The sequence below is a fragment of the Mercenaria mercenaria genome, chromosome 4, assembly GCF_021730395.1.
Source record: "Mercenaria mercenaria strain notata chromosome 4, MADL_Memer_1, whole genome shotgun sequence".
Classification (NCBI taxonomy): Eukaryota; Metazoa; Mollusca; class Bivalvia; order Venerida; family Veneridae; genus Mercenaria; species Mercenaria mercenaria.
The window spans coordinates 14,820,296-15,108,653 of record NC_069364.1 but is presented as its reverse complement, the minus strand read 5'-3'; the positions used below and the strand labels follow the sequence as shown (position 1 = coordinate 15,108,653).

At 34.6% G+C, this 288,358-nt stretch overlaps 11 protein-coding genes across 12 annotated transcripts; 9 read left to right on the top strand and 2 right to left on the bottom strand.

Moving 5' to 3' along the window:
* Positions 1–26,017: 26,017 nt before the first annotated feature.
* Positions 26,018–31,914, top strand: LOC123551057 (uncharacterized). 2 transcript variants are annotated; one of them, XR_008370501.1, is made up of 4 exons: positions 26,018–26,453; positions 28,486–29,618; positions 30,049–30,107; positions 30,387–31,914. XR_008370501.1 is itself a non-coding variant. In XM_053540529.1 (3 exons), the coding sequence occupies exons 2-3, from the start codon at positions 30,063–30,065 to the stop codon at positions 31,371–31,373; spliced, it is 1,032 nt and encodes a 343-aa protein (XP_053396504.1). In that variant the 5' UTR covers positions 29,527–29,618; positions 30,049–30,062; the 3' UTR covers positions 31,374–31,914. The 2 variants fall into 2 exon arrangements, 1 of the variants encoding a protein (XP_053396504.1); XM_053540529.1 differs by lacking the exon at positions 26,018–26,453 and having other exon boundaries at positions 29,527–29,618.
* A 13,163-nt stretch (positions 31,915–45,077) lies between these two features.
* LOC128556224 (uncharacterized) lies at positions 45,078–54,191 on the top strand. Its single transcript, XM_053540530.1, has 6 exons — positions 45,078–45,203; positions 49,502–49,834; positions 50,545–50,856; positions 52,491–52,749; positions 53,434–53,706; positions 54,053–54,191. Exons 1-5 carry the CDS (start codon positions 45,152–45,154, stop codon positions 53,489–53,491), a joined length of 1,014 nt encoding a protein of 337 aa, XP_053396505.1. The 5' UTR covers positions 45,078–45,151; the 3' UTR covers positions 53,492–53,706; positions 54,053–54,191.
* Positions 53,556–57,778, top strand: LOC128556554 (uncharacterized). Its single transcript, XM_053542056.1, has 6 exons — positions 53,556–53,706; positions 54,053–54,142; positions 54,516–54,818; positions 55,012–55,152; positions 55,487–55,505; positions 56,163–57,778. Exons 1-6 carry the CDS (start codon positions 53,556–53,558, stop codon positions 56,329–56,331), a joined length of 873 nt encoding a protein of 290 aa, XP_053398031.1. The 3' UTR covers positions 56,332–57,778.
* Positions 57,779–101,334: 43,556 nt separating this feature from the next.
* On the top strand, positions 101,335–108,734 carry LOC128556223 (uncharacterized). The gene is made up of 4 exons (XM_053540526.1): positions 101,335–101,797; positions 103,840–104,524; positions 104,890–105,440; positions 105,724–108,734. Exons 1-3 carry the CDS (start codon positions 101,432–101,434, stop codon positions 104,994–104,996), a joined length of 1,158 nt encoding a protein of 385 aa, XP_053396501.1. The 5' UTR covers positions 101,335–101,431; the 3' UTR covers positions 104,997–105,440; positions 105,724–108,734.
* A 6,637-nt stretch (positions 108,735–115,371) lies between these two features.
* Positions 115,372–218,572, top strand: LOC123551054 (uncharacterized). Its single transcript, XM_053540525.1, has 4 exons — positions 115,372–115,383; positions 213,261–213,304; positions 213,550–213,567; positions 215,689–218,572. Exons 2-4 carry the CDS (start codon positions 213,281–213,283, stop codon positions 216,427–216,429), a joined length of 783 nt encoding a protein of 260 aa, XP_053396500.1. The 5' UTR covers positions 115,372–115,383; positions 213,261–213,280; the 3' UTR covers positions 216,430–218,572.
* On the bottom strand, positions 171,755–172,441 carry LOC123552681 (uncharacterized). The gene has a single exon (XM_045342421.2). It carries the CDS (start codon positions 172,439–172,441, stop codon positions 171,755–171,757), a length of 687 nt encoding a protein of 228 aa, XP_045198356.2.
* Positions 172,602–174,542, bottom strand: LOC128556553 (uncharacterized). Its single transcript, XM_053542055.1, has one exon. It carries the CDS (start codon positions 174,540–174,542, stop codon positions 172,602–172,604), a length of 1,941 nt encoding a protein of 646 aa, XP_053398030.1.
* Positions 189,603–195,950, top strand: LOC123551055 (uncharacterized). The gene is made up of 5 exons (XM_045339702.2): positions 189,603–190,348; positions 192,014–192,698; positions 193,074–193,145; positions 193,596–193,654; positions 193,986–195,950. Exons 1-5 carry the CDS (start codon positions 189,983–189,985, stop codon positions 194,913–194,915), a joined length of 2,112 nt encoding a protein of 703 aa, XP_045195637.2. The 5' UTR covers positions 189,603–189,982; the 3' UTR covers positions 194,916–195,950.
* Positions 203,077–213,183, top strand: LOC128546041 (uncharacterized). The gene is made up of 3 exons (XM_053540524.1): positions 203,077–203,646; positions 211,747–212,437; positions 212,882–213,183. Exons 1-3 carry the CDS (start codon positions 203,278–203,280, stop codon positions 213,094–213,096), a joined length of 1,275 nt encoding a protein of 424 aa, XP_053396499.1. The 5' UTR covers positions 203,077–203,277; the 3' UTR covers positions 213,097–213,183.
* Positions 218,573–249,991: 31,419 nt separating the features above from the next.
* On the top strand, positions 249,992–250,774 carry LOC128556131 (uncharacterized). The gene has a single exon (XM_053540061.1). The coding sequence runs from the start codon at positions 249,992–249,994 to the stop codon at positions 250,772–250,774; it is 783 nt and encodes a 260-aa protein (XP_053396036.1).
* A 5,603-nt stretch (positions 250,775–256,377) lies between these two features.
* LOC123553215 (uncharacterized) lies at positions 256,378–263,260 on the top strand. The gene is made up of 5 exons (XM_045342960.2): positions 256,378–256,942; positions 257,701–258,385; positions 258,781–258,852; positions 259,338–259,395; positions 259,672–263,260. Exons 1-5 carry the CDS (start codon positions 256,577–256,579, stop codon positions 260,105–260,107), a joined length of 1,617 nt encoding a protein of 538 aa, XP_045198895.2. The 5' UTR covers positions 256,378–256,576; the 3' UTR covers positions 260,108–263,260.
* The last annotated feature ends 25,098 nt before the right edge of the window (positions 263,261–288,358 follow it).

Genomic DNA, 288,358 nt, shown 5'->3' with positions numbered 1-288,358 from the left:
CTTGGCAGATTTGGCTAGTTATCGAACTTGGCTAAGGTCTTATGGCCAAACACATTTTGTTCAAGTTTGGTGAAGTTCGGATGAGAAATGTTCGACTTAGAGAGCGGACAAGAGCAAAAAGGCAGATTTTTCAGTAATTCAAGGGCCGTAACTCCAAAATGCTTGGACCGATTTGGCTAGTTATCGAACTTGGCCGAGGTCTCATGGTCAAACACATTTTGTTCAAGTTTGGTGAAGATCGGATGAGAAATGTTTGACTTAGAATGCGGGCAAGAGTAAAAAGGCCGATTTTTCAATAATTCAAGGACTGTAACTCCAAAATGCCTGGACCGATGTGGCTAGTTATCGAACTTGGCCGAGGTCTTATGGTCAAACACATTTTGTTCAAGTTTGGTGAGGATTGGATGAGAAATGTTTGAATTAGAGTGCGGACAAGAGTAAAAAGGCCGATTTTTGGTAATTTAAGGGCCATAACTCCAAGACGCCTATACCGATTTGGCTAGTTATCAAACTTTGCCGAGGTCTCATGGTCAAACACATTTTATTTAAGTTTGGTGAGGATTGGATGAGAAATGTTTGAATTAGAGTGCGGACAAGAGTAAAAATGCCAATTTTTGTTAATTCAAGGGCCATAACTCCAAGATGCCTGAACCGATTTGGCTAGTTATCGAACTTGGCCGAGGTCTCATGGTCAAACCCATTTTATTCAAGTTTGGTGAAAATCGGATGAGAAATGTTCGACTTAGAGTGCGGACAAGCTTTGTGACAGACACACACAGACTGGAGTAAATCAATGTGCCTCCCACACCACTGTGTGGTGGGAGACATAATAATGATAGTTTGTGAAAAGTGCTATATACCTATCGCCATATAACACCGGCTTGTTGGAATTCTGTTTCATAGAATATTGAATTGACTCCAAGGTATTTAAGGACAAGAAAGTGTAACAATACTAAGGTCGTGAAGGCATTTCAGAAATCATTAAATCATGAACGTTTCTGTCAAACATAAAAAATATATTACATTCTTCGTGGTACAAATAAGTAACATACAAACGAATAATTTACAATTTTACCGCGTTATCACGACCGGCCACACGTAGGTCAGATTAACAAAATCTGAAAATTGCGCACCATTGTCGTCAAAGTAAGAAATGATCTGTCTTCTTAATTCTGCATGTTTATAAGTTAAGAAATATCATTTCTACAAAATACAAAAAAAAAAAAAAAAAAAAAAATGAAAGGGATCTTGTTTTCCTTCGCTGTTCCACCTTATGCAGTCTAATCGGCATTAGCGGACCCCTTTATATAGCGTAACCCTGTCTGTAACGGCCAGCCGAAGGTCCAACGGGTGAAAACCCCTAAATAATGGACCTTAATACAGCGTGACATTGTCTAACGCGTTTTTAGGAAGATTCACTTGAAACATAGAACACAGTGTTTCTGACATTTATTTTGAATAACATATACAACAGATTGTGTTTGACGACCGAAACAAAATTGTTCAAAGGTCTTCGCTGAGAAAATTCCTCTCTTTACTAAATTTCCCTTAATTAACTTTCAAGATATTCATTTAAAAATAAAATGGAAATAGTTTACACCCTTAAATTATCTTAAAACATTAAACTTGAAATCTTCTCTTTACTTATAAATAAAACTTAACACAAACTCTATTTCGCCCTTGTAGCTGTGCACTCTGGCTACGGGACCATTTATTCCGATACGATATGAATGACATACTGTATAACAAACACTATCAACAAAAAATACGTAAATCTCGTATTGTATCTTATAAATATGATACTGATGTATAATATAAACATTGTTACTGTGTAAATCCATTCTTACAAACTCCTATCTTTCATTACATATGCCATTCATGTATAATCAAAACCTTTTGTCTTATAATGTTTTATTAAAAATTCGTATCGGAATTCTCCATATCATTGAAAAACACGACGTCCAGGAAAAAACAGAGAATGTGACTCTGAAAACCTGTGTCCAAAAAATAACAATTCAGGGCTTTCCTCAATGGTGTGTGTGGACTTCACACATTAAAAGGTGTTAATTTAATTGCGACACAAAATTTCTATATGTGCATAAAAATATTTTATATTGTTAAGAAAAAAACTTTCTTCTTACTATCAAGAAAAAATGACTCATTTATGTGCTAAATGAAGTATATCTACAATAGATCTACTTATTAATAATAACTTGTGCTTATTTTTAAAATTCAAATATGTAACAGCTTTCAAATGTAAAAACTAAATTATTCAAATCCTTATAAAAAATTATATACTTCTTTTTTATATTAAGAAACTTGAAATTCATCCAGTGCTAAATAAGTGCACGCTAGAACTGACAAATATCTTCAACACATTATACTTGTAATTTATGTTAATTTCTAATTGGTCAGTTTGGGAATAAACAAATTCCCATTGGACAATATTCGTACATACTTGACCAGTGCGGTTCAATAAACCGTAACTCAAAGACAAAACTTTCACGCTATACTCCGAAACGCGGGAAAGTAAAAATTATCGAGTGAAGGAGGTCTTCGCTTTTTTGCTTATTAATAATTTCTTTTGTCAAAGTATATATTAAGTGCTGACAGGTTAAAATAGAAGAGGTCTGATTTTCTACACCCTAATCAAATCATACTGATTTGTCTGTCTGCAATAATATGATTCTTTTTTCCTGTACTTTCTTTGATGTTGATATCACTAGAATATCTCGACGATTTTTTTTCACACGTACAGTTAATATTTTACCTTTAAATACGTTTTACAACAAACTCTAGGAACCTTCGATGAATTATCACGCTAAGCTGTTGCCATTTGCATTACATATGGTCATGTAGGCTGACATAGTAAAAAGAATGAAAAGAAATCTCGTTTTACTTGCTTTATTTGCTCTTTGACACGGTGAACTGGATTTAATTCAAAATTTATCGCACCATAAGATTTAATTTTCTCCCAAGATATAGTGATGGTACCTAAAAAATTCAAATTCATCTTTACATATTTTTTTCAGAGTGAACTGATAGCTAAGTGCACCAATTTTCTAAATATATTGATGGTTTTCCTCTTCTCCATGTAAAAATAGAATTATTTGTTATCTAAAAAACGACTTTTTCAAAATATCTGAAGCAAAATGGACAACTCTTGTATTGACCATTTTTCCACTATTTTAGGATTTCCCCAATTATAGTCTATATCAAAAGTTTTCACAGCTAAATAAATTCAACAGAGTATAGTGTAAGTTTAGTCTACTTCCGACACTTTGAAAGAGCCTATACTGGACTTTCTTTTGTCTTTTAATAAAGTCAAAATCCAAGACTAGCCAAGAGTCTAAAACGCTTGGAAAATTTCTGAGTGAAAGAGAATGACATGCTCTTTATCAGAAGCTTGCCAAAACCATACCAAAAAAGTACCTGAAAGAAGTTATTAAAGATTTCATAATGTAAACAAACCCCTACACCATTTTACCATAAATATTTCCCATTCATAAAAGCACTCAGTTCAGGTGATAATTGCTGATATAATTGTAAATGAGAGGCCCTAACAAAAACATTTTTTTTCTTTTTTTTTTCAAGTTGTGTACACAGTTTAGGTTATAAATTAATGTTGATATCTGAAGTTACTCGCTTACTTTGTTAAAAACAATAAATAAAACACCTTATAGCTTGTTTAAAGTATTTGACTTGTATCGAAAATCATCAAATAAAGTAAACTCCATATGCTTTTTCAGCATTTATTCGTTTTTCAATTAAAGCAATGATCATGATAGTTCCATCCAGAGAATGTTGAATTGCTTAAATTACATTACATAGAGTCATCACCTATGAGCCACCTTCAAATGTTTTAATTACAACCACTACCTTAAAACATTGTGATTATATTCGATAACAATGAATTTTTGTGTTACATTATTTGAAGCAAAATACTCCTGAACAGTAAAAGAAACATTTCCAGATGACTCACGCATAAGAAACACTTTCAAACTGATTCATTAAATATACGCAATCTAGCTATTTTGTTGCACAAAAATGATACCAGTTTAACTTTCTTTTTTGTTATTTCTCATTGTTGGATATAGGAATTTTACATTTTAACATATAAATTTTGTGCAATCCTATGTATCACCATTAAGAACAATAAATTACTTTGACTTAAAGATCAGAACTTAATAACGTTTCTTTAATTCGAAAATTTTCTATAAAGGAATTTATGCATTATTTTACATTATCTTCATGCATTACTAAACTTTCTATCAGGGCCTCACTACACCTTATAAAATAACTGTCAGTGTAAGCCATGAGAAAAGTGTGCATATTGTATATTGAATACATGAGATTTAAACATATGTAGGTCATATTTTGTCTGCCTGATCAGTTGTTGGAAAAAGGACTTATCTGATTTTTCTTTCACTTTTGTCCAATGTTTTATGTTAGCTTCAGTTTATTGGTCAATTCAGAGTTGCTCCCCTTAGATTTACTTGTGTAGGTACTATCTCTACAAGATAACCGTTAAGTCTGGAACATACAGTTAATTTTATAAAGAATGATAATGCCGGAACATAAAATTAAGTAGAAAGTATATGAGAGATCCACCATTTATGGACGAATACAGAGTTTAAATATAATTACATGAAAATATTGTCTGGTAAAAATAACTAAATTGTTCGATATTTCTACTTCTACTCAGATGGGAACACAACACACATTTAACAGCGTGATATTTCTATTCTTACGGGAAATAGGGCGCAGGACACAGTTTAATAGTTCATAATCCCTTTCATAAGTTCAACAAGTACAATAATACCACATAACGTTCAAGGAAAGACTATTTGACGCCTTGAACACTTATATTCTTACAGATTTTGTAAAAACGAAAATTGAAGTCCTGACATGCATTAACACATAATATAGTAAAAGTATAACATCTAGAGAAAATGAACATGCATGATTTTCGTAGTCATTTAATTCATCATCTCACAAAGACAAAACGTAAGAGTAGTTTTCGCAACCCAAAACAGTCAAAGAGCACTGGGGTGACTAACTCAAAGGTCCCTTAAGTCCTAAGGTGGTCGTAACGTCACCTTTTCTTGCTCGTAGGGATTTTTTTGATTAACTCAATCTTCTCGTAAGATACGGGATACCTTAAGTAATGCCGTATCTTAAGGTAAAAAAATTGGCGCCTTATCTATATCGTAAATAAATAGAAAATTGAAGAAATTAAGTTTTGTTTACTTTCTGATTAATATTTCATTTATAATCTAGCTTTTCCCATTCCTGATGTTTTTTAAATCGATATAGAGGTAATTTCCTAAAAAAAAATTATTTTTTTTCGTCTGCCTGCAAGGCAACTATCATTTCAAACCATAAAAAGTTGCCTTAATACAAGAATTGAGCAATGGCATTTCATTTAGTTTGCAAAGATCTTCAAATGACCTCAAACATGCATGGTGGTATAAACCTTCCGATGTTCATCAAAACATTTTTTTAAATCCCAACGTGTATAGGAAATTTTCAGTCAATATTATATAAATTGATATTTCGTATGTTAGTTATATAATACTGATACTTTCTTCTGTCTTATGTCATATATTTTGCTGTGTGATTAACGCATCTATTTCGGACTCCTACTTAGAGGATATGTTTGAAGAAATATCAGATCTCGACGTTTCAGTCGTTCAATTAAGATGTTCCACATTTTAATGTAATTAGCTAGTTCAGTGATTGATAAAACATTTCTGTTGCATATGCATATCTGACACTCTGGGATACGGTCAAAATAAATGTACTTGCTAATGCAGATTTTGGTAATCCTAGTCTTACAGTTTAGTAAATATTTCACAACTGTCATTCATATAATAATTTCTATTGCAGACGCGCACTTTAAATGCTTACCATGCTCAAATGTAGATTTATATCAACAAACGTTTTACCACTATTACAAAAAGCGGATGACAGGTTAACATAATTTGATATCCTTTCATGATCCTTTCATGATTCAGACACGTTAGTAAAGAAATTTTAGTAATCTTCAAAAGATTTACCAGATATAATACTGAATCAAGTTTAGCGGTCAAAAAAGTTTACTGTATCAAAATGATAGTATATAATATCAAATACATTTGCATCATAATCTAAACACTACTAAATGCAAAAAGTGTCTACAATACTATGAAAGAAATGGTCCGATGAAACTGCTTTTAAATGTAAATTGCAAAATGAATGCCGCAAGTTAAGTCTTTTTTGCCTTTTAAATTGCTTGGATCTCATTACTGGGTAATATGAACATAAGTTGCAGTGTCATTGTATTTGTAAAACAAAATGAGAAGAAAAGCTCTTTATAACTGCGTTCGAATAATATAAACAGACAGAAACCTTAATACTGTAAATGTACGGAAATTGAAATGACTGCAGGGGAAAAAACGTCTTATATCAACTAGAGATGAATGTATATCTACTTTCATTCCAGGAAGAGTAGAGGATTAAGTTTCCCGTCAAATTCTTCGACTTAAATTACTCAAATTTAGACTTTAAACCAACAACAGCAAAACTCATTCGGTCAGATGTGTTGAACCTAATGATAAATTCTTGTTACACACATACATTGCTTCAAAATTGTACGTGTATTTTATACGAATAAAAATTTATATATTTATCATACTAAAAAAAGTATATTCGTGTAGTACATGTTAAGTCTTACAGCTTTAAATATATCCATAATGTCTGTCTCAAATAAGTTATGTCATACATTGTAGATACTAGTATAAACTTTGATCTTCACTCTTCAGTTTCAAATAAGCTCCAGTATTGTTGTATCAGCCAAGGATGAGGGTCAAAGGTGTTGCCCATAATTATATCAAAACAATATCTTAGAGCTTTTCGTTCGGAACAATAGATACGTCAGTTTGGGAAGTTTCTAGATTGGCTACTTAAGGCAAGTGGCTGCTTAATTAATACCTGTAAGTGACCGCTAATGCAGGATGTACTGTATACCTCTATTACAGTTCAACAGTAAATGTGTTTTACAAGAATCCACAAGTTCTCCTTCTATTCCCAGAATGTTTACCCGTGGGGAGATTCAACTGACCCACACAAACGGAAGAGGACTCCCCTTTTCACATCCTCCCGCTGAGTAGCTTCAGAATTGGTTGCGCTACGCCCTGGCTCCCATATATATGTAATAAAATAGGCCTGTTAAAACCCACCAAATAGCTGTTTCCAAACATTCAAAAGGAATGCATTTTTCATTTGCGTAACATCCGATTGAAATTCGCACCCCTCCCATCGTCATTTCGTACTTTGGCACTTATACCGGAGCAATAATTTACGGAACCTGGGAATTGGGAGGTTGGGGTTGATTACATCCTCCACCAGAAAAGTTTACATACCAACGTTTTCTGGCTATTTTATCTTCAAAATAAATACACTTTGTTTCCAAACCTAATCTCATTTCAAAGTATGGTTAAGATTCAAAATAAACCGATCTATTTGTTGGTGCCAAAAACAAAATCATTTGAAACTTAATGATTTATCATTATAGTTTATATGTAATTCATTTTTATCAAAATATCATTGATGGACAACGGTGCGGTTTATGTTCACTTATTTTGAAGAATATTAAGCGCGAAGTTGCTGTTGAAGTGTCATATGCAGAAGATAGGTAATGCTGCGTGGACATGTGGTATTACGGTCAATTGATGAAACTTCGTTTATGCTGTAATCATTAATTAATATGTATTTGATTTTTTTTAACCTAATGAAGTTTTATTTTAATTTTACACGCAAACAATTTATTAAATGGCATTCTGCTCTTATATGTGTGATGAGTTATACCGATATCCAGTCTTTTTAGCAACATCCTTGTCATTGTATGAAAGAAGAACTGTTTTCATAGAAAACTAATGTCCTTTTCAGCATGACAGCAACATTAGACGGAACGTTGATTGTAGGGAAAATTGTTTGAACATTTTTACATTACTCGTATGAGATAAATCAGGAGCTCCATCAAGAAGAATATTATACATTCACATCCCAAAAAGTAAGTCCTGTGTTGCACCCGAGACCTCCATCGCAAGAGAGACACATTACAAATGAACCATAAATTAATATTAATGCCCGGGGTAGACCACGGAGTGGAAAGAGTATTTTTTTCTTTTAAATAAAAACAGCATACCAAGGTGTGTTTTTCATATCATATATCCTATTTTTCCTTGGGGGACCCCCCACCCCCCAACCCCATAAACCATCCTATGGAGGAGGGTGGGACACGACCTCCCTAACTTACCACTGTCGGCGCTTTGTCTTTACCATTCAAATTTACCTAACATATATACATTTAAAGTATAATTTTGTCGCTATTGTATATATTCAATGTATTATTGGTCAGTTACAAACTGTTTTAGTACAATTACATAAGAACCTATTAACTTTTCCTGATCACAAATGTGGCACTTGACTTCTTTCACTAGAAAACACATTAGGGTGCCTATTGTAAGCCATTAATTTCATACGAATTTCATTCACTGTTGGCTTATAGGCTCACTGGGCCGGGCGTTTTTTGATATGTCTGAAAAAGGCGATAAATAATTATATCAACTATAATTATATCCTTTCCGCGGCCGTAACGTTATAAAACGTATTAGCGTCTGATGGCCCTTTCACGCTTCCGTAGAATCAACAATTATTACATGAAATTCATTTTAAAAACATTTCTGAAATGTCTAGGTTGCCGCTTTCAAATACGGAAATATCTTACATCCGATGAATATATATACTGATATTTTTAGACAAAAGCAAAAAGGACCTTTTGAACGATTTCACGAAGTTCCAAAAATCTCCATATACCCTTGCTCCGGTACGGACACCTGTGGGATTTAATAAGTATTTTCTAATTGCTTTAGTTAAACTAAATCAACACAAAAATGAGGGAAATAATTACAAGTTGGTACATAATTTTTGCTTAAATATAGGACAATTACAAATGTGAAAAATTCCCGTTTCATTTTTATGCACTTTTTTACGGTATCGTAAGTCAGACTCGACATACGAGGTTGTTAAGGTATGTTTTGAGTTATCGAAATAGCGTTACCTTAGTGTTACCTTAACACTGTCGTAAATAACCTCGTAAATTCATCGATATCGTAAGTTTCGAGTTAGCCACCCCTGCGTCGCAAAGAAAGCCCGCAACAAAAAGAAACTTTAACGGAAAAAATATAGCAGACGGGTTGCTTGAAAAATCCAACAATCATAGAAGCTTGTTGTATAACACAACTGCATACATAATGACAATTTAATTCTAACACAACCAGCGAATAACCTACATACATGTAGAGCAAAATCTATCTCGGGTTATCCTGCAATATACTACTCGCGTGCTGTGCTGCGCGCGCACCGTGTTTTGGCTATTCGATTTATACATTGTAAATATTTATGAATGAAAGTCACGTGATGTTTGTAAATACTACCGTGGGAATCGTAGTAAAACCGGCGTTCAACAACAGCACTTTCGGCTGCTTTTTCTTAAACAACAACAACAACTTCGTAAACAATGTCGAATCTGTTGAGGGAAGGGGCAATATGCCAGATTCGTCGGGAATCTGGGGACTGAAGAGTAATAAATCAAAGATTTGATGGGCATGTTCATCAATATCTGATGCAGTCCCTTAACAATGGGCCCACAATATGGAGATTTCTACATGAAATTACTGAAAAGAACAGCTCTACATATCAGGAGTTTAATGACTTTCTGCAAACTGTTGCAAATGATTTTGATGAAGATATTTTTGAAGATAATTTCATAAACAATGATGATGGCAGCTCTTTACTACAAGATATTGACACTGAAACTGTTGAACATGTAAGCACAGGGCCTCCTCGTTTCAAGCAGGTCGCCCAGTCATCTATGAACACTAAAGGCTAGCAACACAGAAGCCACAACGAATAAACAGACAAAATGGGCTGTGAAAATGCTAAAAGGTAATTATAATATCATGTTCTGATAAGGCACAAAAAATTGTTTGTTTCCGGTAACATGCTCATAATATTCACGGTAAAGAGGTCGGTATTTTTTTATTTATTTATTTTTTTTTTTTTTGGGGGGGGGGGGGGGGGGGGGGAATAAGAAGAGAGTAACTTTTTATCAGTTATAAGTGGGACTTAAAGCCATAAATACACGAATGGTCAGACAAAAAAAAATAGTGTTGGTTAGGATACCGGAAACAAACAATTTTTATGCCCCAAACATTTAATATACTTTCCGAGATTCACATTTGCGAGAGAAATATTTTACACATAATGTCGGACATGTAGAAATGAAGAATGTCATGTATTTTCATATGAAAAGATATAACAATAAAAACGCCATACTCGTAATTTTTATATTCAAATATTACACATCCAGCTCTCGAGTGAAAATCAGTAAATAATCCATCACTTCACAGAAATATTCAATTTAAAGCAGCGTGATCTTTGTTATTAAAATCCCATCAGGAATATTTTTGAAATCTTTTCTATTTATCCTGATGAAGTTTACTTTAATAATGACTATATAACCGGACAATTCAATTGAAAAAAAAAAAAATTTATTCCGGTGTTGTTCCTTGTCCAGTTTTGTGTATGGTTTTTTCGTTTTTTAATATATTTTCAAAGGAATGTACTGAATTAGTCACAATCAAATTTTTTTTATCAAGTTCTTTCCTTTTTCGCAAAGATATTCGACTTGTTTCTTACACTTTGACAGTATGTTTCACAATACCAACAAGTGACTAGATCTAGATTTGTTTTTATTCTTTTAAAGTACATATATGTACACTCTATGCAATTATGTATTTACATGATGGAAGCTGGTTTTGGTCACTCAGAGTTTGAAATGATGCCAGTAGCAGAGCTAGATGCACTACTAGAGCAGTTTTATGCGGCTCCTCTCTAAAACGGGGAAGGAGTATTCAAAGCCCACACTCGTCTCCATCCGTGCTGGTATTAATAGACACATCACTGCTCTTCCATTCTCTAGAAAGCTGTCACTTATGCGTGATCGTGATTTTGTAGAGTCCAACAAGGTTCTGTCTGGTAAAATTAAGACATTGTAAAGAGAAGGAAAAGACACAAGTGAACGCAAAGAACCGATCAGTGATAAAGACTTAGAAAAATTGTACATTAGTGGGGTATTTTCTCTTGAAACCCCAGTTTCAGTCATGTTTGAGATAATTGCTCAGTTTGGGCGCAAGGGTAGGGAGGGTTTACAAAATCTGCGAAAAGATTCTTTTGTTATTGCTGTAGATTCTGATGGTGATAGATATGTAAAGATGTCTTATAATGAGGCAGATAAAACACACCACGGGGTAGATGCAACAGAAAATGTGAAACAGCCCCGCATGTATGAACAAAAAGGTAATAAGTGTTGCCCGGTCTTGAAAAGTACATTAGTAAACTTAACCCATATTGTGACCGCTTCTTTCAAAGACCTTTGAGCAAATACCAAAATAGTAGTGTCTGGTATGCAAATTCACCAGTAGGAGTAAATACAATTAACAAGCTGATGCCAAATTTATCAAAGGAAGCTTGTCTCAGTGTTAGGTATACAAACCATTGGATTAGAGCTATGGTGTCTTCTAATTTACATAAGGCTGGGTTTTCTAGCAGTTCAATTATGTCTGTGACTGGGCACAGAAATGTGCAGTCTCTCAGTCATTACATAAAACCAAGTGATCAAGAAAGGAAACAATTAAGTTCACATCTGTCATATGGAAATTCAAATATAAATGAAACAGCAACAAGTTCTCACCTTGTGATTCCTACTCCATGCATTCAAACATGTCAGAATAATGAGAATAATATTTCTGACATCCAAGTTGCTGTGAGTTCCAACATGTTAAAATCAGTTGATGTTAGTCATTCCGGTAATATGACACAATTTCAGCTTTTCCCTGGTAACATTTCATCAAGTACGATAAATGTGTACTGCACTGCCAATCCCTTTGAAAAGTAAGAATCCCGTACTGTTCCCTTTGAACGCATAATCCATGTTTAGCCGAATCCTGGGGCGTAGCACCAAGTGTAGTTCACAGCGTAAAAACTAGTTACCTTTTATCCCAGCACTGTTGTTTAAAGTATGTCGTGTTAGAATCGAAATAATAAGTTCCCAAGTACGATAAATGTGTACTGCACTGCCAATCCCTTTGAAAAGCAAGAATCCCTGTACTGTTCCCTTTGTACGCATAATCCATGTTTAGCCGAATCCTGGGGCGTAGCACCAAGTGTAGTTCACAGCGTAAAAACTAGTTACCTTTTTTCCCAGCACTGTTGTTTAAAGTATGTCGTGTTAGAATCGAAATAAAAAATGCCCAAGTGTGGTTTATCGTAGAATAACCCTCGTTTTTCGTTCTTATGCGAAAGAATATATCACTCAGGCCTACGGCCTTCGTGATATATTCTGACGCATAAGAACTCAAAACTCGGGTTATTCTACGATATACCACGTTTGGGAACTTATTATTTCTTAAATGAAATTCGTTTTTTTAAGTTTATTTTAAAAGCTGTTATTAAAATCAGCCAAATAGATTTTAGGACAAGATGGTCTACCAAAAGCAAAACGTGGTATCACACTTTGGTATTTTAATTAAATCTTAGTTATTGTTTTCAAAAAGGTTCTTAACAGAAAAAGTAATAAGCCTGCGATATTTTCATTTTTGTCGTTCTGGGCGATTCCACATCTTTTATTTAGAAGTAACTGACTGTTCTATACAGTGATTTTCTGTGATATCCTTTCCATGCTTGATACAATAACTTTAACATCATCTTGAAGTACAAATTATTCCCAAAATATGCTTTAAAATATTACTATAACTAAACATTTTTACAAATTTGGTCAATTAATCGTTACTAGCTAGGCGGCAATTCATTTACGAAAAGAAACATTTCTATTATTCGGTTTATTGCAACACTGAAAAAAGACATCGTCTACTTCTTCCCGCTTACACTGTTCCAAGCACAATTTATTATCACATTACAGAATTTTAATCAACTTAACTCGTTTTGATCTGTTTGTCGAGACGATCCAAAATAGATACAGGAGACAAGAGAATGAAGATTGATGTGAAAATACGACGTAATGTTTAGTCTACAAATATCTTTAAGCGCACTTTTTATTTTCACTACCGAATGCCATGGTAACAATGAAAAATGGAATCTCTGATAGCACATTGACGAAATAGATGGCAAAAATACAGTAAACACTCGTTTCGTTCTTTATTCCCATGTTTACTTTTGGAAACGTGTGTGCTGAAAATATATTAACTTAATTAGGAAGATATTTTTAAAAATATAGCATTATACAAGCAGGCATTATCGAATCAACTCATGATCTACTGTCCTTACGATTTTTAAGCCACAACTCCGCCTTATTCTAAAAAATGTTAACAGCTGATAAGAATGCCACGTTCAATCAGCCTTATATTGCAGTGTTGGCGTCATCCAAAGAGATCCAACTCGTACATGCTATGTCCATTTCATCAATATTGCGTTTGCATTGTGTTGTATGTTGGTAACATTCATCTACTTAAAAGAAATGTGACGCTTGGATAAATCAGTTTACTCTATTTGGTCAGACTCTTTAATACAACAGGACAAACTGTTTCGTAGGCACTTATTGTTTTGTTATGACACAAACCGAAAGCCGATGAACGTAGACAGAACGACAGCTTTAGTGTTAACAATGCATGTTTAGTTATACATGTTGAATAATATTTGACATTATTAACGTTCGGTACCTTAACGATATCTTTGCTTGTCTCTTACAGTGATTAATGTAGTTTTTTTACATTTTGAGAAAAAAAAGCGTGTTCAGATATTCCAAAGCCTTGATTTTGCTACTTTTCTGTCAATGTAAAGAATTGGAAGAAACACATTACCTACTAATATAGAATAATATAATGCATGGGATTTTCTCTTTCAGAGTTACAGATGTTCATATTTATACTATGAAGTTGTGTTTGGACGTTTGGACACAGCTCAATTTGTTCGAGGTTTTACAGATTTGTTGACACTAAATGGGTATGACATACAATCACATTCAACGTCTAGAGACCAATTAAGTAATGAAGTAAACATATAATGTATGACCATTTAAACGATACTTGCAGACGATATATTGCACATAATATGTTTGAAGCAGTAAAAGAAAGCACTCAAATAGAGTTTATTTTTCCATGTCCGTACGCTTGTTAGAATCAGCGGGTTCTTAAATGAATACGCTTTATGAAAGTTTTAAAATGATGGTCTCTTAAATCTAAATTATCAACGCTTGCAGCACACTCCAACAGCGGCACTATTATTTATTTGTCAAACATAAATTGCTCAGACGGCAATTATCTGATGGTTCGGACAAAGTATTCAATGAATTATCTAATCTTTCTGCAGCAGTATCAGTGTCTTAGATGTTTACTTTAATTAGAGTACAAACAAGAAGAAATGCCAATCATAGATAGCACTACCGTAAAATGTCGAAGTGTAGACCTTACATTCATGGAACCATTTGATCAATAGAGACTATACAGGAGGAACGTTTTGAAATGGTAATGTAATATAAAATATTATTTTTTATTTTATTTCACCTCCTTGCATAAGACGACAGTGGTAACTAGTGATCTTAGAAGCAAAAACAGCTAACTTCTTAGGTACGTATGTCTAGCGATTTACTGTATAATTAATACAAGATTTTCATTTCATGGAAGCTTATGTTTTCATATAAGATCCATATTTAAACTGGTGCATATGTTTACATATCTGACCTAAATTTCTGACGTGATTTCCGTTTTAACGTGCTCAACCCCGAAACAAAATTCAGCAAAATATCACCTGATTGAATGTTTTATGTTTATCAAATGACAAAAAATTACTACTGTTCGATTTGTCAATAGACCATTACTCGTCGTCTTATATTCTACCTAATTTGAAATTTATATTCAGGTATTCTGACACGAGAACCAAGAATAGAAGCAATGTATGAATCGCTATTTTCTGAAATTTTTACTTCACTACATAGGAAATTGCGTAATCTACACCAGTAATTACGATTGATCATACATTTCAAAATACATAAAAAGAGAAAACTAATCACAGCTATACTAAACTGTAACAAAAAGTGCAGATTCTATTTCAACGGAAAACTTTCTTTCTTTTTTTTTTACAATCATAAGTAGCTTATATGATATACATAAGAAAGAAATCTGTGTAGAGTTTTTCTCGAATTCGTATTCATTATTGCCAGAGCCGAGAACTCTACAATCCGCCAGCATTGCTTCACTCCTTAGTTACTTTTAGAAAAAAATCCTTTACCAAAGTTTCTAATGGAACTCTTGAACATGCTTAAACATTAAAATAATGATTTTTAACGGCTTAAAAAATTTTCACAACGAGATTTTTTCCATTAAAGCGAAGTGTCCTATACTGTCTAAAAATTACTCAACTTTCTATTTAACGAAAGACAGGCCACTACGTAACCCACTAACGGAAATGCCCTAAAACTAGTATAATGGCGCCAAACCACACTCTTTAACCCAGCCATGTTCCTAAATTACAAGACAGTTTTAAAAGATTACTCCCAACAGACGAATTCCTTGCAATAATTACGAAACAATAATCACAGGAGTACATTGTAAAACAAAACAAAACAAAAAAATCCTGTAAATATAAACAAAACAAATCCACATTGAAACGTAGATGAAAGCATTTAATGACTTAGCCGAGAGATGTAAGACACCAAAATGCTGGATTCAATGCATTCTGTGCGATTCAGTTTGCAAATTTTGCTAAAATAAATTTAGAATAAATATGTAGAAAAAGCAACAGTATGTATTGTTTTAACATTTCCTGTTTCTTCTTTATACTGAAGAAACAAATTGTATTTTACTAAGTACTTAGAAAAAGAAATGTAGCTCTTATCAAGAACCACAACTGTTTTAAAACAGTCATTCGCGCAGCTCTATGTGCAACTGCACATGTCTGTTTCTTCTCCTTTCATTATTTTTCACTTTAATATAATTTAGAAGGTAATTTATTAACGAAACAAAACCCGTTTGAATATTTGTTTCTGACTTTTTTTACCGTTAAGACTTGCAACAAATGTGTTTCAAAAAGATAATTCAACCAACATGCAAAATTATTCACAAAACACTGCAAGCATCATTCAGTTTACTTGTAACGCAAACATTTTATTAAACCACAAAACCTTATCCCTAAAACTAATAAATGCAAGATTAGAAAAAGGAAGCCCGACTGTGAATGCACATATTGAAAAACAGAACAACGATTAATGAAAAACAAAACTATCAATAGCAACTGGTTACACAATGCAAAAGATGTGACAATTGTTATAAAATGGCGCTTAAATACGAGTACTTGCAAATATATCGCTGACTGATATTAGTTATATAAATTTAGATCAGTTTGTGATTGGACAAATCTTATTCTAAACAAGCACGGCATCATTTTACAGCCATCAAGTGCCATGCTTATATCACAGAAGGTCTATAGTTATATGCTCCAAGTTATATGTTTAGGAAGCGGTTTTCGTTTTTGTTTGTTTAACGCATTTTTTTCAACAGTATTTCAGATATGAAAAACGGCGGGCAGTTAGCCTAGCCAGTGTTCCTGGATTCTGTACCAGTACAAACCTGTTCTCCACAAATAACTGCCAACTTCACTACTTGTATGAATCACCGGTGGAGGACTAATGATTTCATACATAAAGTCTTTTATAAAATCGTCACCGAGAACATACGCCTTGTCCGATGATCGAACACACAACCCCGCGATCCGTTTATCTGCGCTCTCCCTATTGAGCTAAGCGGACAGGCTACAGATGAGCGTAGTTAGTAAACGTTGTATTCGTAAGCATCAGTTGTTTGAAGAAGAAACTTGTTTTGGTTTTTTAAGCGACTTGCAAAATGATACATTGACAGCATCATTGACAAAATCACGACGAAGCGTTTTTTTTGAAAGCATACCGTAAATAAGCAAATTAAAATGAATATGTTCATGAAAAGACGTATAAAGCTCCTCATCGGCATATTAAAAAATCTATCACAAATGAACATAGAATGAATCCGGGTCCCACTGGATCAGAAATATATACTCAAGTCAACACGTTCTGGGATTATCTGAGAAACCAGCAGTTGAGCCAGTCTTTGCACATTGTGCTGTAAACTTTGCCAGATGATTTGCCGTTTTGTTTAACAACCGATTACATTTGTCAGTTTTACTATGAAGTTCTTTTATGAAATTAGAGCGCACATTTGTAGGTAAATCATTAAAATACCGTCCTTGATCTTAATGCGCGGTTTATTGTCTCCTTCGCTACTGTATGAGAGCCATCTGAGTTGTTTTGATTAGAAAATGGTACATAATTGATAAGTTTCAAGTCTATCAGAGCCAGTGATACCAGACCTGCCTATTTCGATGTTTGGAAGAAAATTAAATAAAATTGTTTTTTTAGAAGAAAATGTAATTGAGTTGCTGCTAAGTCTAGAACAATCTGTAATATTTTAATATTAAGCAGAAAATTGGTATATATACCAGTGACGTAAGATTGTCCTAATTGTATTACATATAGCAGTTATACTATTTTACTTATATTCTGCGGAGTACCCTAGTGCTATCGCTATCTAATTCAGAATTACAATTGCAGTTTAATACAATGTACCTCCATTATTCTTCGAATACATCAGGTCAACAGCTCTCAAATACAGAAAACCTGAGACCTAGGCATATGCTGACACTTAAGCAACATACCAAATATGTTTAAGAACGATCTGAAGTTCGAAAAATCTCCATATAACCTTGTTCAGTTAAAGACCCCTGTTCCGCATGGAAATAATTTTGCATTGATAAAAAATGACAAGTCTTGCTTAATCCCAGATACTTTTAAATCGTAAGAAAAGGTTACAATTTGACTCCAAATTACCAAAAATAAAACAAAAGTGCAGGCAATACTTTAAGACAGGACGACCTCTGCGTGTTGACCATAAATTTAGAGCGATAAAGATGCGACTTTCGTTTTCAAGGTGAGCGCTTATAGTTATTCCATTATTCGTAGATACACTCATGGAATTTTAAAATAATGAAGGAAGTGTGACTTCTGCTCATTAACACCATTTTCTGGTTGGTTTCATTCAAATATATAGATTTGGCGGTCAGTCAGTACTTCAGTTTGCATTCTTACAACTGAGAGCTATGTGATGCAAAGAAAAAGAGAAGTGGAAACAGATTCCCTTTCTCTTCTTTAAACTTTGTTAAGTGTGATTTCATTTTAATACAAGCACTGTATAATAGTATATAGCCTAAAGAAAATTCTGAACGACACTATTTGTATTAAGGACGGTATTGGACCAATTATCGACATTATTAGTCTTATTTTTTTGTCATCTCATAATGGGTTTATTACAGCGGTGTATTCTTCCAGGATATTCGGGGCCTCTGTGGCCGAGTGGTTCCCTTAGGGCGTAGAATTCTCCATGTAAGGAAGCCATCCAGCTGGCTTACGGTAGGTCAATGGTTATAATCAAGAGACCGCCCGTGATGAAATAATGTCCGGATGGGCTCCTTTAGTCTTCCTTCACCATGAAAGCTTGGAAGTCGCCATAAGACCTATAATTGTGTCGTTGTGACGTGGAACCCAACAAACAAATCTTCAAATATATATTCAAATGGGGCAAATGACATGTGCTCGCATGCAGATTAAGTCATGTTTAAAATACAAACATTTAATGTCAGAGTTAAGCAAAATGTTAACGAATATATTGCTTTTGATTAATGTATCATAAGAAAACTTCCAATATTGCATACCAAAGTATTATGTTTTTCAATATGCAAAACAAGCATGAAAGAAGCGATATTGATTGCTGTCTCTCAAATATGCATTAAAACATCTGAAGTCATTGGGTCTAAATCAAATTCAGATAACTGGTGTTAATGGACGGAAAGCACCTGGAGGATTTCGTGGTAATGGATTACATTGTGATATGTTTTGTTGTGAATCCCTTTAAATATAGTCAATGGAAAGTGTCTCTGTATAACATTGAAGCTGTCACGGCATAATAAATCTGCAATTTCGCATGAAGAATTTCATACAAAACGCGTGACAATGAATGGTTATAACAGGATCACTATATAGAAGTATTTGTCCTAAGAGAAATGAAGAATTGCAATATACTGCTTAACCATGACCAAAGTGTTTTCCAAAATTTTACAGATAAGATTTCTTTGAATCTTCCAGAAGTTTTCGCCGGGTTTTGTCAGTAGTCTAAATCACAGATTTTGACGCACTGACTAAATCAAGCTGACAACAAGCAAATTCAATGAAATGGTATCCCCCGCCGAAAGGGTTTATGGTGATGAATGGCAAAAAAATATACCCGGCAAAAAGTTAAAGATGTTACTAAGAAGCAAATAATTTAATTTAATTTCATTAGTCAAAATCATTTTAACAGTAAATAAATATTTTATTTATTTATTTATTTTTTTTTTTTTTGGGGGGGGGGGGGGGGGTGTGGGGGGCGTGACCGGGTGAGGGTACAAAACTTCACATAAATATTGCTGGAAAATTAAAAATGAAAAATGGTGGGGGTGGGGGAGGGGTGTGGATGCATGATCGGGTTGGTGGGCATGACGGAGTGGAGAGTGAGGTTGGGGGGAACGGTACAACTTTGCATGTTGATAAAATATTCATTGTAGGTTTTGAAAAAAGTAATAAAAATGAATGATTTTTGGCGGGGGTGGGGGTGGAAGGTGGAGGGGGTGTGACCAAGGCAAGGTGGTGACCAGGTGTGGGTACACAACTTCGCATGTTTATAATAAATGTTCATGGAAAAGAATGAAAGAAGTTTAATGAAATTCTATCAATTGGTTGGTTTGTTATGTACAAATCTGTGGAGTTTTAAACAATTAAAGGGCAACTCTAAGAGAAACTGAATCAAAAAAAAAAAAAAAAAAAAAATTGACGGGCATCATCGCAATATGCTGATTCATGTTTATTTCAAGTTTTATGATATCCTAGTTTTTTTTTGCAGGTAAACATAAACCTTACTCTTACATTAAACCACGATACATTTCTGAATTGTGGTATCGAATCTTGAAAGGAAGTGTTGAGTATCATATTTTTCACGCGGTTTTGCTCAACCGATTATTTGTATGTATTGCTTGGACGCAAGCAAATGATTCAATACTATCTTAAGAAATAAAACAGTCTGTAAATTAAGAACACTCTTCCACATTGCAAATATAAAATATGTAATTTGGTCTGCAATTCCCAGGAATAGTAAGCACACCTGTCCAAATATTTGGGCAAACTTCTGAATTATTCAAAATTCACGCTTTATTTTCCACGAGACGTCGTGTTACATTATTAGCAATGTAACAGCTGTAATGTCCTTCGGCAAATGTCATGTTTCAGTTCAAATAGATGCTAAAGTATACCAGTAGACGCCCTGTATAACATAATGGTGTGTACGCCTTTCAATAAATCTCAACACGAAAAAGCATTGTTTTCAAGGTCTATCTTAATTTCTCAGATATAAATGAAGAAACTCGTTTGAATAATGATTCTTTATTTGGATAGTTTTAGTGTGAATGATATGAAGCCCTATTTTTAAAAACAATATTTTCCTGGTTTTGTTTACCCGCTTGGTGCATCAGAAAAGACTACTTGACTTACCAGATTCAAAACTATAAATTAACTTTATTCCAGTGAGCTTTCCTACTTTGTGAATTGCTTTTCCGAGACTTAAATTAATCATTTATTTTCTAACATGAGCTACATGTTGATGGATATATTGATGACCATTCATTCCTGGTTTTACTGATTTTCGAGACTTCTTTTTGGTTATTTGACCCGGTCGTCAATAAGATAGAAAAATCCTTTTAATAATCTATTTTGTATGTAAATTTAAAGTGCATTTGCACGTGTTTGTTATAAAATGGGTGCTGTATAAATCTGGTATATATAGTAACAAAAGAAAGAAGACCCGATAAGTAGCCAACAGCTACGAAGTATATATACCTATTTGACAATAAAAAGACTCGTTACAAGATGGAAGTCTATAAATTAAGTAAATAAAACGACTTCACATGCCTTTCTAACAGTATTTAATTACAAAAAAATACCATCTAGTTTAGCCTATCGGCTCATGCATCCAAAATGTATTGTTGCTTAACAATACGGATAATATAGCGTGAAAAGGGATACATAAAATTTGTTCATTTCAACATTAGTATGAATCTTCAAGAGAATGATCCATATTAGTGGTGAAACCGGTTGAGATTGTATAGAATTAAACTATGTTAAACCAAAAAAAAAAAGGCATTAACAAGAGACCGTACAAAAATTCATACTTTTGCAAAAATATTGGTTATTACAATGCACCGGTAAAGATAAAAATGTAAACAACAATGGACTCAGTGTCTATGAATCATTGGAATGAATGAATGACGGTCGATAATAGTCACAATACTGACTGACAGCGAAAGCTAATTTTTTTAACTGTAATTTCTTATCGATTGAAATCCTTTCGAAAATTGTAAAATTAAAGTTCGCCGTCTGCCGTTCGCATGCTGCTAAAAGGGCAACACAAAAGATATTTCACTGGTTCAATCTGACTTAAGTACTTGATCTTCTAAACGAAGATCTGAGAACGACCCATTCACATTCGTCTTCTGTATATTTTGGATTTCCAGTATTGCTATTTTTATTTTATCCAATCAGACGACTTGTTCGAATGTCGAAGAGTAAGAAAAATGTGCAATCATTCCAGGGCTCGAACCCGGGATCCCTCGCTTACAAAGCAAGTGGCCTACCGACTGAGCAAACCGGCTAACTGATACCTTACGACATTAGAATTGTAAATATCAAAAGTCAAGGCTACAGGTAGATTTGCAAGATGTTGTAAGTTAGGCCCTGATTGGCTAGCGAAAGGGTCGCCAGAACGAGGCAATGAATAGGTCGTTTTCAGATCCTATGCGTAGCGTAATAGGAGATGTACTTTAGTCAGATTGTTTCACTGGTTCTACCAGTTAGTAAGTTCATACTGTAAAAGCCACGTAGGAGAATTTTGGGCAGTTTAGCCCCTCATCGATGTGGGTTCGAGCCTCACACGGGGCGTTGAATTCTTCATGTGAGGAAGCCATCCAGCTGGCTTACGGAAGGTCGGTGCTTCTACCCAGGTGCCCGGTCGTGATGAAATAATGCACGGAGGGGCACCTGGGGTCTTCCTCCACCATTAAAAGCCAGATAGTCGCCGTATGACCTATCATGTGTCGGTGCGACGTTAAAACCCCCCCCCCCCCCAAAAAAATCAAAAAAAAATAACCAATTTAAATTGTTGGCAAAATTAGATATTTTTTCTTTACACGAAAACTGCCGTTAGCTAAAAAGTTAACACGCTGAGTACACCGAACATGATGTTATTGTCACAAAATTGTTCACGCAATGTCGTCGGGTAGAGAATAAGGGAGCACATACAATACCTACCTTTAGCTACTACTATTATAGCGAAGTGGTAGAATGTCTTCTTTAGGTGTGAGAGCTCCTGGGCTCGAGTCCTGGTCAGACTTTCAAAACTTGCATTCGGTTACAACATGTATTTGCAGGTTATCATACTGTTCCAGATGTTCTATAGTTTTAGCGAAGAGTATAATAGATCATTATCTAGCAATCCAGATTGAATGTACAATGAAATACACCCAGATAGAAAACATCCAATATATTATGTCCCTCTGATGTTTCTGCTCTACGTGTCCAAAAGAGTTATATTTCCTTGATTACAAAGTTCTTTAAAGTGGAATTATACGCATTTTTCAAGTACAAACCAGCTGAAATAGATGTGTATGTAAAAAAAGGGTGTTGGAAATCATGGCTTTTAACCCAGTATACCAAACTCTTTTTGTTACCAGTACGAAATAATAATATTCGAAATATGACTTTGGGTAGTCTTTTTAAGAAAGGTCAAACTGCATGCAGGAGTTGCTTCCCTTCAGCTTATGAAAGCTCTACATATAGATAAGGGAGATCACTGCGTAGAAGATTGAAAAAAAGCTATTATTATTTAACTAATCCGATTTCTTTATTTCTAAAGCATCAACTTAAAATACTTATATGGCATTATCATTGATTTAACACATTTAAATGCACAGCAAAATTGTAATTATAAAACATTCACCAAAAACACACCATGTGCAGTAAGATGCCCAAAATGCCACTTTAATAATATATAAAGATATTAAATGCTCATTACTATACGCTTCTGATTATTGTCAGTATATCTATTTTTGAGAAATATATGAACAGTTACATTTCAAAGCTTTTTAACTTCATATCTATGATTTGAAAAAAAATAGGTACTATCTCTACAGTACCTTCCATTGTTTTTCCCGATATAACACATATATCATAATTTCATGATAAAGTCCTATGTACGGGCGGAAATATTTAAACAGTTTATAAGGAAATAACCGAATACTTTTGAATTTGTATATTTTGATTTATTCCTTAACCGGTTTCAAAACTTATCATTAGGAGGGTTACAAACAATATAGCGTCATTTGACGTCATCAATAGAAACAAGAGGCATCACTCCTAATAAAAGACGTCTAATTTACTAACGAATAATAACGGCATGACGTCGTTGTAAAACGTCTCTGTATAGTATAATCTTTTACGTGTCTCTGTTTAGTGATGGTTTCGATGTCTTATAAAATCATTTCTCATTGTTTTTTTACTGACTATACTGTCCGTGAACATTTAAAAAATGGAAATATTTCATATTACGGGAACGTAGCTATTTATTTGTTAGTAAATAAGATGTCATTTATTAAGAGTGACGCCCCTTGTTTTTACTTACGACTTAAAATGGCGCCATAATGTATATTTAAACTCTATATATTTTATATATTTGATTTATTCTCAACCAGTTTCATATATATATTTCATTACTCTTACATGGGAATCTTTAGTTCTATCGACATCATAAATAACAAATAGAATATACATTCATATAAGTTAGATCTACTCGACATTTTTAGATAAACGCAAGGGCCACAATATGAAAATAACGCTTGCCAGGTTAAAAACGTTTCTGCTGTAAGACAACTTAGAAGCTGTTGGAATGACGGAAAATCGTACATAAAACTCATGCCATGTATTTTAAATCTAAACGCTGTCACGAATGTACTGATTAATAAGATCTGTAACTTCCTAAAACAAAATGAACAGCACCATGAGAAAACCAACATAGTGCGTTTGCGACCAGCATGGATCCAGACCAGCCTGCGCATCCGCGCTGTCTGGTCAGGATCCGTGTTGTTCGCTAACGGTTTCCCTAATTGCAATAGGCTTTGAAAGCGAAAAACATCCATGGATCCTGAGCAGACTGCGCGGATGCGCAGGCTGGTCTAAATCTATGCTGGTCGCAAACGCACTATGTTGGTTTTCTTATGGCGCGGCTGAAATAGATAATTAGTAATAGTGACATGATCACAATATTTTATAAATAAGTTTGGAGTAGGCGCCTTGTCTTACCATTTAGAATCACATAATATAGAAAGGGATTGTAGGAAGGAACTTGCAATTAACTTCCTTGTGCAATCCCATTGATATAAAGTATATAGCTTTATTAAGGTATTAGATCACTAATAGAGAACCTCCTTTTTGAAGAGTATTCAATTCCTACTATAAACCTACTTTTACTGCAATTCCTAGAGGGGGGGGGGGGGGGGGGGGGGGGGGGGGGGGGGCGTAGGTTCAAGCCCTACTTGCACCAAATTTTTTCCCCTTATTTTCCTTTTTTCTTGTAAGTTTTTACTTCTTTCAAGACTTTTTATTGATTTCTTGTACAAAAAAGGAAAAAGATGAATCTTATAAGCAATTTCTTGGTGTTCAAAGTGAATTTACTACTTAAACAGAAGGGGTAGAGTTATACATCTTTAAAAATATGGAGTTACACGCGGTGAAAGTTCTCTAATTTGCTTTCACTCTTAGATTATATATTGTGGAAGAAATTTAGGTAGGTTTTACGTCTGCCCTAAGGTTATTTTTAAATGGAGTAAGCAAAATTCAAAACAGAAACACAGCATTCGACCTTATTTTTTCAATGTTGAAGTATGAATTCTGTCTCATTAAATCCGTTTACTTGAAGTACCATAGAAAAAATGATACTGACATTTTTATTTTGTGTTTTATAATTGTTTACCAATAGTTTGATGTTTCTTTTATTAAAATAAATGGTAAAATGAGTTCTCGGCAAACCTTTTGGATAGTGGCTATCACTTTGAAATTTGTCTCTACTTGAGCTTGAGGAGATACCATAAGTTATACAAAATTTATAAAAAACGGCACTGTAAAAGTTGTTAAAAATTGCAAAATAGTGCAAAACATGGTTACCTTTCAGAATATACCAAGCAAAGGCCATTTTGTAAACATTACTATTAGTGATCTAATACCTTAAATCATAACTTAGTGTGGTTACTATCAATATCTTCGTTTTCCAAAAATATGTACCAAATGCAGATGCAGATAGTAGCAAATCAAACGCCATTTCAGGAACTACCACTTGACTTCGTTTAAAATTAAGTTTGTCAAGTATGATAATGTATTACGCATAGGTCGTGACTTGCGAAACAGTCCTGTAAAATACTTAAAGGCTGTTTAAAACATTTTTTTTATATTTATCTCATATATTTGACGAGCAAATGCCATTGCATATCCATAATCTTTAAAAACAAGAAATTTAATTTAAGAAATTTTGGTAGATACGTTGATGTCCAATTTTATATGGACTACATTTCACATTAATTTTACTGAACATACTTTTGTGCGAATTAACACCATCTGACTTGAAGAAGCAAATATATTCCTTATCCTTTACGAGTCAGACAAGGAAGAACTTAATCATTCCGAAGAAAATTAATTGTTAATTCCTAAACTGGGAAAATGAGTAATATATTTATGTGTATAGTCACGCATATCACCAGTGGCTGAAACTGAACGGCAATAAAAGGGCATCTGCATTTTAAATCAATGTCAAACAATGGAAAAATACTCAAGGAATAGAAACGTTAAATATGAAGGCGAAACCACCAGCTTAAGCGAAGTTTTGAAAACTATGGATTTTCCTATAGTTGCAAGAATTTCTAAGATGAATGAACTTGCAGGAAAATGTTTAGTAGAAAACAAAAATGTCTTATTTCAAACGCGGTTGAAAATAAAATGTGCACAGGTTAGAATTTTAGATTTCAACGACAAAGAAAATTTACTAGAAGCAAAGGGTATTGATTTCATCATGGAACATGGCAATTTTGTTGATGATGAATATCTTATACCTATGAAGTACAATGGAACACTCAAATTTGTTCACAGACCAGGCGGTCGGAAAAGATATTCTTCTATATCACAGGTAATTATTGTATACAATTTATTAATTTTTAATTGTTTTAAGCGTTTTGCTTTGACAAAGAACAATCGCTTCAAAATTGGTCACTTGGTGTTTTAAAAAGATCATATTTTCTAAAAACGGACAAGTCAGTCATAGTAATTAATCAGACATGATCCGACAATCAGTTCGCTCTAGCCACGAATCTACGTGTTAAACGTTAAGTTTGGCTTAAATATACAAAATGCATGTTTATACTATTGTGGTCAGTGAAATGCATAACAAATGAATCATATAACGATTTAAATGAATAAATATAACTGTTATGGACTATATATTTTTATGTTATTAAGATTTTATGTCGATTGACCAGAAGGTAAGTACCACTGACCAGAGATTAATTCAAATTATGACATAATATAAGAAATCCAGCATTTAGATATAATATTAACAATTTGCTAATGGAGTACGTACCAGTACAATTTTACAATTCTTCAACAAGTAAAGTCAATTCCAGATATTTTGACCATGTTCCTGACTCAGTTTTATAGAATTCAAACATTTCCAGCAAGTTAACGCTGCTTTTGCACTCAGACGGCCATAAAACATTTAAAAGCATTTTAGGAAGCTATTTTTGTTTTAGAAGAGTACTCGGAGTAGTTTACCCTGGTTTAATTGCCACAAAAAAGGCAAATACCAAAAAGACAAAGTAACCTTAAGATAGTGGTCCATGTTCGAACGTCATCAAATCATAGAAGAATGCATTGTTTTACATGAAAATTTAACAGCATATAAAACTATAGAATTTCGAAAAGGGACTGCATGAAGGGGCCACACTTCTGGACAGTTGAGTGCCTTTAAACTCATCTTTTTTAAAAAGCTGTTACATGTTTTCGTTTTGATGCATTTGCAACAACGTACGAGTGTTTAAACTTTACATAACTAGGTAAAACATCGTTTTTGACAATTGTTTACATTTATTTCTTTACAAATGGCATTCTTATTTAAAGGGAGACAACTCCTTCAGAACATTTTAAGTATCCAACGCTGTGGGACAGAACAGTAAAACATGTACTGGACAGATAAGTTGTTGGTCAAGATGCTGTTCTTTTACTAAAAAATCTGTTGTTTCGTGATATACTGCTAAACCTTAAATCGCTTGTGGTGTCGAGAAATTAATCGGTTCGTGAAAATATCGATCGTGAATGTCACGTCGAAAAATGTCCGATTGTCGCCGAAAATGATGAACAAGAAGTTGCAGAACTTGTTTCAGAATTAATCTTAATTAGCATCACGAATCTGTTGTATAAAGGTTATGAAGAACAATTATGTCTATTTTGAGTCAATGTTCTTTCAAGCGTCATTTAAATATCTACAGAATTTGTAACTGTCATTAAGACTTAAAAGTAGCTACTGAAAAAATATCAAAACTTTTAAGACTACAAATATAAGAATGGTTCATTCATCGTTCATTAGCGAAGATGTTCTCATTATCGGTCAAAAGCGTAACTACGAAAGCCATTTACTATAATAAAATTCTAAACGATATTTTTAATCGGAAAACGTTGCCTCGTTTTTTGTCGATATTGTATTCAGCACAAATTCCAAACACATCGATTCGGCTGAATTGCAGTCATCTACAGTTTATTATACCGTTGGCCAAAGTATAAGAAAGGCATAAGTTTAAATTAAGGCTTATATTTACACAAGGGGGCCTCCATGGCCGAGTGGTTAAGGTCGCTGACTTGAAATCACTTGCCCCTCATTGATGTGGATTCGAGCCTCACTCGGGGCGTTGAATTCTTCATGTGAGGAAGCCATCCATCTGACTTACGGAAGGTCGGTGCTTCTACCCACGAGCCTGCTTGTGATGAAATAAAGTGGTAAAAATATATTGTACACAAAGAAATAATTTTTCAAACATTTCATACTAGATAAAAGTGTTCTTTTTGTAACTATGTTTTTTGTAGCATGTGATCATTATAATGTAGGTCTATATATGTAGCATGTTTCAGACTTTAAAGAACGATATCTGACAACTTTTTAACTCAAACAGGTTCTCCAAGAATTACCCCGATTTGTGCTTGTAGAAGAAGACACAGTTTCCATGCCATCAAATGGCATAGGCAAAATCATTATCATACCCGCAAAGACAATTCTTGAAGTTGTTAGAAAATTCAACGAAGGTGGAGTAACGTATTTACAATGCAGTGATGGCCACGACTCATACGCTTTCAGTGAGAAGGAAAGAGTAAGCTTCACAGAAGTCAAAGATGAAAAGTTATATCATCTATTTGAGCTTGTGCGTCTTCAATTATTACCAAAAGCATTTAAGTTCCTAGATGTAGATCCAACAGATATAGTACTAATGAATGAGGAGTTGAATAGTGGCTTATTAACAATGGCTGGGGGACCAATGGAATTAATGCGTTTTGTTGATGTTGACATAATCGTTGGCTGGGTTAGAAATAACAAAAAGAAAACATATGAAACCTGTGTAATTCCAAGCAATCTTTGGCCATTGATTCAACTTCAAACACAAGCATTTCCTGATCAAAAAGCGAAGCACACTTACATTGACAGAAAGTACGGTCACTGCATACACTCTGACTTTGTAGAGAGGAGTCTATATATACTACCTGTGGATCAGTCTGCGATTACCTGGCTAAGAAGTCCTGATTTGTATGAGCGCAATTATTCGGGAAGTGCACTGTTTGATGTGGTTTATATTGATTTTCAAGGTAAAACCATTAATCAATAGGCAGTTTGTTTTTGTAACATACAATTTCAACATATTTTTTAACTTATCAGCTGTTTTAATGCAGATTTATCATTAGAAGTACAAAATTCTTAACCTTGCACATTCTGGATATGTCACATCCGTTTTCATATATATTTCAGATTTCAATATTTTCGGTCAACATTAAAATACTGATTTTAAAAGTATGGCTAGGAAATTTTGCTTCATAAAGGATTTTTTTTTTGTTATTCAGCCGTGTGTTTAACTCTGAATTAAATAGAACAGTTTAATCTGGTTTTAAAGTGTTTTTCAATTTCTCATTGGGTTCTTCAGTACCTTGCATTTTAGTTAAAGCAATGTTCACTCTATCTAAACAGCCTCGTCTGAGGATGACGACGAGACAGTTGGTGATGATATCGGAGACGTTGACTGTCAATCACCATTACCAGGTAAACAATTTGAACAAATACTTCTGTTTCCATAGTAAGATCTTTAAATGTTGTGCCAGTTTGGAAACCAAGAAATAAACTTTTTAAATTGCATAGTAAATAAAGCATTTGTTCTAAAATAACGTTTAAGAATATCTTCCTAATTCACCACAAACAGCCAAATGAGGAGACTTAACACTTTATTATGGCAATGCCCGCATTTCGCAGGCCTTATAACAAATTTTGACAGAATTTAGCCTATTTACTACTCCGTGTTTTGTTCAGTCGAAAACATCGAGAGGCTAGTAAATATTGAATTTTTTTTTGTCATACCAAAATGTATAATTGGAATTTCTAATCAATCATATTTTCATGCTTACATGGCTGCTAGAAGATAGAGTAGAAACATATAAGTTCATCTTTATTTTTTTGCAATTATTTTGTTTTTCAGAAAAACCAGCAAAGATGCTAGATCTCCATGTTCCTTCACAATTACTTCCTGAAGTAAAGGTAGAATTGTTTTACAAATAATGATACTGGAATTATTGTATTTTATATGAAAGATGTCTTTTGTATTTATAATTTGTTAAAAATCATTGCTGTAAAGATTATATTTCATATTTCACACAGACATTAAAAAAAAACAACTGATGTAAATGGATTTTATTTTAATCAATATTTCAGAATTTACTCTTCTCAGCTGAATTTATTCCAATTATATTTCAAAGAAATCCGAATTGGAAACAGTAGCTCAAAATTAATGACATGTTCTTGCATCCTTTTATACAGAAGAAAATGTCACTTTTTGGGAAAGTCCATAAAGAGTTAATGAGTTGGTTCTTATCAAAATATCAGCAGCCGAGAAACAAAAGAAAGAAAAGTAAAGACGATCGTTCAAATACTCACTCACAGAAGCATATAACGGCCAAACGGACGTCTAAGAATAGATCTAGACACTCTTCAGAAAGTAATGTAAGGGACGGTCCTGGTGCCAAACACTACAGAAAACAACTAACTGGCGCCAAATCTGCATTAAGCCAAATGAAATTTCCGTCTGTAGATTCAATTATCGAGGAAAGTCAATACCTATATGCCGATGAAATGTCTGCTCGACTTGTGAAATCCAGTGAAAACATACGGGAAGTATCGCCAACACCGGCATTTTCATGTAGTTCTTTTGCCATGTCCGGTGCAAACTCAGATTCCGATGAGTCTGACTTGGACTCGTCACGTAGTTATGACTATCCAGTTTTTGGAACGTTTGTCTCTCAAGCGCCTGATTCTCTTCAACATCACTCAGCGACCGAATCAAACGTATTCCAAGCCGATGTGCAAGACACGGTGTCAAATTCACGAAACAGAGACATAACAGACAGGTATGCAACCACTCCATTTAATGAACAATCTACTGAAGGGGAGTATCTAATTATGTCAGTTGCACCCCAAGGAAGAGAAAAAGAAGCATTGTCCTGTGTACCAGAAAGCGATGGATATGACATTTCAGTGCCAAGTTCAAACAGTAACTACATACTAGAAACAAATGAGACAGAGGATAGGTTTTATCAGTATTCGGTTTTGGAGACCTCACATTGCTTCAGACATTGTGGTCTTGAACAGTTTGCAGATGAGTGTTTGAAGAACAGACTTGATGGCTCGTTTTTCAGAAACTTTAATCTGCAAGTCATGAAAAGAGATCCCTTCCATCTATCCACCTTCGAGGTTCTGAAAGTCAGAAAAATAATATTCGAAGGTTGGAGACCGAAAATCGGCAACTAACATCGACTGGATATTAGTTGAATTTATACCTGGTCCAGTTATTTTGTTTGTTTATTTTGGGTTTAACGCCGTTTTTAAACTTATTTTAGTTCTGTAACGACAGCAGTTACTCTAACCGATGTTCCTGGATTAGGTACCAGTACAAGCCTGTTCGCCACAAGTAACTGCCAACTTCTCCACATGAATCAGAGGTTGAGGACAATGTCTTTTATCAAATCATCATTGAAAACAAACGCCTCGCCCAGGGCTCCAACTCACGACCCTGCTTTTCGTAGATTTACGCTCTCCTTATTGAGCTAAGCAGGCGGTCTTATTATAGATTTACACCTATTTAATTAGATTGTGTATTCGTTTAAATGGAAGGTGATCAGTACATATCTTTGTAAAAGTAACAGATATTATTTGCGAGCGACAACAACATTACTTTTAATGAGATCAAACCAAACCAAGTATCAGTGAAGTATACAGTAAGAGAAACGTTTGAAATCACTTCATATTTGTGACATTGTGTAAATACAAAAAAAAAAATAACATAGAATAATTACAAATTAGAAAAATACAGTAATGTGTTGTTATTGGGAAGCAAAATAAATATATTTAGTAGTAGTCAATATTGGACTAATTTCTGGCCTGTTGTTTTGTATAATTAAAATTTCTTTATTAAAGTAATAGAAACTTATAAAGCTCCATTGTTTTTGTTGATGTTTTTTGTGGTTTATTTTATGTAATATCTTTCATTAACCTACTGTACATTTGTAAATGCACTGTACACATTTGGAAAAAATAAGTTATGATTTCATGCTTCATAGCGGAACTCGCTCGTTTCTATATTGTGACATTTTAAATCTTGATTAGGTAAGTACAATATACACAAAATGACATCAAAGTGTCGCTCGATTTTGTTGAAGTTATATTCTGATTTTACGACATATGTTTCTAAACATCCGAAATTTTAAAACAATGTAATATTTGTGTCATGGAAGATATTGTCAAAGATACTGAAGGGGCATTTGAAGTTCCGTTACGTGTATGTATTTGTTTCTTAATCTGACATTCAGTACTAGCTCCTGTCCATGTTGATACGTGACCTGTTACTTTTTTAACTAAGAATATGATATACAGGAAAATTCTGTGGTAAAATGCTTGATTAAATGAACTTATGTGTATAAATTGACCATATGAATAAAAACATAGAATAAAATCTAAACTTCGTTTTGTATAAACTATAGCTACTATGTTGAAGTATGTCAATTCAGTAGCATTCCTTTTTGAATTTATGAATTACCATTGCAAACACTTGGCAAGGTATCTAAGAATGTTTATTGTTTCATTTGATGAAAAGTTAAAAGCCATTTGTTTCAAAATTACGAAAAATATTTTTATTTTTGGTTTAATGTTTTCTTCGAATAATTTTATGATTTTAATTATCTTGCAATCTACTGAAATTATACAAATAAACAGTATTTTTATTCTATGTTCTTTTTTGTGCTCTCTCGCTTGGGGACACTTACAGTTGCCGTTGTCCTTCCGTCTGTACTTCCGTCTAAATCTTTGTTGCGCATAACACAAAAATATATGCCCAATCTAACTTCGCAGAAATGTTATTGAGCATGTGAAGTTGTACACCTGGTATTTAACTTGCCAAATCAAAGTTGTGACCTTTGATCTAGTCAAAGTATACATAAAAACCCGATCAGTTTGTGTCGCATGTATCTCAAAAAGTATTTGATCTGCGATTATGAAGCATCACAAGAATATTATTCAGCATGTGAAGGAGTGCACCTAGAGATTTTTTTAGAGATTTCGTTAAGCCAAATTACAATCATAGCCCTTTGAGGTACCGTATAACGGGTATAACGGGTTAATTCTGCGGGTTTTTATTTCTGCTTATTCTGCAGGTCAAGGCTGTCATGAAGAAACAAATTCTGCACATTTAAACTATCTGTCGATTTTTAATGCAGACCTTAACTTTGATATTTCGCTTAATATAATGACCCGTTATCTTTATCTCAAGAGTTTTTTGTCTGCCATCAAGTTATTCACACCGTATCGATTGTGAATGATTGCTTTTGTTATTGTATCAATCTATTGTCCATCCACGAATGAATGGTTACCATTTCGGGCGTGTAATCTTTACAAGTGTATATCACAAAACGCTCTAGTTTTATGAAAAGTTTGACAAACGTTATATAAATTTGGGAAAACAAAATATATATTGTATATATTTGTAAATGAATCGTAAATTTTTCAGCAGTGTTACATTTTATGAAAATGTCTTTCAAAAATGAATTACCGGTACTAGACCTACAGTATTTATTTTTACCTCTGAATAAATATTCTGATCATGCACATCAGATTTAAATATAAATCAGCTGAGCCAACTTCACTGTCCTAGATAATGCCACTAAGACGTTACTGACGTATTTGAGTCGGTTAATTATGATGTAGTAAATGCGATAGCTATTTCCCATGCGCAGAATTCATTTCTAGTTTTTATTATGCAAACCGCAAAAATTATTTCCTGCTTTTCTTGAAGGTCGCAGAAATGAAAAACGCAGAAATAGACTAGGCCTGTTTTAGGGCAAAACCGCAGAAGTTTTTGCTCGCAGAATTAACCCGCTATACGATAGTCAAAATATGAATGGGAGAATATAAAAGTTTATGTTGCCGCGCGTATAATGAAACGTTTTTGACCTAGACACTAGGAACATAACAAGAATATCATAATTTATTTGAAATAGTGCTACCGGGCTTGTAGTATTCTTGTTTGTCAGACGAGAGTTATGACCTTTTGATAAGTTCAAAATATGCATAAAGGGCATACATATTTGTGTTGCATATTTCCCAAAAATATTTGATCTAAAGTCATAAAACATAGGTGGATTGTTCAATAGCACGTACGTTGTGCATGTGGTGTTCTTTTAGAGAGTTCACTTGACCATTACGGAGTCACGGCCCTTGACTTTCTAGTGATTCCACAAAATAAGGAAGTGAACGCATAGGACATACGACAAATTAGTAACTTCAGGATATTGCATTAGGTCAAGTGAGTTCTTTAGATACAACGTTAGCTCTATGGTTAGGCTATAGCAGACTATTGTCTTGTTTTCTAAAGAATGCCTGTTATAATCATTAAACCAGGGATCTCCTATAATTCTGTTTTCAAACTAATATCTCGATAGCCTAGTGGTAGAGCGTCCGCTTCGAGTGCGGGAGGTCGTGGGTTCGATCCCCGGCCGCGTCATACCAAAGACGTAAAAATGGTACCAGTAGCTCCCTTGCTTGGCGCTCAGCATTAAAAGGGAAACTGGCCTCTTCTCTCATACCCTCGTGGCGATGGATACGATCAGGAATGAGGTGTCGAGAGTGATTAATATAAGTTGTTGAACTTCCTTCACAATCGACCTAAAATAAATTATGTATAAACTAAACTAATATCTTACGCGTGACGTATACGACCAATTAAAATTTCCGATAAGTATTATTATTATTATTATACCAGAATTATATAGCGCCCTTTTCATGATAAACACGTTCAAAGGCGCTTCACATATAGCAAACGCAGCGACACAGGGCGCGAAATTCATCCTCTGCTAGTACAGACACAGAGCGATCTGACCAGAGGGACAGAGTGAGATAAAGCCCCCAGAGCAGATAGAGAGAAATCATTTTAGATACAGGCCTGACCAGCTAACTTAGCCTAGCTCTTTGCGAATAGACAGTCTGGTTCTTTAACGTGCCCGGTGTATAGCACCGATACACGCGAAGCCGTCTTTCCTGGGAAGAACCAGTACAGGCCTCTTGTTAGGTTAGAGATACTCAAGAGCATCTCCGATATTTCCAGTGCCTGGACCGGGATTCAAGCCCCGGGCCTCTGGATTGACAGTCAAGCTTGTTACCACTAGACCACCGGCCCACCTAAGTACTACGCCCAATAAGCATGCTTGATACACAATTGACGAAACGTCTAATGGCTGCGCCCATGAAAGATTCTAGCCTGTATTATTTCCAATGTTTTGGGAGTTATTTTGACAATTGTCGTTGATGCTAGGGGGCGTGGGAAGTGTTGCATTTTCCATTACTGCTCATGAACAGACTCAATCAAACCGAGTCTGCAATTTTCACTGTTTGCCTTGTTTCCGGTGCTTCCGAGGGATCTACTTTCCAGATTTTATTTTGTTTAAGTACAGCTGCGTTTACGGTAAATGACATCCTGATAGCGAAAGGCATATAACGCGGACATTTTTAAAGCATTTCCCCCCGAAAAATATCATTTTTAAGCATAATTTTGACAGTTCTTTTGTTTGATGATAAAGGAGACATTAAACTTACGTATTTGTAAGCATTACCAACTTTTAGTAACATCTCGAAACCGATAAAGCGGGGCAGATTTACCTATCATAAAAATCAATAAAACCAATAATCCAATACCATCGTTACCGGACGGATTCGTTGATTTCCGTACCAATTGTTGCTGTTGTAGTAACACGGGGGAAAAATCGATAATTAACAGCTTTGGTCATTATCTGATGCATTTACAAGCGGGCGGTTTGCTAAACGATATACTTAAATTGAATGAAGTTTTGATAATTATTAATACCCCCTTCACACCTACGATTTTTTCTTACGATTCCTTACGATTTGCCAACTCGTAGGCAGTCGCACGCAATCGTAAATAGCTCGTCGGTAGTCGTAAATAGCTCGGCACTACTCGCAGACGATCGCAAGCAATCGTGAACGTTGAGGTAATATTTTTGACATGTCAAAAATTTCTTACGATCGTCCGCGATTTGAATTATCGGTGAATAGCTTGGAAAGAGCTCGTAAAGAGCTCGTAACAAGTCGTAAGTATCGTAAACAACACGTAAACTACTCGTTAGCGCTCGTAAATGTATTTTAAAGACTTTGTTTTACGATTAAATACGATGTGTTTACGATGTGTTTACGAGTTCTTACGATTTCTTTCACGATGCGGTACAAGGGGTTTACGATTTGTTACGGGCACTTTACGAGTACTTTACGAGAACATACGTATGCTTTACGATTTATGAGAGGTATAAAAGCTGTCAAATCGAACAGCTCCTTTCAGTTGCTGTCAATACGTCAAAGGAATGAGACCTCAATCATATCTGCAACAATGCCACCTAAAAAGGAGGTAGTCAACAAGAAGAAGACAGCACGCTCGCCTTCGTGCAAATTTAAATTGCAAAAAACATGATATTCGTAAATACTCGTATCTAACTCGCAACTATTGGTAACAACTCGTAAACAAATCGTAATGTACTCGTAAAGCCTTTGGTGAATCATGATTTTCCGTAATTCACACGCAACAGCTCGTAAATAACTCGTAAATAGCTCGTAAAACGATCGTATTGATCCGTAATTACTCGGAACAAATCGGTAATTTTGGTCGTAAATGCATCGTAATAACTCGGAATAAATCGCAATTTGATCGTAAACAGTTCTTAAATAGCTCGTAATTGTGGTGAATCGGTGAACTTTTACGATTTTGTGCAATCCGTCACAAATCGTAAGAAAAATCGTAGATGTGAAGGGGGTATAAAGTGATAATCGGAACAAGTCGAAAATTTATATAATACTTTATTAATTGTCAAATAAAAGTAATATTTAAGAATATGAATATGTTATCTAAAATATTTAGAAATCGTTACATTTTATACATCGAACACATAGATTTACTTTCTTTTTAATACATGAAACATCATGCTAACGTATATCTTTGTACAGAAAAGAAATATTTACGCACAAGAAACTGTCTGTAAATAAAACAAATATTCAAGAATATGAATATGTTATTTAAACTATTTAGAAAGCGTATATAGTTCCTCTATACGCGCTTTCTTTCACGTATTATGAACATTAGAATATGAGCTTTTGTTTCTAAAATATTTTCAAAATTCTGATTTTCATAGGTAGTAAAAACAGCTAATTCTCATGTATTTACATAACATAAAGTTTGTCAGTAATTAGTTTTGAAGCATTCATAAGAAATATAGCTTTTTTTCAAGATATCTAAAGAGTATTTTTGATGTCGAACGATCTGGAGGCTGGTCGCTTTAAAGAAAAAGAAGTATATAAATAAGACTTATACTTTTAAAAGGAAATACTTAACCCTTACCATGATCATGATCTGCACTGTCTGCCATTCAGCCAGTAACTTTTTGGTATGCACCCCTTTTCATAATTAATAGTACTGTCCAAACTGAAAGATAGACGAGTTCATTATTGTAATTTAGCATGGTAAGGATTAAGTTTCTTATATCATGCCTAAATAGAAATATCCTATTTGCGTTACTTGAATAAGGACTGCTGACAAAAACCACTACCATAGTATACTCAGTACTTTAACTATAAATATATTGTTACAGGAAAAAACAACAACATTAAATAACAATAACTTCATCAATATCTCAATTTTAAAATAGCAGACTTAACTAAGTAATAACTTAAGATTTTTCGTGAAATTTGGGCCAGGATCTTTACTCAGTAAATATTTACGGAACAACTCTATTAACGATGTGAATTCTAAATTTGTACTGGTTCTTCCTGCTGTCATACGATTCATGAAATAAGGGTAAAAATCGTAAAAACAAAATTTCTGAAAGAAAGGGAAAAGACTATATAAAGACAGAAGAAAGTGAAAGACATATATTACAACGCAAAAACCATAAAACCATAAAAATACCTATCACTTAAATATAGTAAGTGGGGTAACATATCTTTTATGACCCGCCTTGAAACAACACTGACCGGATATTGTTTACCCCTAGGCAATATTGTAATACACAATAAAAGTCAAAGGGTAATTTTAAGATATTTGTTACAATTAAATCATTTAATGCTTAATGTGATTGTGTGCAATTTTGAGACTAAAACAAATAATAGATATCGCAATTTTTTAAAACGAATGATTAAAGAATGTACCAAAAACATGCATTAATTTAAGTATACATAATAATATATATACAAAGTAGGTTCGGAAAGAAGCAAAATTATCAGTTCATCAAGGCTATCTTTCAAATTAAAGTTTGGTCATGTTATGAATAATAGGAAATGTTGTTTTTTTGTTTCAAAATTATTAAAAATACCATATGAAGAAAAAAAAATGACCTCGTCGGAGATCGGACCCGGACCGCCGCGGCAATAAAAAAGTCTCCAGATCGTTCGGCAAAAATAATATAGGTATCTGGTAATTAATCACAGCTATATTTCCTAAGAATGCTTTGAAACTCAATTACTGACAGACTATATTTTACGGAAACACATGAGAATTAGTTGCTTTAAGTATTTTTTGCGATGAAAATTAAAAGCATTTGTATATTTAATGCGAATTGAACACTAAATCCTCCATAGCCTTATTTTAAACGGCAGCGGATCTAGGTTTCGGCGTTTCTGAGTTCAACAATTTATTTGTCTAATTACAATCTCAGTTTTTGTTTTTGTTTTGTCAATGTGAAGTTGCCTACAATTCATAGGCTTTGAGCTATAACAATTTGTACCGACTAAGTCAGACTAGCAAACGACAATGTTTTCCGTAACAGCTTCCGAGTACTTACGGATAACGGCGGAAAAAACCGGAATCTTTTAAGAAATGTTCACTGTACACACTAAAATGCAAAAAGGACCAAACAAACCATGATAAAATTTAAAATAAATTACACATAACGAAAATTGAATAATTTTTCTACATTTTTAGGGGTCTCGAATTTTTGATTATTTGCGGAAAATATCTCATTTTATCTGTTATATTTGAAAAGATCAGTTTTTTTGACCCGTTTCCTACAGAGTCTATATGAACTGAGGTGGGTCTATTTAAAGTCAAAAAGGACCAACCAAATGTTAAAATATTTTTTTTTTTAAATATTCATAATATCCGGAATAAATTAAACTTTAATTTGTGGGGTATCGAATTTTTGATTTCCAATTAGAACTTTTTCTATTTAAGTTTAAGTACTTTTTTCCTTCTTTGTTTATATACTAGTAGGCAAATTTATCGATTTTCCGATAGGTCGATGTTACTATAAGTTGGTAATGGTCCGGTAACCAAGCATTACTAGGGGTTTCTTGGCGTCCGGTAATATAAAATGGAAAAATTTAGCCCGAGCATCTGACTATAACATTATGTGACATACTTTACATATACGACCGTCTGATTTACTGTGGCACACTGACGCTTCGGCGTTTATTTCAATAGCTCTGCTGCATCACATCTTATGGTCAGCTGGAAGTAAAACACGAGGCTTCCGATTGCTTAAAAAGTAAAGGGTATTCCGTGGTGTATATTTACTATGTAAAGTGATCTCCCATTGGTGTAAAACATGTTGGATGTGTTTGAAAACTATCATACTTAAAAATTAAAACTCAAATCCAGGATTACTGGCTAAAATTATATGAAATTATTCATTTTGTGTGAGAACTATGCATGTTTTATTAGTAGAGCATTTTCATGAAAACTAAAATCACTGCCGGACTCTGGGTAACCGAGTTCAAAGAGAAAAAAGTACCCAAATGTAACGGTCTAAATGTACATTTCTTGCAGGTTTTTGATAGTTCTTGGATAAGTCTTTCATCCTGAGTAGGTGGCATCAACGTTTAAACATTATGAAAGGCCCATGACGGGAAACATTACATTGTGGGCCTATGGAAATTGAGTTATTTCCCTATGACCTAAATTAAGAATAATATTTCTTGAATGTGTTCAGACCAGTTTGCTAACCATTTTTCAACAATAAATCTAATGCACTCTTTCTGTCAACAAACTATGTTTAAGTAAAAGTCCTGATTCCCAGAAATCATCAAACTCATTTGCTGTCCGGTAGTTTAAATTTACAATTTCTGATTGTTACATTATGTTATTAGCAAGCGGTAAACATATCATATAATTACTTAAAACATTCACACAGAAATGGTCATTACACTAATTTGATGAAAGCATAGCAAATTGAATTATACAATATCCGTTACGCATGCTTTTAGTTTTAACGTACTCGTTGCCTTTCAAGTAGTCACATTCACTATTAATTATCGAAGCCTGTCAACCGATAAACATTTTAATATTATTAGCTTAAGATAGCTGTAAAGAAGTTAACAAATAACAAAATATGTCAGAGATACATTCCTACTTAAAGTTTGTGTTGGAGATCCATGCTGTATTAATTTTGTAAATACGGTGTGGATTGCCAACGAATTGTGTAAGTATTACGCCTGAATTTTGTTTTCAAATCAACATGTTTGTGTTACGTGTGCGTCACATAAAATAAAAAGTGGTCGAACTAATTGGCAAACGTGCCCGTTACATAACCTGCACGAGTTAATGTTTCTGATTATGCTGTGAAACTGTAATCGTAAATTTGAGAACTGTCGTGAACTCGAGATTTGCAAATGACTTCGTTCTAATAAATTAAAGAACAATTTATTACTAATACATGTTTTTTTCAACCGACAGCTGTTGCAATACTGATAACCATTGTTGAAGATGCATGCTGATGTTTTCCCTGATATGAAATCAATAATATTCAAATCAAAAAGAAATACACGTTTGGTTTATATTTATTAAGTTAATAGTTGGCGTGTATGTGTGTATGTTCGGGTTGAACGTTTTTTTCCAACAATTTTTAGGTCATATAAACGACGGTGTCTACTTGTAGTAGTGAGCACAATGCCCAATCTTATAGTGCTGCCTCACTGAAATATCAAGCCGTAGACACGTGACATGATACCCCACCCAGTAACATTATACTAACATCGGGCTGACAAACAAGACCTAGCACTATCCTCTTAATGCTGAGCATCAAGCGAGAAAGCTACTAGTGACATTGTTTTACGTCTTTGGTGTGACGCGGCCGGGGATCGAACCCACGACCTCCCGCACTCGAAGCAGACGCTCTACCACTAGGCTACCGAGGCGGTTTCTAAGAGTTGGCTGACTGATGCGGTTACACCTATGAAAAGTAGAACAGTTATTTGTTCTGTTCATTAAAGTTCCTCTTACGTCAGTCTGTAATCTCAGACGACTTAAGAGTTTCCGGTTTTTCTATTTTATGATGTCGCCCTAGTATGTCTGTTTCAAGAACATATTTTTTTTTGCTTCCCATTTTAGTGTGTGCGAACCTGTAAGCAATTCCATTCATCAACTTGTTATACTGGTGCACACTTACTGTAGCTAAGACTTAAGTGAAATTAACCTAACACATTATACTTATGTTACCGCTATCCCGTATAACTGTCTTTACGAGTTCAGAACTACACCAAAAAAATGTATGCAGAATTGTTTACAGCAACGATTAGGAGTTTTATTTAAATCTTTCATTTCTTCATAAATCACACCTGTTCAGATCGTATTCAGTATTTAAAAATACCTTTATATTTAAGGTCGAATGCATGCAAAAGAACTGTCCGCATCCTTTTGACAATCCGTTTTTATTCGTATGAACTTGTCTTATCATGCCACTTGAATTTCTTTTCATGTGAATAATATTCATTGACTGCTATTCTACTGAGATTTATTTTGGTCAGGTGAAAAATCCTGTCTGGTTATACAAGTCTCTCATACTATTCCTTTCAAAACAAGTTTCTATACAATACACATATAGTCTTTCAAAAATGGAATATTTGGCTTCATATACAATGCCAAGCAATACTCTTTTGATATATTAAATATAAATGTAAATTGGCATTCATTTGGAAATAATATAATTATATCATATACAGATTATTGCCACTAAGTTAAGAAATCTCATTAATCAAAGCACAATACAAAATAAAATTTTATCCATTTTACCTTTTTTTCTGTAAATCCTAAACTATACCTTAACTATGTATCTTTCGTATGTAGTCAATAATTGACGGAAAGAAATACACGTAAATTTACACTGGAAATCCGTTACGGAAATTTAAGATAAAAATAAGTACTTGAATACTAAAATTACCACGCCAAACAAATTAAAATTTCCTCCTGTGTCACAAACTTTGAAGAAAAAGCGTTTGATTTCCATTGCTTCACATTTTACCTTTTGTAAGAATTAGAACTAATTAATATATATTTTTTTAAAGATGTATGTGTGCATTCTCACTTGTCTTCAAATTCTTGTGTCTATCAACAATGTGGAAATTAGTGTGTTTTTATTTCTCAGAGGATTCATTTTGAGACTGACAAATTGTTTGCCAACTGATCAGTTCATTCTAGTGACGAATGCTCCCTCATATAAATCTTTCCCCGGCGAAATACTTCTGAACTTAATTTGTTTTAAGAGACAGTATGAAAAAGAAGGTAGTGTCTGTATACAAAGTGCTAACACTTTTATAAGTAATCGATCCTGACTTCGTACTATTTAAGATAAGCATGTATGCATACGACAGGATGGAGACAAAATAAGTTAAAATAATAATATTCAACATGGGTAAATGATTTATCATCCGGCAATGTAAAAGGAACAATGGTTGACGTGTTTTAAGTGTTCTAAGTACTATATTATAATAGAAGTTGATCGGACTTTTTCAAGGATTTGGTTTTGATGCTTTAGAAAGTTAACGAAATGTTGGAAAAAAATAATTATTTTAAATTAAATATTTATAGGAAAATAGCGTTTTCATGCTCCCCGAAACGATTCGGTGGAGGGTGCATAAAACTTAAAGAAACGTAGCAATATGATGGGAAATTGTGCATATTGCCAGGACATGAGTGTGCCATGCTCGGTTTAGGAGTTATGGCCCTTTGAATTTTTACAGGATGTTGGTGCAATACTGATACAAGCCTTGTCCGGATAATTCCTACAGTTTCAAGAGATTTGTAGAAATGAGAAATGCACATATTGTCAGGACATACATTACCATGCCTGGCTAGGGAGGTCGGTCCTTAAAATTTTACAATCTGTTGTACTTTAATATAGAATAAATCCTGCAACAGTTTTCAAGGGACCTAGACTGCATACGTTGATAATAAGTGATCTTACGCATATTGTCATATTGCGACTGTGAAAAGCATTCCCTTACTCGGACTCAGTGTTGTTATATATTTTCTGGTCATTTGCGATCATTGAGAACATTCAATTTTATTATGACAGAATTCAACTTTAGCCGATGCTAGAGGCCATGAGGGGTGTTCATTACCTCTCATGAACTGACTCAATTAAACCGGGTCTGCTAATATGTAAATTGGTTGCTTTATATGCTCGCAAAGGATCTTCACATATTTTATTTTGCATATTTTTAAGATATACATGTACTACCACATACCTCAGGATAAACAACCCCCATTCTGCTAATAAGCGAACCCCTCCGATTTACAACAGACACGTTTTCATATGACTGAAAAAACAAGCATTTATCATATACCACAAACAATAAGGTGTACATGTACTACCATATACCCAAGATAAACTTCACCTTTCCTTTTTGAAAAAAGACAACAGTATTGAGGTATTGTAAATATATACGCTACTACATCGTACTAAGCGTGAGATAAGGTAATACCGAACAATCTATAATAAATTTTAGCATTATCTACATTATTCAATACAGCTCTGATGGAATAGAAAATTTCCCATTTCTAGTTGCTTTCCAACATAGAAGAATGTTGTAGGAAGACAATGTATCAAATAATATAGGTCTGTGTCTGATCCTACCCATACAATGGTGTTGATTGATAGTCTTAATAGATATTGTCTTCAACATCAGCCGTTAATATCAATAAGCCAAGAAAAGCTATAGGTTGTCTATGTAGGGACTAATTAAATCTGCATAGACATGAAAATTTAGCAAAATACCGATTGAGATAATAATTGAAAGAAACAATTTATCAACTGTCTTGAATGAGAAGACAAATAACGCCAGAGTTTCAAATTTTCTGCCAAAAAATATTAATATATTTAATGATCATTTCCATATAAATTATGATCGGATTTGTTGAAGGTTGTCTATATTGATTTCAACATGATTATCTTCAGCGCCGAACATACTCAAACCTGTCAGTGTTTGTTAACCAAGAAAAACATAAATATTTGTAAGAATTCATTAAAATGTAAATACTTTACATATCTAAGAGACATATATTTAGACACTCAGACAAAATGGCCGGTTCTTGTTGCATGTCTCACTTTTGTTGTAACTATTCCTACGGCATTCAACAAATATTTTATCGTAGTTTGATTAATAACATGTACCATTAAAACTATTAATCAGGCCACTAATAGTTTCATAAATGTAATTGTTGACTTCATATGACATTGTATTGGATTATTTTATTGAACATCAAAGGAAGTATCGTTATTTACTGTTGTCTAATTAAGTGATGTAGTCTCAGAATGTGCTGTTTGCACACACACACACACACGCACACGCACACGCACACGCGTACGCATGCATGCGCACGCACGCGAACGTTAATTTTATGTTTACACTGATACTGTGAAGTTATTGTTAATATTTCAAATGTAATATATTTTCAATAACATCAGAAAAACATTACTTTGAACACTTACTCACCATTGTACGTCTAAAGACTTGACGAAATATCCCGCGCAAAGAAAATCAGCCGTATATTCAAGAAAATCAACTCTAGTGTAAGATGCAACTGATCTTTTTTGAGTTATTGAAATTATGTGTTAACAGGAAGTTAAAAGATTGAAGTGCTTAAGTAAGATCATAGTGTTTACACATAAATCGTTTATGTACAAGGCCTATTGATTGCTTGAGTGGTTAAGATTGTATTACAAAATCTTACTTCTGCCTTTTAAATGCAGTAGACGGCGGATACAAAAATGATAGTAAAGTTAATTTATTTGGCATTTCTGTTGGAGGTTTTTATCTCAGGTATGTCATTATCCGTTTAGACGTCATGATAACAATTTGACCTTTGAATAAGCAAATTTGGTACTTTTGCAAGGTTTGATATACTCAGTTCAAACATTTTAGTTAGTACTTTTATAATTATAATTATAACCCAAGATAAAGTTACGATTCTTTCAAAGATTCAAAACACAGAGAAACAAACACATTGTTTGAATTTAATCTAAAGTCTGGTTTAAAGAGTATTGCTTTTGTATGTAAACCAGCTTTTTGTCATATAGAGGCACTTTTGTCTAGCCAATCTGTTGAAGCTGTTTAATGATGAAAGCGAATAAAAACCTAATAGAAAATCATCACTTCACGTACATTCCCGCTATTGAAAGATATGAAATCAATAAATTACCGATCTTTACATTGATATATGAACGGTTTACAATAAATGATATCAACAGAATGAAAACTAGTACAAAAAATATACATTACTTTTATCATTTCTTACTGCTACGTCAAAATATCATTTCCATATCCAGGTAAACATCCGGATTTAAATGTACTCTATGGAATTATGGGACTAAACGGTTTTTATTTCTGAATTCCATCGTCCTAAACGTTTCTTAAATATGCATTGACTGTTTATTACACGTTTTCAGTGGTTTATTCCAATACAGATGGACATTAAATTTGACATGTTGTGGCACCGTTAAATGTTGCACCACCGTTAAATGTCACAAGGTTGACGTGAAATGTCACAGCCACTGCTAAATATCGCAAAATCATATGCCGCTATATGTCGCATCTTTAACGCTAAATGTCGCAAGAATTTGCCCGCCGTTATATGTCGCAACACCAACGCTAAATGTCGCACAGCAAATAACAAAAGAAATAACTAAGGTAAGTTCAAGAGTCATTACAACTTAGATATTAGATTAGGTGTATGCGTGCATGCCAGAGTGCACTGTGTGTACTATGGGAAGGGTTTAGAAATTACATACTGTTCTGAACTGCATGTTTGTTTTTCAATGTGGCTGCGTCATACCTACGTAATTAATTTGATATTTAAAGGTTTGCGCCTCGACGCGATTCTCGCCACGGTACTTAAATTATTTTAGGCCTAAACTACAGAATCCAAAGGAGTCCTGTTTATCTTATGCTATAGTAAAGTCGCGCGTCGTGTCGCCCGTCGTATCTTTGTCGAGCGTCGTGTTGGGTCTCGTTTCGTAATCTCGCGCGTTGTATCGCATGTCGTGTGTCGGTCAACACACAACACGAAGTACAACAATGCAACACGACGCTCGACACACGATACGGCGGATGACAATATAATTTTGTAACATATGCTAGAATTCTTTTTACCAAATACCGACATTTGAAAGGGAATATATGGTTTACAAAATGCCATTAACAACATACAAAGAACAATTTTTTGTTTGTAATTATTCTAAAATCGAACAAGCAGTTTCAAACAAATGATTGGGCAGAACATGTCTTTCTACCAAAATTTGTTTAGACTCCTCAATGAACGGGCTTACTATTTTAATATATATAAATAGGATACTTTGTATATCTTGTCTAAATAGTTGTTCGATTTCAGAATACATGGTTAACTGCAGTTATTAATTGAACATGGCTTACATTTTCAATATGTCTTAGCATTAAAAAACATCATGTGAACATTTAAGTAGGACTGCTCACACTCATTTGATTTGTACAAAAACATGGCCACTAGTGGACGTTAATTTTTTCATATCTTTCTAAGCTTTGAAACCCAGGTAATTAATCTAGGACCATCATTACTCTCATGTTAAAAGATAAAGTTATCTCGAGCACTTATCTGACATATTATCTAGAATGCATGACAGTTTGTCACGGTAATATGGCAGCTTATCTCGAGCGCACGGCATCGTATTTCGAGTGCACGACATCTTATCTGGATTGCACGACATCATATCGAACACACTACATTTTATCTCGAGCGTTCAACATCTTATCTCGAACGCACGACATCCTATCTCGAACGCACGACATCCTATCTCGAATTTCGATCGCAAGACATCGATCGCTCGAGATAATTTAATTTAAAAATCATAAGATAGTTGCCGATACCTTCCTCACACGATACCAAATATAAAAAAAACAACAAGTGACCTTCTGTCAAAAATGAAGGCTTTACTAGCCTAGCCCAACCCAGCCCAGTCCAGTCCGATTCATTTAAGTAAAAGCTGCTACAAGATATATTTCGTAAAAAGGAAATGTATGATATATGCGACATAAAATGGCCTTGCCACCGAAGGTTCGAACTTCTATTTTGCTCATATTTGCACGAAGTACTCGAAGCGAATTCTTGTTGCCCGCCGTCCGTATGTTCGCCTGTCAATCTTTTGCAAGATAAAAGTTTAGTTTTCGTTTGTATCATTACCAGACCTTATTGTAAGGTATAGATTCGTGAGACGCATATACCTATTATCAAAGGATACGTCGGCGACGACAACTGCAACAACAGCAAACCGACGACGTAGGTTACAAACGACGGTGAAATGGAAGACAAAAAGATATAGGCAAATCTGGCAAAACGTACGTTACAAACGATGATCTTCCGACAACCACACAAGCATAGAAAATGATAACGACGGCTACATCAAATCAAATTTCGAAACCAATGACATTGACTAAACTGATGCCGACTATCATCCCGATGGAGACATGTACACGACTGTTATAGAGGATAAAGACACCGAGGAGAAGGCGAGACCTTCCTCTTAAACCGAGACATAAACGGTGACGATAATGACTTTATCGATGACACAAGTACCAACTTCGGTTATGCTTATGAAAACGACACAAACGGCGACGGTTTAACACGAAATTAACGCTGAAGGTAGTGATGACTGGAACATTGAAGCTATATCGATGACGATAACTAACTTTGACACCGACGACATGACCTGCTGTGTACATCAAATGACCACGATGAAAAAAGGGATCCATTTGCCAGCCTATGTGTCATTTAGTCATGATTATGAGTAACTAATGAAATCCTTGCACATAGCTTTTGGAAACACGGAATGCGACTAAGTAACGTAATAGCAGACTCGGTTTGACTGAGTCTGTTCATGACAGGTAATGACAAGTGTAGCAGCTCTCACGCCCGCTAGCATTAGCTTAAGCGGAATTATATGACAAAATGAAATTCTATTACATTAAAATCTAATGTTCTCCATGATTCCAACAGACCAGAGAATATAACAATACTGAGTGACTAATTATGAGTAACAAAGTCCTAAAAAGTATCTCCTTATTCATTTCTGTTGTTGTTTGTTTATTTTCCGTGAGACCTGACAAGTTTCCATTGTTTCAAACAGATACTTATTCTTTATCTGAAATCAGGTTTTTAACTCAAGCGATAAATAAATAAATTAAATAATGTGGTAACTCGCAATGCGTTTACGTACTAAACGATAGATTTTTTTTATCTTTATGCATTGCTACATGAATGTCACCAGTGAAACATTTACTTAACAAACCAGTTGTGTACAGACTTAGTATTCAAAATTTGATGATGAATAATTTGTATCTTAACCAACAAAAAGTAATTCTGAAAAATAAGACAAACATTTAGTCTACTTGGCTTATAGTGGAAATTGTAAACAGAAATTAATTACATGTATATCCTTTTGAACTGAATGTAAAATGATATTTCTGCTGAATAATCCTTTTCTCAGGAATCACTAACAATTCTTGCAGCATTCCATGAACCCTTCTCATTAAAATACGTGATCTTTATGCAACTTAATACATTATGTAATTATTTGATAATATACTCCCCTTCCTATGACCTTCTATCCAAATTGAGTAAGATAATGTATAGTAACAGTTCATCGTAAGAACAACAGACACGTGTATCGTACTTCTTAAATTGTTGTTTCTTGTCCAAACATCATTCACCAGTTATACAGTTATCATCCAAAGGTTATTTCGATGAGAAGCGGAATCACACAAACACATTTTCTCCCATTTGAAATGACAAAAATAATCATGTTATTGGGATTTTGAAACAATGTGTTTTACATATTTTCTGTTATCGATGTGGAATTTCAACAGTCAACTACCAGTCAGTGTTGATCTATATCAGTCATTTAGATAGCAGCACTATCATGGTCTGTATGTACAGGAAGGGAGTTTTATATTGTTCCTTTAACTGTTCATTTCCTTCTCTATGTGTTTGCGTGCATATGTGCGCGCTTCAGTGTGCGTGTTTATCCTATTTTTTATAATTTGTTACTTCTTATTTATAATTTACAAATTATCGTTTATTTCTTTGCCAGCTGTTGAAGGATGGAGCTGTGTCTCAACAGCCGAAAAGGTCTACAGTAGAATAAACGCAAATGCAGTTCTTCAGTTTGACATCTCAGCTGATGTAAACCCCTCTTATAGTATCACATTCAATATTCAGTTTTATAATGGTACTGTAATAGCACTTGTAAGATACAAGTCAAATGGAGAAATCACAACACAAAAATTACCCGGTGTTGATATAACGGCTGATGCTGCAGGAAATGTTGCGGTTACACTGATTAATGTTGGAGAAGACAATCAAGGTGTATATTTTATTTCTGGTGCAGGACGTCCTGCCAGATGTAACTGCTTGTACATATTAGGTTTGTATGTTAAATCTTACGAGTTAAAATATCGCCTTTGGTGACTGTTTCTTCATTGTTCACGAGATAAGATAATTATAGTTCAGAAACCAAATAACAAAACATATGATGTTGAATTCATTAAGTTGGTTTATTGTTTCTAATACAGAATTTGCCATCTTATGAACTATATTGTAACTTCTAATTTAAAATATCTTTTATCAAAATAAACTGTCGATATGTATGTAAAATTCTGACGTAGAGAATAAAGGATTGTTCTTGTCATTAAGCATAATATCAGCAATATTAAATCAGAAATACTTAAGTACTTCTTCAAAAACGTCTGTCAAAAGCAGCTGATCATAATGACCTTTTTAGTCTAAACAATGGCACAGGACTGTCAGATCAGGTTTTATAATATCTTTAGGAAGAATTAATACGCTTTGTTTTCAAGTATCATATGAGTATGGTACTAAAACCGTCGTAGATGTTCGGCGAAATAATCTGAAATAACACCTTTTTTTCTGAATTTAATGATTTATTTAGCTTTTTCACTAAAGATATATCATAAGTCGTTCTGACATATTTTTATTTTATATTCTAAACTTAAGTTATTGCAATTCTATTATTATTTTCCTGAATTTGGTTAAATGTTTTGACATTATTGTTTTGCTTTACTTTTGAGACTTGCTAGAATATACATCAATAGTTGTACCTTTTACATTTGTCAGGCATCCCTTCTAAGGCAAAAATATCAGTTATTGGAAACCCAAATGTAGGAAGCAGTATGACTTTAACTTGCACGAGTACTTCAACTACCAGACCTTATAATCACAGTCTTAGTCTAACATACAACTGGAAGGTAAACGATGTTTACAATCCTAGTGGTACGAGGTATACTTACTCTACCAGCAGAAAAACATTGACCCTTTTGCGGATTGAACAGGATGATATTGATAAACAGTTTACTTGTTCAAGTACAGAAAACGTCAATGATGGCTACACATCGAACAACAGTGTTCAAACATCTCTGAGGGCTATCTGTAAGTATTATTACAGATTATTGCAGTAATTTTGCAAAGTTATCTTGTTTTAAGATAACTTATATGACGTTCTTCACAGCTTATTTTCTTCATCGCATGAGGTATATTTTAGATCGCGCATATTTCTTGTTCCTAACTATTGTTCATTTGTCTGTCTTGAATATGCCCATACAATGTATATACTCAAATTTTCTTAGATTTCTTTGATTACGGAGGTAAGTTACCTTAATATTTGTATATGCGCATGCCCAACCGGAAGCTAACGTGAGGATTTACGACAACGTTAACGACGAACTAAATATGTTTGTATATTTATTCTTCTGAAAAAATCATAAACCTGTCTCTGATCTGATGCTTAATGGTCATTGATAAATTACCGCTGAAACGCTACAAAACACTGTTGCCTTGGCTTAATTCTCAGCGTTGTTTTTATTCGAACTATTTTTAAACAACCAGTATTTGCCGAAATATTTTATGCGTCTTTTGCTCTGAATATTGATCAATACTTTGCGACTTTTATCTAGTAATATTTAAATGTTATGCGGAATGTAAGAAAATGGGTGATGGTGACTGATATTATTGGTAATATAGTTGGGATCTTTACACTAGCACCTACTGTATTTGCAAATGGAATTTTAATACTGTGGTTGTGTAGTAATTCTTGTAATTCTTGTTTTTCTAAGTCCACAAAAAAACTCCTTGCCAGGTAGAGATACCTTAAAATACACCTAAATTTTGAAAGCAACATCTATGTTGTACCACAGAAAAGTGGTCTTGGTTTTTCGCTACGATCAGTTATAAAAATGTTACAATATAATTTACATATAGTAATAACAAAGGAAAGTTAATCTTAAAAACAAATCTGAGTTCACACAAAAATCCTTACCAGGTAGAGATAGGTCAAAATACACCTCAAAATTGGATGAAACATGCATGTTGTACTACAGAAAAGTGGTTTTGATTTTTTTCAACGACCAGTAAGAAAAAGTTACAATATAAGCTATTTATAGTACTAATAGTAATTTTAAACTCGGGACCTGGTTCTTGTGCATGACACTCCATCTCATGATGGTGAACATTTGTGCGAAGTTACATCAAAATCCCTCCATGCATGAAGAAGAAATGCTCCGGACAAAATCATTCTTGAATCTGACCTTTAGCCTCTAATTGTGATCTTGACCTTAGACCTGGGGACCTGGTTCTTGCACATGACACGTCTCATGGTGGTGAACATTTGTGCCAAGTTACATCGAAATCCCTCCATGCATGAAGAAGATATGCACCGGACAAAGTTTTTGGACGCTGCCCGTCCATCCGCCCGCCCGCCAGGGGCGTTCAAATATTACGTCCCGTTTTTCAAACGGGCGTATAAAAATGAGAGAAAATGCGTTACCACGGAAACACGAGCCCCGCGGCATATACATTTTAAGTTTATATTAGAAAGCTAACGCGCATACTAGTAAAATTATCAACTATGCAGACTTCTATGGATGCCAGTGAAGTCGAAATACACTGAAGAGTGTTTAATACCCGTATTTTTCTTTCAATATAAAATACCTTTGGGTGGTTTTCCAATTTCGAAAACCTTATGTTTTAAATATGCATCTGTTACTAATTTGTGCAATATATTTTAGACGGACCAAGAAACATTTACTTTAGTCCGACTACTACTAATTACACAAGAGCTGAATACACCGATTTTAACCCTGTGACCTGCATGGCTATCTGTAACCCAGGATGCAAATTCCAGTGGACTAAGATAGGCGAAGTACAATCTTCTTCCAATACATCTGAACTAAATCTGAAAAATCTGACTCGAACACAGGCTGGAACGTACATATGTACTGCAATGACGTCATTCATTGAGAAAATATCTCGTAATCAATGCAATTTGTAAGTTGTTTTTAATGTAATTTAAATAATATCATATAATAATTTCATTTACATCTTCGTTTTGTTGAGATGACAGGTCAGCCGATAACAAGATAGCTGGACTAGACATGATTAACAAAATTAATACCTGGCAGGTTAAACGCATAACTAATGAAGTTTTTGAACAATATTACAGTGGTGTGTGTTCTGCACTTTAAATGAAATAATGCAAGGACTTTAAAAACATATAAACACTTGAAATGTTTCATCAAGGGCAATTTTGGTTATGTATAATACTATATTTATGAAATTTTCATAATAGATAAGGCTATTTAGGCCGTTGCTTTACTTCTGTTATTCAAAGCGTGATTACCACTTATAAATTTCATATTTGAACTAGTTATAATTGCACAGATATAGATATTCGGTCGTCGGAATAGAATAAACAATCTCCGTTTAAGTAGTTACACCGTGAAAACATAAGTAACTTCAAGTATCTTCAAGTATCTTATTGCTCCAGAATTAAATAATGATCATATGTAATCTCAAAATATTTGCATATAAAGTGCAAAAAAGAAGAAATGAATGATCTTTTGATCGTTTATCCATCAGATAAACGTTTTTAAAGCCCTTGAATGTATTAATACCAGAATATGTCAATTTACTGGAACTTCGGTTAATAAAAATAACACTTTTTATTTGTAGATGGCCCAGATACGGCAAATATCAGTGTTCATTCTCCATACAATCTTACAGAAGGTGAAGATCAAAGAAACATCACTTGTTCTTCTGACTGTTATCCAGGATGTACATATAGTTGGAAAAATATGTCTAGTGGTCGATATATAAGTTCAAATGGTTTGTTACATCTTCAGTATGTGAACAGGTTTGTGTCAGGAAGGTACATATGTACAGCAAGAAATACAGCCATTGAGTATGCACAATCTTCGGATACTGTTGTCATGGTTAATGTTGAATGTGAGTTAAACATTTCGTTGCTTTAAAGTACCTGTTCGCATCACACTTATTGGCTGTGGAAACATTTAATAATCATTTATTGAGATGTTAAGTGTAAGTAAAATGAACGTTTAAAGGATTGATCCCACTTAATAGAATTTTGATCATTACTAATCATTACTAATCAGCTAAACAAACGATTACAAAAGTGGTAATACTTGACTATTTCCTCCATTTTAGGTCCATCTTACGCTATATTGCAAATCTGTCAGTTTCTACGACAGTTTTTAACCGTACTTGTATGTGTATTTTTACACAAGTTTTGAATAATTATGTAGATTATGCATTTTTGTCAATTTAATTACAGATCCCGCATTAATTAGGTCGTTCTATGTAGAAGGACGTGAAGGGGAAATATATACTATTGCTGAAGAGCATGCTGATATACAATTTACGTGTATAACCGACAACAGTGTTTTGTCAACTATCAAAATAATGTTCAACGATCATATTTTGAAAGTGACAGAAGCCTTTCATACAAAATACGTGACATTCACTCGTCGCAAAATCGCATGCTCTCAAGGTGGTTTGTATGTGTGTGAAGGGACGAACTTGTATGCTCAAACAATACGGAAAAAACATAACGATGCTCATAAAATGTAAGTATTTAATAAGAATCATGTAAAACTATATTTTTGTTAGAATCCAGTTTTGATGTTTCATCAATCCTTTTATTTTCAAAATAGTAGTTTTTTTACATTATAATTAGCGAATTATCAATCGTAAACAATGTAAATAGCCAAGTGTTAAACTATTCTTTATATTTAAAGGTGCTCCCCGCCCACAGCGACAGTTAAAACATAATATTACAAGTTCTTTGAACGTTCCTGTTAGACTCAGTTTTACAGCCATAGCCTACCCAGAACCAGGTCCTACAGGATTTTTATGGCACAAAGAAGAAGCTAGGAGATGGATACCGTTATTGAGTAATGACGATTTACAGATATCTTCTTCGGGATTACAAACAAATCTTACGATTCTAAATGTATCACAGCAAAACTTTGGACAGTATCGACTAACAGTTATGAATGACATTGGAAAGTATGAGCAGTATATGTTTCTTGAAGAAAAGGGTGAGTTTACTTATAAACAGTATTTATGTTAGAGGGTACATGAGCCTGTGTCCGATGACACTGTTTCTAGATAATGAGTTGAAAACAAATGTCCTAACCTTTCGAAACAATTTTTCAGAAATATGAAAACTGTAGTTAAATCAAAATGATTCTAGTTTGGAATACAGTATTGCAGTATTGCTTCCTTTTCCAGATTCCCATGAACAACATCTCAAAGATTACTCAAACACCACTGCAGTGATCGTTGGAGTTTCTCTTGGTATTGTTTCAGGCGCCCTTGCAGTATACTCTATTTGCCTTACCATTTGGGTTAAAAGAAATTATGCACTTAAAGGTAGCAGATTATAACTAATAACCGTTGTTCTGTTTGCAACACAATTATTGAAAATCTTAACATGGCATCCTCACATATTTTATCTTGCCCTTCTATATGTTTCACAATAACTGTTCTATTAGCGGACTGGTAGTATTTCAAATTTTAGACAGAAACAATTTATGAATTCACATATTAAACAAATAACGATCACTGTATGCAAGTAGAAAAAAGTGAAATTGATATTTCGTCAAGACCATTTTACCATCTAAAACATTTAAAAATGAAGTATTTATTATAGGGAAAGACTTAATAAAGTGTATTTATACGATCACATTTTCTTTCTATATTCCAGGCGGAACCAAGTACGAAAAGTAGGTGTTACAATAGCTTCGGGTATTGTTTAATCACCGCTTGTATATGATGCCTGGTTTTTTATTTTGTCTTTTGGCAACTTCTGTGATATGAAGGCGCCATAACGTCTAATCCCCTCTCAAAATTATAGTTTGTTTAATTTTTATCCATTGCTTTCTTGTATTATTTTAACTGAGGACCATACGCCGGTATGTTTTCATGGAATTACACTCTGTACATCATTGTCTCTATACACCGCGGTATGAACACATATGTCGATGTCTCTAAATTGTGTTTTGGGTTTTTTGTACATGGAACATTTGCAAATGTTGAGTTCTGCTCAAACCTGGGCTAAAGGGTGTTGATGGTAGTATGCATTTCTCCAGTCTTCCATGAACAGGCTCAGTCAAACGAGCCTGTAACAATTTCATATCTGTCGTGTTGGGCGACCTATAGAGTTTCCACTTTTTCTATTTAAAATCTTTTTTAATTATTAAGTTTAGTCCATGTTCAGTTTAATTCACACAATGAAATAGTTTTTATCAAAAAGTTATGTCTATCCCTAAATGAATGCTAAAGGAGACGACCAAATGAGACGGTTTAGCCATGTAAGTAAAACGACGTACATGTGTAATAAAGATCTCCTGAATTTATGTTTATTCTATTACATTTTTCAGAAGAAGAAAAAGACAGACGTATACCAATGAGGTTCCGCTCGAGGACACAAAAGCTAAAGAAACCAGTCGGGAGGCAAAAGATATCAATGATCCACAATACACAAGTTTAGATGATGCCTTTAAGGACAGAAATGTCACCTATGAAAAACTTGGGGCGACACAAACATAACAAAACTGAACTCAATGCATGCTCAGTGGTTAATCGAGACACATAAGCAATTACACCCTAATTGTCTACTTTTATTTTCTCGTGAAATAAACGCACACAGATTCTTACTTTCAAAACGGTTTTTGAGCCAACGTCTATCTGAAGAGAAATTTTTTAAATTATATGCATAGGTATTTTGTGTCTATTGGTTATATCTGTGAAATAGTTTTGAACAAATGATACAAGAGAGAGTACAAACACTCTAACGAATCAGACAGAACAGCAGGAACGAACTGTACTTCATGTATCAATTGTATGCGGTTTTGTATCATACTATCTTAGAACGTTCAAAATAACAAAAGATTGTGTAGTATTACACAGAAAACCTTCTCGTGACAACTTACGTTATATCGTCAGATCGAAACACAGCCTTATTTAAACATAGTGGTATAGCATTCATATTTTTCGGCGAATGCCGTTATAAGAACGAATTCGTGACCTTGATCGACCTATGCCACGTGACTTCAGTTTGCAAATCAAACTACTTGATAACGCATTATAGATAATTTATCAAAATGAAAGATTTATGCAACACTCTGCCTGACTGGACGAGAGTGTCAATTTGTTTCACTCTGCTGAATGTGCTACGCTGAGTGAAATGTAGACAAAGCGTTTATTCTAAACGACGCTGTTCACAGTTTTAAAGCTAACGTTCGCTCAGTATATTTAGCAAGAATATTGATATATCTCAAAATGATAAGTAAGTTTAATAAATATGATAAAAACCTGTTCAAATACCAACATATATCAAATTAAAGAAAGAGCTGAATACGGTCTGTGTATCACATGAATAAGGGTGTGATAAGAGTCTTCTGTGTAGAGAAGTGCTTTTTAAAAGATTTTCCTTATTACAATTGTCGTCTGTATATGAAAAGGTTTCTTGCTTTTGTGACTTATTCAGATTGCATATTAAAATGAGTACTTGTTTGCTTTGATACATTTGACGTTATAAATTATTTAACTGATTTATTACATAGGAATATTTTTCTTTAGTATGGTATGCAAATATTAAACTCAGTTGAAATCTTTTTTATTATGTATATGCTATATAATGACTGAATCTCATAACATTGAAATGATGGTACGCTGTATACAGTTTATCTACGTAACTTTGGTTATGAAACAGAAGTATTGAAATAATTACAGTTGTATGTGTCCCTTGACCTTCACTTTTTTATAGGTGTGACGTCATTGTCCAAAAATTCATGAATAGCGAATATGCATTTGTAAAGCGGGATCAGTTGGCCTATTTTAGAAATAAATAAAAATAATAAATAAAAAAATCCTTTAATTGATTTTTTCTAATGTATTCTAAGTTAAAAATAAAAAAATCCTTTGATTTTTTCTCATGTATTGTCATCAAACTTGATTTGTAGCATCTTTATTAGGCTAGCAGCCAACTTTGTTCAGTTGGGACATTTGACCCCTTTTTGGGGCTGCTAGAGCTAAAACTAGAAATGCCTTTAGACAGCGTCTCATGAACAGCTTGATGGATCTTTGTAATACTTGGTCTGGAGCATCATTATAAGGTCCTTTTCCAAATTTATTTATATAGGAACTTGGGCCCTATAAGGGACCACTAAAGCTAAAAGAAGATATGCCTTTCTTCGCATTAATCACTAAAATGTAATGGATTTTTACCAAACTTGGTGTGTAATAATATCGTAAGGTCTCCTGCTATTTTGTTACAAAAGGGGATAGGGACCGATTTAGCTAAAATATTAACACTTTTAATGACCTCTTCTGATGAACCGCTTGATGAATCTTCATCAAACTACTGCTGTAATTATTCGTCTAAGGATAAACGAAACAAAATTGCAACCCTACGAAACCTTTGTGAAAAATTAAAGGAGAACCATTTAAATTGTTAAAGTGCGGTGTTTAGTTTTGCAATTTGAAAAATGTATGCTAGATGAAAAATTCATAAACTTCTTTCCTTATTACATTCGCCGACCATCTTTTTTAAAGATATTTCTTGTTTCTGATATTCTGTTTACGTCACTAAATCCATATTATATTTCTGGACGAAGAGCCGTCTTTAAGATACTGATCCAATATTATCGTATTTGTTTTGTCCCCTTAAGGTTTTAATAAACGATAGAAAATATTTTTATTTCAGGACTGAAAAGATGGATTATTTTCACCCATACTTTTGTTACTTCATAACAGAATACGAACACTAGCTCACGCTTAAAAGAAATCAAATTAATGTAATGGCTATCGAATGGACTTCGAGATTGGTTTCTGACCAAACAATACATTTGCAAATCTTTTGTAGATAAAAAGCAATCCAATCAAGGAAATATATTTTGATTAGAAAAATTAGAAAACGAACAGAACAGAACAGAACGCAGCTTAAATTTCATTCAGCTTTTAACGAAATGCAACGCACTATTATAGCACAATATGAATGAATATAATTTGCTATAGTTCCAGCTTAATTTTAAATATTTCTGTACTAATGAATAACAAGAAACGCGGCAATGCCACGAAACCAGGTTTTCAACACTTTTCATAAGAATAAAAAAGTATACTGAATCACAGTGCACCACTTTAAAGCACAACCCTAACCCTAAACCCTATACCCTAACTCTTAACCCTAACCCTAACTTTAGTAACAATGACCTTGACCTTGATCCCAGAAACCCCAAAATCAATCCCAAGCTACAACTTTATATCAGTTTTCTATACACCAAGTTTCATCATGATAGCTCATTCCTAAGTTAAGTTATTGACCGGAAACCCTTTTTCTATTTTAAGTAACAGTGACCTTGACCTTGACCCCAGAAACCCCAAAATCAATCCCAGCCTTTGTCTTGATATAAGCTACATACATACCAAGTTTTATTTAAATATCTTTACCGAAACAAAAGTAATTGACCGGAAACACCAGTTTGACGCCCCCGCCGCCCGCCCGACCAACGACATACCCCAATCTAATAACTCAGGTTTTCAAAAATGATGAAAGGAGGAAAGGTCAATACGAATTGCCGAAAACACGTCTGTTTCTTAAAATGTGTTATCTTTTTGTTATTTCGATTAGCAATGGAGAGAAGGAAAGGAGTATATTTATTTCTAACAAAACCAGTTCTTATATATACTTTACGGTTTTACTGCAAAAAGTAACTCGTCAAATAAAGCACAATAAACTCCCCTTTATAAATATATCCGCATCAATCTTTGATATGCATTAGTAGGCAAAATATTTTAAAATCTTATAAATTATAGTGTATTTGTCTGCGTTAAATATGTGTCATCAGTGACCTCTATGCTGTTAAACATTTCACTAACTAAACGTTTTAATATTTCTTGCATCATCTGGATTAAAAGTTTAAGTCACAAAACGACATAACACTATCTTGTCTGACTAGCTTGGAGAATTGATAGCTGATTACATAAAGTGAGAGTCTCAGAGGAGAGGCAAGCTGAGAACATACATAATGAAAATTGAATAATTCACTTCGGGTTGTTTCTATTAAATTATTGTCGTTTCCCCTGGTATTCTTGTGTAAACTTCTTAAATCACAAAAAGTAATTACAGTATCCGTTTTTCGCTTGAAAATGAAGTGATGTAACAATCACAATTTGTCATATTAAATTACCTGAAGATATTCGACTGAGATCATTATTTAGAAACAGGAAATTCCCTTCAACACAACTTGATGCTATCTACAGTCTCCCGGATAGTATTTGTTAATTTGATCAGCGTTACTTGATCAACCTTTTTAAAGTTTCAAGCGGTTGCGAAACAGGTCAAAACGTCTTTTCGTCATTGCTCTGGTGCAATGGTATCGGGTTCAATTCAAAGGTGCGGAATATATGTTATATCCCATAGAATTAATTGTCATGATACGCGCAAATGTCTATGAGTTGAACGCTAAATATATGAAAAAGACACTAAAAATATAAGCAGGTAAATTGACATTTGACGAAATTAGCCAACAAAGCTCCAAGCTGTCGTGCACACACATGATGCAATATAAAACTTGTTGGTGAATTTCTCAATGTTCATTATGTATGTTCTCAGCTTGCCTCTCCTCTCTCACTTTATGTAATCAGCCATCAATTCTCCAAGCTAGTCAGACAAGATAGTGTTATGTCGTTTTGTGACTTAAACTTTTAATCCAGATGATGCAAGAAATATTAAAACGTTTAGTCAGTGAAATGTTTAACAGCAGAGAGGTCACTGATGACACATATTTAACGCAGACAAATACACTATAATGTATTAGAAAAAATGAACTCTTCCATAGATTTGCCATTAAAAAAAATATTGTTTAGCAAAAATTGAATTCGAAGGCATTATATTATACTTTTCATGTCAGAACAACATCTTTGTTTTGTTTAAAGTGCCCAGTGTATTAGTTCGCAAATAAAAGGTTGAGGGTACTCCTTTATATGTTTAATACATGTGAATTTAGCCGGCTACATTATTTAAAACTAGATACATGTAGATGGGTATTACAACTATCTTTCGATATAATATTTACAAAAATATAAATTAATAATAAAACATACGAGTGATGACGGTTTTCAGATAGATTCTTTAAACGCATTAAAGGAAAATAGTTTGGGCAATAGTTTATACCAATTAGTTTTAGCTCGAATGTGATGAAAGCTTCAAGCTTATTGGAACCACTCTCGAGTCCGCTTCCTGGAAAAACCAGTACTGGTGTCATATGAGAAGTCATGGTCTTGACCCCAGTGGGGCCGGAACCCAAGAGCCCTGGATTGAGCGGCCGACACCTTATCCACTAAACAACCGCTCCCCTTTGGCAATATTTGATGATAGCCAAAGCATAATGTTAGTACCATTTATTGCTTCATACACGGACAACACTTAAACGAAAAGTATATATCATTACGTACGTACGCATAAATTCTACTTTTTCAGATGCCTTAGAATGTCAAAAGCAACGCTGCAGCAGCTGATAATGTTTTATTGTTTTCATTTCTAAATAATACCCATGTTCAACAGATCTAATATAAATTCTTGCAAAACTTGCATCTGAAATGCACATTCATTTGCCAGATTTTTATACAATTATACATGTATCAACCCTTACCCTGCTAAATTTTATAATGAACTTGTCCATATTTCAATTTGGACATTACCATTAACTGTTAAAATGAATGCTTATCAAATAGATACTGACTGAGTGGCGTACAGTGCAGATCTTGATCATACTGCATGGATGTGAAGGCTGATCATGATCTACACTGGTCACACAGGCAGAATCAATCGTGTCCAGCATGATAAGGGTTAAGGACTTTTCTTGTAGAACACAACATTTTTTCTCTTTAATAAATTTACCCAGTCCTGATGCAAATGTTATTACTAAACTACGGAAGCGAATAGGACTTGAAAGAGATGTCATTTGTAAACTTTAAAACACTTTTCAATACAGTAGGAATAATTTCATGTTCATCTGAAATGCACCCCGCATAATCTTTTGAATGGTAAATAGGTTTTCAATAAAAAAGACACTATTCATCACTTCGGTTTTCATGTAGCTGATCCTTATATAATGTAGCTTTGTTGTTTTTTATCTTATGCTTTAAGCATCTTTAGTGCTACATTTTGTGAGCATTACCCTTTGCATCCGCAAAGAACCAATATTATGCTAGATTTCTCCTTATTCACATTCCTGCCATCTGCTATGACCGGCTTAGTTAACAAACAATATCGCTGTTTATTTACAACTGGTTTTGTAATATACAGTGCCATAAATCTCTAGTTGTTGAAGAAAAAAAACATGAATCTTGGATGATATTGATAAAAAAGACTTTTCATATGAAAAAGAAAAATGTTAATTATCGGTGTCTAGCTAAATACACCCACTTCACATATAAGATAGATATTTAGACTCGTTAGCGTTGATACATGTACACCATTTATTTACATCTTTGAGGAAAAATGGACAGTTTCTTAATAAAAAAACAATAATGTTGAGACTACGTATTTATATCTCGATTCATGATGCTTGGGAACGTAATCAACCACTAAACCATTTGATTAACAGAAATGTAGATCACTGCTTTTAATACGGATATGTTATCAATGCCATAACAGACTGATTAAATTTCAGTTTATTGAACTGATGTGCGCATCATTCGACATATATCTAAAATAGATTTAGACTCAGCAGTATGATTTTTAATAGTTTTCAATAACTTCTTCCAGCATTTTCATGCCTTTTTCTCACTCATCAGTAAGTTTCATGATTTTGATGGAATATTTATTATTCAAGAATGAACAACCATGCGAGTTTAGCTACATCAAATGTTCGTGCTGAGCAAAACACTTCCCTATGTTAATTATATCAAGTAACTAAAACTAAGCATCCTGGTTTTTGTTTTTGATTTGTTGTTAAGATAAAATTTAATATCACATCCCGGAATTGATTGAAACATATTCCGCTTGTAAGGTGTGGTTGAAAACGTCTCGAGTGCTCGGCCATCCGCCTTAATAAATTTGTGTTAAGTGTCTGGTAAGATATTAATCTATTTGTTCTGGGTCGGAGCATGTTTGCATGCAATCTTGAGCTGTATATATTTCGGCTAAGTGTAATTAAAAGTGAACTCATTTCCAAGCATATTCATAAAATGCTGTATTTCAATTGGTCTAATCTCTCGGATACAGGACGCAGGTATAGCGATAAGGTCAGCCACCGCCAGGAAATCGTACCTAGATGTAATCAGAAGTGTATTAGTTTTAAGTATACTGCACAATGTCCCCGGTGTTGGAAGATAGCCGCATACATGAAGACTGTAAGAGCCAAAAGGCGTTTGTCTCTGCCAGGGTTGGGACAGAAAGCATACAGTCAAAGTCCTACACAGGACCAGTATTAACCCGAAGACGAAGATAATCTGACCCTGTGATGATTATAACTGATTCTATTGACAGTAACAATATTCTTCAAGAAAATATAAGTAACAGACATTTAAAAAGAGGTCCTGATGTGTGATGCAGCCATTAGAAATTTGTCAGTTATATATAGAATAAAGAAGGCCATCTATTCATGATGACAAACAGAAGCATTTTCCTTTCATTCCTAGCACTTCGAACACTCGGTCGGACATTTTTTTTTTAAATCTTACAACGGTTACGGTGTTTTTGTGGAAGTACGGGAATTAGAGAAATATATTTCGAAATTACATCTCACTTTATTTATCAGCAAATGCAAAAGTGTGTCGACAATACCTTAGGACAAGTTTTCGTTACTGATGCACTGACAAACTAAAAAGTAGCATACTACTTTGTTTTGGACTAATTGGACATTTGAATTCGGGAGGGCCATATTCTGATTTTTAAAATTGCATGGAAGTAATCACTGTATATTGTATCGTCTCTCAACGTCAGGTTTTGTAAAGCAACATCAGACCACGATTAATAGAAAACATATGCCAGTCATAGTACCTAACGAAAGTTTTCATAGAGTGTGCAATTACTTTGCGTAAACCTTTATTTGGACCATATTTTATAAACTTATTGCATTAGGCACGCTTGTTCAGACGACACCAGACTATCTATTCGCCAATTTAGTTTCATTTACGTGTCTGCATTATGTTTTACTTTTAGTGCCTTTACACAGCTCTAGAATTATATCCTCCATTATTTTCAAATAGGGTCCAATCCTTTGCAGCACGAAACCAACTTAATGAAATTTCACACCATTACTCAAATGTCGCTAACAGAGTTAATAGAATAAACAGCTTGTTTCTAATGCATTAAATCTATTATTTCCTTTTTGGACTGTTAATGGTTGAACTGAACGTCCTGTTTGACAATAAAACATGTGAAAAGATCATTTTGAAGCTTAGAATGCAACCAAGCAATATAATAGCATACTGGGTTTCACTGAGTCTGTTCAATAGACGTAATGAAATACGGAACATCCCGCATGGCCCCTAGCACCGGCTTTAACAGAATTCTATCTAAGTTAAATTCTATACGATCCCAAAGGATCAGAAGATGTAACAACTTTTACTCATCAAACTCAACTATTGAAGAGTAATTCAATTTGAAAAAAGTTGTGATTGCTACATCAGTTCATGTTTCAACTGGTAAACGAATAACGTAATGACTTTTGTTGTAAAAGAGAGTACACAGAAAATGTCAAGATTTGACACAATCCGAATCGAATTATTCAATATCCGTTATTTATTCTTTCAGCTTTTACCACACTCAGTTAAACTAATCAGACATAAATCTCTTGAATTGCATTTTCAGAAATATCAGCTGCTGATCACTATTTTATGAAAACAAAAAGCAATTAACAGACCGGGAAGGTATATTTAAATTAAAAAGTATTCCAGAAATTAATTTGGAATACGTCTTGTTACATGTATAAACATACATTCCTAATAAAATCATTTCATTCTGATAATTTAATTTAAGAGTATGAGCGAAACTTTCTACGGCCATCTCAGAGAGCAAATGTCAGCTTTCGGCACAAGAATACACATGTTACAAGTGAAGAATTGCGAATTTAACTGATTCATAGTTATAGTTTTAGTCGCCATATGACCTATCATGTGTCGGTGCGACGTTAAATAATAAAAAAAAAGTTTCAGTTTTATATCTCGTATATTCTATACCAAAGGCTACTGTTGATCCGTTTGTGACATGCAATGCTTTAATTATAATACTGATAACTCAATTTGCTGTGAAAAAGGGTTTTGTTTCATCTGTTTTTTTTTTTAAATAAAATATTGATTAATGAGATTTATTTTAATGTAGAGAATATGAAATATTGAAATATTGATTAGATGGGAAGGCTCCGTGTGAGAAGTTATGAATATGTGACTCTGTTTCAGTCTAAAATATGCCTTTTCATTAAACCATTAGCTTTGTAGATGGTTTTAGAAATAAGTTAACATACTGAAGTGAAAATATCGTGAAGATATCGACACCTTAAAAAATGATGACGTTTATCCCTTAAATTTTGTATGTTCACTGACACATTATCCTCAACATGTCTCACGAGGGCAAACATTATTCTTATGACTCTTTCCTGTAGGGTGCGACAAGTATTTTCATTACCTTTTAATGACCCATCATATTTTGCTTGAGTAACTGAAACCCATTTGCAGAAACTAGGAAGACTAGTACTTGATACCATATATTCCGTTTATTACAATAAAAACAAGATAGTGTAACGATATCTTTTCTGGTTGAATACCCTATAAAACAAATGAAATGCTTAATGTTAAAATGATACGGATAGAAATATTTAGGAACGGAAATTGAAACTGATTTTAAAAATATTTCAGTTTCATGCAGCTGATAAATGTTATTGTTGTTGATAATCGACTTATGTTGTCAATAATATGGGCTTTAATACAATGTTAATAAAACTTTATTTGATTTTTGTTTCATTTTTTAAAGGCCTGCATCTTTTCTATTACAATGTGAAAGCGTATACGCTTTTACATTTTTGAAAAGGGCCTCACCATATTAAACAAGGCAGTCTGAAAGACAGCTAAATCCCCCGCCACTGCTATGGATAGTGAAAGGGTAAAACCTTTGATTTTAGCTGTGACCTTGACCTTGAACTGACATAGCTGACTCATGAATTCTGCACAACGTCTTGATGAGGTGATCATTTGACCAAAGTTTCATGAAAATCCTTCAAGGGGTTCAGGAGATACAGAGCTGAAACCTTTGACCTTCAGTTGTGACCTTGACCTTGAGTTGACATGGCAGACTCATGAGTTCTTGATGAGGTGATCATTTGCCCCAAGTTTGATGAAAATCCTTCAAGTGGTTAAGGAGATACAAAGTGGACACCAAATGGAAGGCTCGAACCTTCTACCCTTAGTTGTGACCTTGACCTTGAGCTGGCATGGTTGACTCATAATTTCTGCACATCGTTCTGATGAGGTGATCATTTGACCCAAGTTTTATAAAATTCCTTTAAGGGGTTTAGGAGATATAGAGCGGACACGAAATGGAAGGCTCAAACCTTTGACCTTCAGTTGTGACCTTGACCTTGAGCCGACATGGCTGATTCATAAGTTCTGCATATCGCCTTGATGAGGTGATCGTTTGACCCAAGTTTGATGAAAATCCTTCAAGGGGTTTAGGAGATATAGAGCGGACACAAAATGGAAGATTCAAACCTTTGACCCCAAGTTGTGACCTTGACCTTGAGCCGGCATGACTGACTCATGGGTTCTGCACATCGTCTTGATGAGGTAATCATTTGACCCAAGTTTTATAAAATTCCTTCAAGGGGTTTAAGAGATATAGAGCGGACACAAAATGGAAGGCTCAAACTTTTGACCTTGAGTTGTGACCTTGACCTTGAGCCGGCATGGCTGACTCATGGGTTCTGCACATTGTCTTCATGAGGTGATCATTTGACCCAAGTTTTATAAAATTCCTTCAAGGGGTTTAGGAGATATAGAGCGGACACAAAATGGCAGGCTCAAACCTTTAACCTTGAGTTGTGACCTTGACCTTGAACCGACAAGGCTGACTCATAGGTTCTGCACATCGTCTTGATGAGGTGATCAAGTTTCATAAAAATTCTTCAAGGGGTTTAGGAGATATGGACCGGACACGATTTTGTTACGGACGGAAGGACGGACGCAGACCATTCCTATAATCCCTCCGCCACGGCGGGGGATTAAAAACAACTTATTTTTGTACAAATATCTACAAATATATAGGGCATTAAAAAGAATAAAATGTATTACATACCATCAATGCCAGACCAAGGTTTAAGCCAGGAATAACCATTGTCTCCAAAGTTGTATTACTTTAAATACAGCTTTTCTTGTTGTGCGAACGGCTTCTCAGAACTCTCATATATGTGTGTTCAAAATAGTTATAATATAGTGTAATAAACTATTTGTTCAAAACAAGCTATTGTGAAACCAAGTATTCTCTATTTATTGATCGGAAACCAAACCGTCTATTAAATACAACCAACAGAACCATATTTCACTCGCGTTGCCATCAAATGAATATTTACTGTATAAACTTTCTATACATACATTCTCATTAACTTCAAACATTAAATGATACTGAACAAGTTTCAAAGCATATTGCAATACTGTATTGAAAAATATTGATATTACGTAGTTGCCAAAATATTTTTCCAAACTCCTCGAAGCAGGTATTTGTGCGATATTAGTATTTAGGGGCGTTATGTATTTACCCTTTGCCACAGAACGCGCAAAATATAGTGTTTTAACAGCACGTGAACGCAAGAATCTCCCTGTTAACACACATTTTCTCTCCTGTTAAAACACCCACGAAAAGTGACAAGAATAGCGATTTTGTGCTAGAATGTGTATCAATAACTACACGTTACGAATAAAACAGGAGCAGATGAAAAAAGCTTGACATTAATAGAAGAAACATGTTCAAATCATATTCTATTCAATTATGTTCTATGATCTAATGTCTCTTATTCTTCTGTCCTTATTAAAATTATACTTAAACTTTTGATAGTGAGAGATAGCTTAAGAAGTCCCTTTGAATTTGGTTATACAGTCAAACCTGTCTATAAAGACAACCATTGGGAGAGCCAAAATCTGGTCCTTATTTGGAGGTGGTCTTTATTCACAGGTTAAAATACACTGTAAATGTTAAAATGGGAAACTAAACATGTGATCTTTAGAGCCAGGTGGTCTCTGTTCAGAGGTGGTCTTTGTTTATTTGTTTTGGGTTTAACGCCGTTTTTCAACAGTATTTCAGTCATGTAACGGCGGGCAGTTAATCTAACCAGTGTTCCTGGATTCTGTACCAGTACAAACCTGTTCTCCGCAAGTAACTGCCAACTTCCCCACATGAATTATCAGAGGTGGAAGACGAATGATTTCAGACACAATGTCTTTCATCAAATCGTGACGGAGAACATACACCCCGCCCGGGGATCGAACTCGCGACCCCGCGATCCGTAGACCAACGCTCTCCCTACTGAGTTAAGCGGGCGGGTAGAGGCGGTCTTTAACACAGGTTTGACTGTATATGCTTATAAAGGATTTTTCAAAAAAAGATTTCATCCATCTCACAGACGGAGATGAACGTACAAGGCCAACAACGTTATGAGCGCACAACACAAATAACATTTTATTTGTCTAACTGTTCATTTCTTCACTTGTACAAAGAGCAATTTAAATTGATGGTTGGCAGTTGTGTTATATTAAAATGTCTGATTTATACGAGTCTTGATGTTATCGTCAAAATCAATTTAATTGTTGGAAACTGTTATTTTAGAAATAAAGATTTAGCACAATTGCGCAATAAAGGAAACCCTACACTTCTTTTCACTAAAGAAATAAACCTCCTTAATGTGTTATTGAACGTAAAAAGAAAAAAAATGAATATTCTACATTCGCGCGTTCAAACAGGCAAAAATTAAAATAACTGCTTGTTTACAAAGGTAATTGGAAAGAAGTTATTGTTAAATGACATCTATTACGTTAGAGAAAGAATGGGAGAAGCCCAGTTATGTTACCTCCAGGGTACAGTCATATCAAGCAGCAATAGAAATAGTTTGAGTTACCAGTTAATTTTGCACAGACTTTTTGGATGACTATAAAATGTCGGTGAACTTCATAATTTTCAAACCAAAAGTGGAATTATTGGAATGTGTCTCTGTAAATCTTATCAAGCTAATAGTTTCGGAATTGTCTGTATGTTCACAAAGAAATAATCCACTCAAGTAACTATCACCGTAGTTATCTTGTAGTATAGAATATGACGAGAATGCTGTGATGATCCATTATCTATCGCCTAACTGAAACATGTAAATGCAGCTTATAATTCAAACACTGGTTTTAACAAATGATATATGAAATCTGGATGTGCATAATTATACGCATTCCAGGGTGCAATAGCATGCCACATATGATTATATAATCATTTTGCATGACCAAACATGTTTTTTTTATGAAAAACGAAATAAACCATATTACTCCCAAGGATAAGGCAACTTTTGATTCAGAGGACATGATTTGAATGAACTTGTTACATGACCAGCTCGGGCCGTAAACGTTTTAGAATAACAACTTTTTCCAACATGAGTTAAACAAGGAAACTCCGGGGTAGACCACTTTCTGCCCTTGGGCATAATTTGAATACGCTTGGTAGTGCACCTCGTGCCAATTATCTTAGCTCACGACATTTTACGGTTTAAGGAAAAAGATTGTGAAAGTTTGTTCTACATTTATATAAATCTAAGTAAAATAAGTAAATCCTCGGACCAGGTCAATTCATTATTTGAACAAACTTAGTAGAGCGCCACTACACAATGCTACATGACAATTATTTAAGGTCAGGGTATTACGGGTTTAGAAAAGAACATTGTAAAGCTTTCTTCCGTTGCAATCGCAATCAAAGAAAAAAAAAAGAAAAGAAAAAAAAAAGGTGGAATCATAAGCTACATGACATCAAAATTTTAGCTGTCGAATATCTAAAACACATCCCCAAATTACCGCCTGGGTTGTTTTATTTCTTTTTATTTTACTGAGAAATATCGACATTATGTTAAAAAGGGATATTTAACCTCTAGTTTAGCCCAATAAACAGGAAGGATTTTGTCGAACATTTCACACCAAATAAACTTACAAGTTAGGAATTTATTTTTCGACCAACTGGTTTTCCATTTATCAACAAAATTTAGTGAGGATTTTAAATGTAGAAGCTAGCTATGCTTTGTAAAAGGCTATTTTCTAGTAATGTTAGTACTTGTAAATCGTTACAAGTGTTTAGGATATTCCGTGATGTGATTATTTTTTTACTTTTTAGAGAAGAGCTTCTCGATAATTCGATAGAACCTCTCGAAAATGGGTCATGAACAGACTCAATCAAACCGAGTCTGCAATTTTCACTGTTTGCCTTGTTCTCGGTGCTTCCGAGGGATCTACTTTCCAGATTTTATTTTACACGTTTTTATGTACTCTCCGAGCTTAAAGCGTATTCAATTTCCGTTTGTGTCTGTTGTCAACAATTCTCTCCAAAAGCCTGTCTACCATTCATCTCATGGCGTTATCTCTAACATTAATCTCATGAAAACAATATTACCTCTGTACAATGGCATTGCATGAGGTCGTTGTCCCACTAATTTTAGATATTGAATAATGTAAGCTTTTTTTCATAGGAATAAACATTTTACGCCTAAAGGTAACAATTGCTTGTTACTTAAGATAATGAAAAGGTAACAAAAAACAAACCAGAACAAAGTTTATTTTGAAAAGTAACAATTCGAATACCTTGAAAAATATTACCTAGCCGTAATGGCCAAATATCATACAAGAATCCTGTCCTAGTCATATTTAGTATTAATTTCAAATTTCTCACACAGAATTCTAACGGAATTTAGTATATCAAAACAATATAAATCCACAATGTTAATATAAATCCATAAGAGTTAAATTCCGGACTGGTAATATTTTGTTGTTAAGAAATACAGGAAAAAGTTTTTCAATTTCAATAAGATCTTCAATAAGAGGTTCTTCCCTGTCCTTAAAACATCATATGGAAGATTCTAGCACTTTCATGTATCACCAAAAATTTAGACGATTCTGGAAAAACCTAGAATAACCCAGACTTTAAACAACCATATAAAGCTCGCTTTATCGCTAATTCAAGCTCTTGTACAACTACAAATATTTCAAAACTATTAACATCATGTCTAACTGCTGTGAAAGCCCACGTGGAAAGATACTGCGATAAAGTATACGAAAACTCTGGTAAACACTTATTTTGGTCGATTAAAAATTCTGGCGAAATCCTGGATAAGTTGAAAATTAATAATTACAAGGTATCTACAGTCAGTACATACGATTTTTCTACTTTGTATACCACTTTACCACATAACTTAATAACTGACAAATTAACTGCCCTTATTCAAAAGACTTTTGCCAGAGAGAATGCTACATTTATCGTTTGCAATTTTGATAAAGCTTTTTTTACTAGCAATATTATTTAACATTATACTATGTGGACCTGTGACGAAGTTTGTAAAGCCCTTTCCTTTTTATTGAACAACATTTACATCAGGTTTGGGAATGCAGTTTTTAGACAAGTTGTTGGTATTCCCATGGGAACAAATTGTGCACCCCTTGTCGCAGATTTGTTTTTATATTGTTATGAAAGAGACTTTATGTTGAGCCTTTCTCCAGATACGCAAGCAGATATTATAACTGCATTTAATAATACATCACGCTATCTGGATGATATTCTTAATATGGATAATCCGTTTTTAGGTCATTTGGTGGGTACTATTTATCCTAGGGAGCTTCAGTTAATTAAAACTAACAATTCGGATACTGATGCTTCATTTTTAGATTTACATCTCTCTATTTATGACAATATTATACATACCAAAATTTATGACAAGAGGGATAATTTTAATTTTAGTATTGTAAATTTTCCCCATTTGGATGGGGATGTACCTCAGGCTACATCTTATGGGGTATATATTTCTCAATTAATTCGGTTTGCCAGAGCGTGTAGTCATGTCAAGCATTTCAATGAACGTAATCAATATATTACAAGTAAACTTCTTCAGCAAGGCTACCGTTATTACAAATTGCGTAAATATTTTGCTAAATTTTATTTTCAATTCTGATTTAGTTTTAAAATTCAATAGTAATTTAAAGACACTTCTGCGAGAAGGTATTTCTAAACCCGTTTTTTATGGGGATGTGGTTTACAAACTTCGTAAGATCTTGGGTCATGGTAATTATCCAAATGTATTTGAAAAGATTATCAAACGTTTTATTAAAAGAGGCTACGACCCAACCGTTTTGAGACATACCGCATGTTTAGTGTTCAACCCGTTTACAGTTGGACACTACGCTTCCCTCTTTGATTGCGTCTGACGGAAGAGGGGGAGGACTCTATGATGAGCAGTTTTTAAATCCTACCAGGACTGAACTGTTTTGATATTTGTCTTCTGGCCTGTTTCGTCGGGCCCTTAAGGGTGTTTCTCCTGTTGCTCTGTCTTCTGAAAAGGCATTGAGTACATACGTTTTTGGTTCTTAAGGTTTGCTTTTTATATATTTATACACGAGCATTTGTGTGTTTTACATGCCATGCCTTTTTGTTTCCATTACGTGTGTTAGAGATTCACCTGGAGGGGATTACTTTTATTTACACTGTCCCATGTCTTTGGAACATGGTGGGGGTAAGAGTGAGGTTGGGTGCGCACCATAAACCGGTTTAAGCTCCCCAGTGGTGTTTTTGCCACTGACCGTTCCAAGGCGGTGCCCCACTGTGTTCCTTTGTTTGTTCGTTTTGTTCTTGTGTGTTGACTTTGTGTGCGCGCGTGTGTATGCTTATTGTTCGTCTTGTCCTTGTGTGTTGGCTTTGAGTGTGTGTGTGTTGTTCGTTTTGTCCTGATGTGTAAGCTTTGAGTGTGTGTGTGGTGCAAGCGTTTGCGTGCTGGGGGGTTCGTTTTGAGGAGGCTGCGCTTTTGGTGCGTGGCACTCCCTGTTTGATATTTTTCTTTGTTTTTAAAATAATGTTAACACAGACCGTTGGTTTTACCAAAGTGCCCGCCCATGGTGAAATAATAGATGGAGTGGGACCTGGGGTCTTCCTTCACCATCAAAGCTGGAAAGTCGCCATAAATATGACCTATAACTGTGTCGGTGTGACGTCAAATCCAACAAAGCAAAACAAAACAAAAAATAAAACAATTTTTACATTTATTATCAAAATTGTTAAACGGGTAAATATGCTAAACAAGCAACAATTTGTAAACTTTATAAAACATGCATGAGGTTTGCTAATACTTATACTGGGCAAAGTATTTTAAAGGACTAATAACACAATGTGCAAAGCACAGCCTCCCCAAACGTAAACCCAGCTGGCGGACGAAGCATTTTTAAAGTTTGTTTGTTTTGGGTTTAACGCCGTTTTCCAACCAACAGTATTCAGTCATTTAACGGCGGACAGTTAACCTAACCGGTGTTCCTGGGTTCTGTACCAGTACAAATCTGTTCTCCGCAAGTAACTGCCAACTTCCCCACATGAATCAGAGGTGGAGGACGAATGATTTCAGACACAATCTCTTTTATCAAATCGTCACGGAGAACATACGCCCCGCCCGAGGATCGAACGCACGACCCCGCGATCCGTAGACCGACGCTCTACCTATTGAGCTAAGCGGGCGGGTCCCGAAGCATTTTTAAACACTTCAAACACTAGTCTTGTTGCCTGGTCTGAAGTAATTTGCAAAATATTACCTACATGGTATCATGATACTGCATCTTGTTGGAGAGACTAAGAGTGACCCAGGTCAATTATAATGACCTTTGATAATGTGTTTTGTGTATGGCTAGGAAAAGGCACAACATTTAGGAATTTAATCTGACTCCCGGGACTAGACATTTATTAATGTTAATACACCATCAGTGCATTTTAAACTCTATTCATGGTCAATTATTAAATGCACTCGGCTTTTCACCCTAAATACTTCATGATTCTTTCACCATATAAAACAAGTACCTGATTTCTCCAAAATAATTTTGATGAATCTTCCCCGTAGTCGTATCGAATCTCCTCCCCGCATGCTATGTTACGTGAAGCAAACAAGCAATCGAGGGTAGTCCTTGATCTTTTTTTTTTTCATTTTGGAGTTCTCCTTGGACCCTTCTTCTGCATCATTGCGTAACTGCAGAGCCCTTCCTTGGTTGACCCATCAATCCTGTGAAATATGGTGAAAATAAACAAGTGGGCCATGATGACATTAAAACATGACACTATACTTTTTAGTATAGAACTCGGTCTAGATTTCATGGTGACAATTACAGTCGTTTATATGACTGAAAAATTGTTGAAGAAGACGTTAAACCCGAACACACACATGGTGACAATCATTCTGATCAAGATCTGACCTTAAGCGAACTAGTTTTTGATCAAACATGACCCACATTCTTGACCTTGATATTGTTAAAACAAGCATTTTTAACAAAGTTTCACAAAGACGAAAGATCGAATGAAAAATGAAGCCTTCATTGTGTACATAAAAAACAAAGAAAAATATCAAACAGGGAATGCCACGCACCAAAAACGCAGCCTCCCCAAAACGAAACCCCCAGCACGCAGACACACACACTCAAAACCAACACACAAGGACAAAACGAACAACACACACGCACACAAAGCCAACACATAAGGACAAAACGAACAAACAAAGGAACACAGTGGGGCACCGCCTTGGAACGGTCAGTGGCAAAAACACCACTGGGGAGCTTAAACCGGTTTATGGTGCACCTAACCTCACTCTTACCCCCACCATATTCCAAAGACATGGGACAGTGTAAATAAAAGTAATCCCCTCCAGGTGAATCTCTTACACACGTTATGGAAACAAAAAGGCATGGCATGTAAAACACAAAAATGCTCGTGTATAAATATATAAAAACAAACCTTAAGAATCAAAAACGTATGTACTCAATGCCTTTGCAGAAGACAGAGCAACAAGAGAAACACCCTTAAGGGCCCGACGAAACAGGCCAGAAGACAAATATCAAAACAGTTCAGTCCTGGTAGGATTTAAAAACTGCCTATCATAGAGTCCTCCCCCTCTTCCGTCAGACGCAATCAAAGAGGCAAGCGTAGTGTCCAACTGTAAACGGGTTGAACACTAAACATGCGGTATGTCTCAAAACAGTTGGGTTGTAACCTCTTATAATAAAACGTTTGATAATCTTTCCAAATACATTTGGAAAATTACCATGACCCAAGATCTTACGAAGTTTGTAAACCACATCCCCATAAAAAACGAGTTTAGAAATACCTTCTCGCAGAAGTGTCTTTAAATTACTATTGAATTTTAAAACTAAATCAGAATTACGATAATAAAATTTAGCAAAATATTTACGCAATTTGTAATAACGGTAGCTTTGCTGAATAAGTTTACCTGTAATATCACGGTGGGGAAACCACGTGACTAACTTGGGTAACGTGCACGCAAAAGTGCTAAAAATAGGCCCGCTTCAGGTATGTTTTTTCACTATAACTTTTTTGATCCGCCATTGTTTTAAACGTGATAACGTGCATAAACCCCGCAATAAAAAGCTCTTTCATCGGATATATGTAACTTGATGAAACTCCCTCCCGTTTTTACGTAATCCTTGCCCAACCGATTCGAAAGATGCAAAATATTTTGGTAACGAACACGTCTGTTCACAAGTTACGCACCTAGCACAGATTCTGCAGAGAATTTCCGCTGGAATTTAAGTTTAAAATAAAGCTTGTCATTGTCCAAAGTCCTGTACCAAATAATTAACATGACTGTTCAGGAATATTAAAGATATCGTAAGACAAAGGGTGCGGTAACGTACACGTTGCGGTTTTCAGGAGGTGACATACACGTCATTTTTCCCCAGAGGGTAACGTACACGTCAAAGACTATTTATCATGCATGTAGACCATCTTTGTCTTTAAATGACTGAATTGTTAACATTTTGACATTGTTAAAAAAGATGCAAATGCTGGGAATAGGCTGTTTTTCTTTCGGTATGTTAGTATATACAGAAATGCTACAGTGAAAATGTGTAGCGTCGGTCCTCATCCTAGCTTGGAAAGAATTACACGTTTACAGCTCTTGTATATCTATACATAAATAGGTAAGATGATAAAATTTTGAAATTATTTTGCTCTAAATCCATCATATGCGCAACTGACCATGTATCTTTGAGTGAAAAAGTTGACAGTTGCTTACGGGTGATGGAAGCCTAGTACTTGTTCTTTCCAGTAACGATAGTTAGTTTAGTTGTCCGCACCATAATTATGATTCTGACTTTTGAAAGAGACAAACAAAAAGAAGTATTAAATACGCATATAGGTATAATTGTTGCACCGAGAGTAACAGCAGTAAAACTATTATCTATTTATAGCACGGAGAATGAATATATTTGCCAGGAGTGCGAAATGTCTTTTCGGAGAAAAAGTAATTTAAAGGCGCACGAGAAGAGACATAGTGGAGCGTGAACCTACCAAAAACTTTTTTTGGACGACCCATTTTCTAAAAATAACAACAGAAAAAAACGTGTTACTTTTCTTTTTGACATGTTTATATTTTGTATATCATTGATTTTACTTGGATTCCATACAAGTTTCTTATACATACAGAGAGGTAATTAAAAATGGAGTCAGTAAGAGTTATGATTCCTTATCACTGCACTATCTTTCACTGACCTGTATTAATGTACAAAGTATCAAATCAACCCTTCATAATTTTTGGCTTGGGCTTCAGTCAAGCTCCTTGCTTTTCCTTTTCATGCATAAAGGGAGGTGATTCAAAAATGGGATCAGCTAAAGTAATGGTTCTTTGACACTGCACTTTGCTTCACTGACCTCTATCAATGTATCAAGTATCAAGACAATCCTTTATATGGTTTTGACATTGGCCCCAGACAAGTTTTTTCCATAGATAAAGGGAGGTTATTCAAAAATAAGATCAGTTAGAGTTATGGTTCTTTGACACTGTACTTCCTTTCATTGGACCTCTATTTATGTGCAAAGTTTCAAGTCAATCCTTTATATAATTTCGACTTGGGCTTCAGACAAGCTTTCTATATAACGATAAGGGGAGGTAATTTAAAAATGTGACCATTACACTGCGCTTCCTCTGTCAATGTGTAAAGTATCTTCAAATTCTTCAAATAGTTTTTGACTTGGGCTCTGGACAAGTCTTTTTGATAAGGATAAGGGGAGATAATTGAAAAATGGGACCACCTAGAGTTAAGGTTCTTTGATACTGCACATCCTCTCACTGTGTTCGATCATTGTATGAAGTAACAAATTAGCACCTTTATTATTTCTTGAGTTATGCTCCGGACAAGAAGCGTGACGGACGCCAGCCGGTCGCCAACGGACAGAAAGACGGACGACGGAAAAGTGATCCCTATATGTCGCAGCTACTTTGAAGTAGGCGACACAAAATCTGTCTAAGTCAACTGTACTTGGTTAAAAAAAAATCAACTTTTTTGCGACATTTTCTAACTTTTTTTGCGATCCAATATAGCTTAGTTTAGTAAAATAGTTAATTGTAATCTCGTTAATGCTTATATAAGGTACTTGATTTTGTGAATGAACAACCTAAACATAACCGAGGCTGTAACTTTAAAGCTTTGGATGTAACTGATGCATTTTTAGATCTATATTATCAGAATATGTCAGCATTTATAATTTAATCAACCATGGAATGACTATGTCCTTAGATATGCAAAAGGGGGGGTCGCAGTTAGGTGTCTGCGCAAAATGTTTTTTGATTTTCTTTATATTTTATGACAATATACCTACATGTATTAAGTTTCATTCACAAGTGTTACTGTTATCAGTTTTGACTTACTTTTATAGAAATTCACATTTAAAGTGGGTGGGGTAATTTGACATGTAACCAGCCAGGAACACAATCTCCGCCGCGTTTTTAAAAATGGTTCAAACTTTTTACCTGGAACTTTCGCGATAAAATAACTATGCAATGGACATTTACACAACATGTTGCGTTTTAAATTGTCTTGAATACTTTTTTCAACACAGAGCCACAAAGTGGCCTAATCAAATTTACTGATTTTCAATGGACGAACTTCACCAAAAATCTAAAACATTTTTTATTAGTTGAGATATTTAGGTGTTATTTTCAGCAGATATTGTAAGCTAAATAAACATTAAAATGACAATATATCACTACACTCTGATTAATATTGGAAGAGTGGTACACCCTCAAACTAGGGAAAAGTGGGTGGGGTAAATAAACATGCGAAGCTAAACATTCGAAGCAACACAACTATAGGAATAATCATTTTGCAGTTCAAGAAATGGCCTCAGATTATCTACTACTATCTTAATTATGCCCGTATGAGTGGTGGGGCATATAGATTTGGTCTTGTCCGTGCATCCGTGTGTCTGAGCGTCCGTCCGTCGCCCGAAATTCTTGACGCACCTAGCTCAAAAAGTATTTGATATAAATTGATGAAAAATTGCATGAGTTTTTATCGTGATATGTACTTGCGTACCTTTTATTTTTTGTCTGGCACCGCCCCTTCTTTTCAGAATTATGGCCCCTGACATAGTCAAAAACACATATTTTCCCCTTGTGACACGCCTAGCTCAGAAAGTATTTGATATAGATTGATGAAACCTTGCTTGAATCTTAACCATGATATGAACTTGCGCACCTTTTATTTTTCTACGGTTTCTACACCCTTTTTCCAGAGTTTTGGCCCCTGAAATAGTCAAAAATGCACATTTTCACGTTGTGATGTGGATAGCGCAAAAAGTATTTCATATAAATTGATGAAACCTTGCATGAATCATTATTGTGATATGAACTTGAGCATCTCCTATTTTTCGCCTGACTCTGCCCCCTATTTCTAGAGTTATGGCCCCTGAAATAGTCAAAAATGCACATTTTCACCTTGTTGTGCGCCTAGCTCAGAAAGTATTACATATAAATTGATGAAACCATGCATGAGTCTTTATCATGATATGAACTTGTGAACCTCCTATTTGTCGTCTCCTATTTCCAGAGTTATGGCCCCTGAAATGGTTCAAAATACACATTTTTACCTAATGACGTGCCTAGCTCAGAAAGTTTGATGTAAATTCATGAAGCACTGCATGAGTCTTGATTATGATGTGACCTTGCACACTTGGCATTCTTCTTGAGAACCTTAGCGCTTATTACAGTGTTATTGCCCTTAAAATAGCCAAAATAGTGGATGATTTGTTTGTGATGCTCATAGTTCAAGAGGTATATGGCCTAGAATGATGAATCCTTTGTATAAAATGTTTGTTGAGGCTATATCCCCTTAAAACTGCAAACATGAATCACTGAATTATTGCCCCTTATTTTTGACAAATGTACCAGTGGGGGCACACCATGTGTCCTACAGACACATTCTATATCAAATACTTTCTGAGCTAGGCGTGTCACAAGTTGAAAATATGTGTTTTGGACTATGTCAGGGGCCATAACTCTGGAAATAAGAGGCGGAGCCAGACAAAAAATAGAAGATACGCAAGTACATATCACGATAAAGACTCATGCAATTTTTCATCAATTTATATCAAATACTTTTTGAGCTAGATGCGTCAAGAACTTCGTGCGACGGACGGACGCTCACATGCACGGACAAGACCAAATCTATATGCCCATACCACTCATAGAGGCATAATTAAGATAGTAGTAGATAATCTGAGACCATTTCTTGAACTGCAAAATGATTATTCCTATAGTTGTGTTGCTTCGAATGTTTAGCTTCGCATGTTTATTTACCCCACCCACTTTTCACTAGTTTGAGAGTGTACCACTCTGCCAATATTAATCAGAGTGTACTGATATATTGTCATTTTAATGTTTATTTAGCTTACAATATCTGCTGAAAATAACACCTAAATATCTCAACTAATAAAAAATGTTTTAGATTTTGGTGAAGTTCGTCCATTGAAAATCAGTAAATTTGATTAGGCCACTTTGTGGCTCTGTGTTGAAAAAAGTATTCAAGACAATTTAAAACGCAACATGTTGTGTAAATGTCCATTGCATAGTTATTTTATCACGAAAGTTCCAGGTAAAAAGTTTGAACCATTTTTAAAAACGCGGCGGAGATTGTGTTCCTGGCTGGTTACATGTCAAATTACCCCACCCACTTTAAATGTGAATTTCTATAAAAGTAAGTCAAAACTGATAACAGTAACACTTGTGAATGAAACTTAATACATGTAGGTGTATTGTCATAAAATATAGAGAAAATCAAAAAACATTTTGCGCAGACACCTAACTGCGACCCCCCCTTTAGGTCAATACTGATATGTTGTTTCAGTAAGGAGGTCTAAATGAATAACTAGCTGACCAACAAACTGTCACTAACCCACAGAAAGAATAATATTACTCCCGCACGATAATTTAAACGACAACGTGTTTATATTATTGGCTGATTGTTATGGTCCCATGCATGATAGAACTCAAACAGTTTGTCAATGATTCAAATAAGGTGCATGCTGTCATATTAAACAAAAAGATTTTCTGTATTGTAACGTTATATTAAATAATAAAGAAAAATCATGGTTATCAAGCATGCTATCGTTCCAGTTATCGTTCAGAATTTATACTAATTTCAGCATCTTTTTAACAATATAAAAAATGTTTACAGTTCAACGGGTCATCAAGAAGATTTGAACATATGGATTTGATTAAACCCTGCTGACAGACGGACATGGTTTATTCCCAGAAACCTAATTAACTTTTGAGTTGGAGAAAAAAAAGGTGACATTTAAAATGGAAAACTGCTAACAATGTCTACTTGTCAAAATAACATACACGATTAGACCATAAAATTCCAAATGCTATTCATTTTCACTGTAGCATTTCTGTATATACTAACATACCGAAAGAAAAACAGCCTATTCCCAGCATCTGCATCTTTTTTTTAACAATATCAAAATGTTTACAGTTCAGTCATTTAAAGACAAAGATGTTCTACATGCATGATAGTTTTTGACGTGTACGTTACCCTCTGGGGAAAAATGACGTGTACGTCACCTTCTGAAAACCGCAACGTGTACGTTACCGCACCCTTTGTCTTACGATATCTTTTAATATTCCTGAACAGTCATGTTAAATATTTGGTACAGGACTTTGGACAATGACAAGCTTTATTTTAAACCTAATTCCAGCGAAAATTCTCTGCAGAATCTGTGCTAGGTGCGTAACTTGTGAACAGACGTGTTCGTTACCAAAATATTTTGCATCTTTCGAATCGGTTGGGCAAGGATTACGTAAAAACGGGAGGGAGTTTCATCAAGTTACATATATCCGATGAAAGAGCTTTTTATTGCGGGGTTTATGCACGTTATCTCGTTTAAAACAATGGCGGATCAAAAAAGTTATAGTGAAAAAACATACCTGAAGCGGGCCTATTTTTAGCACTTTTGCGTGCACGTTATCCGATTTAGTCACGTGGTTTCCCCACCGTGAATATATTGATTACGTTCATTGAAATGCTTGACATGACTACACGCTCTGGCAAATCGAATTAATTGAGAAATATATACCCCATAAGATGTAGCCCGAGGTACATCCCCATCCAAATGGTTTATCAAATATCTGACCCAGTGAGCTTAGTTATTGACCCAACACAACCCAGTTTCACACTTGGCCTAGATTTTATGTAGACAAACACTGACCAAGTTTCATGAAGTTTGGATCATAACTGTGGCCTTTAGAGTAGAGTGTACACAAGCTTAAGTTTGCGCACACATGCACAGACATATGGGAGACATCACATGATCTCAAATTAAAATACTATACTACAGACAAGTGAAATCTGTTGGGCTTAATCTGCCATGAAAATATATGAACTGCTGAAATATGGCCAACGTTATATGGTCTAATGGAAAAAAGTTACTAAAGAACAAAATTTTATATTACTATAATGTACTTTCCCATGTGTTTGAAGCCAAGCAGGCAAGAAGTTTTCTTGGGGGGCTTGGCTAACCTCCTTCCCCTGTATTCTTGGAGGACCCCCCCCACTTATCAAATGGCCTAGTTGTAAATACTCCAAATCCTACAGACAAAAAATCAACTGCATTAATTTACGTTCAGAAGAATTTATGGTTTAAATATAGCAACACACATTTTCTGTGCAAGTTGATTCCTTCACAACTCGCAAAATGATAATTTAACTTGCAATTATATCAACTATGGTGCCCCACTGTGTTCCTTTGTTTGTTTGTTTTGTCCTTGTGTGTTGCTTTGTGTGTGCGGTGTGGTGTGCGTGTGATAATCGTGTGCGCGTTTGGGGAGGCTGCGTTTTTAGAACGCGGCTTTTCCTGTTGGAAATTTTCCTTGTTTTTATTGCATATATAAACATGATAAATGTAAGAATGTATTGTTTCATTCTTATATCATCATTATGCATGTCATATTTACTCATCAATCCTCTGCTATATTGATTTTTTGCAGGTGTTGGTTAGTTGGCACTCCGGGACACAGATAGGTAGTTTCCACTTGCACGACCAGCACACACAAACAACACAAACACACGACAAAACAAAGGAACACAGTGGGGCACCGCCTTGAAACGGTCAGTGGAAAAACCACCTCTGGGCAGCTTAAACCGGTTTATGGTGCACCTAACCTCACTCTTACCGCACCCCCACCTCCCCCAACAAGTTCCAAAGTCAGGACAGTGTAAATAAGTTATCCCTGCCAGGTGAAACCCTGATATAATTATGCAAAAGCAAAAAAAGGCATGTAAATGTTACACAAAAATGCTATATATATATAAATGCAATCCTTAAAAAAAACAAGGATGAATATCAAACAGGGAATGTCATGTTCCAAAACCGCAGCCTCCCAAAAACGAAAGCCTTAGCACGCAGATGTGCACACTACAAAAACACACAAACTCGCATACAAAGTAAACACGAGGACAAAACGAACAAATACAGAAACACATCGGGCCACCGCCTTAGAACGGTCAGTGGCAAAAACGCCACTGGGCAGCTTAAACCGGATTGTGGTGCGCCCCCAACCTCATTCTTACGCACACCATGTTCCAAAGACATTGGAAAGTAGTCCCCGCCAGGTGAATTTGTAACACATGCAGTGGAATCAAAAATGCATAGCATGTAAAACACAAAAATTATGTATAAATATACAAAAGGCGAACCTTAAGAACCATAAACGTATGTACTCCATTCCTTAGCAGAAGACAAAGCAACAAGAGAAACACCCTTAAGGGCTCGACGAAACAGGCCAGAAGACAGATCTCAGAACTGTTCAGTCCTGGTAGGATTTAAAAACTGCTTATCGTACAGTCCTCCCCATCTTCCGTCACAGCCACATATCCAACGTTAGCCCGCCCGCTTAGCTGAGTAGGTAAAAGCGTTGGTCTACCGATCACGGGGTCGTGAGTTTGATCCTCGGGCTGGGCGTATGTTCTCCGTGGCTATTTGATAAAAGACATTGTGTCTGAAATCATTAGTCCTCCACCTCTGATTCTTCGGTAGCCTAGTGGTAGAGCGTCCGCTTCGAGTGCGGGAGGTCGTCGGTTCGATCCCTGGCTGCATCATACCAAAGACGTAAAAATGGTACTAGTAGCTTCCTCGCTTGGCGCTCAGCATTAAAAGGATAGTACTAGGACTGGTCAACCCGGTGTCAGTATAATATGACTGGGTGGGGTATCATTCATGTGTCTACGGCGTTATTTCCAGTGAGACAGCCCTATAAAGTTGGGCATTGTGCTCACTGCTACAAATAGACACCGTCGTTCATATGACTGAAAAAGACGTTGAGAAAGACGTTAAACCCAAACACACACACAAAAACACGCACACACACACACACACACACACACACACACACACACACACTCATGTGGGGCAGTTACCGTCGTTTATATGACTGAAAAATTGTTGAAAAAGACACTAAACCCGAACACACACACACACACACACACACACACTTGTACTGGTACAGAATCCAGGAACACTGGTTTAAGTTAACTGCCAGCCGTTACGTGACTGAAATACTGTTGAAAAACGGCGTTAAACCAAAACAAACTAACGACATTTATCAATTATTCTTGATAAAATAATACCTACATTATTATTTAATGGCATACGCTATTCTCAGCAGTTACTGTTGATTTTATAAACTCATAGCTAGATGTACTTTCACTACTCATCTAGAATGATGACTGTTCCGCTTAGTAAGAAAATAAATCGCCTTATTTCAGTCGGTTGCAAAAACATGCCAATGAAACCAACCGGTTAATGGTGAGCCAAAAGGCACTTTTGACAAGTTAAAGCATAGCAAAAGTTTCTTCTAGGGCACATTTATTATGCCCCCGAAGAGAGGCATATTAGTTTTCAACTGTCCGTCCGTTCGTTCGTTCGTCACAACGTTAACTTTTTGCATGAAGGCACTTTACTCGCGAACCACTGCACCCAGGACCTTCAAACTTAACATGCTGATAGTACTTATTGAGTACACTACCCCTACTGACTTTGGGGTCAACAGGTCAAAGGTCAAAGTCACAGGGGCCAACGTTAACTTTTTGCATGAAGGCCCTTTACTCGCGAACCACTGCACCCAGGACCTTCAAACTTCACATGCTGATAGTACTTATTGAGTACACCACCCCTACTGACTTTGGGGGTCAAAGGTCTAGGTCACAGGGGCCAACGTTAACTTTTTGCATGAAGGCAATTTACTCGCGAACCACTGCACACAGGACCTTCAAACTTCACATGCTGATAGTACTTATTGAGTACACCACCCCTACTGACTTTGGGGTCACCAGGTCAAAGGTCACGGGCCAACGTTAACTTTTTGCATGAAGGCACTTTACTCGCGAACCACTGCTCCCAGGACCTTCAAACTTCACATGCTGATAGTACTTATTGAGTACACCACCCCTACTGACTTTGGGGTCAAAGGTCTAGGTCACAGGGGCCAACATTAACTTTTTGCGTGAAGGCACTTTACATGCGAACCACTTCACCCAGGACCTTCAAACTTCACATGCGGATAGTACTTATTGAGTACAACACCCCTACTGACTTTGGGGTCACCAGGTCAAAGGTCAAGGTGCTGCGGGGGCATTTGTCACCAATAGTGACAGCTCTTGTTTTACTTAAGTATATTTGTTATTCCTAAAACAACTTAATATTAAGTAATTCTTTGCTTTTATTGTGGACGAAAACATTTAAAAAACAACATTAATTCAGACAGATACAACATGCACAATTATGTTCAAAGTGCTTTAATCTGAAAAACAACACTTTAATCGTACAACGACGCCATTTTTTTTTCGGACTTAAGTCATTTCCTGCGTATCTTAAGTTTAAGCTGTTTTATGAATAGGACTTAAGTTTTTTACTTAGACTTAAGCTGAAATCACCACACACTTAAGTAAAATCTTCAACTTAAGTCAAAACTTATACTTAAAATGCTTTATGAAAACGGTCCCTGATCTTTAAAGGATGTGTTGAGTATCATATTTTCCACGCGATTTTGCTCAACCGATTCATGTGCTTGCGTCCAAGCAACAAATACAAAGATTCAGTCGGTAAGATATAAAACAGTCTGTAAATTAAGAACACTTTCCAGCATTGCAAATATAAAATATGAAATTTGGTCTACAATTCCCAAGAAAAGTAGGCACACCTGTCCAAATACGAAGACAAAGTTCTGAAATATTCAAAATTCACGCTTCATTTTCCACGAGACGTTGTGTTACATAATGAGCAATGTGACAGCTGTAATGTCCTTCGGCAAAAGTCATGTTTCTGTTCAAATAGATGTTAAAGTTTACCAGTTTTTTTAGCTCACCTGAGAACAAAGTGCTCATGGTGAGCTTTTGTGATCGCCCTGTGTCCGTCGTCGTCCGTCCGTCCGTCGTCGTCAACAATTTGACTGTTTACACTCTAGAGGTCACAATTTTGGCCCAATCTTAATGAAACTTGGCCAGAATGTTTCTCTCAATAAAATCTTGGACGAGTTTGATATTGGGTCATCTGGGGTCAAAAACTAGGTCACCAGGTCAAATCAAAGGAAAAGCTTGTTAACATCCTAGAGGTCAAAATTTTGGCCAAAACTTCATGAAACTTGGTCAGAATGTTACCCTCAATAAAATCTTGGACGAGTTCGATATTGGGTCTCAAATCAAAGGAAAAGCTAGTTAATACTCTAGAGGCCACATTTATGACCATATCTTAATGAAACTTAGTCAGAATGTTAATCTTGATGTATAGGTCAAGTCCAAATCTGGGTCAGATGGGGTCAAAAACTAGGTCACAAGGTCAAGTCAAAGGAAAAGCTTGTTAACACTCTAGAGGCCACATTTATGATTGTATCTTCATGAAACTTAGTCAGAAGGTTAATCTTGATGATCCTTAGGTCAAGTTCGAATCTGGGTCTTATGAGGTCAAAAACTAGGTCACCCGGTCAAATCAAAGGAAAAGCTTGTTAACACTCTAGAGGTCACAATTTTGGTCTAATCTTAATGAAACTTGGTCAGAATGTTACACTCAATAAAATCTTGGTCACATTTGATATTGGGTCATTTAGGGTCAAAAACTAGGTCACCAGGTCAAATCAAAGGAAAAGCTTGTTAACACTGTGGAGGCTACATTTATGACTGTATCTTCATGAAACTTGGTCAGAATTTTAATCGTGATAATCTCAAGGTCTAGTTTGAATCTGGGTCATGTAAGGTTAAAAACTAGGTCACCAGGGCAAATCAAAGAAAAAGCTAGTTATCACTCTAGAGGCCACATTTATGACCATATCTTAATGAAATTTGGTCAGACTGTTAATTTTGATGATTCCTAGGTCAGGTGAGCGATACAGGGCCTTCATGATCCCCTTGTTTTCAATAGACGCCCTGTATAATATAACGGTGTGTTCGGTCTTCAATAAATCGAAACATGAACATGCAAACAAATTGTTTTCAAGAGCTATCTTAATTTTTCAGATATAAATGAAGAAACTCATCTTAATAATGAAACTTTATTCGGATAGTTTTGATGTGAATAATATGACGCCCTATTTTTAAAAAACAATCTTTTCCTGGTTTTGTTTAATCAAATAATCATTTGTTTTCTAACATATGAGCTACATGTTGATGGATATATTGATGACCATTCATTTCTGGTTTTACTGATTTTCGAGACTTTTGTTTGGTTATTTGACCCGGCAGTCAATAAGGAGGTAGAAAATTAATTTATATAATCTATTTTGTATGTAAATTAAAAGTGCATTTGCACGTGTTTGTCATAAAAAGGGCGCTGTATAAATCTGGTATATATAGTAACAAAAGAAAGAATTCCCGATAGGTAGGTAGAGACCCAACAGCTACGCAATATATATACACACTTGACAATAAAAAGGCTCGTAACAAGATGGAAGTCTATAAATAAAGTAAATAAAACGACTTCACATGCCTTTCTAACAGTATTTAATTACAAAAAATACAATCTAGTTTTGTCGATTCGCCGTAAAACCCAACTCATTCATTCATTCATTCATTCGCCTATCGGCTCACGCATCCAAAATGTATTGTTGCTTAACAATAATATAGAGTGAAGAAGGATAATAAAATGTGTTTATTTTACCATTAGTATGAATCGTTAAGAGAATGATCCATATTAATGGTGAAACCGGTTGAGATTTTATAGAATTAAACTATGTAAAAAAAAAGCATTAACTAGAGACCGTCAAAAAGTCTACGTGTACTTTGATTTTTGCAAAAATATTGGTTATTACAATGCACCGGTAAAGATAAAAATGTAAACAACAATGGACTCAGTGTCTATGAATCATTGGAATGAATGAATGACGGTCGATAATAGTCACAATACTGATTGACATCGAAAGCTCATGTTTGTAACTAATTTCTTATCGATTGAAATCCTTTCGAAAATTGCAAAATTAAAGTTTGCTGTCTATGCCGTTCACCTGCTGCTAAAAGGGCAACACAAAAGATATTTCACTGGTTCTATCAGTTAGTAAGTTCATACTGTAAAAGCCACGTAAGAGAATTTTGGGAAATTATGACCAATTAAAATTGTTTGCAAAATTAGATTTTTTTTTCTTTACACGAAAGCGGCAGCCGTAAGCTAAAAAGGTAACACGCTGAGTACACCGAACATGATGTTATTCAACTTATTGTCACAAGTGTTCCAGTTCACGCAATGTCGTCGGGTAGAAAATTGGGGAGCACTTACCATACCTATCTTTAGCTACTACTATTATAGCGAAGTGGTATAATGTCTTCTTTAGGTGTGAGAGCTTCTGGGTTCGAGTCCTGGTCAGACTTTCAAAACTTGCATTCTGTTACAACATGTATTTGCAGTTTATCATACTGTTCCAGATGTTCTATAGTTTTAGCGAAGAGTACAATAGATCATTATCTAGCAATCCAGTTTGAATGTCCAATGAAATACACCCAAATAGAAAATATATTATGTCCCTTCGATGTTTCTGCTCTAGGTGTCCAAAAGAGTTATATTTCCTTGATCACAAAGTTCTTTAAAGTGGAATTATACGCATTTTTCAAGTACAAACTAGCTGAAATAGATGTGTGTGTAAAAATGGTGTTGGAAATCACGGCTTTTAACCCAGTATACCAAACTCTTTTTGTTACCAGTACAAAATAATAATATTCTAAATATGACTTTGGGCAGTCTTTTTAAGAAAGGTCAAACTGCATGCAGGAGTTGCTTCCCTTCAACTCCTGAAAGCTCTATATATAGGTAAGGGAGATCACTGCGTAGAAGATTAAAAAAAGAGCTATTATTTTATTAATCCAATTTCTTTATTTCTAAAGCATCAACTTCAAATACTTATATGGCATTATCATTAATTTAACACATTTAAATGCACAGCAACCGAAAATTGTAATTATAAAACATTCACCAAAAACACACCATGTTCATTAAGATGCCCAAAATGCCACTTTAATAATATATAAAAATATTAAATGCTCATAACTATACGCTTCTGATTATTGTCAGTATATCTGTTTTTGAGAAATATATGGACAGTTACATTTCAAAGCTTTTTTAACTTCATACCTATGATTTGAAAAAATAGGTACTATCTCTACATTACCTTCCATCAGGGGGTCGAACGTAAAGTGTTGTTGTGGGAGCCTTTATGTGAGCAGCTGTTGTTGTGGGAGTCAAAATGGCGAAAAAATGACGTTTTTTGGTCAAGAATTTTCTTAAAACTTCGTAAGTGTAACTTTGTCTACATTTTTCTAATAAGTTCAATATGGCCAGTCCAGAGAGCTATGTTTTGGCTTTAATCGGCACCAATCGTTGGCTAAATAGATTTAAGAACAAAAAAATTACTGAAGGCACAAGTTGGCTGACGGGAGTAATATTTTGATAGACCTTCACTTTTTATCTCCATTTTAACGTATCTAAACCCTACTCAGGCTTTTATGTTGATAACTATGATTAATTACTTGCTAATTAAGAAATGCATCCAATTTTTACGCTCATAAATAAATTTATCGCCGATTATTTTCACTTTATACGTGATATGTTGTTGTGGGGATGACTTTATGACAATTTTTCGTTGTGAGTAAACATTGATGGGAATGTCCTGGGTTCAGTTCTGGCGATAATGAGTCAGGATATCACTGAAAAGTGTAAACTGATTCATAGTTAAGCAGTGTTATGCACATAAAATAATATGTATATAATGTTTTTTTACAGACTGTGAAGAATTCTACCGTGACAGTTCTAGGACCATGAAAAGGACAAAAATATATTTGTAATTCATGGAATTTGAAACATCTTTGTTTTTTTTTCCTTTTAATACGCACAGTGTAAACGATACAAACAGAACGATTATGAATGTATATATTTTAAAGGAGATATGTCTTTATTTGCTCAATTCTAAATCAAGCCAGAAGAGGTAAACTCTGTTAAGGAATAAAACAAACTTTGTTTCCGGTAACATGCTAAAAACATTAGAGGATAAGAAGGTCGATTTTTAGCTCACCTGAGCACGAAGTGCTCAATGTGAGCTTTTGTGATCGCTCTGTGTCAGTCGTCCGTCCGTCCGTCGTCAAAAATTTGACTGTTAACACTCTAGAGGTCACAATTTTTGCATAATCTTAATGAAACTTGGTCAGAATATTACCCTCATAAAAATCTTGAACGAGTTCGATATTGGGTCATCATGGGTCAAAAACTAGGTCACCAGGTCAAATCAAAGGAAAAGCTTGTTAACACACTAGAGGTCACAATTTTAACCCAATCTTAATGAATCTTAGTCAGAATGTTACCCTTAATAAAATCTTAAATGAATTTGATATTAGGTCATCTGGGGTCAAAAACCAGGTCACCAGGTCAAATCAAAGGAAAAGCTTGTTAACTCTCTAGAGGTCACAATTTTGACCTAATCTTAATGAAACTTGGTCAGGATGTTACCCTCAATAAAATCTTGGATGAGTTCGATATTGGGTTATCTTGGGTCAAAAACTAGGTCACCCGGTCAAATCAAAGGAAAAACTTGTTAACACTCTAGAGGTCACAATTTTGGCCCAATCTTAATGAAACTTGGTCAGAATGTTACCCTTAATAAAATCTTGGATGAGTTCGATACTGGGTTATCTGGGGTCAAAAACTAGGTCACAAGGTCAAATCAAAGAAAAAGCTTGTTATACCCCCACCAAACATCTTGGGGCGGGGGGGGGGGGGTATATAGGAGTCAGTTTTGTCATGTCGCGTCCCGTCGCGTCCCAAAATCTATTATCTCAGTTATTACTAAATGGATTTGATTCAAACTTAAAATAGATGTTCCACCTTATCACCCACATCATGTGACACAAGGTGCATAACTCTGACACCAAGTTTTCATGAATTATGTCCCCTTTTACTTAGAATTTAATGTTAATTTTGTTGTATTTTCTCTATATCTCAGTTATTACTAAATGGATTTGATTAAAACTTAAAATAGTTGTTCCACCTCATCATCCACATCATGTGACATAAGGTGCTTAACTCTGACATCAATTTTGTATGAATTATGTCCCCTTTTACTTTAAATTTAAGGTTGATTTTGATGTATTTTCACTATATCTCAGTTATAACAAAATGGATTTGATTCAAACTTAAAATAGATGTTCCACCTCATCACCCACATCATGTGGCACAAGGTGCATAACTCTGACACCAATTTTTCATGAATAATGCCCTTTTTACTTAGAATTTAAGGTAAATTTTGATGTATATTCACTGTATCTCAGTTACTACTGAATGGATTTTTTTTAAACTTAAAACAGATGTTGCACCTCATCACCCACATCATGTGACACAAGGTGCATAACTCTGACACCAATTTTTCTTGAATTATGTCACATTTTACTTAGAGTTTAAGGTTAATTTTGATGTATTTTCACTATATCTCATTCTGATTGGCTTAGAGCCAAAGTGAAGTAACCTTTTTTAACTTTTGTACTGAGTTTCTTCCCCTTAGATTCCAGGAATTATTCTATTTTTAGAAATCCTATTGTTAGATTTTCAATATTTTAGGTATTTTTCTAACTTTTGTATTATCAGTCCTATGTAAAAAGTAAATACATTTTTATGTGGTAACATAGGTCGGTAAGACACTTTTTTGAATTCACTTTTAGTGTATCTCTAATATTAGAGATTTTTTTTATATTTACCTCATCCCTCATCCAGGGCACATAATTATACTAGTATTACTTATATGTGGAAGCCCAGGATGAAGTACTCCAAAGACGAGTAAACTTCTTTTTAAGTATTAAGCTTTTTTGACATTTTTATATTATTCTTAGTATTTTTAAGATTTCGTATGGTTGCCATTCTTTTGTGACAAAACCGTATGGTGGGGGTATGAGTCACTCCTGTGACAGTTTTAGTTAACACTGTAGAGGCCACATTTATGACCATATCTTAATGAAACTTTGTCATAATGTTAATCTTGATGATTTATAGGTCATTTTTAAATTGGGTCAGGTGGGGTCAAAAACTAGGTCACTGGGTCAAATCAAAGGAAAAGCTTGTTAACATTCTAGAGGCCACATTTGTAAATATATCTTCATGAAACTTAGTCAGAATGTTAATCTTGAATATCGTTAGATCAAGTTCGAATCTGGGTCATGTGGGGTCAAAAACTAGGTCACTGGGTCAAATCAAAGGAAAAGCTTGTTAACACTAGAGGCCACATTTATGACTATATCTTCATGACACTTAATCAGAATGTTAATCTTGATGATCTTTAGGTCAAGTTCGAATCTGAATCATATAGGATCAAACACTAGGTCACCAGGTCAAATCAAAGGAGAAGTTAGTAACACTTTAGAGGCCACATTTATGACCATATCTTAATGAAACTATCTTGAGGATCTTTAGGTCAGTAGGTCAGGTGAGCGATACAGGGCCTTCATGGCCCTCTTGTTTTTGTTTTTGGAATTTTTAGCTCACCTGAACACAAAGGGCTCATGGTGAGCTATTGTGATCACGCTGTATATAGTGGAATCTTTAAAAATCTTCTTGGGTAAAACGCCCCTTGCAGGCGGGAGGATAGAAAATGCCGGCTGTATCTCCATGCAGAGGGGTAAGACTTCCCCGAAAATGGAGCCACCTGTTTGCCGTGGGTGGCGGCCCGTAAGCCGGAGAGGAGGGTCCTGGATGTTAAGGTGCCCCATAGCGCCCTGGGGAGGTGATGCATATTTGTTTTCATGTGTGTATCACCTTTTCGTGGTGTGGGTGTCAATACACATCTTTGGCCTCTAATTCGGTGTAGACGTTTTGGCGGTCGTATTGGCCCGATACGATCAATCGGCTAGTCATGCCAAGTCCTAGGAAATCTCACATTTACGTTTACATTATTTTCTATTGTTTATTTTAAACTGCATCTTAATGTTTTCATTTTTATATTTCCACAAACACTTTTGAAACAAAACACGTTACACAAAATCTAATTTTACTCCGTTCTACTGTCACATTTTACTGCGTTTAGCAAACTTCATATTACGTTCACACAACATTTAGTTAACAATATATTTTCATATATAATTCAATCTATGTTTCCTAGAAGGCGGTGGCTTAGGGCCAATCGGGTGGGTAGAGTAACAATCCCTTGAATCCCATGATTGCTTTTTTGCAATACAGCTGGTAGTATAAACAAGATTGTAAAATACCTGGCCGAGTATATCACTACAGTATCCCTAACATGCATGAGCTGGATATCCGCTCTGTTTACATGTTCCCTTGTTGGACTCCGCGGCGGGTAGGGGCTGCGAGTGACGAATACCAATCATTTAACATGGATAACCAAAACAAAAATAAAAGACCGCATACCGAAACAGACTCCGACGGCACGGAAGGTGAGAATTATTCTCACCGACCTTTCAATTCAAACATTCCATTTCCGCGATTCCTTCTCATTCATTCAACAGTCGAAAACTTTCAGATGACAAGCATCTCACCTTTTGTAATAGAGAAAACTCTGGAAAGTATAGCTGGTGTACCAAAATCTGTCAAAAAGCTGCGTACTGGGGATCTTCTCGTTGAAGTTGATAAAGCGGCACATGCTCAAAATCTTCTTGGTACAACATCATTTTTCGGCCATCCTTGCAAGTGCATTGCGCATCGTACTCTGAACTCAACAAGAGGGGTCATTCGTTGCCCTGATCTTGCGGGGGTATCGGAGACGGAAATTGTGCAAGGTCTTGCTGATCGACATGTTACTGCAGCTAGACGGGTCAAAATTAAACGAGATGGAAAAGAAATTTTTACAAACACTATAATACTTACTTTTGGCATACCATTTCTCCCGTTTCCAAACAAAGGTCACCCAGTATATACCGAATCCCTTTCAATGCTACAACTGTTTCGAATTTGGTCATAATGAATCAAACTGCAAAGGAGATCACATCTGTCATAAATGTAAACAGGATGGTTATTCTCATGAGCCTGACAGGTGTAATAGACCATTGTGCTGTGTGAATTGCGGCGAGGAACGTTCAGCCAGGTCTCGCGACTGCAAGACATGGAAGATCGAAAGGGAGGTCTCCTTGTCAAGTTTACACAGGGCATTCCCTGAAGCCAGACGAATCGCGAATATTAAATTCATGTCTCCATCTTCCACCACATCATATTCTGCAATCACAAAATCGAATACTAACAAATCAACAACATTTTTGACGCATCTACGCAAACTGACTCTGTACCTGCCAAAGACATACCAAGTGAAAAGCCTAAAGTACCAGCAAAACCTTCGCAGGCATCTCAAATTCAAAAGGCAGCTGCAAAACCAACACTGCCACCAGTTATACAAAATGTCCCTAAGTATTCAAGTACGCCGTTGTCACGACAAAACGTTTCATCCAACTCTAATCAACGTGGGGTGAGTCAAACACAGACAAAAAAATGACTTGAAAACTGATGATCCCATGCAAACCCATAACCGGTTCCCTCTTGATTTGAACCGGTTGACAGGGGAGGATAATGACGATCCGCCATTGTCTGCTCCGTCAAGTTTATCAAGCACAAAGGAGATGAAGATCAAAAGGGTCCGACCTCCTGAGTCAATGCAGCACTAATCTATCGTTTAAATTTCCAGTCGTCCATTTTTTGTTTACCATTTTAAACAAATATTAGAATGTAAATTGAAAGTAAAATTAATCAGTGGAATTGCCGTGGACTTAAAGCAAATTATAAAGAAATTCTCCTTCTCTTATCGAAATATAGTCCGTCACTTATGTGTCTTAGTGATACATTTTTAAAGGCAACGGACAAAATAGCTTTCAAAAATTATTCAGTGTATAATTTCATTAATACTAACACTGACAGAGCTTCTGGTGGTACATCTATCATTATTAATAATGCATGTCCGCACAGACAAATTGTTCTAAATACAAATATTCAGTCAGTTGCAATAAACGTTACATTGCATCGACCAATTACTATCTGTTCGGTTTATATACCTCCCAAGTTTAAACTAAATCTTGAAGATCTTGATGATCTTATAAAACAATTACCATAACCATTTTTGCTTATGGGAGATTTTAATGGTCACCGTGAATTTTAGGGCTGTTCTGACAGCAACACTAGAGGTCAAATTATTGAAACTTTTATTGAAAGAAATGCCCTCTGTTTATTAAATGATAAATCCAAAACGTATTTTCATCCTGCAACAGGTAACTTTTCTTCGCGTGATTTAACAATTTGTCAACCGAACATCTTTCTTGATTTTAAATGGAAAGTACTTGATGACTTGCATGGCAGTGACCATTTTCCAATTATTATTTCAAATACCTCTAATCTGCCTTCAGACCACCCTTCATATTTCAAATTTAATAAAGCTGATTGGAAGCAATTTCAAACGTTATGTAAAAATGATTTGACTTTGGAGAATTTTACAAATTTGTATGATCCTATTGATCGGTTCTCGGTGCTTTTGTCCGATATTGCTGACAAGTCCATTCCTAAAACTTCAAGAAATGGTAAACATAAAAATAAGCCTTGGTATGATGATGATTGTAAGACCGCTGTTCGAAAACGTAGAGCGGCCATTAAAAATTCAATATACGGCCGACAAAAGACAATCTTCTGTCAGTTAAGATTCTGAGAGCAAAAGCTCGCAGAACTATAAAACAAGCAAAGAAAAGATCATAGTATTCATACGTTTCCAAACTTAATTCTAGGTCATCGGTTAAAAAAGTCTGGGAAATGATTCGTAAAATAAGTGGAAAAGGAATAACTTCAAATGTTACCCATCTTACAAAATCAGACCAGTCTATTGCATCTACCAAGGAGGACATTGCCAATACACTTGGTGAAACTTTTTCAAAAAACTCTTCATCAAACAACTATGATAAAAGGTTTCAAAACATTAAATCAACTAAAGAAAGTAAACCTTTAAATTTTGATTCAAATAATGATGAAGATTATAATAAATCTTTTTCGCAAACAGAATTGCTTGACTCTTTAGACAAATGTCATGATACTGCAGCTGGCCCAGACCAAATTCATTATCAACTTTTAAAACATTTACCACAAGAATCATTAGACCTCCTACTTGAAATTTATAATATTACATGGAAAACTGGCATTTTTCCAGATTCCTGGAGAGAAGCTATAGTTATTCCAATACCAAAACCCGGGAAAGATAGCACGAACCCCAGTAATTATAGACCGATTGCCCTTACTAGTTGTTTATGTAAAACTTTAGAACGTATGATCAATTCTAGACTAGTTTGGTATCTTGAATCTCAAGGCCTAATTACTAACTTTCAAAGCGGTTTTCGCAAGCAGCGCAGCACAACTGATCATCTTGTTCGACTGGAAAATTTTATTCGTGATGCATTTGTTAAAAAAGAGCATCTAGTGTCTGTCTTTTCGATTTGGAAAAAACTTATGACACTACATGGTAGTATGGTATTATGAATGATCTTAACGACTTAGGTTTAAAAGGTCGTCTTCCAACATTTATATCACAATTTTTATCTGGTCGCAATTTTACGTGTTGGTTCAACCCTGTCTGACTATTTTGAGCAAGAACAGGGAGTTCCACAAGGTTGTAGTTTATCTGTTACACTTTTTAGCATCAAAATTAACAATATAGTGAAATGTTTGTTACCAGGGACAGATTGTTCATTATATGTTGATGATTTTCTGATATGTTATCGTTCAAAAAATATGCGTACGATTGAACGCCATTTACAGCAGTGTTTGAATAAAGTTCAAACTTGGGCCATGGAAAATGGTTTTTAAATTTTCCCAATCAAAAACTCAGTGGTCCACTTTTGTCAAATTTCGGAAACAACATTGTGACCCTGAGCTTTTCTAAATGGTACAAAAATACCCGTTGTTGACGAAGCAACATTTCTTGGTGTTATTTTTGATAAAAAGCTTTCTTTGATACCACACATAAAATACTTGAAAGCCAAATGTTTGAAATCATTGAATCTTTTAAAGGTAATTTCAAATACTGATTGGGGAGCAGATCGCAAGGTTTTATTAAGACTTTATAGAGGTTTGATTAGATCCAAGCTAGATTACGGTTGTGTTGTTTATGGTTCAGCCAGGAAATCCTATTTACAAATGTTGGATACTATCCATAATCAAGGTATTCGTATTGCTCTTGGCGCATTTAGAACATTGCCTGTTGAAAGTTTGTATGTTGAAGCAAACGAACCCTCCCTTTACACGAGACGTGAAAAACTGTCATTGCAATATGCTTTGAGGGTAGCCGCCAACAAATCCAATCCTGCTAATAAAATCATATTTAAATCCAAATAACACGATTCGTATGACAGAAAACCAAAACAAATTAAACCTTTTGGTTTGTTTGTTTGTTTTGGGTTTAACGCCGTTTTTCAACAGTATTTCAGTCATGTAACGGCGGGCAGTTAACCTAACCAGTGTTCCTGGATTCTGTACCAGTACAAACCTGTTCTCCGCAAGTAACTGCCAACTTCCCCACATGAAACAAAGGTGGAGGACTAATGATATCAGACACAATGTCGTTTATCAAATAGTCACGGAGAACATACGCCCCGCCCGAGGATCGAACTCGCGACCCCGAGATCCGTAGACCAACGCTCTTACCTATTGAGCTAAGCGGGCGGGCTTTAAACCTTTTGGATTTCGCATTAATAATTCTATGAAGGAAACTGATTTTGAATTTGATGATATAAAAGAAAACTTAGTTTTGAGTACACCACCATAGACTCTTAATTCTCCAACAGTTCTTTTTGATATGAAAACCGCCTTGAAAAAGTCTGAAACAAACCCTGAAATATTCAAGTCCAAATATAACGAAATCAAGTCGACTTACAAAAATCATTTTCCAATTTATACAGATGGATCAAAACATGATTCAAAGGTTGGATGTGCCGCCGTTAGCCATCTACATCAATCAAAATTACGTTTGCCAAATAACGCTACAATTTTTTCAGCCGAGGCAAAAGCTATTGATTTGGCCATTAATTTTATTTCAGAATATAATAAAGAAAAAATTATCATCTTTTCCGACTCATGTTGGTATTTACGGAAATGAGGATGCGGATACCGCAGCAAAGAAATCACTTTCATTAAATCAATTTAAATTGAAATTACCATATACTGGTTTTAGGTCAAATATCAACAAATACATTTTAACTAAATGGCAGTCTTCATGGAACAATGCTTCGTTCAATAAACTTCGTGAAATTAAACCTACTTTAGGTGAATGGCACCAAGGAAATAGATCTGTTCGCAGGGAGGAAGTTGTTCTTTCTCGTTGCCGAATAGGTCATACTCGGTTGACTCATTCGTATCTTCTGAACAATGAAGACCAACCTGAATGTGTACCATGTCAAACACCGCTTACTATTAAACATATTTTAATCGACTGTGTTGACTTCGATCCACAGCGCAATTCATACTATAATGTCGAATCGTTAAAAGAGTTGTTTGAACAAATTCCTTCCGACAAAATTTTGCAATTTTTGAAACAAATAGGCATATATTATAAAATCTGAACTTTATTTGATTTTTATTCACAGCTTTTACTTTTTGTGTTTGCAATTGATTTTTTGCACTATATATGTATATACTTTTTTACTTTAATAGTTTTATATATGCTGTACAATTAACGTAATTCATATAACTTTTTCTCGGCGATATATGATCTTTTTGTGTCGATTCGCCGTAAAACCCAACTCATTCATTCATTCATTCTTGGGTAAAACTTCTAGCCCGATTTTAAAATGATTTAACACAAATGGTCCTTGTGTGACCCTTTACCAAGATTGTTAAGATTATACCGATTCTTTAGTGTTCTGTGGAAGGTCCGCAGGACTTTGGTGCAATTATATATATGACTGAGCAATACATATTACTATGAACGGCTATATTTAACTGTACTTAGATTAATACCAAAAATGTTTGGAAGTACAACTCTAGCACTCTGCATCATCCACAAGTCCTTATATGGGGAGAAATAAGAATTATTAAATGGAATGACCAGATGATAATTGCACCAAAGTCCTGCGAACCATCACAGAACAATAAAGTTGCAATTCCAAAACCTTATAAAATCTAGACATCTATACAGTACTATTTTCAGAGAGATCACAAATCATATGACTTAGCATTTACAGACACTATATACATAAAGGGAAAAGTAAAAGAAAAAACCCTAGTGGCAATGTTTTTGATGAATCGGTGTAATCTGAAAAATCTTGGTAAAGGTACACACAAGGACCATTTGTGTTAAATCATTTTAAAATCGGGCTAGCAGTTTCACCTCAGAAGATTTTTAAAGATTCAACTATATACATATTGGCAAAAGTGACCACGCTCCTTGGCGGCCAGGATTTTAGACAAAACATTATAATTTGAACAATCTTGGTAGAAACGGACATGAAGACCATTTGTGTGAAATTATTTCAAAATCAGACCATCGGTTTTGAAAAATATGTCGCTTAAAGATTGTTCTATTTTTTTTTAGCTCTAGCGCCCTCTTCGTGCAACCAAGCGGAAGCTTTTGAAAAACTTTGGTAGAGGACATCCATACAAAGTTTTATCAAAATCCATTCAGCGGTTTTGGAGGAGATGTCGTTTAAGCACAATTGTTGACAACGGACGATAAGTCGCACGGACGACGGACACAGCGTAATCACAATATCTCACCATGAGCACTTTGTGCTCAGGTGAGCTAAACATTAAAAAAAAATCGACCTACCTATCCTTATATTTTTGAGTAGTTACCGGAAACAGTTTGTTTTATGACCCCCTGTCCATTGTTTTTCCCGGTATAACACATATATCATAAATTCATGATAAAGTCCTATGTACGGGCGGAAATATTTAAACAGTTTATAAGGAAATAAGCGGATACTTTTGAATTTGTATATTTTGATTTATTCCTTAACTGGTTTCAAAACTTATCATAAGGAGGGTTACAAACAATATAGCGTCATTTGACGTCATCAAAAGAAACATGAGACGTCACTCCTAATAAATGACGGCTAATTTACTAACGAATATTAACGACATAAAGTCGTTGTAAAACGTCTCTGTATAGTATAATCTTTTATGTGTCTCTGTTTAGTAATGGTTTAGGATGTCTTATAAAAATCATTTCTCATTGTTTTTTACTGACTATACTGTCCGTGAACATTTTAAAAAATGGAAATATTTCATATTACGGGAACGTAGCTATTTATTTGTTAGTAAATAAGATGTCATTTTTTAAGAGTGATGCCCCTTGTTTTTACTTACGACTTTAAATGGCGCCATAATGTTTGTAACCCCCTTATATTTTTTTTGAAACCGGGTGAGGAATAAATTAGATATTTAAACTATATATTTTTTTATATTTGAATTATTTTCAACCAGTTTCATATATATAGACTCTAGTTCTTTCGTCATCATAGAAAACAAATTGAATATACATTCGTATAAGTTAGATCTACTAGAACGCTTGCCAGTTAAATCGTTCCTGCTATATTTACCTGTAAGACAACTTAGAAGCTATTGGAATGACGGAAAATTGTACATTAAACTCATGCCATGTATTTTAAATCTAACCGCTGTCACGAATGTACTGATTAATAAGATCTGTAACTTCCTAAAACAAAATGAACAGCACCATGAGAAAACCAACATAGTGCGTTTGCGACCAGCATGGATCAAGACCAGCCTGCGCATCCGCGCTGTCTGGTCAGGATCCATGTTGTTCGCTAACGGTTTCCCTAATTGCAATAGGCTTTGAAAGCGAACAGCATCCATGGATCCTGACGAGACTGCACGCACTATGTTGGTTTTCATATGGTGCGACTCAAATAGATATAAATTAGTAATAGTGACATGATCACAATATTTAATAAGTAAGTTTGGAGTAGGCGCCATTGATCTTTCATAGAAGCACATAATATAGAAAGGGATTGTAGGAAGAAACTTGCAGTCAACTTCCTTGTGCAATCCCATTGATCGTAAGTACACAGCTTTATTAAAACGCAGATTTTCTCATAACTTAGTGTGGTTTTATCAATATCTTCATTTTCCAAAAATATGTACCAAATGCAGATGCAGATAGTAGCAAATCGAACGCCATTTCAGGAACTACCACTTGACTTCGTTTAAAATTAAGTTTGTCAAGTATGATAATGTATTACGCATAGGTCGTGACTTGCGAAACAGTCCTGTAAAATACTAAAAGGTTGTTTAAAACAATTTCTTTATATTTATCTCATATATTTGACGAGCAAATGCCATTGCATATCCATAATCTTTAAAAACAAGAAATTTTGGAAGATACGTTGATGTCCAATTTTATATGGACTAAATTTCACATTGATTTTACTGAACATACTTTTGTGCGAATTAACACCATATGACTCGAAGAAGCAAATATATTCCTTATCCATTACGAGTCAGACAAGGAAGAACTCTTCTTAATCATTCCGAAGAAACTTAATTGTTAATTCCTAAACTGGGAAAATGAGTAATATATTGATGTGTATAGTCACGCATTCACAAGTGGCTGAAACTGAACGGCGATAAAAGGGCATTTGCAGTTTAAATCAATGCCAAACAATGGAAAAATACTCAAGGAATAGAAACGTTAAATATGAAAGCGAAACCACCAGTTTAAGCGAAGTTTTGAAAACTATGGATTTTCCTATAGTTGTAAGAATTTCTAAGATGAATGAACTTGCAGGAACATGTTTAGTAGAAAACAAAGAAGTCTTATTTCAAAGGCGGTTGAAAATAAAATGCGCACAGGTTAGAATTTTGGATTTCAACGATAAAGAAAATTTACTAGAAGCAAAGGGTGTTGATTTCATGATGGAACATGGCAATTTTGTTGATGATGAATATCTCATACCTATGAAGTACAATGGAACACTCAAGTTTGTTCACAGACCAGGCGGTCGGAAAAGATATTCTTCTATATCACAGGTAATTATTGTATAAAATCTATTAATTTTTAATTGTTTAAAGCGTTTTGCGTTGACAAAGAACAATCATTGCAAAATTTGTCACTTGGTGTTTTCTAAAAACGGACAAGTCAGTCATAGCAATTAATCAGACATGATCTGATAATCAGTTCGCTCTAGCCACGAATCTACATGTAAAACGTTAAGTTTGGCTTCAAATATACAAAATGCATGTTTATACTATTTTTGTCAGTGAAATGCATAACAAATAAATCATATAGCGATTTAAATGAATAAATATAACTGTTATGGACTATATATTTTTATGTTATTAGGATTTTATGTCGATTGACCAGAAGGTAAGTACCACTGACCAGAGATTAATTCAAATTATGACATTATATAAGAAATCCAGCATTTAGATTTGCTGATTGCTAATGAAGTACGTACCAGTACAATTTTACAATTGTTCAACAAGTAAAGTCAATTCCAGATATTTTGACCATGTTCCTGACTCAGTTTTATAGAATTCAAACATTTCCAGCAAGTTAACGCTGCTTTTGCACTCAGACGGCCATAAAAACATTTAAAAGCATTTTAGGAAGATATTTTTTTAGAAGAGTACTCTAAATAGATTACCCTGGTTTAATTGCCACAAAAAATGGCAAATACCAAAAAGACAAAGTAACCTTAAGATAGTGGCCCATGTTCGAACGTCATCAAATCATAGAAGAATGCATTGTTTTACATGAAAATTAACAGCATATAAAACTATTGAATTCCGAAAAGGGACTGCATGAAGGGACCACACTTCTGGACAGTTCAGCGCCTTTAAACTCATCTTTTTTAAAAAGCTGTTACATGTATTCGTTTTGATGCATTTGCAACAACGTACGAGTGTTTAAACTTTACATAACTAGGTAAAACATCGTTTTTGACAATTGTTTACATTCATTCATTTACAAATGGCATTCTTATTTAAAGGGAGACAATTCCTTCAGAACATTTTAAGTATCCAACGCTGTGGGACAGAACAGTAAAACATGTACTGGACAGAAAAGTTGTTGGTCAAGATGCTGTTCTTTTACTAAAAAATCTGTTGTTTCGTGATATACTGCTAAACCTTAAATCGCTTGTGGTGTCAAGAAATTAATCGGTTCGTGAAAATATCGATCGTGAATGACACGCCGACAATTGTCCGATTGTCGCCGAAAATGATGAACAAGAAGTTGTAGAACTTGTTTCAGAAATAATCTTAATAAGCATCACGAATCTGTTGTATAAAGGTTATGAAGAACAATTATGTCTATTTTGAGTCAATGTTCTTCGAAGCGTCATTTATACATCTACAGAATTTGTAACTGTCAGTAAGACTTGAAGGTAGCAACTGAAAAAATATCAAAACTTTTAAGACTACAAATACAAGTATGGTTCATTCATCGTTCATTAGCGAAGATGTTCTCATTATCGGTCAAAAGCGTAACTACTAAAGCCATTTACTATAATAAAGAATTCTAAACGATATTTTTAATCGGAAAACGTTGCCTCGTTTTTTGTCGATATCATAATCAGCACAAATTCCAAACACATCGATTCGGCTGAATTGCAGTCATCTACATAAGTTTAAATTAAGACTTGTATTTATACAAGGGGGCCTCCATGGCTAAGTGGTTAAGGTCGCTGACTTGAAATCACTTGCCCCTCATTGATGTGGATTCGAGCCTCACTTGGGGGCGTGGAATTCTTCATGTGAGGAAGTCATCCATCTGACTTACGGAAGGCCGGTGCTTCTACCCAGGAGCCCGCTGGTGATGAAATAAAGCGGCACCTCAGTTCTTCCTCCACCATCAATTGCTGGAAAGTTGCCATATTGCGACGTTAAACCCAACAAAAAATATATTGTACGCAAAGAAATAATTTTTCAAACATTTCATACTAGATAAAAGTGTACTTTTTGTAACTTTGTTTTTTTTGTAGCATGTGATCACCATAATGCAGGTCTATATATGTAGCATGTTTCAGAACTTTAAAGAACGATATCTGACAACTTTTTAACTCATACAGGTTCTCCAAGAATTACCCCGATTTGTGCTGGTAGAAGAAGACACAGGTTCCATGCCATCAAATGGCATAGGTAAAATCATTATCATACCCGCAAAGACAATTCTTGAAGTTGTTAGAAAATTCAACGAAGGTGGAGTAACGTATTTACAATGCAGTGATGGCCACGACTCGTACGCTTTCAGTGAGAAGGAAAGAGTAAGCTTCACAGAAGTCGAAGATGAAAAGTTATATCATCTATTTGAGCTTGTGCGTCTTCAATTATTACCAAAAGCATTTAAGTTCCTAGATGTAGATCCAACAGATATAGTACTAATGAATGAGGAGCTGAATAGTGGCTTATTAACAATGGTTGAGGGACCAATTGAATTAATGCGTTTTGTTGATGTTGACATAATCGTTGGCTGGGTTAGAAATAACAAAAAGAAAACATATGAAACCTGTGTAATTCCAAGCAATCTTTGGCCATTGATTCAACTTCAAACACAAGCATTTCCTGACCAAAAAGCGAAGCACACTTACATTGACAGAAAATACGGTCACTGCATACACTCTGACTTTGTAGAGAGGAGTCTATATATACTACCTGTGAATCAGTCTGCGATTACCTGGCTAAGAAGTCCTGATTTGTACGAGCGCAATTATTCGGGAAAAGCACTGTTTGATGTGGTTTATATTGATTTTCAAGGTAAAACCATTATGTTTTTGTAACATACAATTTCAACATTTTTTTTAACTTATCAGCTGTTTTAACTCAGATTTATCATTTGAAGTACAAAATTCTTAACCTTGCACATTCTGGATATGTCAATCCGTTTTCATATATATTTCTCATTTCAATATTTTCGGTCAACATTAAAATACTGATTTTGAAAGTATGGCTAGGAAATTTTGCTTCATAAAGGATTTTTTGTTGTTATTCAGCCGTGTGTTTAACTCTGAATTAAATGGAACAGTTTTATCTGTTTTTAAAGTGGTTTTTTTTTCAATTTCTCATTGGGTTCTTCAGTACCTTGCATTTTAGTTAAAGCAATGTTCACTCTATCTAAACAGCCTCGTCTGAGGATGACGACGAGACAATTGGTGATGATATCGGAGACGTTGACTGTCCTCCACCATTACCAGGTAAACATTTTGGACAAATACTTCTGTTTCCATAGTGAGATCTTTAAATGTTGTGCCAGTTTGGAAACTAAGAAATAAACTTTTTAAATTGCATAGTAAATAAAGCATTTGTTCTAAAATAACGTTTAAGAATATCTAATTCGCCACAAACAGCCAAATGGGGAGACTTAACACTTTATTATGGCAATGTCCACATTTCGCAGGCCTTATAACAAATTTTGACAGAATTTAGCCTATTTACTACTCCGTGTTTTGTTCAGTCGAAAACATCAAGAGGCTAGTAAATATTGATTTTTTTGTCATACCAAAATGTATAATTGGAATTTCTAATCAATCATATTTTCATGCTTACATGGCTGCTAGAAGATAGAGTAGAAACATATAAGTTCATCTTTATTTTTTTGCAATTATTTTGTTTTTCAGAAAAACCAGAGATGCTAGATCTCCATGTTCCTTCACAATTACTACCTGAAGTAAAGGTAGAATTGTTTTACAAATAATGATACTGGACTTATTGTATTTGATATGAAAGTTGTCTTTTGTACATGTATTTATAATTTGTTAAAAATCATTGCTGTAAAGATTATATTTCATATTTCACACACACATTTAAAAACCAACTGACGTAAATGGATTTCATTTTGATCAATATTACAGAATTCACTCTTCTCATCTAAATTTATTCTAATTATATTTCAAAGAAATCCGAATTGGAAACAGTAGCTCAAAATTAATAACATGTTCTTGCATCCTTTTATACAGAAGAAAATGTCACTTTTTGGGAAAGTCCATAAAGAGTTAATGAGTTGGTTCTTATCAAAATATCTGCAGCCGAGAAACAAAAGAAAGAAAAGTAAAGACGAACGTTCAGATACTCACTCACAGAAGCATATAACGGCCAAACGGACGTCTAAGAATAGATCTAGACACTCTTCAGAAAGTAATGTAAGGGACGGTCCTGGTACTAAACACTATAAAAAACAACTAACTGGCGCCAAATCTGCATTAAGCCAAATGAAATTCCCGTCGGTCGATTCAATTATCGAGGAAAGTCAATACCAACATGCCGATGAAATGTCTGCTCGACTTGTGAAATCCAGTGAAAACATACGCGAAGTATCGCCAACACCGCCATTTTCATGTAGTTCTTTTACCATGTCTGGTGCAAACTCAGATTCCGATGAATCGGACTCGTCACGTAGTTATGACTATCCAGTTTTTGAAACGTTTGTCTCTCAAGCGCCTGATTCTCTTCAACATCACTCAGCGACCGATTCAAACGTAGTCCAAGCCGATGTGCAAGGCACGGTGTCAGATTCACAAAACAGAGACATAACAGACAGGTATGCAACGACTCCATTTAATGAACAGTCTACTGAAGGAGAGAATCTAATTTTGTCAGTTGCACCCCAAGGAAGAGAAAAAGAAGCATTGTCATGTGTACCAGAAAGCGATGGATATGACATTTCAGTGCCAAGTTCAAACAGTAACTACATACTAGAAACAAATGAGACAGAGGATAGGTTTTATCAATATTCGGTTTTGGAGACCGCACAATGCTTCAGACATTGTGGTCTTGGAAAGTTTGCAGATGACTGTTTGAAGAACAGACTGGATGGCTCGTTTTTCAGAAACTTCGATCTGCAAGTCATGAAAGGAGATCCCTTCCATCTATCCATCTTCGAGGTTCTGAAAGTCAGAAAAATAATATTCGATGGTTGGAGACCGAAAATCGGCAACTAACATCGACTGGATATTAGTTGAATTTATACCTGGTCCAGTTATTTTGTATGTTTATATTGGGTTTTCGGACGTATGCTAGAATTTGGTGCGAAAATTGTCCCAATAACAGAATTTCTTCAAACTTTGGATATTGAAGGACAATCATCTAAGAAACAAAACAAAAATGCAATAAAAATCATAGGTCACCGGTATCGAAAAAGAGTTATCTGCCCTTGAAAACGGCATTTCCCCCAAAAATGACGTTTTCAAGGGCAGATAACTCTTTTTCGAATCCGGTGACCTATGGATTTTATTGCATTTTTTTGTTTCTTAGATGATTGTCCTTCAATATCCAAAGTTTGAAGAAATTCTGTTATTGGGAAAATTTTCGCCCATCTCATATACAGGGAATTCTAGCGTACGCCTTTAACGCCGTTTTTAATCCCCCGCCGTGGCGGAGGGATTATAAGAATGGTCTGCGTCCGTCCTTCCGTCCGTAACAAAATCGTGTCCGGTCCATATCTCCTAAACCCCTTGAAGGATTTTCATGAAACTTGGGTCAAATGATCACCTCATCAAGACGATGTGCTGAACCCATGAGTCAGCCTTGTCGGTTCAAGGTCAAGGTCGCAACTCAAGATCAAATGTTTGAGCCTTCCATTTTGTGTCCGCTCTATATCTCTTAAACCCCTTGAAGGAATTTTATAAAACGTGGGTCAAATGATCACCTCATCAAGACGATGTGCAGAACCCATGAGTCAGCCATGCCGGCTCAAGTTCAAGGTCACAACTCCAGGTCAAATGTTTGAGCCTTCCATTTTGTGTCCGCACTATATCTCTTAAACCCCTTGAAGGAATTTTATAAAACTTGGGTCAAATGATCACCTCATCAAGACAATGTGCAGAACCCATGAGTCAGTCATGCCGGCTCAAGGTCAAGGTCCTAACTTAGGGTCAAAGGTTTGAGCCTTCCATTTTGTGTCCGCTCTATATCTCCTAAAACCCTTGAAGGATTTTCATCAAACTTGGGTCAAACGATCACCTCATCAAAGCGATGTGCAGAACTTATGAGTCAGCCATGTCAGCTCAAGGTCAAGGTCACAACTGAAGGTCAAAGGTTTGAGCCTTCCATTTCGTGTCCACTTTGTATCTCCTTAACCCCTTGAAGGATTTTCATCAAACTTGGGTCAAATGATCACCTCATCAAGAACTCATGAGTCAGCCATGTCAACTCAAGGTCAATATCACAACTGAAGGTCAAAGGTTTCAGCTCTGTATCTTCTAAACCCCTTGAAGGATTTTCATGAGACTTTGGTCAAATGATCACCTCATCAAGACGTTATGTAGAAATCATGAGTCAGCCATGTCAGTTCAAGGTCAAGGTCACAGCTAAAATCAAAGGTTTACCCTTTCACTATCCATAGCAGTGGCGGGGGATTTAGCTGTCTTTCAAACTGCCTTGTTAAACTTATTTTAGTTCTGTAACGACAGCAGTTACTCTAACCGATGTTCCTGGATTAGGTACCAGTACAAGCCTGTTCTCCACAAGTAACTGCCAACTTATCTACATGAATCAGAGGTTGAGGACAATGTCTTTTATCAAATCATCATTGAAAACAAACGCCTCGCCAACTCACGACCCTGCTTTTCGTAGATTTGAGCTCTCTTTATTGAGCTAAGCAGGATTTACACCGGGCATAATCTTTTAATCGCAGGTGTGGTTTTCTCACTTGTAAGTTGATATATTACGGCATCATTGGTAGTGAAAGATACATATTTCGTTTGAATGGTAGGTGATCAGTACATATCTTTGTATAGGTAACAAATATTATTTGCGAGCGACAACAGCATTACTTTTAATGAGATCAAACCAAACCAAGTATCAGTGAAGTATACAGTAAGAGGAACGTTTGAAATTACTTCATATTTGTGACATTGTGTAAATACAAAAAAAAAATAACATAGAAGAATTATAAATTAGAAAAATACAGTAATGTGTTGTTATTGGGAAGCAAAATAAATATAGTTAGTAGTAATCAATATTGGACAAATTTCTGGACTGTTGTTTTGTATAATTAAATTTTTTTTATTAAAGTAATAGAAACTTATAAATGTACTGTACACATTTGGAAAGAATAGGTTATGATTTCATGCTTCATAGCGGAACTCGCTCGTTTCTATATTGTGACATTTTAAATCTTGATTAGGTAGGTACAATATACACAAAATGACATCAAAGTGTCGCTCGATTTTGTTGAAGTTATATTCTGAATTTACGACATATGTTTCTAAACATCCGAAATTTTAAAACAATGTAATATTTGTAGCATGGAAGAAGGGGCATTTGAAGTTCCGTTACGTGTATGTACATGTGTCATTTAATCTGACATTCAGTACTAGCTCCTGTCCATGTTGATACGTGACCTGTTACTTTGTAACTAAGAATATTATATACAGGAAGATTCTGTGGTAAAATGCTTGATTAAATGAACTTATATGTATAAATTGACCATATGAATAAATACATGAAACATAGAATAAAATCTAAACTTCGTTTTGTATAAACTATAGCTACTATGTTGAAGTATGTCAATTCAGTAGCATTCCTTTTTGAATTTATGAATTACCATTGCAAACACTTGGCAAGGTATCTAAGAATGAATATTGTTTCATTTGATGAAAAGTTAAAGGCCATTTGTTTCAAAATTACGAAAAATATTTTTTTATTTTCGGTTTAATGTTTTCTTCGAATATTTTTATGATTATAATTATCTTGCAATCTACTGAAATTATACAAATAAACAGTTCTGTTTAAATTTTAGCTTCAAAGAAGTATTTTTATTTTATGTTCTTTTTTGTGCAGACTTACAGTTGCCCTTGTCCTTCCGTCTGTCCTTCCGTCAAAATCTTTGTTGCGCATAACACAAAAATATATGCCCGATCTAACTTCGCAGAAATGTTATTGAGCATGTGAAGTTGTACATCTGGTATTTAACTTGGATCCCACATTGCCAAATCAAAGTTGTGACCTTTGATCTAGTCAAAGTATACATAAAAAGCCGATCAGTTTGTGTCGCATGTATCTCAAAAAGTATTTGATCTGCGATTATGAAGCATCACAGGAATATTATTAAGCATGTGAAGGAGTGCACCTAGAGATTTTTTTTGAGATTTCGTTAAGCCAAATTACAATCATAGACCTTTGAGGTACCGTATAACGGGTTAATTCTGCGGGTTTTTATTTCTGCTTATTCTGCAGGTCGAGGCTGTCATGAAGAAACAAATTCTGCACATTTAAACTATCAGCAGAATTTTTAATGCAGAACCTAACTTTGATATTTCGCTTAATATAATGACCCGTTATCTTTATCTCAAGAGTTTTTTGTCTGCCATCAATTTAACGCCGTATCGATTGTGGTTGATTGCTTTTGTTATTGTATCAATCTATTGTCCACGAATGAATGGTTACCATTTCGGGCGTGTAATCTTTACAAGTGTATATCACAAAACGCTCTAGTTTTATGAAAAGTTTGACAAACGTTATATAAGATTGGGAAAATTAAATAGATATTGTATATATTTGTAAATGAATCGTAAATTTTTCTACCAGCAGTGTTACATTTTATGAAAATGTCTTTCAAAAATGAATTACCGGTACTAGACCTACAGTATTTATTTTTAACTCTGAATAAATATTCTGATCATGCACATCAGATTTAAATATAAATCAGCTGAGCCAACTTCACTTTCCTAGATAATGCCACTAAGACGTAACTGACGAGAACGATATGCATTTGAGTCGTTAATTATGACGTAGTAAATGCGGTAGCTATTTCCCATGCGCAGAATTTATTTCTAGTTTATGCAAACCGCAAAAATTATTCCTACTTTTCTTGAAGGTCGCAGAAATGAAAAACGCAAAAAAAGACCAGGCCCGTTTTAGGGCAAAACCGCAGAAGTTTTTGCTCGCAGAATTAACCCGCTATACGGTAGGAGGGCATAAAGGTTTATGTTGTCGCGCGTATAATGAAACGTTTTTCACCTAGACATACGAAACATAACAAGAATATCATTATTTATTTGAAATAGTGCACCCGGGCTTGTAGTATTATTGTTGGTCAGACGAGAGTTATGACCTTTTGATAAGTTCAAAATATGCATAAAGGGCATACATATTTGTGTTGCATATTTCTCAAAAATATTTGATCTAAAGTCATAAAACATAGGTGGATTGTTAAATAGCACGTAGGTTGTGCATGTGGTGTTCTTTTTTAGATTTCACTCGACCATTACGGAGTCATGGGCCTTGACTTAGTGAAAATACACATAGGGTTCTTACAAGTTTGTGTTGCATTTATCTACAGATTATTTCACCAATACTCGTTAAAGTATGTAAGAATATTATACAGTATGTGAATGTTTGCACCAGAGGTTTTGTTTTATTTCACTCTACAAGACCAGAGTGATAGCCCTCAACATCGTCAGAAATATCAATTAAAGGCATGAAAGTTTATGTGCTTTGCTTTGACCTAGAGTCATAACATATTAGAGGGTTGTAAAATTACTGGACAAGACCAGAGTTATGGTCCTTGATAAAGGTGAAAGATACATGAAGTACTTAAAAGTTTGTGTTGCATATCTTTTTAAATATTTCACCTAGTCATGAAACCATGTCCATTGACAGGAAGTTTGAACACCTTTGTCCTACGGACATACACCTACTGTGTTTTAAAACTTAAATTCGCAAAAGACATGAAAGTGAAAAGTAATGAGAAGTACGATGGAAATTTACATTTGAAACATTCTGATCTCAAACCAAAAGTGTGAAAATTGCAGGTGTAAAGTGGCCATGTCTCAAACATTAAGATGAAAATAGAATTATAGAACAGTCAGCCGTCCTTAAATAGTGCATTTTAGTGGAATTCAATCCCCATTCAGGGTGAACTATCATTTTGTAAAATATCTCACTTTAAATGAATAAAGACGACATGGCCACTTCTGTTTTTATGTATGCAATGGGAGATTTTAATTTCTTCTTGGCAGAGTAAATAAGTTCACACAATGATTCCATGGTAATCCTCTACTAAGGTTTTCAAAACTCTATTCGTCAAAAAACATGGCTGCCAAAGGGTACGGTCAGTTTTTCGCATATGCCTAAAGAATTATATATATCCTTATCATATCAAACTTTTCTTGCCAGAAACTGCTGGTCATCGATCAGATTTTAAAATTTACCCTTGCTGCCGGAATAACTAAATGGGCGAGCAGTTAGCTGCCGATTTCCTGTCGTCGTCTTTAGCATATCGTCGGAGAAGACCCGGGAACATTGCCAGCAAGTACAGATGCATGTGTTTCTTCCTGGAATTTACACATTCAGTTTATGAGTTAATGCATAAAATGATTATTAAAACTTCAATATCATTTATAAAAATATGCGTTTGAAATATGTTTTGTCATAAAACCAAAAGGTTATCATGTTTTGTAGGATATCTAATATTTTAAGGTTTAAAGGTACCAAATAAAGACAAATAAAAAAGCATACAAAGACTACACATTTTGAAATATACATCTAAACATTACGATAGCCGTGCAATATTCACTTCAAGTCAAAACATGTGCAGAGAAACGAATGATTTTTTGTTGTATTTTCTTAGACTGACATGGGTGGTCATTTTGTCCTACTTTCGCGTTTATCGTTTTTCCGTAACCGATCGGAAATTCTTCGGGATCACGTGATTTTATAATTGATTGAAACGAATGTCCGTTTAAAGACGCGCCGCAAAAAATATATTAGGCCAAGACAAAGTGTTTAATGTATAAAATTTTATTGAATTCATGTAGCAATATGTACATCAATCGGTGTATGTAGGTGTATGTAGGTAAATGTCAATCACATATTGTTTCTAAAGTGTAAGATAGATATTCATCTATATTCTCAAAACTATTCTGAAAAGAGATTGACTAAACATACTACAAACTCTGGTTTTCATATGATACTCTAACCCTAACCCTAACTCGGATTTTACTAGTGGACCTTTAAAATTTGGACACAAGAGAAAAATCATCAATATATTTCCGATCGGAAGTCATATGTAAAATTGAAGTCACATGTAAAATTGAAAATGGAAATCAGAACTATCCTCCCCTTATATTATTTGGGAATATTTAGAGAAGAAAAAAAAGCTTAATGAGTTTTTTGCCTATGCACATGGCAATGTTGCAGAATCCTTAATCACTTATTCATCTTCTTATTTTATTCAATCAGTTTTAGTTCGATCTTTATAAACTCACAGAAACTTCTGTGAATATTCAAACCCAAACTATTGGGGGAAAAAACTAATACACCGAATTACCACTGATATAAACGCAATTTAATCAGAAGTATGACGGTGTGTAGGTGCGTTAAAAGCTTGTAAAAAGGACATCCTTTTAAAGCGACCGTATAGCATAACGTTACAGCAAGTGCATTTAAATTTATTTATCTATATTTCAAAGGAGGAAGTATAGGATAATGTTAAGGATATCTTAGATAGACTCTGTGTAACATAATGATGTTCTGCATAAACAAATCTACTTAAGTTTTTTACAGATTATGGTGATATTTTGTATCAAACCATAATGACAAATGATCTGAAATTCGAAGATAAAAAGCAAACAATAGCAGAAATTCTGCAGACAAATAATTTACCTATGGTGGTAAGAATATACGAAGAGAACAAACATGATGAAGGCTTTGATATTTTTCGTGCCAAAATATCAGGAAACACGGAAGTATTGCTTCAGAAGAAGATTAAAGTGAAGTACAGGCATATAAAAATTCTGCGGTATTACGACAAAAATGTTGTAGAGAAGGAAAATGGATCAGAATACGTTCTCGAACATGATACATATGTCGATGAAAAGTTTTTGATACCACTGAAATACCATGGCAAAGTAAAATTTGTGCACCGTCCTGGAAGCAGTAGAAGATATACGACGATATCACACGTAAGATTATTTAGCTAATTTTGAACATTTAATGCTAATTATGTTTCACTTTGTCGATCACGTAGCCAACTTTACACTTTATATTTGTGTTTTTTTTTTGCATTTCAATCGTAACATAATTTAACATTTTGGATTATATATGATATCTTATCATAAAATTTTAGTATGCTTTTTCTAAAACATAGTATAGTCAAGCAAAATAATTGCAGACTTGTACTCGCGTAGTAAATCAAACAAAAACCCACATTCCAACATTCTTCCGTACAATCCGTGGGAAGTATGATATGGAATCACCACAAAATAACTATTTACGTAAACTCTGATAGCCCTCAGAAGTTCAAGAATCTACCATCTAGTACAGCAAATTAACTTAAGGATCAAAGAGGAAGTCATTCAGTTAAAACGCCTTTAATAAATAGCAAAATCTTTAAGAAAATTCTCTTAAAGTCACAATATACTTAATTTGGGTATTTCTGTATTTTAACATATCTTTCATTTTCTGCATTGAAGATGATTGGTAAATCTATGTGTGAATTGCTGTGATTTGCAGTTTTAAGAGGTTGTGATTTTGGAGCAGTGTTTTCCTGTTGATTATTTATTCCTCAATTTTACAATAATACATGAAGTAATAAAACAAGACCTCATGAAAGTAACAGATATGTCTCTTATTTTCTAGCGACTTAGAATATCATAATTTATAATTAAGCTATAGATATTTTAACGTAACCTGTATACCCTAATAACGGTTTTCAGTTAAGAGAAAATTGTTGTTACTCATTCAATTATTACAGAAATTTCAACGAATTGCTGCATCCTTTCCACTTGAAGAGTTTTTATTTTAGCTCCCGAGTGAACTGCCTCGTTACATAATTCTTGGTGAAGACACCGTTGCCTTGCCACCAAATGGTATTGGTAAAAATCTGATTGCTCCTTCAGCTACATTAGAACAGGTACGTAAGATCAAACAACCAAATGAGAATTTGACATATTTAGAGTGCAGTTATGGAAACGTGTCGTACATTTTTAGCGAGAGAGATGAATCAACTGTACTGAAGTGGATGATACAAAGGTTTATCATTTATTTGAACTTGTTCGTTGTAAGATGCTGCCGAAGGTGATTCATTTTCAAGACGTTGCAGCGGAAGATATTATTTTAATGGACAATTACCTTAAGAGTGCAATGCTTACTTGTGTTGAAGGACCGATTGAACTACTCGGATTTAAAGATATTGATTTGATTGTTGCATGGGTAAGGGACAAGGAGTCTAGGACTTACAAGACAGTGCTTATACCTGGCGGAACATTGGAATGTGATAATGGTACAGGAGAGAAGTTTGCATGGGGAAGAAGAAAAGGCAAATTATATCAAAAGGAAATATATTCATTGTGGTGAAACTGGCTTCATTGAAAAGTGTTTGTACCGGATGTCCCCGGACAATTGCCATGTTACGTGGCTTAGAAGTCCTGATTTCTACAAGCAGACTGTGAAAGAGAAGCATGTGTTTGAAAGGAAAACTAATGACTTTCAAGGCAAGTAATTTTTCGAAATACTTTTACGCATTTTATATCCTGAATGATAACAATAAATGTATTTTTCACAAAACTTAAAGTTATACAAATGTTAGATATATCACTTTTTATTTCCAGATTCCTCTGATGATGAATCTATGGGCGATTATGAAGAAGTCTCAAATACACCGCCACCTGTACCTGGTAAAACATTTGTTGTTGAACAGTCTCTTTTGTACCTGACATACTTCTATCCAAATTCAGCACATATAAATGCAAGGCATCCCTGAAGATTAATGAAATTCCACTAGAAGGCAAACGTGACCCATTCTCAGGGTGTGTTTGCTTTAAGATTTTTACTGAAAAATTTATTAAATAAAGGTCTATAAAAATAAAAAAGTGTATCTATTTTCTTTTGTACTAGCAATTGTTATGACCTTTATAATACGTCCCAGTTATAAAATACATATTTGACATTTGATACCGGGAGTTTAAGGTCGCTCACTTCCCACTCACATCTCGGAGGTGGGGGATTACTTTGGCGTATCTACACAAATGCCTGCCAGTGCCTGAAATATAGTCTGGGTGTCTAAACAATGTCTTCTTTGACCAGTAAAATTGCCAAATGAACTACATCGCATCCTTTCGAGCAGAGATATGGGAGTTTGATGCTGTGAATATTTCAGTGAAGCAAATAGTCATAAACGAAACTTTATTTTCATATCGGCAATAAATGATTTTACAAATGTTATTATCTGTAGTGTTTCAAGTACTAGTATATTTAATGCTACCATAAATATAAGCACGTGTCTTGTCATATTGCGTCAATTCTTGATAAACATCTCCGTTCTTTTCACTCCATATTGCGTCGATTCTTGGTAAACATCTCCGTTCTTTTCACTCCATATGCCATCTCCCTCGACTTCAATGTGGACTAGATGACACAAAGGCTTAACTTACTGAAAAGTAATGAAAACATAATCATTTAAGTGAAAGAAAAACCATGTACTTGACAAAAGTAAGTATAATGAATAATAAAGGTATTTTTCACATTCGTGCACTTTTTGGACCTTTCTAGTGATTCCACAAAATAAGGAAGTGAACGCATAGGACATACGACAGATTAGTAACCAGGATATTGCATTAGGTCAACTAAGTTCTTTAGATACAACGTTAGCTCTATGGTTAGGCCATAGCAGACTATTGTCTTGTTTTCTAAAGAATGCCTGTCATAATCATTAAACCAGGGATCTCCTATAATTCTGTTTTTAAACTAATATCTTACGCGTGACGTATACGACCAATTAAAATTTCCGATAAGTACTATTATTGTTATTATTATACCAGATTTATATAGCGCCCATTTCATGAGAAACACGTTCAAAGGCGCTTCACTTATAGCAAACGCAGCCACACAGGGCGCGAAATTCATCCTCTGCTAATACAGACACAGAGCGATCTGAGGGACAGTGAGATAAAGCCCCCGGAGCAGATAGAGAGAAATCATTTTAGATACAGGCCTGTCCGGCTAACTTAGCCTAGCTCTTTGGACAGTCTGGTTCTTTAACGTGCCCGTGTATAGCACCGAATCACGCGAAGCCGTCTTTCCTGGGAAGAACCAGTACAGGCCTCTTGTTAGGTGGGAGACACTCAAGAGCAACTCCGAAATTTCCAGTGCCTGGACCGGGATTCGAACCCCGGACCTCTGGATTGACAGTCAAGCGTGTTACCACTAGACCACCGGCCCACCTAAGTACTACGTCCAATCAGCATGCTTGATACACAATTTACGAAACGTCTAATGGCTGCGCCCATGAAAGATTCTAGCCTGTATTATTTCCAATGTTTGGGAGTTATCTTGATGAAATGCAACAGCATTCAAATTTGCAACATATGACTTTCCTGGAAAAATGGACAATTGTCGTTGATATGCAGTTTGTGTTTAAGTACAGCTGCGTTTACGGTAAATGACATCCTGATAGCGAAAGGCATATTACGCGGACATTTTTAAAGCATTCCCCCCCCAAAAAAAATATCATTTTTTTAAGCAAAATTATGACAGTTCTTTTGTTGATGATATAAAATGATAAAGGAGACATTAAAATTACGTATTTGTAAGGTCCGGTAACCAAGCATTACTAGGGTTTTCTTGGCGTCCGGTAATATAAAATGGAAAAATTTAGCCCGAGCATCTGACTATAACATTATGTGACATATTTTACATATACGAAGACCGTCTGATTTACTGTGGCACACTGACGCTTCGGCGTTTATTTCAATAGCTCTGCTGCATCACATCTTATGGTCAGCTGGAAGTAACACACGAGGCTTCCGATTGGTTAAAAAGTATAGGGTATTCCGTGGTGTATATTTACTATGTAAAATGATCTCCCATTGGTGTAAAATATGTTGGATGTGTTTGAAAACTATCGTACGTTTTAAATTAAAACTCAAATCCAAGATTACTGGCTAAAATTATATGAAATTATTCATTTTGTGTGAGAACTATGCATGTCTTATTAGTAGAGCATTTTCATGAAAAAAAATCACTGCCGGACTCTGGGTAACCGAGTTCAAAGAGAAAAAAGTACCAAAATGTAACGGTCAAAATGTACATTTCTTGCAGGTTTTTGATAGTTCTGAGTAGATGGCATCAAACGTTTAAACATTATGAAAGGCCCATGACCGGAAACATTACATTGTGGGCCATGGAAATTGAGTTATTTCCCTATGAACTTAAATAAGAATAATGTTTCTTGGATGTGTTCAGACCAATTTGCTAACCATTTTTCAACAATAAATCTAATGCACTCTTTCTGCCAACAAACTATGTTTAAGTAAAAGTCCTGTTTCCCAGAAATCATCAAACTCATTTGCTGTCCGGTAGTTTAAACTTACAATTTCTGATTGCTACATTATGTTATTAGCAAGCGGTAAACAGATCATATAATTACTTAAAACATTCACACAGAAATGGTCATTACACTAATTTGATAAAAGCATAGCAAATTGAATCATACAATATCCGATACGCATGCTTTTAGTTTTAACGTCGTTGCCTTTCAAGTAGTCACATTCACTACTAATTACCGAAACCTGTCAACCGATAAACATTTTAATATTATTAGCTTAAGATAGCTGTAAAGAAGTTAACAAATAAGAAAATATGTCAGAGATACATTCCTACTTAAAGTTTGTGTTGGAGATCCATGCTGTATTAATTGTGTGAATACGGTGCGGATTATTACTGCCAACGAATTGTGTAAGTATTACGACTGAATTTTGTTTTCAAATCAACATGTTTGTGTTACGTGTGCGTCACATAAAATAAAAAGTGGTCGAACTAATTGGCAAACGTGCCCGATACATACCTGCACGAGTTAATGTTTCTAATTATGCTGTGAAATTGTAATCGTAAATTTGAGAACTGTCGTGAACTCGAGATTTGCAAATGACTTCGTTCTAATAAATTAGAATAATTTATAACTAATACATGTTGTTTCAACCGACAGCTGTTGCAATACTGATAACCATTGTTGAAGATGCATGCTAATGTTTTCCCTGATTCCCTGATATGAAATCAATAATATTCAAATCAAAAAGAAATACACGTTTGGTTTATATTAATTAAGTTAATAGTTGGCGTGTATGTGTGTGTATGTTCGGGTTTAACGTCTTTTTCAACAATTTTTAAGTCATATAAACGACGTTGTCTACTTGTAGTAGTGAGCACAATGCCCAATTTTATAGTGCTGCCTCACTGGAATATCACGCCGTAGACACGTGACATGATACCCCACCCAGTAACATTATACTGACGTCGGGCTGACATGTCCTAGCACTATCCTCTTAATGCTGAGCGCCAAGCGAGGAAGCTACTAGTACCATTGTTTTACGTCTTTGGTGTGACGCGGCCGGGGATCGAACCCACGACCTCCCGCACTCGAAGCAGACCTTCTACCACTAGGCTACAGAGGCGGTTTCTAAGAGCTGGCTGACTGATGCGGTTACACCTATGGAAAGTTGAACAATTATCTGTTATGTTCATTAAAGTTCCTCTTACGTCAGTCTGTAATCTTAGACGACTTAAAGGCAAAGAAAATCTCCTATATAAGTGACCCCCCCCCCCCCCAAATACCAGACTTTTTAATCCCCAATATACAAGATCCTGTCTGGTCCAGTCTGATAAGGGTCCATAAAACCCCTGTAGACTTGACATGTAGCCTAATTATTGATAGAGAATCATAAATTTTATTGCTTACAGGTAAATTGGTTATTTCCTGTGTTTTGCATTTTATTAATTGAAATGCTGTTGTTTTTTTTAGTCTTTTTTCAGAATGTACACAAAATTATTTTAATTGATAAGATACTAATTTTGATTGCTCAGTCATGTTGAGTAATGTCCTGGCCAATTAAATTATAACTCTTATAGCAAAGCAATTCTCACTATAAAATAATTATTCAAAACTTAATAAGAGAAATTACAAGTTTGTTTATTCAATGATTATGATCTTTTTATCAAAAGTAACACAATAAAAACGAAAAAAAAAAAGATAATTGCTGGATTTTATTAGAAATTAAAGAAATGTTCAGTTGCATTTTTAATACATAAAGAAGGTATATAAACAGAAGGATGTTATTATATTAAAACTGCTTAATTCTCTTGTGTTGTCTAAATAATGTTAACTTTTTTTTATGTATAATAAATTCCAGCAATAAAGATATATCATTGTTCAAAATACAGAATAATTTATTACTTCTAAAAGCTATGTGCCTGAATGCATTTTTTATATTTTTGATAATAAAAAACAGCAATAATGAGATGTAATTGTTAAAAAACTTACTTTATTAAAAATATGATAAAAACACTGTTGTATCTTATCACTTTGTTTATTTAGCCCTAATTCAATCAAACTTTCTAAACTCGTTATAAAGGTGAGAACTGATTTGCTATAAAGGTGAGAAATATCTCCTGCAATTTATTTACTGCACAGTAGCTATACAGTAGCTTATTATGATAAACAGAAGCAAGTCTACCAATGGTCCCGACTTGTGTATTGGCCCTTATCGCCAATACGCAGACCTTATCATCTCCATAGGCCACATACCAGGCATACCAGAATCAGTGTCTTTAAGAGTTTCCATTTTTTCTATTTTATGATGTCGCCCTGGTATGTCTGTTTCAAGAACATATATTTTTTTGTTTCCATTTTAGTGTGTGCGAACCTGTAAGCAATTCCATTCATCAATTTGTTATACTGGTGCACACTTACTGTAGCTAAGACTTAAGTGAAATTAACCTAAAAAAACAAAGAAAAATATCAAACAGGGAATGCCACGCACTAAAAGCGCAGCCTCCTCAAAACGAATCCCCCAACACGCAAACGCGTGCACCACACACACACTCAAAGCTTACACATCAGGACAAAACGAACAACACACACACACACTCAAAGCCAACACGTAAGGACAAGACGAACAATAAGCATACACACACGCGCGCACACAAAGTCAACACATAAGGACAAAACGAACAAACAAAGGAACACAGTGGGGCACCGCCTTAACACATTATACTTATGTTACCGCTATCCCGTATAAGTGTCTTTACGAGTTAAGAACTACAAGAAAAGAATGTATGCAGAATTGTTTACAGCAACGATTAGAAGTTTTATTTAAATCTTTCATTTCTTTCTTTCTTCATAAATCACACCGGTTCAGATCGTATTCAGTATTTAAAAACACCTTTATATTTAAGGTCGAATGCATGCAAAAGAACTGTCCGCATCCTTTTGACAATCCGTTTTTATTTGTATGAACTTGTCTTATCATGCCATTTGAATTTCTTTTCATGTGAATAATATTCATTGACTGCTATTCTACTGAGATTTATTTTGGTCAGGTGAAAAAATGGAATATTTGGCTTCATATACAGTGCCACGCAATACTCTTTTGTAATATTCAATATAAATGTAAATTGGCATTCATTTGGAAATAATATAATTATATCATATACAGATTATTGTCACTAAGTTAAGAAATCTCATTAATCAAAGCACAATACAAAATAAAATGTTATCCATTTTACCTTTTTTTCTGTAAATCCTAAACTATACCTTAACTATGTATCTTTTGTATGTAGTCAATAATTGGCGGAAAGAAATACACTTGAATACTAAAATTACCACGCCAAAGAAGTTAAAATTTCCTCCTGTGTCACAAACTTTGAAGAAAAACGTTTGATTTCCATTGCTTTACATTTTACCTTTTGTAAGAATTAGAACTAATTAATATTTATTTTTTTTAAAGATGTATGTATGTATTCTCACTTGTCTTCAAATTCTTGTGTCTATCAACAATGTGGAAATTAGTGTGTTTTTATTTCTCAGAGGATTCATTTTGAGACTGACAAATTGTTTGCCAACTGATCAGTTCATTCTAGTGACGAATAAATCTTTCCCCGGCGAAATACTTCTGAACTTAATTTGTTTTAAGAGACAGTATGAAAAAGAAGATAGTGTCTGTATACAAAGTGCTAACACTTTTATAAGTAATCAATCCTGACTTCGTACTATGTTCGAAATGTTGGGAAAAAGAATTATTTTAGATTAAATATTTTTAGGAAAATAGCGTTTTTATTTTACAGGATGTTGGTGCAATACTGATACAAGCCTTGTCCGGATAATTCCTACAGTTTCAAGAGATTTGTAGATTTGAAAAATGCACATATTGTCAGGACATACATTACCATGCCTTGCATAGGAGGTCGGTCCTTAAAATTTTACAATCTGTTGAACAGTCTTCAAGGGACCTGTCCTGCATACGTTGCTAATAGGTGATCTTACGCATATTGTCATATTGCGACTGTGAAAAGCATTCCCTTACTCGGACTCAGTGTTGTTATATATTTTCTGGTCATTTGCGATCATTGAGAACATTCAATTTTATTATGACAGAATTCCGCTTTAGCCGATGCTAGAGGCCATGAGGGGTGTTCATTACCTCTCATGAACTGACTCAATTAAACCGGGTCTGCTAATATGTAAAATAGTTGCGTTATATGCTCCCAAAGGATCTTCACATATTATAGTTTGCATATTTTTAAGATAGACATGTACTACCACATACCTCAGGATAAACAACCTCCATTCTGCTAATAAGCGAACCCTTCCGATTTACAACAGACACGTTTTCATACGACTGAAAAACCTACATTTGTCATATACCACAAACAATAAGGTATACATGTACTACCATATTCCCCAGATAAACTTCACCTTTCCTTTTTGAAAAAAAGACAACAGTATTTAGATATTGTCAATATATACGCTACTACAGCGTACTAAGCGTGAGGTAAGGTAATATTGAACAATCAATAATAAATTTTGGCAATATCTACATTATTCAATACTGCTCTGATGGAATAGAAAATTTCCCATTTCTAGTTGTTTTCCAACATAGAAGAATGTTGTAGGAAGACAATGTATCAAATGATATAGGTCTGTGTCTGATCCTACCCATACAATAGTGTTGATTGATAGTTTTAATAGATATTGTCTTCAACATCCGCCGTTAATATCAATAAGCCAAGAAAAGCTATAGGTTGTCTATGTAGGGACTAATTAAATCAGCATAGACATGAAAATTTAGCAAAATACCGATTGAGATAATAATTGAAAGTAAATCTCAGAAAGAAACAATTTATCAACTGTATTGAATGAGAAGACAAACAACGCCAGAGTTTCTAATTTTCTGCCAAAAACGATTAATGTACCATGATCATTTCCATATAAATTATGATCGGATTTGTTGAAGGTTGTCTATATTGATTTCAACATGATTATCTTCAGCGCCAAACATAATCTATCCTACCAAGAAAAAATAGATATTTGTAAGAATTCGCTTTAAATATCTAAGGAACATATATTTACACAGAAGAAGTGGTTCATTTTTGTGCCCCCACGCCCCATGAGTGGTGGAGCATACAGATTTGGTCGCGTCCGTGCAGAAAAAAAACGTTTGTGATGCGCCTAGCACAAAAAGTACTTGATATAAATAGATGAAATAGATGGCTCCGTCCCCTATTTCTAAAGTTATGCCCCCTAAAATAGTCAAAATGCACATTTTCACCTTGTGACGCGCCTAGCTGAAAAAGTATTTCATATAAATTGATTAAACATCGCTGAGTTTTTATCATGATATGAACTTGTGCACCTCCTATATTTCGTCTGCCTCTGCCCCCTATTTCCAGAATTATGGCCCCTGAAAAAGTCAAAAATGCAAATTTTCATCTTATGACGCACCTAGCTCAGAAAGTTTTTCATATAAATTGATGAAAACTTGAATGAGTCTTTATCATGATATAAACTTGCGCATCTCTTACTTTTCGTCTGGCTCCATCCCCTATTTCCAAAGTTATGGTCTCTGAAATAGTAAAAAATGCACATTTTCACATAATGACCTGCCTAGCTCAAAATGTATTTGATGTAAATTCATAAAACCTTGCATGAGTCTTTATCATGATGTGACCTTATACATTTGGCATTCTTCTTGGAATGATGGTTACAGACAAGTAATTTAAAGTCACAGAACTAAACTGTTTGTCCATGAAGAAACATATTACCAAATCCAACACAGGGTTTTGTATTGCATGAAGTATGTGCACGACAGATTGGAGCTTTATTGACTAATTTTGTCAATTGTCAATATATCTGCTTATATTTTAAGTGTCTTTTTTATGTATTTAGCGTTCAACTCATAGACATTTGCGCGTATCATGACTATTAATTCTATGGGATATATAACATATATTCCCCACCTTTGATCTGAACCCGGTGCCGTTGCACCAGAGCAATGACCTGATTCGCAAGCTGATTAAATTAACAAATACCATCCGGAAGACTGTAAATAGCATCAAGTTGTGTTGAAGAGCATTTCCTGTTTCTAAATAATGATCTCAGTCGAATATCTTCCAGTAATGTAATATGACAAATTGTGATTGTTACATCACTTCATTTTCAAGCGGAAAACGGATACTGTAATTACTTTTTTTGTGATTTAAGAAGTTTACACAAGAATACCAGAGGAAGCGACAATAATCTAATAGAAGCAACCCGAAGTGAATCATTCAATTTTCATTATGTATGTTCTCAGCTTGCCTCTCCTCTCTCACTTTATGTAATCAGCTATCAATTCTCGAAGCTAGTCAGACAAAAATACTGTTATGTCGTTTTGTGACTTAAACTTTTAATCCAGATGATGCAAGAAATATTAAAACGTTTAGTCAGCGAAATGTTTAACAGCAGAGAGGTCACTGATGACACATATATAACTCATATTCTATCATTTATGAGAAAAGATTCACTCTTCCATATACTTGGAATTTTAAAAAAAAATATTGTTTGGCATACATTGAATTCGAAGGCATTATATTATACTGTTCATATCAGAACAAAATCTTTGTTTTGTTCAAAGTGCCCAAGGTATTACTTCGCAAATAAAAGGTTGAGGGTACTGAAGATGTTTTATCACAGTCGGCTCAGAGACTGACCAATACGTTATATTATGTTCACATTTATATGTTTAATGCATGTGAATTTAGCTGGTTACATTATTTAAAACTTTGATTTTGATTTGAAGACTTTATATTTTAGATACATGTATACGGGGAATACAACTATCTTTCCATATAATACTAAAGTCTTACAAAAATATAAATAAATAATAAAACACACGAGTGGTGGCGGTTTCCAGATATAATATGAATTCTGATTTTTTAAATTGCATTATTTGCATCGTCTCTCAACGTTAGGTTTTGTAAAGTTAGCAACATCAGATCACGATTAATAGAAAACGCATGTCAGTCATAGTACCTAACGGAAGTTTACATTGAGTGTGCAATTACTTTGCGTAAACTTTTAGGATGAAAGTTGCATTGTACCATATTTCATATACTTATTGCATTAGGCACGCTTGTTCAGACGAATTTAGTCAATTTAGTCACATTTACGTGCTTTATTATGTTTTACTTTTAGTGCCTTTAGACAGTTCTAGAATTATTCAATTCAAATAGGGTCCAATCCTTTGCAGCACGAAACCGACTTAATGAAACTTTACACCATTACACACATGTCGCTAACAGAATTAGTAAAATAAACAGCTTGTTTCTAATGCATTAACTCTTATTATTTCCATTTTTGACTGTTAATGGTTGTTTGACAATAAAAAATGTGAAAATATCGTTTTGAAGCATAGAACGCAACTAAACAATATAATAGCATACTGGGTTTCACTGAGTCTGTTCAATAGACGTAATGAAATACGAAACATCTCTCATGGACCCTAGCACCGGCTTTAACGCAATTCTATCTAAGTTAAATTCTATACGATCTCAAAGGAGCAGAAGATATAACAACTTTTTTTCATTATACACAACTATTTAAGACTAATTCAATTTGACAAGTTGTGATTGCTACATCACTTCATATTTCAACTGGTAAACGAATAACGTAATAACTTTTACTTGTTATAAAAGACATTATACAGAAAATGTCAAGAACATTGACAATGATTTGACTGACGCAATCTGAATTTAATTATTCAGTACCCGTTATTCAGTTCAGCTTTTAATGCACTTATTTGGCTTGTTGAGGCTGTACTCACTAAGCTATGAATTAATCAGAAATAAATCTCTTGAGTTGATTTTCAGAAATATCAGCTGCTGTTTCCTATTTTATGAAAACAAAAAGCAATTAACAGACCAGAAATGTATATTTAAACGAAAAGTATTTCAGAAATTAATTTGGAATACGTCTTGGTACAAGTATAAACATATATTCCTAATACAATCATTTCAATCTGATTATTTAATATAAGAGTATGCGCGAAACTTTCTACGGCCATTTCTGAGAACAAATTTCAGCTTTTGGCACATTTAACTGACTTCAACAATACACATGTTGCGAATCTAACTGATTCATAGTTTTCGTTTTATATCTCGTATATTCCATACCAAAGGTTACTGTTGATCCGTTTGTGACATGCAATGCTTTAATTATAATACTGATAATTTTATTTGCTGCGAAAAAAGGTTTTGTTTCATCTGTTGTTGTTTTTTGTAATAAAATTAATATTGATTAAGGAGATTTATTTTAATGCAGAGAATATGAAATATTGAAATGTTGATTAGACGGGAAGGCTCCGTGTGAGAATTTATAAATATGTGACTCTGTTTCAGTCTAAAATAAGCCTTTTCAACCATTAAACCATTAGCTTTGTAGATGGTTAACATGCTTGAGTGAAGATATCGATACCTTAAAAATGATGACGTTTATCCCTTAAAGTTTATATGTTTACTGACACATTAGCCTCAACATGGCTCAAGTGGGCAAACACTATTCTTAGGACTCTTTCTTGTAGGACTCGACAAGTATTTTCATTACCTTTTAATATATTTTTATATTTTGTTTAAGTAACTTAAACCCATTGGCACAAACTAGGAAGACTGGGACTAGATACCATATATTCCTTATATTACAATAAAAACAAGATAGTGATAAAACAAATTAAATACTTAGTGTAAAATGATACGGATAGAAATGTTCAGAAATGGAAATTCGAAATGGTTTTAAAAATATTTCAGTTTCATGCAGCTAATAAATGTTATTGCTGTGGATGTTGAAAGATCTAAATCGGTTCATGTTGTCAATAATTTGGGCTGTAATACAATGTTAATAAAACTTTATTTGATATTTTTCACAGTTTTTTTCAAAAGCCTGCATCTTGCTTTTTATTATAATATGAAAGCGTATAAGGGTACCCGAGGGATTCTGAAGATATTATAACAAGCAATGAGCATGCGTTAATGCGCTATTCCAGCATAAAACGTGTAAAAACTAATAAATGGATATATTGAATTTACCCTCAACCATGAAATGCGCGGGAATGTCTGGGTTATTTTTGTATCACGTTGACGTCATTTACTTTTGAATTATCCGTTTTGGGGGCGTAATGCGTTTACCCTTTGCCCGTTTGATGGAACGCGCATATTGTAACATATTTTAACAGCACGTGAGCGCGAGAATCTTTCTGTTAACACACGTTTTCTCGCCTGTTAAAACACCCACGAAAAGTGACAAAAATAGCAATTTTATGCTAGAATGCTAGAATAACTACACATTACCAATAAAACACGAACAGATAAAAAAGCTTCGTTAACTTAAATTAATAAAAAGAAACATGTTCAAATCATATTCTATTCTAGCACATGATTTAATGTTTCTTGTTCTTCTGTCCTTATCAAAATTATGTTTTAACTTTTGATATTGAGAGATAGCTTCCTTCCAAAAATAAATCCCTTTGAATTGGGTTATATATTCGTTTGCTTTACTATGAAAGAATTCCACTTAAGCCTGTGCTGAAAGGTGAGATGGTTGTTGCAAATTTCATTTTCTGACTCGGTCAAAACGTGTTTCCTATTATTTTGCTTGGTTCCGTTTTATGCTTAAAATAAATTTCATCCATCTCACAGACGGAGATGAACGTACAAGGCCAACAATGTAATGAGCGCTCAACACAAATAATATTTTATTTGTCAAACTGTTCATTTCTTCACTTGTACAGAGAGCAATTTAAATTGATGGTTTGCAATTGTGTTATATTAAAGTGTCTGATTTATACGAGAGTCTTGATGTTACCGTCAAAATAAAATTGTTTGAAACTGTTATTTTGGAGATTAAAATTTAGCAAAACTGCACAATATGAAAAAGCATCAAACCCACGCTTCCTTTCTGCTAAAGATATATACCCCTTTAATGCGTGTATTGAACGTAAAAAGAACGAATAGTTTTATCAACCAGCAATAAAAAAGTAGTTTGAGTTACCAGCTTATGTGGCGCAGAATTTTTGGATGACTTTAAAATGTCGGCGAGCTCCATAATATATAAACCAAAAGTGAAATTAAGCGAATGTGTCTCTGTAAATCTTATCAAGCTTTAAGTTTCGGAATTGTCTGTATGTTCACAAAGTCATAAACCACATACATTTGGCAGTGACTACCAGCGTAGTTATCTTGTAGTATAGAGTATGACGAGAATGCTGTGATGATCCAACATCTCTCGCCTAACTGAAACAGGTGAATGCAGCTTATAATTCAATACATGTATTGGTTTTAACAAATGATATCTAAAATCCAAATGTTCATAATTTTACGCATTTCTGGGTGCAGTTGCATGCCACATATGATTATATGATCATTTTGCATGACCAAACATTTTTTTCTTATGAAAAACGATATAAACCATATAACCGCCATGGATAAGGCAAATTTCGATCCAGAGGACATGATCTGAATGAACTTTTTACACGACCAACACATAAATCTAAGCTCGGGCCGTAAACGTTTTACAATAAACTTTTTCCAACATGAGTTAAACAAGTAAACTCCGGAATAGACCAATTTTTAATTTGAATAGCTTGGTAGTGGACTACTATGTAATACCTCATGCCAAACTCAGGACATTTTACGGTTTTAGGAAAAAGATTTTTAAAGTGTTTTTTTTTTCATATTTATATAAATTTAAGTAAAAGAAGTAAATCCTCGGGCCAGGTCAATTAATTATTTGAACAAACTTAGTAGGGCGCCACTACACAATGCTACATGCAAATTATTTAAGGTCAGGGTATTACGGGCTTAGAAAAGAAGAGTTGTTCCGTTGCCATCGCAGCCAAACACAAGAGGTTATAGAATATTAAATGAACCATAAACCACATGTCAATAACAAAATGGTAGCTAAGCAGAGCTCCCGAATACATATGATATATAGAAAAAAAACATCGGGGTTGTTTCAAATATTTAATTTTAAAAAATATATCGACATAATATTAAAAAGGGGATATTCAACCTCTAGTTCAGCGCAATAATCTGAAAGGCTTTTGACGAACATTTTCACACCAAATAAACTTACTTTATTTTGCGACCAACTGGTTTTCCATTTATCAACAAAATTTAGTGAGGATTTTAAATGTAGCAGCTAAAGGCTGTTTTCTAGTAATGTTAGTACTTGTAATTGTTACAAGTGTTTAAGATATTCCGTGATTTGATTATATTTAGAAGAGCTTTCTCGATAATTCGATAGAATCTCTCGAAAATGGGTTACCAAATGTTTTATGTACTGTCCGAGCTTAAAGCGTATTCAATTTCCGTTTGCGTCTGTTGTCAACAATTCACTCCTCCAAAAGCCTTTCTAACATTAATCTCATGAAATCAAAATTACCTCTGTACAATGGCATTGCGTGAGGTCGTTGTCCCAGTTATTTTAGATATTGAATAATGCAAGCTTTTTTTTTATAGGGATACACATTGTTACGCCTAAAGGTAACAATTGCTTGTTACTTAAAACAATGAAAGGTAACAGAAACACAAACCAGAACAAAATTTATTTTGAAAAGTAACAATTCAAATACCTTGAAAAATGTTACCTAGCCGTAATGTCCAAATATCATACAAGAATCCTGTCCTAGTCATATTTAGTATTAATTCCGAAATTCTCACAAAGAATTCTAACTGAATTTAGTATATCAAAACAATATAAATCCTCTCCTTAAATATATATATATTTTTAAATCCACAATGTTAATGTAAATCCACGAAGTGTTAAATTCCAAACTGGTAATATTTTGTTGTTAAGAAATACAGTAAGTATTTTCAATTTCAATAAGGTTCTTTCCTGTCCTAAAAGCATCGTATGGAAGGTTCTAGCACTTTCGTGTATCACCAAGAATAAAATAGAGGATTCTTGAAAAACCTAGAATGACCCAGGCTTTAAAATAATGTTAACACCATTTTTATCAGTACTGGTGATGGAACCGTCCGGAAAATCATAAATATATGATGTCTCAAAGTAGAGACTTTAGCAATGTTTAGGTAAACATGTGTCATCAATAAAGAAGAAAAATAAAGTGAAGAATAATGGGGAGTGACATGTACATAACGTTATTTACTGGCCAATGAATACACTCAAGTAGAATCATGTTTTCAGTTCCTAAAACATAATCTCTTTTAGAAGCGAAAAGAAAACAAAACACATAACACGCAACAGATACTAGTAACATGTTAGATAACTCTCTTGTGACTGAGCACATTTATTGTCTTGAAAAGAGAAAATATACAGATTAGACTCTGCAAGTGCTCTTTATACTAAGACAAATATATGCACATGGATCCAAAGCAAAACAAACAAAAAAGCGCCAAACAATTACTAGAGCTGCTTTTGAGAAAAGCCTAATCATCTGAATAATAATGTATCTGAGCCAACCATGCACAAGTGACTTGGAGTGCGGATACTGGCATCAACCATGCACCAATGACATAAAGTGCGGATACTGGCAGCGATTTTTAGAGAATTTTGGTAATTTAAGGGCCAAAATTCCTAAGTACCTGGGCCGATTTAGCTAGTTAGCAAACTTGGCCGAGGACTTATTAGCAAACACATTTTATTCAAGATTGGTGACGATCGGATGAGAAATGTTCGACTTAGAGCGCGGACAAGATTTGTGACAGACTGACACACACACACAGACAGGAGTAACTCAATATGTCTCCCACCACAGTGGTGTGAGAGACATAATAAGATCATCATCTAGAAATAAAATCAAGAAGATACCATATAAGTAATATCATTTTCGATTTTCAAAACTTTTAATGCTTACATGCATAGAAAATTTCACCATCAGTTGATACTAAATTTTTGTTTTAGATGACTATACGGACATTTGTTTTGTTTTGTTTGATCTTGTAAGAACAACCTTTGCAATAATGATTTCTTTGGAACTTACGGTCTTCTTTTGTACGTGCTAGTAACATTTAGAGCATTTACATTATTCTTGTACTTTGCTTAAATGAACTACGAGTAAAGGCGGTAGTGATGAATGAGAGTTCCGTCTATTGCAACATTTCCCATTTACTTTTAGACAATAAAAAACAGTTTTGTTCTCCAAGATATCAATAATTGATACTGTCGTAAGTGATAGGATTACAGTAAATATCAGTTTTCTAATTTATCAGTCTGCCTCGTTCGGCGAGATGTTCACAGCATTTCATTGAAACGCATGCACTAATCTATCACAGGATTTCTAGAGTCCTAGATTTTCAAAATGATTTTTCGATCATGTTTGCAGTTTTTTAAATTTAATCACTCTGTAATCATCCAAAGTAAACTTTCCAAGTAATAAACAAGAAATATCTTTAAAAAAGATGGTCGGCGTGATGTAACTGAAGCACAAGTTATATATGGGCAGAAACCTGTATTTTAAATATTTTGGCAATGTTGAAAGGGGCCTCTGTGAAGTTTTGTATAAATGAGGTCAGTAGTTCTGAAGAAGACTGTGTTTAGAAATTGTGGAGGGACACAGGACGGACACCAAACAATCACAAAAGCTCACTTTGAGCCTTTGGTGCTTAAAAGATGGTAACAGTAAGCAAACATTATTAAATTACGTTCTATACTTTATTTCTGGAATTGTTGGAAGCAACATGAACCCTTACCCTACTTCAGCTTATTATCAAATTTGTCTATCATTCAGAAAATGTACAGTACTGTTTTCACAGGAAAGATTAATTTAAAATTTAGAGTCTAAATTTAACAGTATCGGACATGTTGTTGCAGGTTAGTAATGATTTGCACTGGTTAGAAATTGTTGCTGTACTGCAGGGTAAGAGTTAATGACTGTATAAAGCAAATAACCTTTTTGTAAAAACAAAACTTAAGAAAGGAAACTTAACAAAACAGAAATAACTTAACAAGAAAACTTAACAAAACAGACATATGTCCGGATGAGCAGATGAATATTTGGTTACGCACACCTGTTCAAGTGGTACGCATACAACCCGATGGTGCTGTACTAATAGAGGTTATAGATGACGAACGCGTTGTCATTTCACTCAGTGTCACACATGACTCAGAGTGAAGCATTTTCAGCCTTTCCTCCAATCAGCGCCACTCATACAATATCTCTCATTATGGCTGAAAATACCGAGGATACCTTACCAAGCAACCCGATTGGTACATTATTCAGGCGGCATAGGTCATACGAGGTCATAAAATCGTGCTTAATACGGCACGCCGAAAAATCGTATTTGAATACTTCATTAATCTTTTCTTTTAGCTAAAACGGTCCAAAAGACTTGTAAAACGTCCATGAATTACAGAGATTTCATGCTGCTAAAACTCAGAATGCAGGATTTAGCGTTTAAAATAAAACAGTTTTCGGAATAGCAATCCGTACCCCCATCTGCCGGCTCGGGTCACCCCTGGCATACACTCCCAAATCCTGGCAAACCAACATAGAAAATGTTCCTCGTCCCATGTCATACATTTAATACTGCGTATACACTAGATGATTCAAGGAAGCTCTAACGTACCACTTAAAATCCAGTTCTCAGACTTCAGATCATTCTAGAAGTTTTTTTTATCGTTTGGCTCGCTTCGCTCAAGGAACTTGGTAATAGTATATGATAAACGGTAGCCTATTTATACTTTTTGTAATCATATAACACATATATTAATAGCACAAATTACAGTATAAGACGACAGAGCTGTAATGAGCTATTTTATGTTTACAAGGAGACTATTTAATACAGAATGTTTATCTTTATCGCGCTTTAGTTTTAAAATAAAAAAATCGTTGAAAGAAAAAGTAGCTTTTCAGTTGTACATAATTATGACGCGGTAATGTAGCAATTAATACACATGTACATCTTCATTTTATACATACTTTTGGATGATGATCTTAGAAATCTAAGAACCTTGTTGATTTGACAGAAAGCCTAATATGTTGATATGATCTTCTGTTATAGAGTTTTGTTTGTGATCAGGGATTAATCAAATGACAAATTTCAGACAAATGTAATTGAATTTGCTAACAGTATTTAAAATTTGTACTTGCAATGCTTACAAGCATGGCCTTTAAATGTCAGAGCTCATATGTATCAAAGACAATTAAGACTAATCCCTTTGAAAGGTACACAGAAACCTATAACTACTTCTTCGGTATAAAACCTGGAAAACCTATGGTGTACCTTTCATAACCTACCAATATGTTTAATGTTAACAATGGTTGGAATCTTTCATTAACTCACTCATAACAAAGAAGTTCCATGTAATTCATATTTATTCGATCCTGTAAGGCCTACAGTAAGCCGCTAACAGTCTGATTTTTTCGGCCATATGCACTTTTAGGCGAAACACAGACAAAAACAGAACAGTGTAGCATACACATTTGTTCAAATTAGTACAATACGACCTTAAGCTCACACATGTAGCAGAATTGATGCGTGAAACACGTTCCCACATTAGCCAGTCAGTATATCTGTTGTCTAAACCAAATGTGTGCGGCGGTAGTTCGCGAAAGAAAAATATTTAACGTTGAGAAGAAAATACCATACGGCATACGCAAAATTCCTTTGCGATAAGTTAGTTTTGGAAAATGTGACATGTTCTCGATTCAAGAATAACGATTAATTCTTCAGTATACATTAACATTGTTCAATTCTTTGTTTTAGATGAGAAATGGCAGCTGACGTGGTGAAGTATTCTATATTGTTTACGACAATTGTCTACATTTAACATGGGTATAAGGTATGATTTGTATCAAAGATGATGGAAAAGACGTTAGCACAGACAAACAGTTAAGATCTGTAAACTAACAATGCAGATCTCAGAACCAAGTTTCTGTATATGTATGTGTGTGTGTGTGCGTGAGCGCGCGTGTGCGTGTGTGAGTGTGAGTGGCGGGGGGGGGGGGGGTATGTACATGTATATGATTGTGTACATATATATATATATATATATATATATATCGCGAGCAAAATATACTTTTTTCTTAGTTACACAATATTAAAACAGTTTGATTCCTATAAAAACTAAACTTCTCAGAGATGTCATACATACATTATTTAGTTGGGTTCATTTGAAAAAAAAAGCCTTACGACCATTAATTACATTTAAATTGTAAAAATTCCACAAAGCAAAATGTGCAGTGTATCTTCCAGAAATATTTTCCTTAATATGTGCACATCATAGTCATAATTTAATATTTTCTGATAATGATTTGCAGCGTAAACAGGCATTATGTACTCCTTCAAAATATACACCTAAAATTTATGCCCAGGTGTAATTTGCTTACAACCGTTGTCCTTGGTCTCCTAAAATTTCTAACAGTTGTCGCATATTCTTTAATAGACTCGGATTGATTGCGTGTGCAGTAATAAACTGCAATTCCCCTCCCCCACAACCGTCTACACTGCAAATGCATTGGATGCGATCCATGGTTCGAACGAAAAGAATCCACTGACTCTACTGGAAGACATTTGACGACGGACATATGGCTTTTATAGAGATATTTAGAATTTTTTCAAACAAATAGATCCATAAATTCATTTATTTTTCCGTAGTCTGTTAGAGACTGTTTTATCCGACTTAAATCTTGCTGCTGTAGTCGTTATATGATTATACTTGAATTAAATCTATAAAAAGATCAAAACTTAAAACAAAAACAGACATATTAATGATAGTTCATGAAAAGTGCTACACACCTATCGCCATATAGCACCGGCTTGATTGGAATTCTGTTTCATAGATATTGAATTGACGCCAATGTACTAAAGGACAAGAAAGTGTAACACTACTAAGGTCATGAAGGCAATTGAGAAATCAATAAATCCAGAACGTATCTATCAAACACAAAATATATTACATTATTCGTGGTAAAAATGAGTAATATACTTTTAAAAACGACATAGGTCAGATTAACAAAGTCTGAAAATTGCGCACCATTGTCGTCAAAGTAAGAAATGATCGATCTTCTTAATACGACATGTCTATAAAAGTTTAGAAACATCATTTCTACAAAATACAAAAAGTGAAAGGGGTTTTATGTTTTCTTTCATTGTTCTACCTTTTACAGTCTAATATGCATAAGCGGGCATATTTATATAGCGTAAGCCTGTCCGTAACGGCCAGCCGAATGTCCGGTGGATGAAAATCCCTAAATAATGGATCTTAATATAGCGTGACCATGTCTAACGCGGTGTATCACTTTTGAAATTAAAGATTGCTGGTGTGGAAGCTAATTGCATTTTTAAAAAGATCATTTGACACATAGAACACAGTGTCATGTATTAGGAATAACATTCGCAACAGACTGTGCTTGACGGCCAATAAAAATTGTCAAAAAGTCTACACTAAGAAAAAAAATCCTATTTTGATTAAATTTCCCTTAACTTTCAAGATGTTCCTTTGCAAAAATTGGAAATAGTCCTGACCTTTTGAACTACAGCCTTAAAATATCTTAAAACTTTAAACTTGAATTATCGATTTCAGGAGGTATTTGCTTGTTTGCTTAATTCTTTTGTCAAAGTATATATAACTAAAGTGTTGACAGGTTAAAATAGAAGAGGTCTGATTTTCTACACCCTAATCAAATCATACTGATTTGTCGGTCTGCAATAATATGATTCCTCTTTCCTGTAGTTTCTTTGATGTTGATATCACGAGAATAATTCGATGATCCTTTTTCACACGTACAATGAATATTTATAACTTTTAATACGTTTTAATTTGATGTCATGTTCAATTACAACAAACTCTAGGAACCTTCGGAGAATTATCATGCTAGGCTGTACTTAATTATTTGAAATTTAACTGTAATGTTGCCATTTGCATTAAATATGGTCATATGGTATGTAGACTGACATTATAAACAGGATGAAAAAAAGCATCGCCTTATTTGCTTTATTAGTCCCCTACTGGTTGAAAACCAGTTTCGGGACTATCGGAGTGCGCTTTTCCGTCCGTCATTCCGTCATTCTGTCGTTCCGTCCTTCCGTCCACAATTTCGTATCCGGTCCATAACTCTGTCATCCATGAAGGGATTTTAATATTACTTGGCACAAATGTTCCCCAGGATGAGACGACGTGTCAGGCGCAAACCACAGACCCTTAGCTTAAAGGTCAAGGTCACAATTGGAGGTCAAAGGTCAATAGGGCTTTTTCCGTGCCCTGTCCATAACTCTGTCATTCATTAAGGGATTTTAATATCACTTAGCACAAATGTTCCCAATGATGAGACCACGTGTCATGCGGAAATCCCCAACCCCTGGCTCAAAGGTCAAGGTCACAATTGGAGGTCAAATGTCAACAGGTCTTTTTTCATGTCCGGACCATAACTCTACCATCCATGAAGGGATTTCAATATTACTTGGCAAAAATGTTTTTCATGATGTGACTTGCGCAAAACTCGGACCCCTAGCTTAAAGGTCAATGTCACAACTGGAGGTCAAAGGTCAATTTTTTTCCCCTGTCCGGTCCAGAACTCTGTCATTCATCAAGGGATTTTAATATTACTTGGCATAAATGTTCCCCATGATGAGAGGACGTGTCAAACACAACACCCGGAACCCTAGCTCAAAGGTCAAGGTCACAATGAGACATTTCTCCTGTCCGGTGTATAACTTTGTCATGCAAAACAGGATTTGAATACTACTTGGCAGAAATGTTAGCCACTATGAGACGGAGTGTCATGCACAAGAACCTGGTCCCTAGGTCGAAGGTCAAAGTCACACATAGAGGCCAAATGTCAGATACAAGATTGACTTTGTCTGGAATATTTCTTCTTAATTCATAGAGGGATTTTGATGTAACTTGGCCTAAATGTTCACTACCATGAAACGGATTGTTGTGTGCAAGAACCAGGTCCCTAGGTCTAAGGTCAAGGTCACACTTCAGGTCAAATGCCAAATTCAAGAATGAATGTCCGGAGCATTTCTTCTTCATGCATAGGAGGATTTTGATGTAGCTAGGCACAATTGTACACCATCATGAGGCGATGTGTCATGTGTAGGTCCCTTCTTTAGAATTACTTCCCTTTGTTGTTACTATAAATAGCTTATATTGTAACTTTTTCATTACTAGTCATAGGGAAGATTCGAAACCACTTTTCTTTGGTACAACCTGCATGTTACATCCAATTTTGAGGTGTATTTTGACCTATCTCTACCTCAGGTAAGGATTTTTGTCTGTTTTTTCTTTTTGTTTAGATTAACGTCTTTTATAACTGACCATACGGAAAAACAAAGACCACTTTTCTGTGGTACAACATAGATGTTACTTTCAAAGTTTAGGTGTATTTTAAGGTATCTGTGCCTGGTAAGGAGTTTTTTTGTGAATTCAGAAAAACAAAAGAATTGCAATAATTACTACACAACCACAGAATTGAAATTCCATTTTCAAATACAGGTGCTAGTGTAAAGGAATTTGCTATGACGGGCGTATATTGTGATATTCTGGCACTTGTTTCTTTTTGTTTTTTTTACTATAAATAACTTATATGATACCTTTTTGATAATTGGCCAACAAATGCTATATGAAAACAACTATAGGTTTTTATACATACAAATTTTAATTCAAGTGTTTTGTTATAACATATTGTATATATAATACATTATTGACAGATATCAGTTCATTATGTTATACTGCAGTAGAGAAAATTAGTTGCCTTCCAGTAGGGGACTTTGTATTGCATGGCAATACTTCATTCACTTGTTTGCTCTGTGACACAGTTCAAAATTTACCGCACTTTAAGATTTTACTGTCTCCCAAGATGACCGTAAAGTCTGGAACAAAATAAGCAAAATGTGGTGTAAACTTTGGTGTTTTAGTTAAATCTAACTAAGCTATTGTTTTCAAGAAAGTTGTGGAGATCCAACTTTTTTTATTTTGAAGTGCATTTCTGTGATATCTTTTCCTTGCTTGATATAATAACCTTAACATTATCTTGAAGTACAAATTATTCCCAAAATTAGTATGTCTCAAAATATTGTAATGATTAACACTTACAAATTTGGTCAATTAATCGATATTAGCTAGGCGCCAATTCATTTACGAAAAGAAACATTTCTATTATTCGGTTAATTGCAACATAGAAAAAAGACATCGTCTATTTCTCCCCGTTTACACAGTTCCAAGTACAATTTATTATCACATTACAGAATTTTAATCAACTTAAATCAACTTTGTTCTGTTTGTCGAGACGATCCAAAATAGATGTAGGAGACAAGAGAATGAAGATTGATGTGAAGATACGATGTAATGTTTAGTCTACAAATATCTTCAAGCGCTCTTTTCATCAACGAATGTCATGGTAACAATGAAAAATGGAATCTCTGATAGCACATTGACGAAATAGATGGCAAATGTACGGTAAACACTCATTTCGTTTTTTATTCTCATGCTTACTTTTGGAAACGTGTGTGCGGAAACTATATTAAAGGGATTGGCCTCCAGATCGTTCGATAACAAAAAAAAATGTCTTTTTTTTAGATATCTAGAAATAAATGCTATAAAAGAAGGTTTTAAAACGTAATAACTAACAAACTATATGTTACGGAAACAGATGAGAATTTGCTGTTTTTACTACTTTTTACGATGAAAATGTAAAAGCGTTAACCTTGTAACGCTTTTACTCCAGGTAAACTGTCTCGATTATAAATATCTATATTTTAAGTCATATTTCATTACTTCCGCCATAGCGCTATTTGTTACGACGATGGGAACATGTCTTTAGTGCCGCGGCGGTCCGGGGTTCGATTCCCGACGCCGTCATTTTTTTTCTTGATTTGGAATTTTTAAAATATTTAAAAACAAAAACTCATTCTTATGTTTATAATACGACCAAACTTCAATTTGAAAGAAAGATTATTATTTAGCCAAATCTGGAGGTGAGTGCCTTTATGGAAGATATTTCTCAGAATATAGCATTATACAAGCAGGCATTATCGAATCGACTATGACCTACTGCCCTTACGATTTTTAAGCCACAACGCCGCCTTATTCTACATTGTTTAAAAGTGTAAACAGCTTTCAATAAGTAAAGTGTCAAAGTAATTAATATCGCTTACATGGCGCAACTGCTTAATAACGAGAGGCACAATATCACACCCAAGGCGTCTAGCTGTCTCTCTTCGAGACATTGCAACATTATAAGAATTTTAAAACGTTACATAATAGATGCTATGCACTATACGAGGCAAACGACGATATATTTTAAATTACCGATTTTTTTTAAACAAAAACAAAACAGAAACCAAAGGTTAGATGTGACTATTCTGAAAGTAGATAATCTTTCAGAAACAATGACAACAAGGCAATAGATAAAATAAAAGCTTACACGGTTTGCTTGTTTCCGTGCATAAACAATTTTAATACTGTCCACACTCTCTAACATAGGCTGTAGCAGTTGTTTATTACTAACATTAGAAGTTTGGGTTATACGAGTGTCAGCATCCAGGAGAAACAGAACCTGCTGAATGTTAAGAAAAATCTTGAACTAGGAGTAAACATGATTAACAGTTTCCGGTAAGACCACGATGAGTGTAATTAATGTAATTTTGAGATTTATTTAGATATCTGGAATGTTCAAGTAATAGATTCTATCCCCCGATGCCTATGTATCATTACAGATGTTGACTTCTGCTATCAAAAATAATTTATAGATAATTCTGTACATATGTTTTAGCTCTATAGGGAAAGCGCTTTTTATAAATCGCGTGGTCTTGAGCTTGAGGTCGGGTCGGGGTTATGTTTCCTTGACGATTTGATGATAGTCATTGCGTCTCTCCATCACTGACTCATCTGGAGAAAATGACGATTACTTGCAGAGAGCAGGGTAGTACTGGTACAAGGTCCAGGAACGATTGCTAGGTTCAATGCTGACCGATATGTAAATGAAATAATGTTGGAAAATCAAAATAACAGGGACCAAATTATTATTGACAATGAATCTTCAACGGAAATCCTTCGCCTATCTGCTTGGAGGTGAATAATAAGGTAAACAATGTAAAAGTAATCTGACAAGAGGTCACAATTAGCTAAATAGTTTTCCCTATATATTCTATATAAAACTGACCTTTTATAAAGAGCTACCAAACATAGCTAGACCAATTTCAGAGAACAAATCCTTACCTCATTTTAAAGAGTTATGATAAAACTGATATAAAATGAAGACAAAAGTAGGGGTCATGTATCTTCTAAGAGAGATTTCTCTGGTCACATTTGCTTCCTGTAAACTGACATCAAAATCACACTGCTGTGACCTGGAAGTACTACTCATACTGAAATTGAGCTTCACTTCACCAAATACAACCTGCTCTCCCGTTTTTTCCTATCAAAATGTCAAAAATACATCCACAATGAAATTTAAATAGAAACTAGCTTCAATTTAGACCTCTGTTGCCATGCCAAGTGAAAAATTAGTGTTCAAATACCCGGCAGCCATTACGCGACTAGACCAGATGGCTCCCACACTGGTTCCTTTAGTATAGTTAGGCCTATAAGAAAAACTGTTTTTCTGTAATAGTTTCAATTTCATTTGTATAGTACCAGTAACATATTTGCATGAAAAATATCAAGCTTCAAAATTGATGTCGCGACATATTTTTTAACCAGTTCTTCTAACCAGAGCTGGTTTCTGCCATATTTCATAAATTTTCACTATGATTTGCACGCAAATTACACACTAACACTTTGAAATATACCAAATGTCTCCTCTGAAAGGTATAAATTGGCAAAATTTAGGGTGTAAGTGTGCCTTTTTTTAAAAAGAATACACCCAAAACAATGAAAATGTGATTTTTTTTGGGTTTTTATCAATTTTTGCTGCAAAATTTCAATGAAATGCTCATTTTTTACCAAAGTCTGACCAAACTAGTCCATTTATATCAATATCTGGACAAATCTCAGTTTTTGCCCACATTTTCTTATAGGTCACAACCATCTAAATAGTTTTCCCTATATATTCTAAATAATACTGACATTTTTAAAGAGCTTCCAAACATAGCTAGACACATTTCAAAGAACAAATCCTTACCTCACATTAAAGAGTTATAATAAAACTGATATAAAATGAAGACAAAAGTAGGGGTCATGTACCTTCTAAGAGAGATTTCTCTGGTCACATTTGCTTACTGTAAACTGACATCAAAATCACACTGCTGTGACCTGGAAGTACTACTCATACTACAACTGAGATTCACTTCACCAAATACAACCTGCTCTCATATTTTTCCTACCAAAATGTCACAAATACATCCACAATGAAATTTAAACAGAAACTAGCTTTAATTTAGAACTCTGTTGCCATGCCAAGTGAAAAAATAGTGTTCAAATACCTGGCAGCCATTACGCGACTAGACCAGATGGCTCCCACGCTGGTTCCTTTAGTATAGTTAGGCTAAGACGGAACACGTAGAAGTTATGGTGTCACCCCGGTATAGAAGTACTTTCGGGTCGTTGTATCCTAGAAAGTAGTTCTTTGAAATTTTGAAGTTCCCAATTTAACGCTATCCCTACTTTGACATGTTATATTCAAAATGTATTTATTGATACTGTGTACATTTTTTGTCATTTCTGATGTCTTTAACAGTTGTTTTATGTGTGTCTTTCAGGATTACATTTCTGTGCGGAGGGATTAAAAAACTACACCAGACTGGTGGCCATGACAGATGTCAGTAGGAAATTTAAACATGGACTAGATACTTTGGTGTGTAGCAAAAAAGTTCATCGTTGATGGGGGTGTTTTTCTGTGATATATTGACTGGGATAGTATTACTCTTCAGAAATACAGAGCTGTCAATGCTGCAATTTTGTTGTGAAATTCACAATCCATGTCCAAAAGTGCTTGTTTTACTATACAGCAAAGAAGGAGAAATTGTACCGGGCCGACACCTATATGAGATCATAAACCGGAAGTGATGGCGTAGCGTCATTTATCCGGAAAACGTAGAATAAAGCCTGGATTCGTCGTACGGAAATGAAAATCATTTTATGAATTAATAGGAACCTGAGAGTAAATTTATTAAAATGTCACTGTTACTATATTTCCAAAGTGAAAATATGATATTAAAACATATGGCAAGTTAATAATTCAAAATAATATCTCAAAATTAGCGTGAAATATTCGGTTCTCTTTAAACATGGTCAAATATCTCAAAAATAAGCACACGGACCTATACATTTTATTTCACCACATTATATGCCATCTGTTTATTAACATTGTAGAAAAATTTCTATTTGCGAAAATATTATGAAAGTTATGATTTTCCCATAAACTCCCATTATGAAAAATTGCGTGAGGTCCACATTTTTCAAATCAGTCTAGCAAAAAATCAAGCACACGACCCTACCCTTTTTCTTTGCTAAATTTTCTTGGTATATTGTGAAGTTTTTAAAAATCGGAGTTTAATCAAATTCTACATTGTAGAAAAAATTTCGACCCAAACGTGCATAACTAACCTAAATAGAAACCAAGTGATTGATTTTTAACGGCTTAAAACATTTTCACAACGAGATTTTTTCCATTAACGCGAAGTGTCCTATACTGTCTAAAAATTACCCAACTTTCTATTTAACGAAGGGCAGACCACTACGCAACCCACTAACGGAAATGCCCTAAACTAGTATAATGGCGCCAAAACCACACTCTTTAACCCAGCCATGTTCCTAAATTACAAGACAGTTTTAAAAAAATTACTCCCGCCAGACGAATTCCTTGCATACGAAACAATAATCACAGGAGTACAAACAAAACAAAACAATCCTGTAAATATAAACAAAACAAATCCACGTTGAAACGTAGATGAAAGTATTTAATGACTTCGCAGAGAGATGTAAGACACAAAAATGCTGGATTCTATGCATTTTGTGCGATTCAATTTGCAAATTTTGCTAAAATAAATTTAAAATAAATATGTAAAAAAGCCACAGAATGTATTGCTTTAACAGATCCTGTATCTTCTTTATATTAAAGAAAACAAATCGTATTCTACTAAGTACTAAGAAAGAAATGTAGCTCTTATCAAAAACCACAACTGTTTTAAAACAGTCATTCGCGCAGTCACTCTATGTGCAACTGCACATGTCTGTTTCTTCTCCTTTCATTATTTTTCACTTTAATATAATTTAGGAGGTAATTTATTAACGAAACAAAACCCGTTTGAATACTTTTTTTACCGTTAAGACTTGCAACAAATGTGTTTCAAAAAGATAATTCAACCAACATGCAAAATAATTCACAAAACACTGCAAGCGTCATTCATTTTACTTGTAATGCAAACATTTTATTAAACCACAAAACCTTATCCCTAAAAGTAATAAATGCAAGATTAGAAAAAAGAAGCCCGAACTGTGAATGCACATATTGAAATACAGAACAACGATTAATGAAAAACAAAACTATCAATAGCAACTGGTTATACAGTGCAAAAGATGTGACAATAGTTATAAAATGGCGCTTAAATACGAGTACTTGCAAATATATCGCAGACTGATATAAGTTATTATATACATTTAGATCAGTTTGTGATTGGACAAATCTTATTCTAAACAAGCACGACATCATTTTACAGTCTTCAAGTGCCATGCTTATACCACAGAAAGTCTATAGTTATACAATGTATGTTCCAAGTTATATGTTTAGGAGGCATCTATAGAGAAGCGGTTTTCGTTTTTGTTTGTTTAACGCATTTTTTCAACAGTATTTCAGATATGAAGCCTAGCCAGTGTTCCTGGATTCTGTACCAGTACAAACCTGTTCTCCATAAGTAACTGCCAACTTCACTACATGTATGAATCATAGGTGAAGGACTAATGATTTCATACATAATGTCTTTTATAAAATCGTCACGGAAAACATACGCCTTGTCCGATGATCGAACACACAACCTCGCGATCCGTATATCTTCGTTCTCCCTATTGAGCTAATTGGACAGGCTACAGATGAGCGTAGTTAGTAAACGTTGTATTCGTAAGCATCAGTTGTTTGAAGAAGAAATTTGTTTTGTTATTTAAGCGACTTGCAAAATGATACATTGACAGCAATGGATCAGAAATATATACTCAAGTCAACACGTTCTGGGATTATCTGAGAAACCAGTTGTTGAGCCAGTCTTTGCACATCGTGCTGTAAACTTTGCCAGATGATTTGCCGTTTTGTTTAACAACCGATTACATTTGTCAGTGTTACTATGAAATTCTTTGATGAAATTAGAGCGCACATTTGTAGGTAAATCATTAAAATACCGTCCTTGATCTTAATGCGCAGTTTATTTCTCCTTCCCTACAATATGAGAGCCATCTGAGTTGTTTTGATTAGAAAATGGTACAGAATTGATTAGTTTCAAGTCTATTAGAGCCAGTGATACCAGACCTGCCCATTTCGATGTTTGGAAGAAAATTAAATAAAATTGTTTTTTTAGAAGAAAATGTAATTGAATTGCTTCTTAGTCTAGACCAATCTGTAATATCTTAATATTAAGCAGAAAATTGATATATATACCAGTGACGTAAGATTGTCTTTTTTGTATTACATATAGCAGTTATACTATTTTACCTATATTCTGCGGAGTACCCTTAGGCTAGTGCTATCGCTATCTAATCCAGAATTACAATTGCAGTTTAATACAATTACCTCCATTATTCTACGAATACTTCAGGTCAACAGCTCTCAAATACAGAAAGCCTAAGACCTAGGCATATGCTGACACTTAAGCAACATACCAAATATGTTTAAGAACGGTCTGAAGTTCGAAAAATCTCCATATAACCTTGTTCAGTTAAAGACCCCTATTTCGCATGGAAATAATTTTGCATTGATAAAAAATGACAAGTCTTGCTTAATCCCAGATACTTTTAAATCGTAAAAAAGGTTACAATTTGACTCCAAATTACAAAAATAAAACAAAAGTGCAGGCAATACTTTATGACAGGACGACCTCTGCGTGTTGACCATAAATTTAGAGCGGTAAAGATGCGACTTTCGTTTTCAAGGTGAGCGCTTGTAGTTATTCCATTATTCGTAGATACACACACATGGAATTTTAAAATAATGAAGGAAGCGTGACTTCTGCTCATTAACACCATTTTCTGGTTGGTTTCATTCAAATATATACATTTGGCGGTCATTAGTACTTCAGTTTGCATTCTTACAACTGAGAGTTATGTTGATGCAAAAAAAAAAAAGAGAAGAGAAAAAAGATTCCCTTTGCTTATTTCCTTTAATGTATAAACATTATAGATATCGTTCAGGAATAAGCTACACTTTTTTAAACTTTGTAAAGTGTGAATTCAATTTAATACAAACACTGTATAATAGTATATAGCCGAAAGAAAATTCTGAACGACACTATTTGTATTAAGGATGGTATTGGACCAATTATCGACATTATTAGTTTTTTTTGTCATCTCATAATGGGTTTATTACAGCGGTGTATTCTTCCAGGATATCCGGGGCCTCTGTGGTCGAGTGTTTCCCTTAGGGCGTAGAATTCTCCATGTAAGGACCATCCAGCTGGCTTACGGTAGGTCAACAGTTATAACCAAGAGACCGCCCGTGATGAAATGATGTCCGGGTGGGCTCCTTTAGTCTTCCTTCACCATTAAAGCTTGGAAGTCGCCATAAGACCTATAGTTGTGTCGGTGTGACGTGAAACCCAACAAACAAATCTTCCAATATATATTCAAATGGGGCAAATGACGTGCTCGCATGCGGATTAAGTCATGTTTAAAATACAAACATTTAATATCAGAGTTAAGCAAAATGTTAACGAATATATTGCTTTTGATTAATTTATCATAAGAAAACTTCCAATATTGCATACCAAAGCATTATGATTTTCAATATGCAAAACAAGCATGAAAGAAGCGATATTGATTGCTGTCTCTTAAATATGCATTAAAACATCTGATGTCATTGGGTCTAAATCAAATTCAGATAACTGGTGTTAATGGACGGAAAGCACCTGAAGGATTTCGTGGTAATGGATTACATTGTTATATGTTTTGTTGTGAATCCCTTTAAATGTAGTCGATGGAAAGTGTCTGTGTATAACATTGAAGCAGTCACGGCATAATAAATATGCAATTTCACATGCATAATTTCATACAAAACACGTGACAATGAATGGTTATAACAGGATCACTATATAAAATTATTTGTCCTAAGAGAAATGAAGAATTGCAATATACTGCTTAACCATGACCAGTGTTTTCCAAAATTTTACAGATTATATTTCCTTGAATCTTCCAGAAGTTTTCGCCGGATTTTGTCAGTACACAGATTTTGACGCACTGACTAAATCAAGTTGACAATAATTAATATCTTGTTTTGACGATTTTATAAACGAAATTTATTTATTTGGTAAATGTTACAACTAACATTTATTACAGTAGAAAACATTTATAAACAGAACCTGAATGACATTGGTTTATGGGAAATAAAGATAACACAGCACGTATTCACGAAAGTAGATTGATTAGACAGGCTCTTTCGATTAGACAGACACTACTCGGAAAGAGCATTAATCATTATAAAGTTTATCTTTGTATCAATTATCAAAAAGTCAGTTTTAAAGTGCCTTGTGGGGCCTGTCAAATGTTTCCCCGTACTAGTATAGTTTTAGTATAAAACTATATTGCTTTCAATGTATCTGTACGATAGAACTCCGCGTAATCCAATGTTAGGATGCACGAGCGGTGTTGCACAAGTTATACCTTTCGTTGTCAGGCTGAATTAATCCTGCTATTAATTTGCTTAGCTTCGAAATGTTTTTTTTTCTTGCAAACCCCAACTTTTAAGTGCCATGTAGTGACCGATTTTGTGTTCCATTGATGCCGCGAAGTCCATTCAATGTAACTATCAAATAAAATTCTGTTAAAGCCGACACAAGGAGTCTTAAAGTCCTGTGTTGGTTGTTTTAATTTTCAGCGAACATGGAAACTGTTTTTTTTTTCTGATTGTTTGAAGTCATGGAGCAGATTCAGTGTACAAAGTAACAGAATTTCATTTAAGCCGATGTTTGTGGCGCGAGTGCTGTTGCACAACTTGTTTCTTCTCATGTAAAGAATCAGTCTAACTTTGCTATAATTCTACTTGGTTTTATTCTTTGCTTCAAAAGGATTTTGTACATATTTCATTTAATTTAATAAATGGTTCTAGGAAAGGTTACATTGTTACGTTATTAAATAAAATAGTTGTAAAAAAATTGTTAACAAAGAACTCAATGTTTTAGTGTTGCGTTTTCTATTTGCAGTTGTATTGGCATGTGGAAGGGTATGATCGTGTTAAATCAATATCATTGTGAATTCTGGCCAAATTCTAAAATGTTGTGTTTAAAACATATAATTAAACAAATCGTGTTATCTTTTTTTAAATATTTGTTTTATATTTTGTCTTAGTTTAAATAACATGTAGATTAATTTTGCCAACGCTGTTAAAAGATCTTGAAAAATGAGGAAATATAATTATTTTGAGAAATTACATGATAGTATCATTAAAATTAAGAATATTTTGCAAAGAACTGTAGTAATTTTTTTTAGTTTGTCACGCCGACACAATTACAGTTCAAATGGCGACTTTCCAGCTTTTATGGTTGAGGAAGACCACAGGTGACCCTCAATGCATTATTTCATAACGGGCGGATACCTGAGTAGAACAACCGACCTTCCCAAAACCAGCTGATGGCTTCCTCACATGAAGTATTCAACACCCCGATGAGGGACAAGTGATTTGAAGTCAGCGATCTTAACCACTCGGCCGTGAAGGCCCCCGTAATCAGTACGAATAGGTTATAAGGATTAAAAGGATATCAATATAAATTTCTTTGTATATTCCCTGTATCTTAATTTCAGCATTTAAAAATATTTGAAATGGTTATTAGTACATGTCCTATTGTCAAACTTGCATTTCGGTTTACAAGGTCTTCATTACTAAGTATAATCTTGTAGTTTTAATTAATTCTGCTTTTTTATCTGACATAATTATATGAAAATCATTCTTAAATATGTAAAGAAGAGCCATGGGATCTGGAAATCAATTCTATTAAAGATGCATTATTTGCTCGCTGTTATTATTTCCTGCTCTTAAATGATGCTATAAAGTGTTAGACGCATTGAAATGCCTCGTAAAATGTTAGCGTTAGTGGAATTATTCATGATAATAGAGGCCTTGAAATTTACCGAATGGGTATGAATGACACACTGTCTTGTATTAATGTACTAAACTGCTATATTTATATGGCTTTCTATACATATTAGATCATCAGTTAAATAATGAATTGATCCATAGTTTTAATACGCATATTCACTCTTTCACACAAGGAATTGCTTGTTTAATGAAATAAATTATGGAAATAAAAATTTAATATACAGAATTCTGTAATTGTCGCAAAAGGTATTGTTGCTACTCGTAGCTTTCTAGAATTCTTTGATTATCTCAGTACAGGTATTTATCATGCAACTACTAATTTAACTGTCTAATATATTTTGTTGTTTATCGCGTCAATGACCCGTTAAAAAATTAGTCCGGCTCATATCAGCGGACTATTTTTTTACATTTTTATTTCACTATGAATTCAACCAAATGTAATTCAGTTTAATTTTTCCTGATTATTTTCCACAACTTTCAGAATATAAATCTAAGCAAAACGGTCTTTTCTGCCATGGTACAAAATGAACTTGTTAATATATCATCTTTGTAGACAATACGGAATGATAGGCTAACATTTTCTAACCTTTACCCTGCTTAAATTCTAAAATGGACTGGTCTATCGTTCAGTTTGGGCTGTACCATTTACTGTTTAAAGGGATGTTCACTGAAAATTTACTGACTGAATAGCAAACAGTGCAGACAATGATCAGCCTGCATAGATGTGCAGGCGGATCTATGTCTGCAATGGTCGCAAAGGCAAAATTACTTGCCGATAGCAGTCTAAAGGTTAAAGTGTTAAGTGACCTCGTCGTTTGTTACCATTTGTTTACAAAGTGGTAACGCTTCTTTGCTTGTTGTTAGTCATGTATTTGAAGAGGATTCATTTCACTATCTGTGGATCACATTGTCATGGTCAAAACAGAGTATAAAACGTAGAGAGGCATTTGTTTTTGGCAAAGGGCCGCTTTCGGCTGTTACTTATTTTAGTTTTAGCGTTTGCTTGGTTTGTATTATTATGATTGCCCGCCTAGCACCAATGACACGGATGCTGCTGTGTATTTAAGCAAGTCTTTCTTTTTAAAATAGCATTTGAAAAAAGCATGTGAAACTGTGAAGACAGCAGAGATGGAGTAATTTACAAATCAGTAAAATGTAAATGAATTACTTTGCATCAAGAATTAGTTTTACGAAATTAGATGCAGAAATATATTCTTCTTGCAGTTTATATAGTTATATGATAAAAAAACTGCTTTTGGTATCATTGTTATCAGTCACGGCAGTGAAACAATTCATCCCTTCATGCCTGTAACAGTCTTACCTTATCACACTGATATCAAAAGAAAGACGAATAGTATTCCCTTTTTTATAACATTACTGCATTAGCATATTCTTCGAAATAAGGTTTCAAGAGGAATGACTGCATTTCAAGAACGCAATTCAATAAAAAACGAAATCCCACAACAAAGTATATCATAATATGTAAATAAAGAAATATATAGACAACGAGGACGTAACAAACACACACACACGGTGGGGAAATGCTTTAGTGCGGTCACTGGCGAAAGCATGACAGGATGTTTCTAAAAACATGTTGTGTAGAAAAAAATGCTTAAGTTCATTTTAACCGTTTTAAGGATCTTCATTTATTTGTAGATAGTTACATTCACGGAATTTTAAAATGATAAATGAAGCGTGACTTCCGCTCATTAACTTCATTTTCTGACCGTTTCGTTGTTTCTCATTTTCTGACCGTTTCGTTGTTTCATTAAAATATAGAAAGATTCGGTAGCCGTAGTTAGGAAATAATATCGAATATCCGTTTAAATTGTTACAACGAAAGGTTAAGCTGATTATATACATGATATAACGCTATTATGGTTGACATGGAGAAGTTTAATTTCGGTTACTCTCCTTTACTGAAACGATTTAATTTGGTTTGATATTTTCGTTAAAGTGATTTAAAAAACAAGATTTTCAAAAATGCCTACTTTCGGGAAAGTTAGAAAAGTCCTTGTTTATGCGTTTGTTATGAGGGGAATAACAACATGAGCTACACGTGCTCAGGTGAACCAATCACACAGAAACATTCATACTGGAATAAAAATATGAAATGTCAGACTTTTTAATAAATTTCTATCTGCTTTAAAAACGATAAAATATTTCCGACTGAAACTTTTTCAAATAACTCTTTCAAAGATTGAACGTCATAGTATGTACTGCGTTGTGGGGCAAAGTCCACACAGTCGATTAAAATATGTTTAATAGTTAGCGGTGTTTGACATGGTACACATTCGGGTTGATCTTCTTTATTCAAAAAATAAGAATGAGTCAAATGAACATGAATATTGCGCTGAACAATCTGAAATGGTGGAAATTCAAACAGCTCTGAATGAATATACTGAGAAACGTTTACAGCGCCACGTGGTACAAACACGTCTGCTGTAATAATAACGTACAAAAGTGGAAACCTAGTAATAGCAAATCCAAGTAAAACGTTTTTTTTTTTTTCACATAACTTGAAACGTTTGTGATCAATAGTTTATGTTCAACTATGTGGAGGAACTCTATTGCATTGATCAGCATCATAGTAAAATGCCGCTGTTTTCATTTAATAAGACATAATGAATTTAGCAGTTTCTATAATACGACATAGATCTAGACCTTTGGTATTTCTGCTGTATTTCGAAATTTCCATACATCTCATCTTATACGTCAGTTTCATTTGTACATTACCTAAAGGATTTCTTTCGACCGTAGTTTACGCGATATTTTAGCATTGCGAATTGCCTTCATAAGACACATGGTATATAGTGATTACAGATACAACACATATGTTATATACATATATTTATGTGCTATCTCTAATGTCTCATTTTTACCATTCCTTTTTTTTATCTGTGTTCGTACATCACGTTTCATTTCTATTCTGATATATATATATATATATATATATACATTATTTCAATATACGTCATTTATATCAATACGCCAAGAAGATATATACGTTGTTAAGATATCAATTACTTAAATCGGCACGACTCATTAGCAAAGTGTGATAAATGGAAGAAACACATATCCTGGAACAGAAGTAAATATCTCCTAAAAGAAATGCATCATCTGCCTGTTTAAATGAAAAATTTGAAAAAAATTTAGGAACGGATACTTTTGACGTATGGATTAATATTTCTTGATCATTTGCATAAACTTGATATTTTGACCGATTAGTTTGTATGGTTCAATTCATCAAACGAAGACTGTACGTCAAATTTCCACATTCACATGTCTCGTACATCAAAAGAATGGTTGCTTACCAAGATTGATGTGCCTTTATATGCAAAAGACGGAAAAGGTGCATTAAAGAACTATCACAGTAAAAGCTTTAGTATTCCCTGTATCTGAACGGATATTCATATATGTTTTCGTTTATTATAGTAGATGTCGACTGTTGTCATTACAGACACACCAACGTCGTTTTGATTAAAGGATGAAATACTATAATATCCCACTTTTTGGCTGGAAGTAATAATTTAATTGTGACGTACACAACAACTGCTGTAACGGAGCATGGGATGGATCCAAATTTATTTGGGTTATATTTATAAACACATTTTCCTCCCAGCAATTGAACAAACCCGTTCAATCAAGGATACTATGTTCTGATACATTGCTATAATTAACTAGTCTTATTGCTTTTGCTTTTGTATTGACATATATACAGATTTTGTTGAACTCGCACTGTGTCGAGAAATCCCAAAGAACTCGTGTTGCTCTTAACGATTATGTCCTGCTACGAGAATAGGTGCATTTTATCGGACGTTACATATGAAAATCGTACCTTGTGACGCGACGTTAGAACGTTGTTATTCTAAGAGACGTCATTATTTGACGGTTTTGTAGCTACAGAATGTACACAACTGCAATCAAACGCATAACAGAAGGAAAGTGATGTTATAACATCGTATTATACTAAGCATTAGAGAAGGAAGGTTGATTTGAAAATCGACACATAATAAACGATTTTATAATAGCTTTATTATAATGTTATTTCCAGTGTTAACACATATGCTGTTGTCTATATAATTTCGTGTCTTGAATACAGCAATAGAAAAATAAACGAAAAATTCTATCAAGAAAACATCACTTTTACACTATCATTAGCCAATATCCTTTCAAGAGCATAATTCGTTAGAGTAACATTTGTTTGGATGGTATATAAATATAATCTGAAAAGTAGATCCCTCGGAAGCACCAAGAACAATGCAAACAGTGAAAATTGCAGACTCGGTTTGATTGAGTCTGTTCATGAGAAGTAATGGAAAATGCAACACTGTCCACGCCCCCTAAAGTTGTATACATGAAGGCTTTTACAACAATTTCAATTTTCCAGTGATAATTTTGTGCACTATACATCGACAAATAATTGAAAGCTTGCAACTACTTAATATACGGTTTACTTTTGGTAATGAGGACAATCACGACTTACTCGAAAATGTAGTCGCTAAAATCCTAATTTAGTTCGATATCCTAATTAAAAGCAGATTATAAATGCACTGTAACTAAAACAAAAACCTCGCTTCTTTTACCTTCATGCGTGACACATTAAAAAAATTGACAGCGATATGTAATATCAAATAGAAAACGCCTTGGGGAAAATGTGACATTGAAATATATCAACAAACAGTTAAAACCTACAGAATTTCACAAGGCTAAATATACCGAAGCTGGTAAAGGAAAGATGAAAGCCTCTGCTGCCTGTATATAATGTTCTCATATTTTTCTTCTGGTAGCATAGACGTTATTCAGTAAACGAGCCGGTTGTTTTCCTTGAGTAAAGGGCATTATGCTTAATCACTACACACTATAATACGGGGAATAACACAGACACTGTTTACTTGAAACCAATGAAACCACTTTGTCGCGGTTATCGTTCAATGAACTGAATATAGAAACTGTATGATTTGTTAAACTTAGCCGTGCCATGGGAAAACCGACATAGTGGGTTTGCGACCAGCATGGATCCGCGCAGTCTGGTCAGGATACATGCTGTTCGCTAACGGTTTCTCTAATTGCAGCAGGCTTTAAAAGCGAACAGCATGGATCCTGACCAGACTGCTCAGGCTGGTCTGGATCCATGCTGGTCGCAAACGCACTATGTTGGTTTTCTCATGACACGGCTCAATTTAGGTGTTAAGCTGGTTCGTCTACTTTAATATCTATAATGCACATATTACTGCAAGCTTTAAATCATTTACTATACGTTTTCTATCATCAGTATCTAATGTTTTTTCATAGATTATTGCTCAAATTTATGTTGGCTTTTTATAATTACATAATGATTGTCAGCTTTAACACCGAGTATTATTTGTGCCAAAGAAATCATGTCTTTTTTTATTTTTTTGACAAAATTCGAAAATAACATATCCAAATAAAATGAATATTTCTCTTCAAAGGTCGCACAGTCTGATCTTAATTGCATCAAAGATATGGCTTAAACTGTCTATGAATTTGTTGATTAGAAGAGATAATATCTTTATAAAAACGACAGAACTATGTGTTATTTTGATATTATTTTTGCATCCAGCCGATATCAAAATGTTGGATGATTATCTCAACAGAACTCCGTTGAGATTTTTGAAAGTATTCAACAACACGTTAAATTGAAATGTACGTTGACCTTTTTTCTGATATTTTAATGCTTGGATTGCTCGAAACTCTGGACAACTTGAGCATTTTGCTCTTTCTCTTGTGACCTTGAGTGAGAGATGTTTTACTGTAATTCATTTCAATGATATATTTTTCTTCTTTTTTCTCGGTTTTATAAATATTCAAACAAACTTAAGGAACACGTGACTAGTTATCATGTCAGACTCTATCTGATTGTCTGGAAAGCATACTGCAACGTATCTGTTTGCGATCACTTTGACCTGGTGACCTGGCATTTCTAACGAAACCAATTTTGTGCTTGTATTTAGAGCATATATTTCCTTTACTTGCTTTATTACTATTTTGGCACAGTGAACTGGTATTAAACCAACATTTACTACACAGTAAAATGTTATTTTCTCCCCAGACAACCATAAAGTCTCGTATTTTACAGACAATGAATTACAAAATAACATGGTTAAACGGTATGCAGTGATTACTTTCCATTCCGAAGAAACCAAGCAATTTTCCAATATTTGCGCGAAAGGAATATTAGAAAATGAAAAAATATGTAATAATAATTACATAATACAAAAAGATATAATCCTCTCATATAAGCACGCATATCAATTGAAATATCAAATGTATGCCATTATGAATTAAATTCTTAATTTATAAATAATTATATATGTACTTACGGAATGACATCATGTATGTTATATAAAAAATTTGACATAAAATGTTTAATCTCATAATGGTCATTTGACACAGCTAAATGCGAATACTCCCATCGTTTTGTCTACAGTAAAAGAATATAATGTACGACGCTTTGAATACTTTGATACTCGTTGGATCAACCGTCATTTCAGATCTGGCAAAATTTGTTTTGAGATTTTGAGAAACATGAAGTCCTTGTTAAAACAATATGAATGGTAATTAACGCTTCCATGTTTCCTTCAGCAAGGACCCAACGTACTTTAGCACATGCTGGTACTTGCATTAAGCAATCATGTTGAGACACCCTAATTTTATTTTGCCTTTAGTTTGACCTAAATTAAGCAGCCAACACATTGTGTCTTTGGCAGTCGCAAGGAATTATTCAGATTGTGTAAGCTGCTTACTACAGGTTTGTTTGTATAATAATTGTACTCGGAGAGGTTAATAAACTTTTCACAATATCTTGTCTGTTGTCTGTCTACTATTTATAATACGTTTTATCGTAACAAACAAAATACAATCTAATCTCTCAAGTCTCATGTTAATGTGCACTTTGATCTATTACAGATTTAGACAATAAATCATTCTAGGACAGGCGCCATTTCAATTACAATTTTCATCTCAAAGGATAATACTATGATTAAATTTATTCTTAACCATGAACATAAAACAACGTCTTCGTCATGTCTGCTACTTCTAGAAAACACAGTTTAGCAAAACTAATTAATACATTAAGGTTTTGTCAAAATAACTTAGCTGTCTGTTTGCTTAGCCGAAGAGAAACGTCGCAAAAACAGGATTCATGAAAGTATCAAAATATGATGTTAATATACAACTGGCTAAACTTCTATCAAAGACTGAAAAGGGGAAGTAGTTTTGTACGACAAAACTTGGGTCGTAGGCACTTTATCCCAAGACCGTATATCCATTTTGTCATAAATGTCTTCACTTTAGACAAAATGTGTGCAATATGTAAAGATGCAGGTATTTCTGTAAAATTACAAAATGTACGCATTTACGTGTTTATAGATCCGTGGCCGCCGAGTGGTTTCTGTCACTGACTTCAAATCACTTGCCGCTCATCGATATTCGTTTGAACCTCATTCGGGGTGTTGGATTCTTTATGTGAGAAAATAAAATCTGTAAAAAGATTTCTTGGAAGCATAGAATGCAACCAAAAAAGAATAATTTGATTGATTCTGTTAATGAGAGGTAATAATATATGCAACACCTATCATGCCCCTAGCACCGGCTTAAGCGGAACTCTATTACACATCTATTGAATGGACTCCATGATCCCAAAGGACCAGAAAATATAACAATACTGAATCCAAGAACGGGGAGACCTTTTACAGCCATTCAGCTGACTTATGGAAGGTCAGTGGTCCTACCCAGGTACCCGCTCGTGATGAAATAATGCACGGAGGAGCACCTGTAGTCTTCCTCCATCATCAAAGCTGAGAAGTCGCCGTGTAACCTATATTTGTGTCTGTGCGACGTTAAACCCAACAAAAAATAAATATAATATAATATAAACCTGAAGTTATTACTTGTTCAACTCATGAACAATGGTCAATATTAATTTACTGTACAGACTGTTGTTAAACTGGACGTAATAAGTATTTTCGCGTTACTGTTAGTGCCAATAAATTTGTACACTATTCATACGTCTTTTTAGCAAGTGTTCAAAACGTGTAGTGCGTAATACACTTACAGACTGTACCGTAAGTTAATATATTTGTTTTGCGTTCAATAATGCCACTATCCATTTTAGGTGATTACATCTTGTGTCTTTTCAGTGAGCTTGATATGTGCGGGCACCTACATTTTGTACATGGTACTACCAACTTTATCCATTGATTCTTTTCAAAGGTTTGATATATAACATAAGAGAATGAGTTTAGCAACCTGTATCACCAGGCAACAAAGGCGGCACACATTGAAATGCGTATACGAAACGAATTTTAGTATTTCAATAAAGGGTTAATTTATTTGTACTTTTGGATGACTTCTTGATAACAAATTAATCTAAAACAGGACCAGGCGATACAGTGTCTAGAAGAAAAACACGATTTATAGAAAATGATATGCATTTCAAAGTTTCTTTTTAGTTTAACTTCATGAATGTTATTGAGCTATTTATAATGGGATGCTTTTAGTATGTAATGAAATATATTAAAAGAATATGTAAAAACGTGTTCGGCTGCGACACGGCACTTGAAGAATATTGTTATGTTAGAAAGTTTAATGTTTGGAGATTCTTGGTCCCTCGAGTCTCTCCGTCAAAACGCCCCACCCCCCACCAAGCAACAACAAAAAAACAACAGCAACAATTATATTAAGCATGCGTAAAGCCGTAGAGGAGAATGTACTGATCAACATTAGCTATTTTATGATCCTCTGAAATTCTATCTTTGAAACAGATATATATCTGCTAATGTTTGACGATAACGTAACGCTGACCTACTTACAGCGAAATAACTTGACATAAAAAGAGTGATTGGATTAAATGTTACGTAATTGGAGTATGTTTCAACCAGAGGCGAATGAAACGGCTTAAGGACATCAGTTTGAAGAAAACATATCTAGATTACTTGTGCTTCAGCAATACAAAGTTTCAACATTTTCTTAAATTCAAATACTAGTCTTTAGTATTTAGAAAGGTAAGAACCTTTAAAACACTACACATTTACATGATTCCCCTCAGCGCTTAATACGAAACTGACGTCATATATAAGCAATTAATACAATAACTAAACCTTTGCATATTTGTATTGTACCAAGATTTTGTATTTATTATGAAAAGCATTGTATCAAAAATAGTATCAAATGTACAGAAGTTTCACCAAAACATGGCCATGTTTTTTCCAAAGTAAGCTTACAGTTTCGTATTTTGTGAAACGATCAACTATTGTGTTTGCAAAAAGTAATCTTTTCTGAAACATCTTTATTGACATACAAGTGTTTACAAAGTGTACATTAAAAGTATAAAACCAGTATTTACAAAGTGTACTAAATGAAACGTCAGGATCATATTTGAACTGATTAATCCAGGTTTTCAAAAAAAAAAAGCAAAAAAGCAGTGGGACGGACAGGCCGCTTCAGACTTTGGTTAACGTTCATTAACTTGAGGTAGGAATGACACTAATGAAATTTTGTGTGAAAGTAGCCTGCATAGAGACCAAGTTGCAGATTGTACACATATTCTCTAGGGTCATTTTCTTTATAACGGTTTCGGGTCCATAACTTATGAGTGAGTAATTGCAATTAAACTCGGTGTGTAGGTATCTTGCATTGATACAAACTTTCGGATTCGTATGGTGACTAGGATCAAGTTCAAGGTCACCATTCTAAATAATTAAACGGTGTCCGCTAGGAGTGACCAATTGCAATGAAATTTGATGAGTAAATTGCTTGCAGAGATATTATGTTTCGGAATGCCTAAGGATTACTAGGACCAAACTAGGATAGAAAAACGTTTTCTGCCCAATACTTTGATAATGGGATATGGCAATGAAACGTAGTAGGTAGGTAGCTTAGGATAGCATATTAGGATCGCTATAACTACATATAAAAACTGTTTCAGCTCATTAAAAGTATTGAAGAGTGACGTGTGGAAACGAAACTAGATGTACGAGTAGCTTGCATGGAGAGGGTGTTTAGGTTTGCATATGAGGTAAAAGTGACCGTTTATGGAAAGAGAAAAATGTTTTGCCCAATGTATTGTTTAAATATGACGTAAAACAATGAAACAGTGTGTTTTCAGTTTGCATGGAGATAACATTTGGGATTGCATATCAAGATCACTGTTACTTAAAGTAGGAAACTTGTTTCTGCTCAATAATGATATATAAAGAATTCTAACACGACCAGCAAATAACCTACATACACATAGAAGAAAATCAATCCACGGTTATTTTGCGATAACCCATGCGCGTGCAAAGGATTGTTTTTGGCTGTTCCGTATACTGCCAAACCCACGCCTGCAATTCTTTTTGTGAATGAAAGTCACGTGACGTTTATAAATACTAGCGTAAAAATCGTGGTATCCGCGTACAACAACAACAACAAAGTTCGACTGCAAAATGGCACAGACAATTAATCTGCTGCGTACGGGAACAATCTGCGAGATTCGCCGTGGTTTTGAGGACTGGTGGGTAATTGATGAAAGTTTGATGACCCTTTTACACAATATTTCCTGCAATCCTTAAGCAATGGGGAGATTACATGGAGGAAATTTCAACAGCCATCTCTATATGCGTAGCACGAAGTGTAGTTCATGTCGTAAAAAGTAGGTACCATTTTTTCTAACACTGTTGTTTCAAGTATGTCGTCTTAGAATCGAAATAACAAGTTCCCATGTGTGACAGCAGCGTTGTTTGTGCCGTGTGGCGGCCGTAAAAAAGTCTCCCCGTATATTTAATTAGTGCTGTTATATTTCGATCTTCCCAGATCGTTCAGCACGACTTTTATGTCGTGTTGTTTGGTACTGTTTAGTTTCTCAACATGACCATTTCGGCCTGAGTGGTTACAATACTCCCATTTTCATAGCCTTGGGTATTGTATAATCACCCCTTGGATATGGTGCCTGCTTTTTAATTTTGTCTTTTGACAGTTCCTGTAATACGCAGGCTCCATAACCTCAGATCCCCTTACTAAATTCCAGTTTGTTTAGTTCTGCCCATTGTTTTCTCGTTTGGGGCAAACCCATGATTTTAACTGGGAACTTAACGCCGCTCTTCATGGAATTACACGCCTCAACACGTGTATCATTGAAGGTTCCATGTTCATCGCCGTTTAAATACATCTGCGGATGTCTCTAAATTGCTTTTTGTACTTTTAGCATGTGTAAATGTTGAGTTCTGCTCAACCCGGGGCTAGAGGGCGTGGACGTAGCATGCATTTCCACTACCGTCCATGAACAGGCTCAATCAAACCGAGCCTGCAACAGTTCCGTTTTTGTCGTGTTGAGCGACCTGTGAAGTTTCCACTTTTCTCTATTTTATCGTAGAATAATTCGATCTTATGCTAAACAATATATCACTCAGGCCTACGGCCTTCGTGATATATTCTTACGCATAAGAGCTCATAACACGGGTTATTCTACGATAAACCACACTTGGGAACTTATTATTTCTTAAATAAAACTTGGTGTGTAGTTGCGTAAATAAGGCGCTTTGGATTGAGTTTTGGGTAACTAAAGTCAAGGTCGAGAAAACAGTTTCCGCTTAGTAACTTGAGTCAAAAAAGGGTCCGGTCTGATTTAATCTTGGTGTGTAAGTAGCATGCATGGGAGAAATTTAAGGATTACATGTGGGGTCACTAGCACCAAGGTAGAGATCATTGTTCCTAAAAACCGGTGTTCTCTTCAATAATTTGAGTCAGGGATGACATATGACAATAAAACTTGGCACATGGGTGGCAGGCATTGAGTAGCTTAAGATTGCATAGGGGGCCAATGCGGTCCCTGTTACTAAAAAAAAAAGGGCACATTCTATTATCTACAGGATCAACATGTTCCATTCCATGACGAAACTTCTATGCTAGTTGTATCTCTACTTTGAATATCTTGACTGGATTCAGTCGAATATGAATAACCGAACATGTCACTTTTTTAAACAGCCTGTGATGGCGTGATGCACGTGGTTTTCGCAGAATTTCCACGCTTCTTGGTTTCATTTCGTTTGTTATTTCTAAATATTTATTGTACAACCTCGAGAACTTATTCTGTTAGACTTTTGCTATAATACACCATTTTTATTAGGCAAGAATTATTCTATTGAGAATGAAATAGATCAGCAGCTGGAATTATTGTAATACGCAATAAGACGCAATACAGAACTGTATGTCTGGAAGCCTGTATCAACAGTATACCTTTTTGTGTTACTTTTGTTGGGTTAACCTTCACACCGACACAAGTATATGTCATCTTGCGACTGACAAGTTTTCAAGGCTGAGGAATACCCCCAGTGTCCGTCCGAGTATTGTTTAAGGCTCATGTGGGCACCCGGGTAGGAAAACCGACCTTCCACAAAGCCAACTTTGTGGCTTCCTCACATAAAAGAATTCTACAGGAAAGCGAAGTTTCGTACACCCAGCGGTAAAGAAACAAGTGATTTGAGTTAAACACCCTTACCCACACGTCCAAGGAAGCCCCTATATACAACTGGAGACAAACAGGCAGATCCAGTAAGCTAAAGCTACGAGTTCAGAACGAACAGTGGATTATTTGTTTCTGGTGGATTCCCCCAGGCTGTTGTCAATGCAGCAATCCTTGTTTTTCAGCTCTTCTTAATATAATGGCTGAATTTAAAAGTGCTGCCCCCTATAATTTTAAACACAACTGTGAACTTGATAAATTAAGTCAATATTCTCAAAAACATGTTTGCATAAGCATCTAACGATTCTTTATCTAATTTGTTGTCTGTTTCATTTGACATTTTGTTTAAGAATCAAATTACCCACACATAAGACACAAGTAAAACAGTGCCTCGCGTTACTTTCAACACAACTGCTGAATTAAGTCATTATTCCTTAATGCATATATGCACAAGCATGTTACGATTGTTTATCTAATTAGCTGTCTGTTTAATCTGACATTGTATCAAAGAATCAAATTTAGCCCCTCATGGCATACAAGTAAAACAGAAGTATTTTCATGTGAAAATGACTTCAAAATATAGTTGGGCTTTATGCACATTATGCAGAAACATTAAATGTACGCTACGATGGCGCCATTGACTGCAGGGGAACTTGTTTTTGACCTCTACACTGGATTTAAAAACTGCTTTGTGGTAAAAAAATTTAAAAAGTCATATGAATATTGAGTTGCTGCAACCGTTTGACAAAATCTTATCTATTACCTAATTGTTAAACAATAAAATTCCCTACATTTGAAGTTTTCTCATGGTTGCAAAAGCTATGCCCAACAATATCAAATTTAGAATGATGGTCAAAAGAAAAATAAAATAAAATTATAATCTGGTACTCATAGTATATTACTACCTTAAAATACAGTTCCATATTGTAAAATACCTTCAAACAAACTATTTGTTTAAATCAACTATTTCTCTATGGAGAAATGGAATGAACGATTTCTCAATTTAAAACGAAATATGGCTTATATGACAATGTTAATATATTTGGAAAGGAAGTTTTGAAACCGTGACGTCACTTTTCTTTTCTGGAAGCCTAATTTCCAAAGAGATTTTTCAACTTTCTATTCGCATTGCTTAATGTCCATATATGTGATGATTAAAGAGGTTTATGTACTGTTAAGCCATTAATTCTTTTGTTTTATTGATATTTGTGGCAGCTGTTGTAGACAAAAGAATATGAATAAGATACGATATACCGGTACAAATTAGAACTGTAAATATATCAAGGCTAAACACTGACTGTCAAATTTGTCCTACTGAAATAGAAATCAATTTGTACAGTTGTTCCGAAAGCGAACATAAAATATTTTAAGCGACAACTCAGATAATCAAAAACAACCGCACATTTGAAATCTGGATTGTATCAAATCAGTAAGTATGTATGTGTGCTTAACCAGTTAATGAATAAAGTGAGCAAATTTAAAACAGTCCCACAGGACTCGACCTTTATTTTTCAGTGTTGGGTGTTAGATTCCTGTCTTATTAAATCCTTTTACCTGAGGCACCCTAGAAAAAATGATATTTGTGTTTTATAATTACTTACCAATAGTTTGACGTTTCTTCTATCACAGTTATTGGTATACTGAATTCTCTGCAAACGTTTTGGACAGTGGCCATCACTTAGAAATTTGTCTCAACTTGAGTTTGAGGAAATATCATGAATTAAACAAAATTTATAAAAGACGGCACAGTAAAAGTTGTTAAAATTTGGCATACAAGTCTGTCACTGTATACAGTATATTACTGTTATATTGTTTAGAACGTTAGAAATATTAACCAATAGGTGGCCATACCTTAAACTGTGAAGTCCAAGAAGTACAATATATTTCAAGAATATTTTAAATTAGATACAAGGAATCCAGACAAGCCCCAGCATCGAGCTAAACCACAATTAGCTACTGATACCCTCTTGCAGGATTGGCGCTAAGATTTATATCATCTGTCTGAGTAGAAAGTTTTTTTATATAAATATTACTACGCGCTTGCAAAAGCTTCTTAAAATATTTTAGAGGACACAACTCTACGTTTTATACATCACCCCTAGCAAGCGAAATTCCAAATGTGGCGGAAACGGATTTCAGATGCTAACAAACAATTAAAATATTTGCACACAAGCCTATTAATCACTTTCAAAATTTATGAATTTGCTTTCACTAATTTATTAATTACTAGAATGAAAGAAACGAAAATTCTGTACGTACGTATGGAGGATATGAGTTTATTTATCATTGAAAATTGCGAATCATTTCCTCGCCCGCAGCTAAGGTCGTCAACGGATGTATTTGTAATCAATGAATTTGAACACACAAACTCAACAATCCCGGGAGATCTCCCATGAAATTTTCCTAAAACTGACATATTCTCTGTTCGTAAACTGCTTCAGGTGCGTTAAGAATGTTTAAATGAAAATTATTACTCGAAAATCCTGTTTATGACGGGTAAACTTTGACAATTTGCAAAGAAAAAGTTAAGACAGTCACTGATAAAGTAAAAACGTTAAGAACTAAGAGAATAAAAATGTAGTAGATTTCTTGATCAAGATTTCTTACCAACACAAGTGAAAACGGAAAAGATAATTCACAAAGTACTGACGAAAAACTGAAATCATTAGCTAAAAATAAGTAGTACAGACCAAGTCATGAAAGAAACAATAAGCTACCCTTCAGGAAGGTAATTTCAATCTATAAGAAAAGGTTGAACAATAAATAGAAGGTGTAAACAATGTTCATATTTTAACGCTACTTAGAACTTAGAAGCAAGAGGAATTAATTTGGAAACTTGATCAGAATCAATTAAGTCAATTGACTGAAAACTCTGAAGATGTAACTATTGACAAACTAAAAGAGCAAACGCACAGTGTCCCAAAGTATGTCTCTAACATAAAACAAAATAGGTAAAATCACAAAAACGTATTTATCTAAAAAAGTACACTTAAGTCCATCAAAAAAGAAATTAATAATTTTAGGGGAGTATTGGAACTGATGGAGTCTGACGTGATAAATACATTTTGTGATGGCCGATGCACTGATGAGGTGCATGAGTTTACTAGCAAGATGCATTCAATTTGTAGGTCTTAATAAACAGTTTTGACGGTTAAGCTCAATTTATGACCTTTATCTTTGGCCTACAGAGCCGGTTTAAGTGATCTGCACATCGTCTCATCGCTATCTATAATACGTCCTTTTCTTTCAGAACGGGCGTATTATGAACAGGAATGTGAAAAATCAGATGGTAGTTTGTCCCTTTCTGGGGAAAAAGCTGAATAAGTGAAAAATGATCTCTTTGCCTAACTTTAGCCGATTCTTATTCACCATCTGAAGATGGAGAAACATTTATGACCCTGGAATTACTTTCAGCCCAATTATTAGTCCTGTACGCGCATCAGGCAAGATCGCAATTTCCGTACAGATGTGTTTAGACAATCCGTAAGCAATTTTCCAAAGACAAATACAATATCAGCAACGGATATGACAGTTTTTGATTACTTGTTTAGAAGAAAACCAGCTGCTCCCTCACTCACACTTAATGTATTTGTTTTAAAAATTAACCATTTCAATGGCTTTAAAAACTGAAACAGGAAAAAAATCAAAGGTACTACAGGATGCACGAATTTCATAGCAAATTGAAGAAATATTAATGAGAAAAAAGTAAAATTTTAGCAAAAAGAAAAGAAAGAATTCAACAAAATTTTTAATTTAAGTAGAGAAATTACAAAATATGGTGAACCATGGACAGAAAATGAAATTGATGATAAAGAAGTAGATCTTTTATTAAGTAACCACAGAAATATTGTAATTTGCAAAATTAAATCTCATTTATCTGTGCTAAAGTCAGAACGGAAACAGAGAACTTCCCAGGAATCTGTAAACAGACAAAAAATCAACTGATGAATGAAAGGACAATTTAAGGCAGATAGATAAGCTTAATGGAGTGAAGAAAACTGATGTTGATGATGATGCAATAGGTTTGAAATATTTAGAGACAACGAAACATTAAACAAATGAAAGAAAAGTGAAATAACACAAAATCTGATAAAAGCCAAAGAAAAAAGTAAAAGTGATCAACAGAAAGAGAAACTTAAAACTTAAGGATCCTGAAATCTTAGCTGACAAAAAGATTCATCACAAATGTGTCCATGAAACTGAAGTTATGTCAGTGCTTTGGACGAGTCAAAAAAAGACATTTCCTTTTTCTCTAGATCTAAAACAAAAGCGTGATTTGATTGTGAACAACAAGTGAAAGTTATTGGTATAATTGGCTGACTGAATATTCTAGATCATTTTAACTTTAATTGCTGACGGCAGACCTATCTGCCTTTCGCGAACAGTGTGGACCTAGATTTTGTTTGTTGGATTTAACGTCGCACCGACACATGATAGGTCATATGGCGACTTTCCAGCTTTAATGGTGGAGGAAGACCCCAGGTGCCCCTTCGTGCATTATTTCATCACGAGCGGGCACCTGGGTAGAACCACCGACCTTCCGTAATGGACCTAGATTACCTGGAATGGAACCGTATCATCTGAATAAGTCCTGAACTATTCCCCGTCAAATTACTTGTAGGGTTTCAGTGTCTTGATCGGACAGGACCATCTAATCTTGGTTTCCACTGATACCCCAGAGCTGATAAATTCGATGTGGTAAAACTAAAGATTCAATTTTTCATTTAAAACCATATATCAAATACCTATATGAATTCAGTAGGAGGATGAAAGCCAAATTGCAAAATTGCCATGATTAATTTTTCTTTAAATACGAAGTAATATCAATTACTGCGATTTATTGTTTCAAATTTATTTCTTTGTTGAAATTGTAAATAAAGTGCAATGATCTCACGAAGGCTGCCATTTCGGTGGCCTTGTTTTTTTTCGATAAAATATTTTGCAAGTTGTGCGATACCTTAATGAACAATTTGAAAAGATGTTCCTTGCAGTCTCCGAGAAGTACAAAATGCTGTTGTAAGAACATGGAATGCTATTCCACAGGGACGTTTCCGACCATTCATTCGATCCATGCGTTTCAGGTGTACAGTCTTTATTAATGCAGTCGGGGTGCACACGAGATACTAAGAACCCGGTCTGTGTGACTTTTCATTTTGGGGGTTGTACTGTTCAAATTGTTCACGTTTCAGTGAGTTTGCAATTTTACGCAACTGATTCATGAATTACTTTTATTAAATATTTGATCTATTTAGTGTCCAAATTAAGAAATTTGCCGAGTCCAGCCCTAAAGATCGTCGGCACATAGAAGGAGGGAATGCACATGTTAGACCTGTTAAGAAATGAAGGAGGCTTTTTTATACAATATCTCTGAAGTGTTAGTGTTGATTGTTGCACGTCGCCCTGATGAAGAGATAAATGAAATATAAGATTATTTGCCGTGCAGGCCAATAGTTACAAAGTCTTCTGATGTAAAGAAAGACACCCGCGCTGTTAAATCAGGAAAACTTTTACTTCTAGAAGCTGGTGTTACTTCAAAAACGAAGCAGAAAAGCTTGATTTTCAGACCTACGTCATTAATTTATTAGCCAATGACACCGTTCGTGGAGAAGTGCCAGAAGATGAATCAATTTTTTACCTGGGGAAAGCTCTTTTTGAAAGTTTGGGAAAAGAAAGGGCTAAAGACAGACATTAGATACCACATCAGGTATTTTTCCAAGTTAAAGCTGGTGAAGGGACACGGGACTTTTACCTAACACATGAATACTTTGTCACGATAATCGAAGCCACAAAGAGGATAGCATGCATAAGACAAGAAAGGTCGTTAAATGTACTTATCATGTTTGAGAGTCCAGAAGTTGCCAAACAATGGCCATCTGGTTAGAAAGGTTGCAGTACCGAAAAAAAGGAAAAGTATTAAGAATCAGAAATTTTGAACAGCGGATTTTATTGAAATGTATGACGAAGAATGGAAGCTTAAGATTAGTTCACTTGCAACAGAAACCACCAACAACGTAGACATGCTTACAGTAACAGACGGTTTGCTCAAGTTAAGAAACTTCCAGGATGAAACCATCAAAGAATACAGTGAAATCCTTTATTCAGAGAAAACACCAAATAAATGGGCTAAACTCAGACATTCAACTTTAGGACAGGGAATGAATGTACCAAAATGCAGTTGACAAAATACAAGAATAGGGACAACCGTAGCCAATGTAATGCAGAGATATATGGAACTTGAAGTCCTTTGGAAAAGGAATTGTCCAAAAGGTAAGTATATGTATAAATTGTAGGGCAATTTGTAGCTCACCTGAGCGTGAAGTGATCGTGGTGAGCTATTGTGATATAGGTGTCTATCCATCCGTTGGTCCTCAGCAATTTCTTCTCCAGAACCACTGAATGGATTTCATTAAAACTTGGCTTGGATGTTCCAGTAGCGGTCCTCTACTAAATTTATTAAAATGGTTCCACTTAATTGCACATAGGGGCTGCCAGAGCTAATAATAGAAAAAAACCTCTTCAAATGACATCTTTTAAACCGCTGGTTTGATTTTGAAATAATTTCACACAAATGGTCCTTGTGTAACCTGCTACCAAGGTTGGTAAAATTATTCCGATTAGTTAAAACCTAGGCCGCAAGAGGGCATCGTCACTGTCACTATATGCATTTAGTGGAAACTTTTGAAACTTTTCCTGTCTATGTGAATCTGCTGGTCCGATTTTAAAATAATTTTACACAATAGTCCTTGTGTGACCTTTTATCAAGATTGTTCAAATTTTTTTGATTCTTCAAAAATCATGGCCGCCAGAGGTGCCAGCTAAGGTATTGGACCCCTAATAGTAATGTTTAAAAAATAGCATTGGCTTGGTATATTCTTTATGTTGACCATGATTCGCATTGTGTTGCAAATTTTAAACAACTTTTACCGTGCCGTTTTTTGTAAATTTTGTATAATTTATGGTATTTCCTCAAGCTCAAGTGGAGACAAATTTCAATGTGATGGCCACTATCTAAAACGTCTGTAGATATTTCATTACAGCATTAATTTTGATAAAAGAAACATCAAATTTTTGTTAAACAGTTATAAAACTGTAAATATCATTTTTTCTAGGGTGCGCCAAGCAAACAGATTTAGTGAGACAAAATTCTAACTTCAACATTGAAAACTTAAGGTCGAATCCTGTGGGTCTGTTTTGAATTTTGCTCACTTCATTCAAAAATAACCTTTGGGCAGAAGTAAAACCTACCTGCATTTCTTCCACAATATGTAATCTAAAGAATGAAGGCAAAATAGAAAACTTTTACCGCATGTAACTCAGTATTTTTAAAGATGTCTAACTTTACCCCTCCTGATTCAGAGGTAAATTCACTTTGAACAGCAAGAAATCGCTTATAAAATGAAAATTGTCCACTTTTGTACAATACATCCATAATAAGTCTTGAAAGAAGTAAAAACGTACTAGAAAAAAGGAAATTATGGTGAAAAAAATTTTTGGTCCCAGTGGTGCTTGAACTTACGTCCCCCTGAAAACTGCAGTCAAAGTAGCTTTATGATAGGAAATGAATACTCTTCAAAAAGGAGGTACTCTATTACGGGTCCAGTACCTTAAAATAACGTTACAAACGGTCAGAACAGGCTAAAATAGAAAAAGTGGAAACTCCACAGATCGCCCAACACGACAAAAACGAAAATGTTGCAGGCTCGGTTTGACTGAGCCCGTTCATGGACGGTAGTGGCAAAGCATGCCACCGTCCACGCCCTCCAGCCCCGGGCTGAGCAGAACTCAACATTTACACATGCTACAAGTACAAAAATTAATTTAGAAACATCCGCAGATGTATTCATACGGCGGTACACATGGAACCTTCAATGATACACCAGCGTGTAATTCTATGAAAAGCGGCGTATGGTCCCCAGTTCAGATAATGGGTTTGCCCTAAACGAGAAAACAATGGGCAAACTTACAAGACTGAGACCTAGGTTCAGTCCTACCTACTTTCTTACAGGTGTGCAATCTAACGTTTTTGCTTTCGCTGCCGTGATTTTCGATGACTAAACGGTAGATGTAAAGAACGTTTTCATTGGCGGAGAGAGTTTACGTATTTCATGCATAGCGATTAAATCCAAATCGTACCTGAATATAAACAAACAGCTACGGCAGGCGCAAATATTTACGAAAGCAAAATTAAATAGCAAATTTTAAACCTGTAAGTAACTAAGTAGAATTGAAACTTACTTTTAGTCTTGTAAGTTTGCAGTTAGCCTGTTCTGACCGCTTGAACCGTTATTTTCAATTGGCAAGGTGCACTTGATGTGTTTTTTGGGGGAGACTTTGGTGCGAAAAATGTGTGAGATTTATTCCGGTAGAGGAAACACTACCGCTTCGTACGCAGTTGCTTGCTTGTTGTGCGTAAACGGTTTGGAACTGGGCTTTGAAGTAAAAGAAGGGCAATCACTGATAAGAAATATTTTTTCCAAACCAAATTGCGGACCTGGAAGCTATGCACATTTCAAAGCGCTGATGTTCACCTTTCTAATGGCCCATTGTCACAGGGGCAAAAAATAAAACAATCAAAATGACTTTGGCATTTATTTCTCAAAATCATTAGGGGTCATCTGCTGGTCATGATCAACCTCTATTAAAGTCCATGATCCTAGGTCCAAGTGTTCTGAAGTTATCGTTCGGAAACGGTTTAACTGTTCCAGGTCAGTTTGACCATGACCTTAAACATACTGAACTCAAAATCAATAGGTGTTATTGCTGGTTATGACAAACCTCCGTATCAACGTTCATTATCCTAAGCCCAAGAGTTCTTGAGTTAAGATCCGGAAACCGTTTTACTCTTCCGGGATACTGTGACCTTGAAATTTGACCTACTGATTTCAAAACCAAAAGGGGTTATCTGCTAGTCATGACTAACCTCACGGTCGAATTTAATAAGCCTAGTCCCAAGCGTTCTCGAGTTATCATCCGGAAACCGTTTAACTGTTTCAGGACACCGTGATCTTGGCCTTTGACCTACCAATGTCAAAATCAATATGGGTTTTCTGCTGGTCATGCCCAACCGCCGTATCAACGTTCATGATCCAAAACACAAGCGTTCTTGAGTTAAGATCCGAAAACCGTTTAACTGTTCCGAGTCACGTGACATTGACCTTTGACTTACTGACTTGAAAACCAAAAGGAATTATCTGCTTGTCATGACCAACCTCACTGTCAACTTTCATGCCTAGGTCCAACCGTTCTTGAGTTATTATCCGGAAACCGTTAAACTGTTTTGGATCACTGTGACCTTGACCTTTGACTATTGACCTCAAAATTTATAGTGATCATCTGTTTGTCATGATCAACCTTTCTATCAACTATCATGATCCTAGACTTAAGCGTTCTTTAGTTATCATCCGGAAATCATTTAGCTGTTCTGGGTCAATGTGACTGACCTACTGGCTTCAAAATCATTAGGAGTTATTTGCTGGTCATGACTAACCTTTCTATTAATGTTCATGATCCTAGGCCCAAGCGTTCTTGAATAATCATCCAGAAACAGTTTAAACTGTTTCGGGTCACTGTGACCTTGACCTTTGACCTACTGACCTCAAAATCAATAGGGATCATTTGCTGGTCATGGCCAACATCCCTGTCATATTTCATGATCCTAAGCCCATGCGTTCTTAAGTTATCATCCGGAAACATTTGGTCTACGGACAGACATACCGGCTGACCAAACGACATCTGCAGAACAATGTACCCCTCCCTTGAAAGGGGGCATAAAAGTCAAACATTGAGTGTGAAAGACATTAGAGGTGAAGCTATGAACAATCTTATTCATACTGACAAAGCTTACATGGCTCTGGCAAATACCAGTGATTCGCACAAAGACATTTTTGCAATGATACGACAACAAGATGTGCTACTTTCTTTGTGACACTGTCTGCAGCTGAAACACGTTGGACATATTTCTTAGCCATACCATGAAAGGTTGTTGACAAAACTACGCTGAAGAGCAAATAGCTTCACTTACATGGGAAGATAAATGCCAATCTTACCCTTTCACCTGTGCTAGACACTTTGACTGTTCAGTGAATAAGTTTCTCAATGAATTTCTCTTAACTCAAGCATCCCAACTACATCAAATTGAAGACTACTTTTACAGAGTAGAATATCAACACCGTAAATCACCCGATATAAACATGGTTAATTGGTGCAAAAATGCTCCTTCCTATGGCACAGACACTAAACAAGAAATGTGTAGATAACTACATCACTTGTTCATTGCCAGAGGAAGATGACCCAATGTATGACCTTGTCAAACTGAAAATCCACAGGCAGCCACACATGTCGAAAGAACAAGCAAAAACAGTGCAGATTTGGTTTCCCGAAACCACTACTTATGATATTATTATACATACCAACATTTATGACAAGAGGGGTGGTTTTAAATTTAGTATTGTAAATTTCTTCGCTTTTGATGGGGATGTACCTCAGGCTGTGGGGTCTATATTTCTCAATTAATACGGTTTGCCAGAGCGTGTAGTCATGTAGAGAATTTCAATGAACGTAATCAATACATTACATGTAAACTTCTTCAGCAAGGCTACCGTTATTACAAAGTGCGTACATATTTTGCTTAATACTATCGTTATTCGGATTAGGTTTTAAAATTCAGTAGTAATTTAAAGACACCTCTGCGAGAAGATAATTAAAAAAAAACAAGGAAAAACATTAAACAGGGGAAATCATGTTCCAAAAACGCAGCCTCCCCAAAACGAAACACAGCACAGCACAGCACATCCTTGTTTGTTTGAAAGACTGTGTTGGAATCTGGGATAGTCAAAACGACATTCAGATCTCTGGTTTCTCTCTGCCTGTCGGGTTTGGAGGGAAGGCAAATACTCTCTGATCCATCTTTTCCAGAATATGTCAGCTAAGTATTGGATTTGTTTCCACCATCTCTTGCAATATACGTCTTCCTTCTGGAAAATGCCTCTCGGTGTACATGACTTAGCCTTCATCAAAAGAAGCATGTTCGGTGTAAATGCTGTTGACTCTCTAGGATCGGTACTCACAGGAGTGATTGGTCGGTCATTGATTATTCTTTCTGTCTGCAATCAATGTCAACAATCTTTTGTCATTAAGAAGTTGTTCTTGTGCAAGAGCTTTGAGTATTGTTCGAGTAGATCTGATCATTCTCTCCCATGCTCCACCCATGCTGCATGCGTATGGTGGACTGAAGTGCCATTCTGCGTTTTGCTGCACCAAGTACCGACCGATCTTTGACTGGTTCCACTCTTCTATGGATCTCTTAAGTTCTTTATCTCCGCTTACTAGGTTTGTACCATTGTCACTAAATACTTTTTCTGGATGCCCTCGTCTACTTGTGAAGCGTTGGTAGGCCGCCATGAACGAATCAGTTGTTAAGCTATGAGCCACTTCCAGGTGGACTGCTCTCGTGGTCAAACAGGAAAAAAGACATCCATATCTATTAAGGCAAGAACGACCTGATTTCACCATTAATGGACCAAAGTAGTCTACTTTGACAAAAGTAAACGGAGGTTTGTCAGGTGTCGTCTGTTCTTGGATCAATGGCGCCATCTGCTGTGTGAGTGACGGACTGTGTTGACGCTTACATACAATACATCTTCCAATCGTTTTCTTAACAGCACTATGTCCATGTAATATCCAGTATTTCGTCCGTAATACTGCAAGTACGTGTTGGCACCCAACATGTCCGTTGCTTTTATGACAATGACGAATCATCAGCTCTGTCATGTGATCACTATGGGGAAGAATGATTAGGCATGTATCATATTCTGTGTAAATTTGTCTGCCAGACATCCGAATGAGTCCATTTTTCAGTATAGGGTTTAACATAGCCAAACTGCTATTCTTCTGCACATAATTTCCTTTGTTTAAGTATTCAAGTTCTTGACTAAAGTTGGCCCTTTGTACATATCGTAATAGTGCAAATGCAGCGTTCTACGACGAGGTCTCCACGTTTTATTTTATCCTTCTGTCGTCTGCAGTACGCAATGAACCTCTGTAACCAAGCACACGCTCTGTGTAGTTTATTCCAGTCGGAGTAGTGGTTGATAAGGTCTTGGATTGTTGTTCCCGTGTATAATGCAGTAGTGTTTATTGCAACCTCCTTTTTGACTTCTGTGTCGTCGTGTACTATATCCGGTTTGTTTGGTGGTCGAGGCCAAGTAGATTCATCCTGCATCAGATATTCCGGTCCGTTGAGACTGGTTTCATCGCTGGGATCTATACCTAGATCTGCAGGGTTTGAAGTAGAGTCAACATAACGCCACTGTTCTGGATTTGTCATCTCGTGTATGAAGCTTATTCGGTTTCCAACAAACGTCTTGAAACGTCTTGCGGTGTTATTTATGTACCCCAAAAGGATCATAGAGTCAGTCCAGAAAACCACCTGGTCAATCTTAATGTCGAGTTCTTCAATCAGCATGGCATATAGGCGACAGGACACTACGGCTCCACACAGCTCCAGCCTGGGTATAAATGACTGCTTGATCGGAGCAAGTCGGGATTTACCTAGCACTAGACAGCAGACTGTCGTATCACGTTGATCTGTGAAGCGCAAGTAAGCGCATGCGCCATAGCCAGTCTCTGAACCATCGCTGAACACGTGTAATTGAATGTGCTTCAGTACACCATAGTTACTTTGTTGGTACCGCCGCTTTATGCAAATTCTTTCCAAACGAGGTAAGTTTGACAGCCAACGTTGCCAATCCCTGTGCTCCTTCTGCGGTATAACGTCATCCCATCCTAACCTTTTCCTGCAAAGATCCTGGACGATAATTTTCGCTCGTAATGTCAGAGGTGCTACAAGTCCAAGCGGATCATATATCGCACTGACTATAGATAGAATTCCACGTCTTGTCAGAGGCTTATCTGCTATCTTGATTTTGAATGTTATTTTATCGTCGTTGACATTCCAATTAACATCTAATGCACGTTCGCAAGGGAGAATATCATCAGGGTCAAGGCTAACAACCGTAGGTGCACGTTCCGATTCAGGAATGGTATCGAGTACTTGTCTGCGGTTGCTGATCCACTTTGTTAGTCTAAAGCCTCCCATTTGCATTAGTTTCTGTAGATCCGCTGCTAACATCGCCGCTTTCTCTTCCGATGCCACAGATTTCAAACAGTCATCGACGTAGAAGTTTCTATTAACGGTATCTACAACTTCGGGTGGGAATCTTTTTGCGTTATCACTGGCTGTTCTTTTCAATGCATAAGCAGCACAGCTAGGAGATGAAGTGGCACCAAACAAATGCACCTGCATACAGTACGTTTTTGGAGGTTTAGACATGTCCCCATCAGGCCACCATAAGAACCGAAGCGCATCACAATCCGCCTCACAAACGCGAACTTGGTGGAACATTGCCTCTATATCGGCAGCAATTGCTATCTTTTCCTGACGAAATCGGATAAGTACCCCTATCAGACTGTTCGTCATATCAGGGCCTTGTAGGAGTTGACTATTCAGTGAGGTGTCCTTGTATTTCGCGGCACAGTCAAATACCACACGAACCTTTCCTGGTTTGATCACGTTTATCACGGGGTGGTGGGGTAAGAACCATATCCGCTTGGATTCTGAATTTTTGTCTTCTACTTCCTTGGCATATCCTTTGTTTAAATAGTCAGTGACAGTTTTTGTATACATTCCATGTAAGATTTTGTTCTGTGAAAGTTTTCTCTTCAGTTGATTTAGACGTGAGTGTGCCATTGCTAAATTATTTGGTAGGGTAACATCGTCCGCTCGCCAAGGTAGTCCAATCTCATAGTGACCGCCTACATGTGAAAGGGTTGACTCCATAATGCCTAACGCCTTCTTATCTTCAACCGACATCGACTGTTTTTCGCATTGTGGTCCGTCGTTAAAGTCGGAAGTCCACATACGCTGTAGTTGTTGTTGTAATATTATGTCATTGGATTGACCAAAATGGATATTTGCTGCTTTTCTTAATTACTCTGTTCCGTTTTGTTTTGTTCTGTTCTACATTGGTTTGGGGGACTGGTCCACGAACTGCTCACCCTAGTCGCGTCCTTACTGAGTACGGCTCATGACTGCATCCAGTGCGCACCTCCAGAGGAATGTGTGCTTCTGGGAAATCTGTACCAATAAGTAGCAGGACTTCGTTCACTGCAACGTGGGGAATCTGTAGATCGGACAAAGGAGATATAACTCGAATATCCTCAGCTGTTGATGCAGAACGTGTGGAGATTGACAGCTGCTTCACTTTTTAAACATTATTGAGCTGAATATCGCCGCCATTTCCGGAAATTGAACTTACACTGAGGTCTGCTTCCTGTCCATGGATCGTACTTCCGGTCGAGCTTACGGTTGATATCTGAAACGTGACGGGTCTGCAGGACACATTTAGTTTCTGGATCAGCCTCTCATCGCATAATGTTTTGTCAGCACCATCGTCGAGCAGAGCGTAAGTTTGACAAAAGTAACCGTTTCCCTTAACAGTAACAGGTATGATCCCCAAACATGTTTTAACATATGAACCATTTACAGCAGCACAGAAAGACGAAGGTTGTGTTACAGCGTTATCAGAAGGTGTTTGTACTAAACTATGTAAAAGTGAATGGTGTTTAATCGTACAATCAGGAACAGTGCACATTTTCTCTCTCCTACATTGGAAAAAACACATGGTTACGTTTGAGGCAATTAAAACACAATCTAGACTTGACAACATAATTCTTTCTATCTTCTAATGACATATTTATAAACTATAAATTGCACGTTATAAAGCTAAGTCTGTACATGTACCTGAGCAACAATAGCATTTCCTATCGTAACTAGGCTTTGATTTTCTGTGTATGTAGAAAGAGTACTGACTTTACTTTTAACAACATTTTCCGACGGACCATGAGACGGTTTACTGATTTTCTTTTACTATATCAATGCCGTACACTGAAGTAGCGACACGTGATCGTTCGTCTACAAAATTTGTCAAATCCAAAATGTTTGGCTCTCTACCTGATTCAAAAATAGAGTGTGCTGTCTCTGCCCATCTCGACCTTAAATGCATTGGGAGACGTCTAACAATTTGCCTCAAATTCTCAGAGTTATCTACATCTGATATAAACCCTAGCTGTGATAGTGTGATTTGGCATTTTTGCGTATTCAACGCTAATATAGACAGTTCATCAACATCAGAGGCCTTAATTTGAGGACCATGTAACAATTTGTCAATGTGACTTCTTGCAATAGCATGCGGTCTACCATATCTAGACTGCAAAATCGCGGTAATACCCTACATCCGAGTCTAACAAAACACAATCTTCTATACATGACTTTGCCTCACCAGTACAATATTGTATAAGGTAGCTTAATCTTAGTCTATTATCACTAACTTTGCACTGTATGTTCGTCTCAAAATTTTTTATGAACTTACAATAATCAAGTGCAGAACCACTAAATGTCAATAGCTCAGGTTTTGGCAAGTGTAACCCATCTTGTAATATTGAAGCTAGTCTCTCTACAACCAGACTGGAAGCATTTTTTCCGCCTTCTTGTAATCGTGCGTCCTCGCGCCTACCGGAAGCAACGTCTGCAGTGTCTGTTAAATCCGTATGACAGTCACGTGATGCATTACCTCCAGCCATCCTGTTAGCGGGTAATCGGTCCTGCAATTTGTCTTTTGCGAATACCAGTGTGTCATCCTCCGATCTGCTCATACTGCTGCTTAACCGTTCGTTACCGGAAGTGTAGTTTTTAACGGTCGTCCGCTTCACGTATGTAGAATCTTGCACGTGCTCACCAGTTTCTTTCTCAATGCCTCATGCCATACTGACTCTTCAAGCCGTGCTTGTTCTAACTCGCATTCATACTCAAGTTCTTGCTCCTGAATTTCTATCTGTCTGCGCGCTAGCTCAAGTTCATGTTTCTTTCTAAGAAAATTCAGCTTCTTTTGTTCATACGTTTAGCCTTGGCATTCGCAGTTTTCGTCGTAAACATTGGTGACGTGTTCCTGTAAATTTCGTCATCTTCATTATTTTGGTATGGTGACTTCCATTGTTCATATCTTTCCTGGAATTCTAAGAAGTTATTCTGACAACTTTCGTAGTTTTGTACCAAATTTTCACGGTCAGCGGGTTCGGTACCTAAGTCCAGACATTCTAAGTGGATAATTTTGAACAAGTTAAATCTGTCACACAATTTCCCATATAATTTATCAACAAGTTCATCATTGTCATGTGATATCATAAGTTGTTCCAGCTCCTTGTAGAGTTTCGTCAGCTGAGCGATTTGCGCTGAACGAGACCTTTTTAGTCCTTGAAAATCTTTGTTTTCAGATTCCGCCATTTTTATCGCCACTGCTTCTCAGTGGATCTTCATCAAAGTAGACAATTCGAGAATTGTTGGAATCTGGGATAGTCAAAACGAGTATGCGCTGGTTTCTCTAATATTTATTCGTCAATGATTCTCTATAAAATAAAAATAAATAAGGTAAACAAATGACAGTAAATATAAAGATTTGGACATCTCAAATTGTTTTCATTTCTATCTATCAAATTCTAAATCTAGGTATAATATTCCATATAAATATAAATATAAATTTACTAGTAAAAACATAATACAAATTCCGCTCTTACCGAATTTGACATCTGCAACATTTATGAATGTTTTAATAACTTCCAGTTCCAATGTTGTTTCAAACATTTACTTTATTTGAATGCCGTCAATATAAACAAGTTACGTAAATATGACTTCGCGCCAAATTGCACGTCAATTAACGTCAATACTTTAGCGCCAAAATTGACATTTGTACATTAAAATAATAGAAATTAATAACGCGTAAGTTTAAGATTTACAGAAATCTTACAGACTGTCATACTCGAACAACTTTCTGAAGCAGATTACCAAGAATGATATTGCCGCTCGTAAAGTATAGAAGATCTTCTATGCTGCCTTGAATGAAATAGATGACTCAGAACCAATCACATACACAGACTTATTTGAAAAACTAAATGTAACAGAGGAACAGTACATATCTGCTATAGGCTCAATGAAACCGAGCCTGCAACATTTTCGTTGATGTCGTTTTATGACCTGTGGTTGTACACCTTTTTATTCCATCAAACGGCCAACAGTCTTTCTGAAACAATTATATGTAGAAACATGTGTCAACAATTTACAATATTGCTGTCTTGTCAGCATGGCGAGCAAACAGACGTCTAATTTGTCATTGATGTATATGGGCGGCGGTTACCGCCAAAATTAGTAAATATAGAAATAATAATGACAAAATTAACAAACACTAAACATTGAGCTGGATGGTATCATGTTTTGTTGGATGATTTCTTAGTACGGTGCATCGCAACAAGTTTTTCAATGCATCGTTCCATATCAAGATGGATGGAATGAAGTTTTGTGTTAAATGGTTTCAAAATACAATGCGTCGAATGCAAATTTATTTTGTTTGTTTGTTTTGGGTTTAACGCCGTTTTTCAACAGTATTTCAGTTATGTTACGGCGGGCAGTTAACCTAACCAGTGTTCCTGGATTCTGTACCAGTACAAACCTGTTCTCCGCATATTTATTGGACGGGATTGAGTTTTAGACTAGATGGCGTTGAAATGCACTGCACTGGCTTACTAATTTTGGCGGTAACCGCCGCCAATAAACCTGTTCAAAGACGGTAGTGAAAATGCATGCTACCGTCCACGCCCTCTAGCCCCGAGTTGAGTGTGTGTGTGTGTGTGTGTGTGTGTGTGTGTGTGTGTGTTACATGTAAACGCAACCAATCGGGGATGTAAGCTATAAACCTACAAACTGAGAACTTTTTTATTACTGTAGCTACAGTTATCATATTTCTATCAACTCTTATTCTTATGACCTTAAAAGTATCCGAGGATTTACATTAAAGCTATCTTCTATTGTTAAGCATTGAGATTTTTCACATTCAGAGCGGGGAATTTTGTGTTTAAACCAACTGAGGTGAATGTGTAACAAACCGGGTGTTTGTGTATAGACGAAATGTGGAATTGTGTGTTTCAACAAAACGGGGAGTTAGTGTAAAGACTAAATGAGGTACAAGTGTATAACTAACCGGGTACGTGTGTAAAGTTGAAACGAGGAACTAGCTATTAAAATGGTGAATGCGGAAGCTCATGTTACATATCATAAATATGAGGAAAGACAATCGAGGGACTTAATTTGATTTGATGGGTTTTACGCCATTTTAAACACTATTTCAGTTATGTCAGGTTGGCAGTTTACCCAACAATTTTTCCTGGAAAGATCAAGTACTAGTACTCAAGCTGTCATCTTTCTTACATAAAGAGACCTGGCTGGTAGCAAGGATTGAACCCATGCCCCTTAATCAGTGAGTACTTCAGAGTGATTTTAAGTCAGCGATTCTAACCACCCGAAAACAGAGGCGGCCAGACAATAGAGAAAGTTCTATATTCTGTATGTAGGTACATGTAGCACGTCAATCATTTGACATTCAATCAAAAATTGTCTATGTCAAATGTTAACATTAAAATAACTGTTTATGACTAGACATAGAACAATCGAAGAACAAACCAGAATCATGATGCAGAGACATAATAAAGCACAAAACAGTATCTGGTTTTATCAGTTGTGTGCTTAAATCACTTTCCATTGGCTACAGCAACTTTTGAATTTCGATATTATAAGATTCTTTCACTGGATGTAGCTGCAGATAGGAATATCCGGCCTCGAGCCGAGTTACCGCCTAAACAGTTACCCGAGAGCCGGATATTTCCATCTGCACCTATAACCAGTGGTAGAATCTGTTTCTTGCATACCGGTTTCAAGAAATAATAATAAAAAAATGAATTGAACAGCTTTCTTTTTTAGAACGATTTCTTATGGCAGTGTATTTAAACAAAGCGCGGGAAATCAACGTCCGTAAACAGGAAAGACGTTTCAAAACAAATAACAATGTTTAGTTCCGGTATTGTTTTACCAGTTGCAGCGTAACGTTATGAATTTTTGATAAAATAACGTGATTTGAATCGAGAAATATACTAACATGAACCAATAGGAACTGTCAAGGTATTGAATTTTCATTCCGTTTTTTTAAATAGAATATAAATTACAACACAAATCTTTTACATATGTGTAGTTCTTATACGTTATTTACAGCACGAGAGTCATCTTATACCCCGGGGTGTAAGATTGACTTTTTCAGCACCGGTAAAGATACCATAAATCCCCGTCTGGTTTGCAAGAATAAGTAATATTGTATGTTTTAGTTCCTTTTTTATGTTTTAACTAAAAGATTTAATTAGGCATTCACAAACTTAAGGGTGGATACAGGATATAGTGTAAGGGGTGCAAAATATTTGTAGTAGAACAACTAGGAGGGTCCGTGGGCATGGCCCCATCTCCCCATCCCCACCCTACCCCACCGGAAAATTTTGAAAACCATAGATCCATCTGGTGCATTCTTGACCTTCTGAGGTGCTTGTTTTGGTGTTTAACAGGTTTTATGATAAAATCAGCCCAAATAATATGCTTCGTATAGTCCATGTTTTAATGACTCGTCAGACTTATTCTTGCTTACGTATCTCGGAATGGAATTTCTAAGCTCGATTGGAGGATTTGTATGGGGAGGGGTTACTAAAGTTTATTAACGTAAAATAAAAAGCTTTATAGTAGCTCGTGCAAACTTGTCGGACTTTTACTGTGCGAGCATAACGAACAAGAAAAAATGCATTGTTTTACCCAAACAAAAGACAAATTGCCTATGCGAGCATAGCGAGCGAGAAAAAATGCATATTTATATTTTCGCCCAGAACAAATGATGAATTACCTATGCAAGCGTAGCGAGTGAGAAAAAATTCCCCAATCCCTGGATCCGCCTTTGAATCTGTGCTAAGCAGACAATTTATTTTTCCTTCAATTCTACTCGTTCAAAAGACAGAATTAACAGTCAAACATATTAGTGTGGTTCCTTTAAAAATCATTCGGATTAACGAAATCATGCATACAACAAAAACACAGACAACTTATTTGGATAATCCCCCAATCGGCGTAATATTCAGTATATTTTTCAGTTGTTGTGTTCCTACATTTAAACTGTGTATTATTATATATACATTGTATACATTATCATGATTTAAACTATAGTACCGTTTGCTTTTTAATAATGATAAGTTTCAAAAAGACAAGGCATTACAAAAATGACGTTCCCAGAGTAGGATATCAACTCATGACTCAGGCTTGAGACGAAAACAATAGTAGTAGGTAATTAATTTCAATAAGATAGAACTGAGGCAAACACATGACTCTAAATAAGGAAGAATGACAGAAACAAAGCATTTATCTTTATTTGCGCTTTTCTCTCCGATAACAGGTTAACGAAAACTTTATTTTCTTAGAAAAAAGAATTTTGCGCTTATTTAAATGCAAAGTAAAATTTTAGGTTCGATATGCGGAAACAGGAAATAAAAATCGGGGAATCTTAATTCAAACTCCGGAATGACTCGCAGTCTCTGACTTTTGCATGAAAATCGTTATTTCTTGCCCGGGAAAATAGCAATCAATATTAAAAAAAGACTTAAACAAAGTTTACAGCATTTCCAGTCATAGTTATTTTGTTTCTAAACTATTTTCCCATATAAAGGTTTTGTTTTTATCTTTTTTTTTTAGAAAACCAGGCTTCATTAAAACGTTGACTTTACATAGTTAATCTTTCAATATTTGCGAAGGTCGTGTGTTCGAATCCCACACTCGGAAAGTCTTTTTCCCAATTTTGTGACAATTTTTCCTTTAGAAACTGAACATGATTTAATTGCAAACAAAACTATCTGGAGTTTCGATCACGAAAATGTATATAAAGTAAAACATTACAAAGCTAGGAAAATGAAAACTGAAGCAACAGCTGAATTTACCGCAAAGTTTAACAGTACTCTTTCAAAACAAAGTACATGCAGAAACGGAATGCTCGTGTAAAAATCGTTCTGATCAAGGAAGATTAAAATGAAATCAGTCATAGGTATTTTAAATTCATGATATTGTTGTTTTGATCAAAACGTTTATATCGTAAGCATTTTTATGATTATTATATATTTGTGTTTCCCTCAATGCTATTAATACCAGTAAATCATACGTATGTCACTGTCAAAACTAAAGATAAATATACTTGCACCCATAATAAATACTGCGTTAATGTGTCACCGAATAGGGAATGTCTTATTTTGTCTCGGTCAGTTACATGAGTGAAGTATGAAATAACCATATATGTAACAACGAATAATATCGTTATGTATTTAAAAGCTTTATATTCAATAAAATCCTTCAATCGCAATAAAATTTCTCTGTTTTCAAATTTCAATCAAACGATTAGAACATGTATAATCAGTTGTGAATTCATACGATGCGTTACATATTGTATTTTCTAATACCTCGTAGAATACTGTGATTGTTTCTATTTCATCAGCACTGTCAGTTCAATCATCAATAATTTTCGTTCTTTATTTCCCCAAAATACCACATAAAATGCTACCGCAATAAACGCACGGTGTGATATATCACTGAATGAACAAAACTGATAAGCAGGTGAGTGAGGTCGTTCCCACCCCGTTCAACAAACAAAATTTCTTAAAACGTTGTTTTGATCAAATTGAACTTCTACGGACCTGAAGTTGAAGATACTATCATGTGCAGATATAATTGTATGTCATACTCATACTTATTGTAAATTGATAGGAATACCAGTGCTTTTGGTTAATGAGCATATGCATTGTAAAAATTACCCTTGGTATCGGTATGTCAGTAACGCACTGAGACTTTGAGCTTTCAAACTTCACACGTCAATGGTTTTTGTGTAACAATTTAATAACTTTTATAATGCGAAAAGCGACAGTTTATAAAGATAAGACGCTTATTGAAATATAGCAAATTCATGATATAAGTTTTAAAATAGTGTGCTTCAGGTTGCAGAATCTGGGGACAATTTTTCTGTAGGATATATCTGTTCGTTATGTGAACATCAAATTTTAATTCATTTATTTTTTTGCATGAGAATTGTTTTGCTGTGATTCCGATGTGTTTAGTTGATGTCTCACGGTTTCTATATTTTTTGCCAAATGATCCTAAACCCGTGCAGCCGCAGCATTATCTGTTTTTTTAACCGTCGTAAACTACAATTATTTCGGACATGTACAACACACATTATAGCCTATACTTTGTTGAAACATTTTTCTATCATGAATTTCTATACTTGGCGATCGCTAAACAAAAATCGCGCAAAAAAACATGAAATTCCCGTGTTAAGGTAAATGCACGAGATAGCTATGATCTAGGCTTTAGAACTTCCAAGTGTTTAAACAGTTTAAAGAATGTATTGGAGTCAGATCCTTGTGTCATTTTCTTTGATGTGTAGTAGATAAAATCAATCACATAATGTACCAATGTTATGATTAATGTGGTCTCTAAATTTGACAAATACTTAATAAAATAAAACTGTATCAAACTATTTCGGCTTTGTAGTATTCACTACTCTTCAACATACGTAGATAATTGCGTGACAAGTTGACAGCTACTTATACATGTATAAACATCGTAGGAGGTAATGACATAACAAATGCTGTTTCAAATGCAGCACAGGTTTTGAGAGATTATAAAATACCCAAAGCTATGAAAGCGGGAGTACTGGAACCACCCAGGCCGAAATGTTCAAGCTGAGAAACTAGAATAATTGACTGGACAACGGAAGTAAATAGTTATGTGTTGTACGAAGAAATTATGGTAAAGCAATCTTGTATTTCGGAAAAACATGATTTATGATTCTTTTGCTCTTCCTCTCATTGTTATCTATCATTGTATTAAGAAGCGTCAATTTCCCTTCAGTGTCAAAGTTTGTCAAAAATGCTCAAAAATAAGAACATAAACTACACATTCCCTCATTGCCATCTATATGACTGTTTCAGATAAAAGACATTTCCTTGAATTATTTTTTAGGAATTACGTTTTGAAAAAGTAATGTAGATTCTATTCAGTGTTTGTATATATTGCTTTATTCATCATTAAGTTACCATGTACTTTTCATGAAATCATGACCTATTCGGAATTTATGTCAAATCAAGTTTCATAAATTGTAAATTCAATACATATAACATTACATAACCGACATAAATCATTAAATAATTCACAACATTCGCATGTTGTTTTTATCTCTTATATATAACAAATTTCTCTCGTCAAATAAAAATATGGGGACCTCCGTGGCCAAGTGGTTAAGGTCGATGACTTGGAATCACTTGCCCCTCACTGATGTGGGTTTTAGTCATAGTCGTGGCGTTGAATTATTCAAGTGAGGAAGCTATCCAGTTGGCTTACGGAAGGTCGGTGGGTTTACCCAGGAGCCCGCTCCTGATGAAAAAATGCACAGAGGGGCACCTGTGGTCTTCCTCCACCATCACAACTGGAAAGTCACCATATGACCTATGTTTGTATCGGTGCGACGTTTAACCCAACATAACAAAACTAAAAATAGGCGGGGATAACTTTTATTTACACTGTCCTGTGACTTGGAACATGGTGGGGGTAAGAGTGAGGTTAGGTGCGCCATAAACCGGTTTAAGCCCCCTAGTGGTGGTTTTGCCACTGATTCCTAGAATACTTTAAATTTGTATATTTCATTTATTCCTCAAACGGTTTCAAAACTTATCATTAGGAGGGTTACAAGCAATGTAGCGTCATTTGATGTCATCAGTAGAAACAAGAGACGTCACTCTTACGTCACTAACGCATAATAATGACGAGACGTCATTGTAAAACGTCTCTGTGTAGTATAATCTTTTATGTGTCTCTGTTTGGTGAAGGTTTAGGATGTCTTGGTAAAATCATTTCTCATTGTTTTCTACTGACTATACTGTCAGTGAACATTAAAAAAATGGAAATATTTTATATTATGGGAACATAGTTGTTTATGTGTTAGTAAATAAGATGTCATTTATTAAGAGTGACGCCCCTTGTTTCTACTTACGACGTCAAATGGCGCCATAATGCTTGTAACCCTCCTGATAATATTTTTTGAAACCGGTGAGGAATAAATCAAATATTCAAATTCTATATACAGTCAAACTTGTGCTAGCGACCACTCGTGAATAGCGACCACCTGTCGACAACGACCGGTCTCTGGTCCCCCCGTAGAAAAATGCTCATAAAAAGGCCGTGAATAGCGACCACCTGGCGACCAGCGACCGGCCTAATTCATTCCCGAGGGTCATATTTGCCCCCAATAACGACCTAGCTGGACCATTCCGGCATGAAAATATTTGAAATCCGCCGAATTTTCACGACTTTCGCATTATAGCAAACATAATAATTACTGCTTGATTGAAAATTTGCAAGTTTGCACCGGCCGAATAAATACACAGAACATAAAGAAAGCAAGAAGCTGTAAAAATACTTTTTATCAGCATGATAATGGCTAACTGAGAAGTGACCCTCCAAATAAAGACCACCTGTGAACAAAGACCACTTTTGATTGTTCCGAAGAGCGGTCTTTGTTCACAGGTTTGACTGTATATATTTGATTTATTCTCAACCAGTTTTGTATATATATTTCATTTCTCTTACGTGGGAATCTTTAGTTCTATCGACATCATAAATAACAAATTGAATATACATGCATATAAGGTATATCTACTCGTCATTTTCAGATAAACGCAAGGGTCATAATATGAAAATAACGCTTGCCAGTTAAATCTTTCCTGCTATATCTACCTGTAAGACAACTATTAGAAGCTATTGGATGGACGGAAAATCATACATAAATCTCATGCTATGTATTTTAAATCTAACCGCTGTCACGAATGTACTGATTAATAACATCGTTAACTTTCTAAAACAAAATAGATATAAATTAGTAATAGTGACATGATCACAATACTTTATCAATAAGTTTTAAGTAGGCGCCGTTGGTATTTCATAGAAGCACTTAATATAGAAAGGGATTGTTAGAAGAAACTTGCAATTAACTTCCTTGTGCAATCCCATTGATCTAAAGTACATAGTGTCTATACCTTTATCGTTTTATTTTAGCATTACCATCTGTTCTGTGGAATATTTCTTCTAGAAAATCAGTATTTCTTTTAACTGTGATGTCGAGGAAAATGAGTGTAGACACAGTGCTGGATATCGAATTAATTAAACCAATACTAATCCATCATGTGATTTACTATAGCACATGCCGATCTATTTGACACATTGTCAAAGCAATGATGTAATGTATGCAGGGTTATTTTTATTCGGTAAATACGTAATATATTTGCTCAAATGATGCAAAGGTCATGCACGCTCAGACGAATATATGTTGTGACTAATACTGGTTTAAATATATTTTATTAATTTAAGTCATTACATGGATAAGGGAATTGGACAGAAAACTAATTAGCTTATGGTTGGTTGTCTTTTCCCGATTATTATTAAGTTTTTGGTTTGTTCTATAATACTAATCATCGCTCTTATACTGTAAAGTTTCAACGTTCATTAATACCTAACAGTTACTTGGTAAATTCCTACATTAGACCAGGTATGCGGCCGTGATTATTTACATAGTGAAAAAGTATTAGGAAATGATTGAACATGAAGAAAACTTTGTAAAATAAGTTTTTTCAGTGTATGTATGCGTGTGTGTGTTAGCTTGTTTTGTGCACGTCCATGTTTTCGTTGATGTTGTTTGCGGCGTAGGAAAACTTCGTTTTGGGAGCATGGTTTTCCCTGTTGAATATTCAGCTTTGCTTTTTTCCGCTTCCCCCATCCGCCCCTTACTGATTTTTGTTATTTTGCATATAAATAAAATATACTTGTTAGATATTTGAAGTAACCCTATATAATTCAACAACAGTTTCTTTTGTTGCGGGCCTACTATGCGATGCATGGCTCTTTTGCTGTGTTTAGGTGCTCTGTTCCTACTGGAAATCTATCCTTACCTTTTCTGTTTGGTTATAGGGAAAAACTTAGACTTTTGAGATTTTGAAGCTCTCTTTCTGTTTTTTTTTCTCTTTTGTATACATAAACTTGCTTTTTCTAGATGCGGAAGTGAAAACAAAACGCATCTCATTGCCTTAGTGTTGTATCCTTTGGACAATTGTATCATAACGATTGTATCACAGAAATAACTATCATTCAGTTAGCATTAGCCGTTAGTGTGTTAACGGGATTTGACTCAGTCATACCATTGCCACGAATATAAATTTGGCCAGTCTGGAAACAAATTATAATGGGCCGGAACACAAAATGTTCAGCAAAGAAACAAAAAAAAAAAAACAACAAAAAAAAAATCACAAATAAACAAAAACAAAAAAATCAACAAATATAATGACAAAAAAAACGTAGCATAATCCCAGCAAATTTATATTGACCATGGTATTTCTGCCTTTTTAATCAACATATGAATTTATCCTAGAAAAAGTTCGTGAAGATGTTCCCCAAAATGAATTTTAAAAGGTATATGATTAAAGTATCTATTTTTAGATTTTTTTAAGATGGCTAATATGTTGAAGCATTGATTCAGTAACCTACTGAAAATTTCAATAAACGGAAAACTACATAAAGTCATTTATTAGCAAATAAAAAATTACTTTCACTACAGATTAAGTTTTTTTCATGCATTTTGCTGTACGTCAACTGAAAATTTTAACGATTTTATATAAAATGGAGACAATTTGAAAATTTAAGTTTTCAAAATGCATTAAGTATTCGGGCGAGGCGTATGTTCTCCGTCACGATTTGATAAACGACATTGTGTCTGAAATCATTCGTCCTCCACCTCTGATTCATGTGGGGAAGTTGGCAGTTACTTGCGGAGAACAGGTTTGTACTGGTACAGAATCCAGGAACACTGGTTAGGTTAACTGCCCGCCGTTACATGACTGAAACACTGTTGGAAAACGGCGTTAAACCCAACACAAACAAACAAAAGCATTAAATATTATAACGAGCTATTGCTTATTTCAATGTGATAACTAGTTGTAAACATGCATATCATTTAATGGAATGTGTAACAGCTGTGATAAAATGAGCGTAATGCCTTGCAAAAAAACATAAAACGCTAACGAAAGAATATAATATGAAGAATGCATCCTCTGAATTATTTTTCGGAGTTGCAACTGACCAAGTAGAATAATTGTCTACATGTTTTTTACAATGTATGAGGCTCAGTGTCGATTATTGCTTAGCCTCCAAAATAAACTTGTAATATCAAATGAGCTATGAAATCGGAGTTCTTTTAAGTTTTTGTCATGCATTTGCCCGTCTCCGTGCTTTAATGTTATTGCTATTGACATTTAAGTTTAGAATGGGTATTTAGAGACAGGTAATTAGGGAAGGTAATTAAATAATCAATTAATATCGTCCATTTTTTTCCGCACCTTTGCAAATAATGTTTCTTTTTTGTTTAGCAACTGTACCCAATTCTATGGACTGTGTTCACGAGGAGTCAGTTATTGTGATCGCTCGATTTCCGTCGTCTGTCGTCCGTCAACATTTAGCTTGTGTATGCGATAGAGGCTGAATTTTTCAACTGATCGTCATGAAATTTTGCCAGAATGACAACCTTGATAAAATCTATGCCAAGTTCGAAAATGGGTCATCTGGGGTCAAAAACTAGGTCACTAGGTCAGATCAAAGAAAAACCATGTGTATGCGATAGAGGCTGATGTTTTTTAACTGGCTTTCATGAAATTTTGTCAGAATGATTATCTTGATAAAGTCTAGGCTAAGTTCGAAAATGGATCATCTATGATAAAAAACAAGGTCACTAGGTCAAATCAAAGAAAAACCTTGTGTATGCGATAGAGGCTGTATTTTTCAATTGATCTTCATGACTTTTGGTCAGAATAATTGCCTTGATAAAATCTAGGTCAGGTTTGAACATGGGTCATCTGTGGTCAAAAACTCGGTCACTAGGTCAAATCAAATAAAAACAAAAACCTTATGTATGCAGTAAGGGCTGCATTTTACACCGGTTCTTCATGAAATTTGGTCAGAATAATAGCCTTGATAAAATCAAGGTCAAGTTTGATTATTGGTCACCTGGGGTCAAAAACTAGGTCACTAGAACAAATCAAAGAAAAACGTTTTGTACGCGATAGAGGCTGTATTTTTTCAATTGAGGTTCATGAAATTTAATCAGAATGATTACCTTTGTGAAATCTAGGTCAGTTTCGAATATTGGTCATCTGGGGCCAAAAACTAGGTCACTAGGACAAATCAATTAAAAACTTTGCGTATGCAACAGGGACTGCATTTTACGCCTGATCATCATGAAAGTTCATCAGAATGTTTGTTTAGATGAAATCTAGGTCAAGTTTGAATATGGGTTATCTGGGGTCAAAAACTAGGTCACCTGGTCAAATCAAAGAAAAACCTTTTGTATGCAATAGGGGCTGCATTTGACACTTGATATTCATAAAGTTTAGTCAGAATGTGCCTTGCTGAAATCTAGGCCACGTGTGGCCAAACAAAACTAGGTAATTAGGTCAAATCAAAAAAAATACTTGAGACCACATTTTTGGTCCAATCTTAATGAAAATTGGTCAGAATTTTCGTTTTATGAAATCCCTAGGTCAAACATGTTTACACTGTTATGGTGTGTTTCTCAAGTGTGCGACCTAGGGCCATCATCAACATGCATTTCTGAGTGACAAACAAGCTTTATTAAAACACACATTTTTTCTGGAATTTCTATATAACATAACTTAGCTAAATGTGGTTTTTTATCAATGTCTTTGTTTTCCTAAAATATGTATCAAAGTAACATATCAAACGCTATTTCAGGAACTACCACTTGACTGTATTTAAAATTAAGTTTAATGTCAAGTACGAGCATGTATTACGCATATGTCGTGACTGTACAATCCTGTAAAATACTTAAAGGCTATTTAAACAGTTTCTTTATTCTAGTATTTATCACATATATTTAAACGAGCAAATACCATTGCATATCCATAATCTTTAAAAGCATATGACAAGAAATTTAATTTAAGAAATTTTTGGAGATACGTAGATGTTCAATTTTATATGGACTACATTTCATATTAACTGAACATACTTTTGCGCGAATTAACATCCTCTGACTGAAAGAAGCAAATATATTCCTTATCCCAGTGTTTCACTGTTTACAAGGCAGACAGGGAAGAAACCCCCTTAATCATTCCAAAGAAAATTATTTGTTAATTCCTGAACTGGGGAAGTGAGTAATATATTTATGTATAAAGTCACGCGTAACATAAGTGAGTCAAATTGAACTGCAATAAAAGGTTATTTGCAATTTAAATCAATGCCAAACAATGGAAAAATACGCGAGGAAAAGAAACGTTAAGTATGAAAGCGAAACCACCAGTTTAAGCGAAGTTTTGAAAACCAAAGACTTTCCCATAGTCGCAAGAATATCTAAGACGAATGAACTTGCAGGAAAATGTTTAGTAGGAAACAAAGAAGTCTTGTTTCAAAGGCGGTTGAAAATAAAATGCGCACAGGTTAGAATTTTGGACTTTAACGACAAAGAAAATTTACAAGAAGCAAAGGGTATTGATTTCATCATGGAACATGGCAATTTTGTTGATAATACGTATCTTATGCCTATGAAGTACAATGGAACACTGAAATTTGTTCACAGACCAGGTAGTCGGAACAGATATTCTTATATTTCACAGGTAATTATTCTATACAATTTATTATATTGTTAATTGTTTAAAGCGTTTTGCTCTGAAAAAGAACAAACATTTCAAAATTAGTCACTTGGTGTTTTTAAAAAAAATCACATTTTGTAAAAATGGACAAATAAGTCATAGCAATTAATCAGACATGATCAGTTATCAGTCCTCTCTAGCCACGAATCTACGTGTAAAACGTTAAGTTTGGCTTCAGATATACAGAATGCATGTTTATAGTATTGTTATCAGTGAAATGCACAGCAAATGAATCATATAGCGATTTAAATGAATAAATATGACTGTTATAGACAATATTTTTTTTATGTTATTAAGATTTTATGTCGATTGACCAGAAGGTAAGTACCACTGACCAGAGATTAATTCAAATTATGACATGATATAAGAAATCCAGCATTTAGATATAATATTAACAATTTGCTAATTGCTAGTGAAGTACGTACCAGTACATTTTTACAATCGTACAAGTAAAGTCAGTGGCAGCTTTTACAATTCCAGATACTTTGACAATGTTCGTGGCTCCTTTTCATAGAATTCAAACATTTTTCGACAAGTTAACGCTGCTTTTGCACTCAGACGGCCATAAAACATTTAAAAGCATTTTAGGGAACCATTTTTGTTTAAGAAGAGTACTCGGAATATTTTGCCCTGGTTTAATTGCCACAAGAAAGGTAAATACCAGAAAAACAAAGGTAACCTTAAACCGCTTGTGGTGTCAAGAAATTAATCGGTTCGTGAAAATATCGATCGTGAATGTAACGCCGACGATTGTCTGATTGTCGCCGAAAATGATGAACAAGAAGTTGTAGAACTTGTTTCAGAAATACTTTTAATTAGCATCACAAATCCCTTGTATAAATGTTATGAAGAACGATTGTGTCTATTTTAAGTAAATGTTCTCCCAAGCGTCATTTAAACATCTGCAAAATTTGTAACTGTCAAATATAAAGGAGTAAGGCTTAAAAGTAGCAACTGAAAATATATCAAAACCTTTTAAGACTGCAGATATAAATAGGGTTCATTCATCATTCATTAATGAAGATGTGCTCATGATCGATCAAAAGCGTAACTACGAAAGACATTTACTTTATAATAAAGAATTCTAAACGATATTTTTAATCGAAAAACGTTGCCTCGTTTTTTGTCGATATCATAATCAGCAAAAATTCCAAACACATTGATTTGGCTGAATTGCAGTCTTATTTATACCGTTGACTAATGTATAAGAAAGGCATAAGTTAAAATTAAGACTTGTATTGTACACAAGGGGGCCTTCGTGGCCGAGTGGTTAATGTCGCTGACTTGAAATCACTTGCTCCTCATCGATGTGGGTTCAAGCCTTACTCGGGGCGTTGATTCTTCATGTGAGGAAGCCATCCAGCTGGCTTATGTAAGGTCGGTGGTTCTACCCAGGAGCCTGCTCCTGATGAAATGTGCACGAAGGGGCACCTGGGATCTTCCTCCACAATCAAAGCTGGAAAGTCGCCATATGACCTATATCGGTGCGATATATATTGTAAACAAAGAGCTTATTTTTCAAACATTTCTTACTAGATAAGTTTTCATTTCAATGAAGGTTATGTCTATATATGTAGCATGTTTCAGTACTTTAAAAAACGATTTCTCACAACTTTTTAACTGAAACAGGTTCTGCAAGAATTACCCCGATTTGTGTGTGTAGAAGAAGACACAGTTTCCATGCCATCAAATGGCATAGGTAAAATCGTTATTGTACCCGAAAAGACAATTCTTGAAGTTGTTAGAAAATTCAACGAGAATGGAGTAACGTATTTACAATGCAGTGATGGCCATGACTCATACGCTTTCAGTGAGAAGGATAGAGTAAGCTTCACAGAAGTCGAAGATGAAAAGTTATATCATCTATTTGAGCTTGTGCGTCTTCAATTATTGCCAAAAGTATTTAAGTTCCTAGATGTAGATCCAGCAGATATAGTACTGATGAATGAGGAACTGAATAGTGGCTTATTAACAATGGCTGGGGGACCAATGGAATTAACGCGATTTGTTGATGTTGACATAATTGTTGGTTGGGCGAGAGATAATAAAAAGAAGACATATGAAACCTGTGTAATTCCAAGAAATCTTTGGCCATTGATTCATCTTCAAACGCAAGCATTTTCTGATCAAAAAGGAAAGCACACTTACATTGACAGAAAATATGGTCACTGCATACATTCTGACTTTGTAGAGAGGAGTCTATATATACTACCCGTGGATCAGTTTGAGATAACCTGGCTAAGAAGTCCTGATTTGTACGAGCGCAATTATTCGGGAAGTGCAATGTTTGATGTGGTATATATAGATTTTCAAGGTAAAATTATTAATCAATAGGCAGTTTGTTTTTGTAACATACAAATTTGACACAATTTTTTAAAACTTTAATCAGTGGTTTAAATTTAGATTTATCGATAGAAGTACAAAGATCTTAACCTTGCAAATTTTGGATATGATATTTCGGTTTTCACATATATTTCAGATTTCATTATTTTCGTTCAACATTAAAAAACTGATTTTGAAAGTATGGCTTGGAAATTTTGCTTTATAAAGGAAATATTCTGTTATTCAGTCGTATGTTTAACCCTAAACAGAACAGTTTTTTTCTGAGTTTAAAGGTTTCATTCAATTTTTATTGTGTTCTTCAGTGCCACTTATTTTAGTTAAAGCAATGTTTACTCTATCTAAACAGCCTCATCTGAGGATGACGACGAGACAAGTGGTGATACTACCGGAGACTTTGACTGTCCTCCACCGTTACCAGGTAAACATTTAGGACAAATAGTTCTGTTTCCATAGTGAGATCTTTATATGTTGTGACAGTTTGCAAACGCTATGAGAATTAAACTTGTTAAATTGCATAGTAAATCCAGCCTTTGTTCTAAAATAATATTTAAGAATATCTTCCTACTTCATCACAAAAAGCCAAATGAAGAGACTTTACACAAACGTTTCCTGTTATTTTTTTTATTATGGCAATGTCCACATTTCGCAGTCTAGCCTATTTACCACTTCGTGTTTTGTCAAACTAATATTTAACGTTCAATCGACAACATCTAGAGGCTAGTAAATATTGAAAATTGTTTTGTTTTTTTACCAAAATGCACGATTGGAATTTCTAATCAATCATATTTCCATCCTTACATGCTGCTAGAAGATAGAATAGAAGCATATAAGTTCATTTATATTTTTTTACAATCATTTTGTTTTTCAGAAAAACCAACAAAGTTGCTAGATCTCCAAGTTCCTACACAATTACTTCACGGTGTAAAGGTATAATTCTTTAGTCTTGCAAATAATGATACTAGAACTATTGCATTTTGTATGAAAGTAGTCTTGTCTTCTGTATATATAATTTGTTCAAAATCATTGCTGTAAAAATTATATTTCATATTTCACACAGACATTTAAAAACAATGATATAAATGGACTTAATTTTGATCAGTATTTCAGAAGTAACTCTTCTAAGTTGTGTTTATTCCAAATATATTTCAAAGAAATCCGAATTGGAAACAGTAGTTCAAAATTAATGACATGTTCTTGCATCCTTTTATACAGGAGAAAATGTCAGTTTTTGAGTTAATGAGTCCATAAATATATGCAGACGAGAAACAAAAGAAAGAAAAGTAAAGACGATCGGTCAAATATTCACTCACAGAAGAATATAACGGCCAAACAGACATCTAAAAGTAGATCTAGGTACTCTTCAGAAAGTAATGTCAGGGACGGTCATGGTGCTAAGCACTACAAAAAACAACAAACTGGCTTCAGATCTGCATTAAGCCAAACCAAATTCCCTTCTGTCGATTCAATTATCGAGGAAAGTCAGTATTTACCTGCCGATAAAATGTCTGCTCGACTTGTGAAATCCAGTGAAAACATACGACAGGTATCGCCACCACCGCCATTTTCTGCGTTATCATGTAGTTCTTTTACCACTTCCGGTGCAAACTCAGATTCCGACGACTCGGACTCGTCACGTAGTTATGAATATCCAGTCTTTGAAACGTTTTTCTGTCAAGCGCCCGATTCTCTTCAACATCACTCAGCGACCGATTCAAACGTATTCCAAGCCGATGTTCAAGTCACGGTGTCAAATTCACCAAACAGAGACATAACAGACAGGTATGTAACCACTCCATTTAATGAACAGTTTGCTAAAGGAGAGAATCTAATTTCGTCAGCTGTACCTCAAGGAAGAGAAATAGAAGCATCATCCTATGTACCTGTATCTAAAGAAAGCAATGGATATGACATTTCAGTGCCAAGGTTAAACAGTAACTACATACTAGAAACAGATCAGACAGAGGATAGGTTTTATCAATATTCGGTTTTGGAAACCTCACAGTGCTTCAGACATTGTGGTCTTGGAAAGTTTGCAGATGAGTGTTTGAAGAACAGACTTGATGGCTCGTTTTTCAGAAATTTTGATCTGCAAGTCTTGAATGGAGATCCTTTCCATCTATCCCCCTTCGAGGTTCTGAAAGTCAGAAAAATAATATTCGAAGGCTGGAGACCGAATATCGGTAACTAACATCGACGGGATATTAGTTGAATTCATATCAGATATTTGGTTTGTTTGTTTTTGGTTAAACGCCGTTTTTCAAACTTATTTTAGTTCTGTAACGACGGGCAGTTAACCTAACCAGTGTTCCTGGATTATGTACCAGTACAAACCTGTTCTCCGCTGGTAACTGCCAACTTCCCCGCGTGATACAGAGGTTGAGGACGAATGATTTCATACACGATGTCTTTTATCAAATCGTCATGGAGAACAAACGCCTCGCCCAGGGCTCGAACTCACGAACCCGCTTTCCGTAGATCTGCGCTCTCCTTATTGAGCTAAGCGGGCGGGCGTATTAGAGACTACACCGGGCATAATCTTTTAATCGCATGACTTATTGTGTACCTTTCTCACTTGTAAGTTAATATATTACGGCATCAAATCACTGTAGTGAAAGAGTCATGTTTCGTTTAAATGGTAGGTGATCAGTACCTATCTTTGAAAAGAAAACAAATATTTAAATGTGTATAATTTGCGAGCGAGAACAGCATTACATTTAATAAGATCAAACCAAACCAAGTGACACTGAAGTATGCAGTAAGAGGGACGTTTGAAATAACTTCATATTTGTGACATTGTGTAAACAAAAAAAAAAGATTGACGTAGAATAATTACAAATTAGAAAAATACAGTAAAGTGTTGTTGTCATGATCAGGGAAGAAGAATATATTTAGATAGTAGAAGTCCATATTGAACTAATTTCTGGCCTGTTGTTTTGTATAATTGAAATCACTTAATTGTACTAATAGAAACTTATCACGACCCATTGTATTGTTTTTGTGGTTTCTTTTAGGTAACAATATTCATAATCCTACTGTACATTTATTAAATGTACTAAACATTTGGAAAGAACAGGTTATTGAGAACATTAGTTTGCTTGTATTATGATTTCATGCTTCATAGCGGAACTCGCTCGTTTCTATATTATAGACATTTATTCGTTATTGTGTGACATTTTAAATCTTGGTTGAGTAAGTACAATAAACAAAATGATATCAAAGCGTCGCTCGATTTTGTTGAAATTGTATTCTGTTTTTACGACATTTGTTTCCAAAAACTGAAAATTAAAAAAAAAACAAATGTGGCATTTAAAGTTCCATTACGTGTATGTACATGTGTCATTTTATCTGACATTCAGTGCTAGCTCCGGTCCATGTAGATTAACCGTCTTGTCTGTACAATAATTTCCATAAATTGCATCAAATTTACTCATTATACCTGCATTAAAGAAAATGCGCTGGCATAGTGTAGGCCAGAGGCTTACAAATAGATATAAGATATTTGGGATTAGCAAATATTGTGCATAAAATTTGATACGTGACCTGTTACTCCATAACAAAGAATATGATATACAGGAAGATTCAGCGGTGAAATACGTAATCAAGTGAACTTACATGTCTAAATTGACCAGTTGAATATATACATGAAACATAAAATAAATCTGAACTTCGTTTTGTATAAACTAAAACTAAGTTAGTAAGTTTTTTTATATTAGAGAGTTTGAGATTTCAAACTTCGCCTTCCCCTTCAAAGTCTCTCATATATATTTTGGGTAAAACGTCACCGATATGCGTGTATATTATTTATATCACACGTTACTACTAAAGTTTTCCATGTAATATCACGTAAGCCGAAGACTTCTCGTTATTACTATGCGAAATAAAAAGCTTAGTTTCAGAATTTCTGCTTATTAAGTTATTTGATTATCCATATATATAATTAGACTAAATTTGATGCGAAACACTATCAATAGGTATAAGAATAATGAAGTTTTGTATGGCTAATGATTTTAACTAAATACATTGAATTGAACCTGGAAGTATGAAGTTATCAACTGATTTGAGAAACTGTGAGATTTTGTTCAAACTTTAACTTCTACGGCATATTATGTCCCAAGGCGTATCGATTATACCAGATGGGCCTTTTTGTTGTATGAAGTGAAGTTTTGAACGTCCGAAGATGTGATATCACGCAAGTCGAAACTTCATTCTTTTTACATCTACTCTGTCCACATAATCGGCATCAAAGACTGAAATCTGGATGGAGGCGCATGGCATGACAGTCATTTTACTTGAAAAATAAATAATTACGCGCGATTATCATTTGGTGGAACATTTTATTTTCACATCCAAATAAGATCAACACGACAATCAATACGACAATTGCGTTTTAATTATAAACATAAAATGGTACTAGTAAGACGGGAAATTCTTCTGAAGTATCAGACAATTTCAGATCTCTCTCTCTCTCTCTCTCTCTCTCTCTCTCTCTCTCTCTCTCTCTCTCTCTCTATATATATATATATATATATATATATATATATATACAACCAACACATCCGAGACGCCACCAAAAGGGTACTTTACGTAAGCGAACATATTGACGTTTGTGCGGGAGCTAAGTTCCCGAAATATAAAATATTTCCATTTTTCAAAATGTTCACGGACAGTATAGTCAGTAGAAAACAAAAAGAAATAATGCTTATAAGGCAGCTTAAACCTTCAATAAATAGAGACACATAAAATCATGACGACGTCACGTCAATTTTATTCGTTAGTTAATTAGACGTCATTTATTTAACAGTGACGTCCCTTGTTTCTATTGACGACGTCAAAGGACGCCATATTGTTTGTAACCCTCCTGATGATATTTTTTGAAACCGGTTGAGGAATAAATCAAATATACAAGCTCAAAAGGATTTGGCTATTTCCTTAAAAACCCATTGGATATATATATATATATTTCAGATGAGAGACGTTTCCTGTTAGCCATATGGGATAACTCCATTCTTTAAATGCACGAAACCAGAGCCCGGCAGAGGGACATTGTGGGTTATTTCCCCCTTTGATTCTTACATTTTAGAAAGAAAGTCGGTCTTGAAACTCGGTGTGACCCTACCCTACCCCTATCCCCTACCCCCTCCCCTCCCCCCACCCCCGAAATGGGTGACCCCTCTTTAATGTTGGTGTCCCTCTAACCAAAATTCCTGGATCCGCAGATACTTTACTTATAAAATAGTATATTAAAATCATATTGTGCTGTCTGAGAGTTTGGCATTATACAGAGTCATACAGAGTGTCATTATCACGTTGATATGATCATTATAGGTTATTAACTTTGTATGTGGATACATGCACGAGTTCTTTTGCCCGACTTTATGAGCGCAAAATTGTCCGCGAAAGAACGAGTGCATATATCGCCATACAAAGTTGATAACCTTTTTATTACATATCCACTATCAAATAATTAATTTATATCTAAATTATCGTTCTGTCACGAAAGACAGGAAAAAATACGGAAACAAATTCTCCAAAAACGCAATAAACAAATCAAACTGACGCGCATTAATATTTTCCGCGAAAATGACGTCAACTTGTTGTCGCAACGTGCTCGTGGACGCCATGGACGTCACGCGATTCTTTCCATTACAACGTTAAGAAAACATCCACGTCCTATATTAGTCCAACTCATGACGTAATTATAACTTTCATTTCATTTCAGTCTGATAAATTACTACGTGCCAGTATGTAATAGGTCAGATTAATCAAAGTGTAAAAGTAAACAAAATGTTTGGAGCAACACTAACGAGTTTTTACATTTTATTTAATTTTCATTTTTTCATTTTTAAAACCTCTTGTAAAATTCATGCCCTTTCGGACAATTGGTATCAGAATGCACGAAAAAAACGATCATAATTATGGATAAATTGAATGGGCGGATTAAAAGAAGTAAGGTTCATTCTAATGTTTGAAATCTCAAGGAATTTTAATCGAACTTCAACTTCATACGTTAACTTCGCAAGAGACGTTGAAGGGGAAGGTGAAGGTTGAAATCTCAAACTCTCTAATGTTATGAAAGAGACTTTATGTTGCGCCTTTCTTCAGATACGCAAGCAGATATTATTACTGCATTTAATAATACATCACGCTATCTGGATGATATTCTTAATATGGATAATCCGTTTTTTGGTCATTTGGTAGGTACTATTTATCCTAGGGAGCTTCAGTTAATTAAAACTAACAATTCGGATACTGATGCTTCATTTTTAGATTTACATCTCTCTATTTTTGACAATATTATACATACCAAAATTTATGACAAGAGGGATGATTTTGATTTTAGTATTGTAAATTTTCCCCCATTTGGTTGGGGATGTACCTCAGGCTACATCTTATGGGGTATATATTTCTCAATTAATTCGGTTTGCCAGAGCGTGTAGTCATGTCAAGCATTTCAATGAACGTAATCAATATATTAAAAGTAAACTTCTTCAGCAAGGCTTACGTTATTACAAATTGCGTAAATATTTTACTAAATTTTATTATCGTAATTCTGATTTAGTTTTAAAATTCAATAGTAATTTAAAGACACTTCTGCGAGAAGGTATTTCTAAACCCGTTTTTTATGGGGATGTGGTTTTCAAACTTCGTAAGATCTTGGGTCATGGTAATTTTCCAAATGTATTTGGAAAGATTATCAAACGTTTTATTAAAAGAGGTTACGACCCAACTGTTTTCAGACATACTGCATGTTTAGTGTTCAACCCGTTTACAGTTGGACACTACGCTTCCCTCTTTGATTGCGTCTGACGGAAGAGGGGGAGGACTCTATGATGAGCAGTTTTTAAATCCTACCAGGACTGAACTGTTTTGATATTTGTCTTCTGGCCTGTTTCGTCGGGCCCTTAAGGGTGTTTCTCTTGTTGCTCTGTCTTCTGAAAAGGCATTGAGTACATACGTTTTTGGTTCTTAAGGTTTGCTTTTTATATATTTATACACAAGCATTTTTGTGTTTTACATGCCATGCCTTTTTGTTTCCATTACGTGTGTTAGAGATTCACCTGGAGGGGATTACTTTTATTTACACTGTCCCATGTCTTTGGAACATGGTGGGGGTAAGAGTGAGGTTGGGTGCGCACCATAAACCGGTTTAAGCTCCCCAGTGGTGTTTTTGCCACTGACCGTTCCAAGGCGGTGCCCCACCGTGTTCCTTTGTTTGTTCGTTTTGTCCTTGTATGTTGACTTTGTGTGCGCGCGTGTGTGTATGCTTATTGTTCGTCTTGTCCTTATGTGTTGGCTTTGAGTGTGTGTGTGTGTGTGTGTGTGTGTGTTGTTCGTTTTGTCCCGATGAGTAAGCTTTGAGTGTGTATGTGTGTGTGTGGTGCACGCGTTTGCGTGCTGGGGGGTTCGTTTTGAGGAGGCTGCGCTTTTGGTGCGTGGCATTCCCTGTTTGATCTTTTTCTTTGTTTTTATTTGGCACAAGTGTACATGACATGGAAATATAGCGATAAAACAAATGACAAATCAATGCATAATAAATATTACATAGTGACAAACCAACAAATCATTAGATAGTTATATCATATTACTCAGCAAAGCCATGTAATGCTCACAAATACCAGGGATAAACTCTAGCTACTTTGTTGAAATATGTCAATTCAGTACCATTCTTTTTTGAATTTATTGCCATTACAAATCAGTACAATACTTGGAAAGGTTCCTAACAATGTTTATTGTTTCATTTGACGAAAAGTTAGAGGGCAATTGTTTCAAAATTGCGAAAACATATTCTTATTTTCGGTTTAATGTATTCTTCGAATAATTTCATTCTTATAATGATACATCTTGCAATGTTCTGAAATACTACAAATAAACGGTTTTGTTTAAATTTCAGCTTCTAAGAAGTATTTTTATTTTATGGGTTTTTTGTGCCCCATCCCTCGGGGGCACTTACAGCTGCCCTTGTCTGTCCGTCCGTCCAAATCTTTGTTGCGCATAACTCATAAAATATATGCCCAACCTAACTTGGCAGGAATGTTATTGAGCATGTGAAGTTATGCACCTGGTATTTAACTGGGATCTCACACAGCCAAATCAAAGTTGTGACCTTTAATCTAGTCATATTATACATAAAAGGCCTATAAGTTTGTGTAGCATGTATCTCAAAAAGTATTTGATCTGCGATTATGAAACATCACAAGAATATTATTCAGCATGTAAAGGAGTGCACCTAGAGATTTTTTAGAGACTTCATTTAGCCAAATCACAATCGTGGCCCTTGGCGTAGTCAAAATATGAATGAAAGAGCATAAAAGTGTGTCGCACGTATGATGAAACGTATTTGACATAGACACACGAAACATAACAGGAATATCATTATTCATTTGAAATTGTGCACCTGGGTCTTGTAGTATTCCTATTGGTCAAACGAGAGTTACGACCTTTTGATAAGTTCAAAATATGCATAAAGGGCATATTTCTCAAAAATATTTTACTTTAAGTCATGAAACATAAGTGGACTGCTAATTAGCACGTGAAATTGTGCATGTGGTGTTCTATTTGAGATTTCACTCAGCCAGAGTTATGGCCCTTGACTTAGTGAAAATACACATAGAGTTCTTACAAGTTTGTGTTTCATTTATCTGAACATAATTTCACCAAAATTCATGAAACTATGTAAGAATATTATTCAGTATGTGGATTTGTGTACCCGAGGTTTTTTTTTATTTCACTCTACATGACCAGAGTGATGGCCCTAAACCTGGGCAGAAATATCCATTAAAGGCATGAAAGTTTGTGTGCTATGTATCACAAAATGTACTTGACCTAGAGTCATTAAACATTAGAGGATTGTAATATGGCATGTGAAGTTGTGTACCAGGTGTTCTGTTTGAAATATTACTCAGCTAGGCCAGAGTTATGGTCCTTGACAAAAACGTGAAAGATACACACGAAGTGCTTAAAAGTTTGTGTTGCATATCTCTTAAAATATTTCACCTAGTCATGAAACCATGTCTACTGACAGGAAGTTGAAACACCTTTGTCATATGGACATACATCTAATTTGTTCTGATTTGACTTGTAAAAGAAACATTTTTTCACACTCCTAAAAGGTTTGCAAAAGACATGTTTTAAAACCTAAATGCGCAAAAGACATGTAAGTGAAAAGTACTGAGAAGTACAATTGAAGTTTACAGGTGAAACATTCTGATCACAAAACAAACGTGTAAAAACTTTATAGTTTAAAGTTACAGGTGTAAAACTGCCATGTCTCAAACATAAAGCTTGAAAGAGAATTATACAAGTTTGAAAACAGAATTAGTGCATTTTGGTGGGATTTAATCCCCATTCAGGGAGAACTATCATTATATAAAATATTTGAATTTAAATAAATAAAGACGGTCCCGAGAGGACATGGCTACTTCTGCTTTAATTTACGTATGCAGTGGGAGATTTTAATAAATTTCTTCTTGGCAGAATAAATAATTTCACACAAATGATTCCATGGTAATCCTCTACCAAGGGTTTCAAAGCTATTTTGATTCGCCAAAAACATGGCTGCCAAAAGGTATGGTCAGTTTTTCGTATATGGATAAAGCATTATATGTATCTTTATCATAACAGAATTGTCCTGTCAGAAACTGCTGGTCATCGATCAGATTTTAAAATTTACCCTTGCCACCGAAAAAACTAAATGGGCGAGCAGTTTGCTGCCGATGTCCGGTCGTCGCCTTTTAACATATCATCAGAGAAGGCCCAAGAACATTGCCAGCAAGTGCAGATGCATGTGTTTCTTCCTGAAATTTACACGTTAAGTTAATGAGTTCATGCATAAATGATTTTTAAAACTTCAATATCATTTCATAAAAATATGCGTTTGAAAATGTTTTGTCACAAAACCAAAAGGCAATCATCTAAAATATCTAAGGTTTAAAATTTGGACACAGCAAACCTAATGAGAAAAATCATTATAAATACATTTTTGATCGGAAGTCACATGTAAAAATGAATGGAAATCAACCATCCTCCCCTTATATCATTTGGGAGGATATTTAGAGAATCTAATGAATAGTTCTTTAAATTTTTAAAGAACTTTTTGGCCTTTACACATGGCAATATGGCAGGATCCTTAATCTCTTATTATTTTCTCATTGAAAATTATAGCGCATATGTCTTTTGTTCAATCAGTTTTAATTCGATCTTTTTAAACTCACAGAAATTTCTTTCAGAATATTCAAACCCAAACTATTTGGTGAAAACAACTTATACACCAAATTGTCACTGATATCTTATAACTGCAATTTAATCAGGAAGTATGACGGTGTGTATAAAGGTGCACTCAAAGGTGGACATCCTTTTAAAGCGATATTAAAGGCAATCATACAGCGTAACGTTACAGCAAGTGCAGTAAAATCTTTATTTCAAAGGAGGAAGTACAGGATAATGTTAGGTATATCTTAGACAGAGACTTAGTTTAACATACTGATGTTCTGTATAAACAAGGCTATTGAAGTTTTTTTTACAGATAATGGTGATTTTTTGATTAAACCATAATGACAAATGATCTAAAATTCGAAGACAAAAAGCAAACAATAGCAGGACTTCTGCAGACAAATAGTTTACCTATGGTGGTAAGAATATATGAAGAGAACAAACATGACGAAGACTTTGATATTTTACATGCCAAAATATCAGGAAACACGGAAGTATTGCTTCAGAAGAAGATTAAAGTGAAGTACGGGCATATAAAAATTCTGCGGTATTACGACAATAATGTTGTAGAGAAGGAAAATGGATCAGAATACGTTCTCGAACATGATACATATGTCGATGAAAAGTTTTTGATACCACTGAAATACCATGGCAAAGTAAAATTTGTGCACCGTCCTGGAAGCAGTAGAAGATATGCAACGATATCACATGTAAGATTATTTAGCTAATTTTGAAAATCTAATGTTGAATTTCGTTTGTAGATCACGTAGCCAACTCTACACTTTATATTTGTTTTTTTCGCATTTAAATCGTAACATTATTTAACATTTTGGATTATATAATATCATATAACAAAATCATAGTACGCTTTTTCTAAAACATAGTATACAGCCATGCAAAATAATTGAAGACTTGTACTTACGCAGTGAATCAAAACAGACAAATCAAACAAAAACCCACATTCGAACATATTTCCGTACAATACATGGGAAGCATGATATAAAAATAGAAAAAGTGGAAACTCCACAGATCGTTCAACACGACAAAAACGAAATGTTGCAGGCTCGGTTTGATTGAGCCTGTTCATGGACGGTGGTGGCAATGCATGCTACCGTCCACGCCCTCTAGCCCCTGGTTGAGCAGAACTCAACATTTACACTTGCTAAAAGACTCTGATAGCACTCAGAAGTTCAAGAATCTATCATCTACAGTAAACTAACTTAAGTATCAAAGAGGAAGTCATTCAGTAAAAATGCCTTTAAAGCGACTAACCCAAACATCGTGGTGTGAGAATTTATAAAATCAAACGTTTACCTATATTCACCTTTAAGTTGCATATTTAATGTTCTAACAAATTGAATGTATCTTATCGAATTCTATCCAGAATCGTTGTTTTTCTAATAAATCAAAAATAAAAACATTCGTCTACTACTTCTGATAAGGGTGTTCCGGTTTATAAAAATAACCGGAATTCTCGATTTCAGAAAGCACCTTGCAAACATCAGGTGACAGTGAGAACGTGATAATCAACAGAGCGTACAGCTATAGGTATCACGTAGTGTTATGGCGTTTTGAAAATGTAACCAAATAAAACAATAATATAAAACAAGTAGGCTTCTTTTAAAAAAGAAACCTAGGTGAGGTCCAGTGTTGCTCCTTTTAAAATTGTTATCTATGTCTCTGGTTATATGATAGGTTGTGCTATATACGAAAACAAGTTTCCCTGATGCAGATCACTGCTACCTATTAGGGGTCATTCTGTTGGTGATGGCCAACCTTCGTATCAAGTCTAGAGATCCTAGGCCCAAGCTTTCTTGGGTTATAGTCTGGAAACTGTTTTCCTGGTCCGGGTCACTGTAACCACGACCTAATGGTCTCAAAATCAATAAGTCATCTTCAGGATATGATCAACCTCCGCCAATCCGAGGACTGTAGACCCAAGCATTTCCTAGTTACTAAATTTCATTTAAAAATGTTCAAAAGCTACCACTGCAATAATTGTACACTGAAGTCCGAACTTGGCCCTGGTGAAAGCTGCCAAATTGGCATCTTACCATTTTTGCGAGAACCTCACCTGACAAGCTTGTTTATCAACTGCCAGGTTCGTTTGGGCCCACGCGAATAGCTTCCGAGAAGCTTCTAAAAGCTTGGAAGAAAATCCAAATCGAACGGACGTCTGCCGGAAGTGAAAAAATATATCATTCTTTTTTAAATGTATTTTTTTTTCAGAGATTTTTATTGTTAATGTGCTATTTGAAAAAGAAATCCTAAACATTTGTTCTAGTGCACAATGGAACATCTCGAAAGAGCTCTTCTTATTCCGGCAGATCTTCCGTGGCCCAAACGAACGGGGCAAAGGACTTGATTTTTTTAGACTGGCTCACCGTAATTTGCGCTAGAAAGTAAAATCTAACGCCGTAAAATTAGTAGATAAGTCTAAATCCTTCTAGTTTGAAAGCCAACACTATGGAGAGGTCTTGATAGAACTCTCGACTGAAGTCTGTACACTTTTGTCCGTAATTATTGACCTTGCACTCATGAATATTCCCTATCTTGTGTAAATTATTTCTCGGTGTCCGAAGCTTAATAGCGATATAACTTTTTGCATTATATATGTCTTTATGATTTAACTAATATCGCATGTGCAAATAGCTGTGCGGACAAATCTCGGGGTTGCTAGATTGAGTCCTGCATCTGACCATTTTTCCCCAAATTTTATTTGCAAAATTTACAAGTAGAAAAATTGCCACACTTTTCTGATTAACTTGATGACCCATTTCTTGAAAGAAATACACTTGTAGTCTAGTTAACCGTTGTGGAACAAAATGAATAAAAAAATCTTTAAAAGTTTCTCAGATAAAAAGACAAAGTACCTGTCACCAGCATTTCAAGAAAACAATACTATAAGAAATAACAGTCAGAATTTGTGAAATATGTTACGTAAATATTGTAAGAATAAAAGATCAATATCGATAACATAAAATTACACTGAAATGTTTTAAAGAATGGGTTTGAACTCGTGGTATGGAAGTCAGACACATTACCACCACGCCATCGTGTCACTGGTTATTTATATAGGTTATTTAAGTAATATAGATATTTTCAAGATACAAATATTGCGTAAAACTAACGAAAATAGTGGCGAAGATAATGAGTGCCAGGTCAATAGTTGCAGACAATACGTTTACGATGCAGTCAGTGATTTCACGTTGGCCGAGCGGTTACGGTATCCGTAGTATAATTTTTCGTTGGGAGTTCGATTCCCAGACCCTTTAAAATTTTGTTTTTAAACCTGTATTTATTATTTTTTTTCTTTAATACGATCCAACAAAAACAAAACGAGTTAGTTAATCTAGTTCTAACTTGTTCACTAACTTATTTATATCACTGTTGTCACGTAATTGTGTTTATCCGCCTTTAATATGGTCTTATGTTTTCAAGCTTTCCTGTCATATTTTTTAACCTGTACGGGTTAGTTTTATAAATTTTATAACAATCTTACACTTCACTTTAATAAAAGCATTGCCCGGTCATAATTTCAGTATCGACTGAGTTAAAGATACTACCGATTTTATACGAAAAAAAAGAAACAAAACAATGAATTCGAAACCAGGGAAAAACAAACTTACACAAAGTATGTAATGCAAAAAAAAATGTTGGTCAAATGCAAGGTGCGAACAGTCAAAACTATCACTATATAATGAATGCGTGTCCATCAACTCAACCTACTGTGCCACCAAGCCAACTATTGATATCCAGCATATATCTTTACTTTAGACGAGAGTGTTACTAATTGTTTTTCGGCGAATGCCGTTATAAGAACGAATTCGTGACATTGACTGACCCATGCCACGTTTGCAAATCAGACTACTCGATAACGCATTATAGATAATTTATCAAAATGAAAGATTTATGCAACACTCTGCCTGATAGGACGAGAGTGTCAATTTGTTTTACTCTGCTGATTGTGCTACGCTGAGTGAAATGTAGACAAAGCGTTTATCCTAAACGACGCTGTTCACAGTTTTAAAGCAAACTTTCGCTCAGTATGTTTAGCAAGAATATTGATATATCTCAAAATGATAAGTAAGTTTAATAAATATGATAAAACCTGTTCAATAACCAACATTATCAAATTAAAGAAAGAGCTGAATACGGTCTGCGTATCACATGAATAAGGGTGTGATAAGAGTCTTCTATGCAGAGAAGTGCTTTTTAAAAGATTTTCCTTGTTTAAATTGTCGTTTGTATATGAAAAGGTTTCTTGCTTTTGTGACTTATTCAGATTGCATATTAAAATGAGTACTTGTTTGCTTTGATACATTTGATATAAATTATTTAACTGATTTATTATATATGAATATATTTCTTTAGTATGGTATGCAAATATTGAACTCAGTTGAAATCTGTTTTATTATGTATATGCTATATAATGACTGAATCTCAGTACATTGAAAGGAAGGTACGCTGCATACAGTTTATCTACGTAAAATGACTACGATCAAACTTTGCTTAGGAAACAGAAATATTGAAATAATTACAGTTGTATGTGTCCCTTGACCTTCACCTTTTTTATAGGTGTGACGTCATTGTCCAAAGATTCATGAATAGCGAATATGCATTTGTTAAAGCGGGATCAGTTGGCCTATTTTAGGGGACGCTAAAGCTAAAACTAAAAAATCCTTTAAATTATTTTTTCTCATGTATTCTCATCAAACTTGATTTGTAGCATCTTTATTAGGCCCGCAGCCAACTTTGTTCAGTTGGGACATTTGACCCCTTTTAGGGGCTGCTAGAGCTAAAACTAGAAATGCCTTTAGACAGTGTCTCATGAACAGCTTGATGGATCTTTGTCATACTTGGTCTGGAGCATCATTATAAGGTCCTCTACCAAATTTATTTATATAGGATCTTGGGCCTCATTAGGGAGCACTATAGCTAAAAGCAGATATGCCTTTCTTCGCATTAACTAATGGATTTTTATCAAACTTGGTGTGTAACAATATTGTAAGGTCTCCTGCTATTTTGTTATCCCCCGACGAAAGTCGGAGGGATATAGTTTTGGCGTTGTCCGTCCGTCCTTCCGTCCGTCTTTCCGTCCGTCCGTCCGTCCGGAGCCATATGTAGGAAATGGTTGGGAATATTTATTTAAAACTTCATATACATGTTCACCACTTTGAGTTCTTGCGGCCCGTCAAGTTTCAGTCAGATTGCCCAAGTAACACCAAAGTTATGGCCCTTAGAAGTTTCTAGTGTTAACTATATAGGGTACTATAAATATGGCAATTTCTGCATCATAACTTTTGATATATTTGACCTTGAACTATGAACTTTTAACAGAATTTAGAGCACTATAATGTGGTTGTGCACACACAATTTCGTATGGATTTCTTTTGTAACTGCAGAGTTATTGCCCTTTAATTGTCTAAAAATCCACATATTTGTACATAACAAACTTGCCATTTGGCAGAATTTCATTAAATTTCTTTCATTCTTTTCTGTGAACATTTATTATAAACATGTGAAGTTGCGCACCCACACCTGGTCGCCCACTTGCCTTGGTCACCCGGGGTGACCCCGGGGTCAAAATTGACCCCGCCCCAGGGGTCACTTGATTTTACATAGGAAAATCTTTAAAAATCTTCTTCTCAAAAATCAGAAGCCCTAGAGCTTAGATATTTGACTTGTAGCATTGCCTAGTGGGCCTCTACTAAAGTTGTTCAAATCATGACGTAAAATCAAGTGACCCATTGACCCCGCCCCATGGGTCACTTGATTTTACATAGGAAAATCTTCAAAAATTTTCTAAAAACAAACCAGAAGGCTTAGAGCTTAGATATTTCACATGTAGCATTACCTAGTAGACCTCTACAAAATTTGTTCAAATCATGACGCCAGGATCAAAATTGACCCTGCCCCAGGGGTCACTTGATTTTACATAGGAAAATCTTCAAAAATTTTATAAAAATAAACCAGAAGGTCTAGAGCTTAGATATTTCATATGTAGCATTGCCTAATGGACCTCTACAAAATTTGTTCAAATCATGATCTCCGGGTTCAAAATGACCCCGCCCCATGGGGTTACTTCATTGTACATAGAAAAATCTTCAAAATTTTCTAAAAATAAACCAGAAGGCCTAGAGCTTAGATATTTCACATGTAGCATTACCTAGTAGACCTCTACAAAATTTGGTCAAATCATGACGCCAGGATCAAAATTGACCCCGCTTCAGGGGTCACTTGATTTTACATAGGAAAATCTTCAAAAATTTTCTAAAAATAAACCAGAAGGCCTAGTCTTAGGTATTTGAAATGTAGCATTGCCTAATAGATAAAATTTGTTCAAATCATGACCCCCAGGGTCAAATGACCCCGCCCCATGGGGTTACTTCATTGTATATAGAAAAATCTTCAAAAGTTTCTAAAAATAAACCAGAAGGCCTAGAGCTTAGATATTTCACATGTAGCATTGCCTTGTGGACCTCTACAAAATTTGTTCAAATCGTGACCCCTGGGTGAAAATTGACCCCGCTCCAGGGGTCACTTGATTTTACATAGGAAAATCTTCAAAAAATTTCTAGAAATAAACTAGAAGGCCTAGATCTTAGATATTTGACATGTAGCATTGCCTAGTAGACTTCTACAAAATTTGTTCAAATCATGACCCTCGGGGTCAAATTGACCCCGCCCCATGGGGTTACTTGATTGTACATAGAAAAATCTTCAAAATTTTCTAAAAATAAACCAGAAGGCCTAGAGCTTAGATATTTGACATGTAGCATTGCCTAGTGGACCTCTACAAAATTGGTTCAAATCTTGAACCCCCAGGGTCAAATTGACCCAGCCCCAGGGGTTACTTGATTGTACATAGGGAAATCTTCATAAATTTGCTAAAAATAAATCAGAAGGCCTAGATCTTAGATATTTGATTTGTAACATTTTCTAGTAGACTTCTACAAACTTTGTTCAAATCATGACCCCCGGGGTAAAATTGGCCCCGCCCCAGGGGTTACTTGATTGTACATCGGAAAATCTTCAAAATTTTCTAAAAATAAACCAGAAGGCCTAGAGCTTAGATATTTGACATGTAGCATTGCCTAGTGGACCTCTACAAAATTGGTTCAAATCTTGACCCCCCAGGGTCAAATTGACCCAGCCCCAGGGGTTACTTGATTGTACATAGGGAAATCTTCATAAATTTGCTTAAAATAAACCAGAAGGCCTAGATCTTAGATATTTGATATGTAACATTTTCTAGTAGACTTCTACAAACTATGTTCAAATCATGACCCCCGGGGTAAAATTGGCCCCGCCCCAGGGGTTACTTTATTGTACATCGGAAAATCTTCCAAAAAATTTCTAAAAATCATCAGTTTGACATTAGAAACATGTAGCTCATATTACTCTGGTGAGCGATCCAGGGTCATCATGACCCTCTTGTTTTTCATTTTTAATTTTCCATCAATATTTATAATCAACATGTGAAATTTTGTTTCCTCTCCCGTTCCCCGCACCCCTACACCCTTAAAAAATAAATATATATACATATATATATTTCCATTCCTTTTTTTTTTTTAAATGTTCAAACCTTCAACATGTTAAGTTGTGACTGCACAAGCCTTGCCCTCAGTCATGTTCAAGATATCTTACCAGTGTTCTCATAAGGACATCTGTTTTTTTAAGTTCAAATGTACATGTTAAACAACAACACCTGGTGCCAAACCACTCAAAGACAATATTTCGTTCCAGTTAAACTTCAAGCTCATATTTCAATTAACTGCATTTAATTTTAAAAGCTAAGCTTAGTACAGTAAGCATATCCCATTCAAAATAAATTCTTTAGTCAGGATCAACGTATCATACATTTATTATGTACTCTTTAATTAAACATTTGTTTTCTTTTAAATTGATTTTGACTAATGAAATTATTTGCTTCTTATTAACATCCTTAACTTTTTGCCGGATATATTTTTTTGCCATTCCTCACCACAAACCCTTTCGGCGGGGGATACCAATTCATCGAATTTGCTTGTTACAAATGGGGATAGGGACCAATTTAGCTAAAAATATAAACACTTTTTATGACCTCTTCTCATGAACCGCTTGATGAATCTTCATCAAACTACTGCTGTAATTATTCGTCTAAGGTTAAACGAAACAAAGTTGCAACCCTACGAAACCTTTGTGAAAAAATTAAAAGAGAACCATTTAAATTGTTAAAGTGCGGTGTTTAGTTTTGCAATTTGAAAAATGTTAGATGAAAGATAAATGTTAGATGAAACTTTCATAAACTTCTTTCCTTATTACAATTCGCCGACCATCTTTTTTAAAGATATTTCTTGTTTCAAATTAAAAACGACATAATGCTGTGCGGCATCTATAGGTACGTATCCGCACTATTATTAGTAAATGAAGCAAAATATACGCATGCGCAGTATAAGGTTTGTTGCACACGGCATGAAAATGTCATAAAAAAACTGTCGCGTCTCAATCTATGTGTGTATCGCTGTGAATTGTAGTTTTATGAGGTTGTGTTATTGGAGCGGTGCTTTTCTTTTGATTTTTTATTCCTAATATTTTACAGTAAAACATGAATTAATGAAACAAGACCTGCATGAAGTTAACAGATATGTCTTTTATTTTCTCGCGACTAAGAATATAATATATATTATGCCAAAGATATTTTAACATAACCTCTATACCATAATAACGCCTTTAAATTAAGAGAAAATAGTTGTTACTAATTTAATCATTGCAGAAGTTTCAATGGATCGTAGCACGCTTTCCACCTGAAGTGTTTATTATTTTAGGTCCTGAGTGAACTTCCTCGTTACATAATTCTTGGTGAAGACACCGTTGCCTTGTCACCAAATGGTATTGGCAAAAACCTGATTGTTCCTTCAAAGACTACATTAGAACTGGTACGTAAGATCAAACAACCAAATGAGAATGTGACATATTTAGAATGCAGTGCTGGAAACGTGTCATACATTTTTAGCGAGAGAGATCGAATCAACTGTACTGAAGTGGATGATACAAATGTTTATCATTTATTTGAACTTGTTCGTTGTAAGATGCTGCCGAAGGTGATTCATTTTCAAGACGTTGCTGCGGAAGATATCATTTTAATGGACAACTACCTGAAGAGTGCAATGCTTATTTGTGTTGAAGGACCGATTGAACTTCTCGGATTTAAAGATATTGATTTGATTGTTGCGTGGGTAAGGGACAAGGAGTCTAGGACTTACAAGACAGTGCTTATACCTGGCGGACTTTGGAATGTGATAATGGTACAGGAGAGAAGTTTGCATGGGAAAGAAGAAAAGGCAAACTATATCAAAAGGAAATATAGTCATTGTGGTGAAACGGGCTTCATTGAAAAGTGTTTATACTGGATGTCCCCGGACAATTACCATGTTACGTGGCTTAGAAGTCCTGATTTCTACAAGCAGACTCTGAATGAGAAGCATGTGTTTGGAAGGAAAACTAATGACTTTAAAGGCAAGTAACCTTTCGAAATACTTTTACGCATTTACATGTATATCTGAATGATAAAATAAATGTATTTTTCACAAACTTAATGTCAATACTAAGGAAAGTAAACATTTAATTTCTTTTAAAAGACAGAACCATTTCATTTTATTGGAAATGAAAGTGGTATTAGAAATTCGAAAAATCGCGTATATGTATATTATTTTTCTAGAAGATGAAGAAGTTAAAAAGACCTGGGGGGTCATTCTGTCGATTCATTGAAATTTCAACATAATACACATACATTTCTTTGAGTTCCAAAGACCTTCTGTAAATTTTGACCTGCCAATCTTCATTATTTAGTGTCTTGCAGAAGTCTATGCACTGGCTATCAAAAAAATTGCCAACTCACTTTCCCTTAATAATGGACCTTTAAGTTATACAAATGTAAGATATATCGATTTTTATTTCCAGATTCCTCTGATGATGAATCTATGGGCGATTATGAAGAAGTCTCAGAACCACCGCCACCTTTACCTGGTAAAACATTTGTTGTTGAACTGTCTCTTTTGTACCTGACATTCTTCTATCCAAATAGAGCACGTATAGATGCAATGTATTATTATAACATTAACTACCTTAAAATTAATGAAATTCCACCAAAAGGCAAACGCGACCCGGACTCGTAGTACATGTATATATCATAATAGGTACTTTCTCTTTTTGCTTTCAACGCAGGCGAACGTAACAAATAGATATTTGTTTCCGTTTACACGACTTAGAAAAATATATTAAGATGTTTTGAACACTTGTTTTGCATGTCGATTATCTAACTTGTATTCCTCATTTTAAGAGAGACACCCTCTCCCGCACATGGATATCCAAGAACATGATCAGGTATGGTTAAAGTTCCATTTTAACGCATAGTTAAATTTTTAAAGAATCTAGTTCTGTGAATGTCTTAATGAAACTAATAGTAATAATAAAAAATATAATAATGATATTAATAATGGTTATAATAATACCCAATAACATTTTTGTCATTGTTGTTTTGTTTATACAAATGTCAGAAAGGTACTTATACAGTGGATTATTTCATTTGATATCGATATAATTTCTAGTTTTACATTTGCATTTGATAGAATAATCTGAACCAAAAGGTAAGTTTTAAAATAGTTTGTAGCTTCCTGATTCAAAGATTTCTAATCTATCCTAGTTGCGCAGCCAAGATAGGTAAAGGGAGGTAATATTAAGTTTTCAAACTTGCATTTCTAATGAATTTCGGCTAAATATATATTTGAAAATGTTAATCTTTGACAAATATAACACAATCGTTTTTATGTTCATATCATTCCTTAGACAAAGTATGTTTATCAAACTGATACATATGCTAAAATAAGGATAGAGAAATAAAATCCAGTGAAAATCGAACATGTATTAAGCATCCAGAGAACACAAGTAAGCGTAAATGATCGTTTGTTAAACTTTCAATCAAATGTATAGCGTGATCAAAATCTAATCAACCACCTTTAAGAAGATCATTTTAAATGAGTACTTGTTTTTTTTTCTTCGTATCAAATCCTATTTATCTTGGTTATCATAATTTGATTTTCTCATTGGCTCATTGCCCTTGAAATGATACTTAACTGAAGTGTTTTACATCGCTTTTCCGCAAAAGGTTCTGAAGAAAGAGAAACTACGATTTTGAAATACGTAAAATGGGAAAGTGGAAACCACAGGTCGCTCAACACGACATAAACGAAAATGTTGCAAGCTCAGTTTGATTGAGCCTGTTCATGGACGGTAGTGGAAATGCATGCTACCGTCCACGCCCTCTAGCCTCGGGTTGAGCAGAACTCAACATTTACACACGCTATAAGTACAAAAAGCAATTTAGAGACATCCACAGATGTATTCATACGGTGGATTTATTTAGAAAACCTACACACTCTATAGTATATATGATATAGAACTATGTCAAACTTCAGTATTATAAGAAAAAGAAAAAGTAGAAACTGCACAGGTCGCTCAACACGACAAAAACGAAAATGTTGCAGGCTCGGTTTGATTGAGCCTGTTCATGGACGGTAGTGGAAATGCATGCTACCGTCCACGCCCTCTAGCCTCGGGTTGAGCAGAACTCAACATTTACACACGCTAAAAGTACAAAAAGCAATTTAGAGACATCCGCAGATGTATTCAAACGGCGGTGAACATGGAACCTTCAATTATACACGGGTTGTAACGAAGGGTGTTCGAAAAGTAATGCAACTGGATCTGTTCTTTGAATACTAGGCTCAATTTGTGACTAAATAATTTCTTGTCTCCCTTTTAGCAGCTAGTCAATATTTCAGCTAAACTACGTGGCATTTTGGCACCTATTTGCATGTAAATATAAATGTAGTCAGACATTCAGAAAAGAACAAAAATGTTTCGTTAATGCAGGATAACTTTTTAATCCAGTTCCTATCATAAGATATGACGTCTTTTAACAAAATGTTGAGTTTTGGGGTGTACCTGAATTACTTCGTGTTTCAATATTGTAAGTATATAAACCCTATTTCAACTACTTTCATACTTGAGTCACCAGTTTTCTTTTCAAATAGTGCAGTTTTGACTGTTTTGCTTTAATTAAACGTTGTTCCCTGTTCGGGTTTAAATTTCTTTGAGTCCTTTTTACGAAATAGTTACCCTTAAAGTCAAAGTCAGATGTGAGTGAGCCATTTTCTTTAAGAACGTAATGCGATTTCAGAAATAAAAAATTTATTTAAGTTACAGAGACAAAATTATATTATTCCGCTTTCGGTTGATTAGCCACATTTTCATAGCCGTCCAAAAAGCGTCAGCGCCAAATCAGTTTGCATTTAAACTGCCTTTCATTGCCAGTTGATATGCCATCTTCCTAATCAAATATATGTGGAACGCTTATCTATTATTTGATTCCGGTTATGTACTGAGTGTAGATAAAGTGGTTTTACAATTATGCTAAAAACATTAATATGTACTTACTTAAAAGATTAACAAATGCAAATAATCTCAAATATCCTTCGTACCAAATTGCACCTCAAAAATCTCATATATGCACTTTGTTTTGTTTGTTTTGGCGCAAGGTTATGCATAGATTCTGTATAATAGCTCACAATATTCTCAAGCACATTTATACACGTATTGTAGTTAGAAAATCAATTATCATTTCATCTGATGAAATCACTTCCTTTTGTAAAAAGCTTTAACTCTTGCTAACTAGTATAATAAGGACATGCATCTTTTGTTCTATTTAGTGCCGTCATGAGAAGAAATCACTGTTCCGCAAAGTACATAAAGAGCTTCTGGGCATGTTTAAGCATCAACATTCGAAGAATGCGCATCATGAGAGGGAACCACCCGAAATACCAGAAAGACCACGTCGGCATTTTTCAACAGAAAAAGGAAATGTAACGGTGAATGATAATGGGCGTATCCATTTTGCAAGTACAAGTAACACACATAAATCTCAGACAGAAAAGCATACAGTTTCTGACAGCAATCCCAGTCCAAGAAGCGAAATATATAGTCCACTGCCACAGCCAGACAATGAAATACATGATTATGATTATCCACAGTTTGACCATATGACAGACATATTTCGAGCTGCCACTCGCCGTAGACGATTACCGGTACCGCCTCCTGAAAGTCCAGACAGACCAACAACTCCACCAGAAGGTTTTCTTCTAAACTCTATAGAAAGTGAGGGTCCGAAATACGTGTCACTGGCGACGAAACAAGCAGAACATCTTTTTCGAGACAATCTAACACAAGATGACTTTTTTCAGTACACAGTCACAGAAACGGCTCATTGTTTTAAACATTGTGGTCTAGACGACTTTGCAGAACTATGCCTTGAAAACAGACTGGACGGTAGTTTCTTCAGAAACGTTGACTGTAATGAACTGCGAAAGGATCCCTTCGGCCTCACAGAGTTTCATATTTTGAAGGTCACGAAAATGATATATAATGGATGGAGACCAAAAGTATATAAGTGATATCACTACTAGTTGTATCAATTACAAAACTGACATAAGTATGAACAAATGATATGCAGATTAGAAGGATATATCCAGGATGAAAATTTATGTCACATAATATATTTATATATTCACTTTGTCAGTGGTCCCTTTCTACCAAATGTTTAATGAAATCTGCCAGTTAAATAAATTGATATATACACGTTTATCACTTGATATCTGATATGGGTGTGAAAGCGGCTGTCGTTCTGAAAATGGGTTGCAATAAATGAAGTGTAATATATTTTCTACAGAAGAACTTGGTTCACTCATACCAAATATTAAACGTGTAACTATTGATTTACTCATCTGAAATGTTATCCTTAAGGACTTACTGTATATTTCAGCGCGATTATGTTCTTTTGTCTACCTTGTTATTACGGTTAAATTAAAGCAGCTATTTTATAACTGAGCTGACTGTGCTAAAACCATACACACTTAAGGACTTTAAAACACCCTATTTAATATACTAGTATAACAGTATAGTTATTACTTGCAACTTGTACTAAAATATTTTGATATTCCATAATTTGATTCATTAAATCTAGTCCAGTATGGTGGTTTAATCTGTGATATTTAAATTGTGATTGTTTGCTCATCCGTAATTTAGTTCATACAAAATTCACAACGCTCAACTACAAAAAAATAAATGTAAATAATCCAAAACTCGTGACAGTCATTTTCTTCAAAACTTCCGGGTTTTTAATAGATTAAAGGTCTATTCGTTAAAATCAGTATTTTAAAGGATTGTTATCATTTGAAATACTTTTATTATTCTTAAATATAGGCATTTTTCAAAATCCACATTGAAACGCTATATAACAACAATTTTAAATTTAGATATTGCGGTATAGGAGAAGCACCAAAGTTGCGGCTCTACGGTTCCAAATTTGAAACCATGACGTGAACGGTTAAAATTACACAATCAATTGCAAGTACAAATCTATTAAACCTGTAACTACTTAAATGGATATACGATACTCATTTCTGACGACGACGACGACCGAAAATCTTTATTATCCGAATGTAAATAATCTAAATATGAGATTTATGTGTGGTAGTCACGCTTCTTACAACAAAGAAACATCACTTTAATAACCTTACGTTTTATACATGTTTAATAAATATATGCATTAATTTATCGACATAAAGTGCATAGATCGACATTTTAGTCCTTTCAAGAGTATGTTATACGACACAGGCAACAGCACATTGGATTAACTGTTTTTCATTGAATATTAAATCCGTAACTATGTAGAATAAATGTTGATGTGATAAATGATGAAAGATAACACTCGAGCACAGCGTCGCCTTATTTCCACTATGCCTTAACTAGATTTTGACTTTGTACTACTTACAGCTAGTTGAACTAAAGTTGAGCCTGTTTATGTTACAAGGCCACAGATTCACCGTCATACAGAGGTCATAGAGACATACCTAATGACATTAAAATCTCCGTTTTTGCCAAAAATGGACTTACGGCATTGTGGAAAAAAGGCGAATACAGTTTTATGATCTACGCAACTTTTATTGTCGATATAATTATGTTTGTGTATAAAATCTTCCTGGTACAATGTAGGATGACATGTACTTATGTATAGATCCAGGAAATTAATTCTTGATTGTTGTTAACAATTAAAGCTAAATATATCTTTATTGTACAAAGGAAGCTCAATCTCTGGACTTGATATTTATAGATGTACTTCTTACACTAAAGAACATTAGACAAGTATGATCTGGCTGCTTGAACAAATAGTTTATTTTGACAGACGAGTACATGTACTTGTTATTTTATTATTTTACATAGTCGTCTATTTTTGTATAAAATTCTATCATGTACACATTCTTACATATACTGCTGTAGGGTTTCATTGTAGCGAGGCTACGGTTTTGGAAAGTGGGCCCTCCTGTTGAGTTTTATTTTCTTGTTTCTTGGATACCATGATTTTGAAAGTTTTATCAAATTGTTAGAACTATTCATAGCATTTGCTGCAAAATCTGATTTTCATATTAGTAAATCTTAAGGCGTGCTGTCGAATATCAGTGAAAGACAAACCAAATGACATCTTGTTTGCTAAACGTAAATGAATCAAGGTCAAAATAAAATATATTTTCTCTTCTCCATCATCGTTTTCTAGTTGTTTTGAACACGTTATTTTCAATTAGTATTCCTTTATCAAAATATTCATCTAGGGGCTTAGAATCAGTATAAATGTATGGATGTTGACTATGTCATGTTTCAAATACGCATACAGAATAATTTACCAGATGAAAAGCCTTAAATGTAGAGACCAATATGTGTGGTCACCTTCATAAAGCAGCTACTTGTGTCACGCAGCAACATTTGCTTTTTCTAATCATATACTTTCAGAGCAAATGAGCATGTAATAAGCAACAACCTATCTTAAAAAGCCAATATATCTCTTTCTCTTGACTTGAAGCTGTAGTCAGGTTTGAAAGGGTTTTTGAAAGTGCAGAGATGCCACTGAATTGGTGAATTATTTAGTACATGTCTTCTTTGATGCAGTAAAAATTGTAATTTGTCATATAACGTGTTAACCAATGGCAAACTCTTCCAGTTACAGAGGCTCAATATCGGTTTATTCCCACTTGCTACAGGTCTCGATGATTTGATAATTCAATATTATGAAGCGTATAGCCTCCTGAAAATGATATGTAACTATTTAGTTAAAACAAGTAAGGGATTCAAACCAAACTACTATACTAGTCTATCTCACTGCACATATTCATGACAAACAAGAGGGGAATGTTGGCCCTGATCCGCTCACCTGATTTTACTTTTTTATTTTTAATATGTCAAGACAAACCGTAACAATGAAGGTAAGAAATGTATAAAGTCCTACACTGCATGGGCAAAAGAATAACGTTTCATGAACGTAAATTCAAGATGCGGTTTCTAATATAAGTCGTTTTCTATTGTTGACCTAATAATCAGAGGGCCAACTGCACATATACATGACAAACAAGAGGGGATTAGTGAACCTGGGCCGCTCACCTGGTTTTAACTTTTAGATTTTAAATATATGTTAAGACAAACTGTATCACTGAAGGTTAGAATCGTATAAAGTACAGTAGTGCATGGGCAAAAGAATAACGTTTCATGAAGGTAAGTTAAAGATGTGGTTTCTAATATAAGTCGTTCTCTGTTGTTTGACCTAGTGACCAATTTAACCCTGGTAAGCAAATGACATTGATTTTACGCACGTGAAGACACAGGTAGAAGTTTTGACCTTTACATGGTAGTAAGTTTTGAATTCTAGAGTGTTCAGACTGTGACACAGTGTTTACCGACCCCATGTAACCAAGTTTCTCATTTGATAAGGTTTCATACTGATGACGTGTCATAGAGTGTTCAAAAGACAGTTTGACCATTAGAAGCTGATTTAGATGACAAAAATGCCAACTGCTAGCCTGATGTAAAGATTATGATCGGAATTTAATATAGACCGAGTAGAAAAAATAACAGCTTAAAGGTTTACAGCTCTCCTCGGACCAAGTCATCTAGCTTATGAATCTGGACCGGACCTTTTATGCGAAAGGCCTATAGTAATACGACAGTTCTGATTTGCCCTTGAAGAAAATCATTTAAAAAACTAAATTTTTAACAGTTTAATGAATGATGGTAGAAATTGTGGCTTTTAAAATATTATATTATTATTATTATTATTATTATACCACATTTATATAGCACTCTTTTCATGCACTTGTACACGTTCAAAGTGCTTTTTTCAGAATAAATTGCAAAAAAATACAAACAAATACGTATACAAAGATAATGCATTTCAATTAACAAAAATCATGAATGAAAAAAGTATAATTTTAAAAAAAAAACAAGAATAAAAAAAAATAAATTTTATCGGTCAGTTAACAAAATATTGTACAAAAAGTGGTTTTAGCGAGGCTTTGAAAAGCAGCTAGCGTTTTAGTTCCCTGATTTGACAGGAAGAGTTCCAAAGCTTTGGAGCAGTGCACGAAAAGTGCGATTGCCATACATCATGGTATTTTAGATTTTGGCATAACCAGTGACAAGCGTGTCTTGCGATCTTCGGGTCCTGACCGGTTTATACATTCTAGATATCCCAATATAGGCAGGGGACTGATTGTGTAACGCCTTAAAGGTGTGGGTCAGAACCTGTACTGCAACCGTATTTCACTGGCAAACCAGTGAAGCTTCTTTCAGAAACGGTGTTATATGATTGCGACGGGGCGTCTTATGATTACGCGAGCTGCAGTGTTCTGGACTATGTTTTCAATTGTTAAGTGTGCTGTTTGGTATACCACTTAAAAAGGCATTACTGTAGTCTAACCGTGAAGTAACCAGGCTGTTTATATTAATAAGATTTTACTATGATTTCTATTCCAAACATTAAATATTAATACGGATCCCAGATTTACTATGATTTCTATTCCAAACATTAAATATTAATACGGATCCATGATTTACTATGATTTCTGTTTTAAGCTTTATCTATATGTGATAGACATAAAATATGTCATCTAGTGTGTTAACACGATCTTGCTATGAATTGATCTAGTGACTCAGGTTGGAACAAAGATTATCAAGTTTCAAGCTCCTTCGAGATTTTATCGAGCCAAACACTCCGAATAAGTTTCAACAAGATATGACAAAAAATTGTGACATGTAGAGTTTTAACGGACCAGTTGATAGCACAAGACAATTGCGATCCACATTACTAAAATCTCAGTCCGAACCCTTATTTATGTTTTTTTTTTTTTTCTTTAACCCTCGCACGAAACATGATAGGTCATATGGCGCCTTTCCAGGGTTTAATGGTGGAAAGACCACAGGTGCCCCTCCGTGCATTATTTTCAAACACGAGCGGGACCGGGTAGAACAAAACCCACCTTCCCTAAGCCAGCTGGATGGATTACCTCACATGAAGAATTCAAGCCCGAGTGAGGCCGACCGTTGATACTGAGTAACAAGTAAGCGTATATGCAACTATCTTAAGCTTTTATCTGGTTTTACAGTGGCATATAGTAACCATTAAATGAGTCAGTTATGTTATATTTATTCGGCATGTGATGCTAATGCATTTATATTGATATATGTTCTTTGTATAGGTGTGTCTGTATTTGAATACTCGGGAATTTTCAGAAACGCTTTTCAGTGTTTCCCACCCAGCTAGAGGTGTACTGGTCAGGAACCCAGGCAATCCTTGCGTGTATCAGTGCTATACACTGGGCACGTTAAAGAACCAGGCTGTCTATTCGCAACGAGTAGGCTAAGTAAGCCGGACAAGCATGTAATCTGATTTCTAATCTCTCTGTGGGGGCTTTGTCTCACTCTGTCCTCTGGTCAGATCGCTCTGTGTCTGTACTAGTAGAGGTGATTTCGCGCCCTGTGTGGTGCAGTTGCTGTAAAGCGCTTTGAACGTGTTTATCATGAAAAGGGCGCTATATAAATCTGGTATAATAATAATAAATCTGGTATAATAATAATAATAATAATCACTGTTAAGGCCAATAGTAAGATAAACATAAAATATCAATTGTGGCCGATGACTTCATCTGACTTGATTGTTGAAGACAAATGACTCCAAATGCTCTATTTGTTTCTAGGAAATATAGCGGACGGTTCACATAAAGCGTTTTTACTGTGTCAGTATCCATCTTTAAAATTTCAAGATATAGAGATGTTATATAAATACATCGTTCGTACGCGTTTAAACAAATGTTCAGTGAAAGATTATCACTCAAGCAACCAGATTAGGTGATACTAGTGCACACTATCCATTGTCTTAGAAGTCACCAGTTTCGTTAATACAAAAACATGGAAAGTTTATTGCTATTAATGTATAGGTTATTGACAGAAACAGATTTATTACTGAAAACAGACATCAAGCATGTGAATAAAGACGGGAACATTATTTTGTTAAATTTAAATATATTGTTGTGAATAATGATTTAAAAGGAAAACTTTAAATACCTATGTAGTCTTTACTGTCTGTTCTTTATTTTACATCTTAAAATGTTTAATTCTATGAGCCGGCTTCAAGGAATGAACATTACTGTTAAGATATCACATTTTTCAGAGTATGGTATATGCACTGTTTACTTCCAGACTACGTACATGCATGCGTGGGACTACATTCCAAAATATGTTACACGCTTGGTCTAAATTAGATTGCCTTGAACAAAATTTTCCATTAATTATTCATATAATTTCGACACTTTTTATGTTAAAACACAACTTTTAGTCTTTATTTGATTCCTTAAATTGATTGTACTAAAGGTTTACAATTATAAATGTAATGAAATTTCAACTGTAGATTTTCTTGCACTTTAATTTAGATTTCATTTTCACTTCTGCACTTTTTTGGCTGAATTTGTTTTGATATATAAAATTACGGTAAAGGTATGAAGTTTACCTGTACTTTTAATCAGTATTGGTCTTTTTTTTGTTTTAAAAATAAAATCCATTCAAAATCGATTCAAAAGTGCGATGGTATGTTTAGGACGCGCATTATTGTTCTTTTACATTAGTTACCTACAGCGCTAGACTTAATATGTTGTGCCCTCTAAAAAGATGTCGTGTATTCAAGACAAGATGTCGCACTATAGAGATAAGATGTTGCATGATAGGGATAAGATGTTACGGATTCGAGACAGTATGTTGTTGACCCAAGATAAATTGTTTTGCGCTCGAGATAACACGCAATGCGTTTGATAGAAGATGCCGAGAGCTCGGAAAACGACATAGTGCATTCGAAGAAAACATGAAATTGCACTGTTAATATTTTACCTTTACACAAGAGAGTTATTATGGTCCTAGCTCGATAGTATAAAACACATTTGTATTAAGTCCAACTCTCTAGACGCCTTGTTTTAGTACAAATCAAAAGAAAAACAAAAGTGAGCAGTCTTGTTCAATGTTCCACGTTAAGAATTTTTTCTGGGATATTAAATTGAAAGGACATACAAACAAAACAAAGGCATCGTGCTTACGGCTTTAATCATTTCGGAAGAGAGTCACTAAAGTAACGATTGTGGTTAAAGAACTATTCTGAGAGCGAAAAAGCTCGTTAAGGCAAGAAGATTTTCGATGTGTCCATTTACACATAGAGAGAATATAAGCAAGAATATGGTGGTCCCAGGAGTTGTCTTGAACCATTTTGATAGAAAATCAACAAATAAACATTCCACCAAATTGTTTTGCATGATTCAGAATGATCACTCTACATAAATTGTTACATAAAGATATTAGTGTGTGCAAGAACCTTTAGTGTTCGACAGCTCGTCATTGAACTTGAACGGTTTGATTGTCCAATCAAAGAATTATGACGCTTTCTAATATTTTAGGGACATATCTTTCTAGATTCTTCATTTTGATGATTAAAAATACATGGTCGCAAATAGGCTGGATTTGTTTCATTGTGTTTGAGCTTTGAAACTCAAATGATCAATGGAGGGCTTGTTTAAAGACAGCGCTCGACTTAATTTCCTGAGCGCACTACATGGTATCTTGGTCGCTCGACATTTTATTTCAAATTTATAACTTGTAATCCCAAAAGTACCAAATATTATCTCCAGACCACGACATCGATCGAGATAATTTAATATAGACTAAGATCATGTCTTATAACATTCCAACAAAGCAAACAGTCCCTGCAAATAACAATACAAAAAATGTGTGTTTGTTTGTTCATACAGTCAGGTGTTTTGCTATTTGTAGTAGTATTATATTGGCGGGTAACCGATCGTACCAAGGCGGTGCGCCTATTTACAACATGCCTTTTACCTGTTTCTTGTATATTATCTTGTATGTTGATGTTACTTCCTTTCATTTCCTATTTTCCGCGCCCCTTCTCTTTTATTCCCCTTTCTATTTCTCTTTCCATTCTACACCCTCCCCAATTCCTTTTTTATATACAGACGAACTTCGTTGGCTCGAACTCGGATTATTCGAACACTCGGGATCGCTCGAACTCTTCGCCCGGTCCCGAATTTATTCCTTCTTTATTCTATATAGTTCTACCTCGGATCGCTCGAACTTCGAAAATTCGAACTCTCGAACTCATTTGGTGGTCCCCTCGGCGTAATTACAGTGATAATTACACCTATTCAGTCGAACAGACAACTTGTCGCCAGAATGGCTTGTGTTTACAAAGTTGTTCACACCGCTGCCTGACATTTGCCAAGCTTCCCCTTTAACCGGCGCGAGCGTAATTTCCACACGCTTACGTAATTAGCGTCGGTATACGACAAATGGATTAAATAAAGTGACTTTCGTTCACTGCAATTCTTCAATTGGCTTTGATTTATACGAATAGGATTATTTAAAATAATTTAGCGATGACTGTCTTTTTTTTTTCTGCGTAAGAACGGGAGATCCGATGTCAACTTTCATACTGCTTTAGATATCTAAGTCGGCTACTTGAAAGCAATATATTTGATAATATTTGTACTGGACTATGATTCATAAAGGTTTGCTATTCATTTCATGTTGTCTTCACCAAATTCTTAATAATCATATCAGTGTTTTATCTATGTCTTTTTTTTTCGTATCTATGTCATGTGTGAAAATAAATAATTAAATCATGTTTCAGCGTTCGTTTTTTATTTATCATCGTATCATGCACACATTTAGGCACAAAATGAAAATATATTATGATGTAAGGTTTGTAACACATCATGCCCTCGAATTTCCAAATTCAAAATGACCGCCATTTTTGGATGGCTCCAACAACGGAAAACTCGAACTAATTTCCACGGGACCCTCGAGTTCGAGCCATCGAAGTTCGACTGTATTTCATATCAGCAAAATGTATGTGTTACTGCATGCATATTTGAAACAACCCGTCTGCTATGTCTTTCCCATTGAAATAACAGACATTAATACTAAACCGTACGTGTTAAAGTAGACAGACGCTATATTAACAAGGAAGTATGAGAGAGCTATAAATTAGTCAGCAGCAACTGATTATTCACTTAGTAAAGAAAATTGCCCCTTGCCCCGTGCAAGAGTATGACTGTTTTTGCTATCATTCCATAATCATGAAACTCGAAGTTGTGATTATTATATCGCTTCATTTTGTAAGTGTTTAGGAAATTCGTAATTACGTGTACTAGTTAAAAGGTTATTTACAAAATGCTTCAGTCAATAAATGTTTTCCAATAACTGTCACGATTTGCAATTGTTACCGGTTAATTGCCTTACACGACGCGTATGACTCGTCAACAAGTACTTTTCGAAGGTTGTAAAAGAGTTATCTCTTGTGTCTTGTGAGAGTTTTTATGTCAAAATTCATCTCAGGAGCATTTTCTTCAGTATTGTTTTTTAAAATCCTAAAATAAAAGATAGTCGAGATATATATGGTCTTATTAAATACATTTCATAAGCATTATGCTGCAAAATCGAATTAAAATTACTTGCCTGGCATTACTTATAAGGCAATCATGGCTGAGTGTAAACATGGTAGCTAAATGAGATACTGTTTGACTTTTCGCTGCAAGTTCGAGCCTTGTTCGAAAACAAGCACACAAACATAAACATTTTTTCACCATATTATAGATCCTATGTTCATATACGGCTATGAGATGTTTCATTTAAATTTAAAAAAAATGGTATCGCAATTGTTATTTTGCCACAGATTTTCATTGTGCGAGGTTCAAATTTTTCAGAACAGTCTAGAAAAAATTTAGTACATGACCCTATGTTGTTTCTTAGTATATTCTGAGGTTTCGAAAGAAACAGGGTTGAATTAAATTCTACATTGAAGAAAGCATATGATATAAACATGCATAATTACCATAATAGGAAACCCAGATCAGTATGAATCGATGTTTACATTCTCTATATGTACTGTCAATAATTAAATAGATAAAACATAAAGGAACAGTATGGAACACTGCCTTGGAACAGTCAGTAGTTAAAACTCTAAAAGGAAGTTCAAACCAGTAACGTATGCACAAATACTCAGCCACGAATGTTACTAGAAGAGGTTGTTACAAACTTGGGGATTATAGTAAATATCAATCAAAATTTTCTAGAGACCATTCAACGATAATGCATGCTAAACATACTGTAAGTTTTGTTGTGGTGTGGTGTCTGCCTATAAAATCATCGTTGAAATTGTAATAACTCGTCAGGACTCTTCAGGATTAGGTGCTTATCAGTTCCCATTTGACTTGATCGGGTTGCTGTCTGTTTAGCCTATTTCTTAATATGCGTTATATAGCCTTTTTCATATAAAGATGTTTTCACAGACTTTTAAAACATGAATATTGCTTACACAAGTATGTTGTGTATCGCTATCAATCAAGTCTAACATGTACCAAATATCTCTTCTAACTCGGTTAATGAGTGGCAAAATACATTGAAGGGATTCAAATACAGATGCTACTTGAAGAGAAACTGTCGCTCCAGAAGATTAAATTCGGATAATGAAAATTTCATTTCGTCTATACAAATATCCAAAGTTTTGACACTGTTAGAAGACAAGTTTAATCAATGCAAAAACCCATTCAAGGGTTTTACCTTGATTTACTTTTACTAAAGTTGATAAAATTAGGCGCTGCTCCTTCGACGTTCTTTGAGTGAAAAAAAACGGCCTATTTTGTACTTCTTGGTATTTACAGGAGGCAGTAAGCTTTGTCACTAGGGTAGACTCAAAAATTTTGAACAGTAGCAATTCATAATTAAGTAACATACGTCAAAACTATATCAGAGCTGTTCAAAATATTCTTTTACGTCATTCGGAATCTAACTTAAACTCAACTTAAAGAACCTATTTCACAATCATCTTCTGAAATATCTGTTTGTTGTTTTACCACAGACAAGTGCTTTTGCAGTAAAAATGAAATATAAGCAATGTGTCATCCTCATACTTGTAGGTAAGTAATTTTCGAAGAATATTTCTTCCCATTTTATGTGTTTAGATATCAGCGCTCTTCACTTAATTGGAAAATAGCACCCACAATGTTTGTACTTTTCAGTCTAATTAATGATAAAGGACAATTATTGAAGAATAAAAAGGTCTGACAATCTGTAAAACAGTCATACACTATAAGCCAAAAATAGAATCAAATTTCGTTGTCTAAGAACTAATAAACATAAGGTTATATCAATAAAATGGCATTACGATGTGGCGAAAACAGCTATAAAATGTGCGGCAAGCTTCTATGCAACAAATGCCCACTGACTTCCATATTACAGATTTTGTTATTCATATAGTGTGACCTACACATGAAGCAAGTCAGTTGGACGTTGATCTTTTTTACCTTGATATAAGGGAATAATTCAGTAAATAAAACTTTATTCCTTTTTAATATTTGATACTTTGAATGATTTTCGGTACTGGAGAGGTTCTCAGAAAACTTGTTGAGAAACAATCATAATCGATTTTATAAATTAATCACTTTGATATTCTTAAATGGAAATTCTATATGCCAGTTATTTTCCTACATCAAATATATCAAACATCGCGTTCTGCTAGCATGAAATTTAAGAAAAAATAGCAGATATAGATCAGAAAGTAACGAGTGAAGATGACATTAAACAGTGGATGATAAAAAACTCACTAAGAGCTGATTTTTTTCGACCAAATGTGCGTTATAGTATTATAATCGCAAATATTTGTATCATGTTAAAAGTACGTCCTCTTGAGAAACACATTTGCTGTCAACAGAAAATTCATTAAGACTTAATGCACGCTCTGGTGAATTTGAGACGTTCAGTTATATTGACCCATCAACAGTAAAAATTGATTCCATGTTTATATATCCACTTGTACTGATTTATGCTGTAAGTTGACATATACTGTGAAATCATTAATTTTCGTGGGGGACTAATTTTCGTGGATTTCGTTCTTGAGTCAACCCACAAAATTTAATCCCAACGAACAAATAAAATTCCCATTCATTTTATGTTCAAAAGTTGAAATCCACGGACTCATATCCCCACGAAATTGCCGTTTTGACCAAAACCACGACATTTCATGCCCACGAAATTAAATGATTTTACAGTAAGCTTGTGTTTTTTACAGACTACACTTTCAGAAAATACCCTTTTCATTCGCAGTTCAGATAAAGGTCGTAAAACATTCCTGCGAACCTGTTGGGGCTATCAGTTATGTATAATATTCTAAAATGTTACATTTTCAACTTGGCAAATTTGTCTGCTCAATAGCACATTCCATTCTCTTGTATCATTTCAGTTGCCGTTCAGATCATTTAGCTGACAGGGACATTGATAGGTTTCAAAAACTACTCCTTTCATACTACTAAAAATGGTTATATTAGCAGGGTCGAAGCATTGTAGGTAAATTTCAGTGGTGTTTAACATGGCCTACACTAAAAGGAGTTTCAGAAATTTATGGAAATGTTGTAAGTGATTTAGAATATAATGAAAAAAAATGAGAGTACCATTTATAAGCATAGGGCCTGTAACAGATAGCTACTCTTCTCCCCTCGATTATTACATGTTAATTAATAAGTGGTTTGATATTGGCCCTGTTATTTGTCTGAGGGCAGTCGTATTTGCCCGAGGTCGAAGGCAATTTTATTAAATAACAACATGTACTTGAATGATTCAAAATTTAAACGCTCAGTTTATTAATTGTACCAAAGAACAACTCTAAAAATACACAACATATTTAAACTATTTTAACAGAATGTCTGTTGTGATTCTTGTGACCTGTGAGCTCTCAATATCTGAAAATTTCCTTTGCGCTGACACAATGTTAACCTTAAAAGTACCCACAGATATATTTGCACCACACAACACTGCAAAGGATTTGAATGTTGTTTTGAGATCTTGGATGACACACTTCGGCTTGCATCAAGCGTATTACACGTATTACTTGTATTCATTACTGGAGTTATATCTGCCAATACAGATGTCTGCTCATGCTCAATGGATTTAATCTTGCTTCTTGAATGTGGAACAACAGCTAAAGTATGTGTTGAATAAGCGTTTATTGTTGGCAGGCTTTACCAACCTCCTACATGCGCAATTTCTGTTGGTGGTCGACCTGCCTGAATAAGGGTTAGGGCAAATGTTTTTCTTGTGGAGTGATTTACTTTTCGGCCTTCAAAGTTTCCCTTTTCAGCCAATTGTTTCATTATTTGTCCAAGTTTTTTTTTCCAACCTTCTGATGAGCGTATTAATTGGGTTTAGGTAAAATCTGCTATTGTCATCAAGCATATCGGTCGGTCTTTGACGTTTATATTCCTTGTAGATGGCTACTGGACATGTTTCGTCTCCAGGTGTTGCAAACAGCTTGGGTGCTACTTCTCTGTTAGAGTCTCTGCTGGATCCATTCTTAGTTTTTGTACTTTTCTCTGAAAATATTTAACAATAACTGTGTTATTCAATCTTCGGTTCATTGAGAAAATGCATTTTCTATTCATAAGTTAGTCAAGAATAAGTATTGCACATACTGATATTATGAATAAATCTATGATATGGCAACTATTATATCGGCCCTCATAGTATCCCTAAACTATATCAACCATTGAGCTGCGCTCTCGGGCAGATATAGCCTCTGGATATGTCAGGGGTGGATATGAAACAGGGCAAATCACAAGAAATAAAAATAAATAGCAGCAATTTATAAAAACAAAATACCTGTAAACTCAAAGTACTCTCGGTTGTCTGGTGACCTTTTCAGCTCTATATCTCCCCCGAAGAGGATTTGTATGGCCCTGTCTGCCACACATCCCAAAATAAACACCATTATTCAATCATACTGTCTAAAGTAATGTCTGTGCATCATCTGTGATATTTTCTGTATATATTAGCATCGATTGCGTATAATTATGTAAGTGAGTTTCAAGTATCATTAGTATTTCTATTTTTATTTCAAACAAAACAAAACAAATGCAAATAACTGGCAATTTTTGGCAATCTTCTTTTAATTTATTTCTCTAATGTATCATTTTCTTAATTGAAATCCTCAATGTCTGATATTTAAGTATGATCACATTACCTTTGCCAAGAAGTTGTCTGTCCCTTAACGCCTGGAATTCTTCTTTGGTCAGTGGCTCAGCTTTAGATTTTAAATTCCCTTTGCCCTGTGCCTTCAGATGTTTTCGCTTGGAAATCAAGACTTGGTTGGAATGACTGAAACGTTCATATGTTCTAATGCTGAAGCGTTTTTTTAATAAGACGTACATGTTTGACTTTATTATTAAGACATTATTTTAAGTGGCAGTACTAGAGCTCTTATGAATTATTATGAGCATTAACTAGACACTGAGTTTGCTTATGATTAGCTATCAAATGTGTGTTTGTTTTTTTCTATAACGTTGAATTATATACAAAATATGTTCAGAAAAAAATGAACCACCATCACATATGATAAATAGAATAAAAGTAATTGACTTACCAAGAAATAATCTGACCAAAAGGATATCAAGCTCATGGGATGGTATGTCTTCAAGGTCTCTCTGTTCACCGATGCTGTTCATCCAACCATAAAGCAGTTTTAAATCACTTTTGGTTTTATGATATGTGTTCTTGTTTTCATTTTCTTTAATAAAGCATTCACTATGTTCTTCAGAGACTATCTGAAAACGTTGCTCTCCAGAATCTGATTCTGTCACTGGATGGGGCACAACCACAGACTCATCTTCAACACCTGAAAGTAGATCGTGTTCTTCGGTGTCTTTCATGTACTAGTACTCCATTGTTAATTAATCATTAGCTAGCAGCTCTAACGACATTTTAAAGACTTTCGCATTGATCCAAGTGAATAAACGCTAAGCCTTGTATTTGATTTAGTGAAAAGTTTACGTTCTAAATTTAGCATGCAGCGGTTACATACCACTAAATTGTGTTTGTTTTTTGTACGCTAAAACTATGAATAAGTTCCGTGTTCAAACAGTCAAAGTTGTGCTGACTTTAAAAACAAAATGGCTGACGTTTCCAAACTTCCAGCTGCGAATCTATATCATTTTTTCTGCCCTGTCTAATTAGCCAATCAAATTCCTTAAAATGCGGGCTTTATATCTATATCACTTTTTGGCCCGGGGCCGCTGACTGATATAGATATTGGCACAGTTATAGAGGAGCCTTTGTATTATTGGACGAGGAAAATGCTGTGTTTCAGAGCTAATAATTAATAGTTATTTAATACCTGTTGTTAAATGACAGACAGTGGCAAGAACCTTATGTGCCAATTGTAACAGACAACATTTAAGATAATAGGAAGCGAAACGTGCTATTAATTCATTTTCAGTGATTGATTATTCGATAAAAAAGCAATATGTTGAGTTATATCGTGCTCTAGTGTATTTCATGGTTAAATCAAACTAAACATTTTCCTGTAATTTAATCTGACAAGTCATTACATCTACATCATTTCATTTTCTTCGTACGCGATTCTGTAATTACATTTATATGTAATCAAACACAACATGATTGAGGAATAGCAGCAAATTGATAAAAGCTACCAAAACTAGATTAATTAATTTCCGTTTTGTTTGCCCTGAGCTTTTACCATTTTCAATTTGCCACAAACGATGTTTTGTAACTACTTACAGCAATAGTTATGCATCTGTCAAACTGTTGTTTCTTTAAACCAGTTCGCATAATATTGCGTTAACATAAACATAGCGGGAGTTATTTCGAAACAGTACTCAGTTTTGTTATATTTTCTTCTCTTTTTCACCGAGTCCATCTTTTTTTATTACAATATATATCCCATGATTATTATTCAGACGTAGAAGAGCTTTGTTTCTCCCCCTCTTCATAACGTTGATATCTCTGAAAATGTTGTCTTACATTGAGAATATAACCTCTTGTTTATCATTTATTAATTGTAAGATCTAAAGCATCTTGTAGATAATTTTTCTTTCAGCTTTGTCGTCATAAACCGTTGTGGCCATCTTCTTTTCTGCAAAATTTCTGTTTGATAATCTTAATATACAGTCACAAAATAAAAACATGTCATGCGTGTTGTATACGAGAATATCTACATAAATAATAAATCTGTAAGAAGATCCTTTGGAGGCATAGAATTCAACCAAGCAAAATAATAGCAGACTAGGTTGGATAAAGTCTGTTCATAAGAGGTAATAGAAAGTGTAACACCCCTCACGCCCCTAGGAAATTGAAAATAATATTGTTTTTCCAAAATCGTTATTACATATACATCAAGATTACTGCGTAAAGTCATATTTTTGTAGCTTTTCAGTACCGACATTTTATCTGAAAGGTGACTATTGTCAAGTTTTTGTGGGTCTACTATAAAAGGTGACACTATACATGTATTAGTTATCCTCCAAGCGAAGTACTACTGTAGTAACTAGTTCCTGGATCTTCTGTGGTAACTCGAATTTCTGCACTTATAATTGTTGCTACTCTCACTAGAGATACTTCCCAACCTAGACTTGCTGCACTCCCAAGATTCGTTATGTAACTTGGACTTGCTGCGCTAATTGGACTTGCTGCGCTTACTAGATTTGCTCCTCTTACTGGACTTGCTGCGCAACTTGGATTTGCTGCACTTGTTGGACGAGCTGCGCAACCTTGAATTGCTCCTCTCACTGAACTTGTTACACAACGTAGATGATTTGCTGCGCAACTAGGACTCGCTGCGCTTATTGGACTTACTCCTCTTCCTGGACTTGCCGCGCAACCTGGACTTGCTGCGCTTACTGGACTTGCTCTTCTTATTGGACTTGCTGCGCAACCTGGACTTGCTGCGCTTACTTGACTTACTCCTCTTACTGGACTTGCTGCGCTTACTGGACTTGCTTCTCTTACTGGACTGTCTGCGCAAGCTGAACTTGCTGCACCTACTGGACTTACTCCTCTTAGTGGACTCGCTGCGCAACCTGCACTTGCTGCGCCTACAGGATCTGCTCTTCTTATGGACTTATGCTCTTCTTAAGTGACAATACTGGAGGTTTCTTTCTGGACCTAAATTTATTTCTTTATTTTTATTTCTTATCCATTTCACATATAAATACAAAACGCGCGAACCGGATAGAGAGACGCTATTGTGACGTCACGGGAATGAAAATAGCAAACACAAAATTGTGGCAAATTGTGTTTGTTTTAACAAATAAATTGGTTATTTTTGACAACTATTACTTATATATAGATTTAGTATCTATCACCAGAGAGATGAAGTATGCGAATCTACACTTCACGGCAACTGCGAGTGCTCTTAACCCTTGAATATTCTTGCGTATAAATGAAAATCTGGCACCAAAAGTGTGAAATTTGTTCTCGAGAGACAAAGTAACATATTACCAGAAGTAGAATTTCTAAACCAAACTACATGAATGTCTACATTTCTTTCACATATTTCATCTAAACATCGAGTATAATCAATTTAAGCAATCAAATGCTAGTAATATCTAAATTGCTGTACTCCAGATCTAGACTTGAAATGTACTGAATAATGTATAACGAAATTAGTCTAATAAATCTAATTTAGATCAAGATTAGAATGCATTCCTACGCATTCTTGTAATTACATTACAAAATTTATACACCCATATCTGTAAAAATACTTATTTATGCCTACGCAAGTTCACCTGCTCCAAAAGATTCATAGCAGCGGATGAAGCTTTTCCCGTTGGGCTAGTCTAAAATTATCTGTAACTGTCAATAGAAAACTGTCGAACTAGCGGTATTCCATAAATTTAGTAGTCAAATGCAAAAACGTTCTCATTGATAATACGATACGTTGCATACTTTGTCCAAGTAACATTTAGTCGATATATAATTTGATCGATCTCTGTAACAAAAGCAGTTCATAATAAGACTATAAAATTAATGGGACTTATCTCCAGATTTTGGCTTAAATTGATCATTCTTTAAAATTAAAGTTTGGTCATAGTATGAATTTAGATAATGATTTTTTTTTTTATTTCTTAGCTATCTTAAAAAGTGAGATTTCAAGAAACAGCACGTCCGAGCCGATATTCGAGCTCAGAATCACGCCTCGGCTCTAAACTCTTCCCTACCTACTTGGCCAGTACACCACGATCGATAGTTAAATTTAAATCTTGATAATCAATGCAGTTAACTTCCGGTGCTCCGTTACAAACGCTTTTTCAATTTTGGGTGAAAAAATATCAAAAATAACTATCTTTCATGTGTTTCCATACAATCTGCCAGTGCTTTCGAATGAAATATAGCAATAATGTCCTGATATCTAATGCAAACCTTTTTCTTTTTTGTTGTCGTACGGCCTGGAGGTCACTGCTTTTAATGCTGTTATCAGTGTCGAAGGCAGAATTTCATTGATCAGTTAATTCCTAAACAAACATGGCTAAAACTTGCTAAAACTTTAAAATGGAATGCAGTTGTGTAACACAAACTTTTGAAATAACATAGTATATTATACTCTTATTTAATGGCTTACCGGTCAGTAGTAAAATATTTAAACGCTGTTTAGAGGTCTGAGTCCCAAGAATTTTTACTACTGACTATCAAGTCATTCAAAAAGTGTTTATTACAATTAATTTTCATATTTATATGTTTGTGTGTAAGTAATCCAGTAAACAATTGTTGAATATGGACCGGCTATATAGCACACCCTATGGACATACAAGTTATAAATTCAAACGCTTACAATCCAGTTGTGACTCTTGAATTGAAATTATAATCATGGTTAATAAAATCTGGAAAGTAGATCCCTCGGAAGCACCGAGAACAAGGCAAACAGACTGCGATATAACAAAAACTGTGATTAGTGTAGACTGAGGTGAGAAAAAACATGCAAAGTGGAGTCAGATTCCACAGAATTATCAACTATCATATATATACAGTGTGAGTGTCTATATTTGGTGCATATTTAGACCGAAATTGATCTCACCGTACTTGAACTCAGTTTGTTTCAGTTTTCTGTTCATTTTGAAACATGTAGCTCATTACATTGTTCAGTATACTAAAGCTCCGCTTAAGCGGTGCCAAGGGAACTGATATGAAGCAAATTTCCTTACCTCTCTGAAGAAAATCAATCCGAATTTGATATTATTTTGCTCTGGTATGTTCTATGCTTCCAAAAGATCTTCTTATAAATTGTGCTAACTATCGCAACAATATTCGTTAGAGACCAGATGACGGCCGTTTAGATATCCACTTGCTTTGACCCAACACTGCAATATATTAGGACATTATGGTTATTTGGATTATTGGTTGGGGTTCTGCTGAAGCTGGTAGGAATATGAGAAATGTTGCTCAATTCATTTTCTCGATCAAACATGCTCTTCCATTTTTTAGGTTGCGCCCTGAGTTAGCCGCAAATGTTAATAAACAGAATTTCTGTGTGCTGAAGCACCCGGTTTTTGTTGTCATTACGTATACTGCTAATAGAACGAACTGGCAGCAGAATGCTGTCTAGGATAACTACAAACAAGATCGGTCATATGACTCCGATAATGACAATTATGCTTCATAGAAATGCGACACAAATATCTACTTTTTCAAAAGTCAACTTTTGAACCTAGGCAAGTAGCAGGTAGTTTGATGTCAGTTTTCCCCGCACTCATGTAACATAAGCACATTTCTGACCCATTTATGCTGATTAATGTAATCAACAATGTAAATGTTTTACGTGCTTTTGTTCCAACTTGTTTATCAGTCATTTTCATTTAATTTAATGAAAATAAAAATCACCGAAATATAACCTTAATATTTGATTATTGTTATCTTATGTTTAGGAACCCTAGGTAGCTAATGTGCAGTTCATAGAATGTTTTAAATACGCTTTTCAAATTATAACTTTGGAACATGCTGTTCTATGTTCTGGTCCTTTCTCGATCATGGAGTCTTTTTCATGTACGTTGTTTAATAGAATACCGAAAAAGCCGATGCAATCCATATATAACCTCTCATGAACAGCCTCAATCAAACCAAGCCTGTTGTATTTTTGGTTACACTTTGTGCTCCGAAAGGACCATTGTATATGAATAGTTTATAAGTACATACTATAAGGTGGTCTAACATAGATTGCATTCCCCTGTACTCTTGTTTTCAAAAAAAAAAAAACAATATATTAGATTATACGAGCCTGAGATGCTATCAATTTATCTACAGTAATTGAGTATTCAAAGAGCGCTGCAAGTAGCATAATGTTTTGCTCAAGTGTATTACGTGTTCCACAATAATCATCCGACTTGACCATTTTCCAGTATTTTAATCCGATAAGCTGTGATTGCTAAAACACTTTATGACCAAGTATGTCTGGAATTACTTTTATTGTAAATAACACAAGATATTTTAAGATATTTTATGAACTGACAGCAAATTGATAAAACCACCAAACTTAATTGTCCAATATCCACCGTGTATGCTCTGAGCTTGTAATATTTTTTATTTCTTTTACTGTCGTTAATAGCAAATTCCGGAGTTTGTCTAACACTAACCACTCGAGTTTTGACGTGTTGTACAAACGATGACAGCTTCAGATGAAAATATATCTCTGGAGTATTGTTTCCAAATTGTTGTTGATAATATCCAAACACCCATCTTTTAATGATCAAGAAAATAGAATCGATACTATGTATTTCTTGTTTCTACAGAACATCATTCATGTAGCAAAAATATCGCACAGAACAGGGTTGCAGATATACGTTTACTTTTGTGATAGTTCCTTTCCACTGCTGTAATATGTATAAAAACAAAATAACTTATTTATTATGAAATATGTATAATGTTTGTTTTATTTTCTCTCTAAAATATACTCAAGGTGACGTAATATAAATATAATAAAAATTATATTCGTTAAAACCTTTAAAACTTGTATCTTATTATGTAGTAGTATTTCAAATATTTCTAATACATCTACCAGTAGACATTTAAAATATTTCATCTACAGCTTAGATTTCCCATTGAACAAATATATTCCATTACACGTTTTATTGTAATCAATACCATTCATAACTGCACTAATATCTTTTAATTTGTAACGTATTGTTGTCCTTGTTGTAGGAGCTGTAACAGAATAATACAACGTTTGAGGTGTTGGTGCGTAACTCCTTAGTATCAAAATGTCCTGTATTATGCAGCCTGTATAGACATACAGGCTGCATACAGGTTTGAGATATTTTTAAGTATTTTTCTTAATTGTGCTACATTGACACAAAACTTTCGGACATTTCATTAAACTTAGCTAAAACAGCTACATGTACATTGTAGTTTCGTTGACTCACAGGCAACAGCAAATCAGATAAATAATTTAACTAACACAAAAGACACTAAAACAAATAATAGACTATATAATATAAAAAAATAGGACAAACTGCATTTTTATTTGGGTAATGTCAAAGTTTGCCATAATGGAGTTAGCACCAGACTTGGCCAGTAAAGCATTTATTTGTATATGGAATCGCTTTTTAAATTGTAAAATCAATTTTAGTAAAGCTGACAATATATTTTGATCTGCCTTTTAGGTTGTATGTTAAGAATGATTTGTTTCTTGATTTCCAAATTAAGGCCGCCGTGGGAGATAAACAGATAATTTCAACAATGCAAACATGTGAGACATGTCTGTGTAATAAAATTTTGGTAATTAAACCAATCAGAGGATTTATGGGATGCAATAACTTTAAATATGCTAGTGATTTTTATATTTTATGCACTGTAAATACCACCTGAGGCAGACTATCAGAACTGAATTTCAACGTGTCACATATGTATAATTGTATGATTTTATTTAGGAGTTTCATCAACCCTACGAAGTTATAAAAAACAAATGTTATTAAATATATACTACAAGAGACTGACGTATAAGTGGAATCTAAGAATATGTCTGATAACCACAGATTACTGTGATATACATGTAATCTTATACCAGATGGTAGTAGGAAAAGTGAATGGAAGCGAACATTTCTGTGCTGTATATAAATTCCAGTCAGTTTTGATTAACAATTAACGAGTTAAACTCGCAAGTGCTGTTTTTATCACTAATATTCTGTATTTCATTACTTGTTTGTATTGTCTACGTTGTCTATATGTTTTACTTCTTACTTCTTTGTGCGTGCTTGTTAAACATGCCTATATTTATTTGTTTTCTTCTGCTCGTAATGGCACATTTGAAAATAGAGCTTAACGTAACAAACGAAGCAGATATTATATTTAATTGTGGATGGTGTAGGAACATCTAGCCATCAATTTATTAAATGTGATGGATTGTTCATTGAAAATAAAGTGCTGACATGGCGTATTCAAGTGTATTTTCTGTCCCAAAGTATTAAATAGAATCTGTTATTACATTTATTTGTAATTAAACACAAAACGCTTAAGATAATAGAGTAAAACTTCCAGAAATAAATTATCTAATATCCGTTTACATATGCTCAGGGCTTGTAGCCTATTCGCGATGCGTTAAACGATGTTTATTATTGTCTTCATTTAGGGCTGTCAAAGAATAATCTCTTGAATAATGATGCGTTACGAATGTATTGATACGTCAAGGTCAAAATAAATTTTGAGAACATTGCTTCAATTATGTCTAACAAGCCTGGTACAAGTCAGGCAATGTCGTATTAAAACGTTCTTGATATCTTCTGTCCTACTTTTAAGCAAGGATATCCTAAATCGTTCAAAATAATTATGCATGATTCCATCTTTTCCCAAATCACACATATTATTATTACGATAAAGAATTTTAAGACAGATATTGAATTTTGAACGGATATGGAATACAAGTATAATAAAGGAAATGAATTTACTGAGCCACATTTACCAAATAGCCGGATATTCCCATCTGTATCTACAACCAGTGATAAATTATTATATTATGAAAATGCATGTTACTTTCAACCAGAAGATATAGAAAACTGTAACGGTTCATTTTGTAATGATGTATATAATGAAGATGAATGTAAGTCATTTTATAGCTTTACAACAAAATGTACTGGATAACCTTTATATTAAAACAGTACGAATCTCCGATTTCTTAATTAGAAAGCGGGTATTTATCCAATATTTTAAATGCCTATTACTTCTGGCCTAACTTACACTTTGCTCATTTTTATACGTGTTCAATTTTTATTTGAATTATTTGTAAAATATTTTCTAAATGTACTGTCATTTTATATATAATTGATAATTACTATCATCAGCAAAGTTATTTCAATAATGTTTTCATCTCAGTGTTGTTATATTTTCTGGTCCTTCGAGATCATTGTTTTCAACTCATTTGAATTTGAAAATTGAATACTGCTTAAGCCGGTGCTAGGGGGCGTGGGCAGTGCTGCATTTTCCATTACTGCACATGAACAGACTCAATCAAACCGAGTCTGCAATTTTCACTGTTTGCATTGTTCTCGGTGCTTCAGAGGGATCTACTTTATAGATTATATTTACTTCACAACAGCGGGTGTTAAGTGTTGTGTGGCGGCCGTAAAAAATCGCCCCGACTTCATCTCAGTGTTGTTATATTTTCTGGTCCTTCGGGATCACTGATTTCAACTCATTTAGATTTGAAGATTGAATACTGCTTAAGCCGGTGCTAGGGGGCGTGGGCAGTGTTGCATTTTCAATTACTGCTCATGAACAGACTCAATCAAACCGAGTCTGCAATTTTCACTGTTTGCCTTGTTTTCGGTGCTTCCGAGGAATCTACTTTTCAGATTATATTCATCTCAGTGTTGTTATATTTTCTGGTTCTTCGGATCATTGATTTCAACTCATTTAGATTTGAAAATTGAATACTATTTAAGCCGGTGCTAAGGGGCGTGGGCAGTGTTGCATTTTCCATTACTGCTCATGAACAGACTCAATCAAACCGAGTCTGCAATTTTCACTGTTTGCATTGTTCTTGATGCTTCCGAGGGATCTACTTTACATAATTTTTTATTATATTTTATTCAGAAATAGCATTTTGAATGTTGCCATCAGCCGCCGATTGCAACAAATCTTCGCTAAATAGCCAAGGTAACAACTTACATATGTAAGTATATACCATATACAAGAAGGTTAGTCAGTGGCCCGTTTATTTTGCAAATGTTTAACTCAACTGAAAGAGCCGTGAAGCTCTTATACTGGTATACCATATACCAGTTACGCAAAAAGGAAACACCTTTCTTTCAGAAACAGTCTCTTTGGGTTAATATGTTGCAATAGCTGACTGGTTCTCACCTTGACAATGCATTTACAATTACTCGCACAAAATGCAAGATAAACACGTAGGAGAAAAGAGGGTCTTAAAGAATTTGTTTGGGCATCTTAAAACCATTCGGTTTTTTTTTGCAATTATTTTTAATGATATATTTCAAAATAGATGCACATGGCATGCCAATCAAAACATACAACAAATGGGAAATAAAAGGTACTGAGTGAAAAGCAGCCAACAGTAATTGATTATTCAGTTAGAACAATCAGTGGCGCCATGTCGTGCTCAAGTGTATTTCCTGTTTTTAATAATCCATCAATGAAACAAATTTATCAGTAATTTAATCCGACAAGTTGTGATTGCTACATGTCGTCACTGTCATGTATTAAATAGCTTCTGCTATTTCGTGTAGGTGTAATTTAGAATAAAATAGTCCAGGCATTGTCAACAATTGGACTGGCACTGCCAGAAACAGATTGTCAAATAACCTAAAGTTATTCAAGTTGTATTAAACGATTAAAATAATAAATGCATTAAGTCTGTCAAACGATAACCTATCTATCCTGAATGTGTTTTGTAAATGGTGACACAATCGGATGGTACCAGTTTCATAGCACTGTCTTGTTTTCTATTGTTTAACAATAGCAGACACCAATAACACAAATATAGAACAATCTGTCAAAGATCAACCACAAAATCAGTGACTTATATACATTTGAATAACATGCCTATACGTATGTAACAATGTCTTCTTATTATTGCTGTGCAAAGTATCTCCACTTCCTCTGTCGCTTGTTTGAACGTGTACCCTAACTGAACTGCTTCATTTATGGCCTGTTGTGAAATATGACACAAAATTAACAGACAGATTAGTATTGCTTTGTTTTGTTTGATAACGTTTTCCACTCAAAATTACTTCAAAAATGATTTAGTAGCCACTCCCATATTTTATCAGTTCTTATACTTGACTGAAAATTCTCATAATAGATACCACCAATACTATCAAGTACCTCACATATTTCTGTACTTGGACTATTACTCATTCCTCCTTTAAGTTATATAATTGATTTACCATAAAAACTGTAATGTTTGTTTGTAAATGACACTGCAGTATATTTATCAATTGACAATGTGCAAGACTGACCTAGAAAAATTGATAAAATGGGGATATACGTGGGATATAGAGTTTAACAAGAAAAAATGTAAATTTTACAATATCACTTAAAAAGAACAAAATCCTCTTATAGTTACAAAGGTAAGTATATTAAATTTTGTTCCTTATGGCAGTGTCCCCTCCAGGGAACATAACTTAATCTGCAGATCGTACCAGACCGACGAAATGACGCTAAACATTTTAAGCTTCCCGAATTGTTAGCGGCTGTCTCCAAACCAATATATCTTGAAACTCACGCGCATGACGCCTCGCATGATAACGCTAATCTACAAGAAAATCCACACCACTGCCAAGTGCGATTTAGTTTTCTTTTTTTCCCAAGTACAGAAGAAATGTGGAACATAGTTCTTGTAGCCCTATTGAAAGAACTCGGGAGAGGGTTTAGCTGTCTTGTGGTCCCTGATGATTAATACTGTTTTACTTTTGTATGACTCTCTATCGTACTTCTATATGTTTAACCCTTTAGTATGCACCTGTCGTTTATACTCATAGTGTGTACATATAGGCCATATTCCTTTGACTACTCAAAAGAGTTTGCACATACTCTAATTCAATGTAGCTGAAAACAGTTGTTTTCCTGGAATGTCTACAACGTTAGCGGATGGTTCTAAATAACAGCTGGTTCGGTTAGAGTTATATAGCGTTAATGATATGTATATTTCATTAACTTATTAATGTACCCTGTAATACTTCGAAAAAAGTTGCAAAGCGAGCAACAAAGTAAATCGTTCCAATGAATTATTTTAAGAAATCTGATACAATAAAAAGGTTTATATCATCACTTTGTACAATTATAACTATAGTTAATATGCCATTATAGCAAGTCAAAATGTTTGTTTATGATGACCTTGAATATAATGAACCCTTGTTTGGGTAAACCGTGCTGTAGTTAAATGTCGCTTAACTATTTAAATATTAACGGACTTTTATTCTAGCTTCCGTTTCCATGATTATATCCAATAATGGTTGTTTTGTCAACCCATGTTTCTTACTAATGTTTTACCTTAAAACGGGATTTTGCACTGTCAGCGCAATCTTTATTTGTATAAATTGATTATGTTTGCCTAATATAGGCTTCATCGAGGGAGTGAAGCATCATTAGACGTCCATCAATTTTGTGGAAAGAGGATCCATCTACATACATTCTTTGAGAAGCAGGTGCGTTATATTCCAATTTTGTACTGAAATAGCTTCACTGAGCCGGTAGACTGATTTTAAAAATCAATCTTTCTAAGTGTTAAGACGTCCCTACATCTCATAATATGGAGCGGTGTCAAATGATCTTACACTTAACAAACAAAGTTAGTTTATATGTATCCGAACGTACGAAACATTTAAAGTTCAAATAAAGTCATGAAGGAGGACAAATTGCAAAACCTACGATTCTTGTATGATCACTGACTACACATACAACACCGTTGGTGTTTCAATAGATTCAAACAGTCTTTTTTTCAGTTTTGCTTGTGTACAAAATGTAGATACCTGTAAAGGCAATACATGCAAGAGATTATCTTTTTCTAAAAACAAATGGTTGTTTCGGCATACATTTTCTTCTTAGGTAATGCCTCAGTCTCAAAACCGTACGATGTTCGTACGGCGCTCACACGGCACTCGTACGGGTTCACCAATTTTAGAATCCTTACGATCTCTGTACAATCGTATTGTCTGGTTAGAGGATGCAGTCATGGGATATCCGTACGGACATTGCAGAGGTCGTGTGGAGCTCGCAAGGAGCACGGTGGTACCTCATACGGTACTCGTGGGTTCGTACGGCGCTCACACGGCACTCGTACGGTGTCCGCACATTCCTGTTTTTAAACCATATTGAATCACCAAGGAAGTCGTGCCATTATAGCCTATATTTTTTCTTGGCTCTCTTCCTCTTAAAAATTACTGAGAATTGCAAGTATCTTTGAACGTCAGGAACTAGAAAATAGTCCTGACATGATTTATGTTGCGAACGGTCAGTTTTGGAGCTGTAATTGTTTGTCAAGCAATTATGCGCAGCGTGCAGTACCATAATTACAAAATCAGACAATCATTATTGTTGACAAGGATATCCTAAAAACGTACAATTACCACATGGTAATTAATCATTCATATGAAATCAATGTTACAAATTTTTCATTGGTAAAAATAATGTAAGATGGGTGTAGACTTGGATTTTCTTTGTTATGATGTGAGGACTTTATCTGCATTAACTTATTAGTGTGTCCCCGAAATATTGAAATAAGTTGCTCACCAACACTATTTTCTTAGAGCCATATCATCACATGACAAATAAATGTTTTAAATTGATATGTTTACAAAAGTTATTCAGTATGAAATTATTTATCATCTTTTATAACAATAAAATTATACTGATTCAGAATTTTATACGGTATTGGGGCCAATCAAAAATGTTTGGTGTTGATACTTTAAATTAAACCATTATTCAGCTTTAATTCCTTTATATGATAAGCCAAACATGACAAACAATAAATGTCTATTAAGATCTTTTAATCTTTTAACTATGTTTTATACATATTCGTTCAGACAGGTCAAACGTTGTTTTTATGAGCGTCAGTAAAACGTTACCATCATCTTTCAGGTGACCAGGATATATGTATAGGATATATGTAACACAAAACAGGATGTATCAAAGATAGCTAAAATTGAAATAAGATAACAAACAATAAATATCAAAAGACGTGCGTGACATTTGTTTTTGCGATCTGTAGTGGTTGTTTTTACCTAAAAACATTCGTGCTTGAACAAGTCAGATTATGGAAAATGTATAAAGATCCAAACCTGTATAACGTCCAGAAAATGTACTTATGTAAGTGCCTCCGTTGCCGAGTGGTTAAGGTTGTTGTCTTCTAATCATGTGCTTCTCCCCAACGTGGGACATACCTTACCAAAAATAAACTTGTCTGCCTATTTTTCCTGTTGTACTGGAAAGTCTCCGACCACTTACATCTTCAGATAAACCGTAAACAGTTTGATATAACACGTACATGCTTACTTTGCAAGAGTCGCAAACTTGCAATAGCTTTCGTCAAATATCAAAGTAGCATTCTATATTTACATTCTATTTGTCTGTCTGATTTAGTTCCTTCCTGTGTCTGGAAGTGTGCATTCATTGTTGGATTGCTAGTTGTTTTAGGAAATGAAATGAAAGTACTTATCTTTATTTAGAAATATCTGTCTGTAAGTGCGTATTCGATGACGCTATTTTCATTTAATTGTTTAATACAACTGCAATAAAGTTTTATGCGGTGTGCTACCCGGTAAAATAATACCTTGATCTTTTATTTCCTTTTAAGCTTCATTATTGTCTACTAAGCCGGATTTGTATTATCCAAAGGCGCGCTCTTTCTCCGTGTTATCCGACGTCTTTGTTCCTTTTCTCTCGGTACTGAAATATCTCGTCTTTGCGAGTCTAACTTTTCTTTGACAATGTTCTGCCTCTTTGATTTGGATTTTTTGTTTATTTATTATATAGGTATATTCACTAAGGCTTATTAATTATAAATTTTTATATCCTTTATATTCAAACTAAGTATTAGAGCATCTAGCAAAGATAACGTCCGTTTGGTTGCACAAAGAAAGATGCTGGAGCGCGTATTTTAGAACGAGGCAATAAACAGCACTCGAAACAAAGAAATATTCCCCCGCTTATAGGAACGAGGCTCAGTGTAATGCTGATAAAGAGGCAGACTTAGTCATCCTGCTCAAGGAGGCTCTTGAAAGGGAAAAAGATTCACTGTAATACAGATCGAACTACAAGGAGCCCTCAACGAGATATCAACTCGGTTGAATATATCTATATACAACTTCCACAATATATAGGAAAGTCAGTATTAACATAAATGTATTCTATATGATATATTCTTGTCTGTTTATGCCGCACAAGATATCACAAAGATGTGGAAGTGACAGAAAACCTCATCATTCTATTACAGCAGCTTTAATTTACAATATATCTTGTTACATGACTTAGTAAAGATTTAAATATAGAACATTGTTTAAGCTCCGTTTTGTGATAGAATTTTATAAAGAGATACCAAACTTTTACGTGGAAAATAAGTTAAAAAATCTCAGTTCATCAATAATAAATTGCCCTGTGATGACCAGAGATGCTATCCCCGAAATGCTGCAGTATAGCGCTAGACCTTCCCCTTCCAGTTATCTACCGAAGAAGGTACACGCCATATTTGTTTAAGATATTCAATGTTCAGTTTTTACTACAATAGCTCGAGTTTATATACAAACTTTTATATGTAAAAATTAAATCTTTATTAAAAGAATTCAATTTGACAAGATACATACATTTACTGTGTTTGAAGAGCAACGTTTACAATTTAATGATATGTAGAACATCTAATTGTTATATTACGCGAGCTTCCTGGCTTAAAGTTGTGCAGTTCAGAGCTATACGGTTATACTTTATTACCTTTGCATTGAAGGTTTAGGCGAAAAGTCTTTTTAGCAATGTATGTACAAATATAAATATGATTTTATTGTTACGAATTTATTCAAAAAGCCGATATTGACGTAAATAAAACGTTTAACGATATATATTAAATGAATACGAAATTCACAAGTCAATATTGAAAAATATTGACGTTTCTGGTTCCACTGTAAGGTACCGGAGAATAAAAACTAGCATTTAATAATCTAGCCTCGGGTTGAGCAGAACTCATGATGTACACAGTCATGCTACAAGTACAAACACAATTGATGTGTTCATACAGCGGTGCACATGGAATCATCTATGATACACTAGCGTGTAATTCCATGAAAAGCGGCGTATTGTCCCCAGTTAAAATAATGGGTTTGCCCTAAACGAGAAAACAATGAGCAGAAGTAAACAAACTGGAATTTAGAAAGGGGGGCTGAGTTTATGAGGCCTGCATATCACAGGAACTGACAAAAGACAAAATTAAAAAGCAGGCACATGTCTTCATATGTTAAATTATGTTTTTGGTTCCAATATATCTTTCAATATTCTGCAGACTTAGCATCGATTTTTGCTGTAATAAAAGTACAATCTTTCTTTCAACATGATACATTAACAGCAAATAGGAAAACGTTGTTTATTTCCAAAATTGTACAAAAAAGTCGATCATATAATAATGTGTCATATGTGCTTATATGCAACATAAATAATATTCCCGCCCATTCAGACACAAGGGTAATGTTTAGATTAATGTCTAAAGTAAGTAAAATTTTAAATAGATAATGTCCTTTCAATACCTTTCAGTAAGCTTACGATAAGCAAGTTAATGCGGAAGTGATGCTTTGTTGCGGATTAGGAATTTAAGCCTGCCCTGTCTGGAAAAAGCAGAATAAAATGTAATTTCTGATAATTAAAAAAAAACCTTTTATATCACAGAATGCCAACAACTAACAGTATATGATATGTACTTACAAATGTTTTTTTTTCTATAGGTAGAAACAGCAACACAACATGTAACATAGCATGTTAGTAATTGCTATTTACATCGGTAATAAATAAACTAAGTTTACTTTTGCTCTTTGATAGACATGTACATAGAATACTATAGGACAATGCTAAAAACACTTGATCCTATTTTACCATATGACGAAAACAATTCGAATTGTAGCAGTCTTTATAGGACAACTATCGCGACTTTATAATCAATAACGGATGTGATTGGATTCGAACATCCACATATCATCAACTTGCGTCAGAAAGATATACAAGATAATTCATTCTTTGGTTTAGCATGGGATTTCTCTGATTATTTGTCAAAGAAACGCGGATAATCCCTCGAGGAAAGTGTCTTGTTGGATTTATTGACAACGGGATTTATGTCCAGAATGAAACTGTTGACAACCAGATTTGATTTGCTGTCCCGGGGATACTACAGCTGAAAAACCCCAAGTTAATACAGATATGACACATATTCCCTTATCATTGTAGACAATTGGAGCTAAGATACAAAATGTTTTACATATTTAACGAGGACAACCAACTGTAAAAATTAATTGGGTATACTAACGGCTAGATTTAGAATTACACTGAAACTATTTTACATACCTCTGGGGCATAATATCGAGTCAATGTGTTCTGAAATAATTCCTGCCATTAAAAACAAGAGTTACTTTATTAGTTCTAGTTACCCTTCAGCTCAATTGTCTCAACCATTTCAATTAAAAATAACATTCGTGACTGATTATTTATTTAACGGGAATCTTCTAAGTTTACTGTTGAAAAAACAACAACAAATATTGTTTTTGAAAGTGAATTAAATAAAAAAAGGAATGGTGGCCCTTGACCATGTACCCCTGAGTAAAGAATTGTGTAGAGGATTGTTTGTTGGTCATTGCAATTTACCGATTGTACGAGAGTAGTACAATTAATATTTTATATACTATGGAATTTAGATATTCGACAGTCAAGCACGAGAATTTCGAAATTTGTTCATAACGTTCTTTTCTTTATTGCATTGACTCATAGACAAGTTCAATTTTAATTTGAAGTTGTTACGAAAACGTCTTGTGAACATAATAAACATTTAAGAATTCAGTTTGTGTGTAAAGAACCTTTGAACGCGTTTGTAAAGAACAAATACGCTATATAGATTTGCTATAAGGTATCGAGAGCTCAGCGAAAACTATACTAACTACATATTTTGGTGAAAATGACATTATGACATTTCTGAGGTTGTTTTATCATGATACATGTTGTGTATAAATATTTTAGCTATATCTTTAATAGATTTTTTTTATCATGAGAGAAAACAAAAATATTCTATCTCAAAACTATTGCAAAACTATTCTATCTATTTTTAATGTTTGCTTCTATATTTTGAACACTTGAAAATACGGTGAAACCTGTAGTTTACTGTCACCTCTGAATAGAGATCACCCTGTGAATAAAGATCACACTTCCAGAAACCTGTATTTATTTATGAGGGAAAATGCACCTCAGAACAAAGGTCAACTTTTTAGTAAGGCCAGTTTTTGTCTTTCCTGTGGATGACCTTTGTTCACAAGTTTGACTGTAAATTTGATATATACTAAAAATGAGAAGACATGAGTTTCGATGCTAGTAGGTCTAATTGTTAATCACGAGTTAATAGAATATTGTGATATCTTTTTCAGTCATGCATGTTTCATTCAATAACAAAACACTAGAATAAATTTACCATTCAGTAATAATAATAATCAGATAAAATTTTCTTTACATACAGTATTTTAACTGTATAATAAAGTTGGAAGGCAGTTATATCAGTATTGCATTGAGTCCTTGAAATAGTATAATTATATTATGGGAAATTGTAGAAGGTCATAGGCATTATAAGCAAACTATACACACGTGCAAAATAAAATGTTCAGATTCTTTGTGGGAATATTATGTACATGTATTAATATTTGAGCATCAAAATGCACCATTTTTACTCACAACGAGACTGATGTGATTTCATTAATAAAAAAAATGAAATATTAAAGAAATTCATTAATTAATTCAAAATGTTCTCCTCTTTCCAGGATGTTGTCAGTTAAAGCTTCTACACATCAATGTAACCCAATGTTCTATGGGGCAAGAAAATAGGGCGTTGCAAACAGCTATATGGCTATTACGAAATCGTTGAAGAAGCCCTTAGAGTTATGGCAGACCGAAGACCTGGATGATATCTTAAATAATGGGGATAAATTGTATACAGAATTAAGCGCAAGTGAACAGAGAGAACCCTATCTCTTGATTTCAGAGCGAAATAATCCTGAAGTATGTTCAAATTTCAGGTTCAAAATAAACAACATTTACAGGGGAGATATTCATGCATCTTCAGCTGAAAACCCTTTCAGTACATTAAGTGATGCCATACAAAACATTGAGACATTTGCCTTTTTAACAATAAAATGTTACACAATGGCAGAAATCAACAATGGTACATTTTATGTTTTTGATCCGCATGCACGTAATGACAAAGGGCTGCCTACTGTCGGTGGCAGTGCAGTTCTCACTGGGCACAGCAATAAGGATGAACTATTTAATTTTGTCGAATTGCTGTCCAATACTTTATGCTCTACAGCAGCAAATATCCCATATGAATTGACAAACGTAACTATTACGTCTATAGATATTGAAGACAATAAGCATATAATTTCTGATGCATGTAGTACATCAAGCAGAGAATTCTCTGGATTTTCAGATGTTAGTGATTCTGAGTATACCTATTTTGCAAAGAAAGTACCGGACCTGATCAGAAATAATAGCGCTACTGACACAGATGCTAATCTCAGTAATCTTACTGATTCAAATACATCTCATGATATATAACAGATTCTACAGATGATGATGTACCTCTGTCTGTTTTGTCGCAATATAATCAGGAAATTACAGTATGTATCTGATTCAGATTCAGGGAACTTGACTGATCTTGATGTTGATAGTTCAGGCAGTGAATATGAATTCACAAAATATGAGAAACGTAAATTGGAACAGTTAGATATATCTGAATCTGAGTCAGATACAGACTTAAAAAGTAAGAAAAAGATAAGATTTAAAGTAAAACAAAAGCAGTCTCATAGTGATACACACAAAGTGAACCAAGAAGCACCTGAGTGTCTTATAAGGAGTGGTCTAGGTGGAGTACCCGAGTGTCATATAGGGAATGGCCAAGGTGGGGTGCCCGAGTGTCATATAGGAAATGGTTTAGGTGGGGTGTCTGAGGGTCATATAGAGAATGGTCTAGGTGGGGCGCCTGTGTGTCATATAGGGGATGATGTAGGTGGGGCGCCCGAGTGTCATTTAGGGAATGACCCAGGTGGGGCACCTGAGTGCCGTATAGGGAATGGCTTAGGTGCGGCACCTGAATGTCATATTGGGAGTGGTCTAGATGAGTCACCTGAGTGTCAGATAGGGAATGGTCTAGGTGGAGTACCCGAGTGTCATATAGGGAATGACCAAGGTGGGGCGTCTGAGTGTCATATAGGAAATGGTTTAGGTGGGGTGTCTGAGGGTCATATAGAGAATGGTCTAGGTGGAGCGCCTGTGTGTCATATAGGGGATGATGTAGGTGGGGCGCCTGAGTGTCATTTAGGAAATGACCCAGGTGGGGCACCTGTCATATAGGGAATGGTTTAGGTGCGGCACCTGAATGTCATATTGGTAGTGGTCTAGATGAGTCACCTGAGTGTCAGATAGGGAATGGTCTAGGTGGGGCACCAGGGAATCAAAGTGATATAGAAGGGGCACTGGATAGTCAGGAAAGTATAGATAGTGGCATGGGTAGACCTTTTACTGAAGATGTTTACAGGGGAAGAAAACGAAAACGAAACCCTGAAAAATGGACCAGAAACATCCGCAAAAGGCTAAAGAATTCAGGTAAGAAATTCTACAATAGAAATGGAAAAGTTGTAAGTGGACGGTATGTAAAACCAGGATGTGGGCAGAAGTGCAGATATAAGTGCCAGGTAAACTTTCACTCAGAGGAAAGAGACAGCATATTCCATAAATACTGGGGATTAAGGAACATTGAACAACAGAGATAGCTCCTGTTTAACCATTCGTCCCCAAAACCAAAGGCCAGAAAACGTTTAAACAGCAGTTCTAAGCAAAATATTTCATGTGCATGGTCTTTGCCTCAAAATGATGGAACACAGGTAAGAGTTTGCAAAACTTTCTTTTTAGATACACTAAATGTATCAGCACAAATGGTAAGGACTGCAATAAGAAGGTCAAAGATCATCCCTGGTGTTTGTGAAATAGACAGGCGAGGCAAACACTTGAACAGACCAAATCGAACCAAATAAACTGAAATTGAATACGTAAAAGCGCATATAAACTCTTACCCACGAGTTGAGTCGCATTATTGTAGAAAGGACTCTAAGAAGGAGTATTTAGAACAGGACCTAAACTTAGCAGAACTGCATAGACAATATAAAGAGAAATGCAGAGAAGATCAAAGGAGTCTGTTTCACAAGGTGTGTATCGTTCTATTTTTGATAACTGCTTCAATATTGGGTTCATGAAACCTCTTAAAGGAACGCATCTGATGTTGAAAAGGTCAGTATTCAAAGTGAATATGATCTGCATATTAAAAATAAAGAGTCTGCAAGTGCCCAAAAGAACCATGATAAAGCAAAAGCTGAATCTGGAATAGATGATTACCTGCTTGTTGCCTGCTTTGATTTAGAAAAAGTGCTTTTAATACCAAAGGGAAAAGCATCATCCTTGTACTATAGAAGAAGATTGAATTCATTCAATCTTTCAATTTACAATCTTGGTACATCAAATGCAAATTGTTACGTTTGGAACGAAAGTATAGCAAGAAGAGGAGCCTGTGAAATTAGTAGCTGTGTCTATATCATTGACTTTTTGAAGTATTCAAGGAGTCAAGGTAAACAAAAATGTATCTTTTTTTCCGACAATTGCAGCTCTCAAAATAAATGTAGATATTATATATTTATGTTTGTGGTATGCCATGAAAACTCTGAAATTGCAGTCTATTGAACACAAATACGAAGGGACATACGCATGATTCTGTGCATGCAGCCATAGAGACCCACAGCGAGGTTAGTAAACCTATTTACACAACCCCTTAGTGGGCCACTGCCATAAGAGGAGCCCGAAAGTCAAAAATTGCCTATGAAGTTAAGGAGATGGATTGTTCAGATTTTTTCAATTTTAAAAATGTGGCTACAGTTCTTAAGAATTTTGATCTGGATACTGATAGACAAAAGGTGAATTGGTTAGATATTTTGACATTTTCCTTGAGCCTTGAAAGTCCAAATAGTGTTGGATTCAAATACAACTATGATGGACCAGTCCACTATATCAACCTGATACAAAAGGTAGCAGAAGCACTGAAATCCCAAACCCATTAAACATTAGATTGGAACAGTTATATGAACAGAGGCCACATGCTACCTATGACAAATACAAAGATCTAATGAGGCTACGTCGGGATGGAATAATTCCTTCTGTACACCACCAGTTCTTTTCTGAGCTGTCACATGACACTGAATAATCAACTTCCCAGTTAGAAAATACAGCTGCTTAAAAGCTATGACAGTTTCTAATGAAAACCGGTTTTTAAAAGCAGACTACAGTACTAAAATTTGCAATGTGAAAGCAATATTTAGTTTAGTCCGTAACTCTTGTCTATAATATTTGCATTTATTTTGGAGTGAATTTTTGAAATCTATATTCACTGACTATCGGTATTTTGATGTCAAATGAAATTGTCCTTGTATCTAAAGCCTCTTTTAAGGAAATTTTATTTCCTAATATTAGGATATCATCCAATTAAAAGCCTCACTTAAAGAAATTTTATTTCCTAATATTAGGAAATAAAACTTTGTTAAGTGAGGCTTTTAATTGGATAATTTCATATGACAAAATTTTGTCAATGAGATAATTGAGATGGTTAAATTTGCAAAGGCGGTAATCTGCAAAAAAAAAGTGAAAAAATAAATCAAAACTAATTACTTCAAAATTTTACGGTATCCTGACTGAAGTGACATGATTAGGTCATATCATTCTTTACACCATGATGAATTTTTTCACAGGTACCGTATAAAGCTCAACAATTACCATCATAGATAATAGCTATAGATTAGTTCACTGTTTTGTGATGAAATTTTCACTTTACCCAAGTATAGGATAAAAGTGATGGGTTTGAAATAAACTGGGCCCGTCATATCCATAAAGCATCTTGTAAAATTTTCTGCTTAGTTAAGTTTTTCTTTAAAATTGATTTTTATTCCTTACTCTGTTTCCTTTCAGTTAGGAACTGATCATAAATGATTTATTTTAATTTTACTCCTAGAGTATCCTATGTAATATGTAAATTCAAATTCATGCCAGTGAAAATTATGTCAAGAACATTATTAAAGGGAACAGTATTTGACTTAAGTCAAACACATCAACGTAGGTAAATTGTTTTACTAAGATGCTTTTTAAATACAGGTTCAGTTGACATAATAATTTGATAAATAAAAAGAAAATGGGCTTAGTGATGGTACATTTGATATTACACCAACAGTATATTTTATATTACGGCTTATGAGACAATATAAATACATCAATACTTGTATCTTGTGAAAATACCCAGGCAAATTAAGCCTAAATTGACATGAATTTCTTGATGTTAATTAAATCAATAATTTATTTTACATTTATAGAAACATATACTACCAGTTATTTGCAAAATGTATTTATTGCCGTTCTTTGCCATTATAGCATTCTAACAATGTTGTTATTATTAAATTATGTTTATTGATGTTTTGAAAATGTGTTGTCTTTTTTATTGGATTCCCTGTACTGAACTTATAGCCTAAACTGCTAACGCAAACTTGCTAAGTTCATTTAGAACTATTTTTGCACAACAATGAAAAGATTATGTGCCGAAGAAAGTTCAATTGGAATCCTTTTGCATAAATATTTATTTAAATTCAGATCTGATAAAAGTGCAAATTTTAAACTAATCCAACTTAAGTTAGAATAGTTTTACATAAATGATTGTTCTAAATACTGACAATGTTTAATGCAAAACTATTCCAAGTTTAGTTAGAATAGTTTTGCGCTTTCGATTATGTAAAATGTAATCAATTTTCAGTGCAAAACTATTCCAAGTTAAAATATGTCTAATAAATCACTTTTAAAGAAAATAATGTAGGCTATTAAATAATAGTATTTTTATATTATTTTAGTGTAAAAGTAATTTAATTCCAAAAATAAATCTAATTTATAGAATAAAGACAAAAACAGAAAGTTTTTCCCTTCTCCTGAAAAAAAGTAAAAACTGTAGTTAGTATAGTTTTGCGTTGAGCCCTCGGTATATAACATACATATATTTTACTTTACAATTACTCTTGCGTGGGGATCTTTAGTTCTGTCGACATCATAAACAACGAATTGAATATACATATCTATAGAATATATATATACTCATCACATTCAGATAAACGTACCCGTACCACAATATGAAAGTGGCGTACTCAACTAAAGTCTTTCCAACTATGCTTAAGGCTACTTATAAGCTACAGGATGGGCGGAAACGAACGTATATAAAACTCATACAATGTATTTTTTTAAATCTGCTTTAAACAACGATTGTCACAAATGTACTTGAGGTATTTTAACTTCCTAAAACAAAATAGATATGATTTAGTAATAGTGACATGATCACAAACGTTTAGTCCGAAGTGGGCGCCATTGTATTCTCATTTGTTTTATAATTAAGGAAGTACTTACTATAGAAACTGGCGTGAAGAAGAGCTGGAAGTTATCTTCCTTGTACAATCATATTGTTTGAAAGTGCCTTGTTTCTAAACATATCATTTTACTTACTTTAGTTTTGCCGTCTTTAATGTGGAATATTCTTTACAGAAAATCACATATTTTTTTCTAACGGTGATGCCCGAAGAACCTTGATACGGTACTAGATACCAATACTAATCCACCATGTGATTTACTGTACCTGGTGCCCATATATGAAAGCGAATTATTAAAATGTAATAAATGCAGGTTTAACTCAATTTGGTAAATACATTAATAGAAACATATTTGCTCAAGTGATGCAAAAGTCATTCTCAAACGAAAATATACCAAGTTGTGATAAGTTTTTATAGTTCTTTTTCTTTCTTTAATAATCGCCCGTGTACTACAAACTATCATTAATACCTAACAATTACATTCCTACATGAGACATATTTTGTTGTTCTTTATTATCATAGTGGGAAAAGTTTTAAGAAACTCTTGAACATAAATAAAACTTGGAAAAATAAGTTTTTGTTATAGGAAAGACTTCTAAGATTTTAAGCTCTCATTACTTTGCGTGTGTACATTTACTTGTTCCTGCTGGATGCGGAACTGAAAACAAAGAATATATCATTACCTTAATGCTGTATCATTTAGATGTAACAACGATTTTAGCACGTTCAAGCCTCCATAGAAACAACTTTTTTTCCAGTAATCATTTGACGTGATTCGATAAATTTGGTCAGTCTTTAAACAAGTTAAAACGGACATTAACACAAACAGTTTAACAAATAAACGGACAAACAGAAACAATCAATCAATCAATCAAACAAACAAACAAACAAACAAACAATATATATATATATTATAATCACAGGAAATGAAAATTTAACCATAGTATTTCTGCCTTTTGTAAGCGACATTGATGTTTCCCAAATGAATTGTTTTAAATGTCTAAAAGGCAGATGATTTAAGTGCCTATTTTAGAGGTTTTATGACAGCTAATATGTTGAAGCATTAATTCAGTAAACACATCTACTGTAAATACAGTAATAAGTTTTTTTAAGGCATTTGTTTGCTGTATATCAGCTAAAATATTTAGCGAATGTGAAAAGGGGATAATTTGAAAATTTAACGATTAATAGATGTGGTACAATCAGCGACACGCCTAACAAAAAAAGGCAGAACATGTGTTTACATGTTTTTTTTTTATAATATATGAGGCTCTGTGTTGGTTATTGCTAAGCCTTTAAAGTAAAATTCGATGGTGCAATTGTAGTAACATAAACCCGTCTCAGTGCTTTGATGTCATTTCCATTGACATTTAAGATAAATATTGTTATTTTGAGACAAGTACTCAGGGGAGGTACTTACATAATAAATTGATTTCGTCCTGATTTTCCGACCTTCTTTACACATTTCACACTTATGAAACATTATGCAAGAATTGACTTCCTATCACTTTAAGTAGCAAATATATTCCTTCTTGTCTCAGTATTTTACTGTTTACAAGGCAGACAGGGAAAAAACCCTCATTATCGTTTCAACGGAAATTATATACTAACCCATGAACAGGGAAAAATGGTAAGATACTTATGTATAAAGTTATACATACCACCAGTGACTGAAATTGGATTGCTATAAAAGGTTAGTTGAAATCAATGCCGAACAATGGAGAAATATTCAAGAAATATAAACATTAAATATGAAAGCCGAACCAGCAGTTTAAGTGAAGTTTTGAAAACCAAGGACTTTCCCATAGTTGCAAGAATATCTAACACAAATGAACTTGCAGGAAAATGTTTAGTAGAAAAGAAAGAAGTCTTGTTTCAAAGGCGGTTGAAAACAAAATGTGCACAGGTTAGAATTTTGGACTTTAACGACAAGGAGAATGAACAAGAAGCAAAAGGTATCGAATTCATCATGGAACATGATAATTTTGTTGATGATTCATATCTTATATCTATTAAGTACAATGGAACACTAAAGTTTGTTCACAGACCAGGCAGTCAGAACAGATATTCTTCTATATCACAGGTAATTATTGTTTACAACTACTTTTATGTTAATTATATAAAGCGTGTTACTCCGACCAGCTTGTAACTGGTGTTCTGTAAAAATCACATTTTCTAAAAACGGATAAGTCAGTCAACCATAGCAATAAATCAATAAATTAGATATAAGCAGATAATTGGTTACGCTAGCTACGAATCTATGTGTACAACGTTAAGTTTGGCTTTAAATATACAATATGCACGTTTATATCATTACATAGCAAATGAATCATATAATGATTAAAATTAAGATTTTATGACGACTAACCAGAAGTTTATTACCACTATCAGGGATTGATTCAAAAGTATGAAATTATATAAGAAATCCAACATTTAGAAATAATATTAACAGTTTGTGAATTGTTATTGACGTACTGACCAGTACATTGTCACAATCGCATAACAAGTAAAGCCAATGGCAGCTTTTATAAATTTCAAGATATTTTGTCAATTATCTGGATCCTTTTTACAGAACTCAAACACTTTCCAACAGGTTAACGCTGCTTTTGCATTTGGACAGCAAGAAAGTTTAGAGAAAGTAGTTCCGGAAGCCAATTTTGGTTGCAGAACATAACTCCCGAGTAGTTTTCCCTGGTTTAATTGCAAACAAGAAACCTAAATACCAGAAAGACAAGGCTAAACCTAAATCGCTTTAGGGGCCAGTATCGCCCCGCCCTCCTTGTAGCATGTTTCAGTACTTTTATGAACCATATATCTGACAACGTTTTTTAACGGATACAGGTTCTCCAAGAATTACCCCGATTTGTGCGTGTAGAAGAAGACACAGTTACCATGCCATCAAATGGCATAGGTAAAAACATTATTGTACCCGAAAAGACAATTCTAGAAGTTGTTAGAAAATTCAACGAAGATGGAGTAACGTTTTTACTATGCAGCAATGGTCATGACTCATACGCTTTCACTGAGAACGATAGAGTAAACTTCACAGAAGTTGAAGATGAAAGGTTATATCATCTATCTGAGCTTGTGCGTCTGCAATTATTGCCAAAAGTATTTCAGTTCCTCGAAGTTGATCCAACAGATATAGTTCAAATGAATGATGAACTGAATAGTGGCTTATTAACAATGGCTTGGGGACCAATGGAATTAACGAGATTTGTTGATGTTGACATGATTGTTGGTTGGGTGAGAGATAATAAAAAGAAGACGTATAAAACCTGTGTAATTCCAAGCAACCTTTGGCCATTGATTCCGCTTCAAACTCGAACATTTCCTGATCAAGAAGGGAAACACACTTACATTGACAGTAAATACAGTCACTGCATGAATACTGACTTTATAGACAGGAATTTATATATACTGCCCTTGGAACAGTCTTCGATTACCTGGCTAAGAAGTCCTGACTTGTACGAGCGCAATTATTCGGGAAGAGCAATGTTTGATGTGGTATATATTGATTTTCAAGGTGAAATTATTAATCAATAGTCAGTTTGTTTTTGTAACATACACATTCTACACATTTACGAATAATTTTATTGAGTAGTTTAAATTTAGATTTATCATTAGAAGTACAAAATGCTTTACCTTGTATATTTGGGACATAGTACACCCGTCTTCACATAGAATTATGTGAGATTTCAATATTTTTCGTCTGCATGAAAAAATTGAACTGATTTTGTAAGTATGACGTTTATATGAGGGTTAGAAAATTTTGCTTCATAAAGGAAACATGTTATTCAGGCATGTGTTTATCTCTAAACTGAATAGTATTATCTGGCTTTAAATGTTTCATTCAATTTCCCATGGGGTAGTTTAGTACCTTTCATTTTAGTAAAAGAAGTGTTCACTCTATTTAAACAGTCTCATCTGAGGATGACGACGAGACAAGTGGTGATAATACCGGAAACTTTGACTGTCCTCCACCATTACCAGGTAAAAGTTTTGGAAAAATAATTCTGTTTCCATAGTGAGATCTTTAATATGTTGTGCCGGTTTGCAAACTCTATAAGAATCAGATAGTAAATCAAGCTTTGTTCTGAAATACCGTTTAAGCATATCTTCCTTACTCACCACAAACAGCCTTAATGAGGAGTATTTACACTTAGGTTCTTTTACAAAAGTTTCCTGTTATTTGTTTTAATATCTACATGTCAAAACTTCGCAGTCCTTTTAATAAACCAAATCTTGACAGAACTGAGCCTATTTAATACACCGCTTTATGTCAAACAAATGTTTATCGTTAAATCATTACTTATCACCTCAGTAAACACAATTGTAGCAAAATCACTTGATAAATTCATAAGGCTAGTAAGTATTGAAAATTGTTTTTATACATATTTTTATGCTTACATGGAAGATATAGTAAGATGTAGTACGTAAGTTCATATAATTTTCCATAGAATTATTTCGAATTTCAGAAAAACCAACAAAGTCGCTAGATCCCCAGGGTACAACACAATTACTTCCTAAGGAAAGGTAATATCGTTTAGTCCTACACATAATGATACTGGAATTATTGCATTTTATATGAAAGTTTCTTTTGTATGCATAATTTGTTCAAAATCATTGCTGTACAAACTATGTTAATATTTCACACAGAAATTTGAAAAACAGATGTAAACAGATTGAATTTTTATTAGTATTTCAGAAGTCACTCCATAATTCCAAATAATATTCTAAAGAAATCCGAAATAACCGAATTGCAAACTAAAGATCAAAATTAATGAGATGTTCTTGCAACTTTTTATACAGGCAAAATATGTCAGTTTCTGGGAAAGTCCGAAAAGAGTCAATGAATTGGTTTTCACAAAAACATACTCAGACGACAAGCAAAAGAAAGAAAAGTAAAGAAAATCATTCAGATATGCACATATTGAAGAATATTGCGACCGAACGAACGTATAATATATCAAGGTGCTCTTCAGAAGGTAATGTCAGGGACTGTCCTGAACACTACAAAAAGCAACAGATTGGCTCCCAATCTACATTAAGCCAAATCAAAGTTCATTCTATCAAACCGGTAACAGGGGAAAATCAGTATTTACATGCCGATGAAATGTCTGTTCGACTACTGAAATCCAGTGAAAACATACAACAGGTATTGCCAACAGCGCCATATTCTGCGTTATCAAACTGTAGTTCTAATACCACTTCCGGTGCGACCTCAGATTCTCTTCAACATCACTAAGCGACCGATTCAAACCTATTCCAAGTCGATGAGGAAGACACGGTGTCAAAGTCACCAAACAGAGAAATAACAGACAACTGTGTAACCACTTCAATTAATGAACAGTTTGCTACGGAAGAGAATCTGATTTCATCCGTTTCACCTCAAGCCATGGAAATAGAAGCATCATCCTGTGTACTTGTATCTAAACAAAGCGATGAACATGACATTTCACTGTCAAGGTTAAACAGTAACTACATACTAGAAACAGATCAGACAAAGAACAAGTTTTATCAATATTCGGTTTTGGAAACCATACAATGCTTCAGACAGTGTGGTCTTGGAAAGTTTGCAGATGAGTGTTTCAAGAACAAAATTGATGGCTCGTTTTTCAGAAACTTTGATGTGCAAGTCCTGAAAGGAGATCCGTTCCATCTAAGCAACTTTGAGGTTATGAAAGTCAGAAAAATAATATTCGAAGGTTGGAGACCGGGTATCGGTAACTAACATCGATGGGATATTAGTTGAATTGATATTAAAGATTTACGCTTATCATATTCTTTTAATGCGTATACTTATCTTACTTGTAAGTAAATACATTACAGCATCGAAACATGATAGTGAAAGAGCCATATTTAGTTTTAATGGTAGTTGCTCAATACAGATCTTTACAAAGATAACAATTGTACAAATGTGTATTATGTGCAAGCGAGTAATACAGATCAGCTCACGCGGAAAACCCACTTTCCGTTTTTCCTCGAAGGAAAAATCTTGCATAGCGAGGAATTTCTCCGAGTACTGTCTAATTCTCGGAGTACCGACTGTTATAGTTATACTTTAGCGGAATTTTGTCGAGTCACTCCGAGAAATTACTTGACGGAACTCCGAGTCGAAAATATTCAGGTAACACTTTAATGATTTCCGGTATTTTATGGCCACTCCGCGCGACTTCGAGTCTGTAATAAACAATAAATCGGTCGTTTCGAGTGCCGCGAGATGATTTGACGAAACTTCGAGGCAGCATTTCTTTACTTACGGATTGTTTTTAAATAATTAGCTTTTCTTTTTTATATTTGAATGTATGAAACTGTTGTGAATTTTGATATTGAAATAGTTTCTGACCATGCGAATTAGATTAAGAAGTATATTTATTTATAATAAACTAAATTATTAATCACACGACATTAAACAAACATTGAAATCACCGCCGTTAAAGGAAAGCGATTTGTTAAATTTAGATATTTAAATAATTTCTGACTTTGCGAATTAAATTTAGGAAAAACATCGTGTAATTATTAATAATTTATGCACTTAATTACAAATAATTTATAACTTAGTCTAGATAAACTTTAAAATAACTCCCGCTAAAAGTAAATTGTTAAGTATGATATTGAAACACATGCGAATTAGTTTTAAAAGTAAATTTATGTAGAACGGAATAAATTATTAATCATATATAATTAAACAAATGTCCAAATGAGCGCCTTTAAAGGAAACTGCTTTGTTGTATGATGATATAGAAATAATTTTTGACTTTGCGAATTTAATTTAGAAATAAATTCATGAAAATGCACTAAAATATGAATACTTTATAACTAGATAAACTTTAATATTACGCCCGCTAGAAAAGTAAAATAAAAGAAAACAGAATTTCAAATAACTGCCGTTAAAGAATAGTGATTTGTTGAATATAATATTGAAACAGTTTCTGACAGTGCGAATTAAATTTAGAAATAAATTGATGTAAAATGGAATAAATTAGAAACTATATGATACTAGATAAACGTTACGCTAATGGCCGTGAAAGAAAAGCGACTTTTATTAATTACTGAAAATTATACGAGAAATGATGATATTTATCATGAAAGTGGTCTTTCTTTTATGTATTTGGAAGGAATTATAAATAGGATAAAATATACTACTGCGTTATCCACTCAAACAGTAATAAAATATCTTAAGTAAACAGAAAAATTTGGTTTAAGTAAGATAATACTTCAGTATTATTTTTATTTACAATTCAGTATTATTTTTATTTACAAATATTGTGTTATTTCGCGTATCACTATGTAAAATATTATCACCCTGCTCCAAATAATCTGAAATCTGTCCTCAAAGTTACTCGAAGGCTCATTTAAATTTTTATAGGTAATTAATTATTCGTCTCGGAGTCACTCGAAGGAATTCCGTCAAGTGACTCGGAAACAATAGAAACCAATATACAAATGTAGGTGTGTATTCCGCTAATTGGATTTCATTTCGAGTCACTTCGAAAATTTCCTTCGAGTGACTTCGCATAAATCCTCGGAGTCAGATAGCGAAATTCCTTGACGGAAAATGGCTGACTCGAAGAAGCTTCGAGTCGGAGCCTTGGTACTCGTTTTGGCCATCCTCCGAGGATCGAGTAGAATGGGTTTTCCGCGTGAGCTGATCTGTATGTAGGTATTATTATACATGCATAGTAGTAAAAAATGCCCTATAATAATGGCAACAACAACATTGCCATTATTAAGATCAAACCACAACAAGCGACACTGAAGTATACAGTAAGAGGTACGTTTGAAATAATGTCATACTTGTGACATTGTATAAACAAAAGAAATTAACGTAGAAAAATAACAAATGAGAAATAAATAGAGTAAAGAGTTGTTATCAGGAAATTAAATGTATTTAGTTAGTAGAAAACCATATTGGACTTATCTCTGTATATTTAAAATCACATAACTGTACTAATAGAAACTTCAAACTGTTGTTTGTTTGTTTGATTTCTGTTGGGGTTTTGTTTTGGTAATAACATTCATAATGCTACAGTACATTTATTAAATGTAATACAAGTTTGGACAGTGTAGGTTATTGACAGACAACATTATTTTGTTTTTATTATGATTTCATGCTTCATAAGGAAAATCGCTCGTTTCTGAATTATAGACAGTTATGCGTAATTGTGTGACTTTTTAAATTTTGGTTCAGTCAGTACAATACATAAAATAATATTTACGACATACGTTTCTAAACATTTAATAACTTAAAACAAATACACTGTTAGTAATATGGAAGATATTGTCAAAGATATTGAAGGGACATTTGAAATTCCGTTATGTGAATGTACATGTGTCATTTAATCTGTCATTCAGCGCTTTCTTTACGAATTGAATAAACTCATCTCTATGTATATTATTTGTCTTGTCTATTCAATATTGTCCATACTATCATCAGCTTTACTCATTATGTCTAAATTAAAGAACATGTGCTGGTATATTATAGGACAGAGGCTAACAAATAGATATACGAAATTTGGGATCTGCAAAGAATGTGCGTAAAATTTGATATGTGGCTTATTATTCCATACCCAGTGATAGGATATACAGGAAGATGTTCGGATAACTAAATGAATTAAGATTCAGTGGTTGAATATGCGATCAATTTAACTTACGTGTCTAATTTGAATACATAAAACAAAAAGTAAAACCCTGGCTAATATGTTGAAGAATGTCAATACAGTAACATTCATCAGAAATTCATATTTTTTGGATCCCTTGCCGATGGGGGAGACGTGGGGAATAGGAAATGCCGGCTGTATCTCCATGCAGAGGGATTTATGCATTACCATTGCAAATCAGTACAATACTTGGCAAGGAATTTATTTTTAGTTTACTGTTTTCTTCGAATAATTTCATGCTTATAATGTTACATCTTGCAATTTACTGAAATTCTACAAATAAACAGTTTGTGTTTAATTTCAGCTTCAGTCTAACAAGTATTTTTATTTATTTTTATTTTTTTGTGTCCCCACCCCAACTTGGGCATTTACGGTTGCCCTTGTCTGTCCGTCCGTCCAAATTTTTATCGTGCATAACTCAAAAAGTATATGCCCCATCGAATTTCGAAGGAATATTATTTAGCACGTTAAGTTGTGCTCCTGGTATTTAATTGCTATCTCACACAACCAAACAAGAGTTATGGTCTTTAATTTAGTCAAAATATACAAAAAGGCCTAAAAGTTTGTGTCGCGTGTATCTCAAAAAGTTTTGACCTATGATTATGAAACATCAAAGGAATATTATTCAGCATGTCAAGATAAACACCTGGAGTTCGTTTAAGAGATTTAATTAAGCCAAAATCAGAGTTATAACCCTTGACATAGTCAAAAATTAAAAAAGGCATATATATGTTAAAACGTATTTGACCTAGGGCTATGAAACATAACAGCAATATCATTATGCATTTGAAGTAGTGCACCTGTTTTTAGCTCACCTGAGCACGAAATGCTGATTAAATGAAAATATTGTAAACGTTCTAGAGACAACATTTTAAGTTTGACACTCATGAGAATTGGTCAAATAAAAGAAAACACCTTGTGTATGCAATAGGGGCTGCATTTTTCACTGGATATTCATGAAATTTAATCAGACTGTTTGTCTTGATGAAATCTATGTCCAGTTTGAATATGGGTCATCTGGAGACAAAAACTAGGTCACCTGGTCGAATAAAAAACCCTGTGTATGCAAAAGGGTCTGCATTTTTCACTGGATATTCGTGGACTTTGAACAGATTGTTTGTCCTGATCAAATCTAGGTCAAGTTTGGATATAGGCTATCTGGGGAGTGTGCAGTAGGGGCTGCATTTTTCATCTGATGTGCATGAAACTTTATCAGAATATTTGTCTCTATGAAATCCGATCGAGTTCTTATCTGGTCACGTTGCATATGTGGGGTCAAAAACTAGGTCACCATGTCAAGTCAAAGATAAAGCTTGTTTACACTCTAGGACCCAGATTTTTAGTCCAATCTTAATAAAACGTGGACAGAAATTTTGTGATTACAAAATATGGGTTAAAAACTAGGTCTAGGAAGTGCTTAAAGGTTCGGGTTGCATATATAACTTATAAATATTTCACCAAGGGTTATGAAAACATATCCAGTGACAGGAAGATGGAGCACCTGTGTCCTATGGACACTTACCTAGTGTGTTCTTATTTAACCTGTAAAACAGACATGTTTTACACTTGCAACAGATCTGTAAAAGGCATGTTTCATACATTAAATGCACAAAAAATCATGTAAGTGACTACAATTGAAGTGTACAGGTGAAACTTTCTGGTCTCAAATTAAAAGTGTAAAAGTGTTATTGTCGAAAGTTACAAGTCTAAAATTGCCATGTATCAAAGCTGGAAGGAAAATTATACAAGTTTAAAAATAGTCAGCCGTCCTTAATAAGTACATGTTAGTAGGGTTCAATCGCCATTTGGGAAGACTTATCATTCTGTAAAATATTGGAATTTTAAATACATAAAGACGGTCTCGAGAGGGAATAGGCGCTCTGCAGAATAAATCAGTTCACACAAATGGTTCCATGTTAATCCTCAACCAAGGTTTCCAAAACTATTTTGATTCGTCAAAAACATGGCTGCAGAAGGGTATGATAAGTTTTCCGTATATGCATCAGGCTTTATATTATATCAATATTATAATAGAGGTGTTGTCTTGCCAGAAACCGTTGGTCAGATTTTAAAATTATGTTGCACAAATGTTCAGTTGTTGACCCTTTAAGGAAAGAAGACTGTTCTAACTACTGATGTAACACGTTGCCGCCGAAGATAAATGATAGGGACATCGACCGACATCATCTCCTAGTTCGCCTAAAAACAATTTGAAATGCGTTAATGATGACAATCTTCCAAGATTATTAAAATTATTCTACTCTGAGAAACATGTTCATTTTGGTTGTACATGTATGAAAAATGTTGAAAATCTCCTGTGAATCTGTAGGCAAATACCAAAATAATGGAAAAAAATGTTTCTTGTTATTTATGTTTGAGCAATATAGTGTTTTCATGACCCTCTTGCAATTTAAACGTTTCCACACAAATCTTCTATTCTGTTCAAGTGCGAACATGGCTATAAGTGCAATCCATAAAGGCATTAGTTTCAAACTAATTTATGAAAATGTTGATTCGGATTTCCAAAACTTGGAGGCTTTTGCTAAATGTAATTTGTAATAAATCTGTAAGAATATCCTTTGGAGGCACAGAATGCAACAAAGCAAAATAATGGCAGACTCAGTTTGATTGAGTAATGTAAAGTGCAACACCCCTTATGTAAGCCGAAGATAAGAATTAACAACAAATATATGTTATATCCAGTTATTTCCCTTTGAAAGGTTGTCAGGTGAAAGAAAGTATACGATAATCAGAAGTGAAAAAAATTAAAATACGTAATATTTTAGAAAGTTAGTCTGCAATCAATATTGGAAAATGTTTTTCCTGTGATATCACGTCGATTAATGGGTTAAATGAAAAATAGTAATACAAAAACAACACAAAAGAAAAAAAAAATAAAAAGAAAAAAAAAAACGAAGACAAACAGATACCAGCTTTATCATAACTATATTAATCTCTAAATGTTCAATTTTCAACTTGGCAATTAGTCTGCTTAATGACACTGTCCATTCTCGTGTATGATTTACGTTGCCCATCAGATCATTTGGCTGACAGGGACAACGAAAGGTTGCAAAATCTTTTGCTTTCATACTACTGACAAATAGTTATGTTAGCAGGGTCGAAGCATTGTAGGTAAATTTCAGTGGTGTTTAACAATGTCTATATTAAAAAGGGTTTCTGAAATGGAATACATGGACATGCTGTAGGTGATTTTGAACATAATGAAAAAATGATAGTACCATTTATAAGCATAGGGCCTGAAACAGACCATAATCATAACTACTCTTCTCCCCTCGACTTTCTGTTGTTAAATAACAGACAGTGTGCCAATTGTAACAGACAACATTTAAGATAATAGGAAGCGTAACGTGTTATCAATTTATTTTCGGTGATTGATTATCGATAAAAAAAACAATATGTTGCGCCATGTCGTGCTCAAGTGTATTTTATGGTTAAAATCAAACTGAACATTTTTCTGTTATTATTCCTATATCACTTCATTTTCTTCGTACGGGATTCTGTAATTAAATTTATATGTAATCAAACACAACATGATTGAGGAATAGCACCAAATTGATAAAAGCTTCCAGAACCAGATTATTTAATTTCCGTTTTGTTTGCCTTGAGCTTTTACCATTTTCAATTTGCCACAAGCGATGTTTATAACTACTTTTCAGCTATAGTTATGTATCTGTCAACCACTTATTTCTTTAAATCATTTTACATAATACTGCGTTAAGATTAAACTTAAAAAGGCTTAACTATCACAACAGCAATCTTTAAGTGCCGTGTGGCGGCTGTAAAAAGTCTCCCCGTACATTGGCAGCCAAAATGGGTCAAGAAAAATTACTATTGTTTTTTGGTATTTAAGAGAGACTTAGCTTAAAATATTGTTGTACCAAACCTCACTCTCAGTTCCCGTCATGTTTAATAGTTACAAGACAGTGTAAATCAAATTGAAAAGTAAAACACATAGTTGCTCTTGTAAATTGATATGAAATACCATCCTAAACCATATAAATACATGTTCTAAGACACATCATAAGGTAAAAGTATTTACTGATTAAATGCTTTGGTAAAACTTACAAAGGCTAATGCGAGTCTTGTCTCCAATGCTTTTGAAACTACATTAAAACAGGTAAGTTGGTCAATGTTAGGAAAATGTCGACGGCATTAACATCTCAGCTAAAGGAAAAGGGTACGTTGTATAAACATTGTCGGCAGATGATAATTTTTGAACATGGTGTTATATATTCTTGCCTTTTTGGTTCATTGAGTCTATTTCATGTACATTGTTTTATAGAATCCCGATAAAGGCGATGCAAGGGTGTATATCACCTCTCATGACCAGACGCAATTAATCCAAGCATGTTGTATATTTTTTATGGTAAAATTCAACAACAACACATGAAGATTTATCTTTTATCAACGTTTCGCCGCTTAGGCCTTCATCAGGATAACAACGGACATGACGTCATGAAGTTAACGGTACGTTGAATGGCGGTAAGGAAGGTATACTGATTTTAAGTATGACATAAATTAATGTCAATAACAGATAACAAGTTTAGTATGATACGGATATAAGAATACTGAATTTCCTCTAGCAGTATATAAAAAAAACCATAAGTAGGAAAAAAAACGTAATAGTACTAAACAAACACATACAATGTAAAATTCATTACACATAAAAAATAGTTTTGAATTAAGTCCATCAGGATTGTGTGTTTTTAACTTATGAATCCAGAATGTTTTCTTGCATAACCGGTTAATTTTATTATTTACCACATCAGCTGGCATAAATGTGAAGTCGTCAATACTACGGTCATCTTGATTAAAATGACCAGCAACCAACGTGGAATATGCAGGATCTGTAAAGTTAGATATGTCAAACTTATGGCTATACATACGCCGTGAAACCGGCTGCATAGTCTGCCTAACATATTGCACATTGCATCTTTTACACGTTATTAAGTATACAACATCTTTAGATTGACAGTTTGTATCATATCGTAAAGAAAATGTTTCTCCTGTAACTTTACTGCTAAATGAGGATCCAGAGTTGATACATAGACAGTACGAACATCGTTTCCTGTTACATTTCTGCGTGTATGTTTCAGTGTTCAATTTGAAGTCCGAACTTACTTAGTAGTCGCTTAAACTTCTTGTACGTCTGTACGCCACTATATGTTTGTATGTCATGTACAACTTTAACATTTGTATTCTTTGCAATGTTCAAAAGATCCCAATATTTGTGAATTTTTCCACCTATTTTTGGTAACGATGGATTTTTTTGGGTATATTTTTTATGCATTCTGTACTTTGAAAGGACCATTGTACTGATACAATAATCGTATAAAGTCTACCAGTACATAGGTGGTCTAATATAGAACGCATTCACCTATACTCTTGTTTTCAAGAAAACCATTATTTGATAATACGAGCCTGACATGCTATCAATTTATATACAGTAAGTGAGTATTCAAAGAGCGCTGAAAGTGGCGTCATGTCGTGCTCAAATGTATTTCGTGTTTCACAATAATCATCAGACTTGACCATTTTCCAGTAATTTAATCCGACAAGTTGTGATTGCTACAACACTTTACGACCAAGTGTTAAAGTGATTCTGAAATTACTTTCATTATAAATAACACAAGATATTTGAGGAACTGACAGCAAATTGATAAAACCACCAAATTAGATTTTCCAATATCCGCCGTGTATGCTCTAAGCTTGAAATGTATTCTATATCTTTAACTGTCGTTAATAGCAATTCCCTTGTCTTGTCAACATTTACCTCTGGAGTTTTGAAGTATCTATCAAACGATGACCGATTCAAATGAAAATATATCTCTTGAGCATTGATTCCAAATTGTTGTTGGTAATATCCAATGAAACAAACATCTTTTCAAGATAAAGAAAATGTAATCGATATGTATTTCTTCTTCCTCAGAATATCATTCATGTAGCAAATCAATAACGTCGCAGAGAACAGGGTTGCATATATATTTTTTTTTTACTTTTGAAATAGTTCCTTTTCAACCACTTAATTTATGTAAAACCATAATAATTATTTATAATGAAATAAATATGTATAATGTTTTGTTATATTGTTTATTTTCTCTTTAAAATGTACTCAAGGTGACGTATAACGTATCGCAGAATTATATTCGCTAAAACCTATAAAACTGTATTTTATTAATATACAGTATTTTAAATATTTCTGATACACAGAGCGGTGGACATCTCAAATATTCAATCTAGAGCTTAACTTTCACATTGAACAAAAATATTCCATTTTATGTTTTATTACTATCAGTATCATTTATAACTGCACAAATATCTTCTAAATTGTAACTGAATTATTGTCATTGTTTTTCGTAGCGTTAATATGCTCATAATACCACGTCTTAGATGTTGTAGTGTAACTCCCGTTTTATGTGGTAATTATAAGTATCAAAATGTATTACATTATCCGCATGTATAGACACACAGGATAGTCACGGTTTCGAAACTTTGTAAGTTGACAAATATTATCATTCTAAATTGTACTAAACTGCGGACACAAACTTTCGGACATTTCATTAAATTCTGCTATAAACAGCAAGTCTGGTCGGCTCACATGCAAAATGGGATCATTAATGTTAACAACACAAGCTGACACTAAAACAAATAATAGACAATATAACTAGAAAAAGTAGGGCGAACTGCATTTTTAGTTGAGTAATGTCCAGTTATGTCATAGCAGAGTCATCAGCAGACTTTTCCAATAAGATATCGATTTGTACATGGAATCGCTTTTTGATTTAAATTAATGAAATTGACAGAATATTTTTATTCGCTTGAATTGTATCATATAAGGTATTTGTTTCTTGATTTACACAGAAGATAAAAGAGATATCTTTAACAATGCAAATGTGTGAGCCATGTCTGTGTACTAAAGGTTTGGTAATTAGAATAATTAGTGAATTTATGGGCTGCCTCTTGATATACTAGTGACTTTTATATTTCAGGCACTGTAAATATATCACCTAAGACTATCAGAACTTAAGTTCGACGAAGTGCGTCACATATACAGTCAAACATGTGTTAAAGGCCACCTCTGAACAGAGACCACCTGGCTCTAAAGACCACATGTTTTGTTTCCCATTTAAGATTTACAGTGTATTTTCACATGTGAATAAAGACCACCTCCCAATAAAGATCACATTTTGGCTCTCCCTAGGGTGGTCCTTATAGACAAGTTTGACTGTATATGAATTGTAAGATTTCATTCAGGAATTTCGTCAACCGAAAGAACCAATACAAAAGTCACATATTATCAAATACATACTGCAAAAGGCTGACGTACAAGTGGAATCTAAGAATATGTTTGGTAAATAGAGTTTACTGTGATATATTCGGTCGTTATCTCGAGATTAACATTTTTCATATTACCCTCTCAGGAATGCAATATTTATATAATACCAGAAACATTTATTTATTTATTTTGTTAGGTTTAACTTCGCACCGACACAATTATAAGTCATATGGCAACTTTCCAGCTTTGATGGTAGAGGAAGACCCCAGGTGCCCCTCCGTGCACTATTTCATCACGAGCGGGCACCTGGGTAGAACCACAGACCTTCCGTAAGCCAGCTGGATGGCTTCCTCACATGAAGAATTCAACGCCCCGCGTGAGGCTCGAACCCACATCGATGAAGGGCAAGTGATTTGAAGTCAGCGACCTTATCCACTCAGCCACGGTGGCCCCTCCAGAAACATAAGCCGTTTTGTGTATAAGTCAGCTTTCATGCAGCATTAACGGTTTAATCTCCCAAGTTGTGTTTTTGTCACTTACCGTTCTGTACTTTCTTTATTTGTATTTATTTGTCTACGGTCAACTTGTCAATAATGATTTACTTCTTTGTGTGTGCAAGTTTATCATGTATATATTTATGAAAATTCTATCTGCGACTACTGTGTTTTTTGAAGGTGACTTTCCTTTTGATCTTAACGGTGCAGCCACTTCTCAGTCATCAGTCACTGGTGTTTCTTTCGTTATGTAATGGTACATTTCAAAATAGAGCTGAACGATCCGGGATCGTGTCAAACGAAACAGACATTATATTAAGTAGGTGGTGTAGGAACATTTAGCTATCAACTTATTAAAGGTGATGGATTATTCATTGATAATAAAAAGTGACGCCATGTCGTGCTCAAGTGTATTTTCTGTTTCCTAGAGATATCATTAAACCTAACAATTTTCCAGTAATTGAATCCGACAAGTTGTGATTGTAACATCACTTCATGTTAAATAGATTCTGTAATTACTTTTATTTGTAATTTAACACAAAACGCTGAAGGTATAGACAACAATCGGAGTGAAACGTCCAGAAATAGATTATCTAATTTCCGTTGTATATGCTCTGGGCTTGTAGCCTATGCATGATGCGTTAAACGATGTTTACTATTTTCTTCATATAGTTATCTTTAAGGCCTGTCAAAAAATATTCTCTTGAATATTGAAACGTTACGAAACTTGTGATACCTCTAGGTCAAAACAAATTTTGATGCATCACCTTAATCATGTCTAATCCAACCTGGTACAAGTAAGGCAATATCGTATGAAAACAGTTCTTGTTATCTTTAGTCCTACTTTCCAGGAAGGAGAGTCTAAACATTTCAAAATAAATATGCGTGATTACATGTTTTCCAAATCACACATGCGAGGGAGAAACTTAAAACGGGTACTGAATTTTGAACGAATACAAAATAGAACTATAATAAGGTAAAAATGTTTACGGAGCCTCGTAACTCAAAGAGCCGAATATCACCATCTGCATCTACAACCACTGACAGATTATTATATTATGAAAATGCATGTTCCTTTCAACTGGAAGACATAGAAAACAGTAACGGTTTATTTTGTAATGATGTACATAATGAAGATGAATGTCAGTCTGTTTGGTGTATCTGATTCATAACGAAAAACTGTTATATTAACATCAGTTGATAGAAAGTTAAAACTTGCTTTTAACATTATCAACTTTTAAATGCCTTATAATTGAAATGTAGCTTTGTTCTGTCAGACGATCACAATTTTACGCGCCAGATAAATAGTGGGTAATAGTGGGTAACATTTAAATGATTACAGGATAAATTTAACCTTGTAATTCCGCTTTAAACATGGTAGAATGATTTTGCAGCTGAATATCTTTACATGGAAAATCGCTTTATATGAAAAGCAAATTCGGAAATGGATATTAATACAGCATCAAGAAATTCAATACCAAAATATCATATCGAAACAAAACCTTGACGTGACTATTTTAGCATCAGCGTTTTGAAAACTGTTGTATATTCATGGTATGTTAATACTTAAAACAAAATGAGAAATAGTGGCTCTGAGACGCTCTCTGCACATTGATTGTTAAATTTGTTTTAATATATGTCAAACTATATCATGGAAGGTAACTATTGTGTTTAGTACAAAAGTAAACGGACAAGAAATGTTTATAAAGATCTATTCGAAAATGTGATTTCAAAATGTAATTATCATACTATTATTTGCCCTTGTGACCTAGAAATTATGTCAAGGAAACCTAGTTTAGCACTTGCAATTTGTATCAATAAGACAAAAGAATCCGACAATACTTCATCTCAATCAGATAGAAAATGTGACCTCTTGTGTGATAGTCAGTTGTTTCCATGATGTAACCTCATGATCGACGTTATGTACCTTGTACACAGAAAACCAACAATGAACACTTTTCAAAATATTGTAAAAATATCTTCGACCCAGTTTAATCCAAATGCTACCTCTAAAGTATTACATATAGCAAAAGTCGTCTATGTATAGACCTAGTGACCTACTTGTTTGTATCAGATGACGGAGTGTCCAGTATGACCTAGTTTTCATAAATACATCTGACACGGATGATATACCAATTATTGATGCTAATTTACGCATTAGATAAATTTCATCACGATAGCTATAGAAGGGCGGCTTGATTTATTTGGATGCATCTTTTATTAAGTTAGTGCAACATTTGAATCTCTCCGCCCACCTTGTCACTGTCATATATGTTCTGCCCATATGCACTGCACAGTTCCTGATAATATCATGTTACTGTATATCTCTTTGACCTATACGCCAAGCAGACAAAACGTCTTTATATAACCAAAAATTTATTCGCTTTCACAGGTCTTTTTCCTATCTTTTTGCATAAGAATCAATACTAAGTTTGAGAAAGTTTTATTCATGTATTTTATATCAATTTATTTAATGTGAATTGTAGTTTATATAGAAAGAAAACGATTTCATGCTTAACGTACAATGCAGTGACGTAGCGAGTTTACTGATATTACCTATTAAACACGCATTATATAGAACAAATTGTTTTTCTGTAGAGGCCAATTACTAGAAAGATTTTAATTATTCAACTAAATGGTGTTGTTAAGCTTGTTGTTTAGGCTAATGAAGCAACTTATTTTAAACATATTTTCTGGGAAATTCACTGGCCATTAATCCATTTGATATCAAAGAGTTAAAGTTTCAGCATGCATTAACGGTTTTTTTTTAAATATTTAGATACCGTCATTATAACTTTGCAAATCTGCTATCAGCTAATGAAAATGAGAACAATGCCTATTCAGATTGATAAATGTGTATAAATGAAATAATAGGCTCGAAATAGAGAAAACAGACACAAACGAAATTCATTAAAACGAAACAAATGCGAGAACGTTTGCGATACTTTATGGTAAATGTCCACAGTTTATACTTTAATTCAAATGTTAATACCTGAAAACAAAGCAAGTAATTGGTGAAGTTGAGTTTTAGAGATGAGATTTATAGCTTTGTAGAATAAACTGTAATTGGTGAAGCTGATTTTTTAACGATTTTGTAGCTTTATAGATTTTACTTTAATTAGCGGAGGTGAGTTTAGAGATTTTTTAGCTATATAGAACATACTGGTTATGCTACACATTAAGACAACACATGTCTTATTTATACAGTAATCGGGCATTTATCCAATATTTTGAACGACTTTTAATTCTGGACTGACAATTTCATCATTTTTGCACGTATTTTTCTATATCACGGGGGAGGAAGTGTTACACAAAGAACGGAGTTCTTCTGATAACCTGTCATGTTTTCTTCTGATAACTGTTACGGATTTCCTGGAAAACGTTACAGAGTTTTTCTGATATCTGTATGACAAAACAAGGAATCGGTCGACAAAATGGTAACTATTTATCTTTAAAAAGAGAGAATGGGGTGTAAAACTAAAGTTTGATGATCAAGGTTGCCTAATGTTTTGTGCTATGCGTCAGAAAAAAACTGTTTAGTCTAATAATCAGCGCCACGTCGTTGAAATCAAGACATTTGGAGTAAAATATCGAAATCGTTTGTTTTTCATACATATTAATCTACTCATTCAGGTTCTTCATCCTCACCACACGCAATAGCCTAATTTTAAACAAAGTTTTAAACTTTACAAAAGACTCATATCATACATTATATAACCACAATACTGTGCCATGGATAAACATCTTACATTCGAACATGATTAACACCCCTTCTAAATAATAAAATTAGCTAAAAAGTATCTTATCTTAGCTCAAGAAACACCCTTGCAGTAACAAAAGTTATCATAAGAACTCTGTGACATCTTCAGAGTTATCACCTGAACTCCGTAACATTTGAAAAATCGGGCATAAAATTGTTAGACAGTGGTTTATGTTTGCAACTTTGCACTCAAATTAGGCTATTGCGTGTGGTGAGGATGAAGAACGTGAATGAGTAGATTAATATGTATGAATAAGCAAACGATTTCGATATTTTACTCCAAATATCTTGATTTCAACGACGTGGCGCTGATTATTAGACTAAACAGTTTTTTCTGACGTATAGTACAAAACATTAGGCAACCTTGATCATCAAACTTTAGTTTTACATCCCATTCTCTCTTTTTAAAGATAAATAATTACCATTTTGTCGACCGATTCCTTGTTTTGTCATACAGATATCAGAAGAAATCTGTAACGTTTTCCAGGAACTCCGTTACAGTTATCAGAAGAAAACATGACAGGTATCAGACGAACTCCGTCCTTCGTGTAACACTTCCTCCCCCGTGTATATGAATTATTTATAAAATATGCATTTAATGCATTGTCACTACATTTATAATTGTTAATTACTGTCAACGGCAGAGGTATTTTATATTTTTTTTACTGAATATTTCAGAAATAACATATCATGTTGCTATCAACGAATAAAAACACTTGTTGCTGAATAGTCACATCAGCAGTTTACATATGTAAAGTATAAAGTACAAAAGTTGCTGCAAGATGTAGCAAAATGAAACTCTGCGCCAAACAAAGCAGTGCATGTAGTACTGAAAGAACAGGAGATGATATAACGATACTGGTGTCTTTGTTGTAGACCCTAGGCAAACAGACAGTCTGATGGGGTTTCACGAATGTTGGAGAAAAAAAACACTGCCTTTGTAGTGTGAGCAGGATTTGTATTGTAGACCCTTATCGCAAATTGGTTATTTGCGCTGAGCGATTTACAAAACGCACAGATTGGTTATTTGCGCGTAGCATTTGCGCAACTACTGCCAATATTATTAAGCAAACGATAATCATTGCATGCAACACACTGAACAAAATATTTGAATATGCTTACAATTACAGTGATATTGGTAAGCCATCAATATCTGCTTGAGAAATGCATGTATTAGAGTTTATGGGAAAGAAAACATGCACATCAAAACAATTTCTTTTTGGCGCATGCATCAAACTGAGAACAAAAGGGATTTTCCAAGTGACGTCCGACAAAATTTGCTTTCTTTTCTGCTCTTTGATTTCTTTCCTGCTTCTTTTCCTATAGTGAAACTTATTTTTCTTGTTTGTGTTTTTAAATCTGATGCCATTATTATGGGCAAGGTCAGACATAATAAAAAAAATCTGAAATTTTTCAAATCGTCATTTACGACAAACATTGCACTCACAAAAAGCCATCACAAATATCCCGCGCATGTGGGCGCGGAAAATAAACATGACTCTCCGACAGCTTACTGTCAAGAATCAACCAAAGAGATGATACTCAACTGCACAATATACAAATTGGATGAATGTGGCATTTAAATATTTCGAGTTAATTAACGTGTTCATATGAATTGCATGTGTGCACTTTGAATAAAATATGTGTAAGAGTAAATGTATGTAAATAAACGAGGTAAGTGTGTGTACATATAAAAGTGTATATAACGTGATTTAAATTTCAAACGTTTGCATGACAAAGTCGACGTGGAAACATCAGTATACGACACGTAGACAAAATGAGCAGCGCCATGAGAAAACCAACATAGTGCGCATTATGTTGGTTTTCTCATGGCGCGGCTCAATTCAATGATGGTCTTGTATCGAAGAATTCGTATTGGCATTTCAAAACAAGTTGGACTTTTTGTTGCAATTACTTTGAATATAGATCTTTTATGTAACTTATCAAACTACATGATCCTCAATAGGCTGTCAGCAAACAGACAGAAAATTAGAAAATAAGAGGTACTAAGTGCAAAACAGATAGCTTTCAGTTATTCAACAGTAATTGATTATTTAGTTACAACAATAAATGGCGCCTTGTCGTGCTCAAGTGTATTTCCTGTTCCGTAATAATCCATCATACTGACTCAATTTATCAGTAATTTAATCCGACGAGTTTTGATTGCTACATCTCTTCATTGTCAAGTATTAAATAGCTTCTGTTATTTCTTTAAGCTGTAATTCAACATAAAATGATCCAGGCATTGTCAAAAATTTGAGTGGCACTCCTTGAAACATATCATCTAATATCCGTTGAAGTATAACCCTGTTCAAGTTACATTAAACGATGTTTATTATTGCCTATAATTAATAATTGCTAAAGTCTGTCAAACAATTATCTCAGTATGCTGAATGTGTTTTGTAAATAGTGACACAAACTAATCGAAACCAGTTTCAAAGCTCTGTCTGCTTTCGATTGTTTAACAAAAGCAGACACCAATAACTCAAACAGAACAATCCGTGAAAGATCAACCACAAAAGAAGTGATCTACATTTAGCCACTATCTTTCTGATTTTATCATGTCATTTATTAGGTTGAACTCAGCGTGTAACATACCATCAGCAATATCAGGTATCTCACATAGTTCTGTTCTCGGACAATTACTTATCTAAAGGATTTACCAAAAACAGTAATGTTTTGAAGTTCATTTGTTAGCAAATGACACTGCAGTATATTTATCAGTCATAATTTTTTAAGTTTGCCATACAGGAAGATCTAGATAAATTAATTACATTTGAAAATATGTGGCTATATAGTTTAATCACAATAAATGGGACGTTTACAATATCACCTAAATTGAACAAAACCCCTTATTATAATAGATTTAACAATATTTTTTTCCGTAGGATATTGTCACCTCCAGGCAACATAACTTGATCGACAGACCATATAAAACGGACGAAATGACGTTACACGATTTATGCTTCGCAAAATTTGTCAGTGATTGTCTTTATACCATCGTATCTTGAAACTCACGCACATGACGCGTCGCATGGTTACGTTTTTCTACAAGAAAATCTACACCGCTGCAAACTTCGATTAATTTTTCTTTTTTTCTAAGTAAAGTGGTAATGTTTATCTTAGCTTTTGCAACCCTGCAGCAAGAACTTGGCGGGAGGGGTTTACACGTCTCTGTAGTTCCTGCCTTGCCATTGAATACAAGGGGCAATGTTTTATCAGTTTTTACTTTTAAACCAATTCACAGGATGGTTTTATCTGCCTCTCTATCGCATATTCCATCGACTACTCAAACGATTCTACACATACTCTAAGATAATGGAGTTGAAAAGAGTAGATTTTGTTAATGTTCAAACGTGTGCGGAATCTGGCAAAACCGGATTAATATAATCAGACTTTATCTATAAGTGTTACACATGTAGCTCCACACTTTTTAATGTCGGGACGTCCTAAATCTTAGACAATAGCGTAATTAATATGTACAGCTTCATTAACTTATTAAAGTAACCCGTAATATTTCGAAAAAAAGTTGCAAAACACGAGACAAACTAAATGATACAACGGATACAATACAAAGGTGTTTATTACGCCTTTGTAACATATAACTAAAGTAAACATGCCATTAAGGCCAGTCACTACTATTTGTATTTGATGGTCTTAAATAAAATGCTTTCAAATTAACGCCCTTGATATTGTAATAGTTTCTGTGTACGTATGATAATGGTTTGTTTTGGTAACCCATGTTCCTAACTAATTTTACCCCTAAAAACGGGAGTTTGCACTGTCGGTGAATTCTTTTTTTTTTTGTATAAATTAATTGCTTAATAAACGCTTTCTTGATGGCATGAGACGTTGTGGCGTTCAAATCAGCTAATTAAGAGGATAGAGTTATCAATCTACAGATTGGTTTTGAGAAACAGATGCGTTATGTTCCGATTTTGAACTACAGCTTGATTGATTTCAAATTTCAATCAATGTAAGTTTTAGGACGTCCCGACATCACTAATAGTGGAGCGGTGTTAAAGAAGCTAAAATTTAACAAATAAAGACTGTTTATATTTATCCGATCGTATGAAACACTTTCAAATAAAATCAAACGAAGACATATTAGACATTTTTGTTTGATCATTGACAAAACACCCATCACCGTTGGTGTTTAAATAATGTGGATACATTGAATACAGACATTTATCGACAACCTGGTTCATCTAACAAAGGGTGGTAATATGAATTTAAACAAAGGTAATCACACATTTTGATTGGCTTTAATACCATAACAAAATTCGGGATGTAATTACAGATCAAAGGCCTGAAGGGCCTGAGAGTCGGCTAATGATTGATGTACTGGTAGTATAGTCTACCAGTTTCAGTTTGGTTTTAGTTTTTTCCCCAACTGAACAGAGATTTTGTTAAAATAGATGAAATGGACATTCAATCGATGCCTAGTAAAACTTTGATTGACATTATTCAAGTATTTAAACCCGATATATTTCTCTAAAATTGAAGAGTGGTTCGCAAAAATAAAAATGTTGAAAGTACAAACTACAATTTGAAAGATGACACTAAGATACTGCCCATGACTATAAATATTTTTCCAGTAAACATTTGCCTCCGGCATTACCAAAACAGGCAATTATCGGCTGGTATATATTCGCACATGATAAAATTTGAATATGAAAATTTATATATTGAAATTTTATAGCGCGGATTGCCACATACAATTTGTAACGGATGGACGAAAGAACTGTTCAGATATTTTACAGATAAGGGGCCTGGCAATAACCGTGTCACACGCTAGGTATTGTTCAATCATATTATAAGGGATGTAAATTTAAAGTATACTTACTTTTGTAAATGTTGCTGAGTGTCAATATATAGTGTCATGAATGTTTACACTGACAGGAAAATTGCGCATTCGAAACTAAGAGAAGTTACTCGGACTAGCTACCAATTTCGGAAAAGATAACCAATATTAATAAATGCAGTTCTTTTTTTAGTTAAAACCATCATTTATTCTATTTCAGGCCTGTTAACCCCTTCAAAACCATGTCAGTAGTCCCCAAGTCTATGTACTTTCAATTATCCGTTTTGATTCATGTAGACAGACAGGCCCAGACTGGGCTGAAAAAATGTTTGAGCCATTTTTACGTGGTCGGTAGCAGGGTGGGTGTGGGGAGGGGTGTTCCTTCCCGCTTTGAACTGCAGTCAGATTTTGAAATGGGCATTTTGGCAGGTGGTAAAAGGGCAAATATATCAAACTGTAAAGTGGCAATATGGGGGGAGGGTGTCGGAGGATACCCCCTCCTGCAAGTAGGGTTTGGGGTATCACCACAAGGAAATTTTGAAAATGTAGACCCTTGATACAGCCTTTGGTACGATTTCTAACTGAAAATTTTATGTTTCAATTTCTAAATATTACCTAGATTCTTTTTAGTATTACAATATTCAAAGTATGAATGACTGTCACTTCATATTTTTACTTTTAGGTCATGCCTCAGCACTAGAATATAAGTCTGATATTGATTCTATTTACGTATTATAAAAATAAATTCTAGAATCATTTCTGTTACAATAATATCTATCATGTCTGTTACTTTAATGTTTAAATTTCATAACACAGCTCGATATTTACCCAAAATATTATATCCGGATACGATTACACTTTTCTCCAGTTTCAACAATATATTTTACAAATTGTGATGATACGAAGACATTTAGCAGCAATTGGCAGTATCTGACATCGAAGTTTATGGTTAAATTACCTCTTATTTAAATCTTTTCATAAAAAAGTTGTTTCGTTTCGTCAAAGCAGCCAAACATAGACGATCTACTTTCGATTTCAAAAACTACAAGAAAATACAATTTAATGTTTCGCCGATTTGTTTATTTCTCGAAAAATAAGAATTAATATCATTTTTAATATCAGTAGTAACTAAACAAACCACTAAGAGCTTCTTCTTCCGATAATTTATCCGTTTACTGACTGCAAAATTCAACCCATGCAAAGTCGTAGAAGCATTGTTATAAACAGGTCATGCGTGTTCGCCGAGAAGTGTCCAGAATGAAGTCTCGCGGAAGAATTAACGTACTGCACATATCTTATTCGGGTCATTTAAAATGAAGCTGTCATAATTTAATTTCATCGATGTGGTAAACTCTTTGATAAGAGACTTTCCAATGCTTTCAGAGGTACCCACTCAATAAAATACTAGCAGTATGTTCTGGAACTATATTTTGCTGGATGTTACGCAAGCTTTGTAAGCCTGCGCAATTCATAAAATGCACAGCACAATAAATTTATTTGCGCAATGATTTTAAAGATTATTTTTTGAAACGGACAGGGTAACAAATGGATAATTTGGCTAATAAGTTAATATGTAGTTTTTATTTGAATTTGTGAACATCATATTTGCTATTTTGTGACAAAATGGCATAAAATTCGTCACCATAATCCTATGCGCAAATGTATTACCAAATCCCGCAGAATCGTTATGCGTGTTTATGCTTAATGAGTTACCGCGGAAGAAAATACGTGGCTTTATTCGAGTATTGCACAATTACAAGTCATAAATAAGACAGATTACATCGTATATTGGTCATAGCAAATAGGATTGACATAAATGAACTTCATTCGATCAATGAACTCTTTGAAATTAGAGACAATCCAATGGAACTACATCACTTCGCTGTGTTGTGAGGCCATTTAAGAATGAGAAATCGTGCGATAGCAAGGACTCGTCAAACGCTTGACAGCGTTTAGCCGACTCAAAAAAGTAATAAATTCTTTTCTGTTGTATCACGTTTCTAGAAATATTTAAATTTTAGCATTGACTTTTTCTCGTTGAAGTTATACTACTTACACAATAGCAGCGGTGCGCAATTTGTTTAAAAAAAAAATATTACCAAGGTAAAGCAACGGTACGTAAATGGAAAGAAGGTCTTTGTTCCTACCCTCTGTGAATAATCGTACTGGGACTATGGCAGGAAAGTTTAATATTGCTGTATTCCTTTGACATTAAATTAAAAGACTACTCCAAAAAAGATTTGAAACACTTGAATGCTGGATTGAATAATCTTCCCCTGCGTGGCTCTTGCTAGTCTGACCATTGCTTTTTTGAGCAGTTAGCCTTTATCAGGAATATAAATGAAACAGCATGTAACTGCAGACTGTTTTCTGTTGTTATTGTGTAGATATATCTAAAGAAAATACATGCAATGGATACATGTTTTTCTTAGAAAAAAGAAAAGATTGTATCATGACGAATTACTCGTAGCGAGTTCTAAAGACATTTATCATGCATCAACTATGGAATGTAATTGACCAGTCGCCAAACGTCTGATCGCTCCGCCTCTTAGATCATTTGGTCTGAAAGTCCTAAACTTCCATCACACCAGCTTCAGAATGACGGATACGATAATGTTGAATAATTTCCCTTAAAATGTTGCCTAAATTTTCTCTCCTTACAACATATCGTTGTGAATAATAAGTTTGCTCACAACTCGTATATCAACTTTATTATATAATTTCGGTGCGTTAATTACGCTATTGGGGTTAAAGGCTGTGGGTATTCGACATTTGAAGTTGACGGTTTTGAGTTCAGATCGGCCTTCGTGATTAGATTACTACGCATTTGAATGAAAAAACATGTTTTATTTGCCAACAAAGCACGCAAAACTAAAATCTATTTCCATTCTAACACGTTCGAATGACACCAGGAAGGGATACTAATCTTGAATAAAATACGATTTTGAATACAAGGGAGTAAACCGGAATAGCCAAAGCTAGGTCATTTTGCAAAACATGTTCAATCGACAAGACAATACACGGTAAAATCCTTCTTTGTTTTTATAAAAGAAAATCTTAAAAGTGCTATACTCAAGTACTTCCCGAAGTTGGTGTTTAACGCATTATGTACACATTGGACAAATTTACGTCCAGATAAATATCGTATTTTGTCACTTTATTTATTTTTCGTAAATTCTTCTAAATTTGTGGTATCATTTACTTCTTCATTTTGAATTCACTTATGTTAATTCATTCCGTATGCAAACGGTTCCTCTTCTGTGATTTTTAAACTGCAAGTTACGACCTGAAGTTTAATTCCAACATTATGATTACTTGTTTTTAATGAACTTTCGAAATTTCATTTTGAGGGGATTGGTATGAGCATCCGACCAGTCACTGATATCTCAGTATGATTCACCAGCCCCGTACCCAGTTTGTGGATTCTGAGCGATATCATTACCACGCCAGATCTTTTTGATTGATTCATGATTTTTATTTTTTGTTGTTGAAAAATTGGTGTTTATTGCCGCTTTATAAAGGTGATGAGAAATTAAGACCAGAAACAATGCTTAGATAACTTCACGTCCTTGTCGGTGTTAACCAATTTATAATTGAAAAGCAACGGTGTTCGGTTCAAGTTGTTTCTATTTTCAACCTGTCCGTTTAACTACCTTCAAGTTGGCAATTTGTACCATTGGTGCATTCTTTATTTATATAAATTAATTATATTTGTCCAATATATGCTTTATAGACTATTATAGATACATTGTGTTTTTCAAATCAATTGAGTGGCATTGAGTAATATATCTACATTCTCCTGAGATGCATGATAATTATTTTCCTATTTTATACTTTAATTGCTTAACAAAGCCGGTAGATTGATTTTGGATTCCAGTCAATTTAATTGTAAGGGCGTCCAATGATCTCATAATGTCCACTTTACAAATAAATTCAATATATATATTTGCAAAATAACACTAAAATTTCAAATAAAATTATAGCGTCAGACAGATTGAACATACAACATTTATATGATCATTGACAATATATCAAACACTTTAAAAATTTAGACTAAAAGTGTTTTAATAGTGTAGAAATTATTTCCCTTATGGTCTATAATTATTAGCCGTGTTGACACTCTTTTTTTTTGTTTTGCTCTCTGCAAAGATTACTGAAAATTTCAATCATGAACAGCTGAAAAAAAGGTCTTTAAATGATATACGCTACGAACAGTCAGTTTGGGGTTGTTATTGCTTGACCAGCAATTATACGCAGCATGCAGTACCATGATAATTACAAACTCACAAGTAGATATTGTCAACAAGACTATCCTAAAAAAGTACAAGGGCTACAGGGTAATCATTCATATGGAAAAAAAAAAACATCAAAGTACCACAGTTTTTTTATTGGTAAAGATAATGAAAGACATAAATAAACTTATGGTGTTGGGACTACCGCTGCGTTAACTTATTTGTACATCTCCGAAAAAAAGTGAAATGAGTTGCACATCAAGACTATTGTCTTAGAGTCATAACATCAACGACAAGGAAAGCAAATGATTTAAGGGAATTATATGTATAATATGAAATAACTTGTAATATTTTCATATATACCGATATGGTATTTAAGCCAGACAGACATGTTTCGTTTTGATACCTTAAATAAAACTCATATTCAAAGCTAAGTCCCTGAAGGAAATATATTATTGCTATTTAATTTTTTAACTCTGTTTCTATTTATACATATTCGTTCAAACAGATAAATTTCACTGTTTGAAACGATATTTTTCTTTTGTAAGAAACGTCTGTAAATCGTAACTTTTTGTTTTCAGGTTAAATTAAATCTCATTATTAATCCGGAAAATCTGGTATATCATCGGAAGGAGATTTTATATTTTGTTACAAAAATAGTAGGTTTGTAGTGGCTTGTCTTCATTAAAGAAAAACATTCAAAATCTTAAAATAAAAATTCCCAACTATAACATATACATTAACAATATGCAAGTACATGTATGTATCTAAATCACATTTTTATTTAGATGTAATACTTAAACTTGATGTATTTTACAAAAATTCTCTCTGACCAGACGCAGTAAAAATACTATATTTGTCAAAAAAGAGAACAAAGGAAAGGTGTCCAAGTTGCAGTCTACTGTAAGATAGAAAAAGTGGAAAATCACAGGTCGCACAACACGACATAAATAAAAATGTTGCAGGCTCGGTTTGATTGAGCCTGTTCATGGAATCAACCTTTTCTTCAATTCTTGGTCACGGCATTATGGCCGAAGAACAATTTGAATGACTGATTATTTTCCCTTCATTGTTGACATTATATACTTCAGACTTGCACAATTAGGGTTATATCACCCCTGGGTAGTGTCAACATAGTTGAAAGGAAATACATAAGAAAAACAGCACAGGAATTGTGATGAATGAAAACCACATTTCTTGTAGTGTAAATTATGTTGGGTATTGTTATGCGAGTCGGCTATAACTCATTGAAACGATTGCCATTTTTAAAATAATGACAATCGATCGCTTCCATAGAAGTTTGATATGAAAGAAACTCGTGTTTTGCGTTATGTCTCCTTTATAATCCTGCAAAGTGTTATTAAAGTATGTCATACCGTTTCAAATATATCTAGTTTTGTATTATACAAAATACATGTAACTATGAAATGCGAACAAAATTCTGAAATCAGAGCGTACATAAAAGTGCGTTGTTCTTTAGAAATACCTGCAAGAAAGATAATCAGTGAATTGCATACTTCACTGGGAAGTCTGCAATATCAGATAAAACTGTTAACAAGTGGTTACGTAAATCCAAAAATGGCCAGGCAATCTTTAAATACAGGGCTCGGCCTGGCAGTCCCAAAAGAGCAGTGACGTCAAAGAACATTGCTGCTGTAACACGTCTGATTGATATAGACGTCAGGTACACTGTGTCGGAAAAAGCGTCTTTTCTTGGCATGTCAACAGGGGTAACTCGAGACAGCAAGCACTTAGGTTTTAGAAATGTTTGAGCACGATGGGTGCCTCACATGTTAACCGAGGAGCAATGTGCCAGTAGGGACAAAATTGCTTAAAGCGCTGAAACAATTCTCGCACAATGTCACAGCTCCTAACAGGAGATGAGACCTGGATCTACTTTAATACGCCACAGCGTGGCGTTGACAACAGACAGTAACTGTGAAAATTTGACTTCAAAGAGAACTAAAAGGTTATGTATTCCATCTTTAACTCAAGAGTTCCTACATTGTCATTAAAGTCAGTCTCTGGAACGTGTTATGGAGACAAAGAATTGAAAGGTGTTAAACGAAAATACACAAAAGACTGATCTTTGCGGTCTCCAGTTCATTCATGACAACGCTGCGGCTCACAAAAGTGCCATCGTTCAAAAGTTTCTGAGAGATGAAAAAGCGGTACAAAATAATCATCCCGCTTGTGACTTTTTCCGCTTTCCAAGGCTGAAAAAGAAGCTGACTGGGCGCAAATATTTTTCAAATAAAACACTTTTGATTGGTATTTTTCAGTTACTTAAGACCATACCAAGGGGAGACTACTATGCAGAATTCACCTTTTGGATATCTTGACTGCAGAAGCGCATGGAGTCAAAGGTGAATTCTTGGAAGGGATTAACTAAGTTTGAAGTTTGTACACAGAATTTGCGACAAATTCTAGCACGATTGGCATTATTATTTAGAATGACCCTCGTATTACATGTGTAGCCCTTTGTTTTCCACTACCACAATGTTTTCAATAAGGCAAACAGTGCTATAAGTAAACAAATTTGTGATATCAAATAAAAAAAATATCACATCTTTTCGAAACCAAAGACATATAACGTTTATTGATGCGAAACGATCGCCATTAAGATTTTGTACGAGGGTTCAAAATATTAATTTTCAGTCTCATGTGATAATTATTATATTATTTAATCAAAGGCATGCTATTTGAAACTAGCTTAATGTTTTTGGATTGTCAATTTGAGACTGGTAAGGTTCGTGCAGTCATACAGCGGAAACCTTACATTAATTCTTGGGATAGCTTTTGGGACTTAAGTATGTTCTAAAGTATTCAACTGTTGTTGTGTTTTGTTCTGGAAATTGGCACGAATTATAATTACAAGTAACACAAATGGAATTAAAAAATGAAATAACTGTAGTAATATTATACAATACATTCTCCTAGAAATGTTGGTAAAAGGAAGTGTACACATCTGAAGATTTCTGGATTTTAAGAATATAAAGATGCAGATGTATGTTAAGTAATGCTGCGAAATATATACATACATATTCTTTAAACTTAATTAGGATATTCTGTTTTACTTATATCAACTTGACACGTAAGGTATACTGACGAATTCGCTTTTATGATAAAGTCATGATAGATCTAATGTTTCGGATCGTTTTGCGAGTCGCCAAAAAAGTAGTTAATGCGGCGAAAAACTTATGAAATAATGTAAATTGGCTCTTTCAGCTGATTGCCGCAGTGTGGTGTCGCAGTGTCGCATCTAGGTAATGGTAAACGAACTTTTGTTATACCATACAGCTCCTTACCAGGGTTATTGGACGGTGTTTGGTAACAAAAATAAATACTTTTATTCATGATAATTATTATATTCAAGACGATCAATGAGAGTAGTTAGTGGTTAGTGTTTAATTCAAAAGTTTTCAAACATGAGGCGGACACCTGAGTAGACCCACCGATCTTTCATTAGTTAAATGCATAGCTTGCTGAAACGAAGTAGTCTACGTCCTAGGTGAGATTTATACGTCTTAGGTGAGGTTTAGTGAGGTATGTCCTACATTGGTGAGGGGCAAGTGATTCAAACAAAGACAGAAACCTTAACCACTCGGCAACAGAGGCCCCTAAGTATATTTCCTGAACGTTTGACAATGAGTTCATAAATTCTTTATAATCTAACTTGTGTACGCATGACTATTTACTTTTACTTTTTGTTGTCTTATTTGTATTTTGACTCTGTTTTATTGTGTTACATACATCCTATGCATATGACATTACGACGAAAGTTAAAATTATCATTGAAGGAAGAAGTGTACAACACTCTATAAACATTACGACACTGACGAAATTGCATTTTGTAACTTTAAGGGACGTTATCTGTGAGTTTGAATTCTATCCACTAAGATATAGCTTTTGCAAAATAATACTTCTCTCTTGTTTGACCTGTTATTAACAATTAATACACTTTATACTTCGTTGGGCAGACAGTGTTTACTTCATCTAATGGTGTTCAGAACAAGAACAGAACGGCGGATTATGAAGTCACTTAAACATAATTACTTGTTTATCCCTTAAGGACAAAAATAGAAATAAATTTTGGACGAAAGATGTATCAGTCTGTACATATCTTATTCATCAGATATTTCACCATCGCCAATGGTGGAATTTAGTAGTGATTCTTAGTCATTAATCATGGGTGGAAATTTGGTAGAATCATAGTTATAAAAAAAATGGTATGAAACATTTTTCAAAT

Excerpts from the sequence above, each read along its gene's own strand:
- LOC123552681 (XM_045342421.2), bottom strand. The coding sequence starts at position 172,441 with ATGACAGAGCTGATGATTCGTCATTGTCATAAAAGCAACGGACATGTT.
- LOC123551055 (XM_045339702.2), top strand. The coding sequence starts at position 189,983 with ATGGAAAAATACGCGAGGAAAAGAAACGTTAAGTATGAAAGCGAAACC. Across the intron at positions 192,699-193,073 it reads GGTATATATAGATTTTCAAG|CCTCATCTGAGGATGACGAC; the intron begins GTAAAATTATTA and ends CTATCTAAACAG. Across the intron at positions 193,655-193,985 it reads AATTACTTCACGGTGTAAAG|ACGAGAAACAAAAGAAAGAA; the intron begins GTATAATTCTTT and ends AAATATATGCAG.
- LOC123553215 (XM_045342960.2), top strand. The coding sequence starts at position 256,577 with ATGGAGAAATATTCAAGAAATATAAACATTAAATATGAAAGCCGAACC. Across the intron at positions 256,943-257,700 it reads GATATTCTTCTATATCACAG|GTTCTCCAAGAATTACCCCG; the intron begins GTAATTATTGTT and ends TAACGGATACAG. Across the intron at positions 258,386-258,780 it reads GGTATATATTGATTTTCAAG|TCTCATCTGAGGATGACGAC; the intron begins GTGAAATTATTA and ends CTATTTAAACAG.
- LOC128556224 (XM_053540530.1), top strand. The coding sequence starts at position 45,152 with ATGATAGTAAAGTTAATTTATTTGGCATTTCTGTTGGAGGTTTTTATC. Across the intron at positions 49,835-50,544 it reads TAACTGCTTGTACATATTAG|GCATCCCTTCTAAGGCAAAA; the intron begins GTTTGTATGTTA and ends TACATTTGTCAG. Across the intron at positions 52,750-53,433 it reads TCTCGTAATCAATGCAATTT|ATGGCCCAGATACGGCAAAT; the intron begins GTAAGTTGTTTT and ends TTTTATTTGTAG.
- LOC128556554 (XM_053542056.1), top strand. The coding sequence starts at position 53,556 with ATGTCTAGTGGTCGATATATAAGTTCAAATGGTTTGTTACATCTTCAG. Across the intron at positions 53,707-54,052 it reads TGTCATGGTTAATGTTGAAT|ATCCCGCATTAATTAGGTCG; the intron begins GTGAGTTAAACA and ends ATTTAATTACAG. Across the intron at positions 54,819-55,011 it reads TATGTTTCTTGAAGAAAAGG|ATTCCCATGAACAACATCTC; the intron begins GTGAGTTTACTT and ends TTCCTTTTCCAG.
- LOC128556553 (XM_053542055.1), bottom strand. The coding sequence starts at position 174,542 with ATGTCGGTTGAAGATAAGAAGGCGTTAGGCATTATGGAGTCAACCCTT.
- LOC128556223 (XM_053540526.1), top strand. The coding sequence starts at position 101,432 with ATGGAAAAATACTCAAGGAATAGAAACGTTAAATATGAAAGCGAAACC. Across the intron at positions 101,798-103,839 it reads GATATTCTTCTATATCACAG|GTTCTCCAAGAATTACCCCG; the intron begins GTAATTATTGTA and ends TAACTCATACAG. Across the intron at positions 104,525-104,889 it reads GGTTTATATTGATTTTCAAG|CCTCGTCTGAGGATGACGAC; the intron begins GTAAAACCATTA and ends CTATCTAAACAG.
- LOC123551057 (XM_053540529.1), top strand. The coding sequence starts at position 30,063 with ATGCTAGATCTCCATGTTCCTTCACAATTACTTCCTGAAGTAAAG. Across the intron at positions 30,108-30,386 it reads AATTACTTCCTGAAGTAAAG|AAGAAAATGTCACTTTTTGG; the intron begins GTAGAATTGTTT and ends CCTTTTATACAG.
- LOC123551054 (XM_053540525.1), top strand. The coding sequence starts at position 213,281 with ATGGATATCCAAGAACATGATCAG.
- LOC128556131 (XM_053540061.1), top strand. The coding sequence starts at position 249,992 with ATGATGATGTACCTCTGTCTGTTTTGTCGCAATATAATCAGGAAATTA.
- LOC128546041 (XM_053540524.1), top strand. The coding sequence starts at position 203,278 with ATGACAAATGATCTAAAATTCGAAGACAAAAAGCAAACAATAGCAGGA. Across the intron at positions 203,647-211,746 it reads GATATGCAACGATATCACAT|GTCCTGAGTGAACTTCCTCG; the intron begins GTAAGATTATTT and ends TTATTATTTTAG. Across the intron at positions 212,438-212,881 it reads GAAAACTAATGACTTTAAAG|ATTCCTCTGATGATGAATCT; the intron begins GCAAGTAACCTT and ends TTTTATTTCCAG.